The sequence below is a fragment of the Enoplosus armatus genome, chromosome 4, assembly GCF_043641665.1.
Source record: "Enoplosus armatus isolate fEnoArm2 chromosome 4, fEnoArm2.hap1, whole genome shotgun sequence".
NCBI lineage: Eukaryota > Metazoa > Chordata > Actinopteri > Centrarchiformes > Enoplosidae > Enoplosus > Enoplosus armatus.
The window spans coordinates 12709562-12997919 of NC_092183.1; the positions used below are offsets into that span (position 1 = coordinate 12709562).

A 288358-nucleotide genomic window follows, 5' to 3' on the forward strand; every position below is an offset into this window, starting at 1 on the left:
GTCACACGTCTGCTTCATGCTAAGCAGCATAAATTATATTTAAACTTAATGAATGGTCATGTTAACTTTAGAATCTGGTGAATGAATCAAACGTAATAATAAAAAAAAAACCTGCAATAGACAATTGAACGCTGGTTTGAAACTTTGGTTTTAGAAATAGTTTTATAGAAACAGTTTTGTTTGTTTAGATTCATTATAATAATATCCACACTAATATTCACACATTGCTCTCATTGTCTTTTTCTCTCGCTTGCCTTTTTTTCCTTTTCTCTTCCCTTCTTTACACCAGAGTGCCTGTTTTAATCAAATAACATACTTCTTCTCTCCCTCCATTCTGGCCCTCACCTCTAACCTCTCTCACATAGCTCTCTTTTGAAGTTTTTGAAGTAAAACACTGTTTTCAATCCCTGGCAGTATGTATCTGAGTGTTTGGTAAAGTCTATGAGAAAGAACAATTACAAAGCACTAGTGTTTTGCCTAACAGATGGTGTTATCGGTTGGTCAAATGGTGGCCCTTTGGCAGGTCTAGAGGAGCTGGTGTCGTGGCCAATGATGTGTGAATAAGTTAGTGTGTCTGGGTCGGTGTACGTGTCTTTGTATCTGTGTGTGTCCATGTGTTCATGCAGGTGTGGGGGTTACTGGCGGTTTGTAGGTCAGCCCCCTGCCCCTGGTGTCACCTTGCTCTGTTTGGCCCTAAACAGCCACCATAACGAGGCCTCTTCTCTTCTTTCCTCTTCAGTATCTCGCTCGTTTGTCTTTCTTCTAATCCTCTGTCCTCTTCTAACTGTCCACAGATGATTTAATTATTCAGTTAAATTCAATTAGTTATCTTTCTGATAATCAGTCTGCATATGTTTTCAGATAATTTGCGGGTTCCTCAGATCTGTCAAACTCTGCAAGTCAGTTAGTTTATCACATAACTTACCATTCAGAACTGGGGTGTTTTTTATTTCTGAAAGTGAGGATATTACTAAATCTCCAGAACACACAACACTCAGCAGGCTTGCGTAGGAATTATAAATCAACTGAACGAGGCATTGTGTTTGGCCGATGTGAGTGTGTGCAAGACAGAGAAAGAGAAAGAGAAAGAGAGCGGGAGAAAGCAACAGTGAATAGTTTTATTGGCCTACGCTATTCTTGGCTGTAGGAACAGTTGTCATTGGCCATGGGAACATGTGTAGCTCTTTTATTAGCGTAAGCTCCCACTTTAGGTGGTCCTCCCCACCTATTCAGGGAAAAACAGAGTTAGTTTTAAATGGCTAATTTGAATAACCAGAACCTCAAGCTTGTAAATCAGTGTCTTATGGCTTCCCTGAAGGTGTTGCAAAAGATATGATAGAAGTAAACATAGACACCTTAAGTGATTTAGGTTATTTGGTACACATCTTAACATACAGTTACTCCCCATTTGCTAGCTAAAGTGTATCTGCTAGTTGACCCTAACGGTCCTAATGACAGCTCCAACAAAAACAACAAAACATTGGACTTAACTTGCAGTTATTTCACCTCATGACAGGCATGTGCCTCCTCCTCCTCCGCAGCTGATTGAACTCCTGTTGAACTTTTTGATGTCATTCAGTTCAGAAATCTTAAGCTTCCTCTTTTACTGCTTCCCATTGTTTGATAGCAATCCATAAAGTGTTTGATCCGTATTCCAATATTGATTTTAAATTGAGAATAGGAAATATATAAACATGCTTGTGCTCTGTATTATTTAGACTATGAACTGTTGTTATATCTTCAAAGACATTAGCAAACGCATGGGGTACAATTATTAAATGTTAACAAGATGTAATGTCAGCCATCCTTTCCTATACTGTTTTCCTTTATCAAACTTTGTTAAACATGTGCTAAAATGTTAGGTTAGATAGTTAGTGACGTAGTTAGTTACATCAAAGTCCAGTCAGAGCTGTCTCACATATTTTGTGTGACAGATGGAAACACAGGCGGGGGCCAATCATTGTGTGCCAAAAATGTTGGTGGGTGGCTGCAGATCGTGATCCTCAGTTATTTGGTAAGCTGTCTCAGATTTATGAATCAGAAAAGTAGGCAGGCAAAGATCCCACAGAGCAGGTGGGACATCTCGCTCTCTCTTTCAGCTCCCACTCAGGAAGTAGCTGCCACACGACTCTTCTGCCTCCTGCTTACTATTCTGTTGCCTTAACGGGACATTTTTAACATTCCAACCTTTTGGCCGATCAGTTCCTTCTTTAACAACCCTAACCCCAGCTCTTCACAGGGGGACAAATTGATTTGGCTTCTTCCAGACTCAGAAAGACTGTGCGTGTGTGTAGTCACTTGCCCTTTTCACAAATACACAAAGGAATTTCCCATCATTCAGCCACAAATCTCTTGAACTGACTGCGTTTGCTTTGATATATGCCACCTCATCATTTATTTATGACACTACAAATACTCAAAGTAAATTTGAGCCTTTAATATGTGGTTTTATTTTACCCTCTGGGTGCCTTAGAGCAAAGTAACAGGATATCAATCCCATTGAAATCCTATAGAAAACATTGTGTTTGCCAGATGGCTTGAGGGAAAACTCAGGCATTCATTTCAGATATACAGTAGGGCAATTAAGAATAATTGAAATATTTATGATATCATGATTACAGAGGTGGATTTCTGACACTCATTCTCAGTTTTGTTGTACCTCGCCCTAACCACACCTATCCCTGTCAATGATTTTATGGTGGCTGTAAAGTGATACAGTGAGTGGTTTCACAATGACACTAACAAGCTGTAAAAGCCATTCCCAGTCTATCATTAGGCCTTCATTAAGTTTAAATGGCTTGACACCTACCTCTCTTTGTGTGTGTGTGTGTGTGAGATACTAGTTGCAATACCTTCAAATGATAGCTCAAGTTACAGTTTTCTCTGTACCGCGTCCCAAAGAGATGTGTTTATAACCCCTCTTTAATGTTTATATATGATTGTATATGCATGTATATACTGTATGTATGTGAATGTTTCTAAACAATAGAGAATGAAAGAAACAAAGAAGGAAAGACAGAATGAAGAATGGAAAGAAAAGAAAGATCTTTATCTTTGTGTGTTTAGGTTATTAGATTTGAGGAGGCCCTGAAAGCCGTGTGTGTGTGTGTGTGTGTGTGTGAGTACAGTGAGTCCCTTCGTTATTTAAAAAGGAACCTGTCTTTTTTCATCTGTGCTGGATACACTTTTGAATTTCAAATTACACCAACTGAATGTTTGACGGATCTAGGGTGTCGTACCAACCTCATAATTCCAGCGTCAGTTGATTTTAATCTGCATTGTCTGAGCATCTTGGGCTTCACATCACATGCATAAGGCCACCATCCTTCGTATAACTTCCTTCCTTCGTGTGTTTTATGATTCATCTTTTGACTCCTGTTTTTGCTGCTGACTTTCTGTGAGAAAGGATTCTCTAGCAGTAGTGAAGAGGGATTTTCTCCGAATGTGAAAGGTCAATCGAGAACAAGTCAGTGTTGAGGTCGGAGGTGGACCTGACTTCTTCTTCTCTGTCGCCGCTGTCATCGTGCCTCTCCTCACTCTCTATCCCTTGTTTCCTTTATCCTGGGATGTTGGAGGATGAGTCGTGGTGGGTGTGTTTGTGACAGTTTCAGTGTGTCTCAGTCACAGGACTCTATGCTGAAGTTGTTGTTTGCAACTCACGGGTGAAAAGGTTTAACACTGTTCATACGCCGCCCTTTTACTCCATCCTTGATCATCACATGCTTTTTCTTCTGCACTCCACCCCTTGCACATTCCTCATGGACTAGTTTTTCACGCCCTCCCCACTTTCTTCTATCAGTCAATCTTTTACACCAACTCCTTCAAACCCCAAACAACTTTCCACTATTTACTTTTTTTACTAGACAAATCTGAAATGTAGTCAATTGGATTACATTGTATTCTGAGTTTTTTGACTCTGACTGTGACTTCCTTACTTCTACACTGCATATGTCTCCCTGAGGCAGAGTACAAATGGACTGTAATAGGAAGAGGAACTATACTCTCACTCACAACTCTCCCACATCTACAACCACGCATATGTCCTCTCCTTCTTTCTTTGTGTGTCTCTCTCCACAGACCATTCAAGCAGAAAGGATTGCTATGTAAATGCACCAGTGAATAGGAGTGAATGGACAGGCTTAAAGCAGATTATGTTAAACTGCTTGTTAGTTTAAAGACACGCTGAAGTGAATGGATGGGTATTAGCAGATGTGCTGCTGTGCCACCGAGGTGCTTCTCTAAAATGTACTTAATCCCCTGTCTGTTAGTCAGTTCACACATCAAATAAAGGGATAACTGCTCCTAAAAGTGAACCAGGAAAAGGTAAGGTGGTCTTTAAATCCTCTGGAAATCCCAAAGCGGAGACGATTTATTTGAATAACAAACAACTTCACTGTTTGTGAAGCCACAAGTATGCCAAGTCCATTTATATGTTTTTGAAACTGTCAAAATGTTTTGAGTCCATGTAACCACAAAGAGCTGCTGTGTGGTTTTCCCAAATAACACAATGGTGTGAGAGTGAGCTTGTTATTTGTTACATCTTGAACAGCTGACTTTTGGAGGAACAGCGGTTTCATTTGGCAGCAGAAAAACTTCTTATATTAGTTCTTATATATATATTATATATAAGTGCCGCTGTCCTGTGAAAACCATGTATCGCCCAAACTTTTTCTTGGATTTAGCATTGCACTTCTATAACATTGTCGGACGCCCGTTGGACAGTTTGAAAAGAAAAGTATGAAAATCAATGCAGCATAAACAGATATATTTTCTTTTTTTAATTCCACACCTTCCCTTTCGTTGTCAAAACCTGGTCCCTACATTACCCACATTGCAACTCAACCCACGACAATTCGGTCAGTTATGCTAATAGCGGCTGATGTAGCCTTGAGCTGGTAGCCTCAAGCAGAGACGAGGAGCGGGCTACAAATTGCCTCAAGGAATGTAACTTGAGGCAATGCATCAGACCTGGCACAGCTCCACCTGGAGCCACTAAAGGCTTTATACAACTCTTTTCACATATGCAGGAGTACGCCCCAATGCCCGTAAACAGAATTTGTTGTGTTTAAATGGTTTGTTTTGCTTAAGATGTATGAACATCTCAACCAATAAAGGAACACTCAGTCCTTCAATTTATTTGAAAAATTCGAAATCATCTGCAGACGTGTGGTTTTCACTGGACAGTGACGGAGGAATCTTCTGTATTGATTTAGGCTAACAAATGTTGAGATGTATCGTTTGTGACCTAATTTCAGACACCAGAAAGGAAATGTGTTTTCACGTTTCTATCCGGCACTCTGAAAGCAAACTTGTGAAAGTGTTGACACTGAAAACTGCTGACGTGTGAAGTTGTTGTGTTATGACAGCCTGTCAAAAATGATGAGAGAGTGAATGCTGAATAGAGAGCATATTGACCCCCAGCACTGGCTGAGACACATCATCTGAATGTGTAAAAGGGCGCTTGAATACCATTAGCATATGAAAAACAGAAGCAGTCAGAAAATAACAGTCCTATCAACTTCAGATTCAAACATCTGAGCAACTTTATTTTTTACCCAGACTAGAAATTAGTTGCATTTTTATGTCCCTGGCCTCCTTTAAGCACTCTCTGATCCCAACTGTCCATCACTCTGTCCTCCTCCTCCCATACACCTTTTCCCTCCTCTCTCTGAACTCCTTCGCATCTTCCCGAAAAGGTCACCAGCCTCCATTTATCATCTCAATTCTTCTGAAATCTTTCCTTCAAGCCGCCGTAGACAACCATCACTCTTCTCTGATCTTTTCCTTTTGTTTTTCCTGTCAGCAGCCTTTTCTTTACTCCTCTTTCTCTTTCAGTTTTACTGTTCATCCTTCGCTTGTGACAGCCATTTGTCATAGGCCCAGCATGAGGGTGACACTATGGATGAATAGCAAGTGTTTGTGTCGGAGGGGGCACCAGCTTACAATACCTTTTTAAAGTAACTGTTTCAATCTGCATATGATATCTTGTCTTCCAGCAAATCACTACAGACATTCATTACTTACACACACACACACACACACACACACACACACACACACACACACACACACACACTCACACACACACACAGCTAGTAGGGATTGGGGGCAAATGCTGTCACAGTTTTTAAAAGGCTTCCCGTGGTTAGACATGCTTGAAATGACATTCTGGTTCACTGGAGGAGGGGAGTAGGAAAAGGAGTGGAGGAGAGGAAGGCTGTGGTGGAGGTGGAGGTGGAGGGGGAGGGCAGCTGAGTTACTTTGTGAGTTACAAAACATTTTAACAGATGCAGGAATAATAAGGGAGATAGCTGTGTGTGTGTGCTCTGGGAGAGCAGAGAAAAGTGAGTGGGGTAAAGACATGAAGCAATAGTCCTTCACAAATGTTTCATTTTTTAATTTCATTTTATTCATCCTTCAAAGGGACACACAGTACTGTAGGTCTCCTAAACAGAGACATTTGTGTCAAGACTATTCCCATACAACATTTAGACTACAGTAGGTGTTTTTCTTCTCACCACAGGTGGCAGCACAGCTAGAGAAAGTGGCAAGTTGGGAAAATAAGGGTACCACAGAATCAAAGAGTTCTGAAGTCTGGAGAGAGTGTGTCAATTATGGATTATAACTTATTTCACAATGAAATTACAGGCTAAGCATCACCAAAATAATAAATAAATACCCCTAGAAAGGATATAGCGTGCTTGATATTTACAAATTCATTTTCATTGTCAACATGCCGACCAAGAGATCATGTTGCCTTGTAGCTACTTAAAACATTATAAATAATGTGTTAAATGTCACTCACTCCTCAGCTGAAAAACCACCAGGACGTCTTGCTTCAAAAACTGACGCAGGATCTGTTTTTTTTTTTTTTTTTTTTGTGATTCCACATGACACAGAATTGACAGGAACGCCAGTTACTCTATGTTAAGGTTTGTGTGGGAAAGGGGCTTCACAGAGGAGGGGATGAGGCGAGACAGAAGAAGAATAGGGCAGGACCAGGGCCGGACTGTTTATTTATGAAGTGATTTTTCCTCTCATCGAGGAGCGAGGGAGCCAGGCCGCCTATTGTTTGTCACTAATGAACAACATGAACGAGTGTGAGAAAGAAAAGAAGTGCAAAGAACAGCGGCGGCTACAAACGAGATGGATTAACATGAAAACAAAAACTGTTTGCCCCATCTATTTAACCTCAAAATTTAGAAATCAGCATTTTGTGTTTGGGGGGGAAAATAGCTGCCGTTTCAGGTCTGTAATGCTTTTTGCTCAAAGCAAAGTGTTCTCAGCACACACACACACACAGTTTTGTCTACAGTAAATGCCTCTCAGGCAACAGGATAGCTCTGAAAAGGAAATGGTCTATTAGAGTGTCTCAGCCCATTTATTTATTAGTATAAAAGCTCCAGGCAAGGGTGATGTAATCTCTAACAACTCCTTTAAAGTGTCTTTGCCAGCTACCTGATTTGTTCACAGCACACCACTGTGTGAAGAGATGTTTTGTCAGATGTTTTCTAGAGTCCAGGTGTCATATTTTTCAAATTAATTAATTGTATTTTATAAAAAAAAACATTATCTCATGCCTCAAAACAAATCTTGGTTGCGGATAATAAAAGTGCTTTCGACTGGTCATCCCAACGCAGACTGTGGAGAGACTTTGGTACAGTCTGACTTCAAACATTGTTTTGGATAGGCCTGTTGCAGTCTGCTGGAGACGTAAGGACATCTTGAGTACACTACAAATGTAGCCTTCTCGTGTGTCAAAACGAACAATTGAAATGCACTCTGTTTTAGCAGACTTGAAGTAGGCCCTTGCTCGTAATTACTTTGCCACTTGGGCTGCTGGTGAGGGCATGCACAAGGTAGTTTTTTACAGTGTTCACACTGGTGGCTTCCGATACATTGGCTGAACAGACACTGGTTGTATATCTACAGTTAGGCTATGCATACACAAATCGACACTCAATCAACACCCACTTTCTTTACACTAATAATGTAAAAAAAGATGATTGATGTTTTTGTGATGTTTTAAATAGATTTTTTGGCAAACCAGAGTTGTTTTTTCCAAGTGCATTTGCTCAATTGTACCACTGCTCAAAAACACTAACTTTATAGTTCTTGTATAGCTTAATCAACTATTCATTCCACTTTGACCTTGTTCAAAGATTTCCTGCAGAAACTAAAAAGTTATCTGTAAGCTGTTAAAGGCGCTGAATCCCACAGATCCTGCTGCTTGTTTTCAATATCCTCCTCACCCTCCTCCTACTTTTTATTAAACCCCATCTTGCTCCTGTCTGCTCCCTGCCCCCGTTTTCTTTCCACCCATGTCCTCCCTCCCTGTGTGTGTGTGTGTGTGTGTGGTTGTGTGCCTCCCGACTATGCAATTGAAGTAAACTCCCCCTTTTTGCCTCTCTCTCTCTCTCTCTCTCTCTCTCTGTCTCTCTCTCTCTCTCTGTCTCTCTCTCTCTCTCTCTCTCTCTCTCTCTCTCTCTCTCTCTCTCAGCTGGGCTGCTACTGTCAGACCGGGTTGGAGGACAATCAACTGCAACTGCTGCTGCTGCTGCTGGTGTGTTTTGTGTGGTGTGGACTTTCTCACGTTGCGGTGGACACACACACACACACACACATACAGGAGCTTGCATGCCCAGTACTCCCACCCCCACCTACCTCTCTCTCTCTCTCTCTCTCTCTCTCTCTCTCTCTCTCTGTCTCTCTCTCTCTCTCTCTCTCTCTGGCACATACATACACACACTCGGAGGGAGAGGCAGTGTGTGAGTGGCGGACCCTGTCGTGTGGAGTGGACTGAAGAGGGGAGAAGAGAGGAGCGGAGCGGCAGACTCTACCATGCCAGTGCAGGGAGAAAGGCTGAAGCGCTGTCTCTCTCTCTGTCTCTGGAGCCGGAGTCCTCTGCTGTTGCTTGGACTGTTTTCTCTTCACGCGCAAGCACACGGTGAGTTACTGCAAACTTTTTCCTCCACCCTCCGCCGCTGCTGCCCTCAACAGAGTTGCTGTTTTTACTTAACTTTGCTCTGAAGTTGCTTTGACAACTCATCAGAACTGTTAGGTTTTCTTTTTACACTTTTGTTGTTTGGTTCTTCTCCTTACTGCAAACAGTTTTTGTTGTCTCTACTCTGTGTTTCGCATCTTGAATCTTATTTGTACATGTGTGTTACTTTCTAAAAGTTGCAGCTTAAATCTGTGCTCTGCTATGCATGTGTGTGTAGTCCATAAGCAACTCGTGATGTCAGTCAGTTTCAGAAATCGTCTCTAAAAAGTAGCAACTGATGTTGACACATCAGGGAATCATTCGTGTTTACTGTTGCATGTAATGTTTAATGTTAATCACAGCAGTATGTGTAGGATTTTTATCAAAGCCAGCAGCTCAAGAAAAGTCCCAGCTGAGATTTTACAATGTTTTTCATTTTATTTTCCAATTATAGAAATGATAGGGTTCTGCTGTGTGTTGTCTTTTTGTTAGACTGATAACAGTCACTTTTAGACCAGAAGTCATTTCAAAAACACGATTATAGAGAAAATAGATCATTGTTGTCAGATCATATCAATGTGGTTAATCAACAACAATATCTTGAAGATAACATAAGCTTTTCTACTGACTATACAAAAATAGTTAGTTCAAGTTATCGCGAGTTGAAGTGTGGTAAGTTATTGATTATCTGGTCATAATTTCACACTTTTTAATTTAGAAGCTCTGTAGTTGCTCTGACATTCAGTGACGTTCAGAGAGATATATTGTCATGGACCGACATTGTTACCGGCATTGCCGCATCAGCCGCTTTGTCTGTGACCATGTTTGGTATCTAGAGTGTGATTGGCGAGGTGTTGGAGGGAGAACGTGTCAGATTTAATAGTCTGTTATGTTTAGTGCTGTGATGGCGTGTCATTACGGTTTGACACCCGCTCACAGGTTTAACCATGGCACAGTGGCTCTTTAGAATCATTGATTCAAAAGTCATAATTGCAGGAATTTAAATGATAGTGTGTGTGCTGTTAAGTTAGGCTTAGACAGTGTTTCTTAAAAGCAATAGTGTCTGTACATATTATTCTTTTCTCTCTTTATTGTTGGTCTATTTAAAGTCATTGGAGATTGTTTCAGCTGGGAGCCCTGAAGTTAAGTCAGCGAAGGCCTCATACTCAGTGTGCTATGTGCTGAGGTCGTCCTGTGACCTCTGGCTGCATGTCATCCCCTCCTTCTCGTCCATCTTTCCTGTCATTGTCACCAGTTGAGTCGCCTTTTCCTATGGAGTCCATGCTGTGTTACCCTCTTTGATTTATTGTCTTTGCTTGCAGATGCCGTTTTATCATTTAAAGCTAAGCCTTGGAAGGAATAACAGTCTTTTTGAATGCAATGAACATTTAAGCATTTGCACTGCACACATGACTACACTCAGTCTAAGAAGTTGCAGAACAGCTGCCAAAGAAGAAGACATATGTGAAATCTGACACAAAGTTGGACCTCTACCAAGTTTTTTTTTTTTTCTTGTTTGTGTTACATGTCAGATAGTCATTCACACTATGTCTTTCCTTTGATATAAAGTTCATATTAGATCAGAAAAAGTATTTGTTTTCCCTCATTTATCTTTACGCTTTAGATTTCTCTGACACTTTGAATTGCTGCAAATGGGACGTGGATCAAATCTCCATAAATGCAGTGTTTTGGATTTGGTGTCAGGTGTTGAGATCCTAGATTTCAGTCAATTTTGAAATACCATCGTAACATTAGCGCGCCACCTATAAGTTAGTGAAATAAATTCTCTGCTCTTGATATCCACCAGATCTAAGTTGACTCACTGAAAACATTTATTTATTTATATGAGGACTCTTTACCCCTTTTTTACCGAAGTACTGCTAGAGCTGTTCGAATTCTCTTTGCTAAATTGATAAATAAAATGCCAGATTATATTTAAACTATAATAATATGCTGTGCTTCCCTAGATAAGATCAGCGCCCCAAATCCCCGAACTGTAAACTGAAAAGATGAACTTATAGTGCATCATTTTATTTTTTCAGCTTTCTGTTTTCCATAAATGACCAAGCTTGGCCTTAGCAAAATGCCCAGATTGTAAATTTCGAAATCACACTAAATGCTATTTGGTCGTTGAAGTTGAATCAGGTGTTCTCAAGCAGCTCCAAATAGTTAAAACTGTATTCAAATCGGATTTCGCCCCAGGGCCTCTTAGCAACTGCCTCATTCATTGGTTGACACATAGATGATTGATTGGACCAGCAACAGGCTCATTCATTGGTTGACACACAGATGATTGATTGTCCTGGCAATAGATTCAGCTGTGACACAACATGCAAATATTTGTTTTCTGAAAAACTGTATGAATAAAAAAAAGAAAAAGAAAAAAAAAGATGGAGCAGGTAGCGAGAGCTCCTCGCTGTGTTATCCCAGTTTCCCCCCAATCTCTCCCACTCTAAAACAGCACATGGATGCTTGGAGGAGTGAATGGAAGTCTAGACTTGCTCAGCTAGTGTTTCCTGGTCCTATAGCCACAGGTGAACTGGAGTCATTACAGGTTTTAGACAGGCTGTAGACAGCTACGGTGTTGTGTCTGCATGAAGGTCACAGTTTGCCCTACAGCATGTCTACGCCATTGTCTCTGCAGCAAAAAAATAAAGGACGATGTGTTCATTATTCTTCAAGGAGAAATGAGAACATAGGGTATGTGCACACTTTATAAATCACGCACACACACAGATCTGTGACCTTCCACCTACGCCAGGCTGCAGCCTTCAATGTGAGTTCTGGGAAGTGAAGAGTGAGCGTGATAGCTTACATTTCATTGTCCTTGGTGGAAATAAGCACCGCTGTATCAGTTTTCACAGTCAAAGCTCTGCCAGTTGCTTTACTTTTGTCACTGCCCGCTAATGAGACTCTGTTGCTCTCTGCAGAATTTCGGGTTTTGTTTTTAACAGAATAAAACGCCTACCCGGTTTTTAAGCCAAACTAATCACTTCACACATGCTGTTGTTTGACACTGTGTTCTCCAAGTACTGAGAATGTGCCGTAACACCCTTCGACTGGTTTTAGTTTTTATAGTTGTTGGCAAAATCTGTGTGCTTTCATCCTTTTATCTGTGAGTGTGTGTGTCACTGAACACCTGCTTCATGATTTCAGGTTTCACTGATGTTTTCTTCACACAAGGACAGATTTACTCCAAACTGTGTTCCCATAGTGTAGAAGTGTAGACTCTTAATGTTGAGTGCACTGGTGTCTGATGTTTTTGTACAGGTGCTAGACAAGACAGGCCGCATGCTCTATTATTTGCATTTATTGTCACCCGCAATGAAATTGATGCATCTCGTCACCTCAAAAGCATTCAGTTTAGTGTATTCAGAGACACAAACAGTGGGGATTCATAGGCGTACTCGGCTCTCAGGAAGTCATTGACAAAACTATCATCCTTGTGAAAAGCTAAATAAAAGGCAGTTTAGAGAAAAGAGCAGCAGAAGGCGTGAGAGCTGACTCACTGTAACCAAACTGCTGGTAGCGCTTTCTGCTCCTCAGTCTCAAAGCTTCCTGACAGGATGTGTTGAGTTCCCTCGCTGGAAACTGATACCTCATTAGAACTACTGATCCGCTGGCTGTGAAGCAGAAACACAGAGGTAAGGTGTTGCTGCCGGTTGTTGAAAACAAATTGTTGTTGTCCTGAAGTAAACTCACACCTTTTTAGATATAGCCTTTTTATTTTCTCAGCGTGACGTCTGAAATCTTTTCTTTAACACAGCTGGGCCCACAAACCATGGTCTGCGTCTGGGCGTGTCTGAACGGGTGAGGGTTAACAAGGCGGGACCCAAAAGGCTAATGTGGTGGCAGGAGTCGAGGACATAGGGGTTCAGTGACAAAGCAATGACATAAATATGAGTCCCTGATATACCATGCTCGACACAGCTCTTGTGTTGTGTGTTTGAGAGAAAAAGAAGTGATCTTGAAATGACCTGTAAAAGGTGGAAGGTAAGGGGAAGTGAGGAGAGTTTGGGACTGAGGGGTATTACATCCTGTAATGGATACAGATCCAGTAACTTCTATCCCAGTCAGATTACCGGTCTGGCCCTGACTTCTTAAGACACAGCTGGAGCAGGGGAAGTTATACGTGTGTGTGTGTGTGTGTGTGTGTGTGTGTGTGTGTGTGTGTGTGTGTGTGTGTGTGTGTGTGTGTGTGTGTGTGTGTGTGTGTGTGTGTGTGTGTGAGAGAGAGAGAGAGTTAGTGAGTGAGGAAGAGAGTTTTTTTTAATACAAAGAATAAGTTGTTTTTAAGTCTGTATTTGTGATTTTTAAAACATTGGAAATTGATTTAGTATGTAAAGTAAGCATGTAAATAGTTTAGCTTTTTATTAAAAAAGAGCATAAAAAAAAGATAATTTCAGGTATACAGAGGGTAGCGTTTGAACCTAGTGCCTGTTATGATCAGTCAGTGTACTGCATAGAAGTTTTGGAAACATTGCAATCCTTTACTTGATAAATTACAACAGGACTTTAGTTCACATGGATTGCCTGAAGATATCAGCTACACTGTTGTGCTGGAGCTAAAGTCTGCTAGTTTATAGCTACTGTACAGTGGCTGTTGGGGATCTTGGCATTTTGATGGTTTAAGAGCAGTAGTTGTACTTAAAAATTGGTCTTAAATAGTTTAGTTGTGGCGGTTATTGTTGTGAAGTACAGTCCTAACACTCTGATTATGTGAGCTGAGAGCTCTCGGCTCAGTACAGTACAACACAATACAGTGATGGACAGATAACAGGTGAAGCGGAGCAGAGCAAAGCAGTGGGCAGTGCGCTGGGACTATAAGGGCTTAGGGTTTTCCATGCTCTCGCACCCCCCACCCCACCCATAATACCCACCCCTCACCCGCTCTCAGCCCCTGGAACATTTTTTTTTTTTGGATGGGGAAGCGTGATAGGGGCACATTGTTTTTGGTGTGCGACTTGGTGTTGAGAGTCAAGACTAGAGACATTCAATATAGACGAACATGGTGGAATTGGTCTGAAGGAGAAGAAATGAGAGGACGACGGGAGAGAGGAGGGATCCATGTCGGGAATATGAGGGCTGGAAAGTTTACATTTGCCTGTTCTTAACTACATATTGAATGTTACTGTGTCGTGAGCTAAACTGCCTTTCTAACTCATCCTTTCAGATTTAGTGGTCAAGGCTGAGATCTTCCAAAAATTCCAAAAATATTGCTCTTTCTGGTTTATTAAAAGCTGCTGTCATATTTTGTGTAAACCTAAAATAAATCACCTCATGAACCCATGACCTTTCCAAAGGTACTTTCATTTTGTGTATTAGTTAATTGCAGGGAAGGGAAGCGAAAAAAGCGAGTGAATGAATCAGCTACTTTAAATGTGGCAGTGAAAAACGACTAAATTCACAGGCTGTAATTCAGGGTCATTTGTGGATGTCAGGATGCCCACTTTTAACCAAATGGCTTTGCAATACAGACAATCATCATACGCTATGATAGGTACCTAATGGCTGTCTCCAGATGGGAATGGGTGTGTGTGTGTGTGTGTGTGTGTGTGTGTGTGTGTGTGTGTGTGTGTGTGTGTGTGTGTGTGTGTGTGTGTGTGTGTGTGTGTGTGTGTGTGTGTGTGTGTGTGAACGGGCCTAGCTGACAGCATATTTGTCCAGTGAGATAGTACAGAGGAGGTCTGGAGCCGCTGATGGTTGATATGTGACTTTGTTAATGGGAAGCTAATCACACGGAGGAGACAGTCGGACGCATACAACCGTAAACACATGTACACTTACACAAACACACTGGCACACAAAGCAGGGACTCACACACACACTGATACATGTACAGATGGGATCTTGTCATGGTTGTTACACCAGTACACACTCATGTCCACATTCCCCACATTATCCACACATTAGTGGGAAATACATTAATGTCCCACAGCACACACACATACAGTACATGCATACACACATACTGTATACACATGCACACATACAGGCTGTAAATGGATGGAAAGTGACTGTTTAAGCCTGTGGAGATGACTGAGACGCCACAGACCAGAACTCTGGGAAATAAACACATGGCAGCGGTAATGTTAACACCATCAGCCCTCCCTCTGCACACAAACACACACACACACACACACACACACACACACACACACACACACACCAAAGAAACCCTACGTACACACTAACACTCTCTCCTCTCCCACAGGCAGACAGCAAGGCACTCACCTACACACAGATTGCTCTCATTCTCAGTGTCGGACATCTCAAATTCAGATTTTGTTAATTTATCATTCAGCCCAAGCAGTCATTGTCAGTGGCTATTAGTTCTGCATTACAATGATTATGTGTAAGTCATGGTGTGAGTTTGTGTGTGTGTGTGCGGTTTTGCTAACTGACAGTGTTTTGATTGCCCCTACCGAGGGCTAGAGGTGTCCTGAAAGAGAAATTATAGTTTCTGGTATCTTATTACACATTCCTTGTGTGTGTGTGTGTGTGTGTGTGTGTGTGTGTGTGTGTGTGTGTGTGTGTGTATGAATTTTGACATATTTCTGAATTTAAATATGTCTAAATTCCAGCACTGGATGAGGCTGTGGATGGGGTTAGGAGGTTAAGGAGTTAAAACCACTGGGACGTAGGCAGCAGTTAAGAGAAGATGCAGTGTGGAGCAGAAAGAAATGACGACCAAATCTCTTGTTCTAGTGAGATTGCAGTTGGACATAACCGTAAGCTGTAAGGGAGCATGTGACGTTAAAATGACTTCAATAATAAAACTCTACAGTCTACAAAACACCTTCTGAGAATCGATGGAGCTATGCATCTCAAGCCAAAAGTCAGCAAACGACTGCATGTATTTCAGCGTTTAAACTGCTTATTTGCCACCACAGTCCAGGAAAGAACAGGATGCACAATGGTATTGAAAAAAGTGGCATGGTAATATGCCTATGAAGATTCTCATCCAGGTCATAGGATATCTAAAAGTTCAAAGTCAAAGATAACTGAACTTGCTATTTGGTCTTCGAGATTTCTCCACTTTTTAAGAGGCTTCATCTCTTCTCGAAGTTGTAATGTGATGTTTGGAAGCAATGTAATGTTTTGGGGCCAATAGAGAAACGGCTTTCATGTTACAACTAAAATCTTTGTGTCAAGGTGCTCTATAATCCTCTAAGGTCAAAAACAGCTATTCATATATATTTGTATGTCTTCCTGTCCCTATCAGCCTGTATGCTGCCGCAAATCTGTCCAGAAATTTCTTTGAGTACCAAAACAACTTGACCTGTCTGCTGGGTTACTGTGAACCATGTAAACAACTTAATCAAACTCTCCAGATTCAGATTCAATGATCTGAGCATTCACTGTAATCAAGCTATTTGTGTGCATACCAGTTGAACAAAGTTAAACTTGTGTGCTGAATATTTAAACCTGCAGCTTGCCTATTGAGACATTAAGGTTTTTTACAATTACCAGACTCACATTTGACCTTTTGAATTTGCATTTTATTTCAGTCAGTGTTGCCTCGAGGACTAAATCTACATTGAGATTTAGCCCCCCCCCCCATTCATGGCGTTTTCTTGTCCTCAATGCCTGTCTGCGTTGTGTATTTAAAGTTTGTGTCATTTGGAGTATTTATTTAAGGACACCATGCAGTTGATTTGTGTTTAAAGTGGGGCAATTTTTCAGCCTGTCAGGAAGAAAAAGTGTGTATTTGTAACCCTGTGTCTGCATATTGTGTTGAACATGAGATGAGCAGCCGTATAGCATCAGTGTTTATTTGAGAAAGGAGAGTAAGTTTGAAGCAAATGGAGCAAAAGTCCAGTTTAAGGATGGTTATCTTGTACATATTTTTTTCGACTGTACCTTTCTGTAAATGTGTGAGAAAATGAAAAGACATCACTCAGTCAGAATTCGTGACTCATTTTGAAAACATTGCTACTTGTTTCTAACTTTTAGAAACCCACTACAGAGACGCTGCGCTAATGTGATCGCATGTCTCAACGTTGTTTTACTGTAAATAGTTTCAATATTCAACAGTTTCTCTCTCGTCTTTGTCTTGTATCTGTCTGGCTTTTTTAATGTCTCGAATAGACACAGAACACAAATGCACACACAAAAAGGTGACATCATATGACTAGACTTCAGCCCTCCCTGTTTCTATCAGCCAGGGTTGCATCTCCCAAAAATGCAAAGTATCTCTACTATACTATGCCGTCATTCTCCATTTCCCAAAAATGCCTTTAGCTTGTTAGAGTGTGTGTGTTTTAATTGCACTGTTATACACACACTGTGGGTGTCTGTGTGGCAGTCTAAACTTGGGCTGTTATATTTGCCATGGCCAACTATCGACTTGGCGAGTGTGTGTCTATTGTTTATCAGTTTATAGGCATGATTTTTGCATACCACCATGATGGAACAATGAGTCACATGTTGATGTCACGGGAATAGCATATCCAATATGGTAAAAATAGCTGCCACATTTGAATGGACTGTGAGGGTGTGTGTATTGTAACCTAATGCTACTTATTACTCTATGTGATGGGTGTGCATCATAGCCAAAGTATGCTGTATTCAGTCGCTGGATCACACACACTCAGTTTAAAGTGTTTTGGGGAAGTTTGCATTAGAAACCACATGTTGAAGGCTGTGGATCTAATGTCTGATTTGAGGTTAGGATCAAATTGTTTGGAAATTGTTGTCAAACATGTCCGTGCACATTTATAAGATGGAAAAACAGGCTGTCAGACAGTGAGGGAATGATTCTCCAAGAAACGACCAATGGAACTAGTTTGGTAAAAGTTTCATTTGTTAACAGTCACGGCAGTTTATGTAGATGTTGAGTGTGTTTGTGTGTGGAAATTAGAAAGCTTCATAACACCAGTTTTTGGTTATTCATCTGCCATACTAGAGCAAAGCTAATTTAAACCCAGAGGGGCCAGAAGAAAGAAATCAAAAACCACTGGTTATTAAACCCTACTTGACATCTGCTTTGCTGACAGAGTAAACAATATCAAATCAACTTGTTTTCTTCTTTTCTACTAAATGTTTACATGTTCGTGAAATATTTAAAAGAGATTATATTTCATCTTTCAACTTCTCGTGTTGGCCATAAATAGAGAGATTTTGTGTTAATAGAGTGTGTTTTTAAAGACTACACTGATACATTGATATTGTGTCAGGCACTGTACGTGCTGCATTACTCTGTATGCTGTTGCATATGGTAAAGCATTCCTTAGTGACATACACATCTGTCTGACGGCGGAAAAGAGCAGCTGCTTTAAGGGATCTGTAGGAGATCACCAAGGCTTCTCATAGCTTCATTTGTCTTCCACGGGAATTATTTGAAAAGAGATGTAGGAGGACATGTTCCATCGTCTTTGCATATATTTTGAAATGCATTAACTCTGTTTAACTTCAACATTTGATCTTAGAAGTAAATATTTTTTGTATTATCAGCCAGCTATTCTCATTCTCATTTGAACAAAATGCCTCAATATACTGATTTGGGTTTCAATTTTATGTTAGTGTTTATTAGAGGTGGGTGATATGGCTACAATCATCCATCACAGCATATGTAATTTTATATTTTATAGTTATAGAATCATGATAGAGTAAACAGGAGAGTCATAATATTGTTTAGAAATGAAATAAACGATCATTTCTGGATCCTATACATCCATTGTTGCCATAGTGTAGTCCTGCTCATTGAGTTGCAACATTACCTGCGACAATAGTCATGGTATATCAAAATCTCCATTTGTTCATTACTTTGCCCAACTCTAGTGTGTGTGACTTTCATTTTTGTCTTCATGACAAATCAGTTTTAGCCACATTTGAATCAGAATTACTTACAGTACACGTACACAGCCACAGCCCACTGATCCAGCCGGATGCCCGGTGTCTGTGAATTGATGTGAGCTGTTTTGTTTTGAGTAGGAGCCCACAGATGGCCATGAGAAGGAGCAAAGGAGCTTTTGATGAAGAGACCAGCTGGTATCCTTTCTCTCTTTTCTATGCTTTGCTCTCTCACACCTCCTTAAAGGACCGTTTCATCATTTCCTTGTATTCCAAAGGGAACGCTGAGGGCCTTCTGGAATGAACTCAGAGTTCCGGAATCCTTGTGTATCTGTCACTCATCCCCTTGAAAGGAGATGCACGCACGCACACACACACACACACACACACACACACACACACACACACCCCACTGGTCCCAGCATAAAGCTGGCAGATGACAGCTGTATAACCAGAGACTGGCAATGGCTCATTACTGCATCATTCATCAGTGTGACATAACGGAGGAATGTTTGAAGAGCTGTTGATGATGTTGTTGTGTCAGAGGACAGAAGGGCTGAACGCAGCTCCGACAGCCTCCCTCATCTTCCCTCTCACTAGTTTTATTGTGATGTTTCTGCTAAAGAAAACACCTTAAAAGCTGTTTTCTGTCTAAACCACATGACATTACTTCCATCTTTTGTGATTGGTGGTTGTCCTCAATCTTGGTTGTTGGGTATGTACAAAGCACCTATTTGTTTATCTCACAGGACTGATTGATTGAATTTAATTGATTGGGACAGACCTATATTCAGAATGTATCTGTGAGTTTTAGGAGAGTGGACGAATAATGACGTTAAAATGTGGGGGAGGAAAGACGCATGGTGATGTAAGGAGAGGAAAACAGCAGAGTGGGCTTCTTTTGAAAGTTGTACAAAGAAGACGGGGTGGAGGAGTAATGATGCATAACTTCTCCCTGCCCTCAAGGCACCAATATATATACAACAGAAGGTATAAGATGGTGTGTCTATGAGCTAGAGACTGAAAAGCTAAACCCTTTTCTTGCTTTAATACCAGTGTCAATAAGCACAACCTCAGAATCCGTCTTTGGTTAGGACTTAAAGTGTAAGGGAATGGTGTGAAGTCAACATAGTCAAATAAGCAATTAAGATGAGAAAACCGTGTGAGAGAGAGAGCTTTGTCACAGGACGTGAGGGCAAAACATATTTGATTTGCAAAGCAAGGTTTAGCCAGAACAGCAAGAGAGACGACCTCAGCTTCCCAGCATCCATCCACCAGATCACAGAGTGGGGTTCATTAAGGCATTCCTGCACATGTGGGATGGCTCGGCTCATCTCAACATTGACAGGAAGAAGAACATGAAGATAAGACCAGGCACTGAAAGTACATGGAAGACGAGAGAGAGAGAGAGGCCAAATTTAAGAGAGGGAGAGAGAGAGAGCGGGAGAAAAAAACCTTTCACCTTCCATGTTTCTTTCGCTGTACCGACGGCACTGTCAAACACCAGCAAGATGGACTACTACTTAGAGGGAAGAAGGGGGCAGGAAGGGAGCAGAGTTGTCAAATGAGTGTGTCTTAAGTGGAAGGGGGAGGCGGGTGGTGTTTACATGGGGCTTTTCTGGTAGGCCTTGTTTGACATGGCCAAGATAACTAATGAATATGTTCTCCCTCTTTCTGTTGCCCCCTTGTCTGTTCGTCTGTCTATCTTCCTCTAAATCTCATATCTTCATCTTGCTATCTCGTGCACAATATCCCTCTCCCTGGCTTCAATCCCCTCTGTCTATCTTAATGTCTGTCGTCTTCTTTCTTTTTGTGTTTCAGTTTGTACAAAGCGACATCTGTTGAAAAGAGACCTTTTTTTAGCTTTTGGGGGTTTTGTGGGGCCACGGTTGTTAATTGTGTGTTTATAGTGGCCCCTATGTGCTGCCATCAAGCCTGAAAAAAGCCTATAGGGGAGATCTGAACGCTCATACTGGTATCTGAAAGGACATTTTAGTGAAAGAGCTTGAAACAATTATAGTAGTGGTGAAGTGAATTTGGCCAGTTTCAGAGCACAAATTGTTTGACTTGCAGCATGTTTTGGCTTTAGTGGTACTTAGTAAGGTTTGCACTAGAACTCGATCAGGTTTTCACAGGTGTTGCACCAGGACCACAGAAGCAATATTTTCTTATACTTCATGTTTATGCTCATATTCCTTTACCTGTGTTACCAACACCCCCTCAAACATCCAAGAATACCTTATATTATGAAAAGCTGTCTTATCTATGTAGCAGTTTATACACTTTTCTCCCCGGCCAGAATCTATGTATGTGCGATTTCTACGCCTCTAGAAAAAGCACATTTTCGTCTCCATGGAGGCAATCTGTTTTCTTGAAGATATGATTTGAGGAACATGCAAGGTCAGAGCCTTCTTGCTTTCTGAAACAGCAGAGTATTTGACCTTGGTCGCTCTCCCTCCCATAGACAGATGGGACAGGCTCATGAAAAAACTGTATGTATTTAGTCGTCAGAGGCAGAAGGCAAAGACAACAAAAAAAAGGAGAAAATCAAGAATAAAAAGTTATTAAGTTGAAGTAGTATGATACTAGATCATGACAATGAGATAGAGATGCAAATGACTCTCTCACATGCCTGATATTTTCAAAGAGTCGGAGGACGGCATAAAATCGTAAGGCAGCTAGGATAATGCAACTCCCTTGACAATATGTCATGAAGTGTCAATAGAATATGGGCTTCAGTTGCCAGGTAATGATGATAATAATAATGTGATAGCATTTAAAAAGTACTGTAAAATGTACTAAACACCAACTGACCGCAAAGAAAACTTGTATGCTATAGATCGTACTACTTGGTGGTTTTTAATCAGATAATCCAATAAGTGCTGGGTTGAACACCTCACCTAAGACTCCAATGAGGTTTTGTGCAAGGAGCGTTAATGAATGAAACAGCATTCTGCCTGGTTGTGGCGTTTCTTTTTGTCTCTCTCCCACTGTCTTTCTCACATGCGTGCACACACACACAGAGCAGTAGCCAGGGATCCCAGGTGCAGGATGGATGTGAAAGGCTTTGTGTTTTGTCAACAGCACAGCGGCACCTCACATGACTATCCAGTGGGCTCACATAGGGAGGACGGGGCAAAGAAAGTGGAAGATGAGAAGAGAAAAAGGGTGGGGTATAAGAACAAGAAGGCTATGTGGGAGATTGGAGGAGAAAAAAGAAAAAACAAGACTTTGGGAAAACAACGTGAGTAGGTTTAACTGGTGGAAGAAGGAAAGAGGCAGGGAAGGGCCAAAGAAAGAGATATAGGACAAAGAAGAAAGGGGGAGAGAGAGGTTGGCATCGAGTGAGACACACAGTGAGTGAGCATTAGGGAGCAGGATGGAGTAAGTGATGGGAGGGAGGGGGACAGAGTGAGAGAAAGGGTGGAAAAGGCCAGTGGCCTCTGCTCTGTCCCCTCTGTGTGCTGCTAAACTGCCCACCAGTTCCCCGCAGCTCTGTCACTTCTCGTTTGTTAATCCCCCTTTCTTCTCCCCCTCCTACTCTTCCTCGCTCCCTTTCTCTCAAATTGGTCAATTGTTAATGTGACCCCTTTAAACCCCACCATCCCTCTCCTGCAGCATTGTCAACACATTATCAGTGTGTACAAGAGAGACATTTAGGAAGGGAAGTGCTCGATGACAAATGCTTGTTTGAAAGAATTTGCAAGTTTATTTTTTTATTGATAGTTTCCCTTGTGCATTATGAAGCTACGGCAGGTAAATTCTTGTGTTTTTTAAGTTTTTTAAGAGGAAGGACTACTTTATTTTTTCTATGAGACCTTTTAATATTGCACACACTTTCTTATTGATGAAAGAAAGACAAACAAAATGAGGCTTTGTACTACCAATGTCAGCTGTGGGTTAGAAAACCAATGTCAACTCACCTCCGAGGGCTTCTTAATTGTCGGTTCACTCACATTCATCACAGTCAACATGAAAGAGATGAACGAGCACAACCATCTCATCCATTGAACAGCATTTGCTCCTTGATTTGTAACACAAAGGAGAAAAATCAAAGCATTAGAGAGATAAAATACTGTAGCAAATTATATTCTGATCTAATGGCATTAGTTGTGATTTTCCTTTCTTTGAGCCTTAGTCACTGAAGTCAATGTCACTCAAAGTTGTGGAAACGTTTTGTGAATACAGATTCGTGAACGTCAAGCAATACAAGTGCAGCATGTTGACAACAAAGCACATAAAAAGTGAAAGTGAAATAAATCAAGAGAGAAAGAGACGTTTTTGAAGCACATATGTGCATGTGCATACATTTTCTGGCTGATGTGTGTGGTAAAGAGTGTGCATGTATGTTTCAGTCCATTAGGGAGCTTTAACCATTTATCCCCGGAGGAAGTTCTTTGATGTTTTGTGAAAGACAGCTGAGCTCAGATGAAAGAGGAGATACCACCCATTATCTGACGTTTGACTGACAGCACACAACCACCCTGAAAATATACAACACATTTTCAAGTTTCCATCTAATCCAGTTTGTTTTTCAGAGGTGAGGCTACCTTCCTATCCAATTAGCACACGATTAGTCCTCATTGCTATATGTTCATTTAGACTGTATATGTCTCACTCACTGAGAAGGACTTTTCATTGATTTTCACATTTGAATGTGAAATTAGCCACACCCCACTGGAGATACCACCAAAACAAGGTTTATGCTAGCTAGTTAGCTGTTAGGATATATTTCCTAATGGAATATTCTATTAAAGACAGCACTTAATCTTTGATTTAATATATATCAGACCAGCATAGAACCTTGCCTTCATTTCTTAGGACGCCGCGCCTTCATTATAATATTCCGACAAAATTAACCCTAACCCTTCAAATAATTGTACTTCAATGCTCAACACGAACTCAAAAAGGTGAAGGTTGACTTTAAAGCTGAAACCGAAACGCAAGTATTTCAAGTAATAGAAATCCTTAATATAATGCCCTGCCTGCCTCTGAGCTTTGTTTCATAATAGCACTATTGAACAGCAGACATTAAAGCTGTTGCAGCGAAAGCTGTGATTGTCGACATAAGCTAAGAATGTGAAAAGACAGGCAGGTAAAAACACCAGAAAAGATCACAGTTTTAGAAGATTTGAAAGCCACACTACTACTGAGTCGCTTTAGCCATAAAGGGTGTTTAGCCATGGCTAGCCCACTTGTTGTGTGTCTAGAAAGCCTTTGAATGTAGATAAGCAAGACCCACAGTCATGACTGACCTGTCACATATTGGCTTTTATACTTCATACATATTTCATGAAGACTACGTGCTGAAATTCTTTTGTTGCAATTAAGACGATCCAGCTTTACATCCCCAACAAGAAAAACTAAAACCCATGTGAAGTGCCAGTAGTTGGAGCTTCCCAGTGCACAGCCAATGTCGGCTTTTAGGTAACACATCCATTTCTGCAAGAGTGAGAGATTAAAAGTCTTTTTTTCTTAGCTTGAAAATGTATAGTACTTTCTGACCCCTTATGCTTTAGGGTGCGTCACTTTCACTACATTCATCACTACGCCCTTTCACATGTACTGTCTGTGTGTTTGTTTATTCTCATTCTTTGTGAGAAGCAAAAATAAAAACTGAAATAGGAGTAGGAGGGCAGATTCTGTATCTGCTAGTAGTTTATTTCAGAGAGGAAGGACTATCTCCGCTTGCAGCTGTTAAGCATCTGGTCTCAATGATCATGCTGGAATGAATGAAAATCTTAAAAGCCATGAAGGAAAGACACTTCCGTGATCCTTTTTTTCCCTTCAAGTGACAAACAGGTGCGCTTTTGAAATACGATAAGTAGGGAATACAACAGCTTGGTTCTAGTTGTTAGGGGTTGTATCAGTTGTAAGAGTGAAAAAACATTTGCTGTGAGTGAACACATTTCACAGGTGTTCAAGCTCAAAGTTTAGTTTTTTTGGTTTTCAATATAGTGCATGTTTTTGTTTCTTAAATTTTCTAATGTTATTTAGTTATATTTTTTATGGATTCAATTTCCGTTTCACTATAGTAAGTTAGATTATGTTTCAGTTCAGTCAGCCAGCTCATGTGGAATGGATTTATCGTGAGAATACAGAGTATGCACAGAGTTGATGTTTGCCGTCTTGGCTCTGACCTCATCACTCCATGCAAGCATTCACCAGCACAGCTGAGATTGGGGAGTGGAGATATTAAACTTCTCCCCCAGGGGAACTTTGGAACATACAGGTGGAAGCTGGGCTCACGAAATGCACTATAAACGGCAGAAGCAGCAGCAGTAATAAAATCGCACAAAAACTACAGCAATAAACGTGTCATTATGCATTTGCCAGAAGAGCACAATTAATTTACAAAATGCAAAGGAGATCTGTGAGAGAGCAGATCAGTGGCCTCGCAACCTCAACAAAGCCAAAACACTGACTCACAGTTAACATGTTAAAGTAGTACAAGCTTGCTCCTGAAATGCTACATGAACAGCAGTAGAAGTGTTTGCAGTGTAACAGCAGTGGTTGCTAATAAGCAGTGCATCAAAGCAAACTGCCCTGACAGTCTAATAGCGCCTCATTGCAAAGGGTGTGTTAGATCAGCGCACATTGAAAAGTCTGCCTGAACAAGCTCACAGTTTCTTTTTTGATTATGTTTGAGCATATTTCTCCTAAAATCAAATACGTGATGCACCACCTTGCTCTTTCTGACATGTGACACTCAAACATTTTTTTCTTAATCTTAATATAACTTTTTTCCACTCAGGAAACTTCACAACCTCTAAGTCTGGCCGTGTTACTGCAAACACTTGATATTATAGATATTTCTCTATTCTAAACACCCTCTAGCAGCATGAGTCCATACATTTGATGGTATTAATAGTGCAATCCCTGACTCTGGCAGTGTTTGTGCTCTTTCTTCTGCAAAAATGTATTATTAATGATTCATGAATGTGATTTCAACTTGTCTCTCTCCCAACTAAATTTCTCTTGTTTTTCTCATTTTGCCTGTTTCATAGGCAATATATTGGACAGTATGCTGCTAAGAGCATCCAGCAAGGAGGCAGTGGAGAGTGGGAAGGAGACTAGTGGCAGCGCAGCTCCTGCTTCGTCCTCCCAAAGACTACTGTGGTGTCACTGTTATCACCACTGCCCCGAAGATTCAACCAACAATACATGCAGGTACTTAAAGTGGAGTGGAGAAACAAAAAAACAAATGTTATACACATGCATATAATTAAACATTCACTCACAAACACCGACATTCACACATATACTCACGCAGTATTAAATTACTGCCGGCTATCTCAACTGTCCTGAAATCTGAAATAATAACGGCAGTAAAGGTTTGGCAGGGATTTGAACACAAACAGTACAAACACCTGTGATCATGCATTCACACACGGTGTTGATGATGATGACGGTGATGACGTTTTTCATAACGTTCTGTTAGTGCTTGCTTTACTTACTGTAGCTAAAACCTTGTTTTTCAGGACGGATGGCTACTGTTTTACCATGGTGGAGGAGGAGGGAGGGGTACCGGTCCAGACTGCAGGTTGCCTGGGGCTGGTTGGATCAGAGTTTCAGTGTAGGGTGAGTAGATGACCTTCACATTACAGTCCACATAACCTCTCCCTTTTGTAACCATTTCCTTTACATCTTTTGTGTCAGTTCTTCACAAAATTTTGATTCTAACTTAATTTAGATAGAAATAATCACAAATGAGTGAATAAAGTGGAACATTCATACAGTGTACTCTATTTATGAGCCCCATTATATGACGTACTTTCATTGCTGATTAATCTCTTGATTTTTTTGATTAACAGATACATAGTTTAGCCTATGACATATTAGATAAAGATACATCACAATTTCGATTTCCAATTTCCAACCATCTAAAATCCAAAGATTTTCAATATCATATTACACAAAACAGAGAAAAAGAAGCACATCCGCACAATGACTTAGTCGATGAATCAATTGTCAAAATTGCTGAATATCTCTAATCAGTTAATTGTTTTAGCCATGACTTAATCAACAACTGAACACAGAAAGTATTAAAAAATCACTTTGCTGTCTTCCAGGATACGGGGAACTCACGTCAAAGGAGATCGCTAGAGTGCTGTACAGACCAAGATTACTGTAACAAAAACCTGCATCCTACACTGCCGCCGCTCAAGCCACCTCGTGAGTTTACCCATCTACCCTCATCCCTCCACAACTCTTTCTTGCCCATGAAACACAAGAAAGATTTTTTTAAGAGTCACTTGTTCTCCAGTTGGCAGGTGACAGTGACAGTGTGGCAGTGACAATGATATAGACAGGGCCAAGACCTGTGACCGATAGTGTAACAGCACACAGGATTCAGAGATAGAGACATCATGACATTGTCAGGGAGTCAAAGACGGCTAAAGCGGGGCAGACGGTGGGAGTTACTGTCAAACTGTCCTGCAGCTCGCCAAAGCTGCTGGGTGTCGAGAGAATACCGAGGTCTCTACTGTGTACAACTCTATACTCCATGTGTGAGTGCGAGTGTCCTTTTGTGTATTTGAGAGACAGTAAGCCTAGATTCCCAGGGAAATCACAAGCCACAGCAGACACCGAGGGCAGAGTCATCAATCTGAAACCCTATCATAGGGGATCAGGAAGAGAATTCATTGACTAGGCTGAGGGCTTCCTCTCGCTGTTGACTGTGGCCCTGAGGGAAAAGTGTGTGTGCCAGAAGTAAATGAAAAATTGATGAGTGAAATATGATTTGTACTTGATTTACTGTACACAGGTTCTTTCAAGTGACTTGTGAGGATGACTGATTTTGTGGGATAATTTTCTCTATTTCCTCCCCATGTTTTCTTTTTTTCTTTTTTCTATAAGGGGTATCAGAGGTTTTGATTTTATTTTTTATTTCAGCTTAAGTTTCTTGAGCAGAAAACGAATCCAAGCATTTTTCTCAGGAATGTCCAGTTGTTGCACACTCATCATGTTGTGGACATTGACACAAAGAGTGGGAGCAAGGAGAAGACGAATGTCATATTTAATGGCTTGTGTCATGTCCCTTTATATTCCATCTTACTGTTGTTCTGTCACCTCTTCGTCCTCTCTAGTCTACGTGGATGGAAAGATCCACCACATGGCCTTGTTGATCTCAGTCACTGTGTGCAGCATCATACTGGCTGCCATTATTGTCTTCTGCTACTTCAGGTAAATTACATGTGACCATCAAACACACACACATCCAGATTCATTCTCACTTCTTGCCACAGTTTACACTATGTAAAGACCCAAAGATTATAATACACATAAACATTTTTTGAAGTTTGTATTCCCTCTGGTACTTGTGTGCATGGTACTTTTCATTTATAAGAGGGTATGCTGAATAATTCTGTGTTTTTAAAGGTATAAGCGTCAGGAGTCTCGTCCTCGGTACAGTATTGGTCTGGAGCAGGATGAGACCTACATTCCCCCTGGAGAGTCTCTGAAGGACCTGATAGAGCAGTCACAAAGCTCTGGCTCAGGCTCAGGGCTCCCTCTATTGGTGAGATACTCATATTGCAGCTAAACACCATCCCTTATATGCGCGCATTAGGGCATCCTATTAGATTTTGTCTCATGTATTTCCATATAGGAAGTATGCGGAGAGATAATGGTGGTTAATTTGATACCTACCATAAGATTGGAGTGTTTGTTTTTATGGATGTTTTACTTGGGAAAAGTTCTAAGACATAAGGAGCTAAATGTGTTGAAACACAAAGCAAAACACATCTAAACCTAACCCGACCCTTTTCCTTCTTTTGCTGCTCCTCCTCAGGTGCAGAGAACGATAGCCAAGCAGATCCAGATGGTGAAGCAGATAGGCAAGGGGAGGTATGGAGAGGTGTGGATGGGCAGATGGAGGGGAGAAAAAGTGGCTGTTAAAGTCTTCTTCACCACCGAGGAGGCCAGTTGGTTTAGAGAGACTGAGATTTACCAGACCGTCCTAATGAGACATGAGAACATACTGGGTAAGACTGGTGTCATCCCCCCTCCCTTGTTCCTAATTTCTAGTCTCTGTTTCCAAGTAAACTCTTTGTGCTCCATTGAGATTTTAATGGACAGATGATACATAAGTCTTTCTAATATATTAGCAGTAATCCTAAACGATCCTGAATGATCGACTAATGGACGGATGAATTGGGTTTGGATGGATATACGGATGAGGTTTATAGCAAAATGTAAAAAACAAAACAAAAACAAAGTGAGAATAAAAGCACGCCATAGTTGGAGTTGGACTGTGTCCATTCTTAACTATTCTGCACCACACTGCACTCAGTGCCAAAACAGATCAATTATAGCCAAGAGACCATACACCACAACAAATTATAAAGTAGACAACAACAGACTGCAAACCAAAGCTTGCATAATTAAACACCACAAGATGCATAGTAATTAAGTGGAGGGGCAAAAGATCACTTGCCAGTAAACTAGAGGACAGACTGAATGCTGCAGTGCATAATGCTACAGTCCACAGTCGATACTACGTTTTGTTTTAAATTTAGCACAAGGATCTGTAATCTTGATGTCATTGAATACACCAAATCAGGCAATTGCCAAAAGTAATATGTTAAACAAGGTGAATCAATGCTACAGTACAGATTCCTAAAAAAGAAAGTTAAACTTTTCATACTGATGATTTAGACTAGTTACTTTCAAAAGTAATTTCCATTCACCTTTCAGCACAGCATGCATGTGCAAAACAAGTTTAGGAGAAAAAAAAAGATCAATGAGAAATCAAACTTTTCTGTTCTGCTCTACTTCTGTGATTGAGTCTAAGGGATTCATCTTCACAGTGAAGTTTAAAAGCACACAAGTGGAACAGTTAAGTTTACAGAAGACAGAATTAGGGTCAAATGCAGCCAGTGACGTGGAGAAACTGGTACCTTGACCTCTCTGAAACTCCCTGCCTGTTAAACTCCTTGTCTCTTCCCTGCATTCAAAGGTTTCATAGCTGCTGATATTAAAGGAACCGGCTCCTGGACCCAACTCTACCTTATCACCGACTACCATGAAAATGGCTCTTTGTACGACTACCTCAAATCAACCACTCTAGACAATAAAGCCATGCTGCGACTGGCCTACTCCTCTGTGTCGGGCCTTTGTCACCTCCACACCGAGATCTTTGGCACCCAGGGCAAACCTGCCATTGCCCACCGGGATCTGAAGAGCAAGAACATACTGGTGAAAAGAAATGGGACCTGCTGTATAGCTGACCTAGGACTGGCAGTCAAGTTCATCAGGTGAGTGCGTTAGGGACACGTGCTGATGAAATATTCCTCTTCAGTTCTTAAATTTCAATCCATGTCTTGCTGAATTTAAGCTCTGTTTGGTCATAAATCAAAGTATTTTGAATTTATATTATTCCAAATTCAGTAATGTGCACAGCTAGTTAATATTTAATTTAAAATTGTTGCTTTGATCTCTGATTCTGCAGTGACACCAATGAGGTAGACATCCCTCCCAACACTAGAGTCGGTACAAAGCGCTACATGCCTCCGGAGGTTCTGGACGAGACTCTGAACAGAAGCCACTTTCAGTCATACATCATGGCCGACATGTACAGCTTTGGGCTCATTCTCTGGGAGATCGCTCGCCGTTGTGTCTCGGGAGGTAAATACAGTAAATATACTTTTTATGTGTGTTATGTATGTTTTTTTGACACAAACACCTTCTAAAAGCAGGACAGCCACTAAAACTTAAACCTGTACTGTGTTGATGGCTATGCAGTACGGATTTTAAACTTTTAAGTTAGACAGAATTTATCAAACAACACATTAACAGAGGGTGTTTCTTCTGTAACGGTTTGTTTTCAGGGATCCTTGAAGAGTACCAGTTGCCGTACCATGAGTTAGTTCCTACAGACCCTTCATATGAAGACATGAGAGAGGTGGTCTGCATCAAGAGACTGCGACCATCCTTTCCTAATCGATGGACCAGCGATGAGGTAAAAAAAAAAAGAAAATCAAATAATATGTCACATATACACGCTCAAACGAATGGCCTCCCTAACATAAATCTGTATCTCCTCAGTGTTTGAGACAGATGGGGAAGCTGATGACAGAATGCTGGGCCCACAACCCAGCCTCCCGCCTCACAGCTCTACGGGTCAAAAAGACACTTGCCAAGATGTCAGAATCACAGGACATCAAGCTGTGAGCGGGCGCTGCCAGGCGTGTGCTCACACACAAAGAAAGGGCATTAACAGTCACGCTGGCTCTGGTCCAGGCCGCACAACCCTTTGTCCTGGGAAAAGGACGCAGGACGGGAAGCAAGATCATCACTTGGAGATCGAAGGATCACAAACTTTGAGTCCAGATGCCCAGAACTCTGCAATCCAAGTCCCCCCTTGAAAAAAGTATTACAGGACTACAGTGGTTAACTAAAACTTAATTAAACACAATCAGGCCCTGTGTGGCCCTGTTCTGTCCATCAGAGAAGATGAGACATTTTCATTTCAGACTAGTGTGAGGACTCTAAAACCAGGTTCCCGTTCCTGTTCACATGCTTCAAAAGGCCTTGGAGAAAGAGATTGAGTTTGACTTGGCACTGTAGCTGCAGAGATACGCAGACAAGCTACTGACCAGCGAGTGGAATACTATATATCACTGCTTTCTGTGAAAGCTACACTACCTGTAGATGAAGGTCCGATTGATAGAAGGGAAAGGATGTGCTTTAAGGCAGTCTGTTATTGCAGCATGACGCCTCCTTTCAAAACACTGTCACCCCACTACTGCCTTTATGTTGTAATTGGATTGAACACACTTTTGTCACTCTTAAATTGACTGCTTTTGGTTCCAATGACACTATGTGACGGACAAAAAAAAAAGTGTACTTTGAGGCTTTAAAAGTTTTGTTTACGCTGGTAACGTTTGTAGACACTGAAGAAAAGGCATACCTGTATCTTTGAGTTGTGATGGGATATGAAAGTTGCAAAAGCGTACTTTCCTTGTAAAAACTCAAACTCTTTAAGACTATATGTGAAAAATAAAGTTTCTATGTCCAAATAAATTCTGGATTGAGGCTCTACATGCCTCTGTGTTTCCTTGCCCTCCAATAAATAAAAACCTGCGTGAGGAGGGGGGGGGGGGCTTTACAGTAAAGGGGCGACTGAATCAGAGCTGCGCCACCTGTAGGTGCTCCACAGCAATTACAGGGAGGCAATCAGACACTGTTATAGACTAACTGTAGTGGTGACTGCTTGCTTGATGATGTAGTGATCTATTATAAATGTGTGGAATTGTGCCTGTGTTAGTTTAGGGGTACCACAAGTCGTTGTCATGGGGGGGTGCTGCTATCGTTTAGTCACTACAGGTAATACAGAGTGGCTCCCGTAACTAGGCTGATGATGAATATGTGTGTTTTAGGCAGCTGGAGCAGAAGCCTTTACTTAAGACACAAGACACACAGTATTGTTGAAAAACAGACTGGTTCTAGAAAACACCCCCGGACATCCCCAAACTATCGCACCACCAGAATTACCCTGTGGACATCACAAGGTCACTTTTTCCTGTCGACCAGGCCGCCTCATACATGTAAATGAAAAGTACATGTTCGACTGTCTCACCATAGTAAAGCATTTGCAGCTGCCACACTGAAATCAAACGGCAGCGGAGTCATTAAAAAAACCCATCATCTGGCTTCCATCCGGCGAGTTTCTCCACTAATTCAAATTCTCACATCGCAGCAGCCAAGTATTAAGAAGCTTAAACAGCCTTACTGCCTCAGTATGAAATGGTTCTCAAGGTAAATCTGGACACCTTTCATCATCACAGTTAGCAGACTGTTAGGTCTTCCACAGTGGTCTGCCATCACAGCAGTGCCTCAAAGGGCACTAATCCATTCATTTTTAGCTTTTTTTTTGTCCATTTGTAAAATCCATGATAAACTTTCTTTCAGTTCAATTAGTTTTTTCAGGTCTCTGCTGACTAAAATAATGGGATGCTCCGACACCGTGGCAGATTTGTTGTGTTTTAAATGCCCTTTCTTTCCTCTTTGGTGTTGTGCCTTATTTAATCTGTAACTACTGTAGTTTTCTGTGAGAGAAAAGTGGTGTTTTTATTCAGTAAAAAGGTTGAACATTCCCCCAATAAAGTGATTCACTCATCCACATGGCTGATGCACAGTTTGTGGTGGCTGAATGAGGTGCATACTAACAAGTCACTTGGCAATGCCCCTTACTGTTAAGGCATGCTCTCCATATTTCTTTAAAAAAAAAAAACCCCGGCATGCCTCATTACAACCCACCGGTGCTGCAGAGCACACAGCATGTTAAACAGTGACACCACAAGCATTTTCTGTTTCAATTTCCTCCTCTTCAGGGTACTTTATCCAACTACTTATTGAGTCTGGAACCTGCAAATATGACTTTCACAGAAATAAAATCAAAGTACTGTAAACCAAATGTATATATTCATGGTTACAAAATTGCATGACAGTACAAGCTGTAATAGTACAACATGTGAGAAATGTAGTTCTGTAGAAATGAGCCACCATATGCACTACACATTTTCAGCGTTGCTTATAAATATAATTTATTAATTGTCTTAAAAATTCTTTCTTACACTTTGTACAGAAAACAATTAGAGGAGATAGAGAGGCGAGCATTCAGATTGAGCAAGATTCATGAAGCGTGCCAGAATTAGCAAAAATGGACCAACACTACCCCGCACTAATCAAATCAAATCACCCCTGATAGTAAAATAAAAATGCACTTACAAGCACAGCTCTAGTTATAGACTTCTATCATGATAACCAATGCCAAGTTTGCATAGTAGACACTGCTTTTACAAAAAAGGAAAGAAACTTAAATAAAAAAAACTTGAAACATACAAACTAGTATCTAACTGTACTGCTCTTTTTTATATTCTCAAATTTGCCAAATATAGCTGACAGTACACAACTGTACATACTGTGGATAGAAAATATTTTTACATACTTTGATATCTTAACACTACTTTCTTCATTCTCACATCACGAAGGATCACCTTCTGGAGGCCTACATTTGCTCTCCTCGTATGAAAACTCCCCGTTTCAGTCTACTCCATTAACAAACAGTCTATCCTGCTGGTAAACTGTAGACGTGGAACATGACAAGGATCAGATTTCGGGTGAAGTTACACAGTAACTTGTAACTTTCATTTCTTAACCGATTGTTCCTTTGCGCACGCTTCATTGGTTAGAATTTGATCTTGTATTCTGCATTTGAGTTAATAGGAGATGTTGATGATTACGTTGTATGAAAGACACTGTCATGACCTTTGGGTTCATACTTTGTTCTGAAACAAACTGAATGGATGACTTGATGTTTTAGGCTTTTTATCCTCAAAATTTTACACAACTCTTCCCTTTGATTTCCTCACATCTGACATCAGCAGTTACATTTGAAAACATACAAAACGTCCGCTCTGTCATTAAAACCACAAACCACACAAGACTGTCCGAAATGAAAACATACTTCACTTTGAGGCCTCCGTGTCCACTACGTCTGGTTTTACATCGATACAAGAGGTCAGATTTTTAACTCGCATATTTCAAAGAAAGAAAAATCAATGTGAAAAATCAATCTCTCAAGGTTTCCTCCTGTGTGGACAACCACAAGATGAAATCTGTCATGAAGAGGTAAAGATCTGACCTTTTGCGCCGGTGTTAACTCAGCCTTTGTTTGTCAGCCTGCTTGGATTCCTTTACAATGTCCTCTGCAGCATCTCCACTACATATCGGATGTTCAGTTTCATATGGCGTCTCTCCGTAGTTACGAGCAGAAATATCTTAACTCCAGTTTGTTGAATATTTTACATGTATTTCCTTTTAACTGAATGTTCACGTTGTCACTAAAGCCACTAAAAATAAGGCTGTTTGTCTGTCCTCAAAGCTGGCTTGTTGGAGCTGCACCTTTTTCCATCAGACACTGTTGACCTGAGTCAGTGCATACATGTAAAAGCCAGCCTTGGTTCTCAACGCTGTTCTGCAAAACACAAATATATTACACTTCATTTAACATAGGCCCCTTTAGTTGGTATCTTGACTTGGAGCTCTAAATCGCAACTTTTTCAACAAATACACCATGAGTTGGAATGTAAGTTGTTGACAGAACATTAGATAAAGGGCAACTAACTGATGTGTTACAGATTTTATCCCCCCACCTAAAAATATTAAAATGGAAAAAAATAAAAAATGTTAATGAAAACAACACAACAATGACCAATGAACAAAAAATATTATGCTAATACAAGGTCATTAGAATAAACATGATAATCATGTATTTACACGTTTCAGGCGATCAAAAAAAACAAACAAAAAAAACGTAAATGCTGTTATTCTTCAAAAGCCACTGGATGGTGCTGGTGACCAGCAAAGTCATGGTGGTGATCACATGTGGCCTGACGGCAGATAACACGTCTGACATCCTGTGAAGATGGGACACCGACAATATAAAAGAAATATATATATATATATATGAAGGCTATATATATTTTAGTAAATTAAAATATGATTGATAAAATCTGTATATTGGGTACATTTAGCGGAAATGAATGATATCAGCTGTATTTAATTCACTATCACATAATACTATGGTACTTTGTATATTACTGTATTTAAAAACAATTGTGTTTTCACTTTTAGTTCATCCCTTTTTGCTTTGTCTCTCTTTTCTCTGAGTTGGACCCTGTCCAGAAACAAGCCCCAGCAGTCCATCAGAGAGACTCCTGGATTTGAGGTTGCGGTTAACCAGATGTGGTAGCCATGGCTGGAATTCCCCGCCCTGCATCACCAAGTGACTCCTCTTTGGGGAGGAATAGAGCAGAAGCATTACTACAGATAACATGCTGACACTTAATTTTAGTTTGAGATGCATTTGTAGCTTAAAGATCAGTGTTTCAATGCTTCACGATGAACCTCTGATAGGTGCTGAAACAGTTTTGCTGTTTGCTTATGCAGAAATTGTTTTCCTGGACAAAAATATATACAATTTTAAAATTAGTAAATGCTGACTCCTTTAAAACAAATACATTAGTATACTGTACTGTAGTATACTGTGCATGAGAATGGATAGCTGACAGTCTGTTTATCATAAGTGCAATCTTACATATACCTCAAAACAGACAATTTCACAAGTCTGTCACAACCATATTAAAAATGACAAAAGAAATACGGATTTACTTGCAATCATCAGGAGTGTAATCATCTTTGGATTGGCCTCTTTAAGAAAATTAGCGGCACAAGTAAAAAGGCAAGTGGACAGCATGTTCAGTTGCCTTTGACTTAGTACTCCTACATTTCCTCTGACCTGGATGATTTCAATATCTTCATGCATTTTGGAGGAAATCCACAAACTGGATGCACGATATAACACAAATTTAAACTTATGTCAGCCAAAAAGGGAAACCCGTTGGGCTCAGGCTTGTTTCTGATCAGGATCCTTGATTGACAGTCACTGTGTAGCAAATTCTGTTAGCAGGAAATGATCCACACATATGGACAGCAGAATACATAGAGCGTTCCCTAGGAAACGATATAAAGACAACAAACTGTACTGGCAAACACGTACAGCTCACAAGGCTCACAAGAGAAGAGCGGCTTATCTCCCCTCTCTCATTATCCATTTTCCATCCTGTTCTTACAGATGATCACCTGCGGCTTCTTCCATCATTTTATGTTTACATCCTCCCTTCCTTTTATAATCAGTTTAGCTTTTCTCCGTTTACTCTTGTCTCACTAAAGAGTCTTGTCTCTAAGTCACTCTCTTTTTCCTCACTTCTCCCACTCTGTTTAGCTTCTCTCCCTTTATGATTCTGTTTCAAGGTTTTCAAGGTCAGTACCTCTGTTGCTTTTTTCCTTTCTCTGCTTCTCTTTGTTCAGTATAAAGTAACAGCAAGAGAACAACTAGTGTTACACTAGACAAGGTCTTTTTTTTTTTCTTTTTTTTAGGCGTGTGTATGTTTTGTTTGTTCCTGATAGACACTGTTTGTGTTGTAGGATGGGTTATCTCTCCTTCGGTCACAAACGACACTGCAACGTTGCTCAAATAAACACACAAACATACACACATAGTTCCAGCACTGGCTCGAGCACTTTCTCGTTCTGTCCATTACCATGTCGGCATGATTACCATGGTATTGGTGCTCAATCACCATGATGATGGCTTTCCTTTTGCTCGCATCTAATTCGTTCATCGCCCTTGCTGCAGTATCAACCGTAGAGAATTCACGTGTAATCATCTCCAGAGTTCTGTTATTGTCATGTTATTGTCATAACCACGTTGCTTTGTCAGTGTTCTGTTGTCATGGAGGCGAGGTTACTGTCATGGCGACCCATCTCTTCCAGCACAGCGGCCAATTCATTTAGGTCTCCATCAGGGAAGTGCTGGGCCTCCCAGAGATCCAGGATCACACCTGTCGGACTGGACTTGGTGGCAAAGTAGTTCAGGTACCTGAATGATGAGGGACAAAAGATACGGAAAGTATTTCACAACATATATGGTTTGATTCTCTCTAAGTTTCTAAGAGATACAACGTTTTGGTCAAAGAACGTCTTCAGGCATCAAACTCACTATATGAAACAACAACATTATACTAAAGGCCACAGGCTGCAGCAACCAATTAAAACGGGAGCCAAATCTCAGTTATCTGGGAGAATTATCACATCAATAATTAATAATAATGATAAAAAACATCTTCAACTCTGAGATGAACGATATACATCAGTCCAAGTCTCATATCCAAACTTCCAGTTTGAAACAGACTCGAGTGATGACATAATCACCTTGAAAAAAACTTTTTTTTAAATCTTGTTTGAACCATTTCTACTTTCCCATATTGCAGTGCCATGGTGACACATCATCCCTTTTTATTTTAGTAATTACTAATGCTTTAAATTCTTCTACCTGCAGTGACTGCTCTCTTGAGGACTTATCTTGTTTAAGCAAATGGAGAGCACCTGATATCTGACAATACAGCAAGACACACAGAATAAGAACTACCTCGAAAGAAACATCCTTGATGAAGTCCTGAATATCACATGATATGAAATGTAATGAGTGACGGACAAAATCAAAAGTGGCAGGTGAACCTATTCTAGAAAATTAGCCATTATGTATGTTCAGTTCAAATCGTTTCAAACAAACAAGAAAAATAAATTCATTTTGAAGTCCACAGACAACACTTTTCATAGTAACGGTAAATACTAAAGCTGTCGAGACTCAAGTACACAATGGTTGCAGAGGAAAAGTCTAACGCTGAGCCATCTGTGACAAGGATCCCAATGAGTGGAAAAGCCATCAGATTTGAGTCCCATGGGGATAAAAATGAGACTTTCTGTTCCTCTGTAAATCCTGTGATTGTACTGTTGGCACTCTCCAGTTTAAACACAACCACAGGCGTGTACATCACTCCTCGGCAGTTTCTCCTCTTTTTTCATACTTTCTCTCACTCAAAACATCTAATAAGCTATTTTCACCACCTTCTTTCTTACTTGTCTGTCTGCAGTATGTGAAAAAGGGTATCCTGCTGTTAAGTGAACTCAAAAGCGGAGATCCGCCTTTTGTTAATGTCTCAGTACAATAGAACAAAATGTTCAAAATGTGATGTTTGTTTGTTTGCGTGGAAGTGTGTGCAGCTCAGGTTTCACTGTTTACATATACATGAGTATGAGAGTTATGTGAGGAGAGATGGCTGCGACGGCAAAGCATGAGTCATACTTTGAAGTCGAGCAGACATGACGTCTACAGGAGCGGACAAAAGATGGTATTTCCTTGTTAGATCATTTTATCATGCCCCTTTTTGAAGAGTGGCTTTTAGCGGAAATGCGGAAGTAAACAACAATTTGGCTAGCTGTCCATTTTTCACCCACATATCGGGAATATTTGGTGCCCACATTAACAAACTACATCATGAGCCGGCTGCCTGTTGGGACAATGAGGTGCACTTGTGTCCAATTATCCTCTCAATATCTGCTTTTGCTTCGGCAGCTGCTTGGAAATGAATCTCCAGACTGAATCATCGAGTCACACATCTGGGAATTGAATTCACAGAAATTGAGTTTTTCTTCTGATGTTGAAGAGGTGAGACAGGCCTCCTTGATGAGCTGCCATCCTATTGTCTGTCTAAATAATGTTAAAAACCAAGAAAAACGCCTAAGGGAAGCATACAAATAAATTATGAAAAATGTGTGCGTGTGTGTTACCTGGCAAGGTTGAGTTTGTGGGCCAGCATCCTCCAGTCGTTGCCTCTGGTCTGTGGTGCATCTAGACTGCCACACAGCTTCTGTCTGATAGATAAAGGAATGCGGAAGGCATTGGGCCCCACTAAGGTTGTGATGTTACTGGCAGGGTCCATCAGGGACGTGTCTATGCACTGGACCTCCTGGAAAGATAGAAAGAAACTGGTCAATTGCTGGTTTGAGGAAAAAATGACTAGTTATTTCAAATGTTTTGAAAAGTTGAATTCATGGAGACATTAAGTTTGTGCATGTTGTTGTGTACAGTGTAACTTCTGCAGGAGAGACACAGGAGAACAGGGATGGATCTATCAACAATATACTAGAAAGCCTTATGGACCAAAGTTAAATCCATCATATTTCTATCTCAGATACGTCACTATCATGGTCCTTCTGACAAAGATTCTGCTCGTCTCTCTGCTTGTCTTCAATGTGACCAATTAAAGATAAGTCTCCTAATTAATAAAAGAGTGAACCAAACACAAAGATCTGCTTCCAAGCACACACACACACTCTCTCTCTCTCTCTCTCTCTCTCTCTCTCTCTCTCTCTCGATCTCTTTCTAAACCTTCATCCCATTAATCTGCCACTCCTGGGCTGAAAGGAGGCAGCGGTCTAATGAATGTGGCTTGGCAGAGGGAAACAACAACTGCCACTGTTGATGTGAATGATTACTATTTACTGCGTCTACTTAGCCCCAATTTACAGCAGAAAGCTCTCTGCTGCTGGAGATTGAATGATTGATGCAAAGGGACATCTCTGTTGAAATAATAAATGCTTTAAACCTGCTTTACTTTCCATTGTTCAACATGTAGGACACTGCTGGCTGGTTGATTGTCTACAGCATTTTATTTAACACATACACAGAGAGACTCACTGAATATTTCTTTAGCTATTCAGCTCTAATTACCATACTTGCCAAACATCCCATGTGATCATAGTAATTATTTTGTAAGACTAGGTATGGCATATTAAAAATGGATTAAAACTGATCACTTAACAAAATATTTAATGTTATGACAAAACTGTCACACTGTGCGAATTCTGACTGTGTGCTTGTTACACAACCACAACTCTGCTCCCCCGAAAGGCTGTTTGTTTTGTTTTTATTTGGCAGAAGGCATAATGAAGTACGTAGAGAATCACATTAGGCAGTGCAGGAAAAATGCAGGATGGGACATTTGTACTATGCTTTCTTTCCCTGTTTGATTTTGAAGCTCTGACAGTTTAATAACTGCATGTGAAAAGACATAAAGGCGAATCATCGCAACTTCTTTAACTGGATCTGCACTTTACAGGCAAGTCATGAGTGAGAAGTGATTCTGACCCCATTAGACTCGCTGGCAAAACATGAAAGAAAATGTACCTACTAAATCACTAATGTGGCTGTATTTGAATTACTATTACTATTCTGGCTGCTTCTTCAGTTGAGGTCAAAAGTAAAACATGCTAATTGTCGGCATTTGTAAACAGAAATGCTTTGGGTTGGAGGAAGATGTGCACATTATCACAAATATATTAAAGTGGTATCTGTATCTGTTCTGATAAGTAACAAGAAACTGCAGCACAGAAATGCAAAAAAGTATGTTTGAGAAAGTTTAGAAACGATGTCCCCATTGGGCCATCGCCATCAGTGTGTGAGTGAGAGGAAAATTGTGAAGCTCTTTGTCTGTTAAGGTAGACAAGTGCCATATAAGTGCAGTCCATTTAACATTTTACATAGTCTTTCCACCGAGGAGCACAAACAGGTTTATTTTTCAACTGTAAAATGTCCCGCTCAGGACATAGATTTGTCACAAAATAAAAAAAATGTAAGGAATCCTGATCAAAATGATTTATGTTTCGGGTACTAACTATTTATTTGTTGTAAGATAAATATCGCCCAATATATTGTAATCAGCTGTTTTAAACTTTCAAATATTGATATCCATATTGACCTCAAAAATCTGATAATTATCAGTCGCGCTACAGTGCATAACCCTGGACAGCTTCCATTTTGAGTGTAGGCAATATGCTTGGACGTTAACATTTTCTGTGCATTATGATCGGTTCCGTTAACTGCTGATATCTTGAAACTATTATACAGCTCTGACGAGCAGCAACTCAAAACCCCACTGGACACATTTGTTGTAGGTTACAGACGGTGACCGTCATTCTCTTGTTTAGTGACCACTACTTGAGAAATACAAAATATATGTAACCCTACCTGCGCCTGCAACTGCTCCTCTATATGCAGTAAAAGATCGACTCTATGTCAACTTACCTGGTGAAACAGGGGTTAAAAAATTCTAAAGTGCAACGCTATCACCCATGAACACCATGGGAGAATTCAAAGCAGTGACATTCCAAAAGAACTGTCTGACCTTCGACCAAAACTGTTCACACACGGACACACACATGCAGAGATACACACATTCAGTGACTTTGCGGTTACATGGCCAAGCAAAATCAAAGACGAGTTATTCCACTCGTGTTATGCGACCTCTAGCCCCAGTATGAATGATTGAACAGAGTCACAGAACCATAGCAGGAACCCTGACTGTCTGATTTCTTTGTCAGAGTGAAACTTAGTGACTTTAGGACCTTTAGTACGGAAATGTAGAAGTCAGAAGTTAGGAGAAGGATGTAGAAGGAACCCCTCTCTGTGTGTGAGTGTGACTGTGTTCATCTTCTTTTTAGTATGTATTGTTTTATCCCTCAGTGTCCTGCCCTCTGCCGGTGTGAGTTAAAGTTGTCTTCCGCAGTTACATGAAGGCAATAACCAATAAACAGGGTGTCTGCTTTGCTGTGTGCATGCAGATTTCCACTAACGTACCTCCTCCAATGTGTTGCTGAGCTGAAAGATCTGTCCCTCTCCTTCCACCTGCCGCACACACAGTTTGCAGCTGATCTCTGTGGTGGCTGAGCTCAGTCTCTCCAGGGTGAAGGTGCAGTGAAGAGTTCTCTGGCTGCCACTCCACACCTGGTAGAATGGGATCTCCTAGAAAAAGCACAAACAATATGCACATGTATTATATTATATATATATATTTGGGTACCTTGTAAAATGCCTTTAAGCGTATATGTATGTGTATTTTCCTCTCACCTGATACTTTGCAAGGAGTTTGCTCTTCCAGTGTGTGTGTGGCACGTCGTGGATCGACAGTCTCAGATTGTGTGTGCTGTCCTTAAAGTTCAGAGTCTTTGGCTCATCCAGAAGCTTCCCTCCCATCTGGGTCTCCATCTGAAGAACCTCCTGCAGAAAACCCCACAAAAAAAACAATGACTACTTTAAACTTCCTCCTCAAGTTTGCTTCTACTTAATCTCGCTCACTGAACCATTTATTTTTCATACAGCATTGGAGATTTTAGAAAGCCTTTAATTCATCTTAAGCATAATTACTGCAGACAATGCCGCCTTGGATGTTGCCTTGAAGTACACGGCACCATGAAACACTTAAAACACATCAAAGTTTTCATTAAGATATCAGCACAAATCTCAGTAGCTGTATTCCCTGGATTTAAGCAAAGCTTGGCTCTGCTAACTGCACTGAACTGAAGCGAGACATTAAGATGCTCCATAAAAACCTTGATTAATAATGCACAACCAGTCAAAGTACTGCTGTTGTGAGATGTGGGAAATGAAGCATATCTGTAATGTAAAACAGTAAAATCAAATTACTTCTATTGGCTTTAGAAGATGGCCTCAATGCATCATTTACTTTTGATATTACTTTTGAAAATAATACACAGAGAAGTAAACTGCATTCTGATTATTTAAGATTTTTTCCATTACCCCATTACTTTTTGCTAGCATGTCAAAGCACTCGCAAGCAACGGTGCTGTTGAAAACGTTCACAGACACCCGACTGGATCTACAACTCAATGAACAAATGCTAAGGGAAACAGGGCTCCACAACGAAAAAGCAAAGAAAAATCGGGAAATACTGAAAAGAAGTGATAGTGTCATCTGTCTGGGTAAACAAGAGCTCTCATTTAGGGGACAAGATGAAAGCAAGGAGTCCACATACAGGGGTAACTATGTCGAGAGCTTCTTTCCTTTCTGGCCGAGCACGACAAAGACTTGCATTACCACCTTTCCACTAACAAAGTGTTTACTGGGACTTCAGGCAAAATACAAAATGACCTGATTAGTGCTATAGCCAAGGTGATGGGTGAGGAGAACAATAAAGCACCTTTTGTCACAGGTATGGTGAACGAAACTACAGATGTGAGTACTGCAGCCCAGCTGGCACTGACGCTCCGTTGTGTGACAGACACTGATGTCAAGCAGAGGCTTCCCAGATTTGACAATGTAACTAGTGGCAAGTGGGATGATGACATTGCTGCTCTCATTATCAGATTCCTGGAGGAGCACGAATGTCTGGCTAAAGTTGTGGCACAGTGCTTTGATGGCGCTGCCGTTACAGCATCTGGACTAAATGGGGTGCAGGCTAAAGTTAAGGTGAGGGCTTGTACGATTTTATTTATACATTGCTGTTTTTTGCTTTCCACTTCTCATGTGATTTTTGAGTATTCAGATGTGTTTTTTGGAATACTGCAGAACAAAACACTCGATGTACAATTCCGTCTGGCAAGAGTGGACGAGTTTTGTGACTGAGAGGGAAAGAGGGTGATTTGGTGAGATTTATGAGTCTACTGTGCACGAAACCGGTGCGCCAAGCACACGGAGAGGCCAAGCTCAGGGAGAGGTACCAGAAACTCCACAGCAACATTTTGGACAACATCCTTGCCCAGATATGGAACCGGTTTAAAGACCACGAGAAAGTCACGTTTCTCTCCCTCTTTTTTTTTTCATTTGGGCTATATGCGATATCTATATGTGATGCAGCATCCTGTCTACTATTACTGGGTAATAGTAGTACATCCTTGATGGTTTCAGTCACCATGTATTCATGTCTCCGCAATTAGTGTATCGGAATTCTCATAGGTGTTGAGCCTTGTGTTAAATTACTTTATTCCACTCAATAAAGGTTGCTGTCACTGTGAATATGGGGTGATTAAGTTGAGTGACAATAGCCTATAGCCCTAGTGTCATGGTGAGGTTATTCAAAAGCGGTTTAATTGGTTTAATTGATAGCAGGGAAGGCCTAGGTGTAAAATACACACTGCCAATACCACTGCTCAGGACTTAACATCGGTTTTTGTTTGAATGTAGCATCGTAGATTTCATCAAATGGGGGGAAGGTCCATTTGATGTCTTGGTCCATTTTGTGAACCAAAGGAAGCAGCACATTTTACTTTGCTGTGCTGCAGTTGATAATAATACATGGCATACACAGTACCGTGGGGATTTTTGCTCATCCTTTTTAAATTGACTTCTGTATATCAACAAATCCCACACCAAGAAAATACAAAGAAAGTATCTGTGCCCTACAGACACACCGGCATGCATAATGGTGAACACACATATTGATAACATCAACATATTTACAGGCTCTTGAACTGCGCACACACACTGAAATGAACAAATCAACACACACATACACACAATATTTATTTTCTGATGGAAGAATAAGTTATCAGTATGACTTCTGCGCCTCCTACAACCTTTCCAAAATAATCAATTCCTCCTTCCCATCATCTTCCTACCCGCCAGCTCTACTGTAGATATACAGCAGAGACTTCCCCTTTGAAACGCCAACCGATCAATTATACAACACAAAGTCTCCATCATTAAAAAGTCCACCTCTGAACTTTGTTTTCAAGCCACAATTGCTTGTTTGAAATGTTAAAACTGAGTGTGCGTCGATGTTTGCGTGAGCGTGTGCGTGGCTATGTGCCACACTGACACTTGACTTATCACTGCATGCATAAATTACCAATGTTAATCTCCCATATCAGATGGTCCCTCCAGTGCTTTGAATTTGTTTAAATTCCAAAGCATCGTTATTTTGACATTGCTTGACCCTGTTTTGTTTACCGCTTCTCAGCTCATTTCCAGAAGACTAGAGGTGAAAAAAAAATTCTATTTATGACTCTAGACAATCACTTCTATTCAAGCTATAATATATTTTATTTCAAATGCAAATTACCAGGTAACAGTTTAAGCCACGAGTCCACGAGAGAACAAAAATCCCTCCCAGGACTAAAGGAACACAACAAAGCACTCAGCGCATAATATCACACAGCTCTTCCCTCCCTTCACTGTTATTCAAGACACTGGACAAACTTGGCAACTGTGCACACTGTATATTATATGTCCATACACATACAGGTTAATTCAATGGACTAAGTCTCTTAAAAAGCAACTGAACAAAATAATTATTGGGTTTGATTGATTTAGTTTCAACACTTTACCTTGAGTGCATCCTGTGTGTCGTCCAGACAATAGACCCTGATGTGATAGTCCAAAGTTGTGCAGGAGACGGGTCCAAACACAGCCAGTTTGAGCCTCTTGGCGGCTGCCTTGCAGACTGACTGGCCCACCAGGCAGTAAGTCCCCAGTGTCTCTGTGAGGATGTGACATGCCTCCGAGTCCATCTGCACATAGCAGGGGGTGGTGAAGTTTTCCTCTCCCACTACAACCACATCCTGTAGGAATCACACACGCACACAAAGTCACACACCATTTTAGACTTTCAGAGTGTCATGCTGGGTCTATGATGGGGGGCTGAGGCTTGCCATATTGTAAGTTCTGAATTTACCATATGAGCATTTACTCATCTCAACTGAAGAGAGAGCTAGGGCTTTATTCAAGACAGACTGCATTCAAAAACATTATTTCCAATCACTGCTTTATTATAAGTACATTATCATATATATTAGTAAGTTAAGTAAGTAGCCTGCCTTTCTTTTGATCTGGTCCCATTTGCAGCAACAATGTGCTGCTGTCAAAGCAAACATTTCCTCAATCTGTGTCCCATTAAAACTCCATCCAGGGGTTCATAGGCATATTCCCTACCTTTCCTGGAAGGTTTGCATTGTGAAACACTTACAGGAAATGCTGGATTTCATCAACATTTAGGAAAAAAATGTCAATGTAGAATCAGTATTAAAGAAACAACAGCATTTAAGCAACTATGGTCAACATAGCGATGAGTACGACGTAACTATGTTCTTGTGCTGATAGAGAAACTGTGGAAATTGTGAATTAACAAAGTGAGCCACAGTCCAGGTAATTTTGTTTTTTTCCCCCATTATTTGGGAACAGCATTTATTTGTTCGTACAGACTGCTTTTAGTGAGACCTGGGCATTATTTGAATAGTGGCTTTATTTGAGAATTTACGGGCATTAAGCCACAGTTTGCCTGTTAACATAACACAACGGCAGCATTTGGAGCCATTTCCACTAATGCAAACAACCCCTGAGTAAGCAGGTTGCGGTCTCTAACTGATGCATATAAACAGGCATTCTTCAATGCGATGCCAGTACTGATGTGTGTAGACCTGTGCTAACTCTATAGAAATCATTTGTCAAGCAACAGAAAGCCCAACTGTAAATGTTGAGTTTGAATCATTTTGGCTTGTAGATCTTTTTAATAAGTCAATAAACAGTGTGTGACTCCTCTTGTTAGTCTGATGGTACATATGACTTCTGAAAGTAAATCAAGGTGTCCATTAGGAGAATGATAACACTTGTTTGGAGCCGTCGTCTGGGAAGTGTGTCCAATCCCACTGTGATTATCTGCTGGCTGTAGCTCATATCATCTCTACAGCTCTCTGTCACAGCCCGAGCTATGGTAAATCTATATTGCTCTTTGGGTTGAATGAGGATGTACAGGCTCAGCATGATCCTTTTATGTAAGTCCTGAATCTTCAATTAGCTGCGCACGTATCCATGTTTGCGTACGTATGCGCATGGATCTGTTCCACGCGCACGTGTGATACAAATATTGAGTTTTGACTCACAGTTCACGTGGAGTTGTGTTTCCTGCAGATGAGCGAGCCAAATCAATACAAAGAGGTAGGAAAGCAATATGGTATGAATCTGTTATTACTGGTAATCACAACCGTGGCTGCTCCCCCCCTGATGTGAGGGGAATTCAATTACCTTCCTCTCCCTGTTTTGGGGAAAACTTTCTGATGGGAAATGGATGTTCTACTGCAATAAGAGAAAAACAAATCGACTTCCTGATGAAATTCCACTTTTCATTTTTCTCGTCTTTACCCACTCTGCACCCAACCCCTTCTGTCTCTCTCCCTCTCTCTCTCTCTCTCACACACATACACACACACACACACACACACAGAATCTTATGCATGGCTAATTGTGCAGAGACATTGTGTTGAGCTGTGATAAGCAACAGAAGACAGCATACGGGGGCCTTGTAGACACAGTGATGCTGCAAGACAGCCTTATCACCCACACCCACACACAAGGATACACACACGCACTCATACACGCACACGGATACAGAAACAGGCATACACGCTTAAATACGCAGTCGCACGCGCACAAAAAACAGATTGCTGAGGTAGAGACTTCACGCTGAGAGACATGGGAGGAGGGAGAGAGAGAAGGGTAGAAAAAAAAAGGAGGGATAGAAACATAAGAAGAAAGATGAGAGAAGAGGACGACGGCAGGAGCATAACAAATTGCTTCTGATAGGAGTCTTCAACCCCCTGCTTGTCTACTAGCCTGTAGGCACTTTATGTTTACTGAATTTTCTCTCCTTTCCTTTCTTTTCCTCTCCCTCCCTCGCTGCATGTGTGTGTGCTTAATGCAAGCTATTCTTCTGGGGGGCGAAGATAATGTATGTGTGCACGCATGTGTGTATATATGCTGCGTGAGTCATACTGTGTCATGACGGTGTATTAATAATCTGGCAGTGACTGTGCGCAGGTGCGTGATTGTTTTGTGTAAGCATGTTATGGACAGACTTCTTCATATTTGGATTACTTAGCTGCTGTATGTGGACATGTTTGTGTTTATATATATATATATATATATATATATATATATATATATATATATCTAAATGTATGTTTATCACTATTCGTTGGCAACAAAGTGGAATTCAAAAGTTGCACATTATAGCTCGCCAAAAAAAAGAACAACATACACAGTACGCACAAACACAGAGGATGCAGTGTTGAACACTCACCTCCCACTCTCCCATGGCCAGTTGGTTCTTCAGCTGTATGAGCCAGTCTTCGTGGACGTTGTCAGCGCAGTGGTGGATGGTGAGGATCACTGGTCTGGTCAGTAAGGCTCCTGGAGGTCCACAACTCACCACTGGGCTCAGCACCGTCTGGATGTCCTCTACCGGGGGCCTGGAAAAGACAGATAACACCGAGGTAAAATTATTCTTCAGAAGAGAGTGACAGGAGGTCTGCACTGTTGGCCACTAGTAAGTGTGAGCGTCCACTGCAGAAAGCTGTATTGATTTCGCTCCTGGTCTGTGTTATTTTGTCTTAATGGTCATATATGGAAAAACTCAGCTGGCATAATAAAGACGACAGGTGGACAGGTTGTGTTAGAGGTTAGACAGACTAGCTTAGAGTAGATGAGAGCATCAGAGAACAAAACAGATCAGAGCAGCACAAATTCAATCAGAGGATGATTAGTGGAGTCAGCAGGGCTTCAGTTGGGCCTCAGCTGGAGTCAGAAGCTCACAGTTCATGGGCAGAAAATAAATGCCACAGGCTCTCCTGCTTTTTACAATAAATTCAAGTATTGGACCCTCAAGCACCTGCTAAGTAATGTATGTTACAGTACAGCAACAGAATACTACAGGCTCTCCTACTGTGAGTGAATGTGACATTATACAAAGTAAAACCACATTCTTAAATAATATGAAAAAACATGTGAATGTCTGTCTCTCCTGTGTAATCTGTTATCCAGTCATTTTCTTCCCTCATGTTGCTGAAGATATGTATTGACTGGGAAAGAGCCCGTATGGGTAGAGGAGATGGATCTAAAAATTTAACAGTGATTTCTTCTTTTCTTTTCTTTTTTATTTCAGCCCACCTTGTATCAGGGGGGCTCTAATCCTTAGCAGTATTATCGATTCAGCTGCTGGAGCTCATTATTGACTCATGAAGGGTTCACATGAGTAGCAGAAGATAACAGATAAAAACAATATAACTCAAACTGTAATAGCACCCTTTGACTTACCCAATGCAGAGGTTGCCCCTTAATGAATTACTGTGCTATTATCAGTTGTTAAGTTATGTATCTCTTATCATACAAAGAGAGAAAATAGATGTTTTAAGCTGTGCATGTGGGAAAACACACACCGGAGGGTTAGATCTTAATGAGCTTAACCACATGATTCTGGCTTGCCAAGTGTTGCTGAGGGAAGTCAATGTAGCTATGTGATTTTTTTTCTAGCCAGCTATTGACTGAGATAAAGACAGAGGACAGAAAGAGGTTTGACTCTTAGAAATACTGAAGCGCACTGCAGGGGGCCTAATTCTTATTGACTGCTATTGATCGGAGAGAAGCTAGAATGGACGCATGAGACAGAATTCATCAATCAAACTGTAAAAAGTGTCCTGAAGCTCAGGTTTTGTCGAGGCTGTGAAGAGTTTGTTCACCCAAATTATTAAAGAACATATTTCCTCACTTGCGTCTTGTGGTATCCAGCCATGCAGATACTTTTGATTTTAGTTTTTGAGATTGCGGTTTCTGAACATCGTTTAGCCACGACCAATACTATGAAGGAAAAGAGAATTTCGTTTGTAGTGTGGTGTGGAACCGGGACACTGCTTCTTAAAAGAGATGTTGTTGTTCATTCTTTTTTTTTTTTATTACAAAAAAACCTCATTCACCTCCATTGTATTGGTGTGGAGGCAGAAATCTCAGACACGGATATCTGAAAACCAAATTAAAACATAACTAGCTGCATTGGCTATATACCACTAGAAGTACATGAGAAAGTGTTTGGCTCTACAGTTGAATTTCAAATTTACGACTTGCTATTGTAATAAATGGTTTATCTGTGTTTGTGGGAAGAGAGAGAAAGGACAAAGAGAAACAACATGTCTCCAACATAAATGAATGACTTTAAAAAAGACATTATTTCACTGACTGATCAAGAGATCACTGACTGAAATCATCTCTTTCTCTCTTAGATGTTGACAGTATGAAATATATATATATTGACATCCCTTTCCATTTGTATGCATGTAGACAACTGTGTGAACTGTGTCAACTTTCAAAACAGAGTGCTGATAATTTACCCAAATTTGCATCAAGGAAATTTGTAAACAACAGCTGGAATACAGAAATGTTCTCCCTTGTCTCTCATGTCCCACAGACAGCTTTACCTCACTCATGCACAGGGTTTGGGAGTAAAGGATTATGGCACATGTAACAGGATTACAATAATCCCAAAAATAACCACTAATCTGTTAGTTACTGTGGAAACTGCGATCTCTTTGCATATGCTTTCAAAAGCTGAATGTTTGTTTTTTGGATCTATAACATGGCGTGAAGTGAAAATAAATGTGTTGGTCGCAGTGAAGTCAACATTAGTTTAACACATCTTTGAATAATGAGTATTATGAACTCTGCATTTGGGTAATGGCACTGATTCTAACATTTGTAAAACATTGCTTAACTATGTAAATTCTGTGGATTACTGTACAGATTATAATGTTAAGTAGGTGATAATTCATGTGTAAAATATTCCCTTATAATCTCCCAAACTCTGCTACTTAGCAATTTTAATTCTGGCACTAATATAGGAAATCTATGGTATTAACTGACCTCTGCTGAATGAATCACCAAAAGACGGTGTGCATAGAGGCACCATACTCTATAAATAATAATGATTCATCCCTTGCTGTGCATCCAAAGCCCATGTCAAACTGTGAAAGCCTCCCCACGCAACCATACAAACAAGTCTGAGAAGCCCGCTGCCCAGGAGAAAGACGGAGAAGTACAGACAAAGAGAAAAACAAAGAAACAAAAAGAACATAGAGGGAGATGCAGAGATGAAGAGAAAAATGGGGACAACAGGGAACAAAACACAGAGAGAAAAAAAGAGCCACGGAGAGGAAAAACTGAGGGAGAGAGAGAGAGACAAAACTTACCTCAAGCTGTCCTTCCTGTGCACAGTCACATACATCTCATACACCCTACCCTGAGGAACAGCACCTGCTGGAACCAACAAACTCACGCCTGCAGGAGGGAGGACAGAGGAGGCAGGATGGATGGAGGCAGAAATAATGAGAATCATCACTAGATTTATTAATTTCACCATGCACAACTGAATTATTGAATGAGTAACCCTTTATCACTTTATCATTATGATTAATTATTGAATAATCATTTCTTAAAGGCGACCCGTGTAAAACTTTCTCTTAAATATATCATCAAGTGAATCATGCTGTAGTGTTTTACAGCTTCTGAGAGCTGCTTCCTATCAGCAGGTTACATTATTCATTGTTTTTGCCTGCCCACTGCTTTAAAATCCAAAGTCTTTTTTTTTTAAAACTAGGTAACCAGAGAACATCCCAAGGCTGTTTTTGTAGTATGTCGATTGTTCAGTAGTAGCTAGAGGCACTTACATTTCCTGTACAAAAAAGTGACCACATAAAATATTTGTTTTTATTCAAATCTATAATCCTTAAATCAGTATCAACTTTTATGACATTCTTAATATTTATATCAGTTAATGTAATGCATTATTATTAATTAATGTAAACATAACACCATATTTCATGACATGAAAGTGACGACTGCTGGTCATTGCTTCATCATTAATAGTAACCAGATTTATGATTAGCTGTTCAGTGTGTGTAGAAGGCTCACCAGAGTTGGGTACAATGAGGTGTCCTCCCTGGTTGTTGAAGGATCCGTGAGCGGTACAGGAAGGGTCCCGTGTTCGGGCCAAGCTCTGGTTGCGCAGGTTCATGGTGTCGCTGTTATCCAACAGAGACTGAGTTACCTAAGAATCAAAAGACTACAGTCAGAACTGGGTATGAAGCTGTTCAGCCGAGACTGGATCAACTGGAAGTCTGGAGGCATTAAATGGCAGATAAAACATAATGATGAATCAATGTCTGGTTTGGCTGGGCAATGCAGTTATCAATGCATTCACCTTAAAAATCACATTAATGCTATTTAACCTCTATGACATAAGAAGAGTTTAAATGGATGCATGATGTTCACTGCAAACAATGTGACAAATCCTTGGGACTGTAATATAAATGTATAGTATTGGTGCGATATGGAAGATTATGGTGGAAGAGTAACCTTTTCTCTATTGGACCTATAACATAGGCAGGCATCATAGTTCATGATCATAGTTACTGTGCACAAAAGTGACCTGCACCCATGCTCTATGGAGGCTGAAAGAAGTGAACATATGCATATGGAGAGAGACGAACTTCCACTTAAAGAGCTTATGTCAAGTACTGTAAAATGTATTCTAATTAAACTTTCACTGTGCAAGACCAATCTAAGGTTGTATAGGTCTTTGTGGTTTGGCTGATTAGGGCAAGTGTTAAAAGAGGAATCTGTTAATGCTCCCTTTTCCACTACAATTTGACTGCATTCATCAAGATGGTTTTATTTTTTTCTTTATGTTTTCTTGGTTACCATTAACTAAAGTGCTACAGGCATGATCTGTATCTGCCTGGAAGCTTTGCCATAGGGCTGAGCTGGCAGTCCGTGGGAAGAGGGGGGATTTACAGTAGACCTATGAAACCACCTTTTGCCTGCTTTGCATTTCCTAGTCGAAATGTTCACTGTGAGATGCAAAATACGAACTTAACATTCAGCAGTTTACTTCGACATCACACAAAGCTGACAGGAACTTGCTTCAGTGTGTTAAGGACAGACACCAGACTAAAAGCTAAATAAATGCAAAAAAAGATCCTCAAATTAGTGAGGCAAGGTCAGTCATTAGACACAGTAGAGGTTCAAAAGGCCACAATTTAAAAAACACCCATAATAACGGAAAAAATCATCAAAAAAAGTGCCACTGATCTGTAGACCTCGAAGACAGCAAGTTCAACTCTCGTACTGCCTCAGGACAGGTGCCATAATGAAACCGGGCGGTTTCATCTGTATTTGTGACAACTGTCTCTGGTATGCATGCCATGTAGTTGACAGAGCAGAGGGAGGAAACTGGGGCACTGAGCTGCATGTATACTAATGCTGTTTGGTTTTGTATTTATGTGACTGGGAATACATAGCTGCTGTGTTTCAGCACTTCTCACTATGCTTCTGCGGTGTAACCTCACTTCAGGAAGAAATATTATTTTACTCGTACAGAATATTTGACAGTAGACGCAAAATCACAGAAGTGGATGAAAGATACTGGCATTAGATTGAGTAATAACATTCGTTATATTACCTTAGGAGACAGTTTGGATGTGAAGTCTCCTCCAAGGTCGTCCTGTGGTGTGACCAGACCAGAGGAGTTGTAGACTTTGATCTTCAAATTGGGAAGAGGGTCCAGGAGAGGAGAGTTGGTCATTGGGATTTTATCTGAAACATCGTGGAGGGCATACACCGGACCACGATACATGGCAGCCGCATTCGTCAAGTCAGGAGGAGCTGTCAGTAGGTCAGCTAGAGGGAAGCGAAAGAGAGAGAAGGAGCAGATGAAGGGAAGAAAAACTAAATGAGAGAAAATACAACATTAATAGCAAGTTTTCGAGAATGCTCGCTATTCAGTCAACAGCAGACGGGGTCAAAGAGGAAAAACGAAGGGCAAAGCTAGATACTTTATATCTTCAGCAGTATAAACTGCAACACATGGCTGCAGTATGGGACAAATGTGGGGAACTTGTAGCTCAGTGAGCAGGAATAAGGGGAGTAAGACGAGAGCAGGCAAGGCTGCTGATAAGGTCTCAGTGTCTGGTATGATACATTGCAATACACAGGGGCATGACCCAGATCAAGGACTAGCCATGGCTGCTGCACAGATAGAGAGAAATGGGGAGAGAGGGAGGGAGAGAGAGAGAGAGAGAGAGAGAGTGTGTAGATCTTGAGGGCGATGCTTAAACTTGATCTCAAAAAATAAGTTGATGATATTTAAATCTGTACATGATCAAAACAAACTCCCTGATTTCAAAGCTGACCTTACTTTATACTGTATAATAACAGAACATCATAGCTTTATGTCATCTTTTAAGAACTTCAAAATGTTGTCACCCACACAATCAAAGAAACTGTCACACTTTAATCACGTCACTGTCAATGTTCAAAACTGCTCACTCTGTCACGACTCAAATCTGACTGACAAAACCTGGTGCGCTTTTTTACAGCACATTACAATTACAGGACAATGGCACATTCAATTTGTCTTAATTTCCAGAGATTTTCTTGAGTTAGTAGCATCATCATGTTTACCTGTGACATGCTAAAATGTAGTGTAACAGGAGAACAAGTATTAAAAGCCATAAAGTCATTAGCCACGATGCGCTACTGGCCGTACCAGCAGCAAAACCCCATTTTCTTGTGTAAGACGAAGAATGTCTTCTTCCAAGTTGCATAGTCTCACTTTCAACAAATTAATACATTGATCCATGTTGTCTGATAAGTAACTCTGACACTCTACATGGAGTCACCAATTTAAACGAAACAAAAACTCATCTCAGCGCTGGCTCACATGTGATTTGAGGCTACTGAGTGGATTCCACCAGTTACAGTTTGTGCGTAGTCTAATGCTTTACACTGTTCTGTCTCGACTTGTCACAGCTGATGCTAATGGAGGTTTCTTGACACTTTTCATGTATTGCGAGTCAACACTCATGTGCCTCACTGTCATGAATAAAAAACGCATCTGCAATGTAAACATGCACCCTATAAAAGCACTCACACATGCAAACACGCGTCATGCATACCAAAAACACGTACACATACTGCCACCACAAACACACATGCCACAGTGTACGGGAATTACATGATGTCAGTGGGGACGGATAGGTAAGTCTCTGAAATGAACTTCTGTGCTCATCATGGAAAGGTTAGTGTAAGCCAGGGGGCAACTGCAGGAACATAGTGATTGCTAATGCTAGTACGGCATGCTAATCCACCTGCATGCAAAATTCAAGAAGTTTTTTACAGTATATTGATTTTATTTATAAAATGCAACTACCTCCATCTACCTTCACTCCATTCTTTCTATACTCCTAATAAATACAGTAGTGGGTTTAATGAGGTCTTCTTTACAATAAATATTGATCTTTTGCAGGAAATTCTCAATAACACACACATTTTTGTCAATTAAGGAGCTAAAACGATTTTGCAGTGAAATTATTAGTGATGCTTGTTTCTATCTGCCAAAATGTTAGCCTCCCTTCCTTCTAGGTAATTGGAAAGATGCTGCAGCCGAGTGCTACTGATTGTAATAAACATCATTTGGCAATATTAACAGTAAATCCTACATGGGGATTTACCAAAGTGAAGCAAGTGAATGTACTCCAAGCGACATGCTCAGTCACTCCTGTAGCTAGCTTTGTTGAGCTATCTTGCCACAGCCCTTTTTTTCAGTTAAACACAACTTAACTCTAAGGGCAGAAAAACACCAGTATATATATATATATATATAGTATATTTCTAAATAAACAGAAAATCATCCCATCAGAAAGTCCACCAAATATCCAGGATTTAATTGGAATTGGGATCACAGGGAAGGCCGGTTACCTACTGAGAACAATTCCAGCCCAGGCTCGATTTTTTTGGGCATAGAGCCTGAAATCCTGTCGTTCCCTCCACGAGCCCATCCATTCTAATTTTAAAATCCCCCATTATCACCCCCCCCACCGCACCACCACCACTACTAACATACCCAAACACGCACACACACATCTGTCACCTATCACTCTCTTCCTCTCTCTATCACCAGGCTGTTTACCCTTAAAGCCAGCGGGTATTCCTGCCAAATCATCCCTGCTGAAATTTAATTAACAACTAACGGAAAGCCACAGAGAGCGAGAGAGAGCGAGAGAGAGAGAGAGAGAGAGGGGTGGGGTGGGGTGGGGTGGGGTGGGGGTGGGTAGTCAAAGAGAGAGAGAGAGATGCAGGGACATAATTCTTCATTAATAGTAGAGATGGTCCCTCAACGCAGAGTGACAAGCATCCTAATGCTTTACTGATAAAATGTCACCCAATCTCAGCTCATGCAAAGGCATTCACCCTTGTACGCACACACAGACACGCACATGCATGCGCACACAACTATTTTCGTTTGCCAATTTGCGTTGCATCCTTTCTGACCTCACTTTCCTGTTTTATACTGTATACCGTGATTTGAATTTTAAATTGTCCACCCACAAATGACCACAGCTAGCTATTTAAGTATCCTGTTGAAGAAATCTTACACAACTACATTAAAACAAAATCTGTGTTTCTAAAATGCCATTTCTTGTTGAGCAATTGGAGACCATGTAGTACTATAAAGTATGATGAGTACTCGTATGAACACTGGTTTTGTCATCAACTATTTTAAGCCATCTAATCTACAGTATTTAATTCAATTTTGGGGGTGTGTATGAGTGCATGTCTGTTTGCGTAGTCATCTATTCGACAAATAAAGATTCTTATAGGAAAAGTCATAAGTCCATGGCGTCCCTGGACTGATACCTGATTCACCCACATTCCCCGTCCATCTTGGCATTTCCAGTAAGCTATCGGATGCATGCACACGGGTGCACAAGTGTGTGTGGCTGCATGCTTTTTGTTGTCTTATCCATTTCCCAAAGACAGAGAGGAAGAAACGACAACGCAGACAGAAGAGAGTGAAAGGTGGCTCCACTTCAACAGGAAGACAAACAGGGAGGGAGCGTCCGTTGTGGTATAGGAGTCACTGTGACGGGAGACACAGTGAGGGAAAGACAGAGACATGGAGACGGAGGCGAAGAGGAGGAGGATGCTGATAAACAGGAAATGTGATTGACCTGAATGTGCAGATGGGAAGGGAGAGAAAGAAAGAGTGAGACAGAGGAGGAGAGTGACAGAGAGAGACTCCTTGATGGAAGAGAGTGGTCTCTGGTAGAGACAGAGATGAATCCAGACCGGCGAAGACTGACAGTCGGAGGCAGAGGAAAGAAACAAAGTGATGCTAGCCTCAAAGCATTAAAGCAGAAAGAGCAAGTACAGTTATTTCCAAAGAGGCCTGGTCACATCTGTTATTCTGTATCCACCTATCAATCTATGTATCTGTCCATCCGTCTACTTAGTTATCCATCTATCTATCACCGTGCACATTATGTAATGCCAACATTGAAGAAAAAGAAATCTGTAGAAGATGCACTTCTACACTTGCTGTCAAGTTCACCCTTAACAGCAAGCGTCCCACCAGCCTGAGTATTCACCAGAAAGAGTCCTATCAGTCCTGGAGTTGCTGTCTTGTTGCAGCTGACCTTCCTGCATTCAGGTGGTTGTTCAGGCTGAAGCATAAAACCCCCATCTCCATGAAACACCATTTAAAAGCAAGTCATTACATGTACTGTAATTCCTTTATAGTAATTGGGTGTTTTTTTTATATACTTTCCTTCTAAAATCTAAAAAATTCTGAAATCAGCATGTCTAAGTATTGTGTTCAATTACTTTTTTAAAAGATGCCATTGTACCTTTGAAACAAACAAAAATAGCATATTTCACTTATTTCATTAACCCCTAATGGTCACAGAGTTTGCAACTTACTATATCTTTACTATTAAAAAGTAACTTAACACAAATGGAAGATCTTTCAGTGGTTTAACTGCTCACTTTTCCGCAGTGATGTAGGCTACATGTGTACTTCAGAAGGCCGTGATGTGTATGCTGGGTGTGCTTACAGGTGGTGGAAACTTTCAACCAGAGAGGGCAGTGAAACACTGCTTTCAATATCGATGCTTCTACTTGAGTCGGATATGCTAGTATTCTTTCCACCCTGGATTAAATGTCATTTTGCCCTGTCCTTACCTGATCTGGCTGTTTTGATATTAACAGACTGGAAGCCTCCATTTAGAGCTGAGGTGTCGATGATGTCCGAGTCAAAGTCGCGGTGTGTCTTGCGGTAGACAAACAGCGCCACGATGACAGAGATGACCAGGCACATAATCACTGCGATGACGATGCCCACGTACAGCGCCACATCATCTGTACTCGGAGCAGCTAGAGGGGACACAAAGAGGACGAGAGACACAGTTATAGACAGACAGATGTTGTTAGGCATGAAGCAAGAGCCAAGTAGGCTAAAAAGATCTGTTTAAGAGGAAATGTATTTCAGAAAGATAAGTGGCAATATGCAGCTACAACAATGAACTGCAGGGCAGTGGCAGACAATAAAACAATATTTCTTTGTGTAAGACGATATGAAATGTGTAGCAGGTTTCAAATTAAACTGATGTGGCGCTCCCTCATTCTTCATTTGTGTTAAACAATTTCACTTTTACCTCAGACCACCTATCAGACTCAAAGGACAGTCTCTATAGGTTCCATTTCAAATGAAACTTTCAAATAGCCCTCCAGCTTGTGCCATATGATCATTTGTCTAGACGGAGGCAGAGAGAGACAGAGACACCTTTCATAAAAAAAAAAAGAACGGTACCAACTCTTAAAACTTAATAAGGCTGTTAATTATTTTACAAGGGTCCTAACACCCTTTGTCAATCTGGCTGAGACTTTAATGGTGTTTCAGTGAGAACAACGGTGGAACTGTCATTCATGATCCATATTTTAAAGCAGAGGAAGGACTGAGAACATTTTAACTGATGGCCGATGCCGATGGTAAAAGGTATGAGCCATACTTAAAGGCGAAAGGGAGAGGAAATGAGTAAAGGATGAGAGGAGACAAGTTAAGAGCACAGGAATTCAGGAAGGAACGCCAATAAGTCGAGAGGAATATAGATAAGAGGACACACAAGGAGATGAGGAGTGAAAAAGAAAGAAAAGAGAGGAAAGGAGGAGATAGATTGGCGGATAAGATGAGAGGAGAGTAGAGAGGGAAGGGGGGGGGGTGAAACAAAGAGAATAAAAGAAGCATATAAAAAAGAGAATGAGGAAGCAGGGAAGATGAGAGGAAACAAGTAGGGCAAGGGAGAGGAGAGGAGAGGAGAGAGGTGATAACAGCAAAGAAGAGAACAGGGCAAAAGAAGAGGGAATGCACTCGAACTTCAAAGCAGCAAAAACAAACAAGCCTACATATTTAACATGAAAGCGTCTGTGAAACTTTTTTGAGGAGTCTCACACTTAAAGCACTCCTCATATAATCATGTCCTCTGTAGCTAGTAGGAGGGGATTTGTCTGCAGTTATTAGGAAGAAGACAGAAAAGTATAGGAATGCTCCTTTTAATCCGCCCCTTAAAGTTGAGAGGCAGATAACAGGCTTTTAGCTACAAACAGCCTGAGTCATTTGCGAAAGGATTTGCCGTTGTCGCATCAGAACAAGTTCAGAAAGCATGAACTTGATTATGCGTGAAAGAATTCTTTGATGAGCCACACAAACACTCACATATGCCTAAGCATGATACACACATACACACACATTCACAGAAGAGCGGTCACTCCTGATGGTGTTAGTTACTTGTTTACCACTTGAGGGAGCTATGAGCCACTTCTAGTGTCTCTAGTGAGTTGAGCGTAAGAGGGCAAAGCCTGTCCCTCATAATTAAGTCTGAGGCTGCAATGAACCAAATGTCTCTGGACACTTTGTCCAAAAACAGAAAAAAATTAAGCTTGTTGACGCAGGATTTTGTAAAATAACCACTATTTTAACCAATGTCCGAAAAGGCAAACATGTGCACAATAAAAACAGTTTAATACGTTTATTCATCACAACTAGTACAATATATAAGAATGGACTATTGGAAAATTGTGATGGACATTTTTTACTTTTTGCAATCAATAATAACAATGATCATTAGTTCCAGTCCTAAACTAACCTAACTAAATGTCGTCTTTCCTGCCTAATTCTGATCTCTAGTTTAACTTTGAATGTGTGAAAACGCCATGCTCAGTGTGTCACATAAACCAGATTGTGGCGGAGGAAATAAAAACATTAATATAATCCATGTTTACAACCCCTGATCTGTGTTTAACTTGTTGGGTTGTTATAGCAGCTCAAATTGCTGCCAAATATCTGTTCATCACATTTAACTCAAACCACCTTTAAGTCTCCAAAGTTTAACCCCTATGGGCTTTGTCACATGCAGTTGCCAATTTCCTTTTGATGATGTTAAAAAGATTGCTGTAAAATCCCTAATGCCCCAACTACACTGCTGCACAAAGTCGCCCTGTTATCAAGGTCCTTGCACTTACCAAGGGGGAATAGAATTGGATAATCCTCTTAAGTATCAACGCCCTGATCTTAATTATGATCATCATCATCCTCATCTATTTAGGGAATCTTTATCTTGTTTCTACTTTAACTTGAAGGTCTATAACTTCAGAAAAAAAGTGGGATGCCAGGCAGCCATCAAGAGTATCACTTCTAAACTTGCTTTTTTCCAAAGCTATTTTCCTATAGACTGTTCTGGGATAAGTTAACTAGGCTATGGCCTGCTGTGTTCTCAATATGTGTGTGTGTGTGTGTGTGTGTGTGTGTGTGTGTGTGTGTGTGTGTGTACTCTGTACAACGGTGTCTGTACTACCAGTGGGCTTAAAAATCCTTTCTTCACTGTCTATCAGTTTATATCCCATCTCTCTCAGATGTTCCCCTCCCTCCATAACTCACTTCTCTCTCAGACTCCCTCTGTCTCTCCGTCTCCATCTGTTTGATTTGTAGATGAATGAAACAACATTTCCCATTAGAGCCTCTACTTGCCTGTGTAACCTACATATAACTGCAGGATACCAAATGTTTTCTTTTTTTCCTTAAATTTTCCCATTTTTCCTTTTATCTTATTCTTTTTATGTCCTAAATATATGAGTAAACATCCCAACCTAAACTATTTCATTTGTTTGCAATTGTGCTTAAGTAGTAGTGGCAACTCGGTAATACATGGTCATTTATATTGAAATCCTGCTGTAAATTGAATGTACTGCAGAATGAGAGTGAAGAACAGCCACAATGTTGCTTATTTAATTAATGTTAAATTAAATAATTACTGAATCAATCACTTACTGGTAAATATGCTTCTGAGAATCAATCCACAATTGTTTGATTGTCAGAAAAGAGATGAGGGATCTTCTGGGCAACTGAATTCACAGAATCCACGAAAGACCATGCAAAATCCAATTCATTTATTATTATTGTTTCAAAATAGATCATTCAGCCAAGTTATTTGCTGCATGAACATACAGTACAATTTCCTAGATCGATTGCCTTCTCATTTGAGCCTCATCTTTCATTGAGCTACTATGTAAAGCGCTGCTTTGGGGGCTATTCTTTAATTCTGATGTTCTTTTGTTGTATGACAGCCTTACATAATAGGCTGTCTTCTTCTGACGAGATAGGGGCTGAAAAAGGGACTGAACGTGGGTGTGCACTTTTGACCAAACCCAGATGAATGAATAATGTGTTTGGACCTCTGTGTGTATCTAAGCGAGGCCCGAGGCTGTGCTCTGTGAAGCCAGAATGACAAAATCGGCAGTGATAGAATGAGGAAGAAGCGCCGTCTGACTAAGTACTGATAGGTACTACACCTACGTTCATTTTAATGAGCACTCATGCGAGCACTGACACTCAGGATGAATGCTTGGGCAGACATGCACACATACACACCTTCCATATTAACTTTTATCCACAAGTCAACTATCTCCTGTGCTTTTCCTCCTTTGTACCTGACAAGCAGTTTCATGTCCAAAGCAGTCACCCGCGAGCCCGGCTAAATTGGATTTAGATTAAAAGTATGTGCCTTTCAGTGGACACACCAGAAAGGAACTGAATAAACGATACGTCTGTGATGTTCCAGCAAGTACTATCTGACAGCTCTCTATAGGAGGGAGAACGTTCTGTTCTAAAGGTCAGGGGACACACACACAGTAACACACAGGTGTGAACAAATGCAGAAAAAACAAATGTGCACATGCTTCATGAAAGAACTTTAGGGGGACACTGGGAATGATTGTATTGATCTATCACAGTCAAATTTAGACAATATGCAGACAGCGGTGTGTCTGTGCATGTGTGCGTATGTATGTCAGACTGCCCTTTGAAGAACATCCTTACTCCCATAAGCAATTGTTTATCATAGTTTCTACAACAGTTCAGGTGAGATGTGAGAGTGCTGACAGCCTCATTTTTCGCTTGCTGTCTGTATATCGGTGTCTTCTGACGTACTTTTTTACCATCTACAAATGTGTTTCCAATCCCATATGTACTTGCATGTGTTTAAGTTTGAATGCTTGTGTTTGCCCTTGGAATTAACATCAGTCCCCAAGAAAAGAAGAATCTAACTTCTTGGACTATAATCTAAAACATTAAGATAGATAATTTGGTGGGTAAAGACATGTTTGATGATGATTTAAAATATCTCTGTATTTGGCATTAGGTAATGTGAAGGGTGGCTAGAAAATGTGTTCTATTTTTGACAACGTACCATCTTTCCTTCTTTTCATGGCCAGAATTCATTTCAATTTGTCATAGTTTTGCATAACAGTGTTACCTTACTAGAACATGATTGAATAGTGTGTTTGTGTTGCATCTATGTGTGTGATCAAAGCCAAATGGTTTTTGGTTGTAAAACCGAAATTATTTTGCCAGTGATCACTGTGCACATGCCAAATTCAGTTTGTTTTGAGTGCGAGTGAGAGAGCTAGTGTGTGCATGTGTGTGTGGACTGACGCTGTGCCACACTGTGCTCAATAATAATGGGCTTTGTAATTGGCAAAACTTTATTTATCTAAAAAAATCTGGAAATTTGGTCACATACAGTTGGTAGCTGTATGTGTGTGCCAACATGTATGACTAATAAACCTTTGGGGGTCCAGAAATTGCAGAAATTATACACACACTCTCTCTCACACACGCAGTTGATTACACACTTGGGCTAGCGGAGCAGAAGCCCCGGCTCACCCTCAGTCAGCATGGACCGCTGTCTATCGATTGGCTGAGCTTTTTTTCATTCTCGGAGTCTGTCCAATCTGCCACAGAGAGAGGATTTAAAGAAGGGGGAAACAAGGATAACTCAGCTTAGCTCGTCTCTATCTTCTCTGTGATCTGCATCCAAAGCAGAGCTGTGGACAATCACTACTTGAAACTCATTCAACTGCCTTTTTGATCTTGCTTGGCACAAACATGCAAACACCACCCATACTGCACTCCTGGCAGACACATCCGCTCTAAGTAACTGGCAGGGATGAACGAAAGTGAGAAAGAGAGCAGTCACTCGTAAATATGCCTATCCTTATCTTCCATATAAAATATGGAGCAACTTTGGAGTCACGAAAGCCAGAAGGTGTATTAATATGACTACAAACAGCTCTGTACATAAAGTCATTAGATCTCATGTATTGTGTAACAACCCTGTAATACAGTGCAATACAAGCCAAGGAGCACTATGACTTCTTTCAGTGTCTGATGGGCATAAATATGAATCACAAAACACTGGCAGAAGCTGTCTCCCTCCACACAAATCCACAGCGGAGCCACCTCCCACCCTTCTCATCGCCTCAAGCTAAGCTGGTCTGTAACTGACACAATCAGCTATGTCACATTCTCAAAAAAAGAGACATGTAAGCTAACAAACTGGGGTACAAAGGCAAAAGTAAGCAGTGACAATTACAATGCTGTTTTGTCGTTTGCTTTTTTGGCTTGAGGGTGAAGGTTTCCAGGCATCATACATGAGATACCTGGTGGCAACAGTTGGTAAACCATAGCACCGTCCAGCGGCCATACAGTGACTGCAATGTGACCATAATGATTGACTTTAATGTAACATCTGCTGTAGGTGCAAATGACGTACAGTCATAGTTCTGCAATGGAGCAGTAGAAATCTTCCATATTGCCTATTTAACTGACAGCTGTGGATGCGGAATCTGATATTGTGAACACAGTTAGATGTCGAACCAGATATAGATGTGGTCAGTATTGCATTTGTATCAAGGACATGGACATGGACATGTAGACGGTCCCTCTTGGACATGCGCATATGACAAAATGTATGTCACATGGACACTTGCAGCTATGCTGATATGAAACGTATCATCAGAGTTTAAGCCTACATGTAATTCAGCCACATGAAGCATTTAGCCAATGTAGCAATAAACGGGAAGAATCAGGCAAAGGGTCAACATAAAGATAAATATGCTTTCATAAATAGGATTTTTAAAATTAGATCTTAAAAAATTGACATGACATTTACATTTGTGGAAAACAGGACCAGCTTGGTGATTACTGCGTCTCAAATCCACTCATGCGACCTCCCGGTGCTCTTGTTAGTGACTGCATTTTTGAATATTAAAACCAGGGTGACAATCTGTTAAATGAGCAACGACTGCCTCGACTTCATCTCTGTCTGTATCCGTATCTGCCTGGGATTAGTCATCCCACAGAACACACCGGGATGATGAAACTGCTTCAGCCGACCCTAAACGAGAGTCATTAGAACACATCACAGACGCTCATAGATTGCTTTGAAGATAAAACGAGAGCTCCTGCAATGAGGGAAGTAAAAAGCACTGTAATAACAAATGGCAGAGGTCTTTTCCCTCTTGCACCACTCAATTTCTGTCTTCCTCGCAGTTTGTAGTAAATCTCTCTCATTATGTCACTTTGAGGAACTAACAGTAACAGTGAGGGAGACGGTGAGAAAGAAGGCGGGGGAGGAGAGCAGGATGGGAAGAAAGGAGGATAGCAAGTACAGCTGAATGTATTTTTTTTGCACCCTATTAACATCTCTCACCCTTTTTATCACTCATTAAGTAGCTTTCATACCTCACAAAGAAGTATTGTCCTGCCAGGTCATCTTGTGCCTTTCCTGTTAATAATTTTCCTCTTCTACAAATGATGCATTGGCAATAGACTAATTTGACACATCAATCATTCACACGGATGATACTTCAAAGAGAATGGGTCAAATCAGTAGAATCCAATAAAACTTTTACTCAGTTCAGTGTCCATGGTATGACCACGCTCCACCGAGTTCTAAGTGAGCCAATACGCTTGTAAACACAAAGCAAGTGTTCAAAACTAAGGCAAATTGCCTACTTTGGCAATGCTCCAAAGCTGGCTGGCTACTCTCCAAAATGACCACAGCTGCAACAAACTCACAAATTGTGAATTAAGTGAACTGGCGCTGAATCGATTCACGGCTATCAGACAGGAAGAAAGAAAGAATCAAGTTAATTAAAGGGATCTGTCACCACTGTGGTGCATTCGTTTTCAAGACGTAACTCGGAGAACCTGCACTACATTTTAAATGAGGGAAGACTGATTGTGTTTTAGTGTGTTTAAGTATAATATAAAGATACATAAAAAATACCAATAAAATAGAACTTAATGTATAACAGAAGGTTAATTATGCTTCTAGGCATAAGCTGTAAAGTTAAGTTTATGATATTCCCATTCTTTTTGTATGATGTCATGTCTAACAAATTGTTACTGGCTTTTGTGTCTTTCAATTTTCTGCAGTTTAAGTAAAAGGAAAATGCAGCAAAATAACATGAAAAGTCAACAATACACAACATTATTAGAGTTGTGTGGAGTTTGCATGCAGTTTGACGGAAGAAAACCCAAAATTGTGGTTTCTGCTGTTACAACTTAATAACCAGAGGATGGTAAAGGAATTATACAATAACAGCTAGATATATTTAGATTCATAGAAACATTCACCTTCAATAATTTAGTGAGAGTATATAAGCCTTGCAAACTGTCATTTCCCTCATACAAGCAAAGGTGTAAATGATTAATCCGCCATGACTTCCTTTGAGTTTTAGAACTAGTGAAGCTTCTGTTGTTTGATTGCACATCAGGGGAACAGATCACAAGACAAGAGCAAAACTCTCATCAAGTAACTCAAAATGACATGTAACAATAAAACTCCAAAGCCAAAGGTCAAAGCTCAATCAAAGAAAGAAACACAAAGATGAGTACGACAAAAAGGAAAGTGTGAGTGATGATAAAACATAAAAACATCAACTTACATGGGATTCCCAAATCACTCTTTTCTTTGGGCTCAGTGGACTTCTGAAAAAATGAACCTTGGGACGGGAAAAAGAAAGGGGACGGTGGAATGGATGGAGGAAGGGAGAGGAACAAAACAAACAAGTCAAATAAAATGGGACAAACATGGACAGGACACAGACACAAAAAATGTTTCTTTCTTTCTTTGTGTCTTTCTTGCTTTTCTGCAATCCTTCATAAAGTTTAGTTGTCCTCGTCCACAAATCAAAATCAAGAGGTTTGAAGGAAAACAAAAAAAGCTTATTAAGACCCCTTACAGGAAATATAAGAACAGATAATTTGATAAACCCTCTTGTCTGATAGTTACTGCTGTGTCATGCTGAGTGGTCCACTTAGTTGTGGCAGACAGAAGGTCTATGACACAGATGAGCTGCTGATGTACTGATGTATAATTGAAACGCTGGTGTATAATTGATAAAGGCAACACAGCAACATGGTGCGCTTAAAAGCTTCTTGCCAGAGCAGCTGGACGTACAAGACATACTGATTCGTCACCAAAAGGCAAGAAAAACTGGCAAGGTTAAGTGGGGTGATGTGGAAATATAAACATACAGCAACACTCAAGCACGATGGAGCGTTTCTTTTTTAGTTATGCAGGTGGGCTTGGCTACAAAGCTCAGGAGTGTTAAGGTTACTGTAACCTAGCCGTATAAATTAAAGGACGTTATTGGCATGAATTATCTATTTCATCAGATTTCTTATCATACTAAATGACTTAACATCTGCATCTAACAAATGTCACGCTGATTCATGTCTGAATCAGTGATGATAGTGGGAGCAACCTGCCATGACAGAGATTTATCACGTTCCAATTATAACACAATTGTTCAAACAAATATGAAAAAAACATGATGGCAGTAAAATGAAGCGTAAATGATTTAGAAACTTTAGAGCCAACACAAGCGTTATGGAAAGAAAAAGATGAGCACAGAAGAGGACAAAACATTCAAGAAAAGGAGCAGAAAACAGCTAACAGGCAGTGTTTGGAAACAATATGACAAAGTGAAGCGATTAGAATACACAATGAGAAGAAAGAGAAGTGGGAAGACTAGAGCTTTCAATGGGGAGATGGCTTGTTTGATGCTCTGCAGTACCTGCTGACACTGCTGATCGTTTTGTATAATACAACACAAACACGAGTCAATGTTCTATCCAAACACTGAAGTTACGCAACAGTCGGTATATCTCTAGTGATTACTGCATTTTTAGAGACCACACAGCAGATTTTATTTGCTCTGAAGGTACTGTTATGTAGCACACACACACACACACACACACACACACACACACACACACACACACACACACACACACATATAGCAGGTAGTGAGTGAAATGTCATGCTCTCAAGGATGACATGGTGGAGCTCTGAGTGAATCTGTTCCAAGAATCCTGATCGATGTGTCAGAAAAATGTCAACAGGCCAAAAGATATAAAACAACACAAAGAACTCTAAAAAAAAAACTTGAAAGACTTACAACTTCTGTCACAAGAAGACACACACACAGGCACACACGTATACAGACTCACACTGATATAACTCAGATAAACACATAAACACACACAAAAAAGAGGAGGCACTCCACGCGGGGCAGAAGTGAGGTCAAATGGATTTCTACCTCTCAGGATTTAACAGGACAACTTTAGAAAAAGGGCAGCGAGAGACGGTGGAGGAGATGAATAGAGAGGCGGGAGGTGTTGGTGGAGAGAGAACGAGAAAGAGAGAAAGAGGGAGAGTAGAGTGAAGTGCTTTTTGAGCACAAAGTCAATTACAGAGCACTATCTAAAACATTAACTCCCCCTCGACATTGACAGAGCGTTATCAGTTCATTCACAACCCTGAAACCTTAAAAGTTACTACTTTTAAAACCAGCGACTAACCACTGATGTACATTTTCTTTCATTAAATGGAGTCTGGAGATCTGGTATTTACAATGTGAGAGACATATCCAACATAAACAACGCAGAAACTAAAAATTGTAGTTTGTAGCTGGAGTTCTGCCAACAACACTTGCTTTCAAGCTAAAATCTGTTTTGCACACTAAATCAGGGGACATTTATGTGCTTTACTGCTGCAAAACAACTCAAAAATGTTTGGCCAGTTGGATACTAGCACCTATGGGCCATTTCCTGTGTAAAGACCACATTTTAAAAGACCCATCATTCATAAACCAAATGGAAGAATGATACTTGAATCATTTCAAGCCTTTCAAATATACTCTACCTATAAAATGCTTTGCATGCAGAAACCCCCTCTGACAAACACACACACCCGCGCACACACACACACACACACACACACACACACACACACACACACACACACACACACACACACACACACACACACAGTTCATGGATTCCTGTAAATGCTATAGGAAATAGCTGAAACATTAGTGCTGACATAAAACCACGTCTGTGGAGTCATTTTAAAGACAGAAAATCAATCAGGGGAAATGAGCCTAAATCTATACCTCTCTAGGTTTTATCCCAGATTCTGTGGCCATACCTCACAGGCCTCAGGGAATCCTTCTGATGGACCAGAGATACAGTATATAATACACTGCATATGGAGTGGGTAGGGCTCTGCATATACAGTAAGTAAGTTCTGTCAATATTGTGCCTACAGGCAAAGCTTATTGAGGGATTACATAATAATATATAAATATTATTCCATTGCTCATGACCATCTATTAAATCATCCCTACTATCACCTCCCTTGGGGTTGCAGAGAGAAGTCCCTCAAACAAGTAACAGCTCACTACGCTGAAGGCTTTGTGCTCACTGATAAAGTTTATTTCTCCTGTTGTGCTTGTTACGATTTAATTTATTTAACCTTTATTAGATTCAAAAACTATTTTCCAAGACAGCCCACACCACAATAGGTAGCAATAACACTGAGTTAAAGACAGACAACACAAACTACACATGACATGATCAGAAAGATATACTGTATCTTAGAACTGTAAAAAGAACACGTGATATCACAAATAACTATCACATACAAGTTCACACCATAAGACAACAACAGAAAATCATGTTATCAATAATATGATGACACTATGTAGAGTTTATGCAACAATAACACATTTCCTCTTAAAAGAGACCAGTATATGTAATTGCAAGTATTTTTGCATGTGATTCCATCCATTCATCATATAATACATAAAGGCTCTTGGGTGCACAAAAGTAAGTCCTGGGTTCGAAGGGGACACTATTCACAGTGTTGAATGTATTTGCCATTTTGGCCGGGACTCTCTTAAGAAACAGATTTCAATCTTGAGAGACCATCCATGTAGAATAAAGGTCAAAATAAAATGTACATAAATATCATGCTGGCCACCCAAAAATATCTTTATCAATAAGGCTAGACTAGACTAAGACGCTTCAGCCAATGGGAGGTTACAGACAGCCATACTTTTAGTGAGCATTTTAGGCAGCCGAAAAATGTCTTTCCCCTTAATTGTTTGGGACAAGGGTCAATATTTTTTGCCATGAGTGTATCTTCACTGTATGACTGGGATTTTGTGTCATGTTTCATGTCACTGTCTATGTACAGTTTTTGTATTGTATCATCTGATCGGGTCAATTTTGAGTTCGACTTTGAAAAACGTTCCTTTTCATGGAACTTCTTTAGACGAACACAGAGATGATCCGAGTCTCAAACTGAGTTCTTGCCATTGAGGAAAAATCTCTGTATCACTAACAAGAATTGATGGCATATTTACAAGCAAGTGTGTATGTGCACTTGTTTCAAAAAGGACTGTCGTTTGGTTTTTAACTTTTATCTCTTCCCACTTCACTCTGATAGTCTTTCTCCCCCTCTTTCTCTCTCTCTCTCTCTTCACGTCAGATTCTTGTCTGCCAATTACTCTGAGCACAGGGAGTGACAAGCACTATTCCAACTGTACAAGTCAACAAATACAATTGCCTTCACCTAGAAGAAACTGCTGCTGCTATATTTGTGCCATTTTGACTCAGCCCACATTTTCCATGCAGTTTTGAAAATGACCAAACGTTTTTTTTTCTGGTGTCAGAAATTACAAAAATGTGTGTAGGGGGTTTGGGTGATTGTTACACATCATTATCCATCATTACTTTCATTACAAAACAGGTGTTTTTGACTTGAGTAACAAAGAAGAAAGTGGGAAAAGTAAGGTTAACCATGATGACACTCCCATAAATCATGCACAGAAGAATGAAGTACACATGTAAGGCAGAGAAAGAGCAAATCGCTATAAAAAAAAAAGTAGGAGTAGGAGTAGGAGGAGCAGTTAGGCTCCTGGAGATAGGCATAAAACCAGAGGGACTGAGAGGAAGAGGCAAGAAAAAAAGATGGCAATGAGGATAAGAGACTTATTGCAAAGAGTAGCAGGAGGAGAGTAGAGCAAGATGAGAGACTGATGAACGGGAGGAGCAGTGGGAAGAAGAATGTAAAGAAAGAGAAATGAGAAGGAAGAGGGAACAAGAAGTGGAACACTGCCAACACAGACGAGTAAATACATACACAAGCTAGATGAAAGATGAAAAAGACGACAAAGCAATGACATCTGCAATGATTTTATACAGGTTTAAGAGTATGAATGACTGCATGTCTGAGAGGTACAACATCTCAGCACAACCGTGTTGGCAAGCCTGCCAAACCCGACTGACTTTTGAGACATTTTTTAATTCAACACTGTTTTTCTAACATATTCAGGAACAATATCTGTTAAGAAACAGATACTTTTAAGAGTTAGCGCAAGTCAATTGTTGATATTACAACAGCACTTTTAAGGGTTCATTTTATTAATACTATATTTCGTTGGATGGATTATCTGTGTTTTAAATTAACCCATTTAATTGTTATGTTACACTTCACTTGCTATGGCTCCCGTCCTTTGGCTAAAAATCGGACCATGCATCACCACCCCAATGTTCTGCCTAATCTGGGGTCAATTCACTTTCAAGTCAATTGTCATCTGCAAGGCATTTGTTCGAATTGGCATACACATTTTTCAAGGTTAAGCATGATATATGACACAACTTCAGTGCATTTAGAAGTGATATGTCAATGCTTCTGCTCTGGAAGATTCATTATCGTCAACTCACTTTGCATACAGAGTCCGTCAGTGCAGTTCTGAGACTGGAGAACCAGTCCCTCGCAGTCCTTCCCTCCGTTTTTAGGTGCTGGGTTGTTGCACTCCCTCCTCCTCCACTGGGTACACTCCGTCCCACAGGCCGACCACTTACTCCACTCTGTCCACACACCGTCCACTAGAGGAAAAGGATGGAGGAAGGAGCCAAGAGAATGAGAAACACACAAAAAAAAAGCACAAGAAAAGAAATGAGACCAAGGATAATGTCCTCAATTATGTCCCAAACCCCCTAAAGTGTAGCTTATATAGGACAGAAAAGTACAAAAGCAGAAGCTGAGTGCAGGACTGATAAAAACCTAGAAATTTGGGGCCACACAAAATAGCACAAAGTACAGTACGGATACAGTGAAGTGGATACAGTAGAATACACCAAAACAAAATAGCACAAACTAAGTAAATCTGGATAAAATTGGACTAAAATAGACTTACCGGTGCACAGTGTGGTACAGGGCAGTTTCTGTATGGCCTGTCCATCACAAGGCAGTCCTCCGTTGAGGGGGGCGGGGTTAGTGCAGCTGCGGGTTCGTTTCTGGAAGCCCCGTCCACAACGGTTGTTACACACCGACCATTCAGTCCATGTCGACCAACCACCGTTCACTATGGCAACAGAGATCAGTAACGTAATCAATACATTAATCCATACATGCATTAATCAGTCATTTTACATTTTATTCCTCTTTTACCTTTATTTCATTTATTATTTCTATTGTTTTATTTCATTATTTCATTTTAATTTATTTTCTGGTTTATATCTCTTTGTCAAAAGAAGCACTTGCAATGTGTTGCTAACCTCAGCTTGTAATTTTATTGGCTGAACACAAAGACCTCTAGCACAGCACAATTATCAGTGACCACACACGACGACTTTAACGCCATCAGGAACGAGTTTCAGATCGCCTGTATGTCAAATAGAAGGAAGTTGGGTTTATTCCCGAAGCCATTCAGACTTACAGCCACAGTACAAAGAAATGGTCCATTTACCTTGTGTACATATTGATAAATACAATTGCACTTTGACACTTTTTGACATAATGTGCCTTCGTCATTTTTATTGTTTGATTGTTTTTTTATGTTTTGAATGCATTGTGTGGCCTATTTGTGTTTGTTTGCCACAAATTGCCCTTTGAGGGACGTGTAAAGTATTTTCAATTGCATTGAACGACAATCTGTAGTAGACATACTAAAATGAAAGCCTGAAGTTTTGCAATGTTTATATAAAATAGGTGTGTGATTAAATGGCACAGGGTGCATACAAATCTGATTGTATCACAGAAGCACCATCCTCAATGGAGAAAACTGTGGTTTTAATGTGATGTTTGATTTGATTGAACTATTTGTCTTGATGGAGTCAGTATGTGTTTTACAGATGCCAGGAGGCTGGGCTGTTGAAGTTTAGTGGGAACAGCTGGATTTTCCTGCACACAGTCTTGTGCAACCTTACGATTACCCTGCTGCTACTGTAGCAATCTTTTTCCCCACTGTGTTAACATGCTGTTATGCTGCTTGCAAATTACTTAACCCTGAACTCTTATTGGAGAGAGTACAGGAAGAAAAAAAAAAACTATTATAAGAGGAATCATGGTTCTGAGTTTTCTGAATCATCACTAGCCAAACAGCATGTGTGTTTTCAATGTCTGTTTGCATCTATTCTCTTTCTTTATCTCGCTGTGCATATTTCCCCCACCTTCTCCCTCTTGTTGTCTTTCATTTTTCATACCTCTACAAGATTTCGACCGTTGCTTCATTATTTTATATTATTGTTGTTTTTCATAAGGAGAATGTGGCAGCGTAGTGTAGTTTAGATAAGGGCAGATGGGAGACAGACAGAAAGAGAGAAATCAGGTATAAAGTTAGAGTGAGTCACAAGGACACCCAGAGAGAGAGAGAGAGTTGACATTCGGAGAGGAGCAGTGGGTTGAAATTCCTCTGCTGCATCACAGCAGCTCTGTCTCAGTCCAGTGGACAGTGCCCACACTCCTTTCCCAACGCCCAATTAGAAATGAATCATCAGAGAGGAAGTAACTGGTAAAATCAGGTACAGTCACTTGTCATCTTCTTTCTTAGGTTTTTCTACTCTTTTTTTTTCTCTTCACTCACCTTCTTTCTCCCACTTCTTTCCTCTGCCTCCCCTTTCTCCTCACCTGTCTCCCCTCCATCTACAGCTGCTCCATTTTTTCCCTTATGTTTCTCTGTATTTTCCGCTACTATTTCACCTTGTCAACAGTGTCAGCTGGGCCCTTGTGGAGCCGAGAAGATTGAACCATGGATTGAACAATCTATTTCTGTAAGGATACATCAGTGTCAAACCACTCCATCTCTCGCTGTCTGTATCGAACACGCACACATGCACAGTTATTTCTGATTGAAACACTCCTCCAAGTGAATAGACTCAGTGTTATATTTGAGAGAAACACTGTGTGTATGTGTGTGTGTGTGTGTGTGTGTGTGTGTGTGTGTGAATTCTGCTATACATTGTTTCTCCTGAAAATGTTTCCTGTCCTCTCATGTCAGGCTGGCATTTGGTAAAATGGGGGGAAAAAGGAGGCCTTTTCCTCCTCTCAACAAGCTTTTTCTTCTCAGTTTTTAGGAAAAACAGCAACAAAAGACCATTGCCTCAAAAACAAAGTAACACAATTCAAAATAGAGCTATTAAGAGTTATTTATTGCTGTTTTTCGCAGCTGTTATCATGCCATATGCTGCTCAACTCATTTGGTGGTGGGACTCTTGGCTGAAAGCGCAGACGTTTGGAAAGCCCAAGTGTTCTAATTTAAAACTGAAGGCGTGATTGGTGGATTTTAATTGGGTGAGGTCAAGGGTGATGTGGGAATATCAGGCCAATCACAAAGAGAGCGTGTTGGCATGGCGGTAGAGGTAATTTCATGTGGCAGATGGGGGCTGGCTTGGCTGATCAGAGACATTGTTGGGTAGCTGCAGCTAGCATCTTAAAAGGTGTCATATCAGTGAAGTTCAAATTTCACATCAACTCACAAAAACAGATCATCTAAATCAGAATAATTGCAGCTTTTACTGACAAGATTTTTGTACATACAGACGTGAGCATGCAAACTTACCATAAACAATAACAGTCGCTGTGGTGCTTCGTCTTTTGGCCACTATGTTCTTGGCCACACACGTGTAGTTAGCCGTGTCGGACAGACGCGCCTGTTTGATGATCAGGTTGTGGTCGATGGTGATGTAGAAGTTTCTGTCCTCTGCTGGGTCAATTATCTCTTCGTTCTTCAACCACTCCACCTAGGAGACAGAGAGAGGAGAAATGAGGTCAGTATAAAGGTTTCTCTACACCTCTGATATACAAAGAGAAAAGATTAGAAAATGTAACGAGAAGAAAATAGTACATTGTGTTATTGTGTAAAGACACTATGAAGCTATAGGCTTGATTTTATAATGGAAAGGTTTGTTCCTGCCATGAAGCCAAAAACAAAGTAAATCAGATAAACAATGATTCATTCAACTCAAGTTCTTTGCTTTTTGCATATACATCAGATCTTGCCAGCTGAGGGAAATTAATAGATTACATTATAATCTTGTTTTCACAACTGAGCCACCCTGATAGCAATGGCTGATAAAAGGTTCTTCTAAGAGAATAAAGTTTGGGTGTTGGGATAATCTTGTTTTTCAGCCTTTCCAGATGGAATGACTTACAATAGGATGCTGTTGTAATCTTTTTTGTAAATTCTTCCACACAGACAAGCTTTGAGGAAATGGCACAATTTAAAATCCAAGTAAATACATATGTGAAGGGGAGGAGGCTCTGTAAGGACTAAAGGTAGCCTCTGTCTTGGTTCCCCCTGTAAGTAAGAGAGAGGCAGCAAAAACCTATCAAAGTCATTCTCATATATAAAACGTTTTAGAAATCAAATCTAAAAATTGACAAGCAAATAAATGTACTTTGTGGGGTAGGATGTAAAAATAGTAGTAATCATGAATAGGAAGATGTTTATGCATCAAGTCCCAGAAATCATACAGTTGTGGGTCCTTCACAATATGGAAGTGGCAGTGTAGAAGAGGAGGAAAATGTCCTGAACATATGCTTTCACAAGGTACTTTGGGTGAAGGGTGGGACAGCGGGAAACTATCCTATTTATGAGCCTAATCACATTTCCTGAGTGCTGTATTTACTGGTCCAAACCCTCATAAATTCAGCCTGTCCAAGCTTTATGGCAGCCACATAAATGTCCGAGCCGTGTTGTTTAATTCACGTTGTTTAATTTCCTCCTCCCTTCGCATTAGGAAATGGAAATCTCAGATGCAGAACAGAGGAAATTCTGTGTTTTTCGTCAGTTTACGGCCGCTCGGTCGTCATTCTTCTCTCTCTCTCTGTTATTCTGACTGCTTCTCTCTCTGATCTTTAGAGGTTCGGCAGTGCTCTTTGGCCATGGGGCTCACCGCAGCTCTGAATTCTCAGTCTTAAGTGAGATGCTGTGTGACCTTTCAGTTTCTATTACAAAGTAAAGGTTATACTAGTAAAAAAAAAAAGCAAAGACAAACAAACAAACAAAAAAACATATATGTATATACAGCGCAAATGGAGGAGTTTATCCTCCAAGAGAGGAAAATAGTGCAGGCGCCCTCTCATTAACAAAAGCAAATGAAATGTGTGTTATATGGATTTGTATTTATTCAGGCTAAGGATAGTTAAATAAGCTGTACACAGAAAAATGCTTATATTTGCTTACATACCAACTCAAATACAGAGTTCACTGTACAGTATATGTGCTGCTCTCTGTTCTCAGAGATCTACTAATATAGATCTATATAAACCTGATGTAGACAAAGTGAAGATGACTGCAGCTTAGCACCATTGCTCAAGTAATATACACCAAAGTCTGAGAGACACATGAGTGGATTCAGTTGTAGACCTGTACCTATGTCCTATTAAATACAAAACAGCTTAAACCAGCACACCTTGTAGCTGCAACAGTTATTAGAAGTGATGACAATAACTTACTTTATTTGCAGCCTGAAAAAAAGCCTCACTTATATAAACTAAAATGACTCCATTAATTCAGTATGACATACATGGTGTGTATATGTTGACAGGCAGCTAAATGCTTTCCCCTCATCAGGACTCTGAAGAAGAATATAATAGAAACCACTACGACTGGCAGAAAAAAGTTTTCCTATGGACTTAATTCAATTTTCAAAGTGCACAGTCATCAGGAAGTGTCCCACCCATGACCTCTTGATGATCAAAGCACCATGATAAAATATCTGTAAGCTGGCAGTGAACCTACAACCCAGGGGACAACCCAAGTGAAATATTACTTCAAGCTACCTTCAGAGCCCGGAGAGTGTGTCCTGACTGTATTCAACTATTCTAATGCAAGCTGGTTAAGTCAGTTTGCGTAAATGGATTATTTCATATACTCTATTTCCTCTTTATTAGCTTCAGCTAGCCAGTACTAGCCAGTTGGGAACAGCCACATCTCGCATTTCCTAAAGTTCTCAGCTGGGTTGATTTGATTTGGGGGCTACGATGGCAATACTGCAGCACACAGTAAAGTCTATGTCATATCCCGAGATTCCCTGGAAAAATGATGTGATGGCACATATTCATTTGAAAAAAGGCAAGACTGTGGCCATGGTTCAAAAAATGTCCACCATATCACAGCATGGACACCTAAGCTCATGGAAAAGGTGCAACACCACCAGCAAACAAAGCACATCTAAAGTGGCGTACAGTAAAACAAGCGTCTTGTTAATTGTAATACTTTCATTGTAAAAAAAAAGTAACTGAACCTCTCAAGCCTTTTCAAATACTCTTATAATGCTCCTAATTTACTGCTTCATCCCAACTTCTCAGATGAGCAAACTTTTGACTTAATTGATGAAGTGGATAATGAGTGTATTTTAGAGTGCATGCTTGAAAGTTAGAGAGATTGGAAGAGTGTGTGAGTGTGTGTGTGTGTCAATACTGGTGTTTCATCTGTGAAAGATAAGAGAACAGAGAGGAACACACTAAAGTGTTTTGAAACAGCAGATGTCAAATTATGAAACATAGTAAAATATGACCAGTAAAAAGCTGATTTTAGATCCACTTGAAACTTAATTGGGATTGTTGAGGCTGATGAACAAACAATAGGAGGAAGCAGATGATAGAACTGATTCCAGACAAGCAATGGAGAAAATAACAGAAAGAGATGTCACAAATATAGAAGAGGGGTACATTGTTTCTGATAGCTAAACAACACAATACAAGGGTCATTAAATATCAGCGACTCCTCTGTACAGATGTGTATCAACACTATTCATCCCTCACATCATAATCAAAATCTCTATTCTAATATTTGTTGAAACTCCACTTTTCATGTATTCAACCATTTACTTTGCTTCTTAGTTCCTTCACTCCTCCAGACTCTGTTAATAAACTACTGTCAGTCAACAAAACACACGAGAACAAACATGTCAACACTATTTTAGAAAGTAATTTGAAGTCCACCTCCAATTAACCCGGGGAACCTTCTGCTTTATAACTTGCTTACTTTGGCAGTTTCTACTGCAGAGCTGAAACCAATTCCAACATAATGTCTGCTCCAAGATGTATGATGACATCATCCCATAGCATAGTATAATAATACTAATACAGGCCATCACTGGCAGCTTATTAATATTAGTTGTGAGCTCTTGTGTGATGATGCACTGAAAATAGCTGCAGTCTTTGATGATGCCTGAAGGTTGAAACATGTGAGACTGATGTGTGCTCTGCTGGGCTCAGACAAAGAGACCACATGTGGTGGCTATACTGCCACTGCCATCGCATCATTAGCCACAGCTGGTGTAAGAGAGGGTGTGTGTGTGTGTGTGTGTGTGTGTGTGTGTGTGTGTGTGTGTGTGTGTGTGTGTGTGTGTGTGTGTGTGTGTGTGTGTGTGCGTGCGCGTGTGTGAGTGTGAATGGCAGAGGGTGGCTGATTGGATCAAGCCAACCCCAGGGGAGAATGTGTATTTGTTATTTTAACTCTCGCCCCCACATCACCTGTCTCTCTCGCTTTATCCACACACTCACACTCACACTCACAGAAAACAACACCCATAAACCTTTGGTTTATTGCCATGGTGTAGATATGCAATAATGGCATTATACATGCCTGTGTGGAGATACTTCAAATGTTTGCAGTGTGTGATCACACATACACACACACACCAGACGCGTTTGATACACACACACACACACACACACACACACACACACACACACACACACACACACACACACATATGCAGTGCTCTTGCCCTCTGTTTCAACTGTAACAGGATTTCAAAAAGGTTCAAGAAGAGTCCACTCTTTTTTTTCTTCAGACAAAGAAATCAAATGGCTTTCTTTTCAAAGAGATTCAGGCTTTGTCTGATCAATTACACACTCACTTTGTTCATGTTTTCTATCTGCTTGACTCAGTGACTGAAACATTAATTTGGCTACAGGTATATTTCAAACCTTGTGCCCCTGAATACCAGATAAAAGCAGATTTGTATTACTTCAGTTCTTAATAATGTACTTGCTTGTAGTGAAATATACACCAGTGTAGTGAGGAGTGATAAATTCAAATATGTAAATACTTCCATATGTTTTCTGACTCACAGCTTAAGGACATGTTCCATCTCTTGCTGTGCAATATCAAGGCAGCAGAGAAGTGTAATATAATGTATTGCACAATCTATTGAGATATGCATCTTTCTTTGGCAGTGGAACAAAGGCTTGGTCGCATGCTGTGCAAGATAAAAGTAGGCCAAGATATAGAGAGATATACTCCCTTTTGTTGCACTGGAGAGCAGCACAAAATGTTTTGAGACGCAAAGCTTTGCCGCATATCTGCTGCTGAGAGCAGGAACATCATAGTCACACTGTGTCACAAAGAGAAATGCAGTGTAAATCTTGCAAAAGCAAAACAAATGGCAGACCACAGAGCAAGAAGTGAGATAACAAAGTAAAGACTATCTATGACAAATGCTAAAATATGACACGCTTTGTAGAGCCACTACAAAGAGTCTCATATGGGAGTTGATAACAGTGCAGAGATACAGGGTCTATGGATAGAATCTGCCGCTGAATCCCAACATTAATTTTTCAAAGTAGCAGCAGGCGCAAACACACAGACACATAATAAGAGTATGAAACGAAACATAAAATTGACCAGTTACAATAAAATCTGATTCTGCAATCAAAGACAGGCAGGGAAATCAAGCTGTACGGCGTGTGTGTGAGGCTGTGTGTTTGTGTGTGTGTGTGTGCGTGTCTGTGTGTGCCTGTGAATCACTGAAGTGTTAATATGTTCGTCACTGAGGATAATCTCCTTGATTAGCTATATTATCTGAATCCCTATAAGAGCACAGATGAGTGGGTTAAAGAGCTCCTGTAGTGATTACTCTACCTATGTGTGGGCGGGGACTGAGTGTGTGTTGTGTGTCCGTCCATGTTTTAATAATCCCAAACCCCCCCCTCCACACACACACACACACACACACACCACCACCACCCGCTCCAGCAAGCTTCGTCATTTCATTTCATGGAAAGATGGTTTATTTTTTAAACCAAACTAGTAGTGTATGAAAGTGAATTAGTTCAGACTCGAGCTTGACGTGACAGCCGCTTCAAAAGGAAAATGCTGTTAAAACGTTGTGCTGTTGGTCGACAGCCTGATTTCCCGAGTAAACATTCATTGAAGTTGAACTTTGCAAACACTGTGCTTGGATTTACATCAGCGCTATGTGTGAATCCACTGTCGTATTCACATAAATTAAATGTGGTGGAGAGATTTAAGTGCCACTGTGTGAAAAGCAAGGCAATCTTAACCTCACACCCAGTCCAACACTAACGCAGGAATTATGCATCTCCTGGCTGCTTTAGGCGAACGTTCACAGGAGTCAGATGTTTTTTTTTTTTTCATCTCCAATTCAACACTTCCTCCCGACCAAAGTTGAATCAACCAATCAACTTGCTTGACGTGCAGGTCCACATGATGCATAGTTGACATTTGGATGGAGTGCGTGTCAGCTCCTCTGCAAGCCTCTGCGAGAACTACAGTTACCCATAACACCTTTCCATGCGTGTATCTTAATAAGATAATTCCAGCTTAAACACTGTCCTCTCCCAACCCTAACACCCTCCTCTACACTTCCTACCGGCGCACACACTCAGATACACACACCACCGCCAGATGTGCCACACTCATTATTATTGGCTCTGACTGGCATCTAGAGAGCCATCACCATAATTGGCATGCTTGTTTCCATTATCAAACACTCACACATGCACGTATGCTCACACAGACGTATTAACAAAGCTACACACACACACACACACAAAATGCAACATGCCAACCCAGTCCTCAAGGGCCCGGTCAGTCCAGTCAGCAGAAAATAAGCCGGCAGAGAGATAAACAAGAAAGGAGAGAGAAGGACATTAAAGCAGGAGGACAAGAAACAAAAGGACAGAGAGCGCAGATGAGAGAGGGTCAGAGGAAGACGCATGGGTGGAGGGGATGGAGGAATTAAGAAAAAAGATAATAGTGGAGTGACTGAAAAGCTGGAGAAACAGAGCAGGTGGGAGACAACATATTGAGAAACACAGACAGAGCGAGGGAGAGAAGGGAGAGACAGAGAGAGAGAGAGAGAGAGAGAGAGAGAGAGAGAGAGATGAGTGTTGGCAGAGCAGACATCTATCTTTCTCTTCTGCTGCCATCAGCTTTCTTGACACAGACCCAGACAATTGGCTATAACTGTCTGTGTGTGTTTATCAGAGGATAATACCAACAAATACCACACGCACACGCACACGCACACACACACACACACACACACACACACACACACACACACACACACACATCACCCGCTTCCTGATGTGTAGCTAAGTAGAATAGTAATCAAGCTATTCATTAGTGCAGTAACAAAGGCCATTACTGGCTAATCAACAATCTTCAAACTCAATCGAGGAAAGCTAATAGAAATTTAATCCAACAGCGCACATGAATATGGTGAAGACCATGCGTGTGAGAGTGTGTGTGTGTGTGTGTGTGTGCGGGCGTGATATTAGACAAAACAATTAGCTCATTGTGATACGATGAACAAAAGGACTTTGCTGTTTCAAACAATTACAGGAGAGGCACCATCCTGATGAAAAAAAAAACTGTTTGTCTTAAATTGCTTCCCTCAGCATCAAATAAATGTAGCACTTAAAAATTAAATCAGAGTCTAAATTTACCAAATGAAACTGCCATGACACACCAGGAAGTGTCCTTTCATTCCTCATTCATGGTGGTCACCGTGAGTACGTGGGCAGACCTCATGGACCCACGTGACCATGGTGGAAGCTACTGAACCCTGCAGTACGGGAAGCGTGCCCAGGTCTAACCTTCACATCATTCAGCCGCTGAACGTCTCTAAAACACATTTTGATCCGACTTCCTAAAATCAAATCAAATCAGAGATCATTGTGGTTTAGGGGCATTTTGATTTCTAATCCCATCATTAGTACAAAGGATTTAAATACTCAACAACAGCTCTCGAGTGTCAACAGAGTTGGAACAATTGTTGTTTATGGTAATCCTGGTGTGTTTTTCTGATATGATAACGTTTGTAAACTGGGTTTTCCCTTACTGGACCAGTGCCGTACCACCTAAGTTACCTAAACTATCTTACATGCATTAATTCTCTATGGAGAGTGATACATACTTTACTATACAGACACCTGAAACTGTTTTTGCTTTGCTTCCCAAGTTGGGAGCAGAATATGTGCTTTCGTATTCATGGTTGACATTCATATAATGAGAGAATGTGGCAGCTGGTCGCACTGAATTTGTACAATACCATTAAGATATGTTTCTATCTGTATATACAGCAATAGCAACTCTGCAATCGTATATAGATCCTACTGAAAACATAGAAGTCATAACTTTCACTTTACGTTCTTACGTGATTTGACAGCTTTCATACCACACGCAGAGATCTATTGTTGTTGCACATCTGTGAATATGGCCTATTCTACAGAATGAAGTACACAATCAGCCCGCTATACATGTAAGTTTTCTAACATTACCACTGAAGTGCTGTAATTTGCAAGCGCAAAAGTAGCAACCACTGATTTGGAAAAACAAGTCGAAGCAAATGAGATTTCCAGAGAGCAGATTGTGTGTGTGTGTGTGTGTGTGTGTGTGTGTGTGTGTGTGTGTGTGTGTGTGTGTGTTTGTGTGGTTGTGTTCATTCTCCTTCCTCCACACTGCTGTGACTCTTCTCTTACTCACTTCACTTCTTTGGCATCTCTATACCTGCCAATTTGTAGCTTTCTAACAAATACAAATGGCTGCATTTTGGTGCCAACAAAACCTCTGGAATAATTGTCCTCTCAACTTCAAGGGCTACACCTCACTCCCACTTCTGCCACAGTGACGCACTCTTCCTCTGGCTGCACTTCCCTGTTAGTCATCCCTTACTTCATCAAACAAAATGTATGTTCCTTTTTATTCGAGCCATTGGTATACATCCAATAGGATACAAACACAGACGCATTTGCATCACGCTCTTCAACTTCAAATGTATTTCCAGGAGTGTCCTCTCTGAGAGAAGTTCACCTAAGAACCGAGCAGGAACATCTCAACAGTCTCCAGTTTGGTTGCCGTCAAAGAACTTGTTCAAAAACATGATTTAAGAATATAATAAGGGAGCAAAAACTACTGACGAGAGGCCGGCTCTCAGACAAAAGTCAGGCCAACAGACATAAGCAGATACATGAACAAATAACAGGGGGATATTATGCAAAGAGACAGATGGACAATAGAAAATAGAACAAACTGTCTAGACGGACAGAAAGAGACAGAAAAAGATATCAAATACAGCCCCAAGAAATTGATTTGTTTCAAGGCAATATTAAAGAACAGTGTCAATGCCCACGCAGTAGTCAGGAACAGTTGTTAATAATAACCTTGCCACTGAATTACATTGATTGTGTGAGGTGTGATTTTCAGTCGCCTACAGTATATCTGTGCCATTTCACATCCCTGTCTTAATTGGCCATATGTCCTGGTGTTTCTGTCTGCGTCCTCGCTACACTTGGGAGGTGATTAGGACAATCCTTCTGCCCACTGCTGCTGTGGGGAATTTACTACAGCCACCAACCCCACTACAACACAATACATGCCAGGACTGGGCAGACTGGGCAGATCGTGCAGGTCAACATAAGGTCACTGTACACATGCACGCATTTATATATATATGTACTGGCTGTAAGTGGGTGAAGTGTGCATGTGTGTGTGTGTGTGTGTGTGTGTGTGTGTGTGTGTGCGCACGTATGGATGGAGGTCAGTGTGTCTGTGCCTGTGTGTGTGCATGCCAACATGGGATTTCAGAGGCTCCGACAGCTTAATTAACTAGATCCAGGCGAGTGACATAAAGACCCAATTAACCACACTGACATAACTGGGTCGCCATCGACAATCATCCCACACTGATGTTCTTAAAGACACCTTTGATAAGAAGCAGTTGGAACTTAAAGTTGCCTGTTTCGGCTTTTTCAAAGATTTTATGGCATTTATCTTTTCATAAATCAATTGAGAACACATTTCATCTCAGTGATTTTGCTCCTATACTATTACACAATACATATAAAGATCGACTCAACAAATCCACAGACAGGCTTGCCCTAAAGGTTACCCTAAAGATTATGCCGTAGCATACGCCCATATAACGTGATACAGTATTTGTGGCTAATATTTGTGATTTGTTTGTAAAAATTAAGGTGGATTCTGCACGTTTGAAAATGTAGATTGCACTCTGACTTGGTGAGCTTTCCTCAACATTACTGAAGATAAATATGTTAAAGTAAAAAGAATACTTCCTATAGCATACTCTTTTACTGTATAATTAAAAAGAAGAAAAAATATGTATTTACTACACTGTGTTGTCTACTGAAACCAGAAAGAAAATGAATTAAATGTGTGGGCAAGAGCCGCGAATTCTCAGAGGTTGTGTACATGAGACGAACTAGGACTTAGTGTATGCTCTTAAAAGAGTTGTGGACCACTAGGAATTAAAATGTAGTTGGGCATCTAGGAAGAAGCATGTATGTAAAGGAAAGAATCCCCATTGGGCAGCAGAGTGTGAGGAATAGCAGAGCGCTCTCCAAGGTGTCCCACACAGACAGAACTGGGACACCGGAGGACACCCAGTTGGACTGGGACAAGCCTACAGAGGCCTATTTATAACCTACTACTCCACTGCACCTTGGTACACTTCCACTGAATGATGCATGGCACGCACATATGATACATGAGCATTATTTTACTCAGCTGTGACTTGTGCTTGTGAATGTGACTCTAAATATCATGTCTATATCATAACGCAGCATTTGTTTTGCAGGATTCAGCAAATGTTCTTTTTAAGAACTAAAATAACTTGTTACTACAGTGTGTCCCTGAAAACTAAAAGAAAGCGACAAAGTTAATGGATCCCTTTCTGCAACGTAAGCTTATAAATGATAGAAAAGAGAGGATGGAAGAAGAAAAGGGACAAGTAGAAGCAGGTGAAATGAAGGAGAGGAGAGGCAAAACAAGGAAGTTGCTCAGCACTAAAGGAGGTCACAGATGTGCTGAACAGAAAGCCTGCACTGGCTTCTCTAGAGCGCACACATGCATGAACAAGAACACGCTTTCACACACACACACACACACACACACGCAGTATTACCTCTGAGATTTAACACAGGTGCAGATGCTTCACGGTGATCTATTAGACTCACCCTCTCATGTCAACATTCAAGAGTGGAGAGACAGAGAGAGGGAAAGATGGATGGGGAACAATCTCAAGAGAGGGTCGGCTAGAGAAAAGGTATTTCCACGGCAATGGTGAAGGAGCAAGAGAAAGATCGAGAGTTAGGGGGGCAGTGATTATGGTGGGAGGAGGATGAGGAAACAGGGAGTGCAGGCTAGCAGCAGATATCTGTGGGTGATCCATTAAAGCTAACCCGACAATGTCAACAAATAGGGGGAGGAAGCGACAGAGGGAGCCCGTGGAGGGAGAGAGAGTGAGAGAGAGTGCGATGGAATGAAAAGGACAAATGAAAAGGTAATGAGGAGGTAAGGGAGGCTCAGGGAGAGACGGAGAGATTTGGAATTTCCATGCTATGTCAACAATTAGGGAAAGAAATATGGAGGGGGAGCAGAACGAGACTGAGGTGCTGAATGGAGAGAAAAAGGAGAGGAGAGACTAGATGGGGAAGATATACTGAGGTAATCCATTAGGCCAAACACTTGGGAAAACAAGAGAAGGAAAGTAAAAGTCATGGGAGGAATGCAGGGGAGAGAGGGAAGGAAAAGAGAAAAAAAAATAGGAAAAGACAGGATTAAGTTGGAGAGGGTAATATTTTACCCAGGGGTCCTTGTGTCAAAGCATCAAGTATGTGAGTGTTTGTGCGTGGAAAAAAAAAATCCACCAGGAACCCCAGCGGCTGCTAGCTTTCCCAACCCATCTCTCCAGCATCAAAGAACCAGGCAATACAATGATGGGCTACCACTGTGGAGGATTGATAGATGGGCTGCACTTTGGAGACATGGTGCAGGTGGTTGGGGAGTTAATGGGGGGGGGGGAGAAAGGCCAGTGACTTGGAAGTAGAAGTTCAAAAACCATGAAAGAGAGTTCATAAGACAGACAGCAAAGCATAGCATAGCAGCAAGGAAAGGGCAGAGACACTAGTTAATGAACAATTGTGATACCGAATTTACTGAAGCCACGGTACTTCCAACTATTTCCTGACAGACAATTCAGTAAAATAACATCACCAGGTGAAAAATACAATTCAGCCAGCAAGCACATTTTGATTAAAGCTACAAAGCAATGCATTTATTTGCTGGAAATAAAAATTGATAACCAATGAATGACAAAGTTGGGGTAAATATTAAAACATGGTAAAAAAATGGAAAAACATAAAAAAATAAAGTTAGCCAGGATGGATGTTTTAAAGATGACCTACCTAGTGCAAAGCTATAGGTGTTTATTGATCACTTTGATTCTAAAATATGTCCAATATTTAACAGTATAAATAATTATTGTTAAGTCCATTACTATAAAAAAGAAAAACTACAGTTTTTACAACATTGTCCTTCTGGATATATTGTATTATTTCTTTAACCTAGACTTTAAGCTTTCAGCCAAAGGGGATAAGAAGGAGCTGTGAATATTCTGGGTTTTAATATCCATTACAGATCACTGACAGTATATCTAATATGATGCCTGAGGTTTGTAATGTGTAATGGGGAAGCTCTGGAAAGAGACTCGCAGGTAGGATGAGAGAGCAGCCAGGCGTAAGGACAAGGGAGAGAAAAAGACAGACGAGTCGGGACCTGAGGGTTAGGAAGCAAAGCCTTTCCCACATGAGACACTTCAAGTTATGGACTCTTCATTATTTGTGTTGGGGGTGGAAAAATTGGACTTTTTTACTGGTAGATGCCATTTAAATGGTGTGTTCAAGCTTGTTGTCCTTTTAATTAGATATTTTCATCAACATTTGAAGGCTGCTAAGAAAAGAGAAATGCAGCAGCAAATTATTCATTCATTTGCAAAATGAAATATTATGAAATCATGTATTTCCCTTATCGTCAAAATAAAAAATACAAGTCTTTGCTTACTAATTTTGAGAACCAAGAACTGATGACAAGAAAGAAGGAAAACAGGAAATTGGAATGAACAGGGGAGAAAAAAATGAACTAACAGACTGAGTAAATAGAAAACCACTCAGACTTGGAGCTCTAAGGGCAGAAATGCATGGGGACTGTGATAGCAGCAGTGGTAGCTGAAGGGAGGAGAAAAAATACAGAGATGACAGTTTTGGGTGTGGGGAGTGTTAGGGGACGGAAAGTTGAAATGAGACCCTGGGCTCAAATCATTAGAGGAAGAGGCAAGACGGAAAAACATCCAAATCCACTCAACAGCTCAGACACGTCGGGGAAACGTTTCCCCCAAACAGACGCTGACCTAGTAACAGCTAGAATCAGAATCAACACCTCAAATATCAGCGGGGAAAAGTTCAAAAGGCAAACACTTTCTACTTGTGATAGAGCAACTGGAAGTTAGGAAATTAAAAGATTAAACTTGTTCTGTCCTCTGTTTTAATATAGCATGCTGTACTTTGTGTTCTTGTCTAATATGCCAGCCCTGAATGTCACAAGGCAATATCTGTTCTGGAGGTGTTTAAGCAGCACAGAGATTTAATGAGAGCTACAGTAGGTAAAATATGATCACACTGATGGAAGCTGTACGAATATGCAGGCACAAAACTGTCAAACGTTCGACCGTGAAAATTTGGTGGATCTGTTCCTTATTTATTCAAGCATAATGCAGAACTATTGGTATTTCTTAGCAGATTCATGGATTCTTATACATATTCCCAAAAATGCAAAGACAAGAAACAAAATAATCACCTAACAAAACACTGAAACAATTTCCCAACTAATACCTTTACTACTACCACCCAAAATAATGAAATTAACGCCTAAACTTTGTTTCCTTTCGTCTTTAAAAGAGGTGTGTTGCCTTCCCCAGTTGCTGTGAGCCAGTGTTGAAATGATTGACAGCTTGTTAAATTATAGAACAGCCCCATGCACGGTTACGAGTCAATGCGGTAAAAAGTGTGAAGCCCTCTGTGTGTGCGTCTCTGTTGCTTTCTTTATTTCTCTGGACAGTGATGTATTTTGCATTTCCTTCTGAACCCTCCAGTTCACTAAGTACTTTAACATCACTAATGGCAACAGCAGAATACGGAGAAGGGAGGAGGGAAAGAAAGGTAGCGACAAGGAGAAAGAAAGAAGAAATAAAGCAACAGCGGGGATAAAAATGAGAGCAAGGGGAGGCTGTGCAAAAGAAACCACAGGACACAGACTGCTAAAGAGCAGTTAAATGTTTCAGCATTATGACCTAAAAACACCTGTAATGTCTGACTCATCTTTAGGAACGTTTTTCTGGCAAGTAACGCCTTCTACTTAAGCAACCTGAGCTACCTTTGCTTCATTTCCTTGCAGGCATTTATTTTGTATGTACAGTAATTATAGTAAACAGCTCAATCAGAGGTGGATATTAGGGGTTTCCAACAAGGATTTCTTTTTCCTGGTCAAGATAATTTATACTTCAGTTCCCCTTTTTCATCTCTTACTCTGTTTGCAGTATGACAAGGAGGTAAGTCCTCAAAAGTCCTTTTACGCACTCTGCAAAGATGTACTGTAACTCTCTCTCTACCACAGTCAGCCATATCCAGTTATTTCAGTTATTTGAAAAGAAGGCATGATCAAGGTTGGATTCAGGAGAAATAAATGCTCTTCATTCGCACTCACCCACCAGTGGTGTCTGTCATTACAAAACAGGGATCATGATAAAATCACGACGTTTTAACAAGGTCTGAATGAAAACAAACCGACGATACGTGACTCCTTAGTTATTCTTTCCTAAGAATAAAGGAATGTATCTAAGTTTCATGATTCTTACTTTTAAAAAATATTTGCTTCCTATTGGTTTTAGTGTAAAATGCACGTAATGAAACCTGTGAAATTCAAAACGAAAGCAGCATTTTGTGAACATTAAACAAATTGAATTAAATTAAATGTGTATGAGTGGGAAGCTAACCATTTCATTACTTTTATAAACACACAGTTGTGTATGTGTGCAGAAATTGATGCACGTTTGTGTGTGTGTGTGTGTGTGTGTGTGTGTGTGTGTGTGTGTGTGTGTGTGTGTGTGTGTGTGTGCATGTCAAAGCTGCTTCACTGTACAGTGTAGGAGTGCTGATGACACTCCATAATCATTAAAGCATGAAGAGGCTCTGAGCTGATTGGGGGCATGCTAATCCTTTTTAATTGACTCTCCAGCTCTCCAGTGTTATTAAAACCGCCCAATAACAAAATCAGCTTTGCTTTATTAGCCGGGTCAGCTGAACTATTGGAGACCTCCCTGTCTGTTAGTGTTGCATTTTGTTGAAGGATGTACAGTGTAAAGTGTGAACATGGTAAAGAAACAACAAAATGGACATATGCAAAACACAGAGGTACAAAAACAAACGTACAAAACAACAGCTCCTTTCAATTACATTCAGACTGGGAAATTCTGCTGCACATTATTTATGTCCAATGCCAAAATTCCAGTGCAAATGCAGGAGATTTAGCGCCCTTCGTGTAGTGAGGGTGCAGAGGCTGGGGTGATGAATGTGTACCACATGTGACTTTGACACCAGAGAACTAGGGTAATTTTGCTCTCAGTTTTTAAAATATTAAACCATGACAAAGATATTTCCCAAACGTTAACTGAGAATGTTAGTAGCCTAACCTTAACCATACTTTGTGTGGATATTACTTTGGGATTATCAAGTTTCTGTAGACTTGTTCTTTTTGGTGAGTAAATTAGACAAAAGTCTGTACACACTAACCTGCTAGCATTTCCTTTCACCTACATGCAACCTTTGCAAAGTTCATATGAACAAATGCAGATAACATTTTACTGTAAGAAGCTGAATGTGTTCAGCCATTAAAAAAAACACATTTTTCATTTGAATAATTAACCTGCATTGGTCAATACCACATCTTTGAAAACACAATTTTGCGTAGCTGTACATCAAACAGCAGCAGTGATTTTACACAAAAAAAGACAGCAGATGCCATCATGATCAGCATATTCCCTCTTTATGGTTCCCTAAAGAACTACAGGAGCATCTTCTCTCTAAGTGCTGCACATTGGCCTCTGCAAGGTCACACTTAAGTAGCCTACAGCCATCTACCTTTGAAAGAATTATGCTTCTGAAATCAGCAAAGCATCAATGCCAGTGCCAAGAGCTTCTTGGCAGAGTGTTTGATAAGCTAATGGTTCAATACAATTCCAGGGTGTAAGCAGTATTGTGGTTAATACAGCTCAGCAAAAACGCAGTCATATTTGATTTCCCACCACCGAACGCATTTTACATAGTTTTAAATGGAGGACTGCATCATAGCAATAATGGATTTTACAATCAGACTGTGATGATACATGATCTTCAACTAACATATTCTCTGCGTCACAAGGATGAGGCGGTCATCATCTGATAATGTTCTGTTATCAACACACTCACAGATTTATAAAAATATTAATTGCACTGACAATGACCTCCTTTAGTAACTCACTGAAGACTGCTTAACTGAATAGTGACGTAAGTGAAAAGCAATTAATTGGTAGCAATTATTCAAAGCCCTGGCTTATTAAACTTTTTCAATCTTGGTCCCAAATGAGGTTTTTACTGTCCCAATTGCTCTAGAAGTTAAGCATATAGAATTATATCACAACTCTTGCCAGCAGTAGAGCTGAGCACAATTTTTAGGCGCTAAATGATTTCATAAATACATTTCTAATATGTTCATTGTATTATGATAATATACATGGAAATACGCAGAAGGCTTTTATAGATGTTAAAGACACAACTTTCAAAGTTTTTAGTGTTCCTAAAAGACTTACAAGGTCTAACAACTTATAAAAGTTGACAGAACAGAGCAGAGATTTGTTATTTGACACTGTTGCACCCCGTGTCAAAACAGTGTGTTTTGACACCCATGACAACACTGTCAGGACTGCCGAGGGCAGCACGGGTAGCTGCCTGACAACGCAGTACACTCTACACTGTCATGTCATCATCAATCCACAGCTTTGTCTCAGAACTATGTCAAGACAGACAGGGGGGGGCTTGTGGAAGACTGAGAGACAGCAATGGTGACAGAAAGAGACAAAGTGAAAAAAGACCACGAGAGAGAGAGAAGAGTCCATAGAAAAGTGTTAAAAAAAAGACAAAAATTAAAAAGACAGAAACAGAAATGGAGACAGACGACCGAAAGGACCAGACATGGAGAGAAAATAGCTGAGATGAAGACAGAGAAACTCAGTGAAAACAGATAAGCCTTCATTTAAAAAACAGAGTGAAGGGTCAGCATTTCAACACATTTAACACTCTTTCCATGTCACTGCCGGGAAGACATTAAAAAAGGGTTCATTGCAAAGGCGGACTATCCTATAGTGTTTCCAAAGCCTTTGAATAGATAATGAAAGGGGAGAGAGAAGGTTCTCCTAATTTGGGGGGTGTGGGGGGAATCTACACGAATGCCTTCATTATCTTCTACCCTCATACTTCTGAGTCAAGCACCCACTCAACTCTCTACAAACCGCTCACACAGAGAACAAAGTCCTAGATTCAAAAAGACGCAAACCTCAAACCACAAAGAACTAAAACTACATATGATCACTGGCTTGGATACTTCCTGTCGTCTCTGAGGAGGGAAGAAAATAATGCAGGTTGAGTCGTCAGCTAGGAAACAAAACACAGGGCGACTATATGTAATGAGAAGCTTCCCTCTTCCAATTTTGATTGATAGTTTCCTTAAATGGCCGAGACGATGGGCGAATGTACTGTAAGTGCTTGCAGTTACAGTCACTGAAATAGCAGAACTCTTCCACTTGTGACAAAGCCAAGAAAAACATCTGGGTTTAGTGTTTTTCTTTTTTTTTTGCAAGAATATTTTGCAAACAATGTATATTTCAGTCCCTCAGAACCAGTGATTGGAACCAAATGGAACTGAACTGAGAAAACAAGCAACAAATATACTCATTTTATGACTGTATAAAGACAGAGAGACAGAGAGAGAGAGAGTCAGCAGAATAAACTAGTGAGGAAGTCTGATAACTGATGCTGAGATTCTGCTATGGAAAAAACACATTTCCAATGCAGTTCTGCACAGTCTGCTGGCTTTGGAGTGGGATCTGACTAATGCCTGAATTTACTGACATGGCTTATCACTGGATGAAAAGCCTCTCAAGGCTCCTAAAATACAAAGTGGTTGTAAAAAAAAACTGCACTTCTATACAGTACAAGGAGTGAAGGAGTCAAAGAGATAAAGCATACTGTGTGTGTGTGTGTTTATGTGTGTGTCCATTCATGTGTCGGTGTACACACACATCATTAGATAATGATCATAATCCCACTCTACATCACCAACAACCAACCACAATACATTTATTACCAAAACACAGAAGCTGCTCCTCCTCATCTATCCCATTTGTAAATTACTCCGCAGTGATAGACCATCGCAACAGCATTTTAATAATCTTAACACCATTTCAATAATTCACCTAGACAGTCGGAATAAAAAAAGAGATTGCTGACTAATCTGTGGATTACAGTGATGATTTCTGACAGAGGTTGAGGATCAAGGTAAAATGTGATGGGAGATGAGCCGTGGGGCTTACTATGCTAGCTCAAAGAGGATTAAGGTAAGGATCTATTGGGGAAGCAGCATTACATAAATTGTTTTTGTGCACAGAAACACACACACACACACTGGCATACAAAAACACACACGCAGGTACACAAACACACACGTGTTTCTCTAGAGGAGGGACAGGATGAAAATGACTTTAATACTTCTGGTGCGGTGGTCACAACATTTTGTAACGCTAAGGAAAGATCCAGTGCTTTATTTGATATTATAAATACTGTCTATAGACTGTTTCTATCCCTTTGGGTTCATTCAATTCTATTTATTCAGGAATACAAAAGTCCGCAAAATGCCATTCATGATGTTTACCAGCATTGTATGCATTTCTGTCTTGGATAGAAAACGTGTTTCACCTTTAAATCCAGTTACCGAGCTTGTAATGTGAGAATTGCTAGTATGTTCTGGCTAAATACACATTTTTGATGTATTCAGAACTTGCAAATAGGTTATATTGTAGTATATAATACATTTATATCTGAGGCCCAGAGGAGCATCGAGCTCCGGTGAGATCTGAAAGCGGTTTACAGCTAAAGAAATTCAATAGATCCGCTTCTATCTTTGGACACAGGAAGAGAGCATGTCTTATTTGTTAGACAGTTTAATTCACACTGTCACCTTCACTGTCCATTTAAAGCTCTCCACCGGCACAGATGTTATAACCTCCAGATAGATTCTGCTAGTAAACGTCATCATGCGACACATTAACAATGGTGACTTCAGGGACTGAAATGTACTGTGTCTGTGTGTATCTGTGTACAGTATACTGCAGGAGTGTGAGAGTGAGGTAGCCGTTAGCATTTTGGCCACACCACACCACTGATGCCTTCTGACAGAAACGTCTGCTGTGATTTGCATCACAAAGAGTCGTTCACGCGCACCGAGACACACCCATACACACACACGGGCAATCACACAAATGCGTGTGTCTAGACTTATTCCACACTGGTTAACACAGAAAGTCATTCACAAAAAATGACATCGATGGTCACTGCGAGGGAGGTTAGAGGCCAAATGTGTGTATGTGTGTGAGAGAGAGGTGCGGCTGTGCCTCCTGGATTCACACAAAGACACATTTGGACACCACAGATGTCGCAGCAACTTCCCGGTTAGGATGGTGTGTGTGTTCTGCCTTAAGGTAAAACTTTTCCTCTTGCTGGCTATGATCAGCTGCATAACAGCAACCTTGGAGCTGGCAGCTGGAAGTGTGTCTTGCTGATATGAAGCTCAGAGCTTTAAAGTATTTAAATCTCATCTTTGAAGGACAATCTCCTGATGCCACCCTGGTGCACATAACAATTAAAGTTACTTTAAATATATAGTGATGTAAAAATAATGAAAGATTCTCATAGAAGCATTTCTCAATAAAAATTTTAGGTCTCTGACTTTATTAATAATTTCTCTTCTGATGTGAAAGATTACACTCAAAAAGATAATGTATAGGTTGATCACAAGCCATTATCCACGTGAATAACTTGCACTAATTTAGGGTGTGGATTGAGTGGTTAAGAATGTGACAGGAACTTGACCCGGCTCCAAACACATATCCAGTTACTGTCTGACTCTGTGAGCGTGCGTGTGTGTGTGTGTGTGTGTGTTAGGGATAGACACGTGGAGGGCCTGTCACCACACACTGATGTGTTTATTTCACTGCAGCTGGGGTAATCACTCACACACAGAGACAGACGCAGACAGACACATACACAAATATTTGCACACACACACACACACACACACACACACACACACACACACACACACACACACACACACACACACACACACACACACACACACACACACACACACACACACACACACACACACACACACACACACACACACACACACACACAATCCATAACCCCCCCTGCTATGCGCAGTCTACTGGCTTTGGCAGGCTCGTGGGGTCACTCCTGCTCTTTGGGTTTCAAGATAAAAATGTATTCTTGCTGTCAGACTGCTGCCTCATCCTGTGGCCTCTTTGGCCTGATGAACCTCACAACGTTCATAGGAAAGATATACAATTTGACTGCGGCTCAGATCTAAATTTCACATTGCTGTTTGGTTTCAGTGGACTTTTTTAAGAAACGTTGATGGGTGAATCCATTATCTTGACTAGTTTAGGACCTCTGTCCAGAAAAGTAATTCATAAATATAAAAAGTTTACAAAAAATAAAACAAACCAGAATTCAATTAAATCAAACTGGAAGCATTTTTCATTGAAAGTGAACATTGTGCTGCACTTGTTGCAAGTTCTCTAAATTCCCCATCCTTGTCCATAAAGCTGTTCCTGTTGAACTGCTGAACCCTCCCTACTGAATCCAATAGCTTTCCATCAGCTTTTAAAGGCTTTCTATCACAGTCTAAAGAGATTTAGATGTTTCTCAAGGATTTCACAATGCATCAAATTGTGTCTCTCAGGAGCTTCAGATTGAAAGAGAGGGAGAAAAAAACTCATAGAAGAGACTGATTGATGACAAGAGTACTGTAAGAGGAAAGTGAAAAGGAAATAATGGTACATCGGTTGGTGTGAAGGCATTTTCTTTGCAATCTCGGATTGGTTTGACCCTGACCTCTCAAGGCTGACAGTTGTGCAGCAGTTAAAATGATCCCTGGCTAATCTGCCCCTTAGTGTAACTCTTGTCATGCTTTAGAGTATGTATGTGTGTGCGCATTTCTTTAAGGCTGTATCTGCACATGTATCTATGGATGGACAAATATCTGTGTGTGTGGCATGTGTATGTATACAAATGCGTAAATGACTAAATATGAATGTACATTTTGTGTGTGTTTTTATGGAGTAAAGCTTTGGCGTGGCATGTTGACAGCCACGTGACGCCAGCTGGGCATTATGCCGCGGGTATCACATATCAGGGCACCAACCCTATCACATTGACAACTTTACAACAGTCGTCAAGTGGTCGACACAGCAACCGCGACCACTAATATTAGAACATTTTGAGAGAGAGTCACAGGACACCAACAACGGCAGCTGTCGATCAATAAGAACAAAAAAGATGGCTGTGTGTGTGTGTGTGTGTGTGGAGGACTGAGCAGCAGAACGAGGAAATAGAGAAATAGAGAATGTGAACGGGAAAGAGAATGGGCATGATAAGAACAAAGAGAAAATAGAAAGTCAGAGGAGATAAAAAAAGAAAGTCAGGGCTACAACCTGAGGTCATCAGCAGGTTTTAAACCTAAATCCCTCTAATCACCTTCAGCAGACAGGGGAGACAGACCAATCCATTTGCCCTGAGATCCCATTATGACAGGAGAAAGGAATAGAAAAGATAGCAAATTGAACATACTGGAAAAATAGCTCTCAGTGTGTGTGTGTGTGTGTGTGTGTGTGTGTGTGTGTGTATGTGTGTGGTTTGCAAGTGTGACATAGCGCTCGTGTCCACGAATGTGTTGTGTTCAAACTGGTCTCAAAAATAAGGAAAGCAGATAAGGCAGCAGTAGTAATGAGTCATTAGTGTGGAGATTTGTCTCCAAGACGAAGGAGCGCGAGTGTGAATGTGGGTGTGCGGCAGAACGAGTTTTATGTGGGAAAGTCTAAGTGGCTCCTAATAGTTAAACCGATGTCACAATTTGACCATTTTATTTGCTTGATTTCCGTCAGAGGAATTAGAGACTTCTAGAAGTGAAAGGATCACTCTGTTATTCCCCACCACTCCTTCTTCCTTCTCATCTCACCTTCATCTCTGCCTTTCCCCCCACATACTCTCCCTCACTTTGTATGCTGGTCTGTCTGAGTGCCTTCCTTGCCCCCCCCCCCCCCCCCCCCCTCAGGGGAGCTGTGTACTTAGGTGCAATTGAAAACGACTATCAAACCCTGAGGAGTGAAACCTGATTCAGAGACTCCTTATCCGGTAGCGCAGCCCTCTCCAAGTGCTGTGCTGCTCTTCCCCTGTGACCGACTAAATGAAATTACGTCTTTTTATCCATTCAGGTGGGAACGCAGCCAGATGAAACTAGGAAAGTAAAGAACAATCTGAATTGTGAATGACGTTCTTCTCTGTAGTTAAGGCCCTCGGGGAGTGGAAGTGACATGTGTGGCTCTTCCAAAGTGGATGTTTACTGTGCGACTCGTTTGATGAGTGAATAAAATGTTGGTGTGCTGACAATGTACTTGTATTTACAATGTATTACATTTACATTGAGGGGGTTGTGTGAGTATGTATGTGTTGTATTCATGTGTATATACTTGAAATCCACACCTGTTCAAATTACTAGCATGGCTGGGAATCTTATAAAGGCATGAAGTGTCCTTGGGCAAGGCAGTTAAGTAACCGCTTAGTGATTTCACTACGTCGCTCATATGAGCAAATGTAATTTTGCTCCAATTGGTTTTATTCAATTGGTAAGCTAGCCAATTGTGGTAGCTTTTTTTGTTTCCTCTTGACTGCAAGTCTATTCACCTCAGTTCAGTTTTCAGCAATATGTACATCTGTGTTAATGAAAAGGAACACGTTAGTGTTTTTCAGTCCTTTTGAAGGAAAGCAGGCAATCTACTTTCAATAATTACCCTCATTATTTTCTGCAACACTCAGGTACAGTAAGAGAGTGAGCCATGAAAATGTAAAATTTAACACAGGAATATAGGCTAAGCCTCTGCAGTCACTGAGAATTCTTCATGTAACTTGTGCTGCAACTCAAATTGGCTCTCCGGGGACATTTAAGTCTAAGTTTAAACTTTGGATCTTTGGATCAGTGTTACCTCGTTGCAGCAGAGCTTTCAAGCAACTGTCACTCAAAACAGTATTCAGGCTGTTCCCCTGGTTCCCCCTGCGACAATTCAACACCAAAGTTGTTGTGCAATAAGAAACAATGCTTTAGATTTTGGAAAACACATCAAAACAAGAACAATCATTTTATGCTAGCCTTTAATTTGTTCATTTATTGAACATTGTCCTTTCTTGTATTTAGGTTACATAATTTAATTTTGCTATTGTGATTAGGTCCAATTCACTGTTTGTCTCAGTTACATAGTTACTAAATGAGCATTTAGGATGATCCCTGTTGGAATGGGTGTTATTTTTGTTTGAGATATTAAATCTCATCAGCTGTAGTTTTGTTTTTGTTTTTTAAAATATTTTTATTTAACAAAATGTGTCAAAAGGGTCAGGATACATTTTTATTTAGCACACCCTTCAACCACTGACTGCAAACTGTGAAAGAGTGCATGCACCATCAAACCACTCTGTTCTGCTGTCACATCAGTAATAAGTGACTCTTCTATGGCCCTTTTAAGTTATTTCCATTTGATGATTTCTATTTTTACATCTTTTTTACATCCTCTGTCGTCTTCATTCTGTCATCCCGTCTCTTCAGTCACTCCCTTGTTCTGTTCTACAAATCCTCTCTCTTAATCTCACATCTTGCTTTATATTCTCCTCAGGTGGAGGTTAACACTAACACTGCACGCACCTCAGCAGCTGGTATGCCCTCCGGAGGGCGACACTGTAACAGCACTTCCTGCTCCAGAGACACTTCCTTTCCCAGGGGTTCCTGTTCGAATGACTTCTTCAGATCTGAGGAGAGAGACAAAGGAAATGTAATGACTTCTATCGGACGGGTTATTAGGTGAATCAGAGAGCTGATGACAAAATCACTGCAGAGATTACATCATAATGAAACTGGATGATATTTAGATTTTGGTACTGTTATGAGGTAGCCAGTGAAAGAGCTCACATTGCACACTGACGTGAAAGCGGTGATAAAATTTGTCAACAGTAATATAACTTAATAACTTAACAGTATTAAGTTATTTAATCTCTAAGTAGGACAACCCTGGAAACACGACACAGCAACAGCAACACCGATAATCAAATCAAAAAACTAAAAGTCTCAATGGAAAGCAGAGGTGTGTGGGAGGCCATTTTGCAAAAGCATCCTGTGATTCAGCGGTCCAGACCATTCAGGAGACGGTGCCATGTCATTGGAAACCGGGGCTCATTACCTCATTTCCGCGGCAACAATGACACAGTAATTATGGAGTTGGTGGTTGAAGTCAGTGATGCATATGTTGACTTCTCCCACTCTCCTGTCACTTTAGAAATATACACAACAAGGAAAAACACTTAGCTGTATATTCTTAGTGTCAACTAATGCTCACAGGCGGGTGTATACACACACACAGATACACATCGTTTGCATTTTACCAATGTATCACAACAATTTTACACACACACACACACACACACTGAACACTAAACACAGGCTGCTTTGTTGCATGCTTGGCTCTCAATCACGATGCACAATATTTAAAACCTCGCTTTCATTCCATATAGACTTGCCAGAGTTCGGGGATCTCAAGCAAGCCAAAGACAATAAATGATTCACACTAATGGTCCACATGCTGTGATAAATGACAGCATTACAAAGCAGCATGGAATGCACTGCCATTTCTTTCACAAAACGTTTCAGAGAGGGCTCAGCTGTTTTCATTTTGAGGGGGAAAAAATGCTCCCAGTAGCAGACTTTAAGACAATTAGCCAGACATTTAAACAAGAACAACAGACGACGGAAAGACAAAAGAAAGGGGGATGACGAGAAGGCATTAAAAGATATGAATGAAAACACAAAAACCCTTGTAGGTGGATGGGTGAACGGATGGAGGGAACTGATTGTATGCTTAATATATTCTTCTCTGCATCTACAGTTTGTTTCCCCCACTGCCACTTTTCTCTACATTATTAATTGAGAAAGTTCAAAAGGGGCAACCACTCGTCAGCTGTTTATTCTGAGCCTTCTTCTCGACTCTGCAGCTCTTTTTGCTTCTTTCACTACATTATTTTATAAACTTTCTGCCAATCTCCCTTCGCCTAGGTATATCCCTGACACTGTAATGCTCCATATCATTCTGTCTTTCACTCTTAACCTTGTCCTTCTCTAGTTTGATTGATTCCACCTATTGGACAGAGTTAAAAACATAATTCACTGCTTTCCTGTTCACCCCCATCCCCTGCCGCCACACATTATACTGTGTGCATGTATCCCTATATTGGCAGCTGAGCTTAACACATGTTAAAATAATTAGCCTGCCATAGAAAAAGGCCATAAAACAAACTGCAACCTGAGACAAGTGGCAGTGTTGCGGGACTTAGCAGGTGACTTTATTTATGGCGCTGATCAGGTGGTGTGATGGATTTCTAAATAAGAACATATGGAGTGGGGAAAGAGGAAAACATGATTTCTTTTTCGTCCAAGCGTCTGGGTCTAACTCAAAGGTTTATGATCTGATTTCTCCAAGAATCTGGAGAACACAGACCCAATATGATCTGGATAAAAGGATCTGCAAAACTGCCCTTTTTATCCATTCAAATTCTGTATCACAGCATTGGAGTGTCTCTGCAAGACTAGAGCTCTGGGAGCTGACTAATGTGGAGAAAAAACTCATTGGGGTGTTAATTTCTGTGTACATACGTATATCTGCGTGTGTGTTTACATTACAATACATATTTGTTTGTGTACACATTAGCATGGGTGTGTGCATGTATGTGTTTGTGTTCCTGCGTGAATGGGAGAGCAAACCTCGTAACTGGCTGATTAAGTGTCACATGTCACAAATTTAACGATGTACGGATGGTTAATTATATTGGCTACAGATACGTGATGTACTTCAAAGTGATATCCAGAGGTTTGTTGATATGACAGCATTAACAGCAGCGTTTAACTAATACAATCTTTGAGATATTAATACTAAAAACTTTTTCACTTTGAAGGAGTTTGAGAGTCACTCTGTTAGTTTGTAAAGGATGGCTGCAGCTATGGAAGACAAATCCTCTCTCCTCTGTCCTTTAGTTTTAAAAACCATACAGAAAACTTTCATGGGAGGGCACAGTGTGTGTGTGTGTGTGTGTGTGTGTGTGTGTGTGTGTGTGTGTGCGCATGCGTGTGTGTGTGTTATCCTTGTGTCCTTTTACTCTCCTGGTTCCCAGGTGTACTCTTAATCACCTTATCCGTCAGTTGTGGTACACCATTTGTGGACACACACACATACTAGGTAGAACATTTTTTAATGCTGAACCGGTCGACAGTCACCTTACAGTGGCTAACAGACATAGAAGGAGGCAGAGTGAAAGTGAAGGAGAGGTAAAATGGGATGGGGGTGGGGTGGGGAAGGTAGAAGTCGGGACAGCAGGTGGAGGGCTGAAAGATGAGAGGCAGAGAAGGAGAGGAGGAAGGAGGGAGAAGTTGGCAGCACACAGCAGGACCACCTTACTCTTTCTTAATACCAAAACCACCTGCTTGGTCTTTACCTGTAAGTCTTTTTCATGTCCAGCATACTCTCTATATCAAACCATTCAATAGAAGCTCATGTCAGTGAGTCCACCTTGTATCATCTCTATTTATCTGTCTTATCGCTCTCAAAACCAACCAGCAATCCATCAAACATCGGAGCCATCAATCTGACTTTGATTACATCTCCTTTACCAAGATCCTAATCGTACTCACAAAGACAAGGGGAGAGATAATACGTGTCGAGCTTCCAAAAGCATGAGAACTTTGAATCCAGCCTTTAACAAACATAATTCACACATGCTGGTTTTATAATTTTGACATTGGTGAGCATGAATCTCTCTGCAACATTCACACAGACAGACTCAAATACTGGAGAAGCGAAAGGAGAACCACTGTAAATAGACACATTTCTGAGCGATGTTATTGTGAGCTCACATGGGGGGTTCTTGTGCCTTAAACTGCACGTTTCATGCTTAATATCCCAGGAGGCAAAAACTCCAGTTTAGCTAAAAGTGCAAAATTAGCCATTTGTAACCGAGACCAGAAGAGGCAAATGTCACCCAGTTGCACAAAGAGGAGAGTTCAGGAAGTTTCTATTTTATGCAAATGCCCCCTGACATGTGTAATTCATGACTAATAGCGCTTGTTAACCCAGACCCTAACTTCGCTAGGACCAGGACTGACTTGAAAGCAGAAATGGGACCCCAATGCCAGTAATCTTGTCAGACTGTCTTATTGTTGCACTATACAGTTTCAATAGCATATATTGCAATAGAAATAGTATAAAGTCAGTAAGCAAAACCAGCAGGAGATGAGCTCCAGACTCATGGGAGGTAAGAGACAGTCTGCCACGTTTGAATCAGTAAGTGTAAACAAGGCGTTAGAGGTGATCATGCCGTCTGCCTTCCAGAGATACACTACTGACAAAGCTTGCAAGATTTCCAAAATTCTCCAGAACAACTTCCTCACCTAAATGATGAGGTTTAATTTCATGCAATATAAATCTAGTCATTATCAGATTGCATGTGTAGAGCTACATTGGCTAAGAGAGTTATGTGAGGACACAGAGCATTGCTGGGGCTGAATGATAACTTCATAATACAGTCAATCCCTGTGGGGGATGACAGCCTGAACAGAGCATGATGGTTCATTATGGGAGTAATCACCCAAAGCTTTAGCCCTAAATCCACCACATGGCTACCCACACAACACACAGAGACACGCGTACATGGGCAGACAGTGGAAGACAAAGAGAGAAAGATCGAGACAGAGCGATACTGTCACAGAGAGAGAAAACACACACAGGGGATGGAGACAAACAAGAAGGCAGAACAACTACAAACACAAATGTAGGATACTCACAGTGGGACAGAAAGACAGACTTGCACACGTAACCACAAAAAAAACTGCACACCAACTGACACGAGGAGAGGATGAGGAGGTGATTGAGGGATGAGACACACTCCTCTCATGCCAGCCAATTCCAGGAACAATTTCCTGGTCTTAATTAGTAAGGGAGATGGTGAAATGAGGAGTTGGTTGTGAGAGTTGATTTCCATAAAGATTGAGAATGAAATTAAAGGAGATTAAAGCAAACTGCTCGAGGGATGAGCAGACAACACACACACACACACACATATATACAAACACATATTCAGACATGGTGCTAAGCTAGTGAGCTATGACAGACAAAAAATTGCCAGTCTGGTAGCAATAGCACATGTGTGTGTGTTTGAGAGTGTTTGTGTTTTAGAGAAATAGGGAATGTGACATTGTGTTCACGACGTCAACGGAAGGTGTGTGTTTTCGCGCATGTGTGCAAATATGTGCCCGAGGGAAATATGTGCACAGGAGAGCAGGGACAGCTGTGTCCTTTCAATTCACTGACCCCACTTCATCCCAAACTGCAGATAACGCTACCCAGCTTCATAAATATAACAAAAGCAAAGATAAATTCACTAAACTTAGAACTACAACAGGGTTGAAAAGTACAGAGGGCAACCTTGTAAAGCGTTCTTCAGTGTGAACTCCCGTATATATGTATATATACACACACACACACACACACACACACACAATAAAGCAGTGTAAGCATCTATTCAAAAATGACCTTTTCTTGCATAAACTCCTTTTTCCCTCTCCCTCAGCCTCCTCGTCTCCCTCCCTCTGTGTCTCTCCTCCACCTCCTTCCCTCTTCGTCTAAAACTTCTTCCACTGCTCAACTAAAACTGTTATTATGTTTGTGGTTAGTTTGTTGCCTCAGGCAGATCTACATAAGCACATTTCAGAGCAATTATCCAAAATGGGTGTCTCCGCCTGCATGCTATCCATGCCAAATCATAACGGTTTCCCCTGGTGGAGCTGCTCGAGCAATAAAGAGCAATGCAAGATGCTTGGGAAGAAAATAGCAAGCAAAGTACTCTCCTTTAGTTTCAGAGAGGATCATTTGGACATCCAATTTCCTACACGATGGCATGCAATGGAAACAATCAGAACTTAGGCTTTGAAAAAAAAAATCATCATGCAAGTGATAAAGCACCCAAGAGGGTAGGATACAATTTGATAAACCTTAGAAAAGAAGAAAATGTAAATGGATTTGTAATTAAAACACATTTGTATTAAGTAAACCATGAAACAATTCCTGCTGTAGCAGCCAATTATGTTATAATAACGAGGTGGGTTTGTATTGTTTTCTGCTTTTATGTCTTGATAAGAAAGTCCTTAAATGCTGTGATTTTGTCAAAACTTACTAAATAACTATATTACGTGCTGCATATAATATTTAGCTTGATAACCATCAATCTTATGTTCATCTAACAGGTTTTGAAGTGGCTCTCATGGAATAACTTGTTTATGCAAAATCCCAAATATCTTGAAAATATGAGCTTTTTTCATGACAACATGAATATGTCCTGAGGCTTTAGGGTATTTAGTGATGTGCTGTGGCAGTTTATGGCTGGGTACCTCTTCAATCTTTGGGTATGTACGTCTTTAAATGCCAATAAAGACCCAAAATATCAAGAATGGAAGAAGTGAAGGTAAACGGTGACCTTGAGTGTCACTCATCATTTTCAGTGTGGTCATTTTCTCTAAGCGACTTTAAAGAGTCTCTTTCCACTCAAACCAGTTCTTTCACTGAACTCTCCACCCTGTCATTTCAACACTTCACAACCTGTGATCAGCCCTAGACACCAAGAAAGATCTTTCCATCCACTGGCAAGTTTTGAACAAGTAAACAACTCTATTCGCTAACATAGCACTGGCACTCAACAACAACAAGCAACAAGGCTTACTCTGGATCCTGGCTTGTAAAATTAGGACTCATTAGGACGGAAAATGGCTCAAGGGCCTGTCAACTACTTCTAGGATCTCCAAATAACAAGAGGGGGCATGTTTTTGAATAAAACTGTTCACTTTAGATCCTCAGCAAAAACACAGTATGGTTTCAAAACATAGAGAGAGAAAATCTAACATTGAAATATTTCAATTAAAAAAAGGAACAATACATTTTCTGTTAGTCTAGAAAATTAGCTCTGTTTGTCATCACGGACCATTCTTCCCTTTTGACTGTTATTTGTTAGAGTCTTAACAATTCAATTTCATCAAGTCTCTTTTCGTAAAGACCTCTCCATACAGTATATGGCTGGGAGACACCTCAGCGACTCCATGAGTGAACGAGACATGACGATCTCTTCTGCCTCCCTGACAGTGATGATATAACAGTACAACTGAACTGAACTGAACTGACGTTAGAAAGTGACTCAAGTTTTTTTTCTTGTGACTAAATCAACACTGTGGCTTACCACTTTTAACACTTACGGTGAGGACATGACATCATAACCACACATCCACACACAAACACACACTTTGGGTTCTCACTATAAAAATGTTTATCCAGTGTTTGCGTCCATCATGAAGTCTCTCTCAAAGCCAGAAACCAAGACTCCCTTGATGATGTCATCCAGAGAAAAACACTAAAGGTTTTCCACCGACAGCGCTGCAGGGTGAGTGTAGAGGGATAGACAGCATGGATCGCTTGGCTCATATCAGCCTTGATTTGAATATGCATCCATGAAACAACTAAGCATTCCTTTTCATGCAAAAAAAGAAGGTCAGATGTCATTCAGACTATGGTTGTTGGGCAATTTGGTTTCTGTGCTGCTGAGCAAGTTTCATAGCAGAAAGATTGGCAAACATACTGCAGTTGTTTCCAGTTGCTGGGTTACAAAAGACTACGTATATTGTTGTAAGCTACATGCAGGTTTCAGCCTAAATGAGTGTAGAAGAGTTTGGTTCTAATCAATGCTTAAAATCTAACACAAGAAACCCCTGTTGAGCCTTGTTTTCCTTCGTCTAATTCATCCATGATTGAAGGAAAACCTAAATACATGCAGCCGAGACATTTGCATCATAAACAAAACAGAAGAATTCGCTAACAGGCATTTTCCAGTTGACACAAGGAGCTGCCAGGGTTTCAGAGTATTGCTATGCACACACGTGTCTCAGTGGAAGGTGGCAGAACAAATTGCCATCATTTGAAATTTGTGCGTGTCTGGGAGTTAGTGTGTGCATGTCTGTGTGTGTGTGTGTGTGTGTGACCTTGACATATTGCTAATCCGTTGAAGGGGAAAGACTTGACCTGATAGCTGCAGGGCCAAAGAGCATGACTGACACTGCATGCACATTTGTGTGTATGTGTCTGTGTTTCGCTTACCCCTGTGTATGTGCCTGCAGTGCTGTGCATGACTAAATGAGTGTGAGAATCTGTGTGTGTTCGTATCACCTGCTTTATGAACTTGAATTAAGCTGCCTGCACCACCCATAACTCAGCTAAAGTGCCCTGCTCCCAAAGACCAACAAATCACCCATAGACTTAATATCTCTGATTGTGTGTTTGACACTTTTACAGCCACAACACTGATTGCCCTTATCGCTACAAACTGCGTATTTAGTTAATGCCTTGACGTGTTAATTCTACAGTTATTAAAACAGCTTGGAGATACAGGGGAATGAGACAGAGAGAGGCAAAAAAGAGAGAGAGCAACAGAAGTAAGTAACAGAACAAAACAATAAGCACATGATGAGCAAAGCTAGAAAAAAACCTAAAAGGAGGAGGACACAATGGGAAATAAGAAAATGAGTGGGAAGAGGAGATGGAAATGCAGGAGAGAAATGCTGAATTGCTATAGCATGGTGCGGTAGAAAAGACACTTTGCTCAGCAAGCTCTAGCTGCCAGGAAGCATTTTAATCACAACAGTAGATCCAAATAGGAGCCGAAAGCGGGGTAGGTCAGGAGGTTGGGTCGATTTGAAGTAAAAGGTTATCGCAAGAGGGGGCTGAGTGTAATCAGATCTGGTTAAGGGAAAAATCACTGCTATAACGGAAAGAGAGAAAGTGAAGGACAGAGGGACAGACAAAGTCAGAGGGGAAGTACGTACTATACAGAAAAAAAGAAAAGATCTGAAGAGAGAGAGTGAAAGTAAAAGAGAAGCAGGATTTCTATCATCTTTTGCCTTCCTGATATCTATTGGCCCTTCGAGTCTTCTTAGAGGCATCCTCCATCACCATCCCTCCACCTAACCTCCAACAGAGGTCTTACGTGTATGAAATATTATATACCCTGTGTGAAGAAGTTGATCGAAAAAAGGAAGAAATGAGATACAAGATGTTTGTTCGCCTTTGATACGGTGTAGAACTTTTTTTATTTAGTGTAGAGGATTTATGATTCAGTGGCCTCCATTTAAAAACTGGGCATCCCTTCAACAGTCCAAATTATGTAAATAAAACCAGATACAGAATTAGCTTAGCTTCTCAGTGATGCAAAGTAATTTCACCAACATGTTATTATAAGTAGTGGTAGCAGAAGCAGATGATTTTTGATGCCATGTAGAACCATGTGTGGTGTAAATAATACATTAATCAGAATTACATTTTTACAATTAGATATTTGCATTATTTTAAACTGAAACTAAAACAGGTCAAAGTTTAAAGTCAAGTGAAAACTGAGGTGTGTAAGCTTGAACACACTGTGATTGATATGGCACTACTTCCTGAGTGCTGGTATTACATGATGATATTGCTGGCAGGGTCAAGTCAGAGTGATGCAGACACAAACATTCTCTCTCTCTCTCTCTCTCTCACACACACACACACACACACACACACACACACACACACACACACGTATGCATGTATACACTCAGGCATACCTTCATACATCAACTACCTTGTTGAAAAGGTAGTTGTATGGCGTTCAGTGCTACGTGTGCATTTCTGTGCTGCTAGTGTCTGCATTCACGCATTTACCTCGGAAGAACCTCAGAAGCCTGTATACGTACACATGCCTGCATCTGTCTCTCAGCATGTATCAACCCAAACGTAAGCCAAAAACAGCACATTACCCAGCTTTCATTGCACCCCGAGGAGGGCCCATTCCATTCGAGAATGTTATTAGCGGAGCTTAGACGGATATTTTTGACTGTGTCACTAACGCTCCGCTGACGGATAGAAAAACATCCTCACATACCAAAGCAATGCAGAGAGTAGTGGTGATGCTCTGGTCTAAATCTAAACTGTCTTTAGAGCTCACAAACCAAATTAACTGACAAATATGTTGCTGTGGTAATACCACACAAGTGTAAGCATATACAGTAGTGTATATTGTGTAAGCTTGACTCAGCCATTTCTTCTATGAATGTACTAGTGTATAATTACTACATTAAATAATCTTGTACAGGTTCAATTTACATATAATGTAGCAGTCTACAGAATGCATCATCACTCTCTGAACCAGTGTGTAAGCTTAATACAGTATGTCACCCATGCACTATGCAATGTGTGATCTGTAAATGCAATGTATGAAATGTGAGTTTGCTTTGATCTTTATTTTGATCATTTGTTCCGTGTCAAATTAAATTAATAAATAAATACATGTGTGTAGTAAGTCAATACGTAAGTGAATGAATTAAGGAACCCAGCCCTGCAAAAGTGAAAACGCGAGACATATTTACAGCCAAATAAAATAACTTGAATGAAAAACAAGGGTCAACATGATGGATTTCCTCCTGCAGCACAAATAAGACCAACCTGGGAAAACAAGATTTCCAGGGTGTGTGTCTGTTAGAGTGATACTGTCTGTTAAAGCACTACATATGGGGATGTGTGCAGTTTGTTCTGAGTGTTTGCTGAATGGACTCTATCAAAGCCCCCAGTTGTCCTTTTGAGAGTTCACTCAAGCAAAGCGACACTGTCAGTATAAGCCAGGTAAACCGGGGAGGTGGGGTCGATTTTGTTATTGGTATTTCTTTTCTGCTTGACCTTTCTGTAACCTGAGCACTCAGACAAGTCCCAGTTGTCTTATGTGGCTGAATTGACCAGAGTAATAACGCTTGGAAAACTACTGTTGTGGGTTCAATTCTCAGGCCAGTGAAAGCAGCTTTGAAGGAACAATCCATCCCGTTATATGAGGCTTAAGTTGAAAGAACAAACAAGTCGTTTTAGGTGATTTCTATCAAACATCTCAACTCCCTTGCTACGCAGCTGCTGCAGAGCCGTCAAGTGACCATCACTCACAACAGGATTCAACCTTTTCTTTCCCTAGGACAGTTGTTGGGGTCTAACAATCCTAAAATTATTTCCCCATGTGATCACTGTGTGTACAGTGTTACACTGTAACACTGTCTGCTAGAGGGATATTCTGGTTGGATTTAGTCTGGCCTGTGTTCTTTAGTCTATATCTATTCTATATTAAATTCTTCACCAGACCCTAACAGAAAGCGGCTAATGCTAGACTAAAGTTATAGAGCTAAGTGTCTGCCTAGAAAAGTCCCCCACCATGTACCATTCAGTGTAAAACCAATTTAGAGGGCTCTGTCAAAGGTTTTTTCCTATGAGTCCTGAGTGCTTCTAGTTAAAATGTATATGTCATGACAGTAATGTGCCTTTACACATAAAAAGAAAGCAAAATAGCAGTAAAGTAAAAATCCTTTATTCTCTTGAAATAACCTGGCTTTTGATGATATTTATGGTCTTAATTTTTCAGCAATACCCATTCAATAAGTTCTGTAATTACCTAAGTAAGTTTCATTGTTAGAGTCCGCCATCCCTTCATGCAAATCAAGTTGCCTACTTACGCATGAATACAACATGCATGTAATTCAGTGTTACCGTTTGTATTTTATGTAATTCATATCAGCCTCATTGTTCATTCTCCCAGCAAAGTTTTAGAGGTCTTTCAAATTACTGGTAAAGCAAACCGGACACTTCCTACTGCTGCTGGTTCACGTTGAAAGCATTCATCTGGGGAAACATGGGTGGCTTTTATTGTGAAACTGTCAAGGGAAACAATGTATTTGTTAGAGGTTAGCGCTGACAGCAATCGCTCATTAAAAATGCATCTACATTACAAGACAGCGGAGCGAAGGTGATAACTGTGTATGTGCATATATGATCTGTCTATGTGGGTGTTTATTTGAAAACTTGTATCTTCTCATTTCTGGGAACAAAAAGAGACTGAATTTACATGTATTTGTGTCTTCATGTACAAGTGTTAAGCATTAACACTTATCTGTGAGTATACCAACAATGAACTCACCCATACTCATACATAGGATGCTTACTCATGTGTAAACATATCTTCTAATCTCCTCACATGCCTACTGACAGTAGTGTACTCACATGCGATGCGGACGTGTGCCTTTCGGCTTTTGGTGGTTCCAGCGGAGCTCCAGGCCACGCACTGACACCAGTAATCTTCAGGGCCAAACAGCTCCTCGACTTGCTGTCGTGTAATTTCTATACTGGCTTCTCTTACCACCAGACCTGCAGAAGAAAGGAAAAGCACTGTTGAATCATTTGCAATATCAGATGAGATTTAGATTCAAGCTAAAGAAGACTCCTGCAAACGGTAAATGAGTCATGAGTTTCTCAGTGAGCCGCTGATGCTCAAGAAAAAGTAAAAGCGAAAGTGTATTTAAGCTTCTACTCTGGTGATATGGCTTTCATGTTCGCCTAAGAAGCAAAAGCCAAAGTGGTGCACAGTAAATATCTTAGTAAGTAAATAGAAGCAGGGGATAATCATACAATACCTGCTACTCTTTACAAACCCAGGTCATTTTACTGAGTAGATTCACTCCGGATTTAATGTAAACTTTGTGAGACAGTTCCTTTGCGCTTCTACCACTTATCTCACTCTGCTCTCCAATTCCCTCTTTCCTCTGGTGTTTTGAAAGCAGCTCAATGTGAAGAATAAGTGTGAGGTTTAAATAGCTGCACCCCACTGATAGGACTGCGAGGGAGCACAGATAGACTGCAGAGGAAACTAGGAAATGAGGAGTGAGGGAAATACTGTATAGGATGAAAATATGGGAGACAAAGGAAAGCAACAAGTAGAGCACAGGTGCAAAGCCAGGGGAAAAAGAGAAATTAAGAAAATTGTTGAAATTCTTGTCAAAAGAAAGAAATAATGAAGAAAAAAGAGGTAGGAGGAGGGAGCAAGGAGGGACTGATGAAATAAAAAAAGTTTAAGTTCACAAACTAGGAAGAAAAAAAGAGAGTAAAATGGGAGAAACGGTAGAGTGGTAGAAGTAATGAAGAGCAACATGACAGAGGCACAGTGAGAGGAAGAGAGAGGATGACAAAATAAGAGGTGGGAGAGGGCAATGAAATGTGGAACGGAAAGGAAACGGAAAGGAAAGGAGATAAAAATGGGTTTTAGGTAAAAGTATGTGGGGACTGGGGAGTAGACGGGCAAAATGCTATGAGAAAAGATCTTGGCAGTTTATTTCAGGTTCAGCGGTGTTACAAAGACCCAAGCAACAATCTCTATGGGGCTCCACAAATCCAACGTGGGCCTATTACTTATGAAGACTCTCAGTAAGTTCTTGCCACTAGAGAAATTGAAAGACAGTTATAGTAAGCATGCAAGCATGAAGGCAAAGGGGACCGAGAGGAAGGCAAAAAGCGAAATCCAGTGAGCAGGATTGTGGCAGACCAAAGGCCATTAATGGCTGGCGAGAGAATTAAAGAGAAACCCATGAGGGCAAAGAGTAAGACAGGTAACAAAAGCTTTTGCGGAAGCTAGCTGGGAGATGGGGAACATGGCTTTTGAGTTAGAAAAAAAAAAATCAAGATTGATAAGAAGGGACATGAAGATGGAAAAGATGAAAAGTAAAGGGGGGAACTCAGAAGATATGGCAATTCAAATAGCACTGATGGTTCAGAGGGCAAAGAGGAAAGTAAGGCAGAAAGTAAAAAGCTTGTGGAAGGAACTGCTGGCACAACAAGGGATAATAGCCAGTGAGAGCCAAAGAGCTATAAGGGCAAAGAGCAAAGACGATATAAAAACCAGTGTGAATACCGGCGCTTCAGCAAACAAGGGAGATTGTTATGGGTTCACAACTTAAAATGAAAGAGCAAGGGACACAGCAAGAGAGGTAGAGGCTAAGAAAATGGCAGCTAAAGAGGCAATTATAACCAGCAAGCAACCCAGGACTAAAGCTGAGACAACTAGAAGGCAGGCAGTTGCAATGAGCAAAAATCCACAGCGTGAGGACAAAAAGGACAAAAGGGATTGGGAGGAGGTGGAGACCAGTGAGCACGCTACTGCCGAAGTAATGAGGAAAGTAAGACAATTAAAGTGAATGGTTCAAATGAGCCAGACAGCTAGTTATGGCAAATGGACTCAAACTAATGCAAAGAAAGCATATGGGATGGTACATGGACGGGAAACATGGGGTTTGGGGGCACAGTAAGACGTAGGGAGCAAGCTTGTGCTGGAGACGAAGGAAAAACATACGCACATTTAAAGCTTTTGCATCACTGGGTACGTGGCTTACTAAGCTGAAGGTCAAAGACTATTAACCGGACAATATTATTAAATCATTGGAGCAGTTCAAGTATTAGCCGATAGCTCACTGTGCACTTTGCATTGGAATTAACAGACATGTATGCAGCAAAGCTACGAATTAGTAGAGAATATAGAATTGATTAACACTCGGAATCAAATGTACATTTTTTTCATCATAAATAAATGATGACAAATCAGAAAATAAGATATCTGAAAGAACAGAAAGGAGCTTATTCCAGACCATTCCAGAAAACAGTCAAAACTACAGTACTATCAGTCTGCGTTCTCACCTGCTCCACACTATTTATTGCTTAGAGAATAATACTGCAGCACGTGGGACAGAGGCAGCACCTCAGGTATTCTGACTGAAAAACTGCAGCTGACTTGCGTTGCATAAGAGGATGCTTTCTCCCGGCAGAGGACTGAAGAAAGCTGTGCCAGATAAGTTTTAGTAGCTTTGTGTTGCACTTATGTAGCACAGCTTAGTAAATATAATCTAAGCTACCTCAAGTTTTACACCTCGCCTCTCACACTCTGCATTCAAGTTATTTAATCTTTTAACAAATTATTTAAAAAACATGACTTATCATACTGAGCTCTGGGTGCTAACTGCACTCACGCAGTGTTAAGTGATGTCGCTGGTCATGTGTAGACAGTCTTCTGTGCCACAATTTTCAACTACATTCTCATTTATAAACTATAATAGAAAGCTGGAGGATTCTGGGGTGGGGGGTAAACCAGGATGTGTGTTGTGTTATTGCATGTAATGAAAGAGGGAGATAATAGAACAGAGAGGGTTACAGGAATATGAGAAAACAGACAGAAAGAAGGAAAACTAAACAAGAACAAGACATATATAGAGTGAAACAGAGGTCATCAGGGAGAGCCGAGTTGGTTTCACAGCAGGGGAAATCAATGGTTGTAATGATGAAATGTGTTCAATTTCTCAGGGAGGCTGAAGCTGACACTGCTGGTGTATTGTGGATGGAAGGCCAACTTGGCAAGATAAAGAGGAGCTGTGAAATGAGTCAACACGCACTTAACTTACTCTTTAACTGTCAGCTTTGGAAACCTGATCAGCAGTCAGTGACTTGATTTTCTTAAACATTGTCCAAACAGAACACCCTGTTTCGTTAATCAGGAATTAGAGAAAACTGGTGAACGCAGCTTTCTTTCTGCGAGAGAAAGAATGCAAAGACTTCCAACAGGGGGAAGTATCGCTGTGAAAGTGAATAGTAAGAGAAAAGTCATCAGTCCCAATGCTACAACCAAATTAAGAAAACCAAAGCCAATGCTGAATGCCAAAGACATTTTGGGATGAAATATTACAATAATATTAGAAGTTATTGATGCAGCATGAATTCATCTGCCTTTGTGGGGATACTTTTAATGAGTTCCACTGTGTTTACATGAACATGACTGTAAACTGATGTTAGAGGGGATGTCACACATTTAAGTATAACGTTTCTTCCTACAGTGTCATCTGTCTGTTTTCATGTCAGCTGGGAACTAAAAGTATGAAAAATAAGTCTGCAACAGATCACAAAATTTAAACCTATCTACGTCCTCCATGAAAACAGATTCCCTTGTTTTCCTTCAGTGTCATGTCAACACAGAAAACATGTTTGAAGAAAAAATGAAAAAAAGTGGCAAAAGACAGAGAAGATAAAGACAGATGTCATTGGAACTGGTAAAGCCCCAGTTGTTTCCATTGTTTAGTTAATGCAAAGCAAAGTTAGTGTTGCTGGGCAGAAAGCGACTGAATTACCTGAGGCTTAAAAAGTCCCAGATCACTCAGTGTCTTATTTTGTTTAGATGCAGTGCTTAGAGCATTCACGTCATTCTGTTATGAGAAGACAAGCATGGAAGTTTGGGTCTCTGCAGCATGACAGTACTTCACATCAACAAAACCACTGCTGTCAGCTGGGGGAGGTGAGGGGAAAGAAGTAGATGAAAAATGGAAGACAAAGTATCAAGACAAGTAGATACTGTCACAAACATTTCTATCAATCTCAGAACTGCACACAACCGCCGAATATTTCTCTTAGTCCTGAAGTGTCAATTCTTATAACAAAGTTTACTTGTCAGCTGGGGAGTAAAAGTACAAGGGTGGATGAATGTGCTCTGTCAGGTCTGGACTTTTTTATTTGACAAACGGGACCTGGAGTAAACATGTACAAGAAATAAAGATTTGGACGGGTTGAAGAGTAGAGATATCCAAATATAGTATGTATATATACATACACCGTTTGTCATACTATATATACATGCCCACAATTACTGTACCTCTTACTAAATGTGATGAGGCGGATGGTTCAGACAAGTATGTTTCTTTTTTTGTAGCAAACTTAAACCAGAAAGTAGCTTTGACAAATGAGTATGTACAACAGGAAGGTCTGGATAATAACTTGAAACCTGAAAACACCTCATGTCGTTGCCACATCCACGAATCTCTACAATTAACCTACTTGACAAACTGTTATCATATCCAATAGAAATTGATAGCTAAAATTGCATGAATTAGACCCAGATCATAAAACTGCGCACCACTCAAAACAAGTTTGGAGAATTTTGTTTACAAAGGCTATAACTGTATTTGTCAGAGCTCAAATTAATGTAATGTGTCACCAGAAGCTTGCAGACTGGAGTTGTACATGTTATCAAATCTGGAGAAATGTTGGAGGAGAAACAGATAATGAGCAGCTGATAAGGAAAGCGGAAAAGCATGTTTTCTGGGAAAAAAAATGGATTTACACGAGTGTAACAAAAAGCAGACAAATGCTAAGTCAATTACTTAATCTGCGCAATGTCAACAAAATTAATGGGTTTGTTATAATTAACTGGATTTGTTCTTAATTATAAACATTTACAAACATATCTTTGTGTTGTTACATTGTCGAAATTAATTTCAATGTCAACACTCAGATTAATTCATTCAAGTTTTCATAATTTGAGGTTTTAATAATGAAGATGTGTACTACATGTAATTGTCAACTTTGACAGACTCCATTGCAAGGGGAACAAAATATTCTGGTGGCCATGTCAGAAGCCAAAAGATGTGTTTCCTGCCATTTCCCTAGCTGTTAAACCCACTCAGTCCATTGGTCTCCTTTTCATCTATTTTGTCTCTGTGTCTCTCTATCCCCCACTGTGCTTTGACAGAAATACACCACGAAAACAGACAAAAACAGTAATGGCACAGACTAAAATGTAAAGTCTTGATTTCTTTGAATCAAATGAACCAGAGATGGAAAGGAAAAAGCTAGAGAGAAATACATATGGAAGAAAGCGAGCGAGTCAGGGACAGACATGAAAACAGAGACGGGGGTTTTAAGGCTATATGGTTTAGAAAACGAAAGAGACAAGGGAACATGGGGAAAAGGCACTCAAAAGCTTTGTGGTGTTTTAATGTGATCAGTGACAGGTCAAACAGACAGGCCTTTAGGGAAAAGACAGAGGATACAGAAAAAGTCAACTCTGGCTATTATTATTTCATCAGTGCCAGAGAGGGAGAGAGTCTGACAATTGACAAAGACATGAGGTCAGAGTAGATACAGCCGGGGTTGTGGACACAATAACACGATCAGCACTGCAACAAATGCAACAAAGTGCATAATGATCCATTTTTGTTGGAATTGTTTCAGAGCCATTGAAATAATATGATATATCTCTCCTGTATGCAAATGAGTAAGACAAAAGATGTAAGTCTCCGTTTATGCAGACATCTTTCCTGCTGGATTGTTTGTGAGCAGCTCACTGAAGGCCGACCAGCTCCAGGGGTGTTGTTCAATAAGTGACCCGGCGCCATGACCTCTCTGTGGACGAGCTGCATGTGAATTAATTCAGGCTTTGTTGCTTCACCACAAACCTTCCACAGTGACTGCAGTTACCTTACCATAGCCACTGCTTTTACCAGGTAATGTGATGAAAGTATGAAAATGTGTGAATCATATGCTATGGCCTTCATGGTCACCAGTCTTAATTTGGCTCTTAGATGAGTCTAATACAAGTTAGAAAGCTTCACAAAAATAAAGACTGTAAAGAGCCATGTTTCCATGGTAACTATCAGTGACACCTTCTGACCAATGTCACCAAATGAAAAAAAAAGAGGCTCATAATTAGCTAATAATATTGTGGAACAAGTAATGAGGAGGGAATGAGTTTTTAGAGACCGCAGCAGTGAGGACACCGTCAGTCGTTTTCATTTGCCCGAGGAGAATAGACTGACGAGTTATCAGAAGTACTGAGCCCTGCCATCTCAGCTCTGCTACAGGTCTGCACTGTGCTGAAGGTTTGAATCTTCTGGAATTGTTTTGCCATTTTACACTTTAACTTTCTCAGTAAAATGCCCTTGCAATAGTTGGCAAACATTTTCTGCTGGAGTGAAGGGAGCTGAGTGATTTGATGCAGTTGCTTGGTCAGCCATGATTTTATGTTTGCAAAAAAAGTCTTATTTAATTATTGAATTAGTCCTACTTAAGATAGTCTAAGACTAGACAACTTTGTGCCATGAATTTAGACATCTACCTGAAGTAGCTCTGAGCTATAGTCACAATCTATCTCTGTGAAACAGACCCCTGATCCAATTACAGCTGAACACCTATGGGAGATGTTTGAAATCATCACTCTCCACTATCATCATCAAAACACCAAACCAGGGAATATCTGTAGCTACTATTGAGACAATATACACACTGTGTGAGCTATTATGTAAAATAGATTATAGCATGCGTGCATAATATTGATCAAATTCAACAGTAATGGCTGTCATAAATATGCAAAACCAAAATAACACAGTTCGACAGCTGAGTCATACATCTAGAAATCTATTTCGCAGCCAGATTTCAAGATCTGAGGACATGGCATGTTGCATTACCTGAGAGCCCTCTATGAATGATTACATTAATATTAGAAGAAAAGAGAGTCAGAGATGGAGACAGAAAGGGGGAAACAAAAATTGAAAGAGTAAAATGACAATAGGATGAGAGGCATTGTGAGGAAGGGAGAGAGGAAGGGTTGACTGAGTTCTTCGCCAACGGAGGGAAATCATCCAGGACATCGACAGAACAGAGTCACCGGTCCGTGTCCAATTGAACACTCACGACGCAGACAGTGGACTGTTGTATGTGCACACTGTCTTAATGGCTCCCACTCGTGACATTGATTTATCATCACAGTCCCTCCTGGTCCATGTTTGAATACCTCTCCTGTCTGTCTGACTGTCTGTCTGACTGTGCATGTATACATGTGAATGTCATTGAGCGCGCTCATTTGTGTCCTCCAGTAGCTCTAAAGAGGCAGTGAACCAGGACTTTCCAGGACACGAGAGAAAGTCTACTTCAAACAAACACACGCACGCACACAAACAGTCACACAAACATGAACATAAGCATACACAAACACAACTGCACTTTCAGATAGACACACACACACACACACACACAATTTAACACAAAATAGAACATCTGTCACACGCACCGTACAAACACACACAATCAGCCAACAAACACAGTCGTATATACGTACAAAATCGATGCAGACACAAACACACAGCTGTCTTGCATATCAGGAGTCACTGGCACTAGTGAGCTAATTGACCTCCTTTATAAATCTTGATGGGTTGTTAATAATTGAAATCAAGCAATCTCAATATAAGAGAGGGAGAGACGGATGGAAAGAGACAGAGAAAGGGAGCAAAAGAGATGGGACATGGGAGACGGTGAGATAGCTACAGGAAAGAAGGTAGAGGAGAACAGGAGTCACGCCACAAAGAGGGAGAGAGAGAAGAGAAACATTAGGAGGAGGAGAGACGAAGGAAAAGACGAGAAGAAATCAATACGAGTGAGATGGCAGCAAAGGAGGGAAAGAGGTCACAAATCACCCAAGCCAATACTGTGTGTGCCAATAATGCATGTATGTGTGTGTGTGTGTGTGTGTGCGTGTATAGATGTGAAGTCACAGGTCAGTGCTAGCAGACTAATAACCATTCACACTTTGGCTAATGGAGACAAAGTAAGTAACCTAGTCTACAATATGTCATTAGCACACTTCAAGGCTAATGGAGATATACTGAGGTCGTGCGCACGCTGTTTAAGCAAACACTGGAAATGCCCTTCACAATAAGATATGCAATCTCGACAAATTATGCTGCTTCTCACCTTAAGTCACATTAATTCAAACGGAGATATGGTAAGCATGTTTTAGCAAATGTCACTGCTAATAATGCTACTGTATTAAAGTGCCTGTCTGGAGGAAGGCAAGTTGTTTTTTATTTTGGTTCTAGAGGACTTTATTAAATGTTGCTTTGCTGCTCTGGCTGAGGTGCAGAGAGGGGCCGGGTGGCGTGGAGACCCCAGTGGCAGGTCGAGTTGGCTATGTTTGTCAAGGATACTGTGACAGTCAGTGGAGCTGCTTAGGGAATGGAGTCTTTTTCCTCCAGTTGGAAGCTGACCTCAGTAACCCAAAGGCCATCCTGCCCCCCCCCCGCGCCCTCCAGATGAGGCTCCATGAGACTATATACACCAAGTAATTTATTGAGCTGCCATGAAGCTCAGCTACACTTTCCACCCATTACACAGAATACAAGATGTTCAACATACTTTATTAGGGGGTGTCACTTTTTACACAAAAAATGTGACAGAAAATATGAATAAACTATTTGAAAAAGAAAAATGTTCTGCAATTATGTGTTTGAATGCAAACTTCTCAGTGAGTAGGCAGACAAGGCCTTGTTCTCCAGCCGAGGGTTTCCCTAAAATGTCTGCAAAATTTGTAAAACACAATTGTAACGGCAGCTTGCCACTCGAGTGAGGCAGCGCAGGCACTGCGATTTAATGGAAAACAATCTGACCACATTTCACCTGGTAAAATTTACTTTGTCATTAGTGTTGCACGCAACATCTCCTACCCCTCCTTCTCTCCTGCTTGTATTATTTTGCAAAATTATTAAATTTACTATTGAGGAGCAAAATCTTGTGTGAACGTACCTATAATGAATTTTACGATAGGCTACATGGACTGTGTTTGAATTCATTAGAACAAATTACGTGTTTGTATTCATTCAAAATAGATTTTTCTTAAAGTGACAGCCCTGCATCCGATAAACTTTGACTCAAAATTACAGGTAAAAGACGTTTTAGTGGTGGACATTTTGAGTTGTCACAGCAGGGAAAGCACAGGTGGAACAGTTAATGTGATGGCTAGTTTCTGTAACTGTCTCATTAATCATTTCCAATAAACCAGCATGCACAATACAAGGACACATTGTTAATGTTGTTAATTACACCTGTGCATTTCCTGCTCATCAAAACAATGACTTGTTTTGATGTCTGCCATGAAAAAGGTTTACTGTGATAGCTTTAGAACAATTGCAGTCATACTTATGATGCCCTATGACTGTTGTTAGATATCATAATGCTTTACGATGGCATTGTGATGAATTATCTATGCATGATGATGCATTACGTTATGCAATATAAGCTTCTTAAAAAGTGCTTGTGTTAATTTTGTGTCTCGTGATACAAAAAACATTGTAGATCTTTTTCCTTTTCTCTCTTCCTCCACAAAAACAACCTTGTATATGTATTTTGGAGCAAGGCATCACACTCAAATGCCGTTAGACAGCTTGTTTCATTTATGTTCTAATTTTTGAATGTACATTTTCACTTTTGTTTTTCTTTTGTCTTGATGCCCAAGATCAAACGCACTTAAACTCATTCTCCTTTTCCTGCAAAACAGGATGAGAAACAAGGGGAGAGAGTGGGAAGTGAGCAAGAAAGAGAAAGAAAACAGCACAGCAGGATTCATATCATCTTTCTCCTCAGTGTGACTCCCTGATATCTGTTGGCCTTTCCAACCCGCTCAGAGGCAACCTCCATCAGCATCCCTCCATCATCCCCTACCTCTCTCCCCTGCTTTCTCAAGCTCAGGTTTTATCTGCCTCTGCTCTCTCCAATTTCAGTCAGTGGAAATTAGAGAAGAGCACAAAACAGCATGGAGAGAAGAGAGAAAGGAAGAGAAAGAGAAAAGGGAAAAAGAAAGGGAGATGATGGGACAGGGAGAGAGAGAGTGAGTGAGAAGACGGAGATAATAAAAACAGTATGGGGGCCATAGCTTCTAGCTGTGTCTGTGTAACAGCAGGAAACAAAGAGGAGAAAACAGCTTACAGAGTTTAGGTTTGCACACAGATAAACAGATAAACAGTGCACACACACTGTGCATTCACCAGGCGCAGACCTACAGTAGCTTTCCCTTTGATTCACTAGAACTATGTTGCATAATATACATCTAGCATTCATAATCTCTTTATAGTCTCATTGTCTTTTGTTCAAAGGTGACCTAAATGCTTTGCATAAAAGCAAAAAGTCACGATGGAAGACTCACTGTATTAGGATATCACTATTTGATTTCTTTGTTTGTTTGGGTTTTTTTTTTTGCAGTGCATGAATCAGTTTAGCTCAGAAAACACACAACACAAAAATAGTAGTTTCTCCAGTTCCAGACATCTCCAAACCTCTTCAAACCTCAACAGCTCTTGATATTGCATAATGCCCCCAGTTTGTTTATTCATTTATTATATCTTTATGTGTATATCTGTGTGAATTATGGTGTGCTTAAGGGGTTTAAGTGTCCTGGAGCAGTACAGAGTAGCAGGCACCCAATACATTTTTTTACTAAAGCGACATTATGATGGCTTTGCACAATATAAATTAAGCAAAAATTAAAGCATATCTTAAGCAGTCCAAATATTTAAAACCCAATCCATGTTTTAACCACGCCTGCGGGTTATTTCAACAGGCAGGGAAACAGATAACTCTGAAATTAAATTATAAAACTTTTTTTAAAGTTTTGGACCAAATGAGATATCATTGGTGGCTGCAAGACATCCATCATAACTAATGTCAAGAATAAATGGGACTTGATGTTCAAAATACACAGATTTTTGTCAGTATGAGAGCCTAACCATGGGCTGTCAATTTAACAGAATTTTCTCTCAATAACGCACCGTCTGGAGTCCAGCAGCTAGCAAATGATCGGCTGATGGGAGACTAATAAATTACTAGCAGCTGCGCATGATGTCAGTAATGAACACAGAAAAGTAATGGAATGGAGAGAAAGAATGGAAGGAATACAATAGCTGCTTATTATAGATACACATGCATCTGTCAGCTTAGCCTGGGAGACCTCTATTATGGCCAGGTAAAATGCCTATGTTCATATTAAAGAAGCTATTTTGGCACATAAACATCTCTGACATTTCACTTATTGAAAACTAAAAAAGGCTGTAAAAGAAAGATGTGTACAAATTATGCAAGAGAGCAAGACTGAGAAACCAACACATGAATGAACAATCGAGATGATTACATGTCACCTTCCCATCATTCTAGATGAAAGATGCAAAACCTCCTCAGGGCACCTAAAGTTTTTAGGAGATAAAGGACAAAGATAGGAGATGACTCAAAAGAAAAAAAGACGAGCGAAAAAAAAGTAGGTTTAAAAAAGACTCGAGAGGAAGACAAATAAAAACAAACAGACGAAGAGAAAGGAGAGAAAATGCTAAAAAAATCAAAAAAAACAAAAAAAAAACAAGAAAGAGCAATGATTCAATTCAGAAATATGTAGGACTGGAAGAAACTAGGGGGCGAGATGAAAAAGGGATAAAATCAATTAATGATTAAGAATTGGAATTAAGAAATTAAGTTATACAGAGTTGGAGACGATGAACAAAGGTTAGAAGTGGAGTACACTGTAGTGTTATATGAAACCCACCCTCCACTGGAGACTACAACACCTGTAGTAGAACTTGCCACTGTGTGCATCTCTGCGTGTGTTTTTCTATATTTGTACCTGTTGTTTCACTTCTCTCATGTTTTCTTCTTGCCGGTTTTGTTGTATTTATTCTCCTCTTCCTTGACTATTCATGTGTGACGGCTGAATCAGGGGAAACATCAAACTTTACTTCGCAGTTGTTTCTGTCTCCGTCTTGGGTTTAACACAACCCACTCAGCAGCCAGGACACCAAAGAACACACATACACACACACAAGCATATATACACACAGCACAGTGTTTGGCTGCAGGGTCTGCTATATATTACAAGGGGAAATCTTTGGTGGGCAAGTCGATATGTTGAGTTGAGACAGAATCAAAAGTTCTGCCTCCTCACAAATGCAATGCAATAAACACAATGACAGATATCAGAGAGTGACACATAAAATATGTACTACGCATTTTGCTCACCTGCCTCAAGAAAAAAAAACAATTCAACTACTGACATACTGATTTGTGCTACTGTTGACCCCTCTGTGTATTTCACTGAGCAGGGACTATATATCAGGAGTTTTCAAACAGTTTTCAGCCTGTGTTTAATCACTCGCTCTGGGGACTCAGGCTCATTAACAAGCAGGTGGAGACCCATAAGCTGAGCTCATGTCAACCTTAAGTCTAAGAAACCAGTTTGTGTACGTCTTTGTCTTCCTGCCAAAGCAACAGCATGATTCATCATTACCTAGCCAGCAGAGTAATACCATGTGCTGTCAAGTGACAAGTGTGGAACTTTGGCTGCAGTCCAGTACATCACTGTGGATCCTATTAAACTATCCTGCGAACAGCGCGGTACCGCATTGGGAGTGGGACAGCTGCGTACACACACATCTGACATGTGACCCAGCGTTCTGCCCAAATAACTAAACATCTGAGTTATAGGTTTAACCTGTTTGCTTATAGTGCACCAATGAGACAGCTTTGGGAAAAATGTTGTCCACATTTCCTGGATCGTGACAATTTTATATCACACAGAGTGAAATGTCATCAGTGTCAGGCACATGAGAAATATGCAGGCAGAGAGGTCAACATGTGCATCTTAGATATGTTAAAATACATTTTAAATTGTCTGCTCATACATATAGTAGTCTGGGCCGTAACATCTGTTGTAGAAATAAAAGATGTATTAAATGCTTATTCTGATCTGTTTTCACCCACTCCATCGATTTTATTATCACTTTTCTTTGTCACATATGTAAGTGTTGGATGTTTACCAGCAAAGTGCTATCAGCCGTATATTCTTGCTACGTTCTCAACCAAAAAAACTTTTTAAAATTTGTGTTGAACTGTGTTTCTTGAAAAAGAAAATAAAATAGCTCTCCCGTTTGTGAACTGACATGCAACTGCACTTAACATGTCACAGGCTTCTTCTACCAACAGTGTTTTCTGTCTCTGTACTGAATACCTTCTCTGCATGGTAGTTTTCATTTAATATCACCGTATGATCTGATCCGTCCACTTTCTATTGCACCTCAAGTAAATCTCTGGTTATATCTGTGTATATGTTTGCATGTGCAAGACTTCACTCACCTGAGTTTTCGTCGACTCTCTCTTCCACAGTGTGGTCTTTCTGATGGACCCACTCACTGTTGCACTTGAAGTAAATCTGCGTGGCAGGCGTCGCTTTGCAGTAGAGATTGACAGGTTTATTCTTGACAATGTAGCCCTCCTCAGGTTCGAACAGGAAGTGAGGTAAGGGCTCCGGAGGATCGGAGGGGAAGGTTTCCGGGAGTTCACTCAGACTCAGGAAATCATCATCATCTCTCACTGCGGGAGGAGGAAAAGAGAAGGTTAAAATTATGACAGTCACTGCTATTCAGTGCAGATTCTTTTACTGATTTCCAGCTCCATCAGTCTTTGTTTTATTGACTCACTTTGGGGACTAACAGGTTCAGGTTGTATCAGGGAGGAAATGCTGCATTTTTTTAAAACGTTCATTATTGTTCTGCGATTCACACCAGTGAGCAGCACTGTCCCCTGAACTGAGTGTGTAAGAGACAATGACAATGTTCTCATTTGATCACTAATAATTGCCGGATCTTAGGACAGTGACCTGGACAGAGTACAATTCTCCTCCACTGAGCCATAAAATGCACCTTTAATCAACATTGTCGTGTCCATTTGTGGAAACCTTCAGGCTATCGGAGTCATTTATAAAAAACAGCTAATAAGCTATGATAGCTCCCTCCGATTTGGTTCTCTGTTCCCTCTAAGATCAGTGCTGCAAAGATGGGTTGCTATTAGTCAAAAGTGCTAATTTACAGGTGAATCCACTAATTGCTGCTATTCCACTGAACTTAATTTTGAGCTGAAAACACAAAATCATAATCAGAAAAGTAGTCAATTATTACTCCTTCCTCCATTGTAATCAAATCCTAATTAGGAACTTGAACTTTTTAAACAATATTTTCTGCATGTACAGATATAGGATAGTAAAGAATGAATAGGAAAAGTACTGACAGACAGACAGACATACTGGAGGAAATGACTCAACAGACAGAGTGCTTATTCGGCCAACCCCGAGGGCACCAAGAACTTTATCTTCCTCCTCCTCCACCCTGCTCTCTCTCCTCCACTGTCTTTTCAGTCGGTCCAAACTTTACGCCCACCCTTGGCCTCAATCAAAGGGACCCCAAGAATGTTTTGTCACCAGGTTGCCAAGGTCACCAAAACACAGAGGATTACAAGAGCAGGTGGGAGGAAGAGGCCTTTCTTTCTTTCTTTCTTTCTTTCCCTCCAATAGACACACATATATTAAAGGGTTCATGCACACACACACACACACACACACACACAAATGCACATTTTCTTCTAACTTGTAATTTGCCTCCACTCCATCATCATCCAGTTTCATTAAGACTGTCTAGACCTTTTCTGTGTGTGTGTGTGTGTGTGTGTGTGTGTGCTTCTGTATGTGGCTGCCTCACCTGGAGAGCTGTGACTCATGGGAAAATGTTTAAACAGAGAACGTTTTTTTGACACAACTTCAAGGTTCAAACTCATCCCCAATGTGTCATGGCTACAGTCACACATAAACACTCCTACAAAAACAAACACACAATCCACCAAACAGCAACACGTAATTGTGCATTTATACGCCTGTGCACACATACACACAGTCTTACATTCCTACTGTGTGTGTAGCTGTGTGTCCTTATCTTGGGGAATAGCAGTGTGCTGTGGGCTAGAAGCTAAAAGCAGCTTAGGTAAAACAACAAGACACAAATAGGGGAAAAATGAGTAGGCAGCGTCCCCACTTTGATGTCACGAAGCTGACATTTTCTTTCTTAGTTCTGTAATTAGTTCTCTGGGAGTATGAAAATTGGTAGACATTTTCATAGCATAATTTCATTATCTGTGTGAAATTTTCCCACTCTTGGTTATTTATCCAGAGTCATATTCAACCATTTTTCCATCAGACTCCTTCTCACTTGCTGCACAGCCTCCTCTTTCACCGTGACTGTTTCCTGTGACTTTATGTTTCTCCACCAGTCTGCTTGACATCTTCCTACCCCTCCCTGCTTTCCACTTTGCCCCAACACCCATTCTCACCCTCATCTGTCATTCAGAGAGCTGGGGGGGGTTCATAGCTCTGGAGCGACAGCTATAAAATATTGATTGGCACAAGAAACATGATAGCCAGAGAAAAGAGTGGGTGGAATGGAGAAACGGGAGGGGTGGAGAGGAAATTTCCCATGAATAAAAGCTTTGTCTCAGAAATGCCTACTATTTTCTCTCTTCTGCGCCATGTTTGCTTCTCTCTCCTCTCACCACTTCCTTCCCATCTGCTTTCCTCTTCCTCCATCGTGCTAAACCTTCTCCCTTTCCTCTCGTTTCTCCTGCTCTTTACCCCCACTGCTCTCTTCTGATCTCCTGACAGAGTGAATTACTGATCCTAACAGCCCAGCTCATAAACATCTTGCCTGAATGCTGTCATCAATAATGGATGGCTGTAGCAGAACAATGTCCAGGTTCAATTTACGGTATGTAGTAAATATGTACCGGGGGCAAAAACCATATTTATTCTACCGCTCGTGCCTGTAGGCCTGCTCACTTCAGAAAACCTACAAACCAAACCAATAAAGGTCCGTAAATCTGCTAAGAATGATGTCATCAGAAGTGGCCAATCATGTTCAAGTGTCATGGGCAATGTGAACTTATCTATCATATGGATGGAGAGAGAGGAGAGGAGAGAGGTAGAGCGAGGGAGGAAAAATGTAATGAAATGGGATTCTATTATTAACATTAGTGGACACGATCTGAAGCGACTTTTACTGTAAATGTCAAGATGTCGCTGAATTGTCTCTACCAGTATTTTCTATCAATAGTGTTACCGGTAAGGTCTATGTAGAGTTGCCAGGTCTGTGTGTTTTTTGTGTACTACTTTGATGGAGAGTGAAAGAGTGAGATATGGGCGATACTTGATACTTACAAATTTGATGATCTATGACCTTGAGCCCATTTAACAGCAATGCTGATACTAGACACTCTAACACGTTTGGAGACAACAAGTGTTTTTAAGGGTCTAAGGAATTCAGAGGTATGCAGCCGTGTCTGCGTCCTGAAGCCAGCCAAACGCAGCCATATAGGGTCAAAATGCCTCCTCAGTAAGACTGTGGGTTTTGTGTGTGTGTGTTAGGATCTTGTGTTCTTGGTAAGTGGCCTATGACGATTATCAGTGCAGCAGCCGTGGAAATCATGAGATCATACTTCTTAACATCTTATCAGCTAGTTAGAATCAGCAGCAGCAGCTGCAAAAACATATAGTTTAAAAACCAGTTCCCCATAACCCCTAATCCTCTCCTGCAACCACTATCACCAACAACAACACACACACACATACCCATGAACAACTAAGAAAACAAAACTTGAACGATCCCTATCTATCTCAGACACTTGGCTGCCAAATTACACAAGTCACACATATAAACTCAAAAATAAAACGCAGACACCCGCACCAACACAAAGGTGCAAAAACATTTGTGTACACTAAAACAAAAAGAGAAACACATGGGCTCACATATTTTAGCCTTTTTCTTGCTATCTCTCTTCCCCCCGGAGTCTCTCTTTCCGTCTCACAATAACACACACACATTGTTTCGCGAACACAGGAAAATACAAACACCCATTCTTGGCACTCACATTACCCAAAGCTCCTGCCCACAGAGTGACTGCCCACAATCATCCCCCAAAACACACACACATACACACACACACACACACACACACACACACTTTTAGTGTTTATTATACCACATTCAATTGAATAGACCTTTTAGAATCTTGACAAGGTTTAGGGAGTTTAGGGCCATTGAGGGAGAGGTGGAAAAAGAGAGAGTGAGTGAGGGATGATGGGACAGCAGGAAGCTAGTGTATCATTGCTCTGGAATTAGATATACGATGCTGCCCATTTCCCAAACACACACAGACACTCAGACAGGAAAAAAACACAAACACACACACACAAATATGCAGCCACAGAAAAACATGCAAACTGAAGACACACAAGCATGCAAGCAAACCCACGCTAAGAGCATGTCTTCATCGTTCATCCATGCACACACACACACAAACACACACACACACACACACACACTTAGACACATACCAGCAAACACACAGTGGTGGAAATGGAACAATCTTATCAGCTTTTCACCTATAGGGCAGCACTCCATGAATACCATGAACTGCCTGCTTTCTTCTGTCTCTCTCTCCCTCTGCATCGCTTTCATAATTTGCTGACATTATTGCTTTTAGAAAATAACAAATGGAAATGATAATTATCTCTTTTGAAACATTTTTACACTCCTTCACTTCAACATGCCATTGGGGATTCAGTGCTCAACTTTCTTAAGTGTTTACTCTTCCACTATTCAATTATTCATGCTTTGAAACACTAGCTTTACGTGTCGGTAAGGTTCTGTTTACCCAGTTTTGCCTCAAGATATACCTGGTTGTTGAGCAAAGAGACCTTTTCTATTTATAAAAGCATTTAGAAAATTATTGTTAACGGTATGTTGTATGCTACTGTACCTCTAGGAATCTTTGTTGGAAAGAGCAGTTATTTGGATGAGCCTTTTCGATCCATTTGAATAACGTTTTGTTTTTTTTCCAGACTTTTAATGGTAATTGTCTCTGAAGCATATGCCATTGTACTTTTTCAAAGCCTGTTTTACTGGAAGAGTTTGGGTTTTTTTCTGAATTGCGAGCACAAAAGAACAATTCAAATCACTCTTTGGAACAACTTCCATTCACAGTCTGTTATGTCAAAGCATTCAGGAGTTGTTTACATATGCACACAAAACAGAAAAAAAGTAATCACACACTTTTAATCTTTCCATCTTTCTTTGTCTCTCCTTTCTTTCACAGTTTGTGCTGTTTCCAGATGATAAGTGGTTAAGATGAGAGTGATAAAGCAAAGACCAGCAAAAGTACGCTGGTTAAGAATAGACACGATAAAATATACACTGCCAAGTATGCAGGTGTGTGGGGCTGTGTGCATTCCTTGGAGTCAAATCTGTTTATAAAGAAGAGATCAAGGGTGGGCTAAGTTAGTTGAACTACTTGACAAAGCATGCCAGGGAATTACACACTAGGTCCCTTTTGAAATGAGACACCAGGAGACCACACATCATCTGCATCCATTCGAAACTTAATCAGGGTCTTATCCTCAATCGGCACTTTGGTAAAAGCCACATTATTCAAGACACGAGTAGACATGCAAAGTGAGAGAACTTAATCACTCCATTACCTTTGTCCAGAGGGACCACTGAATTTACATATAAACTCCAGAAAAACAAGAGTATACACAAAAATAGGCAAAAGTACAGTTGAGTGAAAACTGTAGTTGTATTGAACTGCATTATATTGCATTGTTTCTCAAATGTGCCTCTAATATTGTTGGGTTTTTAGACTGAATCCAACCAAATGAACATCTGCATTATTTTATATGGGAGAGGAGCTCCTCAAAGACTGGGTAGCTAACCATGACAGAAATAAGCCTGGGAAGATACAATATGCACAGCACACTCCTTGTCATAGCCAATTATATATCCACCAGGCTTTCAGGGCTTCACTAGAAAATTTATAATAGCAGAAAGTACTTGAAAGCTAGAGTATCTCAATATGGGAGCAGACAGTGACAGCTGGTTGGCGTCCTCGGACTTTCATTGTGTGTGACATGTAAGGCCCCAACTAAAGCCTGAAACCAGATTTACGACCCTGCCTGCAGAGGGATGACTCTGTCGGGCCACAGCTGGTATTAGTTAAGAAAGAAGCAAAGAGAGGCACTATTTGTAGAAAGTTAAAAGAATAAATCTCGGGTATCCTGGTGGTCTAGTGGTTAAGACACACAACATCTACTAAGTCTATGCAGTATGAAGAATTCCTCATGCTACATAGGCTCCCTGGTGAAAGCGAGGTTTGCATTTACGAAATAGAGAATCGAAATGTCAAGAAACAGAAAGAGCAAGAAAGTAAGAAATACAAATTTCTATTTTGAAGAAATCACGTTATATACTCCTTCCACACTTTTGATATTCTCCATTTTGTATGTGTTAGAGAGGCATCACTGCTCGTTAAAATGTATTCATACCTCTGACATTGTGGGGTAAAGCCCAGTTAATTCCCCGTCTGAATAATTACATTAAAGCCACACATACCAATAGGCACACACATTCAGCTCCAGCCACTTACAGTATATGAATACAAAACCCTCATACAAACACACACACACACAAACACACACACAGAAGTGTCTGTGACATGCATATTTTATTTATTCCCAAATCATAATTCTGAAAGCTGCCTCGCCTCTAGTTATCAGGTCAGAGCACAGCCAAAGTGCATATTAGCGTGTGTGTGTGTGTGTGTGTGTGTGTGTGTGTGTGTGTGTGTGTGTGTGTGTGTGTAAGAATGGCTGTCTATGAGACTGCATTTTTAAACAGGCATACTGTAAGTGGTATATGTTTATGCATCTGTGTGTGCATGTGCAGTTATGCAGATGTTTGTTGTGCATTTTATTGCCTCCATAGTTGCAGTTTCGTGTATTTTGTACATCTGGATATGCATGAATATACAGTAGGTGATGTTCTATAGCAGCCTTCTGGAGGCTATTCAGAGGTCCGTATCAGTCTATAATAGCTTCAGTCAATAACTACAGTCTCTGACCACTTATCACTTTATGTGTATTCATGCGAGTAGTTCCTGTAGTAATTACTTCTTTTTGGTCAATACCAGTCTATGTTATGGCTTATATGTAGGTCTAACAGCATGCCTCAGTCTGAAAGTTGATATTCCTAACTTTATTTAGTTACTGTTTATTTAGTAAGCTTTATTTAGGTTTTTAGATGGGCATGGCTCTCGGGATGCTCCAGACTGAAATATCTCAACAACTACTGGATGGATTACCATTCATGGTCCCCAGGGGATGAAACCTACTGACTTTAATGATCCCCTGACTTTTTCCAGCAGTCTTTGCTACAAACTCCAACCAAGCATACTACTTATTTGCCAGAAAAACAGGCAAACCCATCAATGAGGCTAGGAGTTTCAATGAACTGAAAAATCAACAAAAGAGATTTTGCATTAAAAGCCGATTTAACCAATCAGAAGGATCTGAATCTTGCTGAAATTCTGTATTATGAGATCAATAAGTTGCAGATGAAACAAGAGTTATTAAACAATAAAAGGAGGGAAGGAATAAAAAAATTAATCATAAAAAAACAAACAAAAAAAAAAACATTTATTTTCTGCACTTGACTTGAGGCATAAACACCACCTCAGACGCGGCTTGGTTGACAGTCAGGCTGAGAAACTTAGGAGCACACTCACAGTTGGACATACATCACACGTATATACAATTGGGCACAGTCACATTTTAAGCAAGGACACATACAGCCCAGGAGCAGCTGATGAGTGGGTGTTTGCAGGTAGGCAGTGTGAGAGTTGCTATTTTTCATGGCGGTGTCTGCCAAACATTACATGCACACACAAACACACACAGCTACTTCACAGGACTGTCTGTGCATCTATGGTTGTCTTGAATGACAACTGCTGCATCGGTTGTTAGTTATACAGCTTCACTCCCTTCCCGATCATCGTCTTTCCTCTTCGGCTCTCCCATTGTTTTGTTGTCTTCCTGTCTCCCCTTAGGCCCTGATCAGACAGAGCACTTTTTGCAGGTTGCAGGTTTTTGTTGAAGCCTACAAGTTAAAAAAAGAGCAGCTCCTGCAGTTTTTTTTATTGTTGCTAGGCAACCACCAAATCACTTGTCGTTAGCCTAACTGTGATTTTGCTGTGAGGTAAACTCACAGATCTCACCACCACAGAAGGCCCGCCACTCAATAAATCCGATTGGACAATAGGAAAAGGCGCAAAAGGCATCGGGCACAAGTTTTTTCAACTCGAGGTTTCGATCAGGGCACCTAAAATGCAAGGCGCCCAGGGTGCAAAATGCGCACTGCCTATAGAAAACAACTGAAAAAAGACCCCTCTCACTGCAAAAAACATGTCCTGTCTGATCAGGACCTTAAGTCTGTTTCCTTGCATCAAGCATCCTTCTGATGTTTTCAGCTATTTCTTTTTCATGCCACAAGATTTTTGCTCAGAAGGGGAGAAAGACAGAGAGGGAGGGGTACACAGTTTACTGTTCCACATGAAGAACTGGGGAGCAAGTACGCCTCGTTTGTTCTGAAATGGCTTTTAAGCCAACGCTTATCTCCATCTTCTGTGGTGCGAGTCAGCTTAGGTGTACTGATACACCTCACTGGACAGCATAGGACGGTCCACAGAATGGGTTAATATCTAATTCCTCTCTTTCAAGGCTGAGCACTAAGCAACATGGCTTTAGTTACAGTTTTTAATATGTGTCTTTCATATGACTGTGTGTGGGTGGAACCCTAAATGTCACACTATCAGCCACTGCGATCATGTTGAGGCCAGATGAGAACCAATCTGTTTCAGTCCTCCGCTATGCTGTGGGTTTTAATTCCACCTTCTCCTCCTGAACTAGGTCGCTGGTGTGAGAACCAGTAAGGGCAGTCTCTCCTCTCCCATCGCTCAAATCCTCTTCTCAACCTCTCTTCAGTCACGCTAGGTAAAAATCAGACTACACCAAACTCAAGAAAGAAATATAAATTTGTCGTATTAGAATTTTCCACATCTAGCCCAAACAAATTTACAACATAAAGGACAGCAATTTACAAATCACCAAGTGTAATTCGTAAAGCTGTTTAATCACAGGGTCTGTCTGAAACTGAGTAATGCCGTTGTAATGCAGTAACACCATAATAAGAAAGAAATGCATTCAGGCAGGAGAAAAACAGATAAGAGAAAAGGTAACCCCATGGACAGTCAGAAAAATAATTATAGTCATTTCACCAATCATGAAGAACCATTATCAGCTCTGTAATGCACAAGTCTCACTTTGTATTACATACACACATGTACGCACACCACACATATCCACATGCAGATGGAAAATCTCATTCATATGCATAGTCTTATGTAAGCTTGTGGGGGTACAAACTTGTGCGAGTTGCTGTGTAATGCTATCTTCCAGATGGATTGTGCCTCCCTTATCCCAGGCCTGAGGGAAAAGCAAGGCTTCGCTTTCATTCATGTTGTACTATCACAGCTCAGCATCGCTATTAATACAAGCAGCCAGCGCAGGGCAGAGCATTAGAATATCAAAACATTGGCCGGGGAAGGACTTCTATTTTCGGGGAGATAGGATAATGTTTTACTGGGTGGCTGACGACTGATAGTATGGCTGGCTGGTTGTGTGTACGTCTACGCTCTATGATCCACGTCTCACTATCCACCTGGTTCTCTCTCTGTGTTCAATGCGTGTGTCTCCATATTTTCCACCTGTCAGTATCTATCTGTGCAGGTCTGTCTTTATGATTACTTTTTTTTTTATCTGCCCAAAATGTCTCTCTGCTCCTTTTCATGTTGGTCTGTGATGTCTTTCCTGAAAACCTGTTTATATTCACCATTTCCGTGCACCTTTCCCTTTTTTCCCGTTCCGTGCAGCCTACTTTCACTCTCTTTTTGCTTTGGGGGAATGACATAGATTTAGCCATCCTTCTCTCTTCGGTCCCTTCCCCAGGGGCACATTTCACATCGACCCCTACCCACCCAGCCACTTTGAGCAAGACTAGGTCTCCTCTTCCTCTTGGCTTTTTCATCTTTTTTTTCCCCCTTCTTCTGTTCTCCTGATACATTTGTGTTTCCATGTTTTCCATCCTTCCTTTCTCCTATCACATATCTGCTGATCCCTGTTGCTTCCCATTGCTCCTCCTGTTTCTTCCAGAGAGGAATTAAAACACCATGCTGAGCCCAGTGAGGAAAAACTGGTACAATGCACACACACACACACACACACACACACACACACACACACACACACACACACACACAATAAAATAATAAAGATGGCCTCAACTCAAATGATAAAGAACAGCTTATAGGCTTATTTCATTTGAAGATTTTCCCATATTTTGGCTATTTTATTCAGAGCTAAAGATAAAATTGGATCAGACATTTCACTGCTCATGCCTTTCTCCATCTGGAGGCTCACTGTCTCTCTCTTGCCTTCTTATCCCTCCTCTCTCCCATCCCTCCCTAACAGCCTCATTCCTTCCAACCGCACGACTCCGTCTCTCTCCCCCTCGCCTAGCCAAACTGTCCTTCTCCCCTGCTGTCTTCTTCTCCTCCTCAGTCTTCCCTCCATCCTTTCCCCCCTTTTCTCTCCCTCTCTCTCTGGCATCTTTCCAGACTTGCCGCTCTCATCTTCTATCCCCATTTCTCGCCTTCCCATCTTCACTCTTTCCCCAACACTTCGCCTCCCTGCTTTGCTCTCTGGCATCTTTTCACTCACCGCCCTCCTCCAACCTCCTTCTCTTGGTCTTCCTCTCTCCTCCCTCCTTTACCTCTTCATCTCAAACTCTTCTCTTTTTTTCACCATCTTACTTGCTCTCTATATACTTCCCTCCCTCCATTCCTCCCTCCTTAGGTCACTATAAATAGAGCCTCAAGGGGGTTTCATAATGGACTTCTGCCTCTGACCTTATTACAGACACATTACTGACCATACTTCTCTCTCTCTTGCCTTCTTCTTGCTCTCTCTCTCTCTCATGCATACTCACACAGTACACCGTTGTTTCTCCCATCTCTCCTTTATCTCAATAATGTGAATGCTCCCTCTACTCAAAACTACAGCTCAAGATGGCAAATCTATCTTTCTACAGCGCTCCCATTCCATCTTTTCCTATTCGTTCTCCTTCTCTTCACCGCAGCTTCTCCCTTTGCCATTTCTTTTCACCGTTTTCGCTGTCCTGTGGGTCCCACATTTTGTTACAACTAATTTCCTCCTAATCTTGACAAGATTTAACAACATTTGGAATTTGTTGGTATGTTATTTGTCTTCTCTAGGGATTTTTTTACATCATGAAAAAAAAAAGAAACATCTTAATTTGTTGTTGAGCTTACATAAAAACACATCATTAGTGTTGCATTCTTCCTTGAAACCAGTGGCGTTGCTTGCAAACTAATGAGCTAGCTCACTCCAAGTGCTACCTATTGGTTTTAATGATAAATGCCAGCAGTGCTAGCATGCCATTTTGGAAAATTCAGTGCCAACATTTGTGTGAGCAAGATGAGGAAGAAAATACTGATGTCCAAAATGTCAAGTTATTCCTTTGACACCATCTCTGTTATTTTGTCCCTCTTTCTGTCTGATCCTCTGCAGAGTCCTAATTAACTTTTATCTTGGGTCTGCTACCCTCACAAGTACTACTCTCTGAAATGAGCTGTGCTTGAGCTTATGGGAACTGGAGCAGTGGTTACTGAGCAGGGGCGCAACAATCTCAGAGTGAGGCTGTGTGTGAGAGAGAAAGAACGAGAGGAGCGACAGGATTTTAGAAATATATGTGAAATATGCCAATCTTTGTTCACTACACAAAGTACAACTAAGTAGTTTCAGCAATTTGTCACTTTAATTTAACATTTTAAGAAATTCATATAAAAAATAAAAAAAAACAAAAAACAGAGGACACGACCTCTGTGTCTTCAATGGTGGCTACGGGCCTGGAGGGACAGCAGGAGAGAAAGAGCCTTATTTCATTTTCAGCCTTATTTTGGTAAAATCCAAAGCTCTTTAAATTACACAATGGGCTTTGAATGGGTTTCATCAGCCTCTGGGGCGAAAAAACATTCCCGGCCCATAAGAGACTGAGTCACTGATAAATTCAAGTGACAAAATAATCAAAGTGGGCCTAAATGAAACCTGTCACGGGAGTTTCACACTAGATATCTCAGCCCACGCTCAACGGGACCTGAGGGTATTATCATATTTGGGGCAGGGTTCAGACCTAAAACATATATATTATTTTGACACATTAAATGTTACGTAATTAAGTATCATTTTCAGTAATTAAATTACAATAATACATTGATTGCAGTGCAGTGATTTTCTCCTTGCCTCATTTCATCTTACACAAATTAACTTCTGTGCAGTAGAAGAAGCCAACAGGTTATGACTTGCCAGCTAGTTAACTCTGAATGTGTGCTGGGTGGTTAGTCACAGAGAACGAAAAGTGTAAAAGAGGGAACATTAGTTTGTTAAGGAAACCCTCACTTGGGGATTTAGCTAGGTGACGAACATTTATGAATGAAAAGCACTAACCTACTCACAGAATACAAAATAATGTTAGCCATTGTGCGTGATCCAAGCTAGTGCATGAATAATAATAATAATAATAATAATAATAATAATGAAAGTTTGGATCAGGCTAGAGCCAAAACTTCAGGCATGAGCAGTATTGCATTTCACAAAGCAGAATTTAATATTTGTTTTTTATCTTTTGCATTAAAAACTACATGAGTAACTTACTCAATATGGTATCCAGCATTCTCCTGGTATTGTGTACAGAGAAGCTTCATACATGATTCATCCCATGAGCTGTATGTTTTCAATTCATAACGAGCACTTTTCCATGAATATTAAAAATTCATCTCTCACATAAAGTTAAGTCAAGGATGGTTTTGTCATTAACCTCAACAGGCCCTCTTCGTGTTCTTGGTGCTATAAACAGTACCTGTAAGCATAAACATGTAGTGCCTCGCTCAGCAGCGGGGAATGAGTACATTAAGTGGAAGTGTCCTAGTTGTGCACTCACACTTAAATTAAACACAGCCTATAATTCAGAGGCTCCCTCAGAGAAATACATGGGCTCGTGTTGGTGCGGATAAACATGTAGGCTAAAGGAGTTAGTTGCTCTGTTGTGTCATTGGTTTGTTGACTGGCAGTTGATAGCTAACCATTTTGACATGTGGCCCAGATGCAACCCATTGATGCTGGTGAGCGCAAGAACAATGGTGAAGCTTGAAGGCACGGGTATACAGTTCAAAGCTGTGAGAGACTTCACAAGCTCAAATGGCAGCAGGCAGCAAGACTACAAAATGTTTTTAAAGGGGCAAGGGGAATAATGAGTAACTTCTGCCAGTAAAGTCTATCCACCTTGAAGAGATATTTTGACTTTATTCTGAAATATTTCCCTTTTTATTTCTTCCCTAAGCACTTGGGGGAGCCAAGTGGTGTCATGAGTGGGGAGACCATCCTTAAAAAAAAGAAGGGATGAAGCCCTGTGGCTCCATGATTTCGCACTCCTCAGTGAGATAGTGAACTCCAGCTCAAGCAGGGCTGTTCTGAGGCTGAAGCCTTCTGTGATTTCTCTTTGGACCTGGAAAAGATCAAAAGATGGTGGCAAAAGGTTTAACTCAATTATTATGGGGGGGCGGGGGGGATCTTAGCTGTGAGAGTGAAATATTCATTATAAGAATGTCACTCAAAGCACTATTTAAACAATAAAGGGACACTGAAGTTCTTTTCAACCTTAAGATAGTCAGGAAACAGTTATATGAGCGCTTGTTTCTCTCCCTCTCAGTGCTTCTCTCGATTCAATTTGATATCAGTAACATCAACTATACGCTACAAGCCATCCCACCTCAAAACAAAGTATCCCTTCCTGTTTTTATCATAAGAAAAAGCACAGAAGTGACCGCAGTTAAATCAAAAGGTCATGACTTCAGGTGGTGAAAAGGCCAAGGTAACGATATTAGTACATCACTGAACATTAGGAAAACTACTGTGGTGGAAACATGGCTAGAGGTTGCAAGCTCAATCTTAGGTGATTCAATTTTAAGATTCATTTCCATTTCAGGCTATTCTGAAACGCAATCTAATTCCAGTTAACACGGAGTCACTGTACGGTTAATTATGTATTTACAAATCTCATATTAGCTGGTCAGAAAATAGATCAGAGCATTATGCAGCAAAGTCTGAAGTTCAGATTCAGTTCATATGGAAAGGAGTTAGCTGTATGCACCATTAACTTTCACTTGGCTAGTTTGGGGACCAGACTCTTAACAGCCCGGTCATAGTGCTGAGGGACGCTCTGCATTGGTAACACATGGTCATACATAAACAAGAAGGTTAAGAGTTCAAATGTGGAAACAGTGAAGTGGATTTCATTTCTTAAACATGTCCTACAGGACTAATGACTATAGTATCTGGTTTTATACATTTAGATCCGTCAATAAAACGAGGACAAGGGTTGCGTAGCTTTGGAATATGCTGCTGTCATTATACATTACCCGACCGCAGGCAAACAAGAAGACCAAGTTCAAATATAGAAAAGCTAAGTGCACTGCTTCTTGCTGCTGTGCATCTTATAGGGCTTCCCATTAACATAAACAGCATATATATAAAGGCCATCAGAAAGTACAGCGATGCCAGGAAATGGCAGCGGATAAGCAAGCCAGAGGTTAGAAGTTCAAATCCTCAAGTGAACAAGTGACTGAGTCACTTTGTTTAAATGTGGACCGGTGTAGAAGAAAGATGTATGGATATGTTGATAGGCTGGAAGCTGAAGTTGCCTCGGGGCTGCCGGTGCTGCATGACTGGGTCTTTTGAGTGAGGCCCCACACAAAGAGGTGCAGTGAACAGGGGAAATAACAAGAGGTTAGTTAGTTAACTGGGGTCACAAGGTCAAAGGTGATGAGGCTTTTAAGTGTTTGTATTTGTGTGCACTTGTGTGTGTGTGTGTGTGTGTGTGTAGGTAGGAGAGTTATGTTAAGAGTGTGTGTGTGTGTGTGTGTGTGTGTGTGTGTGTGTGATTGAGCCATAAAGAAGATGTGCTGTATGATGAAAGAGCCTCTGTGCAGGTGGACGCTGAGGTCAGAAGTTGAAATGTTGTGGGGCGCTAACAGAGAAAATTCAATGCATGACTGAATCTGTTTGCAGTAGGTTGCCCCGTCAGGGAGCTGATGAATGGGTTTTAAGTGTTTCAGGCTTGTAAGCTCAAAAGGTAATGGACTGCAGCTGGGTGAGCCAATACTATTGTTTTCAGAGAGCTGACATGTGGCAATTATATGCTTGTAGATGGTGTACGTTCTGACCAATACTAATAAATCAATCAAACATCCTACATGTTGAAAAGTTATGAACTTTTACTATTAGTGGTGTTAGCAGCAGAAAGAAATATAATGAAGTTAAATAAAGGGCACATTCAAGTTAACAGTTTCAATAAACCTTTTGAAAAGGTTAATTGTAGTTAGATTTTTTCTGCAGTATTAAGTAAGTTGTGCTAAACCAAGTTCAGCTGGTGCTTCATTTGCAAGCTGTGTCACATAGTTATACCTACAATTGGAAAGTTGCAGTTGTAGAATTTGGGCATAACAACTTATGACACTGCCCTGCATTTTGTTTTGTTTTTTCTTTTCTCTCAGGGCAAGTGAAAAGTTTCTATTACTTTAGAAGTGTTTGCTTACATACAGAACGTAGGACACAGGAACTACTTTTTGGGTGCACTTCACAACAGTTATTTCACTGAAAACGTACAGGTGAACATTTAACATGGTGGGGGATACAGTAACATTAACACATAAGGAAGGCAGACAACAGCCAAATTATGAATATGGATGTGAATGGGGCGGCAATATTTGTTATTGACTTGAAACTGTACACAGTACATAAAAATGTGGGTTGGTTGATCTACATCTTTTGGGCTGTGAGTGAAAATGACTGACCACCTGTAACCTATTGTGTACACAGGATAGCATTTTGTGTAATGAAAACACAAAGTAAAATAGATCCACTCAGAAGGATTCAGCAAACTGTTTTGCATCAATGCCATAATTGGAGTTGGATTACTTTTACAGTCAGAGAACAAAGACGCCTTCTAGTTATATCAGGTGTCTCACAGGCCCACTGTGTGTTTGTCAGTGTGCAGTGATATGGTGACATATTTTCTCAGCCACAGTCTGGGGTCATTATAACAAGATATTTGAATCCCCCCCCCCCCCCCCCCCCCATTCGTTATTCTCTCTCACAAACACACACACACACAAAACGTGGATACAGGGAAAATCAAAGGCCTTTATACGGCTTCCTCTGATATAGCAAGCCTCTTTCACAGGCAACATCATGTCTACATATCATCAGTTTCTGCTGTGCATGTGTCGTGTCTTAGTTTTGTGTGGGGGAACAAGCTAGCAGAGAGAAAAAGGCGAGGAGAAAAGAAGAAAGAGTAGGAGGATGAGAAAGAGGAATGAAAGGTAGCAGACAGAGCCAACAAAAGAGAACAAAAGAAAATGTGGCTCAGGAAAAAAAGTGGGAGACTATGTGATCTTGAGTCCTTGGAGATTTACTTTACTCTTACTTTTTCCTCTGTCGCTTTTTTCTTTGGCCATTGATCTCTGTGCTCGCTTGGACATTCAGGTATGTTGTACAACCACTTGTCTCTCTACACTCATTATACAAATGACTACACTAAAGAATGACGACTAAAGCCTAAGAGAGCAATGCCATGATATTGGTTTTATTATAACACCATGTCTTTGGCTGTTAGTAATGAGCCGATTTTCAATAAACTGCCAAAACTGGCACAAAAAAATCTATTCAAAAAACAAGTAAACAAATTAAGAGTGACAAAAGCTTTTGTTTGTCGCAACACTGGAGGCACTCGAGGAAAAGAAATACAGAGTGCTACAGAAAACCTTGATGACAAAAAATGCTCCTTTTATCAGTGGGGTACTTATCAACAAAGGATATGAAGAGATATGAATATTTCCTGTCAAATGATGGAGGATGATTAAGGGTGAAAAATGATATCAGATGGCAGTGTGAAACAGTGTGAAGGTGTCTGCATGAGAGGACACTCTTTCATTCATTTAGCTTGCAAGTGAAAAAAAAAAAAAGTCTCATAAAGTCAGAGCTCATTCTTGAAAGTCTTAACTAAAGGTCCACTTACTAATTGAGCAAGCATTATCCGCTGAGACAGCTGAGGTGTAGTTGAAATCCACTCCAAACCCCCAGGTAGGACATTACAAAGAGAATGGACATTATTTTCTATGGAGAGTGTCTGCACACTCCTGAGCAGTTGCCTGAGCCACAGCAGAACGCACTCCCCTGATCATAAGCTAGGTTTAAAATAGTTCACTAAATTGAAATTTGAACCCAAATTTGATGACCACCACGGTGCATGTCCAATGGCATTCCAGCACTGAGAGGACATGGGACTTATGACGGTAAGAATTATGCGACAGGAACAATGCGCGTATCTGAATCCCTGCAGCTTGATGTAACCCTCTTCATCCTACATGCAAACTATGTACGCTTGCATGGTTAGAGTGACAAATGGGTTTGATAATGTGATATTAAAACAGAAAAGAAAAAAAATCAAAACACAATTTCATCAAGAATACCAACCTGAATTTTAAGTGTCTGTGTACATGGGTTTGTGGTTAAGTGGGGCTGATGATGTGCATAAACTTTAGTCATCTTGTGGTCTTGTTTGAAAGGTACCAGCCACAGATTAACCAGAGAGCAGAACGGGATCAACTGTCTGATTGTCCTTGAGTTGAGAGGAAGCCTATGCCACCCTGCTATCAACTGTAAACACTCTTAAAACAAAAGCATGTCTTTGTTAAAAAGATTAAACAGAAACAGACCGAGGTGTTTCTTCCTGTAAACACTGAGATATCACATGAGCCCCACCTATAGCAGCACCAAGTTCCGGTGCTTAGCTTGTCAGCAAGGAAACAGCAGGAAATGGGAATGAGGAAGTTAAGAAAAGTGAAATAGAGAGAGAAATACGTTTGTGAGCTTGGAGAAAGAAAGAAAAAAAGAAGAGAATGATAGACAGAGATAGGCTAAGCCCTGGCTGGTGTACATTACTGGTGAAAACACCTTCATTACTTCTGTCTTTTTCCCGACCCGTTGTGTTCTTTCACTCTCTCGTTCTCCCTCATGTTCTCTCTCATTTCTCGCTACTGCCCGTGTAAAGACAAAAACATATATACCATCAAATGAGGCATGCACACCAACACACAAACTCTCTCTCTCACACACACACACACACACACACACTGAGAGACTGTGGTGGAAGCAGCATGTGATTTAGACTGGTGTGATTAATGGCATTCTGTGCACCAGTGAGCAGATGAACCAGAAAACAGCACAAACATTATCATAACCTGAAAGACCTAATTATTGCAGTGCACATCTGACGTGTGTGTGTGTGTGTGTGTGTGTGTGTGTGTGTGTGTGTTTGGGGGGGGTGGTAGCGAGGATACAAGATTTATGACCCTGCTGTAGAATGCTGTGCTGTGTCCCCCTCCATCCCTTTTGTGTCTTTCACCATTTGGGTGCAAATTAGGAATATGATAATGGCCATGTTATATGTTATAATGAGCGTGTGGCCTGTGTGCATGCATGGGTATGTGTGTATGCACGGTGTGTATCAGTCCTCCCTGACCAGCTGAAGAAGGAGATCTTTCAAAACTCATTCTGAACACATCCACCTCCTGTATGGTAATCACACGTCACACACACTAGTATCCTCTTCACTGGTGAGGATACAGTTCATAGATGACCGGCTGCACCTAATGTAGATATTACCATACATACACCTTATCTAATAATGAATATAATCTTATTTGATATACTTTGCAAATTGAAGAATAAAAAGACAAAATGTTCATATGATTACAAAAGTTAGAAGGTGCACTGAGGATGCAAAACATGCTGGTACACCCAAAGGCATGGGTGTCACACAACTTACGACTTCATACGACAACCCACTTCCATCAGAAGTGGTCATACCAGTCCTTTTCCACCTAAACAGACAACTGCATGTTAAGTATGTGTCAAATATTGGACTGCATCTATCTATCGAGGAGATCCTATGAAACAAGACAGACTCACCTCAGTGTTGAAACTTAAAGAGAAGAAGAATTTATGGGGCATTTCATGTTGCTGTTGTTTTATGGACATTCGATCATGTAGTTCATTCCAATGTTCACCTCTAAATTCCTTTTTTTGGACTTTAGTGTTGTTACATTTAATTTTGTTGTAAATGGGAAAAATTGGTTCTTATTTTTATTCCTATTTTATGAATTAATGCACGATGAGTCTTCATTAAAGATTCAGAGTAAGAAAGCTATGTAGATAGTTCTGCTTTTATTTGCAAAGGTTTTGAGACATCACACATTTAAAGCGAATGACATTTCATTTGTGGTAATCGGAGCATCAAAATTTATATTCATTGGGAACCATTTTCTAACAAAAGTTAGAAAACTGCTAGGTCTGTGGCTGCTCTGTTCATGTTGTATTCATATGCTGGAATCTGAAAAATGATTATCTTGAAAAAGATGACACCAGATATTTTGAAATTCGGGCTCCTCACTTATTGTAAAATCCTGAATAATGACACGGGACGCCGGTGTCCTGTGGGAAGCAGAGGACACTTCCAATTTGGGGCCGATTTCAAGTCGGCTTTTTATTCTGGTCTCTCATGGTGCAGAGTAATGGATGACACTGGATCAGATACTATACTGGATCAGTGGCAAGAGCTCCACAAGACACTAGGTAATGGCTGTCTTTTCCTCTTTTCCTCTCTTCCTCTCGCCTTCTTCCCTTTCGTGCTCTCCGTCATTCTCACACCATTTCTCTAACTAAATCCGCCCTCAGGCCCCTGGACACCAGAGCAGAACAGAGGGGAGGAGAGAGGGAGGCACAGATGAGAGAGAAATAGACAGCGAGGCCAATCACAGAGCAAAGGAGAGAGAGCTGAAGGAAAAGAGGGGAAATAGACAGAGATTGAGAGTTTGGAGTTATTGGAGAGAAACTGAGAAACGAGGGAAAAGGAGGATGAGACAAATGCAAAAACAAGGTGAATGGGAATGAGATCAGAAAAAATGCATTATGGGAAAAATACCACTTTAAAAACAGTGATGTTTAATGTTTATTATAAAGTAAACTGTTGAGTAAACAAATATGCCAGAGTTGCAATCACAAATTAAAAGACAACCAGAGGACAAATATGTGTCACTTTTTTATGACAAATACAGACATTTATCGACAGAAAGAGCCAAACAAAAACACAACTAAGGACTAATTCAGAGCATCTATAGTACCAAAGAGAAATCAGCTGTGACAAAGGCACTGCATCAGCCTGAATGATTCCGCACAGCACTGAGATACTCAGAGAAAAAGAAGTGATTTGCCTCGACAAAACAAGCAAAACATTCCCAGAGTTTAAAAGTCAGTCCTGCAGGAAAGAAAAGTCTATTCAAATCAAGTGGATATTCAGAATGTAATTTAGGCGGCAAAATGCTCGACACATTGACGAAAAAGAACAGCATAAATACCCCAATTGGTTCTGTTTGGATTATTATTGTTCTGTAATGAACACAACTCAGTTGTCAGCTTCTGCCTTGACAAAATATGCTCTACTTGTGTCGTGCCAATAAAGCACCCATCAATTTGAGCTGAAGTCTATTGAACTGATAAAGCAGAGGAGTTGAATAGTAATAGGGAGGAAAAGAGGAACTAAATTGCTACGGAGAGACAATCTGAATAAAACATATTGCCAAGGATAGGGAGGGAAAAAAACACTAGAAGTTGAATAGTGAACATTTAATCAAGAATCACAGGACCTATGTTAAAGTGAGCACTAACAGGGACTCCATTATTTATTTAATAAAATGATCTGTGGACGATATCTGTCTTATTTTATTGAACTTTTGCAAAAAAATATTTATCAAAATGAAATAAAAAGCCTCTTTTCTTGGATCTTGCATACAAGCCCTACAATACACATTAAAGCAACTTTGTAGCACAGGAAATGTGACTATAGTCTACAAGAGTGAAAACCACATGGTTATTTGAAACCAAAGATCACAGATCAACAGTCTGCTCAGTTTGGTAATGAAAATATACAGTTCACTGTAATTCAAAGAGTTCTCATATCCGTCATTCTTGTTTGAGTGTAGACAGTAATGAGAAGTTAAGAGAACAAAGCATGAAGGAGAATCAAAAGCAAGCTCTGGCACACGGCCGCGGAAAGAGCACAAATATATAAGTTCAGTTAAAAGAAGTGAACTGTAATCATTTTGTCACAACAAACCTTGTAGAAATATACAACATTATGATGTTGCCTTTGTGAACTTAAGCACACACATATCAAAGGGAGGGTTTATTGAGACCCCTCCCCTGCGTGTGCACCTTGTTAAGGTTTTTAGTATGCTAAGACCTCAAGGGTTTCCACAGACGTTTGATGTTTGGGATGAGATGGAAAATGAGATGCTGTTTAACAAACAGCCTGCAATGAGCAAGTGTTTACTGAACAAAAAAGGACAAACATTAAGTGAGATACAGTTGCAGGAGACAAGAAAGGAATACAGGCCCCATGCCCAAATCCACTGTGCATGAATTTAGGATGCTTACAAAGCTAAGAAATACTTTTAATTTGGGCTTAATTATATCTATGCACACATTTTAGCTGTAACTCTTAGAGACGGCTGTTGCAGTTTTTCTTGCTTTCCATCACCTGAACAGAGTTTTCTTTCTATATGTATGCTGTGATGGTGATTAAAAGGAACATAACTGTATATTTTGAGGACCATATTGCTAGTATACCAAACAAGCCATTGATGGTGGCTGTTTACAGTTTCCCAAATAAAGAAAAGCATTCTTAAGAAATGATCATGGTGATGTAACAGTGACTTGGCTGTTGCTCGTAGCCTAGAAGCTTGTCCTTATTAATGGTTCCTCAGTGGAGTACTGTGTGCTGCCAATGCCTCGGTCCATACACAAATGTGATTTCCAAATGATGGGGTCACAATCATAGCTGGAAAAAACTCTTCCTACTGGAGGTTCCTTATTGCATCTAGTCTATCACACAGCTGCTGCAAAAACATGTTCCACTTAGAAATGTGTACAGAAAGATAATGAATTAAGTGAACATAAACTCCTCCACTATTGTCCAGGCACACTACTAGATATCTTGAGTAGAGATGGATATTTTGTCAACCTGGTATCAACACCAGTACTGTTAATTGTATCAATACTATTGGCACAAGTAGTCATTGTACATTAGATGTAAGGAAGCATTTGAAAATGCATGGCGTACATTTAGGAGGCAGCTACGCTAGCTAGCTTTACTCTTTTTGTTTAAACTGAAGTTCAGTTGCTCCATCTGATAACGCGTGTTACTTTGACTTGAGGTTGACTTGTTAAATTATTCAGTGTTGCAGCAAGCTTTGCTCCAAAAATCCGAAACAAGAGGTCAGAGTTACCGCCATTACATGCAACGACTGCTTACACGTTGCGTTAGTCTTGTTCTCTTCTGCTGTGCTACAGTTATCCCACGGTTCATAACATTTTAACCTTTAACTACAGTCCATCAAGTATAAACCACAAACACAATGTAAACAACCGCGCGCTGGAATATTGATCGTTTTGTTTTTGGTTTACTGTGGTTTGCAGCACCAACTGGCACCCAGGAGAGAAGCACTGCTGCTTTTTGGGCAATGTAAACAACCGTCAATCTAATGAATGAATGATGTTCAAATACTGTTGCAGGAGCTTTTCAGTATTCAGTATATACGGTTCTGACCAATCAGCAACTGGTACCAATTATTATTTATGCATTTAAAATATTGATTATAATATGATTGCTGATTTAGCCTAAAGGTTGCTCTGATTCAGACAAAAGCAAAAGCAATTCAAAGTGGAGATGAGGTGTGTTAAGGCAGTGAGCCAGGTAGTTAGGAAGGAACCAGGGTGTGAGGGCTACAGTGTGTGTGTGTGTGTGTGTGTGTGTGTGTGTGTGTGTGTGTGTGTGTGTGTGTGTGTATCACTAGGTGTCAACATTGGAGAGAGAGGAGAGAAAAGGGTGGGGGGACAGGGAGATGGTTCAGCATTACTGGAAGGGCCATATCAGTACAGGGTCAGGGGTGTTACATGTGTGTACTTGAGTGTGTATGTGTGGGTTGCATACAAGGTGACCAGGTTTTCCTCATAGTTCAGAAGAAAGGCTGCAAAGCTGAATAAGGTGACTGCCCTGTTTGGCTGGCTATCTTGCTGTCAGACTGGCTAGCTCACAGTTTGGCTGCTTTATTCAAAGGCTTAGATTACAGACCACATAAATATCCCAGTGAAGTGTGCCATAATACCGTCAACAATTGCTTAGCAAACTGCCAACATTATCTGCCAGGCAACCAGAAGGGAGAGAAAGACAGAGTAGACAGCAAAAGAGGATGCCTAAAGGAAAGGAAGGGATGAGGAGACAGGTATGGAGGTGAGGGGAGAGGGGAAAGGAGGTTTCAGGGACTAAATCAAAAGGTGACAGCCAGAAAAGAGAGAGTAAATAAAAGAAACTGTGGAGGAAAAAGGTGACAGAACGAATAGGATAGAGAGTAGACAAGAGGAGATTAGGAGGCCAGGGAAAAGAGGATGAGTAGGTGATGGGTTAGAGTAATGAAAGAAAAAGGTGAGAGACAGAGAGGGGGAAAGGAGGATAGAAAGGCGAGAGAGCTGGCACAGGAGAGGCAGCTGTAATTTACATATGCTAATTAAACTTCTGTTTGGGTCACTTGCTCTTCATGTCAGGGCTCCTTCCACACCTTCTGTCTGTGCTCACCCACATTTTCTTTGTCTATCTTTCCATCTATGTGTCTACCTCCTTCCTCTTATTCCCCCATATTATTTTCAGAGTAGGAATTTGTCTCTTTGATTCTTTTTTGTTTGAAAAAAAAAAAACCTCACCTCGCTCTCTCCCACTCTCCTTTTCCTATAATCACACATCGCCCCCACTGTGCACCTCATCCTAACGTTGCCCTTCTTTATGATCTGTCTTAACTTCCTCATCTCCCCCTCAATTTTCTAGTTTATCCCCAGTTGCCCTCTTGTTCTTTCCCTCTTCTTTTGTCCTTGATCCCAATACTTCCTTCTGTAATGATGTCAAATGTACTCAGCATCCTTGCATCCACCTCTGTTTTTTTCTTTCATTCCCTTTATCATCTTCATACTAAGCCCACATCTTTCTTTCCCCTTGCTTCATGTCTGTGCCCAGTTTCCTTGATCCCTGAAGTATGATCCATTCTTTTTGTTTTCTAAAATCATACTGACATCCTCTGTTTTTCTTGTCCCCATCTCCCCTCTCCTTTTTCATCACCTCAATGGATTACACCTATTTTCTTCTTATTTCTCTGCCTCCTTTCCACCTCCCACCTTAACACACCTGGAAACCTTTCATGTCATTTCACTACCCTCCTCTGCTTTTTCTTTCTATTATCCCCCAATATGCCCTTTTTTTCAGCTACAACTATGTCCCCAGAGTTGCTTTTTTTTCCCTTGTCTTGATCCCCTTTTTCATCCTCATCTTCGCTTCCCTCTTCTCTGCCAGACCTCACAGTCAAAAACTCAAAACGAAGCCAAGTACCAGGATGCCAAAACACCAACTGCACTGTCCTAAATGCAAACACACACAGCTTTATACACACAAAAATGCACACACTTGCAACATGCATGGGCACACATAAACACCATACACAGGTTCACAGAGTCTGATGCATGCGAGCGAGCAAACACACACACGCACACACACACACACTCACACACCTCTATCCTCCATGACCCATTGCTGGTTTGTGAGCCATCTGTTCATTTATTTCAGAGAACAAACACACCTGACAGTACTGAGGAGCTGCTAAGTCCATTTCACTGTTCACTGAACAGCACAATTGAGTCGACTAGATGGAGGGATAAGCTGGAACAAAAACTTAACGCACCCCGAGGGGAATTGGAGATCGAGAACCACTGTTCCTGTCCAAAGCCATTTCTCTGAGAATCAGAAAACTGTATCTCTCAGTCGCTGTCATCTAACAAGATTCAATGCTGTGCTACCATAAGGCCCAGAGTTAATAGGAATTTGGCTTTGGCGAGGCTCAAGATGTGAGGGACATGAAGTCCGGTTATATCACATAGTGCGATACATGGCACACAGTATATGTTCTGCCTCAACAGACTGTGGAATGACAATAAAAAGATGGAGATACTGTACATCAAATGTTTCTGTTTGTTAAAAGGTACATTTTATCATCAAACACGTCTCATTTGCATTATCAGATTTATTTATTAGGTTTTGTAGAACATTTTATGCGATGTAATGTTAGCTGTTAAAAGATTTCATTTGTTTTTCCAACAATATTCACTTCTGGTACATGAAGCTTGATTAACACTGTGGTTAGACAACTCAAAAACCTTGGTTAAGGGAAGGTTATCGTCTTAGTTAAATATTAAAAATGTAAAGAAAGTCAATTGCTTTAGTAGCTTATACCTTAAAAGTTACAGTCATGTGCTTTGGACGCCCAACCAACGGCCCTAAACTTTGACTTCTGCAGAGTATAAAAGGTGACATATGCCAGTAAAGCTTTTTCTTAAATTTATTTGGCATAGAAAATTAGTAGATGATAAACGCATTTCAGGCGGTTGCACATGCATATAGTACAAAGGCAACCTACACTGTATCTTTGTGCTGTATACATTTACAGCTTAGAGGTCCCTCTATGCTGCAATTCTATAGAGGTTTCTCAGCCTGGGACTACGCTGCAACAGCGCTGCCAGATTTCCAAATCAAATTCATCTCGGTTGTGGATTTGCAAAGCTGTACATGTGCAGCAAGAGGTCCAAAGTGGAACAGTGCAAAGTGAGATTTCTGTATTGCTATTTCTGCATCATACCAGACACATCAGCTTTTATTATAGGAAATGCTCTTACCTGAGGATGATTTCAGCAGGAGAGGGGCAGACACGGAGGAAAACAGGAACCAGTGCGGGGAAGAGGGAATAAAAGACAGAGAGAGACAAGACAGCATTTTGTTAGATTATTAAATACTGCACTCCCAAGCTCTCTGAAATAATTACAGCTGTTAGACCAGACTTCTATTTTCAGGACATTTCCCATCACCATATGACTTAAATAATTCAATGTGGAACCCAGACTCAACTGTGACAAGGCAATCCAATGTATTGTGATGTGTAATTTACATCACTACATCTCTCCAGACATTACCAAGGCAGGATTTGCCAAACACTGCAGTACACAACCAGGCAATAAATGGGTAAAAAAATGGAAATCTATGATGGCTACATTTACAGGCATCAGCTGGGAGCGAAAGGGCTAAATGTGCTCACTGCTTTATGTTCACTGTGATGGGGACAGACCCAATGAGGCAATGTCTTGTTTGAACCAATCAGGGGTGATGAGACACAGGGGCACTAGAATATATTGACCATAATTGCTCTGTCTGGCTTGTGTCAAAACCGAGACGCGTGTGTGTGTACATTTATTTCTGCTTGTCTGCGTGTGAGACAGGAGAGGAGGCTGTTTGTGAAGGACAGAGGAAGACTGGAAGTGTAAAATAAATAGAGAGAAATTATTTTCACCGTTAAAATGCAGAGCGACAGCAAGAGAAATGTGGAGAGAGCGATGCACACAAAGAGAATTTTTCAGTGTCTGAAGTGAGACAAATGGGCCGTATATCCAAACCAGACATTCACAGTGGACTGAGAAATTCACTTGCTTCTTCTCGTCCCTCTCCAGAATATTTACTTGCTTTTTTCATCTCCTCCAAATATTTCACACTTAATGTCATTGCGCGCTCCCTCACTCTGCATGCCTCTCTTTTGCTTAGGCTTATTCACCCTCGCTCACTCGAACTACTGCTCTCTCTTTCTCACTGTGCGTCACTCTCTGTGTCTCACTGGTACTCATTCAAATAGTAATCTACACTTCTAAAACTTTCGTGGTTGCTCTGTGTGTAGCGTAGCGTTATTTACATTTCCCCCAGGATACCACTGCTTATCGATTCTGGCCCTGCGCGCATCTGTTCTCAAAGTTTTGTAAGTGACGCCTTATCATTACCCTGTGCCTGTGTGTGCGCACGCGAGATGCCTTATCGTTACTCCAAGTGTGTTTGTGTGTGTGTTGTGGATGCTTTATCATTCTCCATCTCTCTCGGGCCTCTGCCGTCCAGAAATGTTAACAACCCTGTGCTTGTTTGAGCTGATCAAGAAATAGTGTGTGTGATGCACCCTGAGTTCTGTACGAGTATATACAAGATGTAGAGAACTGTACTAAACTGCATTCTTAGTTTAGTACAACCTACAACTCTGTTCTGTATCTGCACCAGAAACTGTACATGTATGTGCTACTAACCCTGTGCTTTCATTTGCATGTGAGTATCGGTGTGTGTGTGTGTGTGTGTGTGTGTGTGTGTGTGTGTGTGTGTGTACTGATGTCCATGTCGAGGTGTGACACACTATCAGAAACACTTGATCAACACTAGCCTCCGGGCTTAGCAGAGGAACTGATCACAACTGGATATTGCTGCATTCACAGACAGCCACAATGTCTGAGGTCCCAAAAACAGCAACAACAACAACAACAACAACAACAACAACAACTGCTGTCAGTCAGTCTGAACACATCTCACATTCAGACCTCTCCTGTTCTTTATAGGCGGCTGTTTTTGAAGACAAGAGGAGAGAAGAGGGAGGAAAGGAGACAACAACAACAACAACACTCCAAAGTACTTGTGAATAAAACTGGTTTCTATTTTGCTGTGATCATTTTCTTCCCATTTCTTTCCCACTTTTAATATTACTGTAATTATTTGGATTCACCTATCCCTAAAATGTAGAAGGACATTTCGAGTTTAAAAAGATATGTGTGGAAGTCTGTAAGCCATAAAAAGCTCACTTTCTCCTTTGCCAGAAGGACAATCAGTGGGTTAGAAAATAAAATTAAAAACACTATTAAACACCTCGTCTTTTCACCCAACACACTGCTTTAGATGTCCATTCATTCAGAGGCTCTAATTCACTCTTATGTCCTACAACAAGTGTACATGTACAAACTCTTGTGTGTATATCAGACACGAGTTGGCTTCATGTAGAAAAGTAAACAACTAAATCCAGAGCAGTTTCCAACTTCCAAAAGAGTTATTTTCAACTGTGATGCAAAGAGTTGAAAAGAAGTCATAGCAAGCAGCTCACTCTTAAACAGAACACAGTTTTGATTTTCATTGTTCAAAGCTCAGTTTCAAAAGCCAGACATGAAAAGTTTAAAACAGTTTTAAAGTTTCACATCAGCAACAGAAATGTATTACTTATCACGTGCAGCGTTCAAATTGTTGGCACAACTGCAAAAAAAGTATGGTACAATCACAAAACACAGCCAAAAAAAAAGCCTAATTGCACTTGGCATCATGTTGATAATCAGCACCTGATTACTTCCTGGTTTTGGGAACCTTTTCAGCTGCTGTTGACCTATCAGGATGGATTTTTGCCTTTAACGACTTCCTGTGGGAGTTAATGAGCAATGCAGAAAACGACGGCCAAACAAGAAAGCTGAAAGGCCTTTTGTTGTTCCTAAGGTCATTAAGCCCGATCACAAAGTGCCCTGGTATGCCCCATGTGTGTTCTTCTACGTGTGTGTGCAAGAGAGTGTGTGTGTGTGTGTGTGTGTGTGTGTGTGTGTATGAATGCATTCCTTTAACACAGACAGACACACAGGCACACACTTGCCTCTCTTTTCCACATAAGACACACACACACACACACACACACACACACATACAGAGGTAATTGATCAGTGAGGAATCTCGGGTGTTGCTGCCGCTGTGTGAAAGCATGTGTTTTCTGTGTGTAGCAGCCAGTGGGTCAGAGGCCTGTGTCAACATCTCCCGTCAGTAACGGCTGCCTAATGTATACCTACACTTATGGAACTACATGCCGCCAACGTTTCTCTCTCTTTACTCTCTGTTTAGGTTTGTCTGTCTCTCTTGTCTAAGCTAACTACATATCCATGAATCTCTCTTCAGTCTCTCTCTCACTAAGAATGACTCATACAAACCTTTTTAATACTTTAGTTGAAATATCTGTTCTTGAAAATTAAGTTGCAAGGGACGAGTTAAAAAAAAGAATGGTTCAAAGCAGCAGAGGCTGAGATATCCTGACTATTAGTCCTTAGTCAAGCTTCAAAAACGCTGGATCCTACACTTCCCATGATGCAACTCAACAGCATCTTACTTTAGACCCTGCCTGTTAAATGCCCTTATCTTTCAAAATCCATGCCACCAATTTAACACAGATTTTCTGTCAAATATATACATTTACATCATGACATTGAACCATATTACATATAAAAACTAGAGCCCCACCAATACTGGATTTTGAAGCCAAAACAGATATCGATATTTGAAAGTTAAATATACCTGCCAGTATTCATTTTATCAAAATAAACAGATAACATAAAATAAACAGTTTTGATCCCTTCTGCAATATCTTGTTACTCATCAGCTGATATATAGGCATCAAATGATCCACTCATCTGGAAGGAAAATATGAAATATTAAGAGGACATTTCACTTAAGTGTGTGTATGTGTTTGTCCACAAGTCTGTGACTGAAAGCAATGATCCCTAATTGAAGCTTTCTTTTAAGCCTGAACTAAAACGAAACCACTGCAGCTTGCTTCCCGGGTGTTTGAAAGCACTTCCCGTGGTGTGTGTGTGTGTGTGTGTGTGTGTGTGTGTGTGTGTGTGTGTGAGTGATGTACTTTAGTGGCATTAGAAAAGCTAAATTGCCCACTGTCACTCAACAAAGGGTTAAAGTGGTCTGTAATTTTATAAAGGCCTGGACTTAAGGCTCTGGCGGTGTGTGTATACTGTTTGAAGGGCTGTCTCTGTATGTGCGTGTGTGTGTGTCTCTCTCTCTCTGTGCATTTGAAAGTGCGGATGGGAAAGTGCTTCCATTATGGCGTCTGATGGCCTCCAACTGCACACTACACAGCATGATGGGCAGAGAGAGAGAGAGAGAGAGAGACCGTGTGATCGCGTGCAAACTAGTGTGTAATGGAAGCCAGGTGTGTGGCTTTGTAATAGTGAGGAAGACCTCCTGCTGCTGTAACTGTGTTCTGTCTCTAACAGGTCAGGACTCACACTCACTCTCTCTCTCACACACACACACACACACACACACACACACACACACACACACACACACACACACACACACACACACACACACACACACACACACACACACACACACACTTGGTGGCCTGTTTCTTTCATTATCACCGTTACCCGGCTGACCCTCACACTACATCAGTCAAAGACCTTTGACAAGAGACCACACAACCTCTCACCACACACACACACATTTCAACAAGATCTGAGTAAAATATGACATGCAGAAAGCCTTTATATCGCGCGTAACACACACACAGTAAAAATACCAAAAATGACTCTCACACACTCTCTCACACACACACACACACACACACTCACACACTCTCTCACTCTCTCACTCACACACACACACACACACACACTCCTTTCTCTAGTTTCATTCCTTAACAAAGCCCTCCTTTCTGGCCTCATAGACACACAATACAACAATTATTGTATTTATTTTATTTATTTATTTAATTACAATAAAGCACACACACACACACACACGCAGCTTGGACTACCAATTTCTTCCTTTATCATGACCAGAATTATATATTGTAGCTGTCATAACCCCCTATAGAAACACAGAGACAGAGGCGACCGTATTGTGAATATCTCCTCAACTTTCCAAGCGGAGCCTTAAAGAAGCTCTGTGAGGAAAAGAGGCGGCAAAAAGAGAGCACACAAATCACTCATCAATCATTCACTCATACAAGCTATTCCCAAAACAGCTGTCTACCAGCACATTTTCACAGTGACTGCATTTAAATGCTGGAAACTGGGGGGGGGGGCAAACACAAAGTGGAGTGGAAGGGAAAAAAAAGCTTAAAAAAAGGCTTGAAGCCATCAAGTCAAAAAAGTGATAGCTGTCATTATCTGCTGTGGAAGATGACTCATCAATCATCGGGACTTTCATCATTCATTATTGTTCCGTTGTCTGCTCCTCCCACAACTCTTTTCAACCAAGATCGTTCCGTCTCTCTGATAACGCTTTATGCTTCTTCCTTTTGTGTGTCATTTATTCTTTTCATTTCCCCCCCCTTTTCCTCTCTCTCTATATCACCATTTTCATCTGCGCCATCTAAGGACAGCATTGTAATCAGACATGGAGCCATCGCATAACAGGAAAGAGGCATTCCTAAGACTATACACTATTCTTTTGTTCAACAAAATTGTAAGCGGTCTACAAAATGGCCGGGTGTGAATGGATGTTAATAGAAAATGTGCATTATTCAGAAACAAATAACAGTGGGAGGTGAACAAGGTTGCTGTGGTCATTTCTGTGCAGCGAAAGTTCAAGAAGGAAGAGCAGCCTGTGCTCAGGTCTGCAGCTGAACTGCCTGTTTCCTTTGGCAGCGCGGAGAGTGTTTTAGAGTCTTATTAGCCATTAGAGTGCTGGACCTCGTCTGAGAGGGACGCTAACCAAGATGATTAACAGTTTAAACTCTCATTTAACACGCAGAGATAGCCCTGGTCATGGCACTCTTCACTTTGCTCTCTCTCTACCTCTTCCATTCCCTTTGAGGCTGAGTAATATTAAGTTCATAGCCCAGTGCCTTAATAGATGTATTAATATAACCAATGGGCTTCTGAGAGCATGAAATTATCTTTGAGCGATGAATTAAAGCCTTATTGATTGTCTGTGAGGTATTCACTACACAGCAGACAATTTGGAACATGCTTTGCTGACTGACTGATTGTCCTGAGGAAGGAGTGAATAAATGAATGGATCACAAGCTTGAATGGACGAGGGACTGAATTACCTATTCGACACAAAACACAGGAATTTCACAACCAACATGTTTTTGTTAATCATTCAAAGTGAACACCAACTACCTTATGAAAGCAAGTCACAGCTGAAAAATAACCACAATATATAATTCAAACACAGAGAGATTATTCGTCTTCTGTTCCCCACAGTGCCAAAGATTAAGTTTTCTTTAAGCCCACAAGACAAAACATTAAATGTCTCTGTTCTAAATTCTGCACACAAACACACACAGTATAAAGTTTTATTTTTTATTTTATAGAAACTAGTTTGTGTCCCTCCTTGATCACATAAAAGGTTTTTGGACACATATTGATGAATTCATAACGAGATTAAGATTATTACTACTGCCAAATCTAAAAGATTATACTTCATTGTTCTTTCATCAGTGACAAAGTGCTGATCTATTCTGAGTCAGGACAATGTTATTTTAAAGCCATAGGTACAGTATAGTCGAGCTTTCTTACTGTTGTTGTTCTTTATACAGATCAACATGCAACTATAATGCTGCGGTGCTGCCCAGGCATGCAGAATTAAATCTTTAAATGCAAACTCACACGGGCCATGATGCGTCAAATGCATCACTCTCTAACATGAGGAAATATACATAATAACTATACAAGAAGATTGCTTTTCTTTGGAAAAAAGAAACAACAAAAAAATGTTTTTCCCTTTCATGAAGTCTTTCAAATGTCGCGTTCCATTCAAGGCAATTTTAAGACCGTCTCTATAATAAATCCTCTACTGAAACACAACTGATAAGAGAGACAGACACAAAGAAAAATGGGAAGAACAGAGGAAATGAAGAGGAGAAAGAGACAAAGTGTGTAGGAGACCAATAAAAAGAAAGAAAACAAAACAGTTCTACAGCGTAAGTATCAACAAATTATACATTTTGTGGAAGAAAAGAGGCAGAAGCTTTCCTCTTCAGTGTTACCTGAAAAGTCAAAATGATCTGAAGAAATGACTTAGAAGGAAAATGAATCTAAAGCAGCAAAGTACCTCCCCTCATGTCATTGATATTATATTATTATAAGATATTGTTGAAATCTTTATAAGTCAAACGCAGAGGAAGGCATACAGAAATACATTTTTACTACAAAAACAGCGGCAGATAAAGCACGTTTCCAGCAATATCTATGAAATAATTTCACTGACATGCCGTCTTTCCGTACTTGCTTGTTTCATTAAAAATTCCTCCCTGATTTAGAATGAAGTCCCAGTGTGAACAGGCAACCTTGATCTACACTCTGCCTGCATATTGTTCTCTTAACAATAAAAGGCTAAATATAGATTTCAGCTTCCCCTTCCCTTTCATCCCTCAGATAAGAGAAACCCTCTCTTTCTCATTTTCTCTCATTCATCAAATTACCTTTTCCATTTTTTATTAGTTTCACAGGATAATCACCTGAGGAGAAGTTAGCTGGGTTGGAGGTAGGAGGATGTTATTAGTTTTCCTGTTCTCAGCTACACACTCACACACACAAATATGCATATTCAAAATGAATCGTTCACATGTATTTTACATACCTTACCCACACACACATAAATACCTATACATGAGTACTGACACACCTGGTAATACAGTAGATATAAACACCATATTCTGCACATACACGAAAGGAAACATGTTCAGACAAGATCTATCCTCAAATACACGTATATAGTCGCGCACACACTATAATTACCCAAGTCTACTGCAACTTTTCTCCCACCCAACTCTCTCTTTGCCATTGTTCCCATAGCAACAATATACAGTTTGATTATTGCCAATTTGCCCCTCTACATATTTCATTATTGTTCATGTCCATTCCTCCCATGACTCCCATTGGTGGCTCTCTCTCTCTCTCCGATACTTGTCTCTGTCTACTTATTTTACTCCCCGTTTCCTATAGAAGGGAGAGTGTTTAACTAAGGCTATCTGATTGTAAATCTCCTCTCCAAACACACATTCTCACCATGTTTACTCCCCTACTTCCCTGCCTTCCTGGCTGTCTGGATGTTTGACTGTTGCCTGCCTGTCTGTCTCTTGGCCTGACAGTCCACCTGTCTCCCTCCCGACTGTCACAGTGTCTCTCTGTAAGTCGTTGCGGCTCTATCTCGCTGCTGCTGGCTTTAGTTAAGCCTTTGTTTAACATTAGCACAGGAAGACAATCAAAAACCACTTTCTCTTTGTGTGTGTTTATGTTGGTTTCCTGACAAAGTCACACAAAAACATATATGCCAGCATGACACACACACACAGACACACACACACACATACATTTGCAGCAGCCAACAGTAAATTGACACAGTAACAAAGCCAGAGTTCATAAACAAAGAGCCCGTTTGTTTGGACTGGTCGGGGCGAAAAGATGGAAAGCCAATAAAATGACTTGGCTGAGGAGGAGGTGAGGTGAAAGGTCAAGTGTTTTAGTGGTTTGTCAGAGTGTGTGTGTGTGTGTGTGTGTGTGTGTGTGTGTGTTCATCAGCTGTGGTGGTGGTCTTTAAGTAGCCATTCACACCACACAATACCCTCCACCGCCCCCTATTCATTTGCATTTGACAGCCAAACACAGACACGCAATGTAAAAGTCTAAAAACACACACAGACACAATGACACTCCCCTCAAACCACACACATATAAATAATACACACTAATCTGCTGATTAACTGTCTTTTGTAAACCCTGAAATGATCATCAACACTCAATTAGTTAATGAAGTAGCAAAGTGAAAATAAGACAAATTGAATTTGTAAATGTGTTGTTTCAGGTAATTAACATTTGCAAACTTGCATGTAGATGCCGTCTGTTGTGACATAACTAACACCTAGAAAGGTGTTACTGCTCTATTCCCTGCAACTATTTGTATTTTACTTTGTTGTAGGTATGAATTCAAGCCTATACATGAAGTGGGAAATTATTCTTCCAATTTTCCAGGGAAAGAAAACAGCTCAAGAGTAAAATTACCTTTCCTCCTCGCAGTTGATTCAAAAACACTGTATAGATACGAATAAGTTGTGCCAATAGCCATTCAGTGAAAACTGTTGGCAGTATGCGTGTGTTTGAGAAAAGTGGAAAAAGAGATGGTACAATGAACAAGTATGAAATAGGACCATCAAAACACTCAAAAACAAAACAGTAGATGTTGCTTTTTCATTACAAATTCTGCTTTACTTTTGAATGAATACGTCACTATTGTTAAAGGTATGCAGACAATGTTTATTTAGTTATCATGCATTTTCTTTCTCTCCAACATTTCTCTGTTTGTCTTTCTGTCCACGTTACTCTCCAAACTCACTCTTTCCCTCTTTGAGTGTGAGAGTGACTGTGTGTGTCGACACAGAGTTTTTAGATTTATAGTTATCTTCCCTCTTCCCTGGTAGCCTTTAGGAAAGTGAGAGTTGACAAGTTCAGGTGAAAACACAAACAAAATGAGAACAAGAGAGTGAAGGGGTTGAAGGGTATCAGACATCTGAGTAAATATCCAGACAGAAGAAAAAATCATAAGTGTGTCAAATAGAGACCCATATATGAGGCTGGGTCTGTCTCGGTGACATTCCCAATAGTATTTTAGATTTCAAATAAGTTCAAATGCAGAAGAAAACAACACAGTGTTGATGAGTTTCGATTCAGACAAAAGAGGAAAAGAAAGTGGGGAGCACAAACCAAAAGTGACAAGTTGTCTTGCATCACTAGGGTTGTACGCTCTGTCTCTCAGTGTGAGGAAGACGAGGGAGGCGGGAGAAGTTAAAACGGAGACAAAACTGCGGGGAGGAGGAACGGAGCGAGCGGGGAGGAGAGAAGAAGTGAGGGCAAAGTAAAGAGACAAGGTGACGAGAGAGGGAAAAGGGAGGCATGAGTGCGATGTTTGAAGATGAGCAGTGTCCCTTGGTGACTCTCGCTCCCGCTCTCCTTCGCCTCCGCTGCCAGATTAAACGAGGATGGAACAGAGCGATGGGAGGGAGGAACAGGAGAGGAGGGGAGAGGGGAGAGGAGGGGTTGTAAGTAGGCCTGGCACCCTGCTGTGACCCCATCAATCAACACATATATAGACACACACACACACACACACACAGAGGTATGCCCCCCCACCGCTAATGAGCTATTTACACAGAGGGTTGTTTGTGTGCATTTTGGCAGAGCTCTATGGATGTGCACACACAAATTTACAGACACACACGAGGGAGCACGCACAGCAAGGTGCACTCAAAAACCAGAAGAAAAAAAAATTCAAATGCAAAAAATAAACCTACATCTAGACTACTACTTGTGTGAAATCTGTATGAGGGATGCAAATAAAATCAAATGATATGTATCTAGGCTGCAAATATCATCTTTAAAAAGTACAACCGGATGCATCCACCTGCAAACACAGGCACATAATCCTGCGTTTGCTGGGCGCTGTGTTTTGTTGATCCGTGTACATGAAGTATGTCCACTGGACGTACAGTTTGTCCGTATGTTTGTGACAGACATAGATGGTCGAGGAAAATCCTCCTCCATCGTCCACCTGTTCAGAGCTCCATTTGTATAATTGGGGAGCAGCTGGCTGATGGCTGTACTGTATACACACACACACACACACACACACACACACACACACTGTCCCCAATGCTCACGACTGACTCCAAAGTAAAAGCTGAAGAGCTGTTAGTGCAACAGTATGGTAATCTGCCTTCAGTATACATCTCTAACTCTTCATTCAATTCATTTAAAACTCATTTGCTTGATGAGTTGTAATGCAAATCTCTGAACTGTACTGACTGTTGAAACACTATCACTGATTGAAATAGAATATATATTGTCCCACAGAGCAACATGATTATCTATAGAAGTAATGCAATGTCTGTATTTGTTTATGTCTCCACTTTATTTTCTCTATATGAGAGCATCAGTCAAATTTGTTTTCAGTATCTGTCTTACTTCCTTCATACACGTGCCTCTTGCCCTTGTTTAATAGGATTCAAGACACACACACACACAGATCCGCCTTGCCTTTGCCGCTCAGGAGATGGTTCATAAAGTTAACAGTTTAATGGATACACATTAACTTACATTAGGATTATATTAATAAAGTACCCGTTTCCATGCTTCAAAGTCCACACACAGATAAACATTTATAATTTATGTAGGCATAGATATATATATCAAAAATTAAAAGCCACGCATGCAGACACATATTCATCCACACACATGCAGGTGAATACATTCACATACATGCCAAAATGTAGGAGTAAAAACAACACTTGTGTCTACGCACACACATGCTTGGCTGTGAGTAACAATGGCATTTAAATTACCTTGATTAAGAAGAGCTTTAATGATGCATGGCCAGTTAATAACAAACTTTATTGAGTATTATAGCGACATTTTATGATAAGGTCAGTTGGGCGACCAAAGGAGGTTTAACCACATTAAACAGGCACAAATCCACCCTCAAGCACAATGCATTGTTATACTTATAAAAATCATTTTTATGTTGTAGGCTGTTATTACAAGCTTCCTGATGAAAAGTCCGACATTTATCCCCAACAACGTCAGAACTACTGCAGAACATCATGTGTGTCAACCCACACAAACTGTAAATACACAACACAGAGGGGCCGGGAAAAACAGGGGTATGAAAAGGCACGTGAAAAGTGAGAGGCAGATATTAACACACACACACACACACACACACACACACACACACACAAAGAAAGAGACACGCAGAGAAAAAGAAAGCCCCACATAACTTTTCAACACATAAAGAGTGACTTTGACAAATGGCTATTCTGAAACCAGGACAGCAGTTTGAGCCAGCACAGACAGACTAACCCACTGTGTTTATGTGTGTGTGGCAGAGAAAAAGGCTTTGCCCTGGATAAAAACTGAAGCACCCAGTCAGCAACATGACAAACCAATCTACTGGCACTGCTTTGAAAAGCTGACAGGACCACGACCACACACACAGACACACAGACACAGACACACACACACACACACAGGATTCAATACATTTTACTTTCCATTGTTCTTGATCTGTTTTGTGTGGATGTGTATGCATATCCATGCTGTCCTGCAAAAGGCACAGCTCCCAAAACACTCAATTTCCCAGCAGCTGAGAGAAAAATCTCTTATTCACACTCTTGTGCTACTGATGCATAATGACACACGGCTATAAGACTCGGTCCCAGGGTCAAGAATCATTATTGGAGGATTTACATGTGGAACAAATGTTTTGAGAGCTATAGGAGATGAAGGACTTCCAATGGTAAATAAAAAAATGGTCGAGTCAACATTCAATCACAGGAAGTGGACGCAGACCAACCATTTAAATGACCCTTTGTGTTTTATACTCAATGATGTGACCCTTGTGTACGTGTTTGCTGAAGTTCTTTTTATGCTGAGATGAGAGCAGCCAGCCATGGGTGAAAATAATGTAAACCCAGAAAAGCTTTGAAAGCACTGTGCTTCAGAAAAGTTGAAAGCCTTAATGGACACTCAGAGTCTCAAGGTGACTAAGAGACAGACAAGGAGACGGAGCAGCAGAGCGAAATAGCAGAGAGAGAGAAGTCAACAACAAGACGGACATAAAGGAGTTAGAGAGGTTGAGTGATGGACGGAGAGAGAGAGAGATTAACAGTAGACACTAAACTGACTGACTGACTAACTGGCAAAGTGCATTTCCATCCCACAATTGTCATGTCAGCTTCCTTTGTTGTCGCGGTGCCTCACAGTGACACAGAACTTTTCCATAAGTGCATGATGTAGGACCATTATGTCTTTGCATTCCCACTCTGTTGAGTCTATAGATATTTCCACATGAATGACTGTGTGCTATGAACCAGAGAGTCACCAGTCCAAAGAGATGACATTAAAAATAATAATTTTATTCATATATCACCTTTCAAAACTACCGTTACAAAGTGCTTCACATGCAGGGAACATTCAAATACAAAATGACAGTCAGTAAATAAAAGAACTGTTAAACGTAAAGATAAAATAATAAAGTAACACATTAAAGAACATGTAAAATAAGTTCTGCAGGTAAGCTATTCCAACTGGTTGGAGCCCAAACAGCAAAAGCACCGTCACCCTTGGCCTTTAGCCTTGACCGTGGGCCTCATCAGAAGATCTCAAGCTACGGGCTGGTAGGTAATGATTTAGAAGCTCAGCCAGGTAGCTCTGTGCCATACCATGGAGGGCCTTTAAAAGTCAAGACTAAAATTTTAAAATCAATTCTAAATCAATTCTAAAATGGAAAGGCAATGAAGGGAAGCTAAAATAGGAGAGATATGGTCATGCTTTCGTAATTTGATTACAAGTCTGGCGACTGTGTTTAGGACACCCTGAAGCCGTGAAATCATGTTCTGGCCATGGCGTGTAAACATGACATTACAGTAATCCAGATGAGAAGTCGTAAAAGCATAAATAAATCTTGGAAGATCATTCAAAGTAATACTAGATCTAATTCTAGAGATATTTCTTGAGTGGAAAAAAGCTAGCCTTTCAAGATGGGACTCAAGAGTGAGGTTCTAAAATAACTCCAAGGTTCTTGTACAACATGTTGAGCTAGAGTCCCAAGAGCTGAGTGCTCAGGGCCTATAATAAGGATTTGCGTTATGGCCCTGCAGAACCCCATACATAGATAATGCTTGAAAGGAGGTAAAGACATCAACAGACACACCAAATCTTCTGTTAGGAAAGTATGAAGAGAACCATTGGAGGCCAGTAAGGGAGATACCAACCCATGTTCTCAAACTTTCAATAATAATGCTACGGTCCACTGTGTTAAAAACGCTAAGATCAAGCAGAACCAGCACCGAGCGTTCACCTGCATCAGCCTTCATCAAGATATCACTGATAACTCTTACAAGGGCAGTCTATGTGCTGTGTTGCTGTCGGAAACCTGATTAAAATTTCTCAAAAATATTATTACTGATCAAGACTTTCAACAATTGAATCCAACTGGTCCATTAATACTCCTGTTTCTTTGCTATGGACCATAGGACACAGAACATCTTACCAACTTATATACTATATATACTTATATACATACCAACTCTTATCCACTAGCATATTCACATGAATAAAATCACTGTATGTTATTTACATAGACTCCATCCTACTTAGACTATGACTGGTTTGTCAGTGTCCATGTAAAAGTAACCTATTTTTGTAACCTATTTTTGAAAGACTGCAGCGGTGACCTGAGTCAATGTTGTGACTCAACAGACAACTTTCCCAGAAATGATTATTCTAAATCCATTTTGACATGACATGATGTAAACTTGGCAGTTCTTTCTAAATGATTTAGGTCACTCGGAATAGCACCGTCTATGCACCACTTTTACATCACTTTTATTTTCTCTAACCTACTTTCTAGATTTTCACCCTCTTTGTGCAAGACGTCTGCAAAAGGAATTTCTAAAAATGGCTGTCGATTTCCACACATCACATCGGTAATTGCTGTTTGGGCCGACAGATCTTGTGAGATCTTCCATGTCAACGAGAGGGCATGTTGTCATTACAGCCACATTCACCTTATGTTTTGTTGAAAAGTAACAATGGTGTGACTAAGAGGCAAGATGGAGAGGAAAATACAGATAGGATTATGTCCTGGACACATGTGGCCTCAGCCAGTGGGACTTATTGTCCCTTGAGGCATTCAAACAGTCCTCTCTAATGCTGGAAATGAGTGAACCCAGTAAAGGCCATTTGTACTCTCAACACACTGCACAACAGGATTCCTCCTGAAGAATTGTAATTGCATTCAGAAATATAAGTGCCAAATCACACTATACAGTGTGTGCACTAACCATATATTACTGTAAAATCATTATAACTATAACACTGTCATAACATGCTTATAATGTGTTATAATTTCACATTATCAGCTGTCAATAAAGGATAGAGATCAGATAGAGACGTAATCTCAAAATCTGTCCTCACTATCTTACCATAGACGACGCTAGAGACGAGACAGGACACCTTCTCTCAGCTCATCCATTTAACATGAGATGTAAATATCACTGGAAGATTTTACAGGGGCCAGAGTGTGTGCACGGGTGTGAGAGCGTGAGCATGGCTGCGAGTGTGAAGGAGATCGTCCCAGAAAGAGAATATGTATGAGTGTGTATATGAATGAGAAGGAGAAAAAGCAGAGAGAAAGACAGAAGGGGAGAAGAGGTTAGAGAGATCAAAATATGAAGAGTCAGAGAGAGGGAAGCAAAGGATGCAGAAAAGGGTGGAAATGAGGGTGTATGGGCTGGGTAATTATAATTTCAGTGGAATAATGATAATGATGAATAGTAACTAGGTAAAAAATAAGAGACAAAAATAACAAAAGAAGAGGTCAAGAAAAGAAAGAGATTTAAGTCAGGCTGTGCAAATAAAGTCTTGAAATTAATTGCATTGACAGCTGAGGGAGCCGAGATTGGGAGAGAGAATTGAAGGAGAGACTGAGGGAGGAGAAAACACAGAAAAAAGGGTTAGAGACACAGAGATGTAGGTCTTTCCAGGGGCAGCCAGCATGCAGTCTAAACCCCAAGGTAGACGAAGGGCCAAGACCTTTATGAAAGGGCCTGTTGTCACGCCCCGGACACACACACACGCACACGCACACACACACACACACACACACACACACACACACACACAGGAGGAAGGCGCTGAAAGGTCCCACGGGCCAGGGGCTTGAAAGTTCATGTAATCTGTCTTGGAATATGTGTGTGTGTGTATTTGTCATACTCTATTTCAACTGCCATATCAATAATTCAAATAGTCTCATTGCACTGGAGTACAAACTGAACTTTATCAACGTGACCTCACACAGTAAGCTCTGCCTTACCTGGATTTTAGACTTTTAACAGCAGTGAACTTAATGGTTTGAAGTAATTTAACAAGAAGATGAAGATGAAGATGTTACAGAGTTTTAAGTTTGAATCAGAAGGCATGGACGTCAGACCTTTCCATAGCCTTTGCCTACGCAGGTAGCGTTTTAAACTTGAATTCAATACAAAGCACAACGCTAGATAAAGACATTTTTTGCAATTCATCCAGCAACTTTAACTGCAGAAACTGAAATATAACAAATATTTCTCACTTACATTACATAACCATCTTACAGTAGATATTTTTTTGCTCATGATTCAAGAGATGGGGAGAGCTTTGTTAGACTGTCTGGATTCAACCTCTCAAGTGCTGACTTCTTTCTCTCATTAACAATGAAACAGATCCGACACCTGACACAACTGCAAGCTGAGCATGCTTTTTAGTGCTTCTATAGACGTAGTTAAAAATGGCAAAAGCTCAAGCTATAAAGGAAGATGTTTAATCCATAATGTCACTGGTGCTATACTTCAAATGGGTTTTCTGTGTCGTGACAAACAACTGGCACTAAGCCCAAACATCAGCAAGACTGACTGAAAAAAATATACAGTGGTGTTAAATGGATCCAGGCCCATACATGCACATAATGGATTTAATTTAGACTTAATTTACATAATCTGGTATGAACAGCTTTTAAGTGAAACTATCAGTATTATGGAGAGTAAAGAGAGTTTGTTGTGTTGAACTGACTATTTTGCAGTGATGTAGTGTGAGCTGTGGAAGTTGACATCACGCTGAGTTGAAGAGGGAGAGAAGAGGCTTCATATTCGCGTAAATAGTCTAACCTATGCTTTGCTTTTGCTTGATGTCACATCACTTGTGTGAAGCCATTTTGCACCAGGGAGTTGGCAGAGTTTGACTGCTATTCAGAGAGGTCTAAAAGCTAGTGGAGGTGACACCACTGCCCCTTGTACCTTTAAATATTACATCAGCCTCGTCCCCAGTGGGAAACATCTCTGAGAGTCCTTTAGCACTGCTATTTGTGTCTTTCTTTCTCATCCCTCTTGCGTTGTCTATTTCCACCTCTGCACAAATCTCTCCCTCTGATGTTTTCTTCACCCCCTACAATCTCAGTCTTCCTCTTATTCCAACCACTGAACAGGCACCTATAAACTTGTATGTTCACTTAGTCAAAGCTTTAAAGTTTCTAGCACTTTATTATCTGCAAAAAAAAGTAAAATCACTGAGTGGAAAAGTTTTTGACTAAATGAAAACTCCCTGGAAAACAAATTGGTTTTGGTTCCTCTTTGAATTACCTGTAAACTCTCGCTAACTGTACATGTTGCCAATATCTTGTTTCTGTGAGCAGATCAAGACATTAACTATGTTCAAAGGTCTTTCAAGCTCCCTCAAAGAACTTCCATGAATGTTTCTTCACTTCAGAGCATCTTCCTCCTGAACAACCACCTTAACTGGGTGTCTTTTTTTTTTTATCCAACAACTCATTGAACTCTTCTAAGCCTTTCATCTTCTCGACTGCAAAAATATCAAATCTTCCTGGATTTTCAATGTTAATAATGAAATAAGTTATGTATCAAAATAAATCAGAAAACTACCGTCTACCTTCCTTGTTTTTCCGTTTCTCTGATAAAACCACAGTTGGATTATTTTGCCTTTTAACCGATATGTTAGGAGCCCACAAGCTTCTCTGTGAGAATAGATGTTTATTGTGTGACCACTGAAGATAATGACACCTGAAAGAAAGCCTACACACTGACTTAGAGGGCAACCACATGCAATCATTGCACTTTCTGTATGACCACATAAGTTACATATAATTACTGTAAGACCACACTTTTCATTATCAGGCTAATGAAGTCAGCAATGTTAGAGAGAGCGGGGGGAAAAAATGTGATATAAAATGTGGGCGAGACATCTCATCATCAGATGTGGTATTTTATGTCTCACTGTAATTAACAGTAGTTACTGCACTTTTTGTTGTTGCATGAGGAAATGTGCTAATGAGCCAAACACACCAACCATGGAAAATTGAAATGAGTAATTTGACTAATGTTAAGTTGACTTTTGTGAATATAATGTGATTACAAAAGGGCTGATAACATGGCAGATATAACTAATACAGCCTTCTGAGTTCATGTGACTTAAAGTGACGCTAACTCAACCTCATAATTGTGGAAACTCCATTATATTCCCTAAAATATATCCACAAAGTCCTTCAGTCCAACTAACAGCAGCTGTTGTGCAGTCACACACATAACCATTTACCACGACATAGCACCAATGAAACTGCACATACTGAAGGCTGTATTAACAGAAGTGAAAAAGTGTGTCCTTTCATTAGGTTTCAAAAAACAGCTCTGGCTTTAGCAAAGAGATGTTTATTTGAAGAAAAAAAAAAAAAAAAGGTGTTTTTGTAAAATAAACACACACCGACTTCAAACCCAGTTCTGGCCTGTTTCTAAGGCTGGAGGCCCAATTTTAAGAGAGATCCAGCCAGTTTGAAGTTGAAAAATACTCTGTTCAGCTACAACTCATTTCAATGCCAGCTGTGAATAGAACCCCAGTGCTCAGCCGCCCAGCCCCGAGTCTGCAACCCACGTTCCTCCAGCTCAGCTAGAATGAACGGTAATGACACCTACTGTATGACCACACGAGATAATGAGCACATTCATACGACTGACTGTGATAGCGTTAACCACAGTACTCTAATTGGGCTTTCAATGGGTTTCTGCAACACAAGTCAGAAATATAAAGAACCCAAAAAAACTTTCAGTTCAAGTAAAAAAAAAAATCAGTAAGAAAATGCTCAAATTGGAAGTAAAATGTCTCCAAGTTGCAGGAGCTTGATGTTATCATTTAAGACCACACTGTATTTGACCACACGAAATAATGACACCTCATGTGCCACCACAGAAAAATAAAGGCACCGGGTGTGCAAGCGGACATAATTGGCCTCAAAGCAATCAACCCCAATTACCTAGCACAGTAATTGGCTACAGAGCAATCAACAAGGCAGCTATCATTAAGTGTAAGCAGGCACCAGCATGCCCATGACACTGCTTATCTCTGCAGTTTATCTGCTGGGTTAGTTACAGGTCTGGCTGTGATGAATGGATAAGAACGGCTGTAATACGTAATAACGCAACACACCTAATGCACTGCTTTGTATTGTACATTCACATAACTTCACATAAATGCTACACCAGCTGCCACGGGGTTGTCGAAAGGTGAAGAAGTGGGAGAGAAAATGTCAGTGAATTTTTTCAAGTTGTCAGGTTGTTAGTGCTCAACAACAACATATTTACATATACAATATGTGCTGACAGAAAAAAAGCTTGGAGAACGTCTGAAGTGGAGCTACAAAAGGAGCACTACACAAAGGTAACTGTGGGTTCAACAGATATTGAACTCTCTCGCTCTCAAGTTCAAGTTCCAATATGCTTCATTTGCATCTCTCACACACTCTGCTAACTAATCAGAAAATGTCCTGTGGGAAACATCTTCCCCCTGGGGAAATGCATGGCAGCTTTGCTCTTTGTCTACCTACCGACCTACCAAAAAAAACTCAAACACAAAATCGTTAACACCTGTACAGTCCAGTGCAGTTTGTTGTTGGCTGTCAAAGAGGCGTTGGATCATTCTTAGGCCTTAGTTTGTGGGGTTATTGTAATGGATTGTACAAGTGTGTCCGCTCTGTATCTGCTTGCCTACAATTTTATCCGTCTGTGCCTTTTTTTTCTTTTTATTTCTCCTCGCATGTGAATTGCCTTTCTCGGTTTTCCCCATCTCTTCATTTCACAGTTTATAGCTGGTACCAACATGTCCAACATTTCCATCTGCCATGAAGTATTGATTTGCAGGCATAGATGGAAGGATGACATAACAAAATGTACAAAAACATTCACTAAAACTCTTGTCTGAGTGTATGATTATGTGTGAGTATCTGTCTGCCTGCCTTTTTTTTCTGCTAATCTGGCAGGATTTGTTTTTTTATGAAAAGTCGTACACATCCCTCTTCCTCATGTCCTTTTCATATATTACCATTTTCTGGGGGCCCTCGCTCTCTCGCTCGCTCTCTCATGAGGCAGAGGAGGAACTAGCATTGCCCTCTGCTAATGGCTAATCAATGTTTCACTGCCAATACTGAGACACACTAGAAATAAAATGTGGCACCAACGAGCCTCTCTCTTTATGAAGTGTAAGCGTTTAATCTACAATTATTCTAACTGTCTTTACTGTGTACAGGTCTGACTGCACTCTTCTTTTACCCCCTTGTGGGAGTTTATTTCTGTGTTTGTTTTGAACTCTAGCTTCTGACCTATCTTCCTGCCAGCTAACCTTTCAGTCTTCAGGCAATTTCAACAACCTCAAACACCCTGAATCTCTTTGAAAGTTCGAAACTAGAGCACCCAGATATAAAGCTTGTACCTTGTAACAGAGGGTGAACAACAGACCAATCAGGCCATCCCAATTCCCATCCAAATTAAATATTCAGGTAATCAGGCATATTATATAATTAACTTCTTTCCTCCTCAAAAATTAAAATGCCACAACTTTCAGACTCTCTAAACAACTTTCAGCTCCTCTGCCTCCATTTTTCGTTGAACACTCGGTCTTCAAAGTGGAATCATAGATCTTCCATTTTAAGCTTCTCCTCTCTAGTCTAATTGTAAAGTGGTTTGGAAGATCTTTGATGTTTGTCTCTGGGAGAATTTGCGGAAGCCTCAAACCACTAGACAAAAGAAAAGACAGAGACAGTAATTTACTGAGAATTATTTCTTTGCTGTCAGGAGAGAGGGAGTGAGAGGGAGGGGAAATTGGAGGGTAATTTAGCAGTTTTCAATCAACATTTTTATCAACAATCAATAAGCTAATAAAACTAAAAAGATTAATTTATTTTCAAGTCATTTTTTTTTATCATAGCTTTAATTCAGTGCACCAGTTATTTCCCATTGTTTTTTCAGTGGTGAGTGGCCATCATTGCTCAAGATGATGTGAGAAATATAAAAACTAAATAAGGAGTCATCGGTGGAAACGCTCTCCAAAGTGTTGACCTTTAGAGAAGCTAAGAGAACTGAAGCTAAAAATGTAGAAGAATCAGGTTTGCAGATTATTTCATAACACCAATGTTGTGGAAGTTTTTCATTCAAGAATAAAAACGTAATCTATCTACTAAACCATTAAAATCTTCAAAACAGCAGATGTTTTTTTTAACTGACTATGCTTTATGTTGTGCAAATATCTTGTAACAACTAAAACAGGGACAGCACATAGACTACCACTAATGAATCAATCTGAACGAAGGCGTCAACAGACCCTGTGTGTGTGTGTGTGTGTGTGTGTGTGTGTGTGTGTGTGTGTGTGTGTGTGTGTGTGTTGATGAAGATCTTACGGCTGATGTAAATCTCAGTAAGAGATGAAGGGAGAATTACTCTATTGTTGGATTCAAGCTAAAAAAAATAAAAAAAAACACACTTGATCTGCTGTAAAACTGGGATAAGAACCGATCTGTTGCATTTTCAGGTGGCATGGTAGGATTCAAATTTTCTTTTTTAAACAAACTCGACACAGCACTCCTCTCTTTGCTTTGCTTGTCCTCTTGTTCTATTATTCACTCTCTGGTTCGTTTGTTCTGCTGTACACTGTCTCCTGCTGTATCGCTCAGTCTGTATTCCCATGAGCGTGTTCACATTCAGTATGTCTCATTTAGTTTCTATTTCTCCTTTCCTCCTATTGTTGCACAAGTGCCTCAGTCATGTAGTACCAAACACTGAAACTGGAGAATACACTGAAGGAGTGAAAGAAGTAGCAAAGGACTGCTAAGATATTTTAGTGCGGTATTACATCTGTTGATATTGGCATGCTTTGGTGAATTCTTGAACAGCAACCAATGTGGGCTGTCATGCCAGACATTACGTGGCAAACTTATGACTATTCTACCAGTAAGCACCAGCATAAAGCAATTTCACTGTGTACTACTGCTGTCACTTTTTACTCATTAAATATTCAATCTATAATCATCTGTTCAAGTTTGAAAAACACATTGTTGTCGTTACCCTCAGAGTTCAATCTGATTTGCAAAACAAATGAGAAAGGGTCAATTTACGACTGGCAGCAAATACGTCTTACCCCATTGCTCTTGCAAATGAATGGGGAACGAAATCCAGTTTGATCACAGCCACAACATATTTTAGGCCAATTATTTTCTTGATTAATCGACTAGTCATTTTGTTTACAAAATGTCAGAAAATGGTGAAAAATCCCAATTTTCCAAGGGGACATTTTCAAATTATTAGTTTTTGTCAAACCGACAGTCTAAAATTCAGATATTTAGTTTACTATAATATAAGACAAACTAAAGCAGCAAATCCTCACAACATAAAAGGAAATGTTTGGCAACTTTGCTTGAAAAATGTAGTAATTGTTTCAGCTTTTTGTGCAAGCACCTATTACAAATCTGCAAAAAGACCAGACTAACAACAGCCAAGTTTGAGTTGGTAAGAAAACCATTAAAAACCACACCACAGGAAAACATTAGAAGCTACATTCATTCATTCATTCATTCATACTGAGCGATACAACAAGCATCTCTCCTCCATCTAAATGTTTGATGAAGCTTTCTGTACCTGTGCTGAGTCCAACCAAACACGTGGGACATCACACAGAAAAATAAGCAAGAGAAGAACTCCAAATATAATCAGGCTGAAGTTCGTTCCTTTAGGAAGTGGTGAATGCAGTAACAACTGAAGTTAAATGTTCAGTCATATTGGGATGCATTAAAATGAAAATTCTGTACAAAAAATTTAATTTAGAACGTCCCGGGAGTGGAGGATGTGCAGATTTTCCACACTGTGGAGGTCTGTGCTCTATCAAGGACCCAACACATTCCCCGTTGTGAGTGAACCGGGCTTGGACAGCCTAATTCTGAGCTACAAGAGAATTTCCATACTCTGTCCGACCATTTCAAATGATTCAGCAGTGTGGTAGACACAGTTCATCTGAGAGTTCACAGCGAAATTCAACTCACTTCTGACTGCAACGAGTGAGTTCACAGGAATATAAAAAAAGTGTTGGGATGGCGTGAAATGGTTGTCACATCCAAATGACGCAGAAATCACCAACTCTATTTTTATTGTGAATTGTTTAAGCAAAAAAGGGAACTGGCGCAAACACATCCTCACCCCTAACTTACTGTTTCAGATGATTCAGCAGCCATGTCATTAAACTTAAATTTAATCAACGTTTGTGTCACAGAGACATTTTCAAGATCAGTGGATTCTACCAAGAAAAACTCAGGATCCTCACTGGGGTCTTCTAAAATGGAACAAGGCACCTTAATTGGGGTCAAGACCAGTCAAAGTCCTCATTAGACCAGAATTAGCCTTCCTGCCTTGTATCTAGAGTGAATCCCCCACACACAGCTACACAGTCGGGGGACTCAAGTGTAGTTACAGTAAAAGCACCTTTAACAAAGACATCTGCAATCAGCTGTGTAATGGAGAATAAAGGATACAAATACAGATTAAAAGCATGAAGAAATAACAAAAGACACAAACCTCAGGATACGGCATCAAAGCCTGTGTCTCTCTTGCTTTTATATTTCATGTGGAAAGAACTGCTGGAGGGAAAGTTTGGTGAGATGGGAGCTCTGCTGAGCTGAGCATCATCATTCACAACGGTTTTATTTCTTCCCAAATTCTCACAGCGTAATTTGCCTCCGTGTTGATCTGCTAACCTGTTTCTATTTTAAACCCTACCTCTATAAACTCTCTCTTTGTGTGTCTGTGTCTGATGAATTGCCCCATCAGTTTGGCCAGCTGCTTTGGCGGTCTTCAGTCTGCAGGGGTATGTGTGTGTGTGTGTGTGTGTGTGTGTGTGTGTGTGTGTGTGTGTGTGTGTGTGTGTGTGTCTCAAGGTATAAATACGCACCTCTACAAACTGAGATGTGTACTTAAATATTCTGTAAACACTGCAACATGGTCATTTATAATTTTGGCATACTGCATACAAGCCATACTCAAATGGCTGATGCTACAAATAGACTACAGAGATCCTAGGCAGAGAAAAAAAAAAAACAGCATGAAATAAGATTATATCTGTAAATAACTGCAAAATAAAAGGCACAAAAAAAGCACACAAAGAGCAAGAAACAAGCAAAATTTGCTCATGCTAGAGACAAAATGAGTGCGTGAGACACAATATGGAGGCACAAAAACCATCCAATAAATACTTTTTCCACTGTAAATATGCCAGGAATGCCAATATCTGTAATACTTTTCAGTCAAAACAAATAGAAAATAACACCAGAAAGCTATATGATTCAGTCAATTACGCTACGGTTCAAATGCAACATATAGGAAGGTGGATGTGGGAGAGAAAAGTTTGCTGGACAGACTGAAAGAAAAAAACTGAAACTGACTGAAAGCTGGAGCAGCAGACAAAGAGAGAGATCACAAAACACTTACTGAGAGTGGAAATATTGAAATGTCCAAACTGTTTAAAGTGATGTGGAGTCAGTAAAGCAGTGAAGCAAAACACTGCTGAGGAGACAGAGCTCAACACAAGCAGCATGGATGACAGCCGGTTATTTAGTTTCCATGTGCTTGTGTGTGCGCGCGTATTTCAGTGCTGTGCCTCTATTGTGTGTGTGTGTGTGTGTGTGTGTGTGTGTGTGTGTGTGTGTGTGTGTGTGTGTGTTGTGTTCATAAATTGATAATCTGCATTTCTGCTCATTCAGGGATCATTTTCTCCCAGAGCCTGGAAAACAGGCTCAATCCAATTTAATTATAGTCAAGACCCTTCACACCAATGAAAAGCAAACATCCACCCTGACAAGGCAAAGAAACAATGTGGAAACACTATCAGATACACGATACATTAACTGAATGCCTGAGAGATAGGGGAGATATAAAATGTTTTAGGCAATTACAGCCGGCAGATTTCATAGTCCGGCGCCAAAATGGTTGAATGCATCATTGCACACAGCGAGATGGCATTTGCAATTTGACGAGAGGTTTTGAGAGGCAAAGGCAGAGTTTAGAAGTGGGGTAAAATTCAATAACAATCAGCTTTTCTCTTCTGTTTTGGTGGCTCTTTGTGCTACACTCTACAACTCTGGGAATTAACTTAAAATTAGGATTTAAGAGATTTGTGAGATGGAATATCTGCAGGTTTTCCTTAGTCAATAAAAAAGTTAACAACAAAAAACAGACATGAGGACATTTAAATAGCACATCAGAAGGGTAATATATATACAAGAATACACAAGAGCAAACAAAGTGCATGAATTGAATTTGCAAGTCACATCTCCATTGTTAGACAGGCAGTATCTCTGGTCTGCCGGCGTCCACTGAGTGCCTGGGCCCTGTGGTAATGTGGTATAAGAATTTCTCTGAGCGGAGAGAAAATTTCAAAGTTTTTTACCAAACAAAAACACATTTTTGGCAGATGATTCTTTTGAACGTATCAGGGTTGTATGTCAGCAGAGTAATTCATCCACTTTTTGCTGCAAGGCATCTCATCCAGTTTTATAAACAGATCGTGTTGGGAACTGCGATGCAACAAGTGAGCTGACTCAACAACACCATCTTGTTGTGTCCATGGGGCTAGACAGAACAGTGAACTCCCTCAGAGGCCTGATGAGGTCAGGCAGCCATGACGGCTCAGGAAGACTACACTTTCTGCCAAACCTATTTTACGATCAGCTTTTCTCATCTGCAAGATCAAAGTGTCAGTAATGAATTTTAACTTTTGTGATCAGTGCCTAATTGATGGGTGCATTTCTAATATTTCTAAAGAGACAACATTTTTCTTGAAAGCAGATGGACAATGCACCACTCCACTGCACAACTAACCTACTGTATTTATTTGGTGATTTTCTGACCATGGATGGAGTCCAGTGGAGTCAGACAGCAGTCATATCCGTAATAAACATATGAAGCAATATATGAAGGGTACTCACTGTGTTAGTACACACACACACACACACACAGTTTCACATACAGAGAAGCAAAAAAGGCAGCTGATTTTATATATATATTTATTTATTTCTCTTTCAATGTCAACGTTTGGAAGTGATCAAAGCTGTGTGTGTATGTGTGTGTTATCAAAGGCTTCCGCTCCCCCTCTGCAGCAGCAGTCTGTGGAGTCTGGCTTCTTCACATGCACAGGGTCAGCAGTTTTGAGAGAAACATGTAAGCGTGGGCACAAACACACATGGACATGTTCAATTTAAGCTGTTAGACAAGTTTTATTGACTTAATAACATCCCTAATACCTCCCCACCACACATGTAACGTTCTGTAATCTTAACCCTCACCTTACCCAACACACTGTACACTAAAGCACACGCAAAGCGGAAGAGTGTACCCATGGCAACAGTGCAAAACTGGATTATCCCTTCAGTAAAACAATATTCAACCCTGTTTTCAGGTTGCCGCAAGTAACATATTTTATATCTCCTACTCTTGAAGGTCCATATTGTGGATAGTCTATACTAACATGTATAACTGGCTCTGGAGTCTGGACTGGGGTCTTGACCTTGTTGTTACATCGCACATACAGTGATGGAGTCATGCCCTCAGACCTTAAAGTTAAAAGGAGAGAGGTACGCACATGAACAGGTGCTGGACCAAACATAAATAATTGAAACACTGCAAAGCAACAGTGAAGAAGAAATCATCGCATGGATTCTGCTATATTTTGGCCTCAGACCATAATGTCCAACTGAAATTAAGATTTTTGTGTCTGCACCACATTGCTAAACAGTTTAATTCACCTGATTTCAGTTGTTTTATTAGTAGCAACACAGTTTTTACTTCTTTATTATCAGAATAAGTGTATCTTCATTGAGACCTACTTTTGTTTTGATTTTTGTCTGCCCGTTTGCTTTCCCAGTGTCTCGGGGGTGATTCAGCTACCCGGCCGGCAGGCAAGAGGCATTGTTAAAATCTGAGAAACAATCTAAACTCTCACTCAGTGTCAAAATGAAGACAGATCATTGTACCACATAGCTGGTGTCAGTCAGACTAGCATTTGCACTCTAACACATTTGTAGCAAACAGCCCAAACACACAGCTGTAGCTGCACAGCAACGCAACGCAGGAATTCATTTTTGCATAACAAGTAAAAGAAATTGCTTTCTACCATCCTGTCCCTCTTTTTTCCTTTTTCTCTTTTCTTAAATTATCTTAAGGCAGTGATTACAGGTTTTATTGATCATGCATGGGGTGAGTGTGGAGGTGACATTAATAATCAACTCCCAAGACACGAAAGCTTCGCAATTTACTACTTTCTGCATACTGTATATCATCACCATGCTGGAAAAGAAGGGGACAATAAACCCATTCTCCTCTCTTAGTTAACTGCACATTCACTTTTATTCCCCCACATTCCAAGTAGGTGCATAAAACTTTAAATTGCTCAGCTCATAAAGAGACATGCGCACTCTTAATTCATGTATAAAACAACAAACACCCAGTGAGGTTTTAATTCAACACTGGAAAAAGCTAAACAACCTTATAAACTTTTGTAATTACCACAAAAATGCCAGTTTGTTCATTCCTATGCACACATTGGTACTTTCTTTTACCTGCATGTCAATTTATTGTTTAGCCTGAGGACTTCATTTCTTACTCAGAAAAAGGAAACTCTCATTTGGTGTGTCTTCCACTATGAAGACATTTTAAAGCCTGCTCTGTGTGTGTGTTTGAGAATGTGTGTGTGCATGTGTGTATTAAGAGGGCACTCCCCCATGTTCACATGTAACAGAGGTTTTATGGAAGGGTGGTAACAGTGGGGATGAATGTGCTTTCAGGGGGCTACCATGCCATAAGGCTTCATGGATATGGATGTGTGTGTGTGTGTGTGTGTGTGTGTGTGAGATATTTTGGCATCACTTAGAGACAGTAGTATAAGGTTTACTGAGGTCATAATGCATTTCTTGGTCACTAAATGCAAGAAGTCATTACCCTGTCAATTCCGATATGTGTCTATGGCTATGTTGTTGTGTATAAAAGTATGTGTGTATGTGTGCGTTTCCCTCTTCAGTATGATACATATTAAATTCCCACTACACTTTTATAGCCCTCTGTGCATTCCCACCATAGTTTGGTCTATTGCACTGGTAATCTCCTCGACCTGTAATGGGATCTGTGCGATAAATGTATATGTCATATTTAAGGCATGCAGTCATTGTCAATAAAACAGATAGAGTGAGGAGATAGACCAGCACAGAGTTACGTCTACGTGGAAGCGATTTAGATACTTATGGGTATGCGGCGAAAAATACACACATATTGCCCTCAACATATAATTTTGTGTCCCGCAGACATCACATAGCTCCAAAACTTCCTTCCTTTATTGTAAGCGACAAATGTCTCCCCCGAGCAGATAAATACTGCATGACCGTACCGATGAAAGTACTTTAGGAAATGTCAAAAATGCATGAGTAGAAATGATAAAAACCGTCCGGTTCTTCTTCAAATGTTGACAGGTTCGTTTCTTGGAAATATAATGTTTCGATGCGATGTTGAGTTTATGCTGTAGGATAATAGGGGACGTTTATGTTAGCAGTATGCATCTGCAAAATGCTTTTTTGCACTCTGCCTTTCTATATTGATGTCATAGCCGTGTTTACATCTGTGAACATCCATTACACATGGCTGTCTGATAAGCCTTTGAGGCAGCCCCTTAGCCTAAGGGAAATTTCTGTAAAGTTCTTCGAGTTATATAATTGCTTTATGATGCTTAAAAGTTGCTCTCACATGTCAAAAACATACAATGCAGAGGCATCGGATCTGTGTAGAAATGAATTCTCTTCAGTGTGATTTTCTTTGTCAGCGACAGTTCTGCTACTGCTGTCAGCCGCTTTTAGTACTTCCTCATCAAAAGAAGACTATGACAATATGAACCTGTCAGCTCTGGTTCAGAGACTAATTACCTAACGAAAGAAACAAAGAATCTGAGATACTAGTCCTACACAAAATCTACTTATTCTGCTGGACATTGCTGTATAGTTTATGAAGTATGAAGTTTTGATGAGATGCAACAACAGGGGGAGTAAGACAGATGTCAACATACCAAAAAAAACACACACAGGATAGAGGATAATGCGTTTACTTTTTGTATTCATTTTTTCTTTCTTTTCTCTCTTTCCTATAAGTAATGAAAAATACAGTCTGCTGTGCAGCACATTTTGTTTAGCATCACCATACAGGCGACCATCCGTTTAGACATCTGGTGCTCAGATACTAGAATCATTACCATATTGTATTCAGGATGCAGTTACCCATGCCACCTTCATTACATCATAAACAATACATATTAAGTCTTTATAGTGTATTTTTAAGAAAATAATGGAGAATTTGGTGACAGAAGAGGAAGAAAGGGCTTTTTATCTTTCAGAATGATTCTCCCCTCGTCTCTTTTCCTCTCAAACAATCCGTTTTGTTCAGTCAGTATAGAAGTGAAATCAGGTAGGCCTCTGGCTCTCTGTACCTCACTCCCAATCTCTTTCCATCTCCGTCTCTCCGTTGCTTCTAAACTGTAATGCTCGTGGCACAATGGGTGGTGGAGCAAGTGGTGTGAATGTGTATAAGAGAGATATTACAAAAGGAGACTATCAATTAAGCAGGAAAAAGAGACGCATATAGTAAAGTGTGCACACGTCTTGAAAGGGCCAATTGTGTAAGAACATAAAGACCTCACGTGTAACCCTCACCTCAATTACTTACTCCATAATGTTCTTTTTTTTCCTGATTTCCTTTTGAGTGTAGAGCAATAATTTTTGAAGTAGCTCACAGCGAAGACAGCAGGGGAGGAAACCAAGAGGTAAAAAGCCTTCAGACGAACTCATTTACTAGCATATGCCTTTGTGCTCAGCCAGCAGTGTCCATCAATAGTTAATAATTTTCTTTACTTTTTAGCATGTTATCACCAATGCTAAAAAAAGATGTTAAAGAAAGCATATTATTAAGTCCGACTGGTTTCAAAGGCTACATTTGCTTTTTTTTCAGTTTAAGAAAGAACAGGCTTTACAAAACAGGACGCAACATGGAAGCAAAGCCAAAATTATACCATTCATACAACACTGGATCTAGGTGGTGCTCAAAACAGCTCTAAGGAAGGAACAACTCTTTTATTATCCTATTTAGATACACTCCCCTCTCCTCCCTCCCTCTTTCCATCATCGCTCTCCATTTCTTTTCTCCTCCATTTTCTCCTGTTGAAATCCCTTTTAAGTGCTTAGAAGGAGAGCAAATGTCCAAAACCACTTTCCAAATCCCCATGTGTGTGCTTGTCCCCATTTTTAAGTGGCAGTGTGTGTGTGTGTGTGTGTGTGTGTGTGTGTGTGTGTGTGTGTGTGTGTGAGAGTGTGTGAGAGAGAGAGAGAGAGAGAGATAGAGGGAAAGAAGAGAGGGAGAGAGGAAGTGAAGAAGAGAGAGTAAGTAACCAATATATGTGAGAAAATGTCAAGGGTTTTTCCCGTTCTCTGTTGTTCCATAAGACACTCTGTAGCCGGAGGGAGAAAAAAAATTAAGTCAACAATATTTAGTAACTTGACAAACTCTGGGATTGGTTGGGAATTGTTAGTGCTGATTGGTAGACAGATTATCTGTCCCCTGAGCGGCTGGCCTGTGAGAACCAGGAAGAGGCATGCATATCTGAGGACAAAAAAAAAAATGCTGTTCAGCTACAGATTCTGACTGTGGTCTGTGTGTGTGTGTGTGTGTGTGTGTGTGTGTGTGTGTGTGTATATACATTTGTGGGAGTGAGTCTGAGTGAGAGCAAGAGAGAGAAAGTGTGGAAAGGTGAGCTCGAAAGGGGAAATCAAAAGGGAAGACATCCATTAGTTTCTCTGTCCGAGCCGCGTTTAATTTATGTGGGAGAAAATGTATAATTTCCCCAGACAAACACACAGAGGAGGAGTGTGCTCCATACCTTCACAGTAAAGGGTCCAGACTTACCACACAGACTGAAAAGTCATTTCTGTCGTGAATATATACAGTAGATATGTTCTATATATTGTAAATACACAAGGGTATGTGTGTGTTGGATAGTAAATTCTGCAGCAGGAACAAAAGCAGCCATTCATCAAGAAAGTTGGTACAGATGCTCCGTCTATCAAACTCTAAACTCCTATTTTAAAGTTGCTTCCTTTTCTTTTATTCCTGTACAACCATCCCTCACTCTTCCTCCTTTTACTCTCAATCCCCCTCTTTTTCACCCTCTTCCTCTTTTCTAGACCTCTTTACTCTCTCTTCTCTCTCTTTCCATTTTTTAAGTGTCCACTGCGGAGACGTTTACGAGGTCAGGGCATAAAACGAGAGCTCAGGGCGCTCGCACACTAAGGCATGAATAAAATTGGACATTTGTAGTGTTGCAGTCAAGTCCCCCCATCACCAACAAGTACGCACACTACGTGTACGTGTGAGATGATAGCACACACATACATACAATCAGCTGCCACATATTAAGGCGTATGTATGCACACAGACCAAAATGTTGAGTGTCCCCACACACACACACACACACACACACACACACACACACACACACACACACACACACACACACACACACACACACACACACACACACACACACACAGTGACTTTTATGTTTTGACTTACTGAAAGTGACAGCATTCACAAAGTGCTCCAGAGAAAATTATCTGTACAATATACAGCTGTCAACTTCTAACAGATACACTGTGATGACAAATGACAGCTCTAACCCTATATGTGAGTCTGTAGGGCTTCCATACCTAAATATTACAGTTTAACTAACAGATCATAGGGCTAAAATGATGTGTTGATTGAGCGATTAATCAATGAAGTGAAAGTGAATCTGTGGAAATTTTCAAAAATTTGAAAGGGATGGTTTTACTCATTTAATATATCAACTACAACTATCAAACAGGTTCTGTTTCCAGCTTCTACAGTGTGAGAATATGCAGATTTTTCAGCATATTGTAAATTGAATACCTGTTACATAAACGGGAACAAATGCATGGGTGTGGAGTACACAATAGCAAGGAAATAGAAGGCCAAGGAAAGACCGTGAGAAACGTTAGAGAAGGCAATCATATTTGCCGCATTGCCAGTGCCACAAGTGATGCACGAAATCCAGGAGAAAAGTGACAACGACAGAGACTAATAAAATACAGATAAGCCACCCACTCACTGTCTTTATCTCTCTGGCTGCATTAGAAAGTCACAGTTTAGACTACAGCAAAGTCAAAAAGACAGAATCCCCTGGAAACACAGCTAAAAGGCAGAGTTAGGCAGGGAAGCGACAGGGAGTGAGAGAGAGAGAAAATGGGGATCAGGCAGACTAAGAAATAATAAATCTATAAAGAAGGAGAGATCCTTTTTCCTTTCCTTTTCCTGGTATGATAGGATTATAAAGAAGCCTAATGACAATCCGTCACATTCCTGCCAACAGACTGAAGCCAGTGTTGCTCTACAGTTTGTATTTACATGAATCTTTTACCTTATTGACAAGACTCTTAAACAGAAATTATGTTGCAAAACCAATTAACAAACTGGGACATTTCAAACCAATCAAAACAAATATATAAAAAACAACAAAAAGAATTGATGTTGAATAAATTACTTAAATTGAATTACTTACATTTAGTTGTCGTACGCTATGTTTTTCTCTCAAAAGGTTTTTGTTGTATTTAGTTTGGTTTTTTTTTTTTAACCTAAACAGTTTGCTTTATTACTCTCAAACTGCATTTAGGAAAGTATTACTGAGTTTAAATGACCACTGTTGGCCTCCCTCCATCTATCCATCCATCCCCACTCCTCTAGGTGATTTGTTACATGCGATCAGGGAATATGTGAAATTAATGGAAAAAAAAGTTTTATATCATGATTTTTCTTTTGCAGCAACAGCCTGGGGTGTCCAAGAAGAGAATGCACACACACACACACACACACACACACACACACACACACACACACACACACACACACACACACACACACACACACACACACACACACACACACACACACACACACACACAGGGCTAAATGACTGACGGGATCTCAATGTAGCTATGGAGAAATGCTTGTATTAGCGCTGAACATTTTCTTTTTCAGAATGCATGTATTTGAACTAGTGATTTTCCAATTTTAAGAAAAAGTAGCCTCAGGGCTTCTGTTGCCCCAAATTAAGCAAGCTTGTGTCCTAGCACATGTGTGAGAGTGTGCGTTCAAGCCTGTCTGTGCCTGAGTCTTTGTCCCCTGTAAAGGTTGACCATGGATTATGTGGGTCTCAGACAGCAGTGTTTGTCCTTTTTAAAAGCACCTCAAGGGCAAAACCTTTTCATAAAATTGTTTAAAGTCCATTCTGTGTGGGCACTCAACTCTGGATTTGCCTTCAGGGTGGAGTTACACTTTCAAATGGGCAACCATCCCAACTAAGTGCTGCCATCTGAGCACTGGTGTGTGTCCTGGGTTCCATCTTTCAGTAGCCTGGGAAGCCGAGAGGTTCATGGGAGAGAGAGATAGACAGTGAATGTGAGAGAGAGAGAGAAAGGGTTTGCCATCCCTTTGGTCACCCTGTGGTTTGTGGCTCAGCGCTCCCAGGACGCCTCGCATTCCTACATCACATTCTTTCCCTTGCTTCAGCTCTCAGTTAACAGTGATCTGGACTTCGCCAGATACATCCTATCTTCAGAGCTCCGTTATAAATCACAGTTACAATTCCTCCAGCAAAACTGGAATGTAAAACCCTACATAATGTATTGCATTAAATCTAATTTTGTATAATTGCTCCATTTAATTACAACAAACCTAATAACTTATGAAAAAATACTAAAGTCCATTTTCCAAATGACACATGATGTGCAATTCACACTCATGTAATCATTTCACTGCAATTGAACTACCAATAGTTTTGTAATTTCTAAAAACAAATGCTTTTAAAAAGCAGCCGCAGAGTCGTGTTCTGTCAGGAAATTCAGAAAAACTGAGAGGAATCCTCAGAAGAACTTTGAAAGTAGATCTAATGTGACATTTTGGCATTGATTTTTGCCATGTGTCAGTGTCTGGCATTTTCTGTAAACACACACACACACACACACACACACCCACACCATTACCTGACACTTTCCACCAATATTGTCAGTCAGCCAATAACATGCAGCAACAAACAAACGTGAAACAGAATCCAAATCAAACCATAAGCCAGCTTTTGAATGTTTTATTCATAAAACACCACGAGCATCCTGCTGCTACATGTTTAGTTGATTTCCCTGCCTTATATAATTGGCTGTCTCACATGTCAATCATCTGACTGGAGCCAGCTGGATGTCAGAGATGTAGTAGCAGTTGATGAGGCGCATGTGCACTGGAAACACACAAGTGTGTGTTACTGTGTGTCTGTATGTATTTACTGCATGTTGAAAGACCTACTAACTTGTGTTTGGTGGTAAGCAACACAATACGGTCACGTACAATACGTGTGGATGCATAAATGCTCAAGTAAATGTTAAACTAAGTAAAAACACAGAAACACACACTCACACATTGAATGCTTTGACCTACCTCCTATTGCTAAACCAGACACTGCTGTGGCAATGTCATCTCAGCATGCATGCTGGTGAGCACGCACACGCACAAACACCTGTATGCATCTAGACATTTTGTCCCTCCTGAAGAAACCCTGCAGTGAAAGGAATATTGTTCTTATTTTACAAGGGTTACTGCTGGAGAATGGAGGAGGAGAGGACAGAATTAAGAGTGATTGCCAGAAAGTAAAGGTGAGCCTTGAAGTGAAGAGTCCACATCCACTCAAGAAAAAAAAATCAATACATGAAGTTCATCACTCAATATCTATAAAATATAGAGGAACTACTTTCAACAAGTGCTATCACCTAGTCAACTAAGGACTCAGGGGAGCGACTCTTCTTCAAAAGTACCATTTGTCTCCCCAGTGCTATGAATCATTTTAGAGAGAGTAGGTGTATTTTTTATTTTTTTTTCCAAATGGTGGATCTCATTTTGTCAAAATGACGAAAGGAAGAAGAAGAAAGTCTCTTCATGTCACGGTGTGGGGGCGAGAGAAAGGGAGAGATGGAGGGAGGCAGAGAAGGGCCAGGAGACAAGGGGAGGAAGAAATGAAGACGAGAAATGCCAAAGAGAGAAGGAAGGAAAGACAGAGAGTCAAACTAATTGGTTCAGTGCCGTCTGCCCATTTGAATGCTAACCACCTTCTGTCTCTCCGTCTCTCTCACACATACACATGCCAGATAAACAAGGACAAGTAGGCTACTGTAATAGCAATGACTGACAAATGGGGCAGACGGTTATCTACCTATACACCCAAACACACAGACGCTAATTAAGATGGACGAAAGACAGGCAGATTCACAAAAGGTACAGAGATAATCAAATGTGAGATAAAGCAGTGAGGAAATAGTTAGTGCTGAAGACAAAAGAGGAAGAGAGAGACTAGTGAGAAAAGACACAGTCAAATTCTACTTTTAAAGACCCGGTCACACCAGCATTTAAAAACAACCGCAAGATTTTGCTGCAAAATCAATTCATTCCATTGGAATCAAAAAGTTTATTGGATTTGCTGGTGGGGGTTAAGTAAATCTGAGCAAATATTGTGTCGAGTTCAACTTTGGCGAAAGTTGACCCACAATTTTGTGCCTGTTGACGAACAGCAAGCTGTCTTGACACTGCTGACCTTTGAGGGAATGAATAGACAGGATGTCAAAAAATGGAGGAAGCTATTATACTGTAGCCTAGAAGCTGTGTTGCTTTATCCACTGTTATCTAACCGTCCTCTGCCAGAGTATAAACTGCTCCAAGAAAGAGGAAAGGTTTGCAGACTGGAGCCGATGGTGCAAATACATCTGGTGTCATTTTTTCTTTATTTTTCTAAGCATCAGTGACAAAATCTGATCTAGTGAGAAGCTGATTTTTACGTGGCACAAAGCCACTGGAGGAAAGAAAAAAAAATAACAGAATGGAAAAAGTTGGCTTGAAAACATACAATATGGCATTAATTAGTGTTGACTCAGTCGCAAGTTACCACCCTGCCTCTGTGTTTGTGTGTGCGTGGGTGTATACCACCCTCTCAGCTTCCACAGTAGCCAACAGAGGAACAAAGAAATCATGTGTTTCAAATAGCCAACTCCAGCACTCAAGCACTGGAAATATACATGTAATCACTACAGCATGTCAACAGCTACGCAAAACACACACGGGCACGGAAACACGACATGTAAACTTGTACACACTAAAGTGCACAGGCAGGAACACACACAAGCAACTAATCAAACCAATGTGTGGACAACAAACACTTGCAGATACTTGTAAAATGCAGCTAAGAGCTTGAGGGTTATGTGGAATAAATCCTTGATTACTGCTGCTCTATATTACTTTATTGACATGCTTTGTGTGCGCTAGTGTGTGTGTGTGTGTGTGTGTGTATGTGTGTGTGGGTGGAGGGATGTATGTGCATCAGACGTTTCTAACAACATCCAACTGTTAGATTTACTGACTGCCTCACTCACTGACTAGCTGACCGACTGAAGAACTGGCTTCATGCGCAGAATTTTTAACAGCAGCTGCGAGATAGAAATCAACCCGTTTTCCTCCCGTCCTCCTCTATGCTTCCCAGGGAGGACATTACATCAGGCCAATGGTTCCCTATCTCCTTCTATGTGCGTCAAGATAATGAGAATAGCACTTGCGATTTCCCCTTTAATTTCTGCATCCATCACCCTCTCTTTGCACCCTGTACTGTCTCTCAATAACTGTATGTCTTTCAATAAAACATATTCCTTACCGGAAAGAACTTGGATTTTCCTTTAAAACTGAAAATAACTGTTACAAGTAGGCTTTTGGGGTTTGACAGTACTGCAGTTCATGTGAGACTTACTTATCCAAGGGGTATCTTATTACGTCCATTCATTCTGGAGCAAGAGCAGTGTAACCTTTTGACTGGGGAGCTAAATCATGGCCATTATCCACCGGCAGAGCTCGTTATTCTGCACTCCCTCTGCGGGACGAAGTGGTCCGATTGACTAACTGTTCCCTAAACTGTTTCCTTAACATGGAGGGAAGCAGAGAGGGGGAGGCGGAAAGGGAGCAGGATGGAGAAAAAGGAGAGACAAAGATGAAGGAAAGGCCGACACTGCAGATTGACTGTTTTACTAAACTGTTTTACTTTTCGAGGAGCAGACGAGGTACAAGAGCAGGAGGAAGTAAGCTTGAGAGGGGGAGACGTCAGATTGATTAATACTGCCAAAATTATTCCCCTCTCAGATGAGGTGTCATTTTCCCAAAGAATCCATTTCAGGCACACAAATGAATAGGACCTTTTGTTCTATGTGGAAAATAAATTATAAGTGGAGACTATGTTTAAAACTAAATACTAGGAACATAGGAACACATAAGCAATCTATTTCCAAACCCAGTAATTCTAACCAGTTAGGGGATTGACAGTAAGACTATGTGTGTGTGTGTGTGTGTGTGTGTGTGCGTGTTGAAACATCTGTGACTGTGTCTCCGGTAAGCTGATACCTCTCTCCCTGCTGCTGAATATATGACATATGCCCAGGAAACAAATTAGCCATTTTTGGTGAAACGCAAAACTAAATAAAATCCCAGTGCATCTCAAACCAAGCCTCTGTGTGTATGAAAGTGTGTGTATCTGTGTGTGTGTTCTGGCAGAAACGTCCTATTCATATTGATATTTTCTATACTTTAAGAGTGTCCCTTTACTAGCAAGATGGCAAGATGAGGGAAATCATCTGTATGTGTATGTATATGTAATGGGTTAGGGCACAGGTTTAAGATTACATATGGATAACTGAAAGATTAAGATAAGATTTAGTTGAATAGAGTCAGTGAAGGTCCTCACAAGTACAGTATTATAAATGTGTTGGAGTATGAGAGGAACACAGAAACACACATTCATGGACGTCAGCTTACACTGCGCACACACACAGTTTTCTGTGTGTAACAGTGGAAAGCTGATATCAGATGATGGTGGGGCATTACAGTCCAGCTGAAAGTTGAAATTCTTCCATCCATGCAGCCGAAGTTGTGTGGACCATTTGTCTGCTAACTGCTGGGTTGTTATTCTGCTGCTGACTGACACCAGCCTAATGGCGGATAATGGTTTCTAGTTTTATGATGCCTTCCTCTTCAAGTGAAAATGTAGAGTGCAATGAGCAGTTTTCTCTTTGCATGTTTTTCTGTCTGTTTTCTGTCTCACTGATGAGTTCTGCCTGTCTTCCTCACCGGCTGCCTTGGTCTTCCTGTCATTTGTATTTTCCTTCTCTTTTTCAAATCAGACAATGATTGCTTTCATACTAATTTTGTGGCTCACCACGCTTGACCAGCTTGCAGTTATCTAAGACACTTACAAAGAGCTTGTGTCAAAAGAAGAAGATCTCTGAATTTCTACTATAAATCAAAACTGGTGTGGAGATCAAGTCAGGTTTGCTCTCTAATCAGAATTTTCCATGACCTGGATTCAGAAGAAGCAAACTTTGCACAAATACAGTACTATGTGTAATGATACATATTGCACATGGTAACAGTGGGGAAAAAACAATGTGGTCTGTGGTTTAAAAAATAATAAAACCACAGAAGACACACGATAGGCCCGTGGCAAATGTCCAGCACTGCAGTCTCATAACTTTATATTTAGGAGATCAGCTTTTTAGCATCACATTTAAAATGACTGAGTGTCCCAGAATTTCTCAGACCACGTCCCATGTAGGAAACAGAGTATGTGGTAAATGAATAGTAACGGAACAAGCTGTGCTTGGCCTCAGGCAGACAGGTAGGCAGGAACAGTGGTAATACAAAGGCAGAGTACAACACATCAAATATTTGCAGAATATATAAAAGGAACTCTTACCTACAGCTTTCTCTACATCATTAAATCTACTTGAGATTGATTCTGATACATTAAAAAAAGTTACTCAAAACACCTATGAAAAATAAACAAAGTAGGACAGTAATGTAAAACATTAGATCATAAAGAGATGTGACTTGTGTGTTGACATTCAGGCTGGAGTGGTTAGGTTAAGAGTGTGTGTGTGTGTGTGTGTGTGTGTGTGTGTGTGTGTGTGTGTGTGTGTGTGTGCGCGCGTGCGCGCATGTGTTGGAGTCCAGGGATCCAATTTCTGATTTATAGCCCGCCCTCCCGCTGCAAGCCTGGCAATGGCGTATGATGTCTGTAAACTCTACAGCTCACTCACTCCAACTCCTCTACCAGCAATTATGTCAGAGTATTACTGTGTGTCACTGTGTTGCTTCTCTCCATCTGCTTAAGTTCAACTGTCAATAAACTAATAATAGTTTGGCAGAGCTGAAATACTCAGCTACTATACAACTAATTGACTGACTTTTTGTCCTTAGACAAAAACAGCAGGAATAGTGAATAAATTAGGGAAATGGTTTGAGATTTAGGGCAGTACACAGTCATGCAGTGCTGCTCCTCTGTGAAGAGCATCCTCCTTCACCCTTCGCTGCCCTTTTACTCTTTGTTTCCTAGAGCTACCCTTCCCCATCGCCCTTTACTCCCCGCTTCTCTAGGAACACACACACACACTTTGGGTGACAAGCATTCATTTCTTGCCTTCTGATTTTAACCTTTATTCTTTCCACCAAACGTCTTTTAGGCTGTTTTCTATATGGAATCATAATATACTAGTAACAACCTCTGGCAGTTGCAATTTAACACAGTCCCAAAAATCACACATTCACACCCACTCACCCACTAGCATACACGCATTATCGCACACAAACACACACAGAAAGTCACCCCTGGCGTGCCCATGTCTCTTCACTGCACATGCCACAGCAGCTCTGCACTACTGTTTGAAGCCTGATGATTCCCAGCCCTGTCACTCTGGGCAATGGAATGCCCCGTCACCAGGGGAAACGGAATGCCCTGCCACCGGAGGTAACGGAATGCCCTGTCCCCCCCGGTAACGGAATGCCTTGTCACTCGCGGTAACAGAATGAAGACATAAACGTCTCAGGCAGTCCAGACATGGGGGTATGACACATCTTCAGGACATGAGGTACATATGGAGAGAGAGAGAGAGGGAGAAAGAAAGTGACAGAGGAAGATAGAGGGGGGCATGTTGCTAGGGTAGATCAGAGCAGGAGTACCAGTTAGCCAATGGGCCAGAAGTAATGTGACCTACTGACTATCAGAAGGTCAGAGAAGCTCGGTTTATAAGCTCTCAAACAAAAATCCTTCCATTTCCTTTTATTCATGTCATTATTATAATTAGCCAAGTACTTCCAAGCGGATTAATTACTTTAAAACAGATGATACGCTTTGAGTACTGTGTATCAATAATGTCGATATGTGTAGTAAAAAAACAACATCCATCCTTCCTTCCCTTCTTGGATTACAGCAAGGATCGTAGCGTTGGGTTTGCTGCAGTGGCTCCCTCCACTAATCGCCTCCTTATGTTATAAGCTTCTTGGTATTGTTGATTTTACTTTTTGTTGACGTGGTCTAGTTGGCTGCTGGAGCTATCAGCCTATCCATCATGATGAAAAAAGGAGTGAACAGAGTAACACATAATCAGGGGTGCTGTTCACTACAGTTGCAGACTTCTGCTGTGTTCTTTTTCTTGTGCATCTCCCCCTATCCACAACAACACCTTGGTTATTGAAGAAAAGCTATATTCGCACTGCAACAAAAAAAAACACAGTCCTCTCATTCCTTACTTTCAGGGCACAGGTAAAAAAAAAAAACATATATATATATAAATATATGTAATTGAACCCAGTTCAGTTTTATCTACTCCAAGACCAAGAATAAAATTATAGTTGTCGAGTTAATTTTCCAGATAGCCAATTTCAATACCTAAACTTGAGGTATGTGCCGATGCAGAGAGCTGATCCAAAAACAGTCCTCTCTTTTTCCTCAAATTTAAAATCTATATACATCACGGTGTGGAACTAATTTAATTCATTACATTTTGGGCTGACTGAATGAATGGAAACAGTGAATTCTATAAGACATTGAAAAAGAAAGTTAATTTAATGTAGATTGGTCACATCATGGCTGTTACACGATCTTAAAAAGGTCCAGCGTTGATACCGATCCACCATATCAGATTGGTGCATCCGGCTTTGTAGTATTATACACTACTGTGCAGTGTTTTGGCATCTGATAAACCTTCAAAATCAGGGGTGTAATTACCCAAACTGGACTTCCTGCATTCTGCTTAAGCTATAGTATCTGCACCACCCCGCCCACACTGATGCACCTCTTTGCATTTTTCAACACATTATTATTTCTGGTGTGAATGTCCACAAAGGTGTGATTCAGCTTCTCAAGGACCTGCAGTTCATTGTGCTGACCCTACACCTTACTGTAACTTCACAGTGGGAATTTACAAACTAAGTAGTGTATTAATATAATTTAATTCCCCCTGCATACTACATGAAGGTATTTCAATTCAAATTCCAGTTTCTTAACGTGCGTTTCCTGCAGTGATAGAGGGAGACACCTCAACAACCAGGAGGCCAACAGAGAGAGTCAGAGAGCAGCAGACAGACCAGTAGAAAGGGAGAGAAACTGACTCAGACAGGGGGACAGAGCTGCAAGAAAAATGAGAGACAGACTCAGCAGAGATCACAGCAAGGCACCCTTTATTGAAAAAGTCGAAAGAAGAAAATCATTAAACAAGCCCCACTGGTGTCTCCCTTATTAGATTCCCCTGCTGGTGTCACGCCGATTAAATTCCCCCTTGTTTCCCCTAACAAACTCTAAACTCTCAGACAATTTGTTAAGGAGAGGGATTATAGAGAATTGCAAGAGGGCTGTGTGCTTGTGTGTATTTATCTGCATGTGTAAATGTGTGTCTGCTCCAGTGTTTTCTTCTTGCTCTTTCAACCCTTCCACGGATGCATACTGGGTCTCTGTGCAGTGAAATTAAACATATTTTATTACGAGTTTTGTTGACACTAATAAGGCATTCTTACGGCTATGCTTTTCAGCTGCTGTAATGAAATTTTACACTAACACTACAGTGCAGTCCTATTCTGCAGCCAGTGGTTATATCAATAATTAGAGGAAAGCAACATTCGACCGAGATTTAGTTTGACAGTCACGTGAAATATTGACTTGTTGAAAAGTCTCTTGAAGATACATCTAACTGATTGAGAAGGATACCGTCTTGCTGTTTTTCTTTCTCTGTTGTCAGTATTTCTCTTATTCATCCTCTTGTAGACTGTGTGTTTCACTCTTTTCCCTCTCCCTCATCATCAGCATCATAATATTTTCCATCTGCTCTGAGAGATGGAGACATAAAGTGAGCCTGAGCCAGCACGAACAGCTGCAGGCATCTATTCCCATATATTACAGTACGCCTAACCTCCACATATTCCCTTTATGTGGAGCCCATCACCGAGTACACGAGACCCCATTACTCTCATTAGCTTTTTACAGCACTTGGCTGGTACAACATTTGCATTTGCAGGGAGTCAAGAGGACGGACTGCTGATACAGTTTCAGCAAAAGAGTCTACATGCCATTTGAAATGCACTGCAAAATGTTTGTTTGTTTATATGGTTTCTGCAGACTTATGATGTGTATCTCACAATATTAAACCAAATTATGATGCTATGTTGGCAGATAATTTCCCTGGAGAGAGAAAAAAAATGTACCTGTCATGATGTGACGTGTTTCAAATCAACAACACAAAACAAATAAAAAAGACTAAGAAGCATGCTGTGCAGTAATTCCACTGCCTTAAAGTAAACGTGAGGAAAACATTTGCATCAACATCAAAGTGCTTTAATACAGTTTGACTTAAAATGTCTTGAAATGAGCTGAATTCAGACAGTTTGACTACATGCTGCAATGGCTTGACAAGCCAGTTGTTTGTGTGTTGATGAAAGGCAAAACTTGTCCACAAAACAAGTGACAGAATCAGCCAGGTGGATGGTATAATGTGACTCCTTTTCAGTGCAGATTAACTCGTTTCACCTTATTTCAAGGCAACATCACTTGTTTAGGAGTTTTGTGAAAACAGCACTGGACCCAATTCTTTCTCTTTTTTGTAAGAGCACTGACAACAGTTACTGCTATCGTGTTATTATGGACCAACTGTCTCCCAAAATGTACAAAACCACCATGCTGAGTTGGAAGGCAGAGGCTTCAAATAAAATTATGTCTCCTACTAGCCTCAATATGTCTGAAACCTGCTGAGGTGGTGCAACAATTTCAGTGCTTTCACTGTACAGATACAGCCGCTCAAACCAATCAAGACATGCTGTAATTTCCCTACGTCGCCCACTGCATATGCTGACAGGACGATACCTACTGCTGTGACACTTTTAACAAAAGAACACGTCTAACCGGCTCTATAGCATAGAGTACCGTGTCACTTTATATCTGACCATCACATCATTTGGCTGTGCATTTTAATTAGCTGCAGCTGAAGTACCTTCTCCCACCCCAAATATGTCTGCAATGTGCTGATGTATTACAAATTCAGCACTTTGATTTTGCATAAAGTTCTTATCTTTGAACTGAGCTTAATTTTGCATTTCTGTACGTGCAGTGTGTGTGTGTGTGTGTGTGTGTATAGATACATAGATCTATGCACACATCTCCCCACCGCTCTCTGAAATACAGTTATAGCAGGTAGTAAGCCGTCTTAAGTGCCCCAGAGGTCTGTCTGTGCTATTATAATGGCCAGAGTTTGGACTACAGTGTACAGTATATGCACATGTGGGTCTTTCCTACATTAATAAGCAGGGCTCACACCACTCTCTATTGTGTGTGTGTGTGTGTGTGTGTGTGTGTGTGTGTGTGTGTGTGTGTGTGCATGCACGCATGCACGCACGCACGCACACACACCCACACGCACTGCAGGCTGAAGTCCCAGACTGGCTCGACAAGCTTAATACCATTATCAAGATTTACAGCGATGCTCATGTGGGACTTACATCAAAATGGTTGGTGCACAGCACAGACAGAACCCATGTCCCAATTAGAGAGTCTGAGGAACGGCGGTACACAGACAAACACACACAAGCAGACACACAATCCCTTTCCCATACAATCTCTGTGTCTCACTATCTTTCTCTCTCAGACACTTCTGCATATTCACAATCTCTTGAACTCGCGCGCACACACACACACACACACACACAAACACACCCCACTCCCCCTGGGGACAGTGCCTCTGGCCTTTACGGCTAGAGGAGTGAAAACGCTGAAATGGTGGAAATGAAGAAAAAAGTGAGAACAAGACAGAGAAAGAGCAAGTGAGAAAGAGAGAGACTGGAGCAGCATCCCAAACAGCTCAAGATGAACAAGACACAGCTTCAAGCCAGAAGTCAGCTTTGGCTGCAGTTAGTTGTTTGTATCAGCGGCACATTTTCACTATGAGACCATTTCATGATTTAAAAACTGAAATTGTACTGAACTGCCAAAGTGCAGCTATTACAACATGTTATTCCTTTAGAGGAGCATTGTTAATTTCCAATATTTCAAATAAAAGCAACCATTGAATTCAAACAGATGCAGAGTTTTTTTCCTAGTTTAGAAAAAGCTATAAACCACTAATTTACATTTAAAAAGACAATACCCTGGACTTTCAGCAAGCAGTCGCTATGCTGTGAAGGTGTATGTCTGTTAACGTCAGTGTATACCAAAGCGTGTGTACGCTTGCAGCATACATTATTGCATATACCACCATCCATGTGCATTTCCAGAAAACCGGGAAGAGCTTTAATGGTAGGCCAGAAAATGCCGACCAAGCATCTCCCTCTGCAAGTCTCAGAGAGACCAATTCAACCACAGAGCCGGAGCGCTGAAACGTCTGAGTTGCTTCGGAGTCTCTGTTCATTATAATAAAACACACCTAATACTAGATGCTCTTAGTGTCAATTCAAAAACATCTTGATGATTCATTATTGGGTGCCAAAGCATTCTGTAATTCTCCTTTCACAGTGCTTTGGCGTGGAAACAAATGACCAATTTCAATATTAAACTCTCATGAATTATTCATGGATGCTTGTAGGGCTTTAGGCATGGAAATTTTAGACGGTATAACCTTGTGTAATATCAAAACAGCTTGTGATGATTGGAAGTGCACAGGGCTCAATGAATTCTTTTGAAGCCTACAGGATAGCACTTCTAAAGTTAATAACATGATAAGACTTAAGTATAAGCTTCATTCAGGTGCATTTATGAAGACTCATTCAACCTGTTCTTTAGCACTACATGATGCTCTGCAACAGGCCATGTCACTTATATAATAGCAGTAAAATAATATAATTTGTCCATGAAAACCTCAAACTTAAAGTTCTGATAGCAACTTTTACTTCAACTTTAAAAAGATTTGCCTCTGGGTTGATCTGTGAAAAAAGGAATAAAAGGGACATTTATTCAATAAAATGCTCAATTTGAAGTAGTTTGATATTCAAGGAATTGCTTGGGACTAATTAGTTCTGAAATGTATAGATCAGGACCAGACTTTACCCTGATGCGATAAGCATTCATTTGACTCCAACCGTAGCTCTAGGATATAGAAAAGCTCTATTTTCAGAATCAGTGATGCTGCAGTGATTTTTATAGATCTGTGGGTGCAGATATGAAATATAACTGAAATAAGGCTCCTGAAGTTGATGGAGGCCTTGAAATGTAACATGTAGCTCTCCCCTTTTCTCCTGAGTTAGCCTTTCCTTTTCATCTGCTCCTCTCCTCCTTTTAGCAACCCTCTCGCTCTTGTACTCTTTCTCAGTTATCCTTTGTCTCTCTCACTAAGTTCTGCATCTAGTCACACCTCAGTGTGATTTTCCTCTCACTAATTATTTCGTGCACCCTCACTGTCTTCTGTACTCCTTCCTCTCTCCATATTTCAGTCCAGCCTTCACTGAGCTTCACCCTCTGAACCACTAAGAAAAAAAAAGAGAGAAATTCGTGAAATAAGCTTAAGCAAGAAATCTTTCCTGCCTGCAATAGTTCCTCCGTGGCTTTCTCAAGGCTGGCTACAAACACACAACACAAAACACACACCTACACTCATCCACAAAGTCACAATCACACATAGGCACAAATGCATTCCCAAAGCAGAAGACAACAATCAATGTCGGCCAGTCACAGTTCAATAAGCAGACTAAACAATGTTGCTCCATTATTACTGTCTTGTTTAACCAACAGCACAAGAACAACACTGAGAATCAATACACTGCCACACGACAGGGTGTGTGTGTGTGTGTGTGTGTGTGTGTGTGTGTGTGCGTGTGCGTGTGTAACACCAAGGAACAGTTGGCATGTGTGTCTGACCCACTCGATGGAGCAGCCAGCAGGAAGAGGTCCTTGATGATTAAATGTCCACTTAAACAGACCTCAGAGACATCTGTATGTGTGTTTGTGCGCGCCTGTGTGTGTAGGTGGGTGTGTGTGTGTGTGTGTGTGTGTGTGTGTGTGTGTGTGTGTGTGTGTGTGTGTGTGTGTGTTAACCAATTCTATGTATCTGACATGGGGGAAACGGTAAATCTGCCTTGATTGATTTTCTACAGGCAAATTGGTTGTAACACTTGGTCTACAAAACCTGAATACAATCTGTTTTGTTTCCACAGATTAAAAGGGTCTTGTTTGGAGTATTGACTGGAGACAAAGCAGGGGAACCCTAACCTGGAATACTACTTTAAAGTTGAGACACCTTTTGAACTTCAGTCTTTTTTAGAAGTGGTTACTGTTCTTCATTAACCCTTCCATCCTATCGACCCAATACAATTGAAACTCTTTGACATTTCCTTGAGGCTATACTTCTGAAACCATTATTACGTCTACAACAACCAAGACTATAACTACTCCTGCTACTAGAACTGTAAATGAAAACATACTGTTATTTGTCAATTTCAAATGCATAAAGAGAATGTATCCAATGGACATCAAAAAACATCATTAAAGAGGGCATTAAGTACATTTCAAAACATTTTTAAAAAGGGTCAGTTGAACCAAATTCACAAATAAGTAAATAACATATTTTCTCACTTACCTCTAGTGGCATCTAGTGATGCAGATATAGTTATGGTTTAATTTGCTCAAGTTTGAGACGTCTGTTCCTGAAAATCCTGCAGCCTAACCAATACAGTGAAGGTAGAGATGAATATAATTTCGTTTGTGGTGCCTACAGCATTGAAAAAAGAAAATTCAACAGTAGCATCTCTTTGTCCCCCTTTATTCTGGATCATCCACGGACCCTATTGCGAAACGTTTTTATTGGGACGATGTCTTGGTGTACGTGGAGAAGTTGAAATTCACTCACCTCGATTGTATTGAGGTGAAAGCAGAATTCTTTGAGACACACATCTTAAAACCCAGAATAAATCTACAACTATCTGCATGGCTAGATACCACTTGAGAAAATGTGCTTTTCATAATTTGAATGAACAGCCCCTTTAAGATATAATTTATGATGTCAGGATTTTGACTTTTTCCTCTCCTAAGCTCTCTAATGCACACGTCACTACAAAGTCTGTATAACCCTGATGGCACCAGTCTGTCTGAAACTCTGGAGCATTTTGTTATCTTAACTCTGTGCTCTGTAAATAATTCATCGGACACACCTCCCCTCCTCAGCTCTAAAGACCAAAAGTGATGGAACTAAAAGCCTAAAGAACTTAAACTGAACTCTGTAACGGCACAGTGTGGAGGAAACTATTCTGGGAAGGTGATGACTGCTCTTTTCCCTTGAATCCTGCAACATATGGGTGCCTTTCAGCTGGAGATTAAATGATGAGTGACACAAGATTTGCTCTCAAACTCTTAAACATAACAGTCCTGCACACTCAATCACTTTTGCTCATTTACAGAAAATAAATATTCATGATCACCTCATTCATGATCACCTTCATAAAAAGGCAATATTGTGTGGAGTACTTCCATTAAGTCATGGTTAATACATCAAAAGTGGGTACCAAGCAAGGATCACATGCGTAACTGTCTACTACTGCTTTTGTATTTTCAGGATGAAAGTCAAGGTGAGTGACTGCCTGTTGAGTGCTTGTCTGTGTGTTTCTAGAGCATTGAAGGCAATGCTCTTAATACAGAACTAACTGACAAGTTTGTCATTGGCTGTGAATTTCAGTTTTTTTCACACTAAAAATAAACTTTTGCGAGTTACAAGTTGACCTGGGGCCAAAACAGCAGCCCTGTCCTCATTTTCTGACAAGACCTCAGCACTGAGCGGAGATAAACAAAAACCCTGGAGGGGACCAGAGGAAGAAGCAACACAAATAACCACAGCAACAATACAAGGATTTGGAGGAGCTGGAGGGAGCCGTGGGCATTGTCTGGCTGTAGTCAGCTACTTTCTGTTTCTTTTGAAACTGTTCCTTGGGTGTGGATGACATTTCTCAGAACAGAGAAGGGGGAAAAACACTTCAAATGTTTCTTGAAAGTTTTCCTTCTTGTGTCTTTTGTTCAAAGTTTAAATCTTCCCCTTCCCCCAGGAGGGAAGGAAATAAGGAAGGAAGGAAGGAAGGAGACATGGACCAAAGTGGAGAAAGATGAGAGGCAATGAAGAAGAGACGGACACAAGAGAGTGTCAAAGAGAAACAAAGATGGACACGGAGTGAGGAGAAAACGGAGGGAGGCTCACAGACACTTATTTCATGTTCTTTTGATGTGGTGAAATAACCCTGCTGTGACACGATGACATAAGTCCCGCACTCATTCATCTGCTCACAGAAAAAAGTAACCCCATACACATGATGTCATTGGCACAAGTGTAAAATATGTAGCTTACAGATGGCTACTTGCCACACAGTGCATACCATGAAGCATATTTCAACAAGTAGGCAACAACGCTGCAATTGTGTGCAGCTGGTACAGTTACTTTTTTACCATCTAATACTAAATGGCCTGGTCAACTCTAAATTCCACGTTATTGTCCTCAGTATATGAATATTAGTGTACATGTAAGCTTAACTTGCAGACAAAATCAAACATCACAATCATTTTGACCAAATATCTCAATATTAAAAATGTGATGGTATTTTAGGAATGATTTTTGGTGTTTTCAGAACACATAAAACCTTTAAAAAGGGGGCACTACACCAATTCTACATGCACGGTTCAGTTGACTTGTCACAAGGAGTACTACTCAGCCTGTGAAGACATGTATAATGTCTTCTGTGGCTCTGGAGGGAGCTTTCCAAAGTTTCACAAGCTCCAAAGTGTTTTTGGAGCTTGACCTATACTAGAGACTCAAAGTCAGAATAGCTGGCCTCTGCTGCTTCGAATCTGACCATTCTTTCTTAAATCTGTCTCTTCTAAGTCCCCCAAATCACTACAGTACCCCTTTAAAATCAGATAGTTTTATAACTTAACTATATACTTTAAGCCCAGGAAAATACTACATTTAAGTTATTTAAAAATATTATGATAACCAAAATGCCAAATGATGTCTAGCTTAATACCACAATATCAATATTCAATTGATATATGAAATTTGTAGGTATCTAGGTTTCCTGGAGATGAGATATAGGAGTTTGAACGAATTTGGTACAAACACGATTCATCTCTACAACTGTACAGGTGGCTTTTCCCGCTTTTCTGAAACTACAACTGCCAAAATATCAGACATTGTCCAAGACAGTGACACCAAACCTGCCAAGAACACAACAGCTACTGCATATGGAGACACGGTGTCTATCCACACTTCTACTTAACTGCCAAATTAACCATCCAGTGCCATTATGTGTGTGTGGTTGTGTGTGTGCGTTGGCTCCCCTGCCTGGAAACCCCCTTGTATGCAAGTGTACAACAGGGCAGATACACTTGTCCGTTAGTATATCTGTGCGTGTGTGTGTGTTTTGCCAGTATTGGCAGGCCAATTGAGCCGCATGTCATTGGACAGTGAGCCAGTTTGTGTGCTGAAAACCGTTACTGCACCACTACACCAGCTGTGCCTCGGGGAGATGATGATGATGGCAACAGAAAAAAAAAAAAAAGGAAAGCAAAAAAGAATATTTGTCTGAGGTGAATGGCTGAGTCCCAAACCCCTTTGAAATGTGCTGGAACACAGCCTCATACATGAAACACCTGTGTGTCATTCTGATCTTTCGATGTGCTAGTCGTTTAAAATGAACTTTACTCACTGCTGGGACAATCAGGAAGAAATGTTTTCTATGATTTCTGTGAAAAGACGGCTAATCCATGCCTTTGTTGCGAGCTGAGAATGAAGCAAAGTGTGTGTGGCCCTCAAAACTTGCACGAACACTCAAAAGCCACAGTAAGAGCATGCACCCACAAACAAGGAACAATTCCTCAAGGCAAAAACGTCCAAATACAAAACAGACCATTTTTCAGTTTAACAAGTAAAGAATGAAATCTTGAGCAGTAGAAAAGGTTTTCCGTATAAAATCAGCACAGCACTGAAATAGTAATTTTATATTTATGTAAAAATGAGCTCACATACAGCTTCTCGACAACAAGACTCTTCATTGGAACTTAATCATCTGCAGTGGGCGTTCCTTCCTTTCATTAGTGAAAGTGACACAGACAGGACTTCATCATCCAAACCAGCGCTCCCTTGATTAAAGAGGTGCAGCATATCTGTCATTACTTGATTCTGAAGATATACAAGTTAGTTTAACAAACAGATGAATGATCTGATGTTGTAACCAACCCAAAATAAAATACATTCAATAGAGCTGATTAAAAGCAGTGCTGCTGCAGACAGAATAAAACAGTGTTCCTCATTACAGATGAAGTTGTTTACAACAACAAAGTAGCACTGGAAATTATTTGGGAAAAGATCCGGACATGGTTCCAGTTGTTGCAGTCTTTCCTTGTGTTACCAACTAAAGAATAAAGGATTATAAACATATAAATATCAGTTGAAATAGGGAATTGTCCCTTTCGTACATATTTGCGGTGCAATTTAGCTCTTCCTTTGTTTCATGAACTTTTCCATGCTGTGCCATTATAACTTTTCTCAGATCAAGCATGTATGTGTGTGTGTGTGTGTGTGTGTGTGTGTGTGCGTGCGCGCCTGTGACTTTCATGTAAAATTGCATCTAGATTTCATCAGCTGTCAGATCACAGCAGGGAGCGCCAATCTCCATCCTCCCAAAACACAGATAATGATGCGATACCTCAACATTTCACAAACAATGTGTCAGATGTGGTCCGTCTTTGATTTAAACAAGTATTGATCCTTTTTAAGGAGGTGTAATGATCAAAATTGGAGTGGAGGAGTTTAAATCCCCTGACTGAATCAATGAGGCATTAGATGAGCTTTAAAATGCTGTATTTGATTTGACAGATATGCAATGGAGTACTGTAGTTAGAAGTCTGTCAAAAGAAAACAGTTAAATATTAGTCATTAGTGAGGAGTGCACTGGTGTCATTATGTCGTCCTTCATCTTGTCATGTTCATCTGCTGATTTAGTATCGCAAAACTGATCATTTCAAGACCATAAATGACAGCATAGTGGATTACTGTATTTTACCTCATATCACACATACACGTAAGATTAAATCCAATGCTTCGGTCCTTTGAGCAGAAATGGTCACCAAAATATTAGCACCAAAGTGGCACTTCATAATAAAGGACTATCAAATCAAAAACTGTATTGAATTCAACTGACCTCCAACAAAAAACTGCATAATGAGCCACAATGAACTGATAGCAGTGAAATTCAAGACTGCTGCTACTACTGTACCTGCCATGACCGTAAGCCTTACAGAAATCCAAAGTCAATCCAAAGGTTTTTTTTTTTAATAAACATCAATACACGTTGTAAGACAATACAGCCCAGAGAGCCAGGGGGCTCAAAGCAGTACAGCTAACAAGTTAGCACACATGTGCAAACACAAGTCATGTGTACTTGAACACACACAAAGTCTGTGTGGGAGAGAATCAATGAAAACAAAGCACAGCTGAAACATGCTATAAACAACTGCACAAAACAAGTCAGTAGGTCTGTACTTTTATAGCTGCACTGCTGAGTCACAGTGTTGAGCACCCATAATAAAAAACGGACTTTCACTCTGAGGTTGGTGAGACACTGTAGGGGAGAAGATCTTAAATTTCATTCAGATCATTCAAAACAACTTTAAAGCCTTAATCCATTGACCTCATCATCACCCCCATTTAATTTCAGCCTCTCTGGAAACCGTCTTTCCCAAAAAAGTAATATCTGATTATCTCCACAAGCAGCCGACTCGGTGCTTATTAGAGTGGGTAGCAAACAGTTGACCCTCTGGATTTTTTGAACAAAGGATTTTAGTGCCCTAACTGATATACTGAGAAATGCAAATGTGCCACAATAAAACATTAAATGATCTTAACACCGACTGACCAGACTGTCAACACAGAATAAATAAATATGAATAATATGATTTGCCAATTGCCACTGAATAAATCTGTTGTGCACATGAAGTAGGGTTGGCCTTCAAATGTCAAGTGTCCAAAGTCTGTGTCCATTTCTCTTCAATATGATACCAATACCATGTTTTTATTCATATTGCACCTTTCTTATTTCACTCAATATTAAAGTCAACTCCCTATAGGAAGGCCTGCAAAACAAGCTCTACACACCAAACAAAGACATTCAAAAACATGCAATAAAACACAAGGTATGAAATGCAGACCGTCATAAGTAGAAGCAGAACCTGCGGGAAAACAACAATGTCCAATCTGTTCTGTGCAGTCTGACATTGGCAACAAGTGATGAATAAATTCACTTCACAGAGGAGACAAAGGCAACCAAACCCACAGACAATAAGCTGATACATGTTTCATCAAGCAAAAAAAACAAACTGTGTACAACTTGTACGTTTCACTCTGTGTAGCAAGAGCCACACTTTCTTCAGACTTGTTAGCCGACTGACTCCTAGACCAACTTTTCTGTTTTGATATCAAGCCCGCTAACTCTGCTCCATGAGTAAAGCGAAGTCTGGACTAAAAACAAAGTGGACCTAGACTTTGCAGTGTCAAACGTTTTAGCACTTAGCCTTGGCCAGTGAACAAGGAAGGTAGATTGCCCTTTGGTATAAGACTGTAAAAAAAAGGGCTTCTGTTCTTCTTTCTCAATCACTGACTGAAATTGGACAGTTTTCAAAGTGAGGTTGACAAAATCACCACAGCCCGTGTGCGACTGTAAATTCAAGTGGAGTGAAATTATTCAGTCATCCCTTTTCCACTGTTTTGTTTCATCAAATCTCTTCCCTCCCTCTCTCTCTGAGAACTTTGATTCATTACTAACCCCGCAGTCTTTCCCTATCTCGCTGACGTGCTTGATGTCCCCACTGTATATCCAAGTCACCATATCTCTCTCTCCACCCACTCGCTCAATATTGCTCTGCCTGGCTTTTCTGATTCCCTGCCTCTTTCACCCCTGTACGATCACTTTTTTTTTTCAGGAGAACAAAAGATTTCAGGAAGCGAGGTTTTTACAGTGGAGAGTCATTATTCTCTCTCCTCTCTCCACCTACAGTGCCTTCCTACCTGAGCTCCTCTGGGGGAGTAAAAAAAAAAGCACAGTGTGCATGGATAATTCTGGAAAACAACAATGAGATATTTCATCCACACGTACACACACACACACACACACACACACACACACCACACAATGGACACGCAAAGGTGCCGTCTCAGCAAAGTACTGGCCATATTCATTAGCCACTTAGAAATGCTGTGTTCATATGAATCAAAGCAAACTGCTTACACGTAATCTTGTCACCCGCGGAGTAAAATATATCGGGTTCCTTATTACAGCCGGTGTGGAGCCAAAATAAGTGAATGGACTTGTTGTACAAAATGTGTGCCTATTGCAGAGAATGTGTTTGTGTGTGCGCGCCCTTGTACCGATCATACACAATAAAGTGTAACTGAATTGTACAACATTTCTGTTTTTGTACTTTCTTGCCTGCCTCTGTGTGTGTGTGTGTTAGTCCCTTGCTTTTCGTAAGCCTACGCGGGGTACAGTACAGTAAATTACATCATGTCTACAGCAGGAGAACAGGCAACCAGAAACCTTTTTACAACACATGCTAAATCCCCTTTTTTCACGGCAACCTACAGAATTACAATGTACTCTTTCAAAACAGGCAATACTGTTGTGTTCGTAGGTGTGTGTGCGTGTGTGCAAAGTGCAGACGTAAGCCTAGGAGGTAAAAAGTTACAGTGGTGATTATAGTAATTATGGTTTCAGGTTTTTGCATATTCCTTCAGATGGACCACTAGATTACCAGACAGTTTTGGCAGAGAGAGAGAGAGGGAAAAAGAAAAGAGTTACTGTTGGGGGCGAGGGAAGGAGGGAGGGAGGAGTTGCACTGAGGGAGCAAGAAAGAAAGACAGAGGGAGGAAAAATGGCTAAAAAGGGGGAGATGTGGAAAGGAGAGCAGGAGAGGAAAAGAGAGTTACAAAGGAAGAGAGAATGTAGTGGCGAAAGATACCAAGAAGAGAAAAACTAATCCTTCAGGCGGCTTCCCAGCGCTTCTCAGCCCGCTTGCTCGCTCCCTCCTCCTCCTCTCCCAAATCCTCTCTCCACACTCAACCAGGAGTTGAATGGGCTTTTACAGAGCAGGTTTGTTTCCTATCAAAAAAAGGAGCGTGAATGTCAAATTCTCCACAAAAAAAGAGAGGAAAAAAAAAACAAAACACTTTCGTTCTTTTCCTTCTCTTTCACTCTCTCCATTTCTGTTTCCCTTCTGTTTCTACTCTTAACCTTGTCCCCCCTTCCTCTTTTTCTCTCTCCGTCTCCTCTCTCACTCTCTCAATACAGGACAATGCCCCGAAACAAGCTTTCAGCGAAGACAAAAAGGACCCGGGTCCCAGACTCGTGGACCCCCTGTTGCGGCACGTCGTCTTTTCTCAATAGGAACTTAATTACATATTCATGGTGACACAAATAAGACTCCCTTGCTCCAACACACCACTCAGCCAAAGCACCCAGCACCCATCTGCTGGTCGTGTGTCTGAACTCAAGGAATTGTTCTTTTCCAAACAGAGCACACGCATGTAGAAATGTGTTGTCTTTGTGTGTCTTTGTATTTGTGTGTGTTTAAGGAGTGCCACCTATGCAATGCTGTGGCTCATAAAATTTAGCACTGCAGAAATCTGCGATAACGCTGTAAAAAAATAAAAATGATATGTACATCCCCAAATCTGCGTCGTTAATACAAGCGTCATGAGCAAAAAATCTGGAAACGCAGCAGATTGGTTCTTTGGCATGAATCCAAACAAAGTGTGAGAGACAGACACGGGGAGGGGAAGGGGGATTAAGCTGAAAAGGCAGGAGTTGGTTTCTTCATACACACAAAAAAAAGTGTCTCCGGTAATCGCTTGCCTCCAATAAGCACAGTGTGCCGCGCATTGTTCTTGAAGCAAGTAAACCAGCCCGGGCTATTTACTGGAGGTTTTACGGTATCAAATAAAAAGAATATATAGACCATGAACAGCCTAAGCTGCCGGCTGTGGATAGAGGCAAGGTCTTAAAACAAAGAGACACAGGGTGAGATTTCAATGGAGAGCAGCTGGCATGGTGTGGACCTCCATTTCTCTACCTGTCTCCTTCCTTCTTTACTTCCCTTTTCCCTTCCATCTATCTGTATAGGGCCTGTGTGTGTGTGTGTGTGTGTGTGTGTGTGTGTGTGTGTGTGTGTGTGTGTGTGTGTGTGTGTGAGTGTGAATGCGTAGGCAAACTCTCTCCCTCCCTCTGGCTGACTGATGAGTTTCCACCATGTTTCTGTGACAAAACACACACACACAAACACATAATGTCCCGCTGCTTGTGGGCCCCGTCCAGAAGCACAACAATATGTCCACTGTTTGGGCCACACTCTAATTAAACAGTGTAAATCTAACTAGAGAAAAGGGACCAAGTGGTGAGAGACAGTAGCAGAGGAAGAGAATAATAAAAAAGGGAGCTAAAAGTGAGAGAGGCAAACAAGAGTGTCAGAGGTAGCAGATGGGAATGAGAGAAAGCAGGACAGAGAATGAGAGATGGTGTCAGAGAGAGAAATGAGGACAAATGACAGGAAAGAGGAATTGAGACGATGGACAACAGTACCACAATCTGTGGCCTGGCACTCGTGGCATCGATTCACTGAGCCCAACTGTTTATTATGGGAATTAAAGACGCCCAGTTTCTACTTGCAGTATGCTGCAAAAAATGACATCAAGAGAATTCATCTCAGATTAAGCTTTACCAAAATAATTTGATGGCACTTTTCTGTGATCTGTAATGACAAAGACAAATAAGAACTTTTGGCTGTTATACTCTACTCTGTTTCTGGATGTGTTTTATCTGGAAGTGTCGTATAATAACATAACTTTAAAGACAATGAAATAAGTGTATGTCTGTATCCGTGATGAAAAACACTAAAATAGGGTTATCACTTTTTGCAGTGCAGGACTGCCTGGGACCAGTGGGAACTATATAGTAGGCCATTGATTGGGAACTCTCCGAACACCCGCCTCACACATAGACAGGCACACACACACACATACACACACACACACACACACACACACACAACTAACTAAAACAAAAAGCCTGGAAATGAGAGCCCCAAATGAGGCCTTAGGTTTCGCAGGCCATGAAAAATTCATAATTCCAGATCTTTACATGAAACTCTAGAAGGAATTAGGCCTAACAGCAGGAGACACGGGGAATCAGTTTCAAAACATTTAGCTTCTCCTTTCTCTTTTTCCTCTTTTCTCTCCAGCTCAGCCCGTCTCTCTAGTAAACACACACGCTCACACATAGTCAGACACACACACACACACACACACACACACACACACACACACAGGGAGGCATTCTTATGTTCCATCCTGGGTTTTCCCCTGCGGAGAGTGAGAGATAGTAAATGGTGCGAGCGGTGTGACGCAGTTTGTCGACACAGCCATTTGAAAAGCCACGAAAACCGAATCTCATCTCTGCTCTCCTCAAAGAACAGCATGCCTGCAAAGTTCTCCGTCGCTACACAAACAACCCACGTTCAGGCTCTTGATTCTTGAAATAGGCCAGAGCTGTAATTGCGATGTGTTCCAAGTAAACCATATATAAAATGCACAGAACTGTAGGTGGACAGACAAGGTCCAGCATTTTCACAGCCCAACATAAAATCTACTGAGTAAATGGATGAACACACAAGGCCACAGGCAAGGAGAAACAAAAGAAAAAAAAAAAAGGTCAGTAAAATCCATTCAGCAGCTAACAGAGGACGCAGACTGAAAGGATAGAGATAGAGAAAAGGTGGGTGGAAAAATGCCTCATCACTGGTCACACTTAAAGTAAGAGTCTATGAAATGTACGGATGAGTAAGCAAGGATAAAACATAAAAAAAAGAAGGCAAAGAGGTTGAAGGAAATCTGCCATCACTAGGCTGCTGCTAGCAGCAGGAGGGTCTTCTATACAAAACAACCCCAGACACAGTCAAAGACTTCCTTTCACACACTCCCGTGAACGCCTGTCCAAGCACACACACAAACGCACGTAATTGTACGCTCACATACACACACACAGAGAATGCAGACAGAATGCAGCATTGTTTGACCACAGAAATATCTCGCTGTGTGTGTGTGTGTGTGTGTGTGTGTGTGTGTGTGTGTGTGTATGTATGTGTGTGTGTGTCAGTCAGCTTGTCAAGTCCGAGTGGAGTGATCAAAGCTGGTACAAACCACCCAGAGAGATCTCTCCCTTCCTCATCCATTCATCCTTTCCCTCTCTCACACTTTCTATGTCCCTCTGATACAGAAAAAGCATCAAATTTACCACATAAAACCTGCTCGGCCAATCGCCTCGCGCTGGCTGGAGTAGCACAGCCAATCAAATTGGCCTATTTAGTTCCAATAATTCCCAGCTGTCCCCCTACAAGTACTGAACCCTGGATGGCTGCAGTGCACCATGGGACAGGATCAGAGCATAATGGGAGACAGCATGGGAGCTCTGGCAATATCATAATGCCAAGTGCGCACACACACATACACATACATGCAACAAAACACCATGTGAGCTCTGCTGGAGCACCGTTATGATGCCAAGCTGACACACATGTATAAAATCACACAGTCTCCCACGTATAGACATTCTGGCGCGTGCACACACACACACACACAGACCACAGGAGTTCTCTGAGAACATCCCTAAGCTGCCAAGTTCATGAGCACATACACTCACACACACACACACACACACACTCACCTCATGTGAGCACTTTCAGTACATCTTTACACCTCAGCACCACACATATACACCTACACACCTGCACAGACGCACAAACTTGAACACACACCCACATATTTATTTCAAACTGCATTGCTATCTAGTTTAAGAATATATATATATATATATATATATATATATATATATATACACACACATTCAAACAAAGAACCAAAAAAAAAGTATCCTAGAATAAATGTGTGTGAAATATGAACGTCTGTAACCAGAAGCCAGCAGCCAAACAGTGGAATCTAATATGACGGGGACTGCACACAGGCCGGGCCGTACACAGCAGAAACACACCAAATGTTTAACACCATATAGCAGCTGAATGGTAGAACCTGGCCACATCGCAGCTTAGTCATCATAATAAACAAGGGGACTTCTCAGACTTTGGAGAGTGATCTTGACACCTATTCATTCCAGATCAAATGTAAAGGGGGCTTAGCTAATGGCTTTTTAATAGGCCAAGAGGCTTGAGGGTGGGGCTCAATTTGAAGGCTGACACATGCACTCAAGCTGGCATGAGAAGATCTCAACTAACACTCTCCTCTCATTGTGTGTGCACATGTCTTTGTGCGCACAAGTGTGTGTGTCTGTGTGCAAGAGACTTTTCCATAGTGTAGCGCAGTTTCTATAGCTCTGCAAAGGAGAACGAGGACTACATGCCAGATTAAATAAAACTAAAAAAAGGTTCATAATTAAAAGCTCGGGAGAGACCTGGATATTTAAAGTGGAACGACCTGGATTGAGTTTGCTCTGTATGGGATGTTGTTTTCAAAATACATTTAAAAAAAAAAAAAAAAAAAAAAAAAGAACTGGAAATTTTGAATACTTGAGGGTTCTCATCATTCATCATTATTAGATTTGAATCCACAGCAGCTCCAACATCATTTCCACAAACAGCATCATCCTGACCATCATTAGTCATCACCTCAAAAACAAACTGAGCTATTAAACTGACCAAACCACATATTCCACCATGAGGAGTTAAACTGGAGGCAGCAACTGGCTGTAAGACACTCAATGCTGCATGAGCAGAACTAAATGGCTCAATCATTTGGTTGAAACAATTATTTGTATTTCGCCTTCAAAAGACAAAACGCACATAGAAACACAAGAGTTTGAATCCAAGGTCAACATGTTTGTGTGTTTTGCCCCATTCAACAGAACAACTAATGCAGTGGCTCCTCGCAGACAAAACCAACTTCAGAGACATGAGTCAAGTTGTTTGGAACAGAGAAACAACAGCCAGGGACATAACAGACAAGCCCAAACTAGGAGGGAGAGGAGAATCAGATAAGTCTAAACTTAAAAAAAAGGGGGGGGGGCAGAATGAGGGGGAAACTGCACTTTTCAGGAGTGTTCAAAGATTGAGGAGTTTCATCTGCCTGGAAAAACATCGACAGTTTTAGTTTCCAATTATCAGATTTCTCTACCAAAGTCAAACTGAGGCGCATGTTGTTGCGAGGTGCAATTTATCAAGAGGTGGTGTGAAAGCCTACTCAAATCGTGTCCCTAAATTGCAATGTATCGATTTAACAGTAAACCAATAGAGAACGGTCATAATGAATATTGGTGGGTGTTGCTGAAATGTTGTTCCCCAGGGCAACGAGAGAAAGGTGGCGGCAACATCATGTCCAATTACTGCCCAAATTCAACACAAAAAACCCAAGGCCAATCGGTAATGTCGATACCAATTTACTGACTACATGCTGGTGTAGACTGGGCAAGTTACTGTATCATTTCAAGTGGAGTATAAGTTGTATAATAGAGGGTAAAGATTAAGGTAATACAGAGTCCTGACGTTATATTAGAATATTCCACTTACAGACTATTACAGGGTATAAAACCCACCTTAAGTGGCCGTGATAAGGTCAACTTCCCAGGTTACTGAGGCCATACAGGAAATATGTGGTGAATTAAGCAGCTTGGGAGAACAACAGAAGGGTTGGACATTAATGCTTCTGGATGAACATTAACAAGAGAAGGTCACTGAGAGTGTGAAAGAGAGAAAGATGTTGCCCCCCTTTCCCCTCAGCAGTCCGCCACACTGTGAATCTCACAGAGCTCTTCAACGGAAATAAAAAATGTCTTAACGGCATAAAGTTAGGCGACTTATTCGGGCTTCGTTCAGCCTGTGACCTGCGATATCAGCCGCCGCGTGGCTGCACGTCGCTCCTCAGAAATATCACTTTAATATCGTTGCTATGCTTCACCAGGGGCTCACAGCGCCGCTGATACACAGCACCAAATCACCCGAACAGCCGAGGAGTTCATACACTCACATACGGCGAGCTCCCCTCGGGTTCTCTCATAAGATAATGATGATGGTGACTTGATGATATTGTGGCATTTCATGTTCTCGTGATGCGTGCAGCGCGTTTCTTCTGGTTCTCTCGAGGTTTTTGCTGTGAGATTTGTATAATTGCCTGGAAGCTTCAGGCGGCTGAGTGTTTGTGACTTCTGATCAATTTTCCAATCGGAGCAGCGAAGCGTCGCCTCCGTTTTATTGCGAAGTGCACTGCAATGAGACATTCAGTCGGCTAATCGTGGACCCCCAAGTCCTGCCCTTCACAGTTTTCACCTTCATTTAACTGCAACCTCGGAGTTGATCCAGACCTGAAACAGGTCCTGATGGAAAAATCACTGCAATAGTCTATTTAGCTCCGACAGGGACCTGAAGTCCCCCCCGTGTTCCTCGGGAGTTTTTTGCGGCCACATACGCATTTATCTGCTTCTCGATATCGAGTCTAGACCACATATTCGTCAGCCTTTTTTAATTATCAGTTTATTTTTCAGTCTTCGTAAATTAATTGGTCTATTAGTAGTTAACGTGGGCTTCGAGTTTCGCCTCTCAGTTTGTACAGCACACTTTAAAAAGGCAGGGAAATGCGCAGTTATACATGTTTGTTTACACCTTGAGACACTGACCGTAAAGGCATCCACTCATCAGCTCCATTTAAATGGAAATATGGCAAAAAACAAAAGAAAAGTACACCTCCCCGGCAGGAGCTACTTCTGCCTCCCCGCCTCCTAACAGCCGCCGCCGCCGCTTCCACACAGCCTCATCCCGGAGATGAAGGGAAGCTTTCATCGCTCGGAAACATTTAAGGTGTGATATTAAACAGGTCTGAGAGAAGACGCGCTCTCCAGCCTTACCTTGGCCGACTCCTCGCTGTACGAGCACCAGGAGAACCAGGATCCCCGGCGCGGCGCACATCCTCGCCAAGCTGCTACCCCGGTGTCCTATTCCACTTCTCTGTCCACTTTTCCCCATTACAAGCAACGCGCAAAACACATAAACACACAAAACTCCTCGGTCCACGGTGGGGGAAATGAGAGCCCCCCCCCCCCCCCCTCACTCCTCCACCACAGGGTCTGCTGGTGAATCAAACGAGTCCAAAAACCAAAAGGTGGGAGGGTGTACAGCCTCTAGTCCCGATGTCCAAGTCCGTCTGAGAAGGCGCAGGTTACGCGGTGAGCAGAGAGAGGTGGAGATATCCACGGGGTCCCTTCACTCGTGCCGGCTGCTCTGCTGCCTCGCCACGAAGCTCTGCTCTGCTCTCCGCGCGCTCTCTCCGTTTACGCAGAGAGAGAAATGCCACCGCCCTCCGGCTACCGCTCTCTCTCCTTCTCCCTCTCCCCCCTCTCTCCTACTTTACACTGTGTATTTGATGTACAACACAAATAAAAACATCTCTTAATAACATGTCTGACGAGGGATATTTTTGTTGTTTGATACAACACATATATCACATTTAAGACTTAAGAGTAACCTCGTCATATTTTCCTGAAGAGACTTTTAGAGACAGATTATTTTTACTTTTTGGATTTTTTTTTTTTTTTTAAATCTCCAGGTGCATTTCTATAATTCGGAGGTGTTTGTCTCTACTGTATCTGCCTAGTGGTTTGTTGTTGTTGTTGTTTTTAATCCATTGTATCTATCTATTGTTTGCGCGTGTGGGAGCGTGCGCGCGCCTATAATTGCTGCCGGTGTGGAACAAACCAGAGAGCCACGTTTTCTCCGCGAGCTCACCGACTGATGTCTGCCCCCTGACGGCCACGTCCGTTGGGCCTGCAAAAGAATGTACTGCACGTGTCCACTATATTGCAGCCAAAGTACACATATAAAATAACTGTAAAGGGTTATATGAAGAACATGATAGAACTTTAGAATTGATTTGCTTTATCTTGGTGAGTGTGTGCAGTAACTTACATGTAATGACCATCAAATGGAGGTCACTCACCCAGCTATTGTACATTTACCACTTGCTGGGAAAAGGTAAGAACACAACATCGACAAGAGCAAAGTAATTTCTTCAAATCTATCAAGAGTTGACAAAAGCAAATATGAAAGGCTTTTCATTTTACAAGGACAAGTCGCCATGCTACAAAATAATGATGTTTCCAGGAAAAATGAACAATCACGTAGTAGCTATACCCTCTTAACATGTTGACCACAGGTTTGTTTTACTGGCATGGTCCCATATTTCAAGAAAAAGACAAAAACATTTAAGTGACTGATGGATAAACTCAAAACAAGCTCAATACATGGTATGTGTGTTTGCAGCACACACATACACACACACACTCTTCCAGCTAACACAACTCTCAACAGTGTTGCTGCACAGTCATTTGAGCAGCACAGCCTGGATCATGCATTGTAAATGGCAATAGTAAAATATGTGCTTGGTGCCATTTGTCACCACAGCAGCCCCACAGCTCAGTGACTACCACTGGAAGTAGCTGCTACCCGCAGGGACCTGTAAAAGCCTTTTTATTCTGCCACTTTATTGGGAATGGGAAAGCAATAAGTTACACGAGAAACATATGGCACACTTGGATATGGATCAGCACTTACACTAGCAACAGTCAATGGCAATGGGACTTTCACAGTTCCATGTGGTAGTACAACACATATATACTTATTTATATACTATTTACACTGCCAAGGACTTAAAAGTAATATTTAAGTAGTGCATTACTTGACAGTTCAGGCAAATTATTTTAAAAGTTTGTTTAAGTTAGAAAATTCTTCGACTGCTTCAGGCCCCTACAAGTTCAACTCAAACCAAATGCACATTTATTTAAATTCATTTAGTGACATTTGCCTCTCCCTGAAGAGTTTTCATTGGAACTACTTTGGATAAGCGGTGGATTATCCAGAGAAAACGGGACATTGTCAACGTTGGTCTGTTGGTCAGTCCACCACTGGTCTAGACTAAAATATCTCAACAACTGCTGGATGTATTGCCATTAAATTGTGTACAGACATTCGTGTTCCCCAGAGGATGAGTGCTGCTGACTGTGGTGACTCCCCTGACTTTTCCTCTAGCGCCACCATGAGGTTGACATTTAAGCTTTTGAGTGAAATGCATCAATAACTATTGGATAGATTGTCATGACATTTGGTACACACATTCATGTCCCCCTCAGAATGAATTGTAATAACTTTGGTGATCCCATAACTGTTCATCTAGCGCCATCATCAGGCAAAATTTTTAATTTGTCCAAAACTTTGGTTTATGACCACATACCTTCGAAAATAATGATATTCCCATTAGTGTCAGCTGTACTTTGTGCTTGGTGCTAATTAACAAATATTAGGATGTTAATGTGCTAAACTAAGATGGTGACAATGGTAAACATTATACCTGCTTCGCATTGTCATCATGAGCGTGTTTGCATCCTGATGTTAGCATTTAGCTAGCATGGCTGCTTGTTACTCAACAATGGATGTGTAAAAGTAATCATATTGTATACATATTTGCCAAGCTGGAAGCAGAAGAAACATTGAACAGTGTCAAATGTTTATCTTTTACCCTGCTGCTCAGGTCAAGGCTTTTTGTAGGTCAGGCCCAGAGCACTTTCTGCATACAACCTCATATTCTTGGAAAAGCAAACCGGCCACTATAGCAGTAATTTCAAATGTTGAATGTGAATCTGGTTCCTCCTCCTCACTTTCCACAGATTGTTATTTCCACAACTGTGAATGGGAGATGTGCATGCTGAATAACTCCTCCACTTAAACTGACAGAATAAAGGTTGCGGTGAAAGTGTGTGTGTGTGTGTGTGTGTGTGTGTGCCTGTCTGCCCCAGAGCCCACCCACTCTACTTTTAACTAAACTCCCTGAGGACTTTGTCACGCTGTCTCCATCTCCCTTTTTCTTTGAATGTGAGGATCATCAAAGACACTCCAACATAACTTTATTTGTGTTCATCATCATTACAGAGATAAATACACAGTCTCTAGAAAGTTGAACATATTTTCCCATTGGTTGCCTGTGCCTGTAACCCATAGCATCAAAGACACATGAGAGGGCGAGATAGAAGACAGTGGATATCACCGTCTTGTTAACGCAGAGGGTGAAAGAAAGGTGTTTTATGATATACAGCCCTAATTACAAAAAAAGGTTCTTGTTCTGTTTTTATATCAATAGTCTACTGTTTGCAGTGTAACACTGATGCACATTGGTGTGCAACCTCCTCATTAATGCCATACCTTTATTTTCAGTATAGAAAAAAGTCCCTAAAGGAATAGTTCCACATTTTGGGAAATACGCTTAATCTCTTTCTTTCCAAGAGACCGGGCATTATGATGTCCAGGAGTCTTGTCGCCACCGTCAGGTTGCCAGGTGACCAGAGGAGACTACAGGACAGTCCCTGTAGCTGTAGCTTTTTAGCGTACGGACAATAGAGCGGTATTGATCTTCTTATCTAACTCTCATCAAGAAAGTGAATAAGTGTATATGCCAAAATGTCAAACCATTCCTTTAAATGGCTTCAAAGGTGCAAGTAGTTATTTGCTTCAAAATGGTTGAAGAATAATAAAAAGTATTGTTTCCATTAGATGAGGCTATATACAGTAAGTCATGGCTGAGACCCCTTACAGTTTAAGGGTTGAACAGCGTCTGAAACCTCCTTCATCCCAGTGGCTCCAAGGACCACTACAGACCCGTGGCACTGACCTCCCACATCATGAAGACCCTGGAGAGACTTGTCCTGGAGCAGCTCCAGCCCATGGTCAAGCCACACTTGGATCCGCTGATAGGCAACTTCAGTTCAGCCGACTTGGAGTTGAGCCATCATCTACCTGCTCAACCGCGTCTACGTCTACCTGGATAAGCCGGCGAGCACTGTGAGAGTCATGTTTTTTTACTTCTCCAGTGTGTTCAACACCATCCGTCCGGTTCTACTGGGTGAGAAGCTGACGGAGATGCAGGTGGATGCCCCCCTCGTGTCCTGGATTGTCAACTACCTGACTGGCAGACCACAGTATGTGCGCTTACAACACTGTGTGTCAGACAGAGTGGTCAGCAACACCGGGGCCCCGCAGGGGACTGTCCTCTCTCCCTTCCTCTTCACCATCTTCACCACAGACTTCAGCTACTGCACTGAGACCTGCCATCTTCAGAAGTTTTCTGATGACTCAGCAATAGTTGGATGTATCAGTAAGGGTGATGAGGATGAGTACAGGGCTGCTGTGGACAACTTTGTCACATGGTGCGAGCATAACCATCTACAGCTCAATGTGACAAAGACAAAGGAGCTGACTGTGGATCTGAGGAGGACCAAGGTGCCGATGACCCCTGTTTCCATCCAGGGGGTCAGTGTGGACATTGTAGAGGATTACAAGTACCTGGGAGTCCACATAGACAATAAACTGGACTGGGCGGTGAACACTAATGCCCTCTACAAGAAGGGCCAGAGCCGTTTCTATTTTCTGAGGCGGCTGAGGTCCTTCAACATCTGCCGGACTATGCTGAGGATGTTTCTGTGGTGGCCAGTGCTATCCTCTATGCTGTTGCATGCTGGGGCAGCAGGCTGAGGGTGGCGGACTCCAACAGACTCAATAAACTGATCCGCAAGGCCAGTGACGTTGTTGGGGTGGAGCTGGACTCTCTGACGGTGGTGTCAGAGAGGAGGATGCTGTCCAAGCAGCGGGTCATCTTGGACAATGCCTCACATCCTCTCCATGACGTACTGGTCAGGCAAAAGAGCACCTTCAGTGGGAGACTCATTCCTCCCAAATGTACAACTGAGCGCCACAGGAAATCATTCCTGCCTGTGGCCATCAAACTGTTCAACTACTCCCTCTGAGTGTCAGACACTCAGAAGAAAGAGACTGGAAATCTGGACCTGCCTCTACATATACTACCTCACTATTACTTACTTATTCTTAAATGTGCAATACATACATATATATATATATATATATATATATATATATATATATATATATATATGTAGACAAACATATACATTGCTGTTGTATATTTTTATTTTCTATTTCTTATTTTTATATTTTGTAATTTATGCTGCTTTCTACGCTTGAATGGGAGCACCGGTACGGTACGATTTCCCCCCGGGGATCAATAAAGTATTTCTGATTCTGATTCTGATTCTGATTCCACAACTTTCTGATATCGTAGTTGAGGAGGCTCCGTTTTTTGAGACTGACAATCCAACAAGCACGCCCACTTCACTCAACAGTTGGCCAGGAGATGAGAGACTAAGCAGGATTAGAATTTATCACTCAAGCTCTCCTTTTAATATCGTCCCTTTTTGTGTGTGCAACACCATGAATGCCTTTGAGGAAAAAAGTATGAAAGTGAGCGCCGCTATACCTATTTGAACGATTATTGCGTTTGTGACCGCAGGCTTTTTGCTTTACTGTCATGTGTCCAGAATAAGTACAGATTAAATCCGGTGGTTGATTTATGTGTCGCGCTCTGAAGCATCGCCTCCATTACTGCAGTGGCAGAGTTCAACTGAACACATTTCCAATGACAGTCAAAGCAGTGATGTTTGGGTTAATTACGGTCGGCAGTCTGTGTGAATGTGGAAGTTATTCAATCTTAAAACACAAGTTTGAAACTGGTTGTGACACAGGCTTTGGGAAAAAATAACAATAATGTACGTCTTCTGTCGGACCGCCACAGTTTGGATGTGAACGTGAAGCGTGGAGTAACTAATAATAAACCCAGCAGGATTTACCTACTAGCTTATTATTAAAATCATAAGCAATCAACTCCATTATTCCTTGCCCTGTAATCAGAAGAAATGCATAATTCAATAAAACATGACACAGTAAAAGTGGAATTTCGGCCTGGAGCTATACGCATATTTGACAAAATATGAAAAGAGTATTAGCATCGACTCCAACTTCATATACACACGTTTCTAGCTTTTGTATAGCACAAACACTGGAAGCAGGAGAAAACGGCTAACCTCGCCAGCAGATGAGTAAGTCAGTAAGTGCATGACGCATCTCAGACGTCGTGCCCTCACAGCAAAGTGGACAACTTTACACATTGTTGTAAATCTGAACAAAACTCAGATGCATTAATGATTTAAGTTAGCTAGCGAGATGAAACATGGTAAATCAGACCAATCATCTCATCTAACTTGGTAACATGGCAAACAAATACACATCCAAAAATACAGATACATTCATTTAATCTCACATTGACACTGTGTCATGAAGTGGAGGTCTACTGTACAGAAATTCACGCTCACACAAAAGATAAATGAGCGTAGTCATTTATCTTTTGATAATCTTTTTTCATTTGATTATGCTCTTTGAAAAGGCTGATGCTCTGCGCCTAGCAGCAACTGGCAGAGGGTTCACAATGAGCAGCCAACAACCAGCGTGTTGCTTATGAATGTTTCAGCCTGAGTGATAACATTGACTGTGGACTTTCATCATTCAGCCGGTCCAATTTGGCTTGGGTGGAGCATGGTGTTCACTTGTGTTCACTTGTCATAAGAGCAACAGAAATGCTGCTACAGACTCAAGCTAAAGACTAAAAACAAAATCAGCATCGTTCTGCCTTCCAAATACAATTATCTCCTGCTTCAGATTGCTAATCAATTTTATCTAACATGCTGCAGTTGTATGTTAAACACGTGTCCGGACAAACAAAGCAGAAGTTACACTTCTGTAAGTGTGTGGGGACGGTGTTCTTGTGAGAAGCCTTCTTCAAAAGAGGAGCCAATCACTTAGTTCCCTGCACTCACTAATTGAAGATATTGAAAGAGACACTCAATTCCTTGGAAAGTTAAACTTGCGACAAGCTCACATTACCCGTCTCCCGCCTCTTAACATCAGTCTTTTGTCACTCTTCTACTCTCCTATCTTACTACCTGTAGAGGTATAACTAACATGCCGTTATGTGTGCCATCTCCTGTGCTATCTCTATTGTATGTTACAACAGAGAGCGGCCCCCACGGGGGTGACTAGGTTTAATCTCTTTAAGCAGTTACATAATGGCCCCCAGTTCGCGTTTTAATCAGCGAATAGATGGCTGTGCCCAGGGACGAATAATCACATCTATAACTTTCTAATCTAATATCCAGCTACATTCAAGTGGATTAGAGAGGAGCGGCGAGGGAGAGGAGGGGCACAGGTGGTACACCTCGATGTGAGCGAGTGTTTGTGGGAGGATTTATTAATGTGTTATTTTCAGATGGAGAAAATGAGACTTAGGACTTGTGTGTTCCTGTCCAGAGTTTGCACGTGTGCGCACATTTATGCGCGTGCATGCCCTAACACACTGTCCATAATATCAATCCTTTCAGATCACTTTTGATTTTAGTCGTTTGGCAGGTTGTTTGGTGATGAGTACTGACAATCTCATTGCCTAGATGGCTCGGTGTGACCTGCGCTGTGTCCCGGACACTGGGTGCAACATCACCGTGGGAACAAAAGAGAATCAAGAAATGTATCCAGACAGACAGATGGACGGACAGACAGACAGATAGACAAGGAGAGAATGTATCAGAGTCATCAAATTGAATTGTTTCCTGACACACACACACACACACACACACACACACACACAGACAGACTCATATTGGAGGATTTAGCAGGAAATACAAAATGCTGTGGCTACAATAATGTAATTGAAAATCCCAGTCAGCATGTGACCTCATAGGCAGTAAAGAGTGTATTACACATTTATCATAACAATAATGTTGTTTGTAGTTTTATTTGTTTACGTAACTGCAATCTGTGTAATGGTCTAAAGATACAAGCATTACAGAACAAAGCATGAAGAAAATCAATGCACTGTTCATTTCTTGATGGTAAGTCGAACTCTTTTCATCTCCATCATGCCGTGACATAGTCCAATGCGTCTCATTTCTTTAGTGATAATTAAACATGAAGGCCAATAAAACTCCTCGAGCTCATTGTGAGCAGGTCATAGGGTCAAACCACTTTGAAGGCAGACTTTGTATGAGGGAAATTCTGTATAGGAAAAATGGTTTTATTAAGAAACATTTGAAAGAAGAAAATTAACAAAGCAAGGACATAGGGACAGGGCTCTGACAAGCTACCCAAATGAGAAACAAAGTGGATATGAAGACATGTAGTGATGGAAAAAGACAGACAAACACTAGCTGGCAAGCTACAAAGCAGACTTCATGAAAGGAATCTAACTCTTGTTATTCAAACACATCAAGTCAGTGATGCTGGAATTCAGACTGAAGAGATCAAGTGACTATCTGTGCTAATGTCAAGTGTCTTTATTTATTCTCAAAGACTATGAGACAGTGTGGCACACTTATTAGATATAATAGCTGACATGTGTGCACTGACGTGTGTGCACATGCGTATGCAAATGTTAGTGTTCATGTAGGTAAGAAAGTGTGAAAGTGCGTACGCTTGGCCATGTGCATTCTGTCTTCATGTTGATGAAGACGTCTCAGCAGGAATTCAGATGAGTAAAAATGGGTTTATACATTCCTGCCGTGCAAAGAAACTTAGTGAACATGGATGTAAACAATGCACAATTTAAAACGTTAAAAAAACTGGCTTTGCAAATGTTCTATGGGAGGAAACTGCACTCAACACATTTATCAGGCCCCAAGTATACACACGATGCATTCTGGTGAGAAACGCTGAATATAAATAAACAAACAAGTATGCTGTAATGGCTCTCATGGTTAAGTGATACTGCACCTAACCTTTCACTGATGCAGAATACAATGAGCTGAAGCAATTCATGTCTCTTTTTTTAAGTAACAAAAAGGCAAAGCAAGAGCCACCCTTCCTTGATCACATCTCCGTAGGGAGGGGAAGCCAACATGGAGAGGGACGAGACCACAACAGATTTCTTCTGTGGACGATCTGCCAGCTACTGCAAAAAAAGATGTTTTCCACCACATTTTGGGTCCAACGGAGTGTGTTGCTTAATATGTGCCTCTGCCAGAAAATGTTGTGTCCAGGATACGCTTCATCAGATATTGTCTGATGTAGAACACACCATCTCTAATAGTAGTGACGGACAATTTACTTAATTGTTTGCCATCTCCAAGGGAATCTTCAAGCATCAGTCAGGGTCCATATCTCCAGCCCTCAGCCCAGAACTAATACAGAAAACACCCCTCCATCACTGATCTACTGTTTTCTCAAATACAGACTGAATTTAAGGGATTAAGGAATTAAGTTTTGTTTCTCTGCTAACCTCTGTGTGGAGAAGTGAAACTTTGAGAAGCTATCCCGTTGAATGTACCCTCAGTCTCAACCATTCTCTTACAGATTTCTTAATAGCAGTGGAGACAGTGGCTTTCTACTAGACAGTAATTAAAACTTTGGGTGGATACTGACTTGTCTGTGCTGAATTAGCTTTTAAGAGGGCAGATACATGTCTAAATGCATGAGCATGCTTTTAATAATTCACTCATTTACAGTGGCTGATTATAAGTCAAGAACAAAGTCGCTGAGAGACTCACAGGAGAAGTCGTGCAGAAAGCAACAATTTCCCAGCGGGTCTGGAGCTACAAGCTGGCATGTCTGTGAATATGCTTCCCTCATGTCAAGACATGATCAGAAGGTTGTTCTTATTGAAAGCTATCATTTACAGCCTGCATTTTGTCATCATCAATACATGATCAAAAAGTTCCAAAAATGCTGAGAGTTTAAAAATGACTTTACATTTTCTGTGAGGACAGGCATGAACCAACACAGAAACCTGAAGCAGACCACCCTGTGACACGGGTTTAATATCAACAGTTCTTGGACCAGTAACACCAAACATTTAATCCTGTTAACCTTGTTAGACTCAAGAGGAAGAAATACATTTAAATCCAAAACAAGGATCCTCTTTGTACTGGAAGTCTACATCAGAAGACACAGCAGAGTCTTGGCCAAACAACATTCTCTGTCACACCACAGCCATTTGACGGATCCAGCTCTGTCATGCAAGAGGAGGCTAGATACCCACCATCTGCCTACCAGAATATGCCACCCTACCATGGGTCAGTGGGTGGTCCCACTTCATTGCAGCTTCCACACTATGAAGAATTATATCACTGAACTGCAAAGCTCCGACACAGTCAGTGAAGAAGCTCAAATAAAAATCTGTTTATGATGCTGTGATATGTGTGACGGCGTATTAGGGCCACAGTAGGTGGGAAAAAAATCTAAACTTTTGGAGCCGGGGGGGGGGGGGTAATATTTTCGAGAAAAAAACTCTTAATTTCTGAGATTGAAGTGGTAAATTTATGAGAAAAAAATCACAAATTACCAAGAAAAAAAACTTGGAAAAATAGTGGGGGGGGGGGGTTTTGTCAAGGAACCACATCGCTTCACTTTGCAAGTTTGGATTTATTTCCATATGACGAAAGCCTTGACGGCTCACACAGGTCCAGTAGCTTGGAAATTAGCGACATGGGGCACTGAATTTGATTAATTTACTGTGTCTGTTCAGATCAGATGCAGTATGAGGGAAGCAAAAGTACTCAGCAAAAGTCATTTCTGCCTGTGTTACTGCTGCACCCTCGGTCCAAATCAACCTTTGCCTGTTTGGAAGGGCTTGATGTATTCTCACCGCTACCTGTAAAAGGACGTAAGCATGTTTTCTGATCATGTGTTTCGACAGGTTGAAACACATGATCAACCTGTCACAGGTTGCTTGCAGTGACAAAATGGCATTTTTTAGAGAGATGGGACACCGTCACTTACTTTAGATCTCTCCTACCATATTTCCCCAGAGAAATACTCTTGTACCTTTACAAATGACACTTTAATTTAAGTGTGTGTGTGTGTGTGTGTGATTCCCATCTTTCTGCTTGTTGCTAATACACAGCAGATTTTTAACAGACTTCAAGAGCAGTACAGGGCCATGAAACCTACCACGTTAACTTCCATTAATGAGTTAATTGTAGGATTCAAGTTAAAACAATAAATCACTGGAGACCCTGACTGATGCAGATGTGCTGCATGAGCCAGAGACAGACAACAGTTAATCCCCTTCCTCTTTCTAGGTGTTAATGTCCTGGCAATCAGCCCAAGTGCTTTTTGATTAGCTCATTATTAATTCATGCACACTCCCGGAACCTCAAATCACACTTAATTACAACTGTGATTCCAGCAGTGACCAATATTCATGTAATTAAATAATTAGGAGTTTGCTGCTGCAGCATCCTCTTTTTGACTGCAAGGGACAGAGAGAAAATTATGTTTTTAGAATATAAATGAAAAAAAGCAAAGTGAACTGACGATAAGAGACAACAGAGAGAGAGAAAGAGACTGAGTGAGTATATTTGTGTATATGTGTAGAAAGGCTTTGTCCATCCATGTGTGAGGAGAATACTTTAATAAAGATTTGTCTAAATGAAGAACGTCAGATAATGTTCTTTTATGATCGATTGAGAACACTAACTGTTGTCTCCACAGAATACATTACAGCTGCTGACAGTCTGCTTGTGCTGTCTGCTGTGGACTAAGTGCTGATAAGCAAACTGCTGCATACGATGACCAGTTCTTTAACGACTTAAGAAGAGGTGCCACGTGCTTCAGTGAATAGCATTTACATATGAGTTGATTTTTGCCGTCAAGAAAAGTAATTCCCTCACTGGGCAAACATATATTTTATCTATATGTTTTCTGGCATCTGAGCAGTTGAGGTGAACTCTGAAGCAGAATAACTTTGTCAATGAGCTGAATGCTGATTTCTGCTGCTTCAGTTAGTAGCTGTTCAGGCGGATGCTAAGTCTTCATCTTCCTGTTTTCCTTCGAATTTACATCAGCACTCAAGTTCCTTCAGAAAACTTTAGAGACCGATTTTAAATCTTTTCACAACACTTGTTTGGTTTGTCGGGCATGGTCATTTGTTTCTTCAGTGGTCTAATAAACACAGAAATATTCAACTACTGTGCAAGTTAGGCTTATCCTGTTTCCTTGCCTCAAGACACAGTAAAACAAAATACATTTTTAATATTATTGCTGCAGTTTCCTTGATGTCAAAGTTGATATTGCTCTGAATATTCTGTATTTAATAGCACTTCACCTTCATGAAAACCCAGGGGTAAGTAGGCACGATAAATAAATAAATAAACAAATAGAAAAATCTGCTGTTCATCTGAAAACAAGGGAGTTCCTGAAAACCTGGCTTTTTGGAGATAAGAGTTGCTCATGTGATGATGTCTGGTTGCCTGATGATTTCCATCACCATCCTCCTATCTCCTCATCTATTCCCCTGAAGATGAAAGAAAACAGTTTGCAGCTACTTACTGGGACCCTGCAACACATTAGTGGCTACTGCCACGGCCTTCAAAGACTGCATGTGTGTGTGTGTGTGTGTGTGTGTGTGTGTGTGTGTGTGTGTGTGTGTGTGTGTGTGAGAGAGAGAGAGAGAGACAAAGTGAGACAGGGAGACAGAGAGCTTCAACTTGTGTGCGTGTGCACACACCTACATAACCTGAGTAACTGAGTTACTGGTCCCAGTGTGTGTGTGTATGTGTGTTAGCGTGTGTGCACATGTGCTGACATTCTAAAGAGGTGTAAGGTCAAGGTTCATGTCAGCTCGACTCAGCTGTCACCCCCTGAGCTCTTTATAAAATCCTTCACAGCTCTTTCAGCTGCTGTTTGAACATCATCAATCTGGCATAGCCTATAAACCTCAAGGCTGTGGAGGTTTTCATAGACAGCTGCGTATTTATTTGACTAAAAACATTTGGAAATGTTTGTCAAAAACATAACGTGTAAAATTCAAGGCAAATATAGTAACAGCATCTAAATAGCATGGTCCAGCCAACGTGGGAACATTCAACTGAGCTCAGCACGTTGGCAGATTTGTTGTTGTGATGGTAGTTAGGCCAAAACCTCTGTAGTTCTAGAGATATTGAGCTAAACTTTCTTTGTCTTAAGTGGATATATGATGTGAGAGAAAATGTTTCACTTTTAAGGCAAGCTTTTGAACAAATTCAATTAAACTATTAAAATCAATAGCAGACTTGTTGTATTGCTGCAATGCTACAGAATTTGTGTGATAGAGAGAAAGTTGTTGACAAAGCTTCAACCTTGTAGGAGCCATTCAAGCTGGCTCCTAAATGTGTTTGTTTTGTGTTGTGTGTTGAATGTTTAACCTCAAAATTTCACAAGGTGTTTTGACCATTTATGCTGTGCTGTGTTGTACTGGGTGCACAAAGACAGACATTTAATCAGAGGAATTGAAAAATACCAGAAGAATGATCCTTTCTATTGCTGTGCCAGAGGAACTGCAAAGGTGCATGTTTTCATTAAGCCTGCCAGAGAGGTCAAAACAAAAACTTGCAAAGAAAGAAAAGAAGACACGAATTTCTTTTAGAGAGACAAAAGAATAAAAAAGAAGACTACATGATAGGATTCTGCTCCTTTGATGCCTGTATGAGCACTTTCCCCCTGGATAGTTAAGCATGGTTCGGAGATTAACTTTGGGATTTAGAACTCAAGACAAAGCGCGACAATTACAACATAATAAAGTGCCTCCCAGGAATGGCTGGCGTAGGGGAAAAGGCTGGACTGCAGTTGTTTCTCCTCTCTTACATCGCGTTCATAAATCCCACAGGCCGCATGTATAAAGTATTTAGGAAGAAGGCTACTAATCCGAAATGGTTTTGCATCTGAAATCACAGCAAAGCTTATGCAGTCACATGACCTGATGAGTAATCTGAAATCTGAAATCATCATCCCAATCATGACATTGACGCATGTACATCCCAGATGAAAAGGCACACACAGTAGACACAATGCTTTACCAGGGACAATTCAAAACAACTCTATTCACCTTCACAGCACACAGAAATACAGTATCTTTGTAATATACTGAAATATAGTAAATAGTTTCCAGCTGTAAAATTATACAAGCATGACAACATGCCAAAACTCTATGGATGGGGCAGGATGAAGCAGGTAGCATAGCTAAAATACAGTATACAATGTGTATGTTATACCGGTATGTATTTCAACTTTAACTAAAATGAACTGTCACTGGACTGCCAGAAGTGCTTGACTTTGATGTAATAGAGAAATCTCCGACAAACACATTCTGAACTTATTTAGTTGCACAACAAAAGTACAACAGGTCAAACAGGGTTAATGGTTTTAGTAGGCAAAGGAAATATTTATGCTGAATAACAACAGCAACATGGGTTCAGTGTCACTGCTCTGTGTGGGGAAACAGAACAAGTTGCTGGATCTGAAACCGAAGTTCGTGCTGTTCTGTTCTGTAGTTAGTCACTTTGGACAAGGGATGAATTTGGTGTAACAGTGTTGATCTTACTCTGCAGTCATTCGCTTTAAGAACTTTCTGTTTAACGAATGGCAGTCATGCTTCTTCACGAAGAGTTTGTACAGCTGAAGAACAAAGCTTTGGTATGGTGGACAAGCTATCACAATGCTTTTGTACTTTCGGTGTAGGGATAGTCTTTAAGTCAGTTGTCACTGATCATGTCACTCCCTGTAACGTACAAACAATCTGTGTTTTTTTTGTTCTACGTTATTGTTTAATTTTGTATGATCTTCTTAACTATGTGGTTGTGTGTGTTTTGTGGTTTTTCTTCTATAGTGCCTCACATGCATAACCTCTCACTCACAACCTTTCCACTGATTGATTTACACCTGTGGAAAGAGTCCCTGTTAGCCTGTTTCATCCAGAATGAAGGGATGAGGGATACTTGGAAATGAGAGAAGAAAACAGCCTGAAAATGGGTTGGCCGACACTGCGATGCACTAGCCCAAGGGGGCGAAAAGACAAGTGCAAATCAGGCTGAATTGCAGTGATTGAAATCAAGTGCCATGCTCGCTCTAACTCTGCGGCTGCAGCTTCAGTTGGTGGCTGCATAAGAGGGAGCTCTGACTGCGGTGGTCTACCTGACAGCTTGTGGTCTGCAGAGCGACCTTTTCATCACTGACCTGACCAGTGTTAAAACATGCCGCTGGCTACAGGAGTCCAGGAGCAGGGAGCCACACACCGCGTGAGGGATTCCCAATTGAATGATGTCACATGCCCAAATGAGGACAATCTACCCTTGTGGAGAGCAGACTACCTATCTTAAAACAAAGAAAATCCTTTCTTTTTGAACTTGAACTAAAGAATATGAAAAGAGCAGCCCAGTGGCTCTTGGTTGTCATTCTTCATACAAACAGGCTAGTCAGGATGGGCTGTTTTCTGACACACGCTCAGCTAGACAGTGATAAATGAAATCCCATCATCCTACACTGACAACACCACATCTCTACCTCGCTGTTCCCTTTCACAATAGGATTGAACATCAATGCATGTTATCATAAAGAGCTGAGCGTGCAGCAGGGTTTTGGCTCATGGGTGGCATTCTTGGAACCCTTCAGCTATCATCTGACGACGGTTTAGCCTCTGGCGGCAAAGGCCAATGTTTCTGGGCTTCTGGTGTAGCCAGCAGATATCTGGATAATGGATAACGGATATCCGGGCCAAGACTTCCTCTTCCGTGTGCCGGCCATTGTTCACAGTCCAATTAGAAACTCGAGACACGATTACATTGGCAATTATAATGGCGATTACATTACACATTAGAGAAAGATATCTGCATCATGAATGCAGATAAATAAATAAAAAAGCTAATTAAAGGCAAAATCATCATCAGACGATAGCCAATGGGTTCAAGATTGCATTTCAGCCAATGCGGCCCGCCTTTTTTTTACCTCCACACGGACTGTTCACCTGCATGCAATCAAAGCCGCTGAAATGTGATTGGTACATATTACTCGCACTACAAACAGACTACAAACAGAAACCAGAGCGCTTCCGATACCAACATCTTGTCCTTTGCCTACAGATTCTGCATTCATAGACAGATATCTCTTTATAGAGATTACATGGGTGGTAACTGAAAAATCATCTGCACAAACGTGTAGTATGTTGGAAGCTCTGTGAATCCAAACAAATCCGCACAACCTAAATAAAGAGTGGCAAAGCACATGACCCCCTCCTTTCACACCAGCATGGATGTTTGGCCTTTTCAGTCTTAGCACATAATACCAGGGCAGTGCAAGCCAACAATAGGTATATATCTTTTCTCTTGTATGCCCATCATTTCCACATGGAAAGGGATGGTTCCAAATCGTGTGTGTAATCTTAAACTCCATGTTTACCGAAGTCAGATCACAAGTTGTTTCTCATAGTCTCAAAGTCTTCTGCATACTGGCCTGAATCTAGGCTATAATCAATATAACACTTCTTGTCCCCATCTTCACTGGCTCAGACTCATCTCTCATACTTACTCCTGCAATGGGACTCAAACAAAAGGTCGGTGTGACCCTCTCATGTGAAACAGAAAACAAGCCTTTCAACAGAAAGTGTTGCAGAATCTCACAAACCAGTTCTGGTATTGCTGAAGATAGGACTACCTCCCTACACTCGAGTTCTGCCTCGTGACATCCACCAAGGAGATCTTAGTTCTGTGTGGGAACATACAAGCAGCAGGAAAACCATCACAGAGGCTTCCAATACTTGTGATGGGCAGGTCTGCAAAATGCAAGCCAACGTGATGAAAGGATTGGGCAACAGTTACATGAAGTCTACCAGAGAGCTTCTTCCTCTCCTGTCTAGAGAAGATTAGGGATTCAATTTAGATGTGATACATGACTGATGTCAGGTTGAAAGCATTTCGTTCACTCGTTAATTTTGTGGCTGTTTTGATAACTTGGAAAGTGGCAGTTACATATGAAATAAGCCATTTCTTTCCATCTGAGCTGCATCCGCTACCATCCTCTCTTTCCATGAATGCTTATGATATTTCTAAGCTTTGATATATTATCTAATTTGCTTTGTCTGTATATCAGTCTTCATTATAGACCATTTACCTGCCTACTGAGAAAGATGCTGTGGAAGTGGCATTTGTGGCCAAGAAAAGGATCTATTGAAATACAAGAAATTATTACTGTTACCATTACTATTAAATAAGGAATTAAGTCCTTACTTACGTAATTAAGAAAAGCTATAGTAGTACGTTGCAGTTATCTATACATATGTGCAATATCAGTCATTTGTACGTGGGGATCATCATTGTGTTTCTTCACAGTTTCAGCCTGCACTGTCTGGAATCGTATTAAAGTGAAGACCTCGATGAATCGTGACTCCACGTCATTTATTAGGTGAGCTTTAGCTTGCTGTTAAATTGTGTTGCCGCAGCACAAGAATAGCATAATGACTTTGCTTCTATAAATACAGAAAATGTTCCAGATTTGCCTAACATCCACAATAAAAGCAGTGGAGCATTAAATGCAGTCCCACTTATCTTTAGTGTTGATTCCTTTTTTTTTACTGCGGCATTTTGAGGAAGCACGGCGTGGTTGCTGTGTCCGCAGATTGAAGTGTTCAGTCTGCTGAAGGAGACAAGCTGCTAGATGCAATTACAATGGTGCCCACCAACACTGCCATACGAACAGCCCCGCGCTTGCTAGAGGGGATAATGTTCCATTAGCTTGTTCACACATACTCTAAAACACACATTCAATACTTCTTGTGTCTCACAATCAAGGGAATCCGATTCAGATGACTAGACTGTTAGCCAAATAGCATGCCAGGTGGGTTTCTAGGGATTGCAGGGGATGTTAATTTTTACTGCAAAATTGATTCACTTTTTTTAAAATCTGAAATAAAACATTAAAATGGAAAAACAATATTGCAAAGAGAATTAGTTTTATTAGTCTTAATTAGTTCAACACAATCTATCACACTTGGTTAAAATCAGCTCCAAACACAACTAAAATCGCCCTGATTATGGGCCAAAAAGAAAGAAAGAAAGTGGGGATAAATGCTTTTCAAGTATAAAAAGCCTGGGCTTCACCTATTGTGGTATCTTATTTGTCAAATAGAACAGTTGTGTAAATTCTGAATGAGGAACAGATTATCCACAAAAGGAACTTTAGTTTTGTTTCAAGTAGAAATTAAGCTGGGAAATAGATGAAGATGTTGATGTACTTTCTCTAATTCAATTTAAACTACAAATTACTATATGTAACAGGCTCAATTAAGGACTTGTCTATGTAGCTGTGGTTGGTGTACATAAGAAAGGAAAAACAAATCCAGGCTCTTTTAGATACACATGGGTGCACACAGTATGTATCGCGTACGGTGGCTGACAATTGGTTTCCCATCTGTGTTCCACTGCGCGACGTTCTCAGTGGTGTACATCTTCACTGAAGTTAATGTAATGTACACACATACTGTGGGGAGCATTCAACCTCATCCCACTGTGCAACACCGTTCAGCAGGGTCCATGAAAGGACCTTTAGCTCAGTGAATGTTGCTTTCCTGTAGGTATGAAAGAAAGCACAGACATCATTGCAGAACGTCTCCACTTTCACTACTTTGGATCATCGACGGCGGTCAGGGGTTTCTTCACCTATAACAATAGCAAAATAACAAATTAATGAATCAACATTATATTGATAGCCTATAAAATAATAATAATAAAACATAGCTGATTGATTTCTTAATTGATTTCTGTCCTTTGCCTGTATAAACCAGTAGAAATTATAATTTAACTAAACTCACCTCCAGTCCCATGAAGATGGCCCTTCTCTCCACCACCTTCTCCTGAAGATAGCTGAGGTAGCAAGCAGATTGAACAGTTGTGCCCTTCTGTTTCTCCATCATCTTTATGGTGTCATTGAAGACTGTCAGTTGGTTGTGCATGACTACATCCAGGCATCACACACAGGGTCTTTGAGGAACTTCAGAATTGCAGTGGGGGCTTTCTCCTGGGAGCAGAAACAAGACTGTACAGCTGGATCAAGCTTCAGCACCCTCTCAACTGCAGGTCCAAGTGACAGCAAGCGGGTTTTGCTGATTCTCGGGATAGTGGTGTGCTCGAGGTCGACAAAGATACAGAATTCCTTTAGCTCTTCTAAGCAGACAGTGTTGATATGAAAGAATACAAAAAAATGTGTGGAGTATCGTCTGCATCTGTGTTGTGTTGTAAACTGTGTGCGCCGTGCAGCCAATTCCAACAAGGTCATTGGTGGTGGCCGTCTTTAATTTACAGAAGACGTTTTCCCCTCTCCTCGCCTTTCCTCTGCAATTAGTGTTGGTGTTGTCTGCACAAAAGCCAACAACTTTCTGTCTATCAGGTTAAACACATGGAGGCTATGGTGGACTTCATCGAAGAGAATTGTTGATGTCTCACTGACACCGATCGCCGAGGATCTTGACATTCACCCCCTCAGTTGGTTTGAAGTATTGCCATGCTTATGTTTGGCCGTCTTAATATGATCTTTTATATCGGCATTTCCACTGTGTGCGACCAAAAATGTACTTTTGCAGTGTGTGCAGAACACAGCATTTTCATTGCCGGATACCTTACAGAGGAAGGTGTAAGGCCCCTGGAGCTCTTTAGAAAAGACAGACTTTCTCTTCGGCATGACAGCTAACCGTTAGCATACTGACAGATTCTGTCAGAAAGAGCCACAAGCGTCATAGGCTAGCAACTGCCTTGACAATAACACATTGATATATTGACATACATAGAGACAAACCAGTGTTGAATTCAGACTCATGGTCTATTGCTTATGTGTTTATATTGGGTTGGGTAATAATGAGTTGGACAGAACATGATAAGTGTTAAAAACAAGTATAATAATATAATTATGGTGGTGGTGAAAATTGGGACAATTTGTTCATAATTGTTTGGAGTCGGGACACCCAGCTTGAAACCGAACATTCCTGGACAAACCAGGACGTGTGGTAACCGTATGTTAAAGAAGAAAACAAATACAAGAGGGAAGGAGGGTGAAGAGGAAGAGAAGAATGTAAGGAAACAGGAAAGGACGGATAGAAGGTGAAGAACATAGTGATCCAGAGTGAGTAACACCCAAGACAAACTGGTGCCAGAAATCTTCCTCTTTCTGTCCTCCATTAAAAAAGACCCAGGGCGAAACTGCGGCACTCCGGCCCCCATCTCGGTCTCTTTCTCCTCATCGTTTAATATGGGTGTTAAAAGTAATTTACAGCGACATACGTGGCGAGGCATCAAAAGTACATTTAGCAGATAAAGATGCCATTGCTGACAGAAATGTGGAGCCTGGAGCAAGGCTACAGTTCTGTATTCTCTCTCTCTCTCTCTCTCTCTCTCTCACGCACAGACTCAGAGACAGTTTTTCTCTCCACCACCTCCACTCTCTCCCTGTCATCTCTCTTTCCTCCTCTCCCCTCCACGACTTTCTTAGTGTTTTCTCCCCTGTCTTTTCTCTATCTTCCCACCTGCAACTCCTTCTCTCCCTCCCTCATCCCGCTCTTCTCCTCCTATCTGTCCTTACTTCCGCCCACTCATCTCCATCCCTATTTCCCCCTTGCCAACTCCTACTTGACTCCCTCATTCCTCCGTCATTCTGATTTCATGGCCATTTAAAGGAAACCATTCATCGCGAGTCTCTGCACACTGTTTTCTAAAATATGTATGTGCTTTATTCGAGCCGTGTTGCATCATGAGCCAGGATCTTATTTCTTGTTTGTGTGGCGTGAAGCAGCCCTCTGGACAGGACGCCAGTCTCTCATGGAGGCTTAACTCTCCTTTAACACCCCCTTTAACACTGTTTGCCGACCAGAGAGTCCAAGTTTTTAAGACTCTGAAATGACTCGACAGGGGATCAAATCCCAAACCTCTTACAACCAGTCCACTGATCTGTAGTCTTCCACTAAAATGCGAGCATCACATTTCCACATCCACATCAACCTTCCCTTCTTTCCTCTCTGGTGCTCTACCACCTTTTCTAACACACTCTCTTTCATCCATCTCTCTTTCTCCTCTACCTTCACTCCCCTCTGCCCTCTCTCATCCATCTCTCTCTCTGTAACTCCCCCACCCTCCTTCACTACACAGTTTTTTCCCCCAGATTTACAGTATTGCCTTTCGGCTTCTTCACCGTAAATACTTCCCACCATCCCTCCACCTTCTCTTTTTCTCCCCCTACTCCAGACAGTGTGATGCGGGTAATGTGCTATTGAGTTAATGGGTTCATTTTTCAACATCTTTCTTCTTCTTTTTCCATGTCTGACAGGAAAGGAAAGGAGCCTTTTGACGCCATTTTAAAGAGCTATGATGAGGATTACAGATTAGGATTTTCAGACATTACCTCAAAGTGAATAATGTTATTCCAACAAGTTCATTTGGGTGGTGAATATTCTTGTACTTTAACTAGCTTCTCCTTCGATTAGACAAAGCAGCTAATTCTTAAAGGACCAGTTTGACATTTTGGAAAATACTCTAATTCACTTTCTTGCAGAGTTAGATGAGAAGATTAATACCACTCTCATATTTGTCCGTATAAAGCTACAGCCAGCAGCTTGTTATCTTAGCTTAGCATAAAAACTAGAATCAGGGCGAAACATCTAGCTAAAGCTCAACAATTAACATATTATAGCTTGTTTAAATTGCAGGGAGTGCCCATCTATTTCTTGCCAGGCAACCAAAGGGGACTCCAGGAAGTAGTCCAACACACAACCCCCCTGGCAAAACCACAAATTGGGATTTGTACACAGTTTTTTGTTCAGATTAATCAAATAATGTGTGAATTTAGAGGCTTTAGAGGTGGTGGCAGTTGTTACCTTGAAACACAGCCAGGCAAGCTGTTTCCCCTGTTTTCCCCCTGCTAAGCTAAGCTAACTGGCTGCTTGTTGAGCTTCAAACATGAGAGAGGTATCAAGAAAGTGAATAAGCGTGTTTCCAAAAATATAATCTTATTCCTTTAAGGCCATGGTAACATTTTAGTATTTAGCATTAATAATTAAGTAAAGTCATACCCACCGAATTTCAAATATGTAATAAATGCAAATGTCCCATCTTTCAGGCCCACCAGGACACTTCATACTGTAAGAACACTTAACTCACTGTTGCAGCAAATCTCATCCCATCCAAGCATCGTTTGATTTCACATTCAGGGAACAATTAATTTTTTTTGTATAAGTGACCCTGAAAACAGACTCATGCTCTCTGTCTCTACTAGTCTCTGCTAGCTTCCATCTCTCTCCTTACATTTTTCCTCCAGTGTGCGGTAGTTGTTGGGTCCATCGACCGCCCCACACTCGTCTCCAACCCCAAAACATGCCGCTGTTGCTCAGTATGTTTGAAAGGCACCCCGCTGGTAGAAAAGGGATTTAGAGAAAGGAAAACAGATCGATCCAAAAAGAATAAACAGAGAAGAAGACAGGACAAGTCTTGCTGATAGTTCATACAGCCTTTTGACTATAACCACTGAGAAAAACCGAAAGGCAACTCAACATGAAAACAAAAACATTGCTTACTGCAAATCCTCCACCTTATCTCTCACAATGTGTTTTTGTTATTTACACAAAATGTCAGTGACTTTTTGCCAAAATTAGAGGAAAATGGGGTGCCCAAATAGAAAGATGAAATCCACTTCCACTGGAAGATTCTTAACCTGAAAGATAAGTGAGAGAAAAGGAAGAAGGTGGTGTAGGGGGATAAAAGGGAAAAGCAAGACAGGCGGCTTTTTGTTGGTGTCAACATCATTTGGAAAAGTGATAGAAATCAACATTGCCTCGCCTACTTATCTCTGCAGTCTGAGATGTTGTTTCTACTTTTGACAGCACTGAAAATGTCTCTGCTTCTCAATGCCTGTGTGTTTATGTGCTGGATTTATTTACATGCACATTTGTGTGTCCATGACATCCCAAGAAGAATGTGTGCATGTGTGAGTTTATGTGTGTACAAACAGATAAGGCTTTGAGCATCTGAGATATTTCATAAATCTAATACAGGCTTGATGCCCTTGCCGTGTGATCAAAGAAAACGGGGCTTCTTTCGTTACCTTTGACGGAGGAACGCATTTGGATGTTTGCCTGCCTCTCTCTCTCCCTGCCTGAAGGGAGAGGAGAGTGTTGGTTATCAGAGAAACGCTGCTCATCGGAGAACCCTTTTAACAAGGTGGAAAAGCAGCACTGCTTTGGAATTCAGGAATCATGAAGGCTGGATAGCTGCACTGCTGATTCACGCTAAATTAGGGAGAAGCCTGAATTCACCCTATAGGTTGCTTCTTAGGAAACTAGGTTATTTACGTGCTTTCCCTTGGAATATACCACGACGAATCATTCATGTACTGTAAAGCATAACATGTTCACTGACATGTACCAGAGCTGCGTGATGCATCTTTAGGACAAGAGTGTTGTGCAGAGAATATAGAGAGCCGGAGAACCCTGCATCCACTGGGCCGAAGTGTCCTGAATCCAGCTTCAGGGACGCTGCTCTCTGATTGACCCTATGATTTGGCCTCCCTGTGGAAGCGGGAAGTATTTCATAAAAAAGGATGTTTTCATTCCCATTTAGTAACATTTAATGGAAACTATGCTGAAATATCTATGAAACAAGCTTTTAACATAAGCTTGTTGCACTGTAACATGTGGAGGAGGAGCTTTATACTGTTTCTACTATCATATAGAGGCTCTTATCTCTAAAGAGAAATAAGCTTGGTCTATTCGTTATGCCTATTCATTATATCTTACATGACAAATAGCATTTTACATTTGAAAAGCGGCATCCTGGGAGACTCTGATGTTGATATTTACCATGTATCATTTTATGATAAAAAACACATTAGTTATGCATTATACACAACCATATGAAAAACAAAAAGCCTTGCTTATCTAGCAAACATAAACAAATGTGTACTAAAAGCAGCTTTAATGTATGCAATCTATAGTAAAAACCTCACGTGTCATATTGTATTGTGATGTTTTTAGTGTTCCTACGATATTAAAGTCTCTGATAAAGTAGACACAATGTACAGTGTAACTCATGCAGACACTTCAATTAAAGAGCTGCCTACATGCTGTAACAACCCTGTGCCTACAAAAACTAGTAAACCTAGTTAATTAGCCATCTGCACACTTTCTATAGAATCTTGTGTATGAAGAGGGCGAAAAAGATAGCACATAATGAGATTTTGAACCATGAAGTTGGCTGTGAAGTTTGCAGTTTATAAATCATGCAGTGCTTTAAGCCACAGCTGTAGCTTCTATTCTACTTGGATTTATATATTTATTATAAATCAAATAGTGTTCAAATGTGTCTGCAGAGAGAGAGGAGGGAAAAGAAAGAAGGGAAGGGGAATGAGGTGGAGGGAGGTGAAATTTAGTGGACTGGAGAAAAGGGGAAAGACTAAAAGGAGACTAATGAAGGTGAAGTTAATTAAGTCTCGTGTCAGCGAGGTGGTAGAAAGGTGGGGTTCGCTGCCAAAATCAGCAATATTGGCAGCTATTTTGAGATGGATTACACAACAAGAAGGGCAGCAAATAAAGTACCACAAGTAAGAAATCATCAAGGTTCATTACATCAAACTGCCTCCAGAATACATGTATCAAGAAACGCTGTCTGTTATAATTTAGTTTGCTTTAACTTTTGTCACATATAGCTTATGTAGATCTACATAAGGTCTTACTTTGTTTGATAGCATAAAGTGAAGAATGACAGAAAATGGTGGCATGAGGCAACGCTGAGACCAAGAACTGAATTGAAATAAGGATTTTGTAGGTACTTTTTACAGCTTACACTGCAGAACCAAACATGCGTCGAAAATCATCTTGCTGAAACCGCTCCTTCAATTTTTATCTCTAACATAACCCACATAACCCCAAGTACTTTTTGGGCTTATTGGGCAACACTGCAGGTTGACATACTTAATAACAAAGGCAGCAAAGGAAAAACATCTCAAAGTACATAGTAGAATTTGCATGGACACCAAGTACTTGCTTCGTAATTAATGCAACACATTGGCAATAACCCCTCGGGCTGTACTGCCTTGGAGCACTAAAGCTGTGATGCAACTGTCAAGTTTCTTGGGCAATGTGACGGCATATTTTTTCCTGGGAAAAGAAATTGAAATGGGAACAGATTGAATTAAACAGCAAAAACTTTCCAGGACAATACGTTTTTTTTGTTTGTTTTTGTTTGTTTTTTAAGTATGCAATGCAATGGCTCCTCAGGCAACAGCGCTCTACAATGCAACCCAAGATGTTTTGTAGCAGCTTTTTGTTTTGGAGAGTTAGAGGAGGGCACTACTGCCTTGAGTAAAGCTGATAGAAAAGTGAAGCTCCATATACAGATGCACATCAGACAGATCCTTTAAAGATAAAGATGATAATAGTTGTTATATTTGCATATTTCCGGCTAATCTGTCAACAAAATCTCCACTGCTCTCCAAAAAACATTTAGCACGTACATATGGATGATAGCCAATAACCATTCTACTGTCTGCTAACGTTAAGCCCACAGATCGTTCTGCTGATTATCTGATTGCCTTTTGACCACTGCCAGCCTGCCTGTCTGTGTCTGAGTTGCCACCAAAAAGCCCTGTGTTTAAAAAATGCAAGGGCCTGCATTGCTGCTGGCATGTTTGCTACAGGTTCAGATGAGAAGATAAAACACAGGGAAGTCCAGCTTGAAGGCTTATGAGGTGCCAAGACGCTGCATTTATCAGGGCAGCAATCATTTGATCTCCATCTAAAAGAGTTAAATCAGCACAACGCGGTACAAGAAGGTAGTCTTTCTGGTAGGGGGACTTGCATATATTTGTTTGACAATGCATTGCTGGATGATGCAGAGCCAGGATCAAGTTTTTGCTGGAGCACCCTGCTGATGTTTTTGGATGCAGTGCTATTGTTGGTCTGAAATGTGGCCAAAGCCTTTTGGATTTTTTTGTCTGGTCACACTGCCTTTTCTTTCATTCTTTCATAGTTTAACTATTACAGTTACATTATAAATACATGCTATTCATTCACTCACTCAGGCTTTTCTCAAACACGTACAATAACACAGGGCAACGAAAACTATACTACTGGTCAGTTCTTGTGGGGTTACTCCTTGTTTTTTTTGGTGGAAGCTTTGTTTCATACAATGCTCAGAAGTGAAGTCGTTTTCAGGCATATGGCCATCTTGAGAATGAATACCTACGTCAGCAGCTCCCACACAGGAAGCATGAACCAGCCATAGAGGTGAGTGCTTGATGCGATGAGAGGTACTCCGCCCCCAATTCTTGTGGGACTATGAGTTATTGTGCTCACCTCCAATGGTAAAGAGGGAGAGAGATGGACGAAAGAGACCAGGTTTCTGTTGGGTTGTCTGAAGTGGCAGATGAGACTTTTCCCAAGGGACTCACCTCCATTCCTCTGCTCCTCTCCACTGTCAGTCAGTGTCTCAATTCCTCCAGTTTTTTTTTCTTTTTCTCTTCACCTCCACTTGTCTCCCCAAATCCTTCTCTTATTCTCATGTTGTCTAGACACTCAGTGTACTCTAGGCAACATGGTGATTCTTACATTAAGGTCACACATTGGAGTGAGCAGAACCAGATTGACAGAGCTGGATTATTCAGGGTTTCTTTACAGGATAGCTGTAACATTGTTTGGGTACTCAAGCCCTGAATGTTTTCAGTGTAGTCCCAAATGCTTTTAGACCATCTACACTATAACCTGGCTGAATCTGTAAATGTATCAGTTTCTCTTAGTTTGGCCTCATGTCTGCCCTAAACCGATATTTTCCATACCCAAAAACTGAGCTTTTTGGAAATGATGAAATACACCTGGTCAGACACAGTCAGGGGCTGTGTAGCAGTAAAGTTAAAAAAGACAACTTTCTGTTGCCTCTAACCCTCTCTGTGAGCACACATTTTGCATATCAATATAACCATGTGTTTCAACTGCGTTTAAGACTATTTTTTCACACAGATTTGCGTCATAAAATCGTGATTTGATCGACACCGCGGTACAAAATGATTGTTCAGCTGTCTGGCAACAGAAACAGAATTAGACCTCAATCAGATCAACTAATTGTGATTTCACAGAGAGCAGGACAAGACAGAAGGTTTAACCAGCTGAGACTAACCGCAGTGTCAGTCCCACTCCTTAACAGATGTTGAATGTGAACCACAATTTTGTTGTGGTTCACATTCAAGTGGACAAAAATTTATACAAAAACAACCTGAAAATAAATGGATGGATTAATAATGTGGTGTTGGTTCAACAGATAAGGGATGGAAATATGTATGTAGAGGAGTAACGGGTAGAAGACGAGTAAGTTTCACAGTTTTCTAAGTCTCTGAACCCTTTGGGCCTTGCTGTTCCATATCATAGGCCTTACTGGGTTTGGTTGGTTGCTTGGTGATTTAGTTTTAGGCGGCTTGTGAGCAAAGAGACTTCATTTGGAAAGGGACTGTTGAAATGACGGGTAGTGTTGGGTGCAACACAACACACAAACACTTTTAAAGAAGACTTTTTCTCCATTTTCTGATTCTGTGTCACATTCTTCTCTCTCTCCATCATTTGCTACATCTTGATACTTTCTTCTTTCGCCTCAACTCATCGGTTTTCTCCCTCCATTCGTCTCCATCTCTGTGCATCACTCTGTTTGTTCTTCCTGTTCCACCTCTCTCTCTCTCTCTCTCTCACCACACAATATCTGATCCTGCGTGACAGAAGCCACTTTAAAGATTTCAGCTGCTCCTGTTTTATGTAGTAAAGCGCACACACACACTAAGACACTCAGACTAATGAATGTGTACAAGTCTCCCCCACACAGGCACACACACACTTTTAAAAGTGTCTTTTGTTTTGACTCTTTCCCCTCTATCCCTTGCTCAATCTCTACTGCTTCTGCACACATGAAGGACAACACAAAAATACACACACATGGACACACACATACACACACACACACACACACACACACACTTGCTCCTTGCTCCAGAGGCCCCAGAGCAAACGTTGTTATCAGCACTCCACAGGAACAGACCAGTGACTCAGCCTGTCTGGCTGTGTGTGTGTGTGTGTGTGTGTGTGTGTGTGTGTTTGTGTGTGTGTGTGTGTGTGTGTGTGTGTGTGCGTGCGTGTGTGTGCGTGCACAATGTCTCAACAGCCTAAAGACTCACAGTTTCAGTCAGATGTCCCCAGCTCTCTCTGCTCACACACCTGGTCTACACTCGGCGGGCTTTTTCTCACTTTCCTACCGGTGCGCTGAAACTACAGCACACACACATCTGCCACAATTAGGAGTTTTTGGTATTTGTCTGAAAAATCTCTGGTTCGTTTGAAAGTGTGTTCAGACTAAATACAAAGCCAATTTGTGCTATATTTACTAAAATTGAACCACTAGAGTCTTTTTGAGGTTGTGTTTCATGCACCAACAGTACAAATGTTTAGCTGTAGCTAAAACTAACAACATGCGCAGTGCTTGTGGAGTGTGCCTTTGTATGCATGTGCTGTTCTGACTCTAATTGAATGACCAGAAACTGCATTTGTTCCTGTTATTGTCTTCCAGGACAGGACTGTCAGTGAACCTGGTCAAGGTGAACAACTACCCCACAGTACCCAAAAAACAAACTATGCACAGAGACTGAATTTAGTGAGCCAACCCTTCTTGAAAATCATTTAAAGCATAAATGAATTTTATGTTTTAGCCGTTCACATCCTATTGTTTTTATATTGTAACCAACTAGCCACTGAACGGAGGATGGCCGCATAATAATCACCCTGCGGTGCCAAGTAATGTTTTTGGGAGGCACACCAGAATGGGTGCATGTGTCAGCACACTGCGGGTTGCCAGAACAAAGTGAAAAAAAACAACAACCAACAAACAAGAATGAGTCAAGAGAGTGGGAGGATGATAAAAAAAAATGAACACAAGAGCAATAGCATCAATTTAGAAAAAATCAGAAAATACCAGTTCCCTGAAGTGGACCCCAATGTCACATTATACTTCTATTAAAGATTAAAGCGTGGTGCAATTTATTGTATTTTTCTGATAAAAAAGATATTAAAGGCTGGGTGTTGCTTTTTGACTTGTCTGGATGCATGATGACTGTTTGACTTATGAAAATCAATTATGAAAAGTATTCCTCATCCTATCATTTATTTTGTAAAGAATCATCTCAAGATCCAGCGTGTGATTGACAACCATGAGCTCTTGCATAACGTTCATATTAAAGGTCGGAGGTTAAAGGACCACCTGCAGATTAGATGACTAAACACCTGAACACAGTAGATTGTGGTTAGCGAGGAACAATGGCAGGTCTGTTCTCGCTTAGACAACCCATTTCTCATTGACACATTCCACACACACTCACAGACACACACACACATGAAGAGCAGTGTCAAGAAACTACAAACACATAAAATACCCAAACTTTCTTTATTTTTTTCAATGTCAGTGTAATCAAATGTCAATTGGTAATCTAACATACTATGCTTGTTCACAGACAAACTCCTGACTGCGTAGAGACACACACGAACACACTCACAGATACACACACAGGCTTATACAAAGGAGCACTGGAAGAAAAGTTGAAGAGAATCTGTTCTCAGAGTCAGTAGCAGACAACACAGACAAACATAAATTTATGCATATTTCTGCTGCAACTTTCCAGAACAAATCCATTGTTTTCCAAGTTAAACTGAAGTCTTAAGTCTCACAATAAAGCTGTTCATTATGTTACAAGTGTTGCTGAAGCTTTGACCTCATCAGGTCATTTCTCTTCTCCATGCACCCTTGAAGTAGGTGATGTGCCAAAAACCCCTTCTCTGCTAAGTCTTAAATCTTGGCGCTAAGTTGCAAGTCAAGACTGACAAGTCCCAAGTCAAGTCCAAGTCCTAAACTGAAATGTTTTCACAACCATGTGCATTTCTTTTTGTCTTGAAATGGTTTGCATTATTTATGCACAGTAATGTTGCCATCCTACAATCATTTGCATATAAAAGCAATGTCCCTGCCACCCCAAAGTCTGGACTAAACAACAGTTTGGATTATACCATCACATCCCAGTACATACATACTATCCATCTATATCCATGTGTACCTACATTATAGATGATATCATAGAATACTAGCTTAATGTGACATATTTAAAGTGTGGTACAGTAAAGCTGTTGTTTATGTTTTAGGTTTACTTCTCAAGCATATCTGTATATTGTGGCCCAAAACTGTCAGTTAATCATAGCAAGACATAAGCAAGTAACAAACAGAATATTGTGGATCAGAGTGCTGAAGGACTCGCTCCGCTTTTGAGTGTGTACCTCGTATAACAACCCATTACTTTTTATTACTCTGTTTTGTCCATGGTAATTTGATTTGGGAGGCTGAATGGGTGATATAGTCAGGTCTGTTCTGGTGTGTGTTCGCCTGGGGGGACTGAGTGGAGAACATGTCAGCGGGAGAGGAGCAACAAGAGATGGGAAGGGAAAGGGGAAGAGTGAGCAGCGGGGCGGGGGGGGGGGGCAGCAGAAAATCAGATAGACAGCTTGAGGAACTGATGTAAAATACAATGAAAGAATGCAGCAGGATCAGACTGCAGAGTAAATGCAGTAAAAGAGACAAAGCTGATGGGTGTTGATGCGAAACAGACTGCTGACCTCTCTCCGTGACTTCTGACCTCCTCTGCCACTCTGACAGGAAGTGTGCCCCTCTCCTGACAGGAAATAGACTTATAACCTCTGGATTCATGGGAGTCAGTGGTATCTTTGTCCAATTACAATGTCTGGATTTATAGGCGTCAGTGTTAATTTCCCTAGAGAGAGAAAAAAAACCCTCAGGATATCGTTGACATTTCAGTTGTGATGGGTATATTGAAGGGCTTTGTTGTAATTGTGACAGTTAATTGCCACATTACAGTTAAGTATAGATGTCATTCATTTATCATACATTAAAAACAACTCTTGACATAAGAAATATTTTAAAGACATGTTGTTTTGAGAGAAGATGTGTATAAACCCCAATTATGTGTTACTGAACAGGATGCTGTAGCTAATTTACGGAAAAAAACTGGGCAAGAAATGTTTGTTAGCGAGGAGCTTCTACTGAAAAACCACAACTTTCCTTTAACTGAGTTGGCTAAGAGAGCAGGAAACGTGATGAAGCAAAGTGATCTTTTACATTTTTCTCCTTTGTTTATCTTCCTGAGTAACCACTATCGACTCACTCCACTTTATAATTGCAGCCCAGAACTTGTCTAGCTGGAACAAGTTAACTTTTTGTTTCCATTTTACAAATGTTTGCCAGGCATTTTTTGTTTTTGATTAGAGTGGTCTGAAAAAGGGTTTGGGCAGCGTTTACTGGGGACTTTGTAGTTCTACAAAGAAAGCTGTCTGGCAGCAGGGCGAGTCAGAGTCACAGAATAAAGGACGAGAGGGACAGAGAGAAAAGGGAGGGATGACACATGCACATACACGCAGTCAGTCAGCCCAGCAATAAACAGTAAAGTGGACCGCCTCATGGAGACACAACACAATGCTGTTCAATTAGATTTCAGCAGCATTTGCCTCAGACCCAATACAGAGGCGAAGGACCCTTGCTGATTGCAATCAGTCAGAGTGGCAGGCAAATTAGATTACCATTATACATAAAAACTATCAAATGTGTTTCCTTCCTTTCCTTCCCTTCCTCCTCGTTGCTTTTTTTTCATTATTTTATCGTCCCATTGACTGTCAAGGGGTAAATATAGGTATATAAAACATTACACTCAATTCAGTATGATGGTAATGGTATTCTGTGACCTTTCTTGACTCCTGGAGAATGGAGTTGGTTGTTTTAGAAGATGGGATTTGATTACTATGGGAAAGTGCATATTGTTCTTTTGAAGCAGACTATGTGACTTTGTTATTTCCTGAAAGCAGTTAAACTAAGTTACTGAGTTTGTGTTTGAAAAGCAAAGATCCCTCAATCATCCAAAGAGGCCTGTTACTTCCTTTCCCACAAGCTCCTATAAGGCTGTGGAGTATTAAAAAAATGAGACTTCTCATGAGATGGATCGTGCCTGACATGTTCACAGCCACCTATTTTGCAGAAAGACCTAATCATGCTTGTTGCTATGGATACCGTTCAAAGCTATTTCTGCTCCAAAGTCAGTTGATGACATATACAAGTTATTCAAGTAAAAATAAACAGGAAGTTACATTGACACGATGTGCATGTAATCTAACATTATCCAATGCCAGTTCAATAACTCCATATATGTTCAGGGAGACACAGGAACCTGCATGACTCCACATCTAACAACCGAACGTCACAGAAATCACTGTGGTTTTATTACTTTCTGCATTTAATAAAGAAGAAGAACATTCCTGTGAATAGCAAAGCCCATGCTATCCATTTATTTCTACGGTTTCCATCTTAAATGTCTGAAATACATGCTCTATATACAAATAAGGAGAAAAATACATTTTCTAGAACATTAAAAGGATTATGTGAAGAAGATTGAAATGGGCTGAGGTTTGCCGTGGAAAAATAGCACTGAATGAGCTGAGGGGAGCGTGTGTTACCTGAGTTGAGCCTCTCAGTGCTTCCTACCAGGTTGTGAATGTCCCCTGACAGGTTTCAGAGATTTTTCTTATTGACAAAAAAAGACCAAGTCCAAGACCTCATTGTTGCACTGGATGACATGTACCTTCATTCATCAACATGGGCACTGTAGCTTATCTTGAGTCGATCCAACATACACTGTCCTGCTGCCGTAAATACTAACTAGAGCACCAAATCTGTGGCTGAAAACGGTCCCCAACAACAGCAATTTTTACTCCTAGCACATTGTTGTCTTTTCATGAGATTTGTTGACAATAAAAACATTAATATCGCCTGCCTTATCCATTAAGGTTGAGGCTCTGGTCACTCTCTCTGAAGGATGCAGGATTTGTCCACAGCCTGAACAAAGGTACTCACAGCAAAGTCCACTGCTGTCTAATGTACAATACTGTTTATTTGTGATTTTGGATGGACTGACAGTTTTAAGAAATTAAGACAGCACAAGGAGAGTACCTGCTTGTTTGGCATATGAAGGAAACTGACAAGGCAAGATGTCTGCTAATGTTCATACTGCACCATCGTACTCGGCTGCTGGATGCTTCAGAGACTTCTATATTTCTCTCAGGTAAGTTACCTTGGAGGTGTTTGCGTATGTTGGCAGCTTTAAACTCTTAATAAATACTACTTTAGGATGTTTAACTTTAACTTTGAAAGTTATTTATTTAGTCATGAATATTTAACATTATACAATAGAGAAACACTTGATTTGAAACCAAGTTTCAGGTGCTTTCAAGAACCCCTTAAAACCAGACACACGTGAAAAATAGGGGAAAAAAAGGTCTTCTTTCTCATTCCATACTTTGTGGTCACTAACTTCTACCTCCCACTCTTTAATGGGAGTGTAAACGTTTGTCTCACATTGTGTGTTTAACCTTGAGAAACTCATTTCTCATCTCCACAATCAGTCTCCCTTCACCTCAGAGAGGGGAGCCGTTGGTATGGGCAGATAATGAGTGACTCTTCAGAGGACTCGCCTCCACGATTTATGATGTAACTGTCAAGTCAGCCAGTTAGTGGTGATTGACGGCACACAATGATAGCGTTGCAACACTGAGCATTTGGGTCAATGGTGTGATAGTAAGCGGCAGTTTTTTGTGGTTGCAAAGTTCTCAAACATCTCAACAGTGTTTGAGAACTTGTTTGTTTCCTGCTTCTCCTCCACCGATTTGTCTTCTTCATCTTCCTTTGCAAGTTTACAACATCATCACACAGATGAACGCATTCTCACGTTCTGTTAAAGTTAGGGTGGTATTTGGAGATGGTGTGCAACATGCCAGTATTTCTGTTAAATGTGAGCTAAAAGGACTCTGAAACAGCATACATTTGGCTACTGTTGCGTCTTTAGATTTTCGTAGTGTTTTTTCTTGTGTTCAGATTGTTCAAGTGACAGGTGATGGACAAACTATGACTGTTTGTTTATGTATGTATGAAACCCATGGAGTGTCCTCCACTGTGTCTTGAAAAGCCTGGAGCCTTAAATAGTAACAGGATGTGGAACATAACTATGAGTATTTACTCAAGTACTGTTCTTAAGTATAAATTAGAGGTACTTGTACTTAATTCTTTTCATGCTACTTCTACTACACTACATCTCAGAGGGAACTTTTTACTTCACTACATTTATCTGACAGCTTAAGTTACTAGTTACATTACAAATTAAGATTAGATTCTTGCATACAAAACATACAAAGAGCTTATATGGTAAAATATGGTGCTTTGACCCAACAGTATACACTAGTGAATCTGTCACTTTGGGCTCTGGGTAATTGTGTTGGCACTTTACTGTCAACGCTGTTTTTGTCATGTGAAAAGTACTGTATACGGAGACAGTACATTTTTTATAATGCACACTGTAGCTTTGTTAGGTTGGTAGCTGCTATTTTCTCCATCATGGCAGTTTAAAGGTGCGCAGTCAAGTGTGGCCTATCAAATCTGAGAGGCCGGATAAAATCAGAACATCCCACTAAAATAAATCTCCCTTGAAAGAGTGTTTTGTCGATAAAAGATTATTCAACTAAATAATAATACAGTGTCGCAAAACACGTTCTACATAACTGCTTGATTTCATCTTACATAAATGCATCTCTTTTGTGAGATTTGAAAGCCTCACTTAAATTCTGTCTGACTGGTGGGTGTGAATATTGCAACTGTGTCACAATAAATGGTGATAGACCACCACCTGTTGTGATAAACACACCTCCCCTTTAAGCCAATCTGGACCACAATGATGGACAAATACTGCGAATAGATGAATACATCAAAACAGACTTAAAATACAGAGAATAAGTGGACAGTGTGTGTGTGTGTGTGTGTGTGTGAATAGGAGGGACGTGGGGGAAGTATTTATGTGTGTGAGGGAAAGAAAAAAAGAAGATATGACAAGGTTGAACAACTACACGGGTAGTGAAGGAAGGAGACGCAGAGCAAGGGTGGAGAAGGAGTGAATAGCGTGATGGGTAGAAAAAAAAAGCGATAGGGAGGGAGAGGCAGGAAGTCCCCACTGAGACGGACATGTCACACACCAGTGAGCCTGACACACGGAGAGGGAATATCACATTTCTCTCACTTTCTCTTTCTGTCTCTCCCTTTTTCATAATATCTATTTCTCCTTTCCTAACTTAGTCGTCTTTTTCATTCTTTTTCTCAGCTGAAAACACAGTACAATAACTTTACTCAGGCACTCAAAGAAATATTTTTTGTGTCCTTTTGAATATCATTTCTCCACCTTTGAAAAGCTGCTGTTCAATAATGCATGGCTTTATGCATAACTTGCTTCTTGATTTCCCTGTCACTATGTGCATTTCAACTCTATTTCTCCATGCGCGCTTACATTATTGTTTATTGCAGTGCTTTATGCTGAGTTTGGCCTTTGCATTTGCCCGCCCATGTGCTCCTACTTGCACACAGAGGCTCTCACAAACACACATGCACACAGAACATTTGCTCGTGCTGGGAATTACCTGTTTACCTAATTAACAGCACTTGGCTGGAGGCTAAAGATATGCAAACCAGGAAGGGAAAAATAAACAGCAAGAAAATAAAATATTTCCCTTCCGACCTCCCCTGGAGAAAAAACATTTCCCTATGACTGGAAAAGCAAAGGAGAGGAGAGGAGAGGAGAGGAGAAAAAGGTTAGTCTCTTTAAATTATTTTGTTTAAAACACTGATCCCATTACATATGCCTTTATTCTGAGTAATTCTCTACATGACATAAGATTAAAAAATAACGCTATAGCCGAGTCTTGGCTTTGATATTTCTTGCTCTTTTTGTTGCCACATGAGGTGGTGTAGCATCTCTTTTGACAAGACGTGTTTTCTTTCCCCATATCTGAGGAACCAGGCCTTTCTTCATATTATTTTATTTTTGCTTCATGTTTTAGATCACACACCATGAAGTCTGTAAGAGGAATTTCTTTATAAAAAAAAATTAGGAGGCTGTATTCCACATAAAATGCAGTGAGGCAATCCAATATTACTTTGGAGGAATGTAGTCAATGTGTGTGGAAACTATATAGCTCCCTGTATCAGTCTCTCCTTCCTGTGAAACCTGCACCACCCCTGAGACTGATAACTTTTTCTGTTTATACTGCCCTAATCAATGTGTGTGTGTGTGTGTGTGTGTGTGTGTGTGTGTGAGTGCAGACATGTGTTCAGTCAAGCTGGAGTGTCAGTATTGGTCTGTCCCTCTACTTTTATCTGTTTTTGATCAACACTGGGGATATTAACCAGACTCAGGAAAACCCCCCCAAAATTACGCACACAAATGATTACACTATCTTGCACATACACCAAGGCCCCCAAACACACCAGAAAAAGTCCACACAAATATGCACTCAAGCACACCCCCTCACATCCACCCACACTGCTGCAGACACCCCATGGGAATGTATTGATGAAAAGACCATGAAACTGGCTTAACAGGACTAATTCACACATACGTACAATAGTCGTACTAACTCTTTCACACAATGTAAAGAGCTCTTTCACTCTCTAATACAAGGCAAGAGAATTAAACACGACCATATGCGCCTCAAAAACAAAAGAGGCCAGCTGAGGTTTTTGTTTCAGTCCTGTTACAGATGCCACTAATGTGCCACCCCATTACACACACATACAAGGGCATGTGCACACGCAAACACGCACAATCTTCGACTTCCACACACAAGCAATAAAGCAAGTATTTGAAGTCACATTGAAAAATTAGCACAAGGCTAATGGTCAGACATATATTTATGTTCGAGCATTTAACTAAACAAAGCAAACTAATGGAAGTCACTTCTTTTAAGCCTGAACATTAGCTTCCTATAGTTGTAGATTTGGCACAATCCAGGCAGCACATGTGATGTAAAGGCCGAAACATAATTAAAAGGGTAATGCAGTCAATATCAGCCCATTATCCAGCTATAAACTTGTACAAAGAGTGATCGTTTGTGTGCGTTTACTATTTAATTTATGTTGGTTTACTTGTTTAACAGGAAGTCATCGTTGACATTTGTATCACGTAACCGTGACTGCGATCTGTCTCCAACCTCAACCGAGTAGTTTCATTAGCACTCTGATGCAAGTAAAGTGTAAAACAACTTTTAATGAAGCAGTAATTGGATACCGTTGTAGGATACCAATGTGTCTTGACTCAAATTAATCTCCACTCATTGATTATGAGTCATTTCCAACATTTTAAAAACTGTCTGAAGACTTTCATTAGAGTTCCTCAGATTCAAAAAACTTGGCTGCTGCTTTCAATATAGTATTTTTTTTCCGCATTGCTGACCCAGTTCAGCACTACTTTCAGTCCCAGGTACTTTCTCCTGGAGAATGCTGATTTACTCCTCCCGGTAAAGGCTGTAAATGGCCGTCGTATCCTATCTGAGCACTGACTGTCTCTCAGTAACTGTAAGAGGAACACGGCATCCAATGTGAATTACAGTGACCCAGTATTCTTTTTAGATGGTCTTATTGCAGCATTGGATCCTCACTCCAACTGCTGATAAGTGGTCAGCCACTGGTTGACCCAATGGACACACCCTCATGTTGTGATGCAGGGGTTGAGGCACCTTTATGAGAGTAGTTGGTGACAGATCAGCTCCAGGATTACCACCAAATTAGCATGTGGTTCATATCCTTTAGTCTCTCTTTCATAAACCAGTTTCTGCAGTTCCCATGTATGTGACATGCTTTGTGCTCCTTCAATCCTCCCAGCCTCCGACTGATTAGCGACAGCTTTGGGTAGACAGGGTTGCAGTCTGTAAATGTCTCTCTGCTACTGAACAGTAGGCTGGATTTTACAGGTTGTCACTATCCCCAATTATTTCATGTTTTACACTTTTCACAGGATAGAGAGGTCTCGAGCGGTGAGAGAGATACAGAGTATGTGCTCTTCTGTAGCTTTCAGAATAGACCGCTGTAATAACCTTAGACTTTCTCAGAAGAGACCACTGGAATAACCCTCTTCATCTTCCTCAGAAGAAAGTTAGGCAGTTAGTTTATTCAGAATGATGCAGCCAAAGTTTCAACACGCACTAAGAAAAAGGAGCTTGTTGCTGCTTCTCTCAAATCACTCCATTGATTTCCAGTAAACAATAGAACTGACTTTGGATTGGATTCACTCTATAATAAATGTTGGCCATGCTTAGAAGCTATGAGTCAAGCAGACCTCTCAGGTCACCTGGCACTGGCCTTCTTGCTGTCCCGAGAGTAAATTCAAAGTCTGGTGAAGCTGCCTTTAGTTTTAAGGCTCCTTGTTGCTGGAATATCCAATGCTTCCCTCAGGATTTGAGATGTGCTCAGACTCTTTCTTTTGAAAGCAGCCTCTGAGCTTTTCTTTTTGGATAATACCTGTTGTGTTGTGTCTGTGCTGTTTGTGGAGTTAGTAGATCATTTTAACATTTTATATGCAATATTTGAATTATACAGAGGGATTTTAGCATTCAGAAAAGCATATTGAGTTCTGCCATGCCACATAAGACACTTGACATTTCATGCATGATTGGTAAGTCTCCACCTTCCTGATAGTCAGTCTGCTGTTGGAATTGACCATTCTGGGATTGTGACTCTGTCAGAAACCTAATGGACACCTGCACAAGTAAGTTAGAGGGGATAATGAATGGACCAGATTAAGCCCTAAAAAAGCCTATATTTTAGCTGCTGTCCCTCACCAGCATTAAAAACAACCTCATAAATCATAGAGCCTTTGTCACACAGTAGCTGTTGCTACACTGCAACTGTAGCTCAGTTACTAAAGGCAAAGGACTCTAAAACCTTGTCACTTTACCTCTGTAAATTAATGACTTTGCAAACACCAAAGTAGGATACAATCACAGTATTTATACAGCTTGTACAAGGAGGGGTTTGGTCTATCTTGACTGGGCAACACACTACCTGCAGATTTCAATGCACAGCTCCTCAGGAGTGAGTGAACGGCTTTGCATATCCAAGAACCAATCAATATACCTTTACTGGTTTACTTCATACTGGTGAAATGGAGGCTCATGGTGTCCATCATGATGCAAGAAAGACTGCATGCATTCAGAAAGAAAGCATTTTATAAATGGGATAACAACAGTTATTAACAATTATTGTGTCATCAGATTACAGTATGTTTTTAGTCCTGAATAAACCTTACTGCATAAGCAAAACAGTAACATGAATATGAAGCTGAAAGTTAAAGGTCTTCTGTTGCCTGTGCACTTAAAATGGCCCAAAACTACAAAAAACGACTCTGGTTGTGAGAAAAAAAAATTGTTTAGATTTAGTTAGTTTGGCTCTTTGATTTTAAAGTTCTTTTTTACACTGGAGAATTGGTGTGGAAAATGCGTATAAGATATATATAATTTCAACAATAACAAAAGCAGCAACTTTGATGCACAGTCACCGCTGGCGTGAAGCAAGATATTGATCCATGACTGTAACCACAGAGTCAGTGTACCAAGATAGTAAAACTGTGATCCGTAATAGCTGTCAGCCCGACACCAGCCTGAAGATAGTGACCCATGATGATAGCCTCAGAGCCAATTGTGTCACAGCCGAGGTGTCATCCAGCTGGGATCAGTAGTGATTAGCGCTGAGGCATCTCATGGTGTTCAATAGCAAGCAGATCGCCTCCTTAGAAAGAGTTGAGTGCAGAAAGTTTTTTTTACGAAAAGCACGAGCATCTGAGTGTGTGTGTGTGTGTGTGTGTGTGTGTGTGTGTGTGTGTGTGAATCACATTTGCAACCTCAACTTTCTCTGCTTGCTGTAACTAAAGTGAAGACAGGGATGTTGAGGTCAGCACTCTGATGGAGAGCAGCGCCCAGCGAAATACATCAGCCTCGTTACTTTGATCACAGGGAGTCAACTGTCAGGAAATTTGTGAATATATGTTTTTGTTTTTTTTACTTGTTCTTGTTGTTTCTTTGCAGGATTACCATTTATATTCCTCACCACACTGTGCAACGATTAGAGTACAAATTTAAACTGTAAATCTGGCAGTCCCAGTCAGTGTTGACCACTGCTCTTACATACACATACACTGCCAGTCGATTAGGTACACCTAGCTAAAACTGATGCAGTGTGCATACAACAGCACCTTCCGTCATGAAGGTTATGATGTTCAGGTTTTGTTGAAACTGTTTCAGAGAGGTGTTGATTCAACTTGATCATCATTTTGGAGACTGGAGTTTGTGGTGCTGTCGAATTGTACAGCGTTGTATATTATATCAAGAGGTGTTTGTGATATTAAGACTATTCATTGACTATTATTCATTGATATAAATGTGGTGGACAAAATATTAGAAACCTCTCCAAGAAAACCAAATGAAGAGTGAACACACTTCATGCATGGTTGGACATGTGCTGTATGTCCAACACTTCACACATGGTAGAGATGAGCTGAAAGTATTCAGAAACCGAGTGTGTTCTAACATATACAGAACGCAAGTGTGTTTCTTTGCCGTGCTTTGACAAGACTGCAAAAAATATGTGAAAAAATTAGAAATCTTTATAGCCTGTTCTTCTTTTTCACTGTACAGGTAAACAATTAACCCATTTGTGCCCAAATTTTTTTCGGAGTTGTAAGGCATATAATTTTATCAGTTGGGTCCCTCTGAATCATGTTATGTATTTATTTCTTCCATTTTGTACTTTGTTTTGAAGAAAATTGCATTTTTTATGACCGGCAACAATTGTTGCCAGTAGTCACACAGCTTGTCACCAGGTCAAATGTCACCTAATAATAATATAGAAATAATAATAATATAGTAATAACAAATTAATAATGTTGTAATAATAAATAATAACAAATAGGTGGAGGGGGGGTGGGGGGTGTAAAACAAAAGAAAAAAAGTAAAACTGTAAATGGATACCAATGGATATTATCATCCCAGGAAGGTAGCTAACGATCATGGTTCAAACCTTGGTTCCCCCTGTATAAAATTCAAAACTGGTTTCTTTATTCATAAATAACTTTTGTAACAGATTTACACCTCAGACCAAGTCTGTATAATATAAAAACAATGTCCAACAGGTTAAAACATAACAACAAAAGGTTTGAAACATTGAATTCACACTGCCAATCGAAAAACTGCCAAACAAGGGTGGGAACAAGTTGGTGGAAATAAAATCTCTAAAAACGTATTTCTTCCCATACATTCCGTTACCTTTCATTCATGTTCTACACAGTGTGGTACTTCTTGAAGCACTCCACATGTAGTGGCACATTACACTTTTCACATGCAAATGATGTGCGTCCGTCACATTGCTTGCATCGCTTGCACCTGCTGCCAGTGTTGCAGGGCCAGGACTTCTGTCCGCCACAGTTTGAGTCCTGCAGCATGGCCAGGACCTCTGCCATGTTGTACCTAAGGAAAGGACAACATACATGATTGATTTTTATTTTGACCTATGTTATTTTATGAAAATTGCTTACATACATAGTATACCAGAGGGAAAAGGGGGATTTGTGGCAGGGGTGTAGAGGTGGTGGGGGGGGGGGGGTTTAGGTGTGGGCATTGGCTATGGTAAGTACTTGTGTGTCAAGAAAAGTGCACCTCCAACTGCACATCAAAAAATGTTTTACCTCAGTGAAACACAACCTAATGTTAGCTAACAAAGAAAGATCGCTTAGCAGCTAGCAAGAAAATGATGTATGGTACGGTATCAAAATCCTATAGACACAGGCCTTGAATACCTGTGAATTTATTTAGCTAGGAAGAGTATTCTAAGAGGACTAAAAAGAGCCATTGTACATCATTCTACAATTTAAAATAAGTAAATTATGAGCAATCCTGCAGACAGTGTTTTCCTTTAGTTAGCGACAAGCTATGTGCCCACTGGCAACTTTTGTTGCCACTCACAGAAACAAGCCCATGAACAATTTTTTGGGGAGGGTTACTCTAGAGACTTCAATGATTAAATAATAATAAATATGTTTGGGGGGAAAATCATAAGAAATCTATGAAAATTCTCTTTTCTCTCTCTTTCCGGGAGGATTTGCATCCGCCATGTCTTCAGCCGGAAGGAGCAGGAAGCAGGTGATGTTATGTGACAGGAAGCACTTGGAAATTATTTTTTATAAATCAAAACCTTAGTCTAAGTTGTCTACTAGCATATAAGTGGAAAAAGATGCATTTGAACCTTTGAGATTTTTTATTGTGAATAGAAAATGACAGTGATATACTTCGGCAACAATTGTTGCCAGTGGGGCAAAATGGGTAGCCTTCTCCTTTTCTCCTTTCCTTTCCAGTATCCCACAGGTTGAAGGTAATTATCAGTATTTTTACCTGCTTTTACCTAAGAGGTAAATACCAAATTTCAAACTGAATAACAAAACAAACAAAGCTGCACCTGCTGAGCCAAACTACCCTCAATCCATTAGTCTTCATGTGTGTCAAGTATTTTCAGTTGAAGTCAAGGCTGGTCCAACTAATCATGATTCACAATTGAGAGACGGTGTAAAAAGCATTTAGTTTTGTAAAATATAAAAGTTCCCAACAGTGCTCCAACCCTCCGTGTACACACAGAAACACACACACACACACGCACACTTAGCAGTACCAAGGTCATGTCTCAGTAGACCTTCATCCTCTCTACAGTTTGTTATTCTTTTTCAGCTGTGCCCCTCTATCTTCTGTGGGCACTAAAGCTGCTTTTTTAAAATGTAATAACTGTCCCGATCATTTCTAAAACCCCCAGCAACATCTACCTGATTCCTGCAAGAACAACAAAAGCGTGGTTTTAACTTTTGGCCTTCGGGCTACAGAAAGGAGGAGATCACATGATATTCATACACGCAAACAGTCATACACACACAAACCCATTGCCTTGGTGCCTCACTAACACACATTTGGATGCTAACGTTTGGCCCAATAAGGCCTCTGAGTTATCCAGATTTCAGTTCCCCTGAAATGAGAACGATCAGACTGAAAATTCTTTGAGACTGAAAAACAGGCTCTGTGTCCACAACATATATTCAAAACTGAAGGTCTGATTGCAACTTGTCTTTGTTTAATGTCATTCATTTTCCTTCTTGTTTTTTACCTTTTTGCTGCACTGCAGGAGATAAATGTAAAAGGGCTGTGCGTTTGCCATTTGAATGGCTGCAGGGCACTTGCAGGTATGTTAATCTATTTCTGCATGCTATACATACTACACAGAATACAGCAGTCACATGGCAAGTTTTCCCAAGCTGAATTATACAGGAAGGACTTAAAGGACCTTGAATTTCAATATCTCAACAAAATCCAACAGTCTCTGTATCCAGGCAACAGTGACAATGTAATTTCCATGCAACTGAGCGACTTCATCTTGGACAGATACTGTACATGCAAAAGTAGGCATTTTGTTACTGCTGCCAATATTCTAACATACTTTCACATTGAGGCCAATAAATACCCCTAATTAGAAGCCAAAAAATGGGAAGCTGTCTGTTCTCGTTGACTCATTCATTATTCATGAAACTTGTATTACCCTGCAAATGAAGCTGCAAAAAAATCAGTGTGAACCCGGCTGTTAAAGAAGCAATCACATGTTGATAAAATTCTGAAAAGCTCTGTGATCACAAAACCCTCTATTCCGTCAGAAAGTCTGGTTGAGGAAGCGAAGGCTGGTCTTTAACTCTTTCACACGAGGAAACAAAGGCTACAGCAAGTTCTCAGCACCTTTCAAAACAAACCATTAACGAGTGCTGGACAATAATAAAACAGAGCGAGGAAAACAATGGGGAAGGGAGCAAAAGAGGTACACAATACACCAAGACATGCAATGCTCAATGCATTACAGTACCAAAGTATGACAAGAATTAAGATAATGCAAGTAAAAACGAACAAGTTTTTGAACAGGTTGTACAGATGTGGAGATTTTAAAGCTGCATTATTCAATTTTGGACTCATGTTTCTGGCCACCCAACGAATGTTTAGTCCAATGTTCACTCTCCTGCTAGCTCTGTTTTGGTCTCTATTACACCTGTGGGATATATTTGGCTTTTGAGGTGGTAAATACTCAGTTAGTCAGTTCTTTTGCATGTAGCACACAGGCATTTTAAAAGCAAAACAAAGCTTGATGAGTTTGTTGAGACTAAACCAAAACACCAAAGCTGTGGGCCATAAAATCAAAACAATTAACTGAAAATGTGTTAAAATGCTCTGCAGAGCTGAGGGGAAGTGTAGAAGCAGCGGATAATTTCCTGTGGGTTCATCACTGCAAGCAACACCTTTCACATGTGATCCATTATAAGTATAAAAATACTGAATAGTGCAGCTTTAAGTTGTGCATTGCTAAGAAGCATGGCCATGACAGTTAATGCTCTTAAATTTGCATTAAGCCACTACTTGTTTGCTTGCTTGGCTAGTATTTCAGTCAGTATTCAAGCTTTTCAGACATATAGACATAGACATATGTAAATCTGACTAAGGTTTCCAGTCAATCTGTCAGCAAATCATTTGTCATCATTTACAGGCAGTGTGTGTGCGTGTGTATAAGAGAGGTTGCATGCGTCTTTGAGTTGTTTGTGAATACATATTGTATTTAGTGTATTATAGAGGGTGTGTGTTCATGTTTGTGTGTGGAAGCGTCAGGTCTTCTTCCTTCTGGCATCTTCTGAACTGTGTGAAGGTCAGCCAGGCCTGAGAGACATGACACAGATACAGTAGAGGCTAAAGCAGGAGACGGCCTGACTCTCTCACTACTCAGCTGTGGTTGGCCCTCCATCTGTGGTTTTTAGTTTAGCAAGAGGGGGGTGGAGGAAGAGGAGACAAATAAAGATGAAGAGGAAGGAAATCAGACAAAAGAGCGATGAAGTAGTGGAGGAGGATGTGAATAGAGAAGAAGCAAAGGTAAGAAGAAAGAAAAAAAGAAGCAGTGAAGGGAGCCTGGTTTCTCCTATTTCATCAAATCAGCAGGATTTCTTAGAATTCAGTGCTGCTCAATTCATGAATAATTATTTTCCAAACCAAATTACATGGAAACTTGGCAGTAGGAAGCATAAACATTTCTCTTCCTCTTTGATTTATAAAGGCATTCATTTGTAATGAATGCATACAAGTTTTCTATAGTGTGTTATGTGAGAAACCTGTCAATAACCTTATAACAACATTGTTTTAATCATCTGATCTGAACTCTAATCAAACTGCTTCACTTCCCTAAGCTTAATGAGCACATGATAATGTTGCAACCGGCTGGTTCCATTAATGTATGAAGCTTTGTGAGACTATGACCAGTAACGGAAAAAAACAATGTGAAGAGAGAAGGAAGAATTAGGACTTGGTGGAGGTAAAATAAGTGAAATGAAGTGCAAAACAGGATATGCAGGAAGAAATACATCTTTTGACATTGAGACAAAATGTCAGAAGTCCTGACACTGAGTCCAGGCCAGATATCGACAGCCCTCACTGACTGAAGTGTTAATCATTGACTCTACAAGGACGCATGCCACCCCAGGGCTGCAAGACACATAAATCAATAGAGGTGCTCACAGGGTGATAGAGCATAATTTCAACTCTGCAATTCAAACGTTTTCTTCATGCATTAAATGCGTTTTCCAGAAATAAGATGATTAACGAGAAGAAGAAGAGAGACAGAAAGACAGAAGGACAAAGTGGACACAGGAAGAGGTGGAAAAGGGCAGAAATTAAGACCAAATTGAGATAGAGCGAAGAACACATGCAAATATGAAGTTAGCCAACGTTTTGACAGGCCATGTCGCCGATCAACTGATGTCCAGCTGATCGCAGACCTCCAGCTGAATGCTCAGCTGACTCTGCCACGCTACGCTGGCAGGTGATTTCTCTATGTCGGTCTAATTAAATGACCGTCCAACCCATCGAGCTCAGCCTCAGTGTTTACAGTACCCTTTATATCCTCATTCTCAGAAATGTCTTCTATTTGTCAGTAATGGTTTTGAAGTGCTGATATATCTATATCAAAATATCTCCCCTGTCATTGTAGCTGTATTCTAATAATTGTACTGTCCTCATGAAGAAGTGCCATAATACAAATTCAGCTGCAGTAGACAGACATAGAAGACACTATAGTAACCTAAGATTTGCTACTACTGTCCACATAAAAGACCACCACAATATTCAAGGCAGACTACTTTGTTTAAGTACTAACAGCATCGTGTCAATCACTGCCACACCCAAGTAATAGTTGTATATCCATTGTTTTTTTAGTTATGTAAGTTATTAAGTTATCAAGACAGGCTGGGTTGCCAAAGTACTGTATCATATCACAGCGACATTTTAATTTTAGTCACATATAGATATAATATATATATATATATATATAAAGACCAATAAGGGAATTATTATTTTGAAAAATGACCACATGTTCATGATAAAGCATATACATACAGTATGTATTTCATCTGTGTTACATGTAGGGCTGGGCGGTATGGTCAAAAATGTTATCACAAAAAACATGATTAGCTGTTTGTCTTCCTCTTCCTCTTTTGTTTAATGGCGAGTGGCAACTAGCGTTTAAGGTGCATTAGCCTCCCAGTGAATTGTTGGTTTAATTATATCGAACATTTATCGAGCATTTGTTATATTACTATCGAGATAATTATCGTTATCGCCCAGCCCGAGTAAAAGACGAAGAAGTGTGAACGGGGCCACAGAGATAATGTCAATTTTCCATTTCCAGTTTACACAGTTTACCGATTGCACACCAACCCCCCCCCCAAAACCCCCATCAGACAATAATCATGAAGGGAATACTAATTCAGCAGTGAGGGCCCCAAACACTCAGACATCAAAGCAAAGAGAGGGGGGGGGGGGGGGGGGGGGAGAGGTTAGAGAGTGAAAGAAGGGAAAACAAAGAGGGAGAGAGAGAGCAGGAGAGACAGTATCTCAGACCCAAACAAACCATAATTCAGGTTGGTAAATAAGGAAAAAGTTGCTAAATAAACTTGGAACATGATCTTTTTATTCTCCTGAGCTGCATATTGCGTTTGTTGATGAGATATTCTCAGCGATAGTACTTAGACGTTCACTGTGTAGGACTTGATGTTCTTCTTTACGCTCGGTGGATGCTCTTTCTATTCTACAATATTTATGTTTGATTATTATGCAGCAGCACTGCTTGTCCTGTACATAGTTGTCTGCCTGTCTCCCTGTCTGCCTGCTTGTATAACTGTATATCACCTGTCTGTCAATGACTTTCCATGTTTGTCCTTTATCTGTCTGCTCTTTTCCATATCTGTTCATGTCTTCTTGCCATCTCCTCTCCCTGCAACATGGCTATATTTCTGCAGTTATGGATAGGTTTTAATCAAGACTTTTTTTTTTTCAAGTTACAATTCTGAGTTTGTTTCCCTTCAAGATAAACATAAAACCTTGCAATTATGAGACCCATAAGCATGGATCAATATGTTTGAGGCAGAGGAGATTGTATAATTACTTATAGGTAATTTATTTATTTGAGCACCAGCCAACTATTCTGAAGCATCACTTTTAACTTTCACCACATATTCACAGGAGGAGAAAACATCTTCTCAAACAAGTCTCATATGCTGACCCATGTAGGCTGTCAACCAGTCAATCAAGAAACATGATGTTACCCTCCTGTTCGTGCAACCAATGGCTCATACCATTTGAAATAGAGAGACAGATCCTGGCCTGGATCTGCTCACCACAGATGAGGGATATTCTTTCCTTCTGGTCGTTGTAGCTATGATTGTTAAAAATTACCATTCCATTTGCCACAGACATTGAATTACTGGCGATAATTTGTTGCACACTGCATGAGAAAGAGATGCCCTCACCACCTCCTACACATATTCAAATTGCAGCACAACTGCCCATTGCTCATTGGCACCTACTGGCATAAGCAAGTGACTAACTAAAAATAGCTAAACATGGCAAGTTGATGCTGAAAATGCCACATTGTAAAGAGCAACTCGCCTATCCAATTTTCTCAAAGAGCAGTGCGGACTCAAGATGTATGAATAAATATGTGTGACCAAATACAACAGGAAGCAACAATGCTCAACTTCTCTCTTGACATACATTGATTTTTATTTCACATGCAAACACCAAGAGGGCCGTCAGCAGTAAACCCAAATACGGATTCTAAATCCACCTACATATCTTATACAGTACTGTGACCTTTTTGTTTTTTCATCTATGGTACAGTATGAACGGAAAACAGTAACATAGTGTAATGTAAACAGAGATCTGCTGGCATTGATGATGAAAATTAATTTAACAATTTAACAAATCCGGATTTACTGTATAACTGCAGTTCATTGAGGGCTGAGATGCTTACATGCAGGCGATCCAGCCATTTCATTTGTTTATGGATTTGTTCTAAGCAGCCTATATTTTTATTGTATGCAGCTTGATTTAAATTTGTCAATGTGAGTTTCACTGAGATTGATTTTGGCAGGGCTGGCCGATGCCCTGTGGCCTTGCCAGCCATTCTCCCTTTGCATGTGCCATCTGCATATGACTGAAGTCACTGATGCATATCTGTCAACTGTGTATTTCCCTTGAAAGCTCTCAATGGAAATGCCTGTGGAGAATAACCAAGAATGAATATAGCTGTCAACTGGCCCCATAGGAACACCTTCAAGCATCTTCCCCTCACTGTCAATCTCTCTGCTAGAAAACATATGGAAAGAATATTCCTATTTTTAATCAGACGGCAGGCTTAGACAGCAGCAGTGTGGCTCAGTGGACTAAGACAGCCCTATTTTGTTATGAGGATAAAGTTAATGACTGTTTCCCTCCACCTGTTCTTTTATGGGATGAGGATGAGATAAGAAACAACAACAGCACATATAAGTACAAACACACTCGTTTATTGTCACACAAACCTCCCACAATCCTCTCTCTCTGCATAAGTTGGGATATTCGGTTGGCTTATTATGTTCTTTCAGTGTGCTCCTCTGTTTTGTGGACTATTTTGCTCCTTAATGAGAAAATCAGAGGTCCTCTGCACCACAGTGAAATTCAGTCAAGTTCTGGTCAAACACAAAAGAATCAAAAATAAAGAAAGGACCTGCCGCACACCAAAGAAAAAAATCATCCCTTGACCACCTGAAAACTTAATGCCTTAAAACTGTTCAATTGTTAGGTCCAGGTACTGATGACTTATTGTTACATATTATCAGCAGTTAATAGTTGCTTATGAAATGTTGGCTTTTATGAATGAGGTTATGCAGGTTATACAGCAAAGGCCATCACAGTACTGAAAAGCCACCCCTGGAAATAATAAATGTTTTTATGTGTTGAGGCTGGGAATCCTTCAATTCTTGTTCTCCTGGATCTCTGTGCGACCCCTGGAAGGCAACAGGAGCACTATGTTGATATCAGCAGCACAGATCTCAACTAGTTCATGTCCTACCTCTCTGTTAAGATGGTTAGTGATGTAGACAGGCATCAATGACGTTTGATCATTCAGGGATATCCCTCAGGATTCAGTGCGTGGCCCACATTTATTCTCTATGTGCTGCCTCTAGTGCATCTTTACATGTACTCCAGTGCATTGTATAACCAAGACGAGTTGTCACTTATGCATCCTGTAAGCAGTTGTGGATCACAATCTTGGTACCAATCACCTATTACCTACAACAGCATAGACTCCCCTAAACGTCTTAATCACATTAAAACCTGTATATTAATGTGCTTTTAAATATTTAATAGAGAAAAATGTATGTAAATGTCAAAGTTTAGAGGCAAAACTCTATAAAGTGTTTACAGGATTTAAGTTGTGTGCATGTCTAGGCCAACAACAGCAATGAAAACTGCCCTTTGTGTCTATTTGTACATCATGGTGATCTTCCCTCAAATCCACGTGAGCATGTTACACAAGCCGACTACACTACAGCAACTTACAAACAAACTTAATTAGTTTTTATCTCCGTTCATGCTAATGTCCAACCCAAAATCCTGTTGACTGAACCAATAAGCTATTTTACTCACTAGGACATGCAACTGTATACTGTAATGTCTTTGAAAAATCTAGATTTGAAAGGATGATGCTGACCCTGGATACACAACACCAAGCTGGCAGGGTTTCAATGGAAATGCATCCTAGGAGGCTACCCGCAAAGTTGCCCTGTGTAACTCTTCTCATTGTTCACTACTGTTTGATTTTTTTTCTTCAAACTAGAAATAAAGTGTTTCTTTGTGAAAATACATATTTTTAATTTATTCAATCGAATGAGCTCTAAGCTGCAGTGTACCAAATGATTACAAATATATTATTAATTGTACACCATCTGTCCAACTTAAGTGTCTGAGAGGAATAGAGACACAGTCTCTTATATACTCCCAACTGGACATGGACAGTGGACGCGTACTACATTAGGTGTTTGTGTGTGCAGATAAGTTCATATGTACAGTCGAGGCTCATCGAGTACAGTCTGTGTGGTTATAAATGTTGGGCATCTGCATGGATCCTCGTGGACACGAGAAAATTAACAAAATTCATATCACATTGACCTTGGCAGACCCTCGCAGCTATGTGCGGCTCAGTATAATTTGGTCTAAAATAACCTGCATCAAACTATTTTGATCATGACCATGGCCCAGTTAAGATTAGGGAAATAAAACCATCTGGTTAAGGATAGACCATGTATCACTGCGATTGTATTCAGTGAACTTTGATGACTTGTCATGTTTATTATGTTCTTATGCACTACAAGGATGTTCAGAAAATGAAATGTTCAGATTCACTGTCAGTTCACACCTCTGAAAGATCAGAATCAACCTATTTAGATGGCTGCTGTGCCGTCTGTGATGAGCTCTCTGAGGTGTCAGGAAATCAAAGCTGACAGTGTTTGTAGGTGAATAAAGTTGGAAGTCAAAGCATTTACTGCAGCAAGGACACTGGATACAAAATAAACCACAGTTTCTTTCTGTTCTTATTTTCGTTGATTACTTCTTTTTGATCTGTTGGTCTGTCGAACAGAATATTTCACTTTCTTTCTTTTTCTTGCCCCTCATCTCCCACCAGCTCCTCTTCCTCCATCACTTTATTTTCATTCTTTCGGCTCACCCTCCTTCCCAGTGGAGCCATTCTCAGGATACGTACCGTTTGCCAGGAAGATTTGCTAAACATCATACACCAACATGTCTGCTCTTTAGCATTAATAAGATCGCCATCCTGCTCCTCTCTCCTGTCTGTCCGTGGGCTCCGGAAAGGAGAGACACACACACACACACACACACACACACACACACACACACACACACACACACACACACACACACACAAAGAGTGAGCTATATGTAGATACAAGAAGTGGGCCTGTGTGTGTGTGTGTGTGTCTATTGTACCTCAGGTCTTAAGAAAATCTTTGGTATCATATCTGAATGTGGTTGTGTGAGTGGGAGCACGGGTGAGTATGTATTGTGTCTCAGTTGTGAGTTTGTGTGACTCGTGCGTGTATGTGTGTGTGTGATGCAGCAGATTGCAGAGGGCGGGGGAGAGTGGGTTTTGCCTGCACACTAACAGATGGCAGGAGAGAGGGGGTTTAAGTTTCTTTTCTTGCTTCTTAAAGAGCAACCAGTTAAGAGCTTGTGTGCATGACTGTGTGTGTTTGTTGTGTGTTTGTCTATAAGCCTTCCAGCCGCCGTTTTTTTGTGAGAAGCAGGACTCTATGTTTCATTCTCAAGAGTGTTCACTTAACTAAATTTATACAGCGTAAGCAAGCTTGCTCTTCAGCTGAAGTACACACACTTTCACACACAGATGCAAACACACAAACTGACACACACAGGCAGGTGTTGCTGCCACTTCATCAGACTTCTCTCCTAAGAGGAGAGAAAAGTAAAGAGCTTGGAAATGAGAACACATTTCTCTTCTCTGCTTTTCAGCACCTCAGGCTGATGAACGCAGAGGGGAGGGGGAGGGAGGGAGGGAGGGGGGGAGAGAGAGAGAGAGAGAGAGAGAGAGAGAGAGAGAGAGAGGGAGGGATGGTGGGAGAGGTGAGAGGGTGTCGTGAAGCGGAGGACAGACAGGAAGAGAAACCTCAGAGGAGGCAAAAAGAAAGTAAGGTGCTGAGACGGAGTCTAACAGCACTTGAGAGAAAAGAAATGTATAAGCAAGCAATAGTTTCCATAGAAAAGAGACACCAAAATACATACTGCCCAAACTAAATGTAATGCATTTAGACCACATTTATAATGGCACTTACATTATCTGTGACTTGGCATACTTTAAATATCATCCACTGCATGTTAATAATTTCCATTTTAAAGGGTCAGTTGTTCAAAATCACTTCTCAGATTCCTGCCACCCCACCACACGGTGTAGGTGAGTTTACTTTTTCAGTTTTTCTGTTTATTTATTTATTTTTGCTGCTCAAAGCATTAGAAAATGACATGTCTTTCCAAAAATAATGCCTTTGCTCCTCTGGTCAATTGACAGACTATTGGGACTATGTATATTTGAAAACTATGCTGAGCTGTGTGGGTCAGTGATGACTTGCTATATATCTATTAATTATTATGCTGAATGACACCAGTTCTATAGAGAGAGTGACTGGTCTTGAACTAAGGCTTTTCTGACACAGTGTGGCTCACTCTCACATTGACTGATTGAATTCTGTGAAATGATGAAATGAAACCAGTTTCCAGTGTTGGGCAAGTTACTTGACAAATGTAAACAATTACCCTTTAAATATTACTCGTTGAAAAAGTAATTACATTTCTTTATAAATTTCTTATTGCCAAAGTAAGTAATCACATTCCTGTAACATCACTAAGCGATGCATTACTTTCAAACACTGATGACACATTTATACAAAAGCAAGGACAGACAAGCGAGTGAAAGACACTGACATTGAGTTTAACAGGAGATGCAACTATGTGTGCATGCATCACACACACGCACACACACGCACACACACACACACACACACACACACACACACACACACACCACAACCCTCGTGTGAGTGCATTTATTTACCAGATAAAGTTTAGGAGGACCAACAGCTCAACAGGTGGCTGTTTGAGGAAAAGCTGCACTCTTGAGAGAGAGAGAGAGAGAGAGGCAGACGCAGAGAGACAAATGGAGAGCTTTATTTTATTAAATTCACATTTAAGTTTATGATTTTTTTTCCCCGAGCAGTCAGCACAGCATCATAAGCTGCACATAGGAGAAAATCTTAACTTTAATGCTTTGTGACACAGAACAGGCTTAGTAGAGTGATTTGATTCCATCTGAGCTACCAGTATATCTGCATTCACCCATGAAGGGATCACACGCTGCCACGAGCAGAAAAAACAATCATTTGTTTGTGCTTTGGTAAATCCAGCCTTAGCTGAGTGAGTGTGAGTCTTCTAATAAAATATTCAATATAAGGGCGGGCTAACTTTACTAAACTCACCAACTTTATCAAGTATGTTATGTTGGTTATTGAATTATGTTGGTCATGTTAAATTAAGTCAGCTGCTGAGACAGATGTATGAACAAACACACAGACGCACAGAAAACATGCGCATTTCCACAGAGACGCCATCATCTCAAACGATGTCTGATCAGTGAAAAACAATTTCTGGTTTTCGTCTTTTGCTTTGTATTGTCTTCCATAGGTAAGCTGCTTAGTGTCCAGCTTTTACACAGTTAAGCATTCAGTAAAGCTAATTATTTTTGTTTTTCTCAAGCATTCTGAAGTCATAAGCTCTCTTTTTGCGTGGCTAATGTAATCCCAGAAACTTCAGCATTTAAACGGGAGCTTGAAGAAGAGATTCGACAAGCAGACTGAATGTTAATCGCTATCAATGAAATCAAAATTTAGATAAGGAGAGACTATACAGAATTTAAGCCAGATGCTGTTTTGCTGATTATCATCCTATACCTGTTGCTGTGCACACTTTGTGTCAGGTCTGTCAGTATAATGCATTGTATTGTTGTATTTGGATCTTTCAGGTAAAAGTGTATTTGGACTTAAATCCCTTGTCACACTTTGACACGCAGGTGATGTCTATTCAACGATTTCCAAAAACAACTGGCTGCATGAGTAACGGTTCAGGTATGAATGGTAACGAGGTGAATACCTGAATGACTTTGTCTTTTCTTCTTTTTCTGTTGATCTGTGTCATAAAAGACTAATTATTTCACTACGATTCAAAGTTCAAATGCGATGAATACTGTTTATCAGCACTGTGCAAATATGAAACATTTAAAATGCATTGAAAAGAATTTACTTCAACTACACTGCTATCAAAAAGAAAACTACAAACTGCGTGCACAGCTATAAGGAGGTTGTGAGTAAAAGAAAGCTGGTCTCTGCATGTGTGTCCTCAGGGAGAGTTCACAGCTGTCAGTGTGTGACCAGCTTAGCCCTGCGCTCTTACACTGTGTCACTGCTAAAAGACATAAGCACACATACACTTGCACACAAACTAAATGCAGCACCAGCAAGCATGACACACAAATGAAGGCATGGAAACACTGGCATGTTCAGCGGCGTACACAAGCACATGAACACGCAAGCAAAACACACACACACACACACAGGGCCAGAAGAGGGGTGAGGCTGGTGACAGTCGCTGTCCCTGTGTCAGTGTCAGTCTCTCCAGAGGAACGAGGCAGAGTGCCCAGTGGTGACACTCAGCCTGTCATCGCAAAGTGACATAAACGACCCACTTTCATTTCCAGCTAGCCCTTCCCCGTCGCCAGCGCTTCATCTTCTAAGTTTGTATATCTGGTTTTACCGTCCTCTAATTCTGTCTTGGTCTCCGTCTCTGAAACTCTACATTCAAACAAAATGCTAAATAAAATAAATGAATACAAAGTCAATAAAAGCAGTGAGGAGACATTTCCTTTGACCTGTAAAGTCGCATTAATACAGGATATAGTCTAGTTACGCCACACCTTTTTTCCAGAAGAACTTCAGAGCGTCACTTTTCAGTATTTAATCTTGTCGGCTCTAGTGTTAATCTTAGAAAGCTGCTGAGTGACACATCTTCCTCTTACTCTCTCTCTGTAGCCTTTTTTTAGTCGTCGGTATAGGACCGCTGTTTTCTGTACTCAACACTTCAAGTAAAGATAAACGAGCGCAGGACACAGAAGTGAAAAGACATATAGTCCAAACCTCCTCTCCCACCAAAATATCAGGGCTTGATTTGAATGCCGTGTCTGAGCTTGACATCAGGTCAGATGTTAATGGAAAAGACAGTGTTGACATAAGGAGATGGATTAATTGTGGAAAAAAAAGGAGATGGATGAAAAGAACTCGGTAAAAAGTATCATCTGAGCCAGAAACAGGGCATCAAAAAAAGTTTTGTGGTGTTGGATGGATGGAAGGAAATGGACTGACGGACAGCGTTAAATGCTTAGACAGACAGATGAAGGCGCAGCGTGGCTGTATAGATGAATGGTCACAAATGGAGACAGGCAGGTAGATATACAGTTTAAGAGACAGACAGCTACATGTTTAGACAGGTGGATATATACAGAGACAGATTTCTGACAGCCAGACAGGCAGGTCTTATTCGGTCTTACAAGTAGTCTTGTCATTTCTCAACTCAGCCCTGCAGTCTCCTGCAAATTATGTACACATGCAACTGTGCAAATATTTTTTATATATATAAATTTTGCTACCTGAGAAAATCCAAGACAAACTTGTATCAACCACATAACTTTGTATCCTATTTCCAATTTGTTTACATTATTCAGCAAAATGCCGGATAAAAAGTGCAGCACAAAGTGAAAGCGTGGAGGTCAGGAAAGCTTCACCATCACTGGCTTCCCAAGTTTATATCCCACATCTAATGCTGCCGTTTCTTCACCTGATCTGAACTTTAACCGTATCTGAGTTGCCATAAGTGGATTATATATATTATATACCCACAGAAACCAGGCTGCATTACATTTCTGCCTAACGTAATTGCAAATGCACAGTCTTAACATAATTAATGGGGGATATGGTACTTGCTAGATATGTTAGAGTTGATTCATATTTCAGCTAATTTGTGTTTTGTTGTTACAGTAATGTAATAATTAGTAGTACAGTTTATGAATAACTTGGGATTCTTAGGGCAACTGCATTAACTTCAATGGGCTGACAGACAAAAGTGTACAAAATACCTGACTAAAGTAAACAATTTAAAAAGTTGGGTGAAGGTACTGGATGACCTTTATATGTATAAATGAATAAAACCCACACATAAATGTTGTTATCATCACAGCAGCGTTGCTGAGCACCATAACTTCCTCCCACTGCAGCTTAATGAAAATAATGTTTTGCAGCAGCTCAGAGATGCTCTGACATCTGACTTCTGGTGTAGTTTCTGGTGTAGCTCACTGGCAGGCTTTCTCAGTATAATTAATTTCAAAATTGATTAAGTAAACAAACTTTTTCCTCATCGCCATTATGTTGAAAATGCCAAGACGTGCTGTTTTGCAGGTGCAAAGACAACAAAAAAAAAGAACTCTCCTGAAAACAGCAAAGCAAAAAGTATAGCATTGTCTGCCAGACCTGAACGGGGGGACAGGTAACAGAAACCGACTTCTCACATGTTTGCGATTCAATGTGGATTGAATTTGCTGTTGAAACTGTCATTTCTATGTACAGATTGTTGGCAAATGAAAGGACAACCCAACACCAACAAAAGAAAGATGGTGGGCCACCACGAGACGTCAGACATTTTCAAACTCTGTATGGAAGAATCTGCATTTGTTGTCTTCTCCACTCATTTATTCCGTTTTTCCCTTTGACCGCTCAATTGACTGTGTGCTAAAATGGTGGCCAACGTAACATTGAGCAAATCTCTGGGCTACTTGTTTTCCTTTATGTTAGATCAAACAAATCTGAAAAACGATTAAAACGTTACGTATTTTATTTACCATTTCATGACCTGAAACTCACTACACACCAAAACACATATTTGCATGGTGTTTTTACAAGTGGTCTTTGCTGAATCCTATAAAAACATTTAAATCGCACATATGCACAAGTGATGACAAATCAGTGCAGATGAATATTTCATGAAGGAGGTAACGTGTTAAAATACAACCTTTGGCTCTCTCTCTCTCTCTCTCTCTCTGTTACTCTTCAAAGCATTACTGCCAATTAATTTGCCTTGTTTTACATAAACATATTCCTTTTAACCAATGCTGTCATGTATTTTGTAAACCATCTGTGTTCTGCTTAAGTCTCAGATTCTGAATTGCATGATCCCGTTTCCTTTGATTTTACTTGTCTCATATGTCATATATTCTACATGTGCAGATGTGCACACAAAATCTCTCACCCACAGACACACACATACACAGGATGAGCGATTTTTAGCATGACATTGAAAATTCCCTTTGATCTTCATGTTAGCAGAAGTCTGAGCTGTTTACTAATCAGCGAGTGAGAATAGAAAAAAAATTATGCATGCACAGTATCTCAGTTGTACACATACAGATTAGTGAGTGGGTACAAAGACATGTTAGCGGGCTACATGAAAATCACCATGACACTATTCACTGTCATACTGAATCCGCTCTGATAACCCATGCGACGTCAAATGACTACAGTCATTAACGGGACTTAAATGCTTCTGGATTCCGGTTTCTGAAAGAGCAGGAGAAAAGTGAGTGTTGTGGGTGTGGTGGAGATTGCAGGGAAGAAGATGCAGGCAGACGAAAGAAGGAGGGAAAGAAGAAAAAGCAATCGCAAAAGAGGGAAAGAATGAAAAAGTTATGCTTAATAAGTTTTATTTGCTGCTGCTGGTCTCAGATCCAATTGAAGCTACTATTTTTGGTTTTCTCATTTCAAGAGCCAAATTGTTTGGCTGCTTTTCTTGTTATATGAGCTTATATGTTGTTGTTACTTCTGTTCTGTGGCCATAAAATCCCCAAAAATAGTTTATTGGCCATTTAGTCACTGTGGAAATCCATGGTTGTGAGTTTTAGATGATGGATGAGGATGAATAAATCAGGTAGCGACTGTGTCTCCTCAATCTCTGTTATCTACTTCCTCTTTCAGATTTCTTCCCAGATGGACTTCCTGTGTTGCCCTGGAGACCATTCATCACCGTGACAACCATGTACACCACCTGCAGTTATAGCTTGGGTCTATTATTATAGGAAGAAATCCTGCTCGATCTACAGCACACTGTAAAATGCATATAAGTTGTATGTGTGTGTGTGTGTGTGTGTGTGTGTGTGTATGTGAAGGGTAGAGAGAGTGAGAGAGACATGAGGAGTAAGTAACTGTATACACAAATATATCTGTACATCCTCTGCACACTCACTTTTTAACTTCAAGCCTTTGCGAGGGATTCACTCTATGGTGCCAAGCATAGCACTTTATATCACTTTAACCTACTTTACTGCTGTGTTAAACAGAGGACAGAGCAGTAATGAAAAAGAACTATCCTGATTGAAAATGCCACAGTTGTTACTGCTGGCTGGCTTGCACTGAGCATTCACAAAAATGGTAATTCAAAGCACAATTACAGCTTCATAAAAGGCTGAGAAGGGAAAAATGCAGGTATATGTCATGCATGCACACAGGTGTCAAAGGATACACATACTGCCCAGTACTTCTACTCATTAGAAACCGTCTCCATGACATTTAGAGCTGTGACTTCAGTTATGTTAAAGAAAAAATAGTCAATCAATTAGACCAAGAGGTTATCTGAAAGTTACTCTACTCCACTCCTTTAAAATGGCAGCTCTAATATATGTGTATGCTATGCTTTGTATTCAAAAAGAAGTTTGTATTTCTACAAGAAAATTGGCTTGTGAAACTTTAATGATCACCAATGGGAAATGTAATATTATTGTGTAGTCATAGAGGTTAATGGGACACATCATTGCTGTGGACTAAGGCAATGCATTCCATGCGAACATTAAAATCCCTTAATATACAAAGCAGTATGTACTGTAGTCTACGGTTGGGATCTACAGTGAATTGGACCAGTGGACCAACGACGTATTGCCATGAAAATCATGTGGTTTAATTCCTCAATGACACAACAACAGTTTTACAAATATAAAATCATTGCTATTGAAGGCAACTATAATGTCTAATGATTTAGAGCGGCCATATCACTATGCATGTTGCTATTACTTGTCTAATTTGGAATATATTCACAACATCATTAGCTTCTTACGGAAGAGAGAGATATGCCCTTCATTATATCATGTTGCGACAGAGAGAGAGAGATAATTAAAGATGAGTTGTATCCCACTGGGATTAAAACATAAAAAAAGTTCTGACACAGCGGGTGGCAACTCTAATTAAGAATTTCACAGCGAAAAAGGCCACAAGTGAACAAAAGCTTATGTTCAGTATAAGCAAAAAGTCCATTCAAGAGTTCATACAAAGGTGAAACATAAAAGATGGATCCAACATACATATGTTACGCCCCTGATAAATGGGGAGAAATAATCACAAGAGTGATAACGTGGTTTGCCCAGCAAGAACTTCACTGCAATCATCATTTAATAAAAATACAACAATTCAGCACAACATAGGAAACACTTCCTTCTGCAAGAAAGCGCATACACTTCTTTACAGTAATTACAACAATTACTACCCTTTCTCATTTACTGTCACTACAAAACAGGTTAAGCTCAGCAAACTCTCAAACAAGTTGCTCAAGTGCATGAAACATTATTATACAACAGTTTAGAACAGAGCTAACTATACAATATATGTATAAATAAATCCACAGCGGACACACAATGGTGGCGGCACTCGGCACAGCTGCAAGTTACTCTTTGCTAGCAAGCAAGGACTTAACACCAATTTACTCACAATATTACAAAAACACTCTTGACATGTTCGCGGGTTATCACAGTTATATTAACGTTGTTTAACACCTGACAACATATCTGATAAATGGGGAGAAATAATCACAAGAGTGATAACGATGTTTCCGCAGCGAGAACTTCACTGCAACGAGGAAAGTGCCGCCACTTCCCCAGGTATGTAGGTGGAGACAAAAGCGATCGATCTCAGGATCATAGATCAAGACTATCTAAAAGATCGCAGATCAACACTTTTAAAGTAAACAATGTAATATATATATTTTTTTAGCATTTTAACGATTTTAAACTGTTACTCATGGATGTATTATCTTTTTAACATTACAGATTTTAACGTTAAAGATTTTAACACCACAGACCGTGAACTTAATATGCTTTTAAGCCTATAAAACAGGATATAAGTACAGTATTTATTCGATTCTTTCAACTTGTCACACATACGCCATCTTCTGTCATGTCATTTGAAAGAGAGAGACTTGAATTGTGACTGTGAATCATGATCCTAAATATGACTCAGGACCTTTCTGAGAACAAAAAGGTGTCAGGAACTTCCCAGCGTTAGAGCTCATTATTTCAGGCTCAAAAAGTTAACTTCAGAGGGGTTTTTCCCTCTATTTTTCCCCACAGTTGTTTTCACCAGTTATCCAAAAAAAAAAGAAAATGCTTAGCAAAACCAAAGAACTAGGTGAGGATGTAACTGCCTCACAAATGCTAATATGGTCTGAATAACTAACAGTAGTATGCTCGTTTATTTAAATGTGCCTCTTAGAAACTTTTCACTTTAAAGTTTCATGAAGATTTGAGACGGTAATTTACTTTTATGGACTTTTCTTTTGTTTCTCCATGAAAACAAATGAATTCAGTTTATTTGAGCCAAGTATTCTATTGAAGAAAAGGATAAGACTCAGCTTCACAGGGACTTAAAGACAAAAGGACTGTACAATGGGCACCAATGGTGGCCTTTAAGGATCATTTTCCCTTCTCTCCATCACCCCAGAGGACTTAGAGGATGAAGAGGAGTTACATACGTGCTATCCAAAGACCGCAAAAACAAATCTAGTTTGATAATGTGTGAGCACATCAGTTACATTTGTACCCCATCTTCAGACCAAAAGGTGGCTCCTACCTTCAGAAAAGGTTTGTACCATCTCACAACTCTGTCGGTGTTGGTGGTCGAGCAGCTAGGAACCATGTACTTTGGGCTCAAGCTCATGGACGAAATATTTAAACCGAGACCCCTGCGAGATGTTAATTGGTCTCTTATCTTTGTGTCAATTTGTCTGTAATTGCCTTTTGGCAGGCAGCTGTGATTCCTTGGACTCTAGATCACCTAGCTTGCCACGGTGTTGCGTTATCAGGTGCGCCCTCAGGTTGCTTGTTGTTGAGTGATATTTCATTTGAACTTTGCATATTCTGCAGATTAATCTTGTAATTTTTCTGTTTCCTAATGAAAAGCCCAAAATGTTCCACAAGTGGCTTCTTAAACGGTCTGGTGATCCCGGAGGATGCATCGCTTTCTGCCATTTCTGATAGTGAGACTGTGATTCAGAAAACTTTATTGTTCAGCAGACGTGACCAAAGCCTTTCGTTTTCACATGTGGGAAGGGCGAGATTCGCTAATGTTAGCCAATACATTAATGTAAAAAAAAACTTTGAATAGCAGTTACAGAATTCAATTAGTAGTTGTTGTTTTTTTACTATTTGATTTATATTCAACTCCTGAAACTCATTCCGACAGCCCTACAAAGCACCGACCCTGAGAATGAGATTGTGGGCTGAGACTGATATTATGCTTCTCTGCATAATCTATTGCCCTCAATCGGAGAATCGGAGAACAAGCTCAGAAATCTCAGACATGTTAGTGTCAGTCCACTGCTCCTCCACAGTTGAGATGGTTTAAGCACTGTGTCACGAGGCCCACTGGGACTTTCTTGGGAGGTGTACTGGACACATTCAGCTGGAAGGAGGCCCTGGCAGACCAAGTACATACTGGAGTGAGTCCGTCTCGCCAACTGGAACACCTGGCAGTCTCACAGGAGCAAGTTGTCTGGCCTGATAATGCTTTCCCAGTTTTCAATGATACCTGACTGCAAGGACACATGTACTGCAACTGTGTGTGGGTGAAGTCCATATTTGAGCAGAAATTACATACCAGTATTGTGTGAACATACAAATAAACTATTATAGTATACTATTGTGCTGTGTATAGCAAAGAGCTAATTATGAACTACACACTGAATAACATACACATGAACACACATATGCACATTCTCTTATTACAGCATATAATCTTGTACTTGTGATAAGCTGCCTACCACAAGACACCTATACCTGTACCTATGGTGCCAATTACCAACCCTGTCTGCACAAAGGTCTGCCTTTGTGTGTGTGTGTGTGTGTGTGTAGGTGTGTGTGTGCATACGTTGGTATTGATAAATCAAAGTTACAGACAGAGTGCAAGAGCTATCTATTCAGTTGTTAAATAAGATGTTTTCCATTCTTATGCTGGTTACATTGAAACAGCGACCTGTTTCCTCTAACTACCAATTAGAAGTGTAGTTTTCTCTCTTCACACCCACAAACTGCTCTGTAAGGTGATGCTTAACTAACCAATCTAATGTGGAGGAAGAATATAATTGCATTTTCCAACATCTGTCTTGTTAAAGACTTAAGTAGCAGACACACCAGAGACCATCCAGCTGAAAATATTACTATAACTCCTACTCCTATTTTTGTCACTTAAAAATAAAGAAGAAAGAAAAAAACAAACAAACAAACAAAAAAAGAGCTTTAATAAATTACAAATTGAATTCTGGTTGTATTTGTCAGCTTTTTTGATTCCCTCATTGAATCCAAACAGACTGAGAGATTTTTCAGGAAGCCTCCCAAAAACACAGACGGCAGATCGCTGGACAGCAGGCCCCCAGACCCCCCTCACTAAAAAAATCGTTTAATTAGTTGTCTAAACCAAAACTCATTAAGAACACTGTATACCTGATAGAAAATAACAACTACATATCCACATTTTAGCATCAGAAATATGTCACACCATTCTCACTTCTCTTCAGCCTTTGCAAGTCTGTGAAAAGTTAAGTTTGAATTATTTTTGAAACAATTATTTGTGCTGTTAACTGGACGTTGCCATTTCATCAGTTTTCAATGTTTTGTTTTTCTTTGTTTTAAAGCCCCAATCCACAACTTCTTGACAACATAAATCCAAAGTAAAACTGAGTTTGACTTACAAGTTTAAAATCTATATTTGTTGTTTCTCAATTTATGACCATTGAAAATAAAGGCCAAGTGTCTCCACTTAAAGCTACATTAAATCTGAGACTATTGTAATAACAGATTCAAATTCTGTTATTCAAATTCAGATTTTTTAGTGGGGAGTCTCCTGCTGTGATGCTTTTGCCTTTAATCATTTCATTATAATTTGCTTATTTGGATTGACATTTCTTTTGTAGTACAGTATGAGATGCTGTCTGCTGAGGATTATGAGTCAAACTCCTAGTCCATCAGTCTCTTCTAGAGGGAAGTGATTGACAAGCCTGTTATTCCACCGCAGAGGAAGAGAGAGGCAGGCAGAGACACAGAAAGGCAAAATCTGTGAAAGACAGAAAAAGCACCAGAAAAAAAAAACTGAAAGAGACAGATGGGTACTTCCCACACAGTGTATGCCCAGGAAATGTAATGTGTGATTGTCTCACACAAGTGCCTAACCTTTCCTTGACTTTACCAGATGAAAAGAGACAAATGGAGGGTGAGACATACCATTACAAGATGGGTCTCATGAGTTGGTTTTAGTGCGAGAAGCATCTTGCTGTTGAACTCAGGCGTTGACCCCTTATATTCTTTATACCAATCACCAAAATGAGTCATATGACATAAATACACTGTGTTACATGGACGGCTGATGATGAGCACATATTCAGCCATTCATCATTGTTCATGAATCATAGAAACACACAACAGAATCAAAGTGACACACTTGGCACATTTTATACCAAAAATAATTTAGTACCAGGTAGATAACCAGTGTTTCACAATCTTCTTTGCACATCTGACTATTTTTAGCTGGTGTTAACTTGTTCGTTAATGAGCAACCAATGGCAACCGGCCTCTCCTTCTATTGCCTGACAAAATGAAACATATGAGCCTTTTCTGATCAGGGACTCCAATCAGCAGGACGAAGTCTGTGACTTCCAAAGCGTTTTCAGATCTCCCACCACTTTGGTTAAGGTTTAGTTTAGGCACAAAAACTACCTGGTTATGGTTAAAATACATTTGGGGAAAAGATTATGGTCATAGTTAAAAGAAAACATTCATGTTGGTAGGAGAAGCACTTTATATGGCCGATCACCCACCGCCCCTCCTCCTGAGTAGGTTTTGTGGCAATGTAATAACGTCACAGTACTTTGCTTCTGAAAGCCAACATAATTTGCATGGCCGCAAGGGTCCTTTCTCCGGTTAACATGACCACAACAACACAGTGAAGCAAGGAAGTAATACAATTTTTCTCCTCCACCATTTCTGGTTTGTTTCTACTGTGTCACATTAAGCTTTGGTTGAGTATCACCCTCCTCTCTGGAAAGGCAGACCAGAACGTTTTCACAATGTCATCAACTTGCAGGACTCATCACTGTGTGTTTCAAGAGACTAATCTTTGCTCCCTTTCACCTCTTTTAATTAACAGAGGTAGGGATGAGGTAAAAATGAGAGGGAACTGGAATAAAGACAGGAAACAGCAAGAAAGGAAAATGAGAGGTACAACACATCTCATGGCGACCACAGGCTGTGCTCCTGTTCAAGTCTTAAGATTAGAAAAATACCTCCTCCATCAACTGGATCACCATGGTGATGGAAAAATAAGGGCCTAGCTGGTGAGTAAGGCACAACTGTTGACGCACACAGACTCACAAAATCACACAGCCAGACACACACTCATGCTCAGTTGAAAAAAGGTTTTGTGTGGTTTCCTGTAATGAAACGGAATAATTGTATTTATAAGAGCTACATTAGCTACATTTACATTAGTGGTTAATAATTTTTGAGGCTTCGGTGAGACTGGGTCAGTTACGTAGAAACTAGGGGTGTGACGGTACACAAACTCACCGTTCGGTATGTTCCTTGGCTTTGGGGTCAGTTCTGTATGTTATACAGAGAAAACAGAATGCAGAAATGAACTGTTTTATCATTTATTTTGAAAAACATAATCATTAAACAGGTACAGTTATTGTCAATAAGAAAAAATTAAAAACAAAGATAAATGACACAAGTGTCAGTAAAGCTCCATTGTAAGACTCTGACCTGTATACTCTCAAGTACAAAATAAATAAAATAAAAATTGTCCGTTAAGACAAGTGCAGCATATAAATTTAACTGTATAAATAATTAATCATTAAAGCCAGCGGTGCAATTTCAGCTTTTAACACAAACATTTAGTTCAAGAGTCAGCCAAGACTTCTCAAGTTTTATTCCTCTATTTTCAGGTTAATTTGTTAAAATTAGTTTGTTAACATTGTCTGGAGAGAGGACAGAGGAAACGCAGTCCTTTATATGTAGGACGCCTCTTCATCATTCACGGGTTGCGGCAAAGCAGGCTTGTGAAGTGGAGATGATGATGATGATGATGGGAGTCTGCTACTCCTGTAGTTGAGGTGGCCTCTGCATTCTCTGTGGCTCCATCCAGCAGTATGAAATGACAACAAAGAGATGGAAGTTACCATTGTAGCAGCAATATTTATTTCATGTATATTTTAACAGAGAAAGCCTTTTAGCAATTTAATAAATAATAACCTTGAAATAAAATAAATGCAATACGTTACCTCCTCTGTGCTGGACACAGTCTCTGAGGTGAGGTGGTGTTTGTTTCTCTTACGGCACCCACTACCCTGCCTGGACCTTGATGTGCATTTTAAGTCTTGCAGTCCAGGGTCAGAGCATCTATTTTGCAGTTTCTCTCTAATAACATCCTTAGTTTCTCTCACGGTGGGACTTTCTCCATCATTTGGTTGCATGGATTTCAGGATCATGGTTTTGAGAGGTAGACTCGTTGAAACTGAAAGTGTAGTTTCAGAGATCATTACTGCTGTGAGAGTTTTCAGGGGTTTAAGGACCTTGATCACATCATCTGCCAACTCTCACATCCTGGACGGACAAATTACCAATGTCTCTCTGTCACTATCCAATGGAGGCAAAATGCCCCAAAAATGGCTCGACAAATTAGGAAAGGATGCCTCAGAGAAAGAAAAAACACAATGACACAGAGATTAATGCAAAGAGAGAAACAAGAAAGGCTCTTGGGGCTACATTTGTTTTTAAAAGCCCCTGGCTAACTGATCTAATTTGACGACACCTGTTTCACAATTTTGCTTTAGTCCACTATGTCAGCACCCAGGGAAGCTTAGTATACTAACAGCCTCTTCTCAACAAAGTCCCAGTGCATTTGTGAATGGACTTCCATTAATGTTTAAGCCCCTGGGGAGAAACCCCAACTACTTTTTTTAACATGCATTTGTACCATGTGAGCATAACTGCAAACCAGCTTTATTCATTAAACTGATGACTGTGTGCTGTGAGCTCAATGTGGCTTATCACATAATATAAATGGTCTAAAGGTATTCATCTTTTTCTTTCTTTTCATTAATCAGTTGTTTCTCTAAATGAAATATTTAAGGCAATCTTTCAAGTTTGTCCCACAGTTTACTTTTTTCCATTAATGAATACCAAACTTGCACAACAAAGTCCTGTATACCGAACACGTCAGGTATGAACCAGCTCTATCCAAGAGCAACTGTTGAGGCTATTACTCTCAAATGAGGTACAGTGTGGCCCTGAACTCTGAGACCTGTTGAAGTGAATTCTGACTGCAGTCTTTTTCTTTCAGACTGGCCAGCAATTCAGTCAGTTGAATACGAGCATTGAAAAGGAAAGTATTATGTCCATGTGCAGTCCTATTCACATGAGACACCCTGTGATAATAATAATTTTAATTGCATAGGTTGTTGGTGCTCTTATTCCTGCGCAAATCTGCCATCTTTGTGATCCGTTATGTAAAAAAGCTTTGAACACTTTTAACGCATTGCGCACATTTGCCCACTCTTGAGAAATGATTCACACATTTATTTTTTTCTTTAATAAGAGCACCCATTACAGTTAATCAAATCTATTCAACTATGAGGCAACATATAGTGTGTAGCTTACAATAAGAAAGTAACTCAGCATTTAGAATTCGACAGAATATGGGCTTAAACTGCTTACACCAGTCCCACTCTTCACCCAGCCCAATGCAAAGGTTCAGTGCAGCAAGGCAGAAAGTAAGGGTCTGGAGGATGGGGTGGTGGATGGGCGTGCAGCGTGTCACAGACCTGCTGCACTTTGCCCTTTTATGAACCACAACCTTTCCCTAACCTGTGTTCGTTGCCTAGCCCTAACAATACCTTAACCATCTTTTATTTGCCATAAACAATCTTTCCATAACATTAAACATACCGTAGTTGCCATGAGCAGCTATTGTAGAAAGCGAGAATTGTAAAAGTATTGGCAGTGGATGTTAAAAAAAACATTGTCATTGAATATATTCTGTTTTGTAATTGTTTGGTATTGTTCTTTTTAGGTGATAGGGTTGCCTCACTGGTTGATGGAGGATTTTAGTTTTTAGTTGTAGACTAGACTATTTAGTTCTTTACAGATTGAAAAGAGGAGGAGGAGGAGGAGGAGGAGGAGGAGGAGGAGGAAGAAGAAATTCAGCCACCCGGATGCAGGCCATTGTCTTATGTAAACAGTGTTTTCAGATTAATCTAACGAACAAATCTAATGAACAAATGTGGAAGTTCTTACATATGTGTGTGTGATTAACTTTTTCTTTCTGATTTCTTTTTTTTCACTAGACCGACTGTAGCTAGCGAACAAAAAATCAATTGAAGGCAGTTATTTCAGCTGAGGATGCCAAACTGCCTGTCAGCCGCTGGCCTTCAGAGGGATTATGCACTCTGTCCTCACTCAATGACAGAAGATGCAAATATACTATTACACTGTGCCAAGCCAGAGACCACCCTGGAGACACGCACAAACTCAGTGTGTGTGTGAGAGAGAGAGAGGGTGACAGCAAGAGCAAAAGTGGAGTGGAGTGAAAAGTTAAAAGTGAAAGACACACTGAGGTCAAAAAAGAAGAAAAAAGAGAAAGGAAGAAGAAATATTTATGACTGCCTTAAATGTGTTTTTACATATGTATGAATATGTACAACCTGACAAGACAACTGGTATTCAGCTAGTCAGAGATGTTGACTTTGCTCTGTTATAGTACCCATTGATGGCACTTTTTGTGTGTTTGTTGCTATATACACAGCTTGACATGGAGAACATAAGTTAAGGAACAAGCCTACGGGCGTATAGACGCCTGAGCCTTTTTAAAAACTGGATTTGTCAGCTCAATCAAAATCAAAAGGACTTCAAAGTATATTGTGGTGTGTCTCAAAAGTATGACTTCACATTGTTTATCTTTTCTTCAGTCTTCAGCAGACTTTAAAACATATCCCTGAATTATTTCTTAATTTGCGTTGTCAACTGCACAACAGCTCTCTTTTCAGTGTTTTCATTTTGTTTGTTTGTTTTTTCCCTATTTATGTATAATGGCAGATGCAGACTATTGCTTTTCCAACCAAATGACCAAGCAGGAAGGAGCGGAGCATCGAGGTTGTCGACCATTGTGACTAACTACCAAACTAACATCTGTTCTACTCGGCTAGGTCGTTTCTGTGTGCCTATCCTCGGCTGCATACCAAGCATTAAAAAGATTTTTTTCTAGGCTGACTAAGAACTGCTGTGAATAGGATACTTTGGCAGATGTTGGATTATCTGCTCTGCTCCATAACCCTTACTTTCTGTCCACCGATTATTCTCATAACCTCGAAAAAGCAATAATTATGATGGTGATGGCTGGATTTTTTCCTCCCTCTGCAAAATATTAGTCTTATTTTCAGAAAATAACTTATTTCAGTATTTATTTTACTTCATCTTGATGATTATTTTATTCATTTATACACCAACCTCTTTTTTTATTGATAAATAGGGATGGCCTTTGACCTACTAACCACTACTTTCCACTGGCTTCTTTAAAATTACTTTTCTTATTCTCCTGTTGGATGCTTCTGAAAGTGTTGAGAAAAGGTCCTTTGACTAAGGTGCAGCTGGGTATCCTCTGCATAAAACGGGTAGCAGATATTGTGCTGACTAATAATGCCACCAGAGTTACATAAAAAAAAAGATGGGCCCAAAGATGGATTCCTGGGGTACTCCACAAATCACAGCTCGTGACAGATGGTGGTAGTTGGACAAATAAGGAATAGCTACTACATATATAGTGAAAGTCCAATTACAGACGTAAGTGAAACAGCACTATGATTGAGCACCTGCCAGAATTTGTGTCTAAGACCTCAAGGGGCTGATTTTATAGTTTTTTTAATACTTTTGACAAAAGGGAAGTTTGGAGATGGGATAGTAACTGCTGTGAAGGTGTGAAGAAATAGAAGGAGTTATGTCCACTTTCATTACGCTATCATAAGTGCAAATGTCAGCCTATGTGGTGATTAACAATATCCAGGCTGCTAACAAGACCAGTGTATTTTCTTTTTGGCCAACGTTTTTATATCTTTCAGTGTTTTTTTCATTGGTCCATCTAATGTATTGTATTTGCCAGTGACCTAAAAGCAAACATTTGGTAAATCAAGACAGTGTGGTCATGTGATATTTCCTGATTTTGAAGCAGAGGTTTTGAGTATGGATTTCTGGCACAACTTGGAGAAAGGAAAAAGTCTTTAGATTTCAAATCTCCAGCAACACAACAGCTACGTTATTGTGAGACCAATGCATTTCAGTCTGTGGCTTTAATAAAGTCGTTTCTCTGCAGACCACATCAATCCCTGTAAGCAGGGGTAGTAGAGGGTTCGTGACACAGCGACCTACATATAAAGGTAGTAGTGAGGGACAGACATGCAACACAAGTGACAAAAAGGCACAAGAGGCATCTTCAGAGGGTAAGATAAAAAGAGAGTAGGGGGAGAAAAACAAATAATGGGGAGAAGGACAAGAATGGGGAGTGATGAGTGAAAATGGAAAATGTATCCGATCTTAAAGTGTATGGCTGATTAAACGTGCAGTCTAATTTTCCAAGCTCAAATTCATTCTTGTTCTTCCTATTCTTGTTATTATGTGCAAGGAGCATAACTGGTAAAAAAAAATCTAAAATGAACAGTTAGTACAGCTGAACAAAGACAGTACATAATTCTGGATATAGACGTCTGATTACAGAGAAAGGCCAGATTTGCCTCAAAGTGAAGTAGTGGTGGTAAGACTGCTGATTGGCCTGGAGTGTCAGATGTACAGATAACAAAATGAAATGTGAAAATCGAAGTGAAAACAACATGGGGCAGCTGCAGTCACTCAGAACTGTAGACCGTCAGCCCCGCCAAGCAAGGGGCGTGGTTAGTACTATGAAAATGCCCTCAGCACGATTCAAAAATTCATATCGACACAATCATGCTCTGTTGGAAAGCAGGAAAATAAAGACCTGTATACTCCGCTCTGTCAAGTGATCCAGTTCCTCAGAGCTACCAGAGCAACAAAACGGTACAGTATACATGGTCTGTTATCAATGCGTGGAGATTGGCCTGGGCTGACGTTAGATTCCCGGCATGAATTATTATCTCAGTCCGCACCTGCTTTTAACCAACAATTCATTCTCCGACTCATTTACTACTTGAACAAGGTGAACAAAAAAAGAGCAGTGCAAGGTGGCATTTTGACATGAATACACCTCAGGGAACGATGTCTTCACTGGCTCATTTTGTCCAAAAGTAGCAAGAAAGAATCTGTAGCTGATCTTATTCTACCACCATCTTCACCACCCAACAGATTGGGAATGTAAATATACAGTATTTTCACAATTCATCATACCAAGGTATATATAGTCCAGTAAAAATTACACTATATAGCCCAGTCCGTGGATACCTGACCATCACACCTATATGAGCTTGTTGGACTCCCATTCTAAAACCATGGGCATTAATATGGAGTTGGACTGGATATCAGCTGCCACTCATCTGGGAAGGCTTTCCAGAACATTTTGGAGTGTATCGGTGGGAATTTGTGCCCATTCAGCTGAAAGAGCATTTGTGAGGTCACTGATGTTGGACGAGCAGGCCTGGCTTTCAATCGACAATTCCTCCCAAAGGTGTTCAATGGGGTTGAGGTCAGGGCTCTGTACAGGCCAATCGAGTTCTAACCATGTCTTTGTGGACTTTGCTTTGTGCACAGGGGCACAGTATGCTGGAACAGCAAAGGGCCTTCCCCAAACAGTTGCCACAAAGTTGGAAGCCCCCCCAATTGGCTAAAATGTCTTTGTATCCTGCAGCATTAAGGAGACCCCTCACTGGAACAAAGGGGCCTAGCCGAACCCTGAAAAACAGCCCCAGACCATTATCCCTCCTCTACAACACTCCAAAGAACACGTTCCCATCTCTTCAGAGTCCAGATACAGCATGCTTTACACCACTACAGCTGACTTTCACTGAATGTGCAGACAAGGCAGGCAACATCTGCTTGTGTGTCCTCCTTTGCATGAAGACAATATGAATACCCAATAAATCTTAACAGCTTATGTCACAGATAGGTTCTGAACCACAATGATGTATGGTAACATTACTAACAAGAACAGGATATGTAGATCTCTGTGTCAGGAACACATCAGCGTAACTGCTGCAGCTACAGATTGTCTGCACCTTTAGTGAAAATAATTTTTCTCCCACAGCAAATTCACCTGTTGCCAATTTAATAGTGTGAAAGGAAGCTGTAAATTAAGCCAGGTACGAAGGTCTGCTCGACACTGGCAGCCTACAAGTGTTGTTGTTCAACCTTTGGTATTCACACTGTCAAACACTTGCACACACACATTCATTCATTCACGACACATATGAACTACATAACTAACACACAACCACAGCATATGTAATCACAAATGCAGCTCAGCTCAAAGGTCGTGTACACACACACATACACCCACCCAAACACACACACGCAAGGTTATTCAACACAGCATTTGGGGCAACAGTTGGTGGTAAAGCTCAAGCGCTCCAAAGTGCTAATCTGTTTTCACCTAGATACAGTCACTGTAAAAGACATTTCTTTGTGTGTGTGTGTGTGTGTGTGTGTGTGTGTGTGTGTGTCTATCTTTGTCACTATTCGTACTGGCCAAATGCCCTTCAGTCTGTTGGTTTCTTTAAACTCTGCAAGTGGTCTTGATAGCAATCAACAAGGTATAAAGCTTGGTGTGTGCATGTGTGTGTGTGCAAAATTGTGCATGTGTCTTTGTGTGCATCACATGGCATTTCTTGGTGCACCATCTAAGGGATGAATGTTTGCTACACGTTTGCCAAAATTGAAATAAAATCATTACGTTGCTCATATACTTATTATGAACTTAATTTTGGTTGATAAAAAGTTCAAATGACTTTTGATGCACCGCATGCGACCAGGAGCTCACAATCACACTCACACACACACACACACACACACACACACACACACAGAAATCTCTCTAAACACAGTAACAATGATTTATCACTAAGTGACTGCTTTGAAATACAGGCACATTGGTGCTATGCCAACAACAACTGTCACCCTTGTTAACATCTTCATTATCAGATGTCAGTTCACACATAGAAATGTACACAAACAAGTACAGATGTGCACACACAGACACAAACATACACTCACACATCAATCACAACATCCATATTTCATCAGGTTCCAGTGTTATTCTCATTTTGTAAACGAGTCAATAAACACAGAGACACTCTCTCAGGTGGACATACAATTCATGGGTTCACTTTAAGCGCTCATAGAAACACAAGCAAAACCTAAACACACACACACACACAAACACACACACAGAAAATGACAAATGTTCTTTTTGCTGGTGTTTGTTCACATCCATGCTCATGTGAGTGTGGTGCTTAAAATGTCAGTGTGATTACTTGCATGTCTGCATATGTGTGACAAATTCTTGCAAGAACACATTCTCGTGTGTTTTCTCGAGATCAAGCATGAGAGTGTGTGTGTGTGCGTGTGTGTGTGTGTGTGTGTGTGTGTGTGTGTGTGTGCGCGCGTGCTGTCTTTTTGGGATGAGACAGCAATTTATCGCACTGAATCGCACCCCCTGATGGTGTTCGACCTCGAGCAGAAAGAACAGAGAGAAAGGAGAGAGGCAGGCAGGCAGTTTGGGCCTCATGGGCACCTCTCCGCGGGCGGTCCCCATGCCTGCACCCTGGCTGATAACGAGGGATGGAAAGAAAGGAGGGACTTGAGGAGAGGCGGATGGGGCAGAGAGAGAAAGAGTGGTGGCAGTGGGGAACCACACACCACCGCCGCCTTTCAGCTGTTACTGCTCATTCTCACACTGCACTCTTTCACTCTTCCTTTATTTGACAACTGTTGTTATTTTTTTCTTCCTGTCTGCCACCTTGAGAGACAGTTTGACAAGTTCAAATAAATTCTCACTTTTCTTTTCTCACCATTCAATGAACTCTGTGGGACAATTTAGCACTGAAAGTATTGTTGAATGGCTAGCTGCCTCCAGCTGAAGGATTTCATTTTTCTTCCAGAACTTTAGACTCCTGACTTTATGAAAATGTTTGTCACCTATCTGTTTTATGAGGATTACTGTACTGAACATATTTAGGAGTTACATCTATTAATGATGGTTTGCTCCTTTAGGCAGTTATCAGTCGCATTTTGTGCAATTCTCATGAGCTTTGTGCACCTCACATCTAATGCCAATGCAAAAAGCAGCATGCTAAGTAGTGAGGTGAAATGTAAGGGTGTGGACGTCTGGGTAGTGGATGAGCGTGTAGCGCGTCTAAAAAGAAACTGAAGTTGGAACAGAGTTGCAAATGAAGTTTGCCTTTTAATTAACCATAACCACGTTCTCTCCCTAACCTTAGCCAAGAGTTTCAGTTGCCTAATCCTAACCACACGGTGCTTTAACCAGGGCCTCTAAATCAAAGGCTGCCGTTTTATGTCAAAAATATTGTGCCTTTTATCAACAACTGTTTTGATGACACAATCAAGGTAAGCGATGAATCATTCATGAGGAACAAATGTGTGTTTGTAATGAATGTTATGTTAGCTTAAGTAACAGAAGTAAATAAGACCGGATACCAAACCTCAGTAGCCTACTTCTTGAGCGCCGGTTCTTGACAGCTCGTTTTAGAAAGCATACATTCCCCTTCCATCTGTTTAACCAATCCACAATGTAATAAAGTGATACATTTTGATAACTGGCGATAACCAGCGCTAGAAATAAACACTGTCATTTGTCACAACCTTTGTTTTTCATCTTTTTGTTCCATCTTGATATAAAATTTGAATCCCTATGGACACCTCCGTCTGTCAAATTGTGATTTTTTCACAAAAGCCCACGGCACTCTAACATATTCTTTATACTGTGAACATTTGCACACTAATTTGTTCGAATACTGTAAATTTACAGCTCTCAATGCGATGCAACAGTAGCTGAAGTGCATTTCTTTGTCGATAGCACACACCGGCCTCAGAAGACGGCTGTACGGACAGACCATCTCCTCTTGCATCGGTTTTGTCATTTCAATAACCATAAGCAGATCAGCATAGAGGGGCTGTAGGGCAGCGTGCGTAGCCATGTTTGTTTTGTGATGTGTGATGTCCACTGGTGTTTCGGAGACGTACTGCTACAAACAACACATTGAGCATAAAAGCCATCTGCAGAGGCCCACGCCACAGTGTCTCGCGCAACTATAAACAAGGCCCAAAGGTGCGCCCACAAACTTTGCAGCCTTTATCACCTTTGTCTCAAAATCCAGGGAAAACCCTGTTTAACCATAGTTTATATGTCATAATCACAATCTTTCCCTAACCTTAACCATACTGTATACTGCTCAGATACTGTAGAAAGCAAGTATTGTAAAAATGTTGGCATTGGACGTAAAAACAAAAAAAGTTGTTGAAAGTAAACTGGGTTTCACGACAAAAACAAACAGAAAACATCAAGCTGGGAGGAACATTAGTGGAGTGCATAGAGTTTCAAGTTTCAAGTGTTTTGTACATTTGTTTCTTATTACTTGTTTTTGATTGCCTGAACACAGCTACTGTTGATAGCTATCATGTCTAATCTGTTAACGTGTTGTCTAGCAACACCACTGACTGCAAAAAGATTGTCAGTGTGATTGGAATCACTGTTGCAAAGGAAAAAAGCACTGAGGTGCCCTTTTTTTAGTCTGGATGGCCACCTTAATCTGCCAGCTTCTAGTCTCCCTCTTTGTTTCCTCACCACTCTCTCTTTCTCATACCTGCTCGCTCTTGCCTGTTTTCCCTCCACATAAAAGACTTCACTTCAGTGCTGTTTCACTTTCTGCACTTCTCTACTCATCCTCACTCTGACTGTCTTTTTTTGAATTATGAATCATCTCTGTTTGCTGTTGTCACGAGACAGTCCGTCAAGGAAAATACTCAGTTCTTTGTTCTTTTACTTTTTACTCCTTCTGCATGCGCTCTCTCCTTCTGCACTTCATCTAGAGTCATCATTTCCTGCTTTACATCTTCTTTTTGATTTCTTCTTTCTTATTTTTTGTCCTCCTACTCCTTCTCATCAGCCCTTTCATTGATTAATGAATGTTTTTGTTGTTGATTATATCAGCAATAAAAAGATGACCACCAAAGCATTAAAATGATAATGTGGGTAATCTCCATAGCAATACAACACTTACACTCTTAATTTCTAAAGCTTTTTGTCATAATGAGTGTTTTAAAGTTTCACCACTTACTTTAGCATAGAAGTTACTGTAGCTCCAGTTCAGCAATACATATGCAAAGACCCAGGCAGCAACAGCTGAGCCCAGAACGTTAAAATGTGTCTTTTCAACCTAATAATAGTCACAGTAACATTGGATTATCAAAGTTTTAATTGTTCACATGTTGGGGTTGGCATTGGCCCCTCTACTGTATAATATATATGCCCTCCACGAGTTAAAAGCTCTAAAGTCAAGGAATCTGTTACATTTTTAACTCAATCATCAGAACAGTGAAAAATATAAATTTGAAAATATCTGGAATCACACGTTAAGTGGTTAGTTCTTCTATAATCCCTCCTGCTTTTCCTTTGAGAAAATGTGTGTGTGTGAGTGTGTCTACCTCATATTAGTCAGGTCAACAGGAAGCCATTACATATTCATGAAATTACCAAATTATGAAAATGAAACATGAGTCAATGCTGGGATGAAAGCAAGCCAGCCTTCCGTGGCTTCAAAGCTCCCATCTGAAACTAGTTATAATCTGAACGCATGGTGTGTCTGTGTGTGTGTGTCTATGGTCACACTTGATGTGAGAATAGAGAGAGAGAGAGAGAGAGAGAGAGAGAGATAAGGGCTGACCTTCAGTGAATCACTTCCCTCTCTGGACAGACTTGTAGCGAAGCATCATGTTTGGCAACTGTTCTTACAGAAGAGAAAAGACAAAGAAGACAGAAAAAGAGCAGGAAAAGGCAGAGAACTGGAGGCAGAGTCTTAGGTACAGTAGAAGCAAGGAACAAAAGGCATGGAGTTAAAGGAAGATAAAAATAAAAGGACACAGAAATGTATTATACGTAGAAATAGAGTAAAGACCAGATAATATGGGGAGGGGGTCAACTATCCAAGAACATCCCCAGAATTGGCATGAACACCAAGACTGACTTGGCACAAACCCCAATGAGGGCACTTGGAAGTTGTGAGTATAACGTTTCTGTTTGAAGTTTCAAGATAGTTCAGCAAATAAGCATCATATTAGCTCTGTGTGTATATGTATGCATATACATTTTAACAACTTAAATGATTGCAAGAGGTTTCACATTACACTCACTCACAAACTACGAGCAGGATGCATCACAAAAGTCAGTTCTAAAAGGTTAAACTATAAATCTACCTGAAATCTGCTCTGTGAAAATGAATCATGTCAGGTACGGCAGCTTCTTTTGATTCTTAAATTAGATACGATTCTTAGAAAAGAAAGACTTTGTAAAGGTTATGTTTACATATTTATTTCTACAGTGATAGAGCCTTCATACACCTTCCACATTTCTCTGCAGTTTCTTTTCCATATTCTTACCCAGTTCAGAATGAAGGTGTTTCTGTCATTCAGAAGTGAATGCCACCCCTATACAGTCACCTCGCTGCACCTCTATGGTTATAAATCAAACATGACGCTCTTTAAATAGGGAAATTAATTATTTACACTTCAAGCCAAAATACCTTGAAGAGGAAGGGAAAAATACTGACACATAATAAGTCATTTCCAGGCCTGAGAGGCTGGCCACTCTATTACCATAGTCTAGATTTATAATGCTCTCATAAGAGTCAAGCCACCAATGGAGATGCTTTGGTCAGGCAGTGCTCTATTGCCCCTTTTCTAGAACAGAAAAACAAAAAAAAAGGCTGTCAGATCCAGTGATTGAGAGAATTTGGCCAGTTTATGCTGTGGGCGCCTTGCTGTTACCTCTTCTCTTGAACAGGAAGTGTTGCAAATATGTAACACTTCTCTCCCAAATATCACCATGCTGAGATGTTGAACAACATTGCAGCTGGCAAGAAAACTACACGTTACCTAGCAACGACGATGGAGCAGAACTGAGAAGAACACATTGCAGTGACTTTTTCTACTGATGGTGGTGATAACAATGTTTCACATGAACACTGAAAGCCAGTGGTTTGTCTAAATAAATACTGATGCTTTAAAATATAATTCTTTGCTTAAGCAACTGTGGGAGTTGCAGCACTGGTGAGGGGCGACAGTGCTGACTTTGCCAGAGATGGGCTTTTCAGTGATGCTTGGTACATCCCCACAGAGAACTGGAAAGTGGCTATCGAGTGGACGGAAGTGCAAGAAGCAGAAATAATGGTTCCCAGTAGTAATTATTATAAAACCCCCAAAAGTCAAGATGAGGAAACAGAGAATTCACTGTTCTGACGTGTTTAGAAGCATCTGGAAGGAGGAAAAAAGAGGAAGACATGTTCATGCTTAACTGAAAATGCAATGTGTTGAACTAACAATAATGGTCCATAGTATCTGTACAGCAGAAAACTTTATTCAGTACCTGACAAAATATGGAGCTTTACCTGGCTTGTTTGAGTAGTAACAGTAGGTTTGGGGCAAGTATAGCCTCTTTTTCAGGAACCAGGCAATTTACATCAAACACATGTAAGTGTAGGACATGAAATTCAAGTTTTATACTTTGTTTTAAGTGCAGTCCTCTATAAGTTATCTATTTTTTGTGCTCATTTGACCATAATTAGCTAATCTTGTCCATATGTCTTTTGAGTGGCAACACGCAGCTCTCCTTCACTCCAGGTCCTGTTGCTTTTAGTGCACACTGTAAAGGGCTGGATCGTCTGATGTTTTTATCCTGTTATCACTTGTAGATGCCATTCAGTGTGCTACATAGCTAGTTTAGTGGATTTGACTGCAGTGGTTACAAGAGCAGTGCACTGCACATTATGAACAGTGCGCAAATGGAGGTGGTCAAATCCATTTGCACGCAACATGTCAGTAACATGCTGAACTCCTCCACATAATATTCAACACTCATCACGGCTTGACACGTCTTTTACAAACAGTAATTGGGATTCACTGCGTTTTTCTCGGGCAATTTAGTGTTACTTTAGTGTAACTTTAAATTCATCAGGTTGTGAAAAGCATGTGTACCGTGACTGTATGAGCTTCTCTGCAGAGTTTGCCCTCTGCAGTATTTTCCACATTCTCAAGGCCATGTCTTACACACTTCTCTCCTGTAAATTTAGGATATTTTCAGCCCTAGTGAAGTGTGTTTTTTATTAAGTGGGCCAAGGAGGGAGAGCTGTCAATATAATGCTAAGCCATCTAGAGATAACATCCCAGTATGTGCTACAAGGGTTCTACTTCTAGATGTCTACCAGGGCTGGATTTATCCCTCCCTCACCTCTGGTTATCTGACACGTTCACACGCTCAGACAGGTTTGGTATTTGTCCCTGTCTCTTTTCATTAACATCATTC

General features: G+C 40.6%; 2 protein-coding genes across 5 annotated transcripts; one reads left to right on the forward strand and one right to left on the reverse strand.

Annotated features, from left to right (window-relative positions):
* Positions 1-25793: 25793 nt before the first annotated feature.
* bmpr1ba (bone morphogenetic protein receptor, type IBa) lies at positions 25794-30952 on the forward strand. 4 transcript variants are annotated; one of them, XM_070904050.1, is made up of 11 exons: positions 25794-25948; positions 26260-26359; positions 26851-27035; positions 27231-27256; positions 27868-27964; positions 28160-28298; positions 28572-28764; positions 29739-30036; positions 30231-30406; positions 30610-30740; positions 30827-30952. In XM_070904050.1, exons 1-11 carry the CDS (start codon positions 25803-25805, stop codon positions 30950-30952), a joined length of 1617 nt encoding a protein of 538 aa, XP_070760151.1. In that variant the 5' UTR covers positions 25794-25802. The 4 variants fall into 4 exon arrangements, with proteins under 4 accessions (XP_070760151.1, XP_070760154.1, XP_070760152.1 ...); XM_070904053.1 differs by lacking the exon at positions 27231-27256 and adding an exon at positions 27470-27477 and having other exon boundaries at positions 26851-26953; positions 27885-27964; XM_070904051.1 differs by lacking the exon at positions 27231-27256 and having other exon boundaries at positions 26851-26953.
* Positions 30953-37063: 6111 nt separating this feature from the next.
* On the reverse strand, positions 37064-209746 carry LOC139283942 (netrin receptor UNC5C-like). Its single transcript, XM_070904049.1, has 18 exons — positions 209629-209746; positions 122827-123063; positions 109306-109449; positions 97812-97915; positions 74175-74355; positions 71532-71699; positions 71056-71220; positions 65925-65981; positions 57822-58013; positions 53263-53480; positions 51714-51849; positions 50993-51080; positions 48058-48226; positions 45311-45544; positions 42096-42245; positions 41826-41990; positions 38978-39156; positions 37064-37226 (listed from the first exon to the last, which is right to left on the reverse strand). The coding sequence occupies exons 1-18, from the start codon at positions 209744-209746 to the stop codon at positions 37064-37066; spliced, it is 2868 nt and encodes a 955-aa protein (XP_070760150.1).
* Between the last annotated feature and the right edge of the window lie 78612 nt (positions 209747-288358).

Coding starts and splice junctions, on each gene's coding strand:
- bmpr1ba (XM_070904050.1), top strand. CDS start 25,803: ATGCTGCTAAGAGCATCCAGCAAGGAGGCAGTGGAGAGTGGGAAGGAG. Junction 25,949..26,259: donor TCAACCAACAATACATGCAG/GTACTTAAAGTG, acceptor CTTGTTTTTCAG/GACGGATGGCTACTGTTTTA. Junction 30,741..30,826: donor ATCGATGGACCAGCGATGAG/GTAAAAAAAAAA, acceptor GTATCTCCTCAG/TGTTTGAGACAGATGGGGAA.
- LOC139283942 (XM_070904049.1), bottom strand. CDS start 209,746: ATGGGGAAAAGTGGACAGAGAAGTGGAATAGGACACCGGGGTAGCAGC. Junction 97,916..109,305: donor GGCACACGTCCGCATCGCAT/GTGAGTACACTA, acceptor CTCTCTCCTCAG/ATCTGAAGAAGTCATTCGAA. Junction 71,221..71,531: donor CTGTACCACACTGTGCACCG/GTAAGTCTATTT, acceptor CTTTTCCTCTAG/TGGACGGTGTGTGGACAGAG.